The sequence below is a fragment of the Bubalus kerabau genome, chromosome 13 (assembly GCF_029407905.1).
Source record: "Bubalus kerabau isolate K-KA32 ecotype Philippines breed swamp buffalo chromosome 13, PCC_UOA_SB_1v2, whole genome shotgun sequence".
In the NCBI taxonomy this organism is placed as follows: domain Eukaryota; kingdom Metazoa; phylum Chordata; class Mammalia; order Artiodactyla; family Bovidae; genus Bubalus; species Bubalus kerabau.
In genome coordinates this window covers 67,139,037-67,427,394 of record NC_073636.1, presented here as the reverse complement: position 1 = coordinate 67,427,394, position 288,358 = coordinate 67,139,037, and the positions used below count along the sequence as shown (strand labels likewise).

At 45.6% G+C, this 288,358-nt stretch overlaps 2 protein-coding genes across 4 annotated transcripts; both read right to left on the bottom strand.

Moving 5' to 3' along the window:
* Positions 1-16,553: 16,553 nt before the first annotated feature.
* VSTM2L (V-set and transmembrane domain containing 2 like) lies at positions 16,554-55,660 on the bottom strand. The gene is made up of 4 exons (XM_055543236.1): positions 55,320-55,660; positions 29,591-29,760; positions 27,622-27,672; positions 16,554-17,928 (listed from the first exon to the last, which is right to left on the bottom strand). The coding sequence occupies exons 1-4, from the start codon at positions 55,438-55,440 to the stop codon at positions 17,656-17,658; spliced, it is 615 nt and encodes a 204-aa protein (XP_055399211.1). The 5' UTR covers positions 55,441-55,660; the 3' UTR covers positions 16,554-17,655.
* A 30,225-nt stretch (positions 55,661-85,885) lies between these two features.
* CTNNBL1 (catenin beta like 1) lies at positions 85,886-256,412 on the bottom strand. Of its 3 annotated transcripts, none has more exons than XM_055545004.1 (16): positions 256,183-256,412; positions 220,544-220,732; positions 216,326-216,432; positions 205,705-205,844; positions 195,024-195,121; positions 188,367-188,460; positions 185,012-185,103; positions 176,143-176,215; positions 175,843-175,901; positions 174,196-174,344; positions 151,729-151,910; positions 112,990-113,087; positions 111,253-111,333; positions 96,797-96,934; positions 96,484-96,556; positions 85,886-86,067 (listed from the first exon to the last, which is right to left on the bottom strand). In XM_055545004.1, exons 1-16 carry the CDS (start codon positions 256,210-256,212, stop codon positions 85,979-85,981), a joined length of 1,692 nt encoding a protein of 563 aa, XP_055400979.1. In that variant the 5' UTR covers positions 256,213-256,412; the 3' UTR covers positions 85,886-85,978. The 3 variants fall into 3 exon arrangements, with proteins under 3 accessions (XP_055400979.1, XP_055400980.1, XP_055400981.1); XM_055545005.1 differs by lacking the exon at positions 256,183-256,412 and adding an exon at positions 248,647-248,973; XM_055545006.1 differs by lacking the exons at positions 216,326-216,432; positions 220,544-220,732; positions 256,183-256,412 and adding an exon at positions 207,056-207,197.
* Between the last annotated feature and the right edge of the window lie 31,946 nt (positions 256,413-288,358).

Here is a 288,358-nt window from a genome sequence, read left to right as displayed (position 1 = left end):
CTACTAAGATAGTATATTAAACTCAGAGTGCCTAGAGTTCAGGACAGAGGCAGGCTCAGAGTAGGGCCTTCTAGAAGTCATCAATAATTAACCTCCCCTTCTTCTAAATAAAAGAACCCTGCTATTAATCTAGGCACACAGCTGGTCAGAATAAAGGTCACCCTTTCCCACCTCCTTTGAGCCAGATGTGACCATGTGACTAAGTTCTGGCCCATGACAGAGAAGCAGAAATGATCTTCAACTTCAAGCAAGCATCCTTAAAGAGAGGCTGTGTGCCTCTCTCTCCCTTTTCCTCCTTCCTCCTGGCTGAAATGCAGACCCAGTGTTGGGAGGTGGAGTGGCCGTCTTGGGCTATGAAGAGATATCTGGCCAAAGGGATGGTAGGTCCCACAGTAATTAGAAATGCCAACTAGTTCAAAACAATGGTCTTGTGATATTTAGGGAAGGAGAAAACACGGCTCCAAAACACTTCCTTTGTTTAAATGAGATACAGTCCAAGCTTTGACCCAACCCTTAAAAGCTGTCAATGCCTGTCAGGGACAGATCTTTGTTCATCGATTCATTTATTGAGTGCATGCCATGGACCTCGAGACCTGTGCAAGGCACTGGGGACACAGCAGGGCACTGAAAGTCTGGGCCCTCACAGAGCCTTCATTACCATTCCTGGCATTTTATAGCTCGGGGTACATTCTAAAGTGTTTTTACAGTCACCTACAGTGAAGATGGCATTGAGTTCATGCTTTAAAAATAACCTGCTCCTCAACCAGAACGCTCATATATTGCAGATGGGAATGCAAAATGGTGTAGCCACTTTGAAAAACAGTTTGGAAGTTTCCAGACATACACTTACTTTGCTGCCCAGCAATCACATTCAGGTATTTACCCAAAAGAAGTGAAAATGTGTCCACACAAAGATTTGTGTATGAATGTCCATGGCAGATTTATATATAATGGCCCCAGCCAGAAACAACCCAAATGTCCATCAATAGGAGAGTGGATAAGCAAATGGTGATATATACATACAACAGAATACTACTCAACAGTAGAAACAAATGAAAAGTAGCATACACAACCTGGATAAATCTCAAAATCACTATGCGTAGTGGGACTAGCCAACCACAAAAGAGAATATACTGTCTGATTCGATTTATATGAAATTCTAGGAAAGGGAAAACCAATGTATAGAAAGTAGATCACTGGTTACCTGGGGCTGCAGTTTGGAGAAGGGGATTGGTAGCAAAGGAGTACAAAGGAAGTTTTGGGGTTCATGAAATTATTCTTGATTATATACTGTATATGTTTATCATATAATGGTGACTTTATGACTGTATCAAGTTATACACTTTAAATGGATGCTTTTATTCTATTAATACATTAGTCATATATACCTCAATAAAACTGACATAAGAAATATTTTTAAATTTTTATTTATTTTACTTACTGTTGGCTGTGCTGGGTCTCTGTTGCTGTGCGTGGGCTTTCTCTAGTTGTGACAACTCTCTAGTTGCAGTGTGTGGGCTTCTCATTGTGGTGGCTTCTCTTGTTGGGGAGCACAGGCTCTAGAATATGCACGCTTTGGTAATTGCGGCATGTGGGTTCAGTAGTTGTGCATGGGCTGAGTTGCCTTGCACAGTGTGGGATCTTCCCAGACCAGGGATAGAACCCTGTCCCCTGTTTTGGCAGGCAGATTCTTAACCACTGGACCGCCAGGGAAGTCCTTGACAAAAGAGAATTCAACCATATTATCCATAAATTAGTGAGGAAAGATAACCTGTTTATATACTGCAGCAACAGATAAATTATATTTTTAAAAAAATAAAATTACATAACCACATTCACAAAGATTAGGGAATAGACCTGCCAAGCCCTGGATCTGGAAACAGGCAGAAGTGATCAGGAATTCAAGACCAAAAGGATTCTTCAAGAAGTAGAGATAGCATATCAGGCTCTTGCTTGAATCCGTATCTTAGGTAATGAGGGGAACAGCCGGTCTGGCAATTAGAAACTGAACCATGCCACCTTGACTCATTAACTGTATCTGTGACATCTCTGATAGCACTGAACTCTGGGAATCCCTAAGCTCCAGTAGGAAGCACAGTTTGAGACTAGATGGGGATTTAGACAAGTGCAGAGAGACAAAATGAGCATAAAGATTCCTCTTCAAAACAAGCTTGCAAACCAAAATTCTAAAGCACTTGAAGTAAACCAACAACCGACAAACTCAACTCTTAAGAGATGAATTTGCTCATGAGAAGTGCCAATAATAAAGCAATCTGAAAAATCCATTAAAGGTTTAGGATCCTAACAAAGGTAAGTGTTAGTTGCTCAGTCATGTCCAACTCTTTGTGACCCCATGGATTGTACACTGCCAGGCTCCTCTGTTGGTGGAATTCTCCAGGCAAGAATACTGAAATGGGTTGCCATGTCCTTCTCCAGGAGATCTTCCTGACCCAGGGACCAAACCCAGGTCTCCTGTATTGCAGGCAGATGCTTTACTGAGCCACTGGGGAAGCCCCCACAAAGGTAAAGGAATGAATAACATGTGAAAACATGTTACAAAACAAAGACAAACAACTAACTGCTGATGTGAAAAAGAAACAATTAGAAATCCTAAAAATGAAAAGTATCATTATTGAAGTGAATTCAAATGGGATACATTCTAAATAAAACACAGTTGAAGCAACAATTAGTATATCAAAAGACGCGTGCATGAGTCCTCAGTTGCGTCGAACTCTTGCAACCCCATAGACTGTAGCCTGCCAGGCTTCTCTCTCCGTGGATTTTTCCAGGCAAGAATACTGGAGAGGGTTGCCATTTCCAACTCCAGGGGATCTTCCCGACCCAGAAATCAAACCCTCATCTCCTGCACTGCAGGCAGATTCTTTACCACTGAGCCACCTGGGAAACCCTAGGTTTGAAAGATATTCCTGAGTAATTCACCCAGAAAGCAGCACAGAGAGATAAAGAAGTGAAAAATAGAAAAGAATATTTAAGACATAGTGAGCACATAGAAAGAGTCCAACATATGTGTAACAGAAATTCTAGGAGGATAGAATGCAAAGGTATAATGGAGATATAACATTTAAGAGATGGTGACTGAGAATATTTCAGAATCAAAACAAAAGTCCTCAGATGAAAAACACTTACTGTGTGCTAAATAGAATGGCTAAAAATCTCAGGAATTCCCTGATGGTCCAGTGGGTTAGCGCTGGATGCTTTCACCACAGGAGCCTGGATTCAATCCCTAGTCAAAGAACTAAGGTCCTGCAAGCTTCACAGTGTGACTGCCCCCCTCACCCCCAAAGAATCTCAACCAGAACCATTGTAATGGTAGAGTAGAATGTCAAAGGTAAAGAGAAAAATCTTAAGATTTAAGAGAATAAAGATAAATTGCCTACAAAGGAAACCCAGTTAAGCTCACAGCAGATTTCTCATCAACAGCAATAAATGACAGAAACAGAGAAATAATATCCAGATCATGCAGAGGGTAAAATTGTATCAGCCTACCTTGATACACAGCCAGATGAACACTGAAAAAGGAAATCAAATTACAGATCTTTTCGTAGATTAAGAGTTTACCACCTGTACTGTTACCACCTGTACCACCTGAGTATTAAAGCGTGTACTTCAGCAGAAGGGAAAGTGAAAGAAGGAAAACGTTAAGTGCAGAAATTGGTCAAGTATATTGGTGAATCTGAATAATTTCTGATAATATAATTTCTGTGATAAATAGTGGAACTAACATTCTAACGAGGATGATGCAATGGGGGATAATTCAGCTCGTAGTTAGATGGTGTTAGAGGGGTTGTCTTGTCAAGAGGAAAATAAAGATACTGAAAAACTTTATATTAATGCTGTTAGGAAAATATATACTTAAGTATGTTAAAAAATTAAATCAGGGATTTCCTTGGTGGTCCAGTGGTTGAAAATTCACCTCCCAATGCAGGGGACGTGGGTTCAATTCCTGCTCAGGGAACTAAGATCCCACATGCTGTGGGGCAACTAAACCCTCACACCACAACTAGAGAAACCCTCACAGCACAACAAAAAATCTGCATGCGTCAAGGAAGATCCCACGTGCTGCAACGAAGACCTGACACAGCCAAAACACAAATATAAATAAATATTAAAAAAAAAATATTGAAATAGTAAAAGAAATGTGATACACAGCTTTCAAATCAGTGAGGAGGATAAAGGATGGGATGCTAAAGAATGCTATCCATCAAAATTCAAAAAAGAAGAAAAACATTAAAGTAACCCTATGTGTTCCCCTCCCCCAAAAATGTCATGTTAATAGAAAACACACACAAAAATACACTGAAAATAAGATGGTAGAAAATAAGTCTAAATAAGTCAGTAATCACAATAAATGTAAGTGGATTAAACTTACCTATTAAAGACAGAGACTATGAGATTTTTAAAAGAATCAAAATCCAGCATCAGCTTTGTATAAGAGATATACCTAAGACAATGACACAGAAATATCCAAAAAGAAACAGATATCACAGGCAAATAGTAACCAAGAAAACTCATCTAAGAATGCTAATATCAGCAAAATAGAATATAATGCAAAAAAGGACTACTAGGGATAAACTGTGGAGAAGGCAATGGCACCCCACTCCAGTACTCTTGCCTGGAAAATCCCATGGACGGAGGAGCCCGGTAGGCTACAGTCCATGGGGTCGCTCAGAGTTGGACAGGACTGAGCGACTTCACTTTCACTTTCCACCTTCTTGCATTGGAGAAGGAAATGGCAACCCACTCCAGTATTCTTGCCTAGAGAATCTCAGGGACAGGGGAGCCTGGTGGGCTGCTGTCTATGGGGTCGCACAGAGTCGGACACGACTAAAGTGACTTAGCAGTAGCAGGGATAAACTGAGTCATGACATTTATGATAAAATGAAGAATCCCATCAAGAAAGTGAAAACTCATGAACTTTTCCTAGCATTTCAAGGGAGGCCTTTTGCCACTACATTTATTCAAGGATTCGTTGTTCATTAAACTAAATCTGCACGCAGGCCTAAGTCCCTTAATGTAAAAAAGGGTGAGGCATGAGGACAAAGGAGATTGAAAAGTAAGGTTGCTTACTAAATTATTAAGTATACAGCTCTGGGCTAAATCAACATAACTGCAAGTAGAACAATAAAGGCCCAGCACATCCTAAATCACTTGTGGTACATTTGCATATTAAATTGGAACATTTATGTAGCTGAAGCCTAGAAAATGGCCTTTATTTAAATGTGCCCACAGTTAACACTTTCAGAAACCAAACTCATATGGCTCCAAATGCAACTCAGCAAACCTCCTTCTCTTTGTGGAAGTGAGGGCAGTCAAAGGGCTGATTTATAGGTGAAGGAGATATTGGAGGCTCAAGAAACCTGGGGCATTTGACAAAAATCACATTTGATGACCATGTAGACAAGAAAGAGAAATGAGCCAGATGAGGCACAATTAGGTAAATTTGTCTTGGGCCCCAAAGGGCAGCTGATTAATTGATGCTGTTAAGCAGGAGGAGAGTTCTTAATTGTAGAGTTCTATAACCCAGCCTCAAATACTAGGTCCCTCATTTATTTACCAGCTAGGTGATCTCGGGAATTGTTTTTCTTTATTTCTCTGAGCATCAGTTGCCCCAAAAGAAATAGCTGCCCGTTTCAAGGGTTGTCGTGAGAATTAAATAACTCCTTAAACATTTGGCATACAATAGGCATTTGACAAAGAATAGGGAGAGAGTTTAGGAGCCAGACAGTAAAGAATTTGCCTGCAATGCAGGAGATGCAGGTTCAATCCCTGGGTTGGGAAGATCCTCTGGAGAAGGAAATGGCAATCCACTCCAGTATTCTTGCCTGGAGAATCCCATGGACAGAGGATCCTGGCAGGCTACAGTTCATGGGGTTGCAAAGAGTCGAACACAACTGAGCAGCTAACACTCACTTTCATTTTAGGAGTCAGATGAATGATATAATTCATGATATCAATGATACAAAGTTTCAGAGTTTTGGTGACACAGAGTACAACAGTATGAAAAAACAGTTTGTAGTTTGGGCTGCAATAATAGGAGTGTGCTATTGGTACTGAGGGAGATACTAGCTCTGCTCTGTTAGCACTAACCAGATCCCACTTTGAGTAGCAGTTTCACTTTTGAAAGCCATGTTTTTACAGCAAACTAGATCAGTAGTTCTCAAACTGTGGTCCCCAAGTCCAGCAGCATCAGCATTATCTGGGAATTTTTTAGAAAATGCCAATTATTGGAATTCACTCCAGCCCTACTGAATCTGAAACTCTGGGGGTGGAACCTAGAAATGTATGTTTTAGTAAGCTAATGTTCCCTGATGGGTCAGATGGTAAAAGAATCTGCCTGCAATGCAGGAGACCTGGGTTCATTTCCTGGGTTGGGAAGATCCCCTGGAGAAGCGAATGGCTACCCACTCCAGTATTCTTGCCTGGAGAATTCCATGGACAGAGGAGCCTGGTAGGGTATAGTCTGTGGGGTAGCAAGGAGTTGGACTCGACTGAGTGACTAACAAACCTTAGCATGTTTCCAACACATGCCAAAGTTTAAGAACCAGTGATCTGGATAGACATACCTGTTAGTGGTATATAAAGGTCTCAAAACTACACACAAGTTCCGTTGAAGGACTTGAAGATGTTCAGCCTCGAGGAAAGAAGATCTGACCAGTCTAAAAATAGGGATCAGATGGAAGATCTGATCTTCCATGTTACCTCAGTGATGGTTAGGACCAAGTGTGGGAAACGTGGCAGAACAAAGAGAGCATGTAGATTAGAGAATGTGCCCGTATCTGCAGATAAAACGCAACTTGCACAACAGCTTGAATGAGAAGTGATTTATTGATCGGTAACAGGAGTCTAGAGGTTCCTATCTGGCTAATCCACTGGATCAAAGACCCAGTCTTCTCCCATCAGTCTTTTGCATCTCAAGTGTATCAGCTGCTCTCCACATGGCTGTCCAGTGGTGGGAGATATTCCCAGCTTACATGTTCAGACGCTAAGTAGCAGAGGAAGAAAGTATGACTTCCCTGTGTCTCCTCTTAAGAAACCTTTCCGCAGAGGGACTTCCCTCTCCCTCCAACAGGTGGCCGCTTGCATCTCATTGTGAATGGGACATACCAGGTCACGTGACCCTTCCTAAACTAGTCTCCAGCTCAGAAAATGGAACTGCCAGCATTGGCATAGGCCAGAGTTAATCCACCTCTTCTGTGCCAAGGACCCCTTTGGTGAAACCTAGGGACCCCTTTCCAGAATACTCTACTTAACCTCATAGAATAAAAATGACAGGATTACAAAAGAAATCAATTGTATTGAAATACAGTTTTCAAAATTATATTTTTAAAGTGATTTAACAATAAAATTACTTCTTTACTAGTGCACTAAATAACAAAATCTAGCAGCAAAATCTAATAACAACCATAATTTTTAAGTAGCGATGAGGGTAAACAATTTTCTGAGGTACCTGTAATAACTGTTTTGTGATATGAAAATATTTGTGATTTCCATTGGTGACAAAGTCACAAGTTACTGCTAATGATACTGTGGTTTGTTGCTTACATTTGTAATAGAAGGAAATGCTAAATTTCAGTTGGAGTTTAATGCAAAGAAAGACATCGTTTTTTTCTTTTTTTCCCAGTGCAAGAGTGTGAATCTCAAGCATTCCATCCACAGACCCTTGACAGGAGAGGTCTGTGGACTCCACATTAAGAGCCTGTAGCTTGGATTAAGTGAGATTTGTATTCTGAGTCATGCTGTTGTTGTTGTTCAATCGCTCAGTCGTGTCCAACTCTTTGCGACCCCATGGACTGCAGCACACCAGGCTTCCCTGTCCTTCACTATCTCCTGGAATTTGCTCAAAACTCATGTCCATTGAGTCGATGAAGCCATCCAACCAACTCATTTGTCGCCCCTTTTCCTCCTGCCCTCATCTTTCCCAGCTTCAGGGTTTTTTTCAGTGAGTTGGCTCTTCGCATCAGGTGGCCAAAGTATTGGAGCTTCAGCTTCAGCATCAGTCCTTCCAGTGAATATTCAGGGTTGATTTCCTTTAGCCTTGATTGGTTTGATCTTATTGCTGTCCAAAGGACTCTCAAGAGTCTTCTTCAGCACCATAATTTGAAAGCATCAATTCTTCAGTGCTCAGCTTTCTTTATGGTCCAACTCTGACATCCATACATGACTACTGGAAAAACAATAGCGTTGAGTATACGGACCTTTGTTGGCAAAATGATGTCTCTACTTTTTACTGAGTCTGGGAATGGCTAAGTCTTTACTGAGACAAGTGGCTTCAAAGGAGTGTGAATATCTGCACTAAATCAGGAAGAGGGACTTCCCTGGTGGTCCAGGGGTTAAGAATCTGCCTTCCAATGCAGGGGATGTGGGTTCAATCCCTGGCTGGGGAACTAAGATCCCACATGGTGAGGAACAACTAAGCCCCACACTGTGACTACTGAGCCCAAGTGGCAACTAGAGAAGCTGCCGTGCCTCAGTGAAGATCCAACACAGCCAAGTAAATAGATAAATAGTTTTGAAAATGAAAAATAAACTAAATCAGGACTAACAAGCAAGGAAAAGAAGTGAGAGTGGGAAGAGGATGGGAGAGTAACGTAGAGGAGGAGTGAGTGTGAAGATGACTCCAGGGTCTGCTCCATGTAGAGTCAGCAAGGGCTTCTTCCAGAAGTATAACACTGGAGGAAGAAATGTTAAGGGGACTCAGACATTCTAGGATAGCTGTCAGCCTTGACATTTTACATTCACCTCATTTTATTTACTTTTGTTTCTTGGTCAATTTTCTTTACATGTTTGTATGCATTTCAAGGTACAGCTATTCAGCCCCCTGGAATATATCCCTTTTATCCCGGTCCTTAGAAGTGACCACAGCTCTCAGCTCAGTGGATGTCTTTTCAGACCACTTGCTACGCACACGTGATATCCCACCCCTTACACATTTTCATTTATTTATTTCTGGCTGCACTGGGTCTTCACTGAGGCCCTCGGGCTTTCTCTAGTTGCAGTGCACAGGCTTCTTAACTCCACGGCTTCTCTTGTTGCAAAGCACAGGCTCTAGGCCCGTGGGCTTCGGTAGTTGCAGCATGTGGGCTCAGTAGCTGTGGTGCATGGGCTTAGTTGCTCTGTGGGATGTGGAATATTTTGGGAGGCAGGTGGAAAAATCCATTTATTTTTAAGTAGTCTTTATAAAAGCAGACAAAAGAAGTCCTAGACAAAATGAGAGGATATTACCAGGGAGAGGAGTATTTTTTTTATCATTTTTTTTTTAAAGCTTTTTTGATGTGGACCGTTTTTAAGCTCTTTGTTGAATTTGTTACAATATTGTTTCTGTTTTATGTTTTGGTTTTTGGGTGGAGAGGCATGTGGGATCTGAGATTTTAGCTCCTCCACCAGGGCGCCAATCCGCACCCTCTGCATTGGAAGGCAAAGCCCTAACCACTGGACCATCAGGGAAGTCTTGGCGGGGAGTGTTGAGATACTATAGGAAGATGTTGTCATAAAAAGTAAGTTCTGGTCATGTTAATTTATAAATTTTCCTGATCCAACTAAAATAACAATCAAATTCTTTTTAACTAGACAAGTTGATCCTAAAGTTCACATGCAAAAGCAAAGAAGAATCCATGGAAGTTCTAGAAACAAAAATTAAACAGAAAGGGAAGTAGGAAACAGGCTTAGAATATATCAAAATATGTTATAAAGCCACAATAATTGAAACAGTAAAGTATTGACCCATGAATGAGGCCAGGGGGTAGAAAAGAAAGTTGTGAAACGGTCCATACATATGATAATGATGGCACTTCAAATTAGTGGAGGAAAAATAGTGTTGAGATAAGTAATAGACATCTAGAGGAAAATAAAACGGGAACCTTACCTCATACTTTGAAGCAATTTGAATTCCTGAAGGGTAAAATTTACATTCATAGACATGAAACAATACAGAAATTACAAAATAATGCTTCGTAGATATAAAGATTAATAGACTAATCTTATTAATAGATTGATAAAGATTAACAAATACAAAGTACTTAGCAAATTTTTGAAAAATTTAGTTGGGAGAAAAAAACAGCAAAAACAAAGCCAAAAGACAAATAAATAAAGACTGACAAAAATATTTGCCAATCATCGCACAAAGAGCTGCAAATCAATAGTATGACAACCAAGGAAAAAAAAATAGAAAAATGGGCAAGGATTATGAACTGTCTGTTCACAGAAAGGGAATACAAATGGTTCTTAAGAAAAAAGATGCTCAGTTTCACTCATTAGGAAAATGAAAATTTAAACCACCACGAGATCCTATTTTAGCCAACAGACTGATCAGGATCAAAATATTTGATAAAAGTGTTGGTGACATTGGGGGGGAATCAGGAAATAGGGCCTCTTTCTCAAGTATACAGTTTGTGGGTGTGTAAGTTGGCCCAGCTTCTGCGGAGATCAATTTTGCAATATTTACCAAAATTAAAAATGCAGAAACTCTTTGAATCAGCAATTCTAACTTCTAAATATTTATCCTACAGATATATTTGCATATGGATGCACAGATTTATACTCTGGGAAATTCACAATAAACATTGTTTATGATAGCACAAGATTAAAAGCAACCTCAATGTTCCATGCTAGGGGACTGACTACATAAATCATGGTTCATCCACATAATGGGCTATTCTACAGCCAATAAAAAACCCATGTGGAACCATCATGAAGGTAGATTGTTAGGTGGAAAAAGCAAGATTCAGACCTGTGTATATCACATTACATCATTCAAGTATTTTAACACACACACATGCACACAGAATGTAACTGGAAGGAGAGTAAGAAATTCCTAATGGGGAGACTTCCTTGGTGGTTCAGTGGTTTAGAATCTGCCTTCCAAAGCCGGGGACTCGGGTTCGGTCCCTGATCAGAGAACTAAGATCCCACATGCCTAGGGGCAACTGAGCCCATGCGCTGAAACTAGAGAAGCCCGTGAATCCCAACAAAGAGCCCAAGCAATGAAAGATCCCACATGCCACAACTGAGATCCCACCCAGTTAAATAAACAAATATTTTCTTAAAAAAGAGCTTCCTAATGGTAATTGTTTCCAGGAAGAATTGGGAAATGGTGGATAAGTGGAAATAGAATGTAATTCTCTATAAACACTTTTAACATGCATATCATGTACCCTTATTACTTATTCCAAAAAAAATTTTTTTAAGATAGTCAAGGTTGCTTGGGGGGAGCAATTTGATACAATATCTGGTGGTAGCAATTTCATGTTTAAGGATTTCCCACACACTCTGAAATACCCTGAGAGTGCCACGCTGTTCGCAGAGCCATACTTGGGTGATCATTACCTGTAATAGTAAATCATTAGAAATAACTTAGATGCCCATCAGGAGGAGAGTGGTCAGGGTAACCGTGGTACATCCTCTGTTGAAATACTCTCCAGCAAGCAGCAAAAATGATATAGGTCTGTATGTGGCATGCGGTTAAGTGAAACAAACACCCACCCTTATAAAAAAAAAAGTATTTTTTTTTAAGTTATACATGTTTGTTTCTTTAAAGAATCACATAGCGCATTACTTCTCCAACTATACTCCTCTGGCCACCTCCATCAGAATCCTGTTGGATGAGGACTTCCCTGGTGGTCCAGTGGTTAAGAATCTGCCTGCCAGTGCAGGGGACTCCAGTTTGATCCTTTGATCCCTGGTCCAGGAAGATCCCACATGCTGCAGGACAGCTAAGCCCCTGCACCACAACTACTGAGCCTGTGCTCTGGAGCCTGTGAACTGCAACTACGGAAGCTTGTGCTCCATAAGAGAAGCCACAATGATGAGAAGCCCCTGTACCACCCCTGGAGAAAGCAGCACCCACCAACGAAGACCCAGCACAGCCAAAAATAAATAACCCCTCCAAAATTTCTGTTGGACATACTTATTCCTGGACTCCACTCTAGAGTTACTCAGCCCTAATCCTGGATGGTTCACAAGCTCCCGTGACTCAGATGGCCTTGGGTTTAGGTGATGTGTGGGCCCCAAGAGGGCAGGGCACCTCGCCCATTCTCAGGGTCCCTAACAGGGCTCATGAGTTCCTTCCTCCTCCCCCTGGACCAGGCCTCCAGCATCCCTGCCCCACGCTGGTCTTCACTGAACTGCTTGGATGATTCTGCAAGGTACCTGGCTGTCTGGTTAGCTGATTTCACAGCCAGCACTGACTAGGGGCTCAGAGGGCAGTCAGTCCTGCCCTGTGCTGGGAGGGTCCAATCCCTGACTGAAACTCACTGAATGCTCTCTAATCCTTCTGAAATGGGGCATCCGTGCCTCCCACTTGGAATCCTGGGGTGAAGGAGCAAGAACTGGGGTGGGGGTGCAGAGGCCTGATACTTTGCTGTCAGTTTCTCCCATTCCCACCCAGCAGGGAGCAGAAAGGGAAGTTCTGAAGTAGAGTTGACAGGGGAGCCCTGAGAGGGTCCGCCCCTGAGGGCAGCTGGGCAGGCAGGATGCGTGGGGACTGGGCCAGGATTCAGGGCCTCAGAGACCAAGGGAGCTGGGCCAGGGCTAGAGTCGCCCAGGAGCAAGAGAACCACCGGGGGCACTAACCATCGAGGTGGGTGCCATGGGTCTGAAGGCCAACAGGGGTCTGGAGTTCTGAGTTTACAACAAGCACCCGCCCTGGGCTACTCTTCTACTAGGGAGCAACTAACTTTGGGTTGCGAGGGGAAGTTTCTGAGCATTCAGGACAGGGCCTGGGGACCCTCTTTAAGAACTTCTCTCTCCGGACTTCCCTAGTGGCCCAGTGGTTAAGAATCCCCCTGGCAAAGCAGTCCCTGGTGCGGGAAGATTCCACAGGCCACCACAACTACTGAGTCCATGTGCCCTGGAGTTAGTGTTCCTCATGAGCAGCTTATGCACTGCAACTAGAGAGTAGCCCCCACTTGCTGCAACTAGAAAGCTCGTGAGCAGCAACAAAGACCCAGCACGGCAGGGGAAAAAACAAAGAACTTCCCTTTCTCAGGGCTGCTGTTTCTCTGCTACCACCCCACCCCCTACCTGAGTACCATAGGCTGCCACTTTCAGCTCTGCTCTGAGGTCAGCACGATTTGGCTGTGGCTTCTACATAAAAAATCACAGCAATATTAACAGAAGCCAGAATTTTCCAAGTGCCTCCCAAGTGTCTGTTGTGGGCACGTGGGTGCTTTGCTATCGTTAAGAGGATCCCATTTCCCTCAACAGCTTTATTGAGATATCATTCACATACCATACAATTCACCCCTATAAAGTGAAAAGTAAAAAAGTGAAAGTGAAAGTCACTCAGTCGTGTCCAACTCTTTGCGACCCCATAGACTATACAGTCCAGGGAATTCTCCAGGCCAGAATACTGGAGGGGGTAGCCGTTCCCTTCTCTAGGGGATCTTCCCAACCCAGGGATCAAACCCAGGCCTCCCGCATTGCAGGCGGATTTTTTACTAGCTGAGTCACATAGGAAGCCCATACAAATTGTTATGATGATTTACATTGTATATGATTTTCTGTGCTGTGCTGTGCTTAGTCGTTCAGTTGTGTCCAACTCTTTGTGACCCCATGGCCTGTAGCCTGCCAGGCTCCTCTGTCCATGGGGATTCTCCAGGCAAGAATACTGGAGTGGGTTGCCATTCCCTCCTCCATGGGGTCTTCCCAACCCAGAGATCAAACCCAGGTCTCCTGCATTGCAGGCAGATTCTTTACCATCTGAGCCATCAGGGGTGATATTAAAATTTCATTTTTTTAATTTACAGAGGTGTGTGTCCATCACCCCAAATAATTCCATTGCCCCCAAAGAATCACATACCCAATCAGTCCCCACTCTCTTTTCACCCAGCCCGGGTGACCACCAGTCTGCTTTCTGGTTCTATAGACTTTTCTATTCTAGACATTACATAGAAATGGAATCCTACAATATGTAGCTCTTTGTGTCTGGCTTCTTTCACTTAGAGTAACGTTTTGATTATCACTTAGAATAATCCATGGTGTAACAGGTATCAGTACTTGGTTCTTTCTTATTGCCAAATCTCAGTAATATTCCACTGTCTGGATATACCACATTCTATTCATCTATTCATCGGTTGATGGGTATTAAGGTTGTTTCCACTTTGGGGCTATTATTTATGAATGAATAAATAATATGAGTGAGTATTCATGCACAGGTTTTTGTGTGGACATATGTTTTCAGTTCTCTCGGGTACATACCTAGGCGTAGAATCGCTGGGTCATATGGTAACTCTACATTTAACATTCTGAGAAACTTCCAGACTGTTTTCCCAAGGAGCTGCATCATTTTATCATCCCACCAGCAGTGTATGAGGGTTCCAGTTTCTCCACAGCTTTGCCAATGTTCGTTATTCTGTCTTTTTTTATTAGGTGTTTTTATTTTTAGCTAATTAATTTTTGTGGCTATGCTGATCTTTTTTGAGGTGTACGGGCTCTTTGTTGCACCATGTGGGCTTTCTCAAACTGCAGCACACAGGCTTCTCTGGTTGTGGCTCAGGCTTAGTTGTCCTGCACCATGTGGGATCTTAGTTCCCCCATCAGGGATCAAGCCTGCATGCCTTGCATTACAAAGCAGATTATTAACCACTAGACCACCAGGGAAGTCCTTCTCTGTGTTTTTGATCCTTGCCATCTTAGCATATATCAAGTGGTACTTCATTATGATTTTGATATACATTTCCCTGGGAGTGTTCCCATTTTACAGAAAAGGAAACTGAGACTCAGAGAGGTGAAGAACCTTCCCTGGGGTCCTGAAACAGTCATGGGCAGAGGCAGGATTCTATCCCAGGCATTATCTCTCCCCTGAGCTGTATTCCCAGCAGAGCAAGAAAACGCCCTCCAAGGAGGAGGGCACTCCCCTAAAGAGTGAGAGGGCTGTAGATGAGACACAGGCTCTTGGGAAGGTAAAAGGAGGTCCCATGAAGCCTCAGGATTTCCTGTGGAAAAGTCCTCTCCTGGCGCAGTATAGGCACTCAGGGCCTATGAGAATTGTTACCACGCTAGCACAAGCCTGTACCCCCTAGACCTTCCCAGAGGGACCTGGGCTTTTCAGGCCTGCCTTGCACTTGGGGATTTCTGGAAGGGACCATGTTCATTGAATAAAGGGACCATGTTCATTGACTGCTGGCCTGAAAGGACCATCGGTCACAGACCGTCCAGACCGGGGACCCTGTAACCAGTCCGAGCCCTGCTGGCTTCACAGCCTCGTTGATACACATCCTCATCCAGCCAGCCATCCTCCAGCCTGCTCTTCTCTGAACTTCAGCTTCCTCATCTCAAAACTGAGGATACGTGCCTCCCTTTGGGGCTGCTGTGGCGGTCAGCACCGTGCCTGGGGCACACTTAGTGCTCAGCCAACGTCAGTCATCATTCCAGCAGCTCCCAGACCCCGCCCTTGAGGAAGCTCACTCAGTCTTGCTGGCAGGGGAGCTCGGGGACAGGCAGATGCCCCAAGCTCCGTGTGGGTGATGCCAATGGTTTCTGTAGGGGCACAAAGTGGGTGCCATCTGGGCATGCTGGCTACAAAGGCTTGACTGATACACCCCCAGGCAGATTCTCAGCAGGACCGAAGTGGGCAGGACTCTTGGCTGGGATGAGCAAAGTGGAGTCCAGAGCCCAGGGCATGATGGAAGGAACAGTCAAGCTTGGCAAAACAGATTTCAATAGCTTAGCCTCTCTGAGCCCATTTCCTCAACTGTAATATGGGGGTGTTGATACCTGGGGAGAAAATGAGACCCCCTAAAGGGATGCCTAAACCTCCCAACTGAGCAGTCCACGTGCTCACATGCAGGGCCATTAATTACAGTGCACCCAGATGGGACCACAGATTCTTGTCAACAGTATTAATGGATGCATAAATTGATAAGTTGTAGGATAGTCGAACGGTAATAAAAATGGACACATTACAGACACATGAAATAATCTAGGTGAATCTCACAAACATAGCAATGTATGAAAGAACAGATAGGGTATAATTCCATGCATATAAAGTTCTAAAAATGTAGACAAAACTCAACCATATTGTTTAAGATGACATACATATAGGTAGTAACACTGTAAAAAAAAAAAAAAAAAAAAAGAACACTGAGAATGGGATTACCTTAAAAATCAGAGTGGTGGTTCCCTCTGGGAGAGAGGAGGAGGTAATCTGGAAGACACACGGGCCAGGCAGGGGATTCTTTTCTGGGGTTGCCTGGTGAGCTGGTAACTCACCCTTACTTCATTTATAAGTTATTTATTCACAAAATAGTGTAAACATGTTTTTTGTTCGCTTCTGTATGGGTAATGATTTCAAAATCAGAATAATTCAAGCGCCTGGTAATTGGATTGGCGCTGGACGAGGGCTGGTTTTCTTTCTCCTTGAGCCCCCACTGGAGTTCGTTCTGTGCTTGGGGGGCCGAGAGCAGGTGTAAGAAGGGACCGAGTGAGGCGCGGGTATGGGCTGGCCTCCCCCTCCCCATCTCCCCCTCCCTGGTGGCACTGTTCCCAGACGTGAATGCCCCAGAAAGACTCTGCCCAGGGTTTTTTTTAAATCGCTTTATTCAGGTTGGCTGGTAGTCACGGACTGGATCGTGTGTACAGGGTAACCCACACGCCCCCAGGCAAAGCCTAGGCCTCTCCCACATCCCCCGACTCCATCGCTGAGGGGTGGCCAGAGGTTCCAGCCAGTTCTGAGGGGGTGTGGGGCTCAGTAGAAATATTTACAAATCACCAAGGGGGTGGGTGCCCCCCTGCTCAGGAGTTGTGAAAGGATTTGGTATGGGGGGGCCCTTGGCTCCCAACAGCCCCAGGCCCTTGAGGGGGGGGTTCAGCATGGGTCCTGGGAGGGGGCTGGGATGGTAGGAGCTGGCAGAGGGGGCTCCTGCGGAGCCTCGAAGACCCTCCAAAGGGTCCCGCTGGTGCAAGACTCTGCCTGGGGCCAAGGGGTCAGAGGGGAAAGGCCCTCCTTCTGACTTGCCATGTGAAGGGGCAGATCTGGGGTCCCCCGCCTCCCTGGTGGGTGGGACAAGGGGCTGATTCTTAGTGGGAGGAGGCTGAACATGACTGGAGACGGTGGGAGCGGTCTCCCTGTCCTCCTAGGGCCCCTGTGAGCCACTTGGCCAAGGGGTCACGGCTCTCCTGGGGGGCTCTGTGCCTCACTCCTTCACCAGAGGCCCTGGTTCTGCTCAGAAGATTCAAGTCCACATTTGGGAGGGGTCACTGTTCCACGCCCCGGGGTCCAAGCAGGGGATGGGAGATAGGAGGGAGAGTAAGGCTGGGAGGCCCCCGGCTTGGGACGGGATGGGAGACAAGCAAGCAAAGCGAAACACTGGACTCGACCGAAGCTGGTGACAGACGGGGGCGGCTCGGTCCCGGCCTGGTGCCCCAGCCCAGCGTTCCGGGGCGGCTGTCCCCTGGGTGCCCCGGGCCACCTTCTCCGAGCCAGGTCCTGGCGGGGGTCTGAAGGGGGAGGGTTGGGTGGGGCTTACATGCTGAGCTGAGGGGTGGTGGGCGCAGGGCCGAGGAGGGGGCCACGGGCCGTCTCGGGGATGGGGAGGAGCTGGATCCGGGCAGCCCCGTCCCCGGCGGTCCAGCAGCTCCTCGTGCACTCGATACAGCCAGAGGGGCGCGGGGCGGGCCGGCGGCAAGCTGGGCATCAGTCTAGAGGCTGCAGGCCTCCTCGTCCACCGAGCGCTTCCGCAGCTCCTTGCCGGGCTTGGGGGGCGGCGGGGCGGGCGCGGCAGGTGGGGCCTCTGGCAGGTGAAGGACGGAGTTCTCCCCCGGCTGCACCCGCAGGTAGGCCTTGACCTTGTGGTGCCGGGCCTTACCGTCGCTGAAGTCGATGACACGGCACTCGTAGGTGCCTTCGTCCGTGGGCTTCACGCGCGACAGGCGCAACTTGTGGGAGATGTTGCTGCCCACTACCTTGACCACCTGGGGGCGACACAGAGACAGTGACCTTGGCCACTGGAATCCAGGGCCTGCTCCGCGGGTGGGGCCCCAGGGACACTCCCATCAAGGCTTGCGGAGTTCAACAGCAGAAAAGCCAAAGCAACTTAAGTGTCCATCAACAGATCACATAAACAGGTGCTGGTCAGTTCATTCAGTGGAATATTGCACAGCAGTGAAAAACCATGAGCTAGAACTAGCCATATTAGAGCTCAGGGATACATGGGGTGAAAAGATCTCATTGCAAAACTCTTGCCCTATGATGCCATTTCTACAAAGAAAGGCATGAAAACACTCTACACTGGTTTTGGTGACTTGTGTGTGGGCAAGTTTGAAAATAGACACCAGGGAACACAGTGTGGCCTCAAAGCTATGGTTATTTCTGGAGCAGAGCCCAGGGAAGGGCTGGGGTAAACTGCAAAGTGAATTCTTAGCCTTATTTGTCAAAATAAAATAAAACAAAGGCTGATCACAAATATATCAGGATGCTAAAAATAGCTCACTCCAGTGGAGGTGGGGCACGGGAGGAGCAAGACTGTGATATTTCTCTTCATATTTTGGCTTTTTGCTCATTTACTTATTGGATGGGGTTCTTAAATTTTTACTTAAAATTGAAATATAGTTTATATACAATAAGGCACACACAGCTTAATGAAATTTTACGTGTATGCTGGGTGTGACCACCATCCAGAGCAAGGCATGGGACGTTTACAGCCTTCTGGAGTGCACCCTAGTGGCCCCTCCTTGTCAATTCTCACCCCCTTAGGTTACCTAGTACTCTGATTTTTATCACCCTAGACTAGTTTCTCCTGTTCTTGAACTCATTTGTATGTGTCTTCTTTCACACGACATACTCTCAGTGAGATTCCTTCATGTTGCCTGGCTCATGTTGCATGCCTTGTTCCTTTTTATTGTAGTGTAGTATTTCATCACATGGATATACTGCAATCTATTTATCCAGCCACCTGTTGATGGACATTTGGGTAGCTTTCAGATTAGAGCTCTTCTTAATAAATCTGCCACAACTATAAAGCTGCTGTGAATTTTTTCAATTAAGAGGGAAAAGGCAGTTGGACAGTCATATGAGATACATCACTGGGGAAGCTAGATGAGGACAGGGGACTCTGTGATCTCTTTGTAACTTTCTATGAGTCTGCAATTCAAAATAAAAAGCTGAAATAAAAGCGAAGTTTGGCCTATAAAGTGGGGGTGTTGTAAAAGGGGGCTTCCATCCTTCTTGTCCCCTTCTTCCTTAGAGCCAAAAGAAGCCCCTCCTACAGCCCGCACTCAATCTAGACAGAACAGGCGAGAACAGTCCCTAATAGCCAGCTGCGACACCCTGCTCAGTGATGTCATTACCAGCTGGCACTGCAGGCTCGCCAGGGCCAGGGTGGAGCTGAGTGAGCTTCAGACTGGTGGCCCCAGTCCGGAGCCCAACTGGTCCTTCTCTCCAGGGGGGTTGGTGAAGGGGACAGATACCCAGCCTGCCTGTTCTTGCCACAACCCAAATTCTGTAGGAGGACACCCTTGCTGATCACCCTTGCAGTGAGGAGGCCAGGGTGAGAAAGAGGACGGTATCTGAGGTGATGTGTTCACCATGCAGCTGGGCCCTCACACAACATGACTTCTAATCATCCCATTAATTGGCTCTGGCCTCCCTGGTTCCTTCCTCCTGGATGCCAGGCTCTTTCTGACCTCACAGCCTTTGCTGGTCTCTCTGCCAGGATGCTGTCTCCCATCACCTCCTTGACTCCCATTCATTCTCAAACATCACCTCCTCCAAGAAGCCCTCCATCACATCCTCCTGTCTATTTCTTTCCTAACACTCATCACAACTGGAGAACCAAATATTTGTCTGTTTACTTGATTTTTGTTTTTCTGACTAAACTATAAACTCCACAAGGGCAGGAATGATATCTATCTTTTCCATCTCAGTGACCACTCCAGAGCCTGGTACCCTGTAAATAATAATAATGAAAAAATAAAACATATAAGTGTTTAAATGGACTTACTCTAGTCCCTCCTTTCTCCAAATGAAGTGGTACCCAGATATCATGCTTGTTAATTTTGGGTCACATATATATGATCATACCCACTTTACAGATGGTGAAGCTAAGCCTCTGAAAGACGTGGCTTTCCCATGGGCATCAAGTCAGTGAGCCCAGGTTGCCTTTGCACACTCTAACCCTTCAAAGGTGTGATGGGCCCACAGAGGGTCACCCAGAGGTAGCAGGGCCACAGGGCACTTCCCAGGCTCCGGAAGGGAAGAGAGCAGTGGGCAGCTGCTAGGAGCCTGGCTCACCCTCTCTTACTCTGACCTTCCTGGCTGGTCATCATCCCCCACAAAGCAAGAGTACATGGGCTTACGGCACAGCAGGAGGCAGGGGGTGGGACAGAGGCAGAACTGCCCACCTTCCCTGTAGAGCAAGCAGTGGGAGACTCTTCCAGCTGCCACCCTGGGTGTGAGACACCCCCTCCTCCCCGGTACTGGGGCAGGGCCCAGCTGGAGGCCATCAGCCCTGCTGGTTCCATCACCTCTGACCAAGGGCACAGAGAGGTCCTGGGGCCCTGCCACGCTCTCAGGCGAGTTAGGAGATGCCGTTGCAAATGCACAGCGGGGAGTGAATTACCTCAACATCTGTTTCCCTCACGGATATTAATTATCCTTCATTTGTCAACCCTACAAGGCGCTAATGGAGTAATAATGTGAAGCGCTGGGAGGAGTGCTGGGGAGGGAGCACCATGCATGGCCCACCCCTCCGCCCACACTTTCCCTTCCCTGGACCGGAAGCCCTGGTCACTGGCTCCCTCCTACCCCATCACCCCTGTGTGTGACCTCCCCCACTCAGGGAGGAGAAGGGAGACAAGGAGAACAGCAAACAGTTCTGGGAGGCTGGATCTGACCCTGACCTGTCCCGAGCACCCTGACCTCAGTTTTCTTGGGCTGGATTCATCCTTTCATTCGACAAGACCATGAGCGAGACCCACTCTGAGTCAGGCTCTGGGGGCCTGGGCGCTGCGAGCCAGCCAGACCCCTGCAACTCCCACCTAGGCTCCAGATCTAAGGGAGAATCCAGACCTTACATCCGTAACCAAGCACCCGGGGGAGCCGGCTTACACCAGGATGATGGGAGAGGACACACATCAGTCCTGGGGATCTGCATCTGTAAGCACCACCCAGAGAAAGCAAATAATAAAAACAGTAACAACAGTTAACAGCAGAGCTGGTAGCTAATATTTATGGAGCGCTTGATCCCTGGGAGATGATGTGCTAGAGTCTACGCTTTATTTAAATCCCATAATAAATAACCCCAAGACATAGGCACTACTGGGATACCAAGATGTAGGCACATTGGGATACCCATTGTAAGGGTCAGGAAACAGGGCTCAGAGAGGTAAGGTGACTTGCCCAAGGCCACCCAGCTGGTGACAAGAACCAGGTCCTAATCATATCCCTGGGGATTCTCCCAGGACCAGTAAACAAGTCTGTCTTTCCACCCGCCCTCCCCTGTCTTTCCCTAGGCCTCCAGCCTTCCATGTCTTCAGGCAGCCTGGCCCCTTCCTCAGAAGCATCTCTTACGTGAGGGAGCCATCATCTTACCCAGGCTTCATGGGGGTGGTGGAGCAGCCTGTTGGATTTCAACATTCACAGACTGGGCAGAAAAATCCTGCAGCCCAGCCCCCCAGCATGGGGCTGTGAGGCAGAGAGACCCCCACGTGGAGGCCTGGCTGTAAATCATAATCGCCTCGGCCCGGGCATCGACAGGCCTTAGCAGTGCAATTAAGCACCTAATTATGCTGAAAGAGACAAGGTGGCCAGTCCACGCCATGACCAAGCTCAGCCTCCTTCTTGCCTGCCCATGGCCCAGGCCTCGCTGGACACGGCAGGAGCCCACAGACCATGAGGTAGGTGGGCTGGGATCCTTCTCCCGAGCTGTACCAGGAAGAGTGGATGATGGCAAATTAATCCATGGTGCCAGACCTTTCCTCCATGTGTCCTCAGCCTAAGAGTGACGTGGTAACCCTGAGAAGGTGCCGGGTGGGGAGCAGAGGGTCAGGAGGTCCTTTCCCCAGGCCGGGCTCTGAGCTCTGCCACTCCTGAGCTTCCATCAGGAACACCCAGCCAATTCACCAGTGCCCAGCTGGTAAAGAATCCGCCTGCAATGCAGGAGACCTGAGTTCGATTCCTGGGTTGGGAAGATCCCCTGGAGAAGGGAATGACTACTCATTCCAGTATTCTGGCCTGGAGAATTCCATGGACTGTATAGTCCATGGGGTCTCAAAGAGTCAGACATGATGGAGCAACTTTCACTTTCACTTTGGCAAGGCCAGACACCAACTCAGAGTCTCCCCAAATCTGGGCCCCAGAAGGCCTCACCCATTGCAGCTAGACCCTCCCAAGTCATGACCCCCATATCTCCCTTCACACGGGCACAATCTGTCTCTGAATCCCACTGATCTTCCTGCTAAACATCACTGGTCCTTCCTTTCTCTCCGGAACCCAGATCCCCACGCACTGGCCAGGGCAATATCCCAGCCTCCCTCAGGGGCTCTCCAAAGTGCTTTGCTGCTAAGTCACATCAGTTGTGTCCGACTCTGTGCAACCCCATAGATGGCAGCCTACCAGGCTCCACCGTCCCTGGGATTCTCCAGGCAAGAACACTGAAGTGGGTTGCCATTTCCTTCTCCAGTGCATGAAAGTGAAAAGTGAAAGTGAAGTAGCTCAGTCATGTCCGACTCAGCGACCCCATGGACTGAAGCCTACCAGGCTCCTCCAACCATGGGATTTTCCAGGCAAGAATACTGGAGTGGGCTGCCATTGCCTTCTTTGGCTCCTTCCAATCCATCCCCCTAAGACAGTCAGACATATCTTTCCAAAATGGCTCCAACTTAGAACCCTTCCTGTGATGGCTCCCCATAGTGGCTGCTGGGGGAATCCTCTACTTTCCCTCACCCACCAATCTCCAGCAGTTCCTCCAGCACGCACACACACACACACACACACACACACTCAGAGAAGTTCCCTCTACTCCAAGTCAACCCCCCTACACGCCAGTGCTCACTTCAAAGAACACCTCCTCCAGGAAGCCCTCCAGACCCCTCAGACTAGGTCAGGTCCTCTGTGACTGGCTGCACTCCTTCTTATTTTGATAGTCACAGCTGTAATTTTACTTTTTATCATGTGTGATGGTTGAGTTATCATCCATTTGCCACACTGGCTGGGAGTACCCTGAGAGTGGGGACTGGGTGTGTGTGACCATGGCCTTCACAGAGTAATCTTTGGGGCCTCAGCCAAAGGCTGGCTGCTCTGTGCCTATTTCAAGGGATTCCCAAGATGCATGGAGTGATTTCGACGCCACATGAATCTTGCTTCCCTTTCAGACTTCAGAATTCCATGCCCTTTGTATACCATGGAACACTGCAGGAATTTTCAAGGAAATAGAAATGTCTTCTACAGAAAATAAAGTCGTAGTACACCATGACCCACTGCTTGGCCTGTTAATCCTTCATGAAGAATGCAGAGCTCGTGTGCTGCTCTCATCCCCAGCCCCTACTCCCTGCATCAGAAACCATGCAGTATTCATGCATGTATCACATGTATGGGGTGGGCAGGCAAGGCAGGCAGGGGCTTGATCTGACAAATACTGCTGCTGCCTTTTAACCATTTATGCAGGTTTGGGGGCCTGGGGTTGGGAGGTGCTGTTTGCTTTCCACAGTTTTTCAAAAATCCAATTAGATCCCAACAGTTAAAAATCAGGGGCTTCCCCATTGCATTACAGGGGACACTGGTTCAATCTCTGGTCTGGGAAGATCCTACATGCCGTGGGGGCTGCACTGTGCTTTCTGAGGCCTCTTTGGCTGCCCGTTGGCTTTTAGGGCTTGGCTGGAGAGAAGGCAGGGCTTAGGCTAGCAGGGCTGGAGCACAAGGCCACATGTATATTGGGACCCAGGCTGCCCATGGCTGTTTTGGACTGAAACAGGTTACATGAATCTATAGCACAAACAACTGCAGTTAGACCAAAGAAGGGACTAACAGTAACAGAGGCAGGTGAGCCTCCTGGGAAAGAGGATGCATGTGGAGAATTTCACCTTATTTTCAAATTCAGCAGTTGGGGGCCATCTCTACTTACAAAATTGTTAGTTAAGGGGAAATTAATTCCAAAACACAGCACTTTAGTGAACTCAAAAGAAAGACTTCCAGAACTTGAAAATGGACACAGGCAGAATTTATCTGAGCCCCAGGAATGAGGTCCTGATGAGGGAATCCTTAGCATATACAAGCTCCCAAGGGAGATAATTTTTAAGGCCAGGGGATCCTTCCCCAGGCCTCAAGTTAAATGAGATAAATCACATTGTAAAGTACTCATCATGGTTCCTGACATATGGCAAGCACTCAATGAATGTTAGGTGCCTTGTTATTATTGTTCTCAATGCTATTATTACAGGTGCCTGTAATTTAAACGATCTCCTTATGAGATTCTGAGCTCTTTTCATTCCCTCTCCCGTTTTCTGCAAAGCTGGGCCTCCTTTCCCTGCTCCACACCCCTCCACCCCCAATTCTGGGAATAGGAATCATGTGATTTGAAAATTCATATTAAGTTTCCACTTTAGTAACCACTGTCATTTACACGGCCGAATCCAGAGGACTTTACAGTTTCCATAGCGCTTTTCATATATTTGTTAGACAGCAGTGAGCAGGGGAAGAGAGGCCCAGGGAGGGGGCAAAACTGGACCAGGACTCGAGTGGTCCTGGGACATTTGGCGCTGGCCCCACTGTGTCCTCCCTGACCTACCCCTGCACTCAGCGCTGCCGTATCTCAACCTCCCCAGGGCCACCATGGTGAACCCAAGGAGTTACTGCACCCACGATGGAGCCCTGCCTCCACCAAACCCCCGGAGACTCATTTTACTTCCTACTCTGAACCTGGGGCCCCCAAGGTGCTGACGCTGCCCAGCCAGAAGACTGAGCTGTTTGTCTTCCACAGTTTTTCAAAAATCAAATTAGGTCCCAACAGTTAAAAAATCAGGGACTTCCCTGGTGGTTCAGTGCTTAAGAATCCACCTTGCAATGCAGGGGACTTGGGTTCAAGTCTGGGAAGATCCGGGAAGATCCCACATGTCTCAAAGCAAGTAAGCCTGTGTGCCACAACTGCTGAGCAGAGCACATGCTCTGTAACAAGAGAAGCCACCGCAATGAGAAGCAACTAGGGAGTAGCCCCCGCTCAGTGCAACTAAAGAAAGCCCGCATGCAGCAATGAAGACCTAGCACAGCCAAAAATAAAATAAATTAAAAAAAAATTGGGACATACTTCCTGGAATTTAGGATTTTTAGGTGACATGGGACTCTGGGGCCAGCACTCCTGCATGGCTCATCTGGCTCCTGCAGGTACAAGGCCTTCGTTCCCAGGCCCCACCTTCCCACATGACCCCTGTACACATACATGCACAGGCACGATGCATATGGTGTTGGCATGTCCATGTATCAAAATCTGTGTCTGGCTTTGTGCTGCCATTGGCCTGGGTGTGTGTTTGTGTGTGTGTAGCAGTCACTTGGTAAATATTTATTGGGTGCTGACTACCTGCCAGGCACGGTGCCAGGCTCCAGAAATCAGGCAGGCGCAGTCCCAGCCACACTGTCTTCAGGGAAGACAGGCCTGAAATGTCTTCAGGCAAAAGACAGACAAAAAAAGACAGACAAAAATGCAGCCAGCAAGGAGAAGGAAGGGGCGCCGGCTGAGTCCCAGGGTCCAGGGAGGCTTGATGAGCTGAGCTCTGAAGGAAGAGAGAGGAACTGTTTTCTAGGCCAAGGGACTGGCCTGTGTAAATGTCAGAAGGTAGGAAGGAATGCGAGGCTGGGAGGCAGCCAGGGTTGGGAGGGACAGGGGAACCAGGTCCAACAGATGAGATGGCCCAGAGGGTGAGCAGAGCGAGCTGCACAGAATCTTGAAGGCCATGGAGAAATCTGAGCCTTCTCTTGGGCTGCAGGAACCTAGGGTGTGCTGTTGCTCACAGATGTCCGCTAACTGTGTGTCCATGTACTTAAGAACTATCACAGGAAAGGTGCTCTCTGCACATGGAAATGGGTCTGTGTTTGTCTGGGAATCTCCTAACCAGAGCCCCAGCTGGTGCAGGAATCGCCAGGGATTGGGGTGGGGGGTGGGCATTGCACGATCATGCTGAGTACATTTATTTTATTTAACTAATTAGCATCTTTCCATGCCTCTCACATGGGGCCCAGCAGCCTTGAATTCTAATCCTCTAAGTCAATTAGATTATTTTCTCCTTTGCGTTAGATGCTTCTTAAACCCCAAGCAAAATCATCAGTGAGAGAGTTGCCATGAACGGGGTATATTAATGTACACAGAGGTCTCCACCTGGCCAGGCTTAACTGATGGGTGTTTGGGCAAGAAAAAGATGTTACACATGGGTGTGCCATTGGCAGAGGATGAGGGTAAGGGGCCAGGGTCGGTGGGCCAGCAGCCGCCCTGAGCCAGAAATGATTTACGTTTTCCCAGCTCAGAAAGGCCCCGAGGGTAGATAGCACAAATGATGCTTTGAAGGCCTTTCTTGTGTCATCTGCCCATCTCCTGTCTGAGCCTCCGTGGGAGCCTCCCTCCCAGCCTCCCGGCCTCTGTTCTGCCACCTCCAGGGCCTGGCATGACACCTCATGCCTCCCGGTGCCCACTCTTTACACTGTGAATTCTGCTCTAGGTGATCCTCTGTGTCTAAGTGGCCTTGGGGCCCTGAGCTCCCCAACAAGTCCTTGATGGGCTTGGGAAGGAGCAGCAGAAAAGAGTGAATCTGGAGGTCACTCCCACCAACACGCATCCATACCCCTGTGAGCACCTGCATCTTCTGGGCATGTGTCCAGTTGACTCCCAGCCTCCTGCCAGGCTGACTGCATGCCCCATGCACAAACCCAACCTGGTCCCATGGCCACACGTGTCACCAGGTCACTCCCCTCTCCTCAGCCTCTTCCAGACTCTGCTTGGGGCACCCTTCTCTACAAAAACTGGCACTCCCTGAGTCCCCTGGGTGCCCTACCTCATGGGGCTCCAGCATAGCCTAGAGACAAAAGCTCGATGTGGCCCAGCCAAGTCATGACCTCCAGCAAAGCTTTGACCCCTCTAAGCCTCAGCTGCCCCATCTGTAAAATGGGCAAAAGCTTGCCTTTCCCTTGAGAGATGGAGCAATGATAAAAATGAGTCAATGCATTAGAAGGCCCGGCCAGCCCTGAAACCCTTCGGCTGTAGCTCCTCTGTCCCACCTCACATCCCGAGCCAGATGAACCAAGTGACCGTGAGAGGCCGCAGCCGTCATTTGTGATGGGCCGAAAAAAGCCAACTCAGTCTCATTAGTTCCTCGTTGGCTTCCCAAATAAAAAATGCTGCTGAGACAGGCACGAAGCATCAGGGATGCAGAGCCTTGGCCCCGACAGGAGAGAATGCATCTTCTCTCCCCCGTCATTTGTTTGTGCCTGTCATTCAATGAACTTGAAAAATCTCTGGCTTTTAAAAAACAGCTGGGCCAATTTTTTCCCCTTCTTTTTTTTATTTTTTCCTTCTCCTCCATCTTCTTGCCAAAGCTCCCTGCTGAACTAGACCAATTTTTTTTTTTTTTTAATTACAGCTGTGTCCTCCATTAGAGCCCTTGTAAGAAGTCATTATCAAAACTCACACTTATTTTGGTGGCGTCCTTCCCTGCGTCTTCCTGCTGAGATGCTTTTAGCTGTTGGGAGCAGGAGGGTAGAAAAAGCAGAGACAAGGCGTTAGCATCACGGGATGGGGATATGGGCCACAGCTAAGATTCTCAAGACAGCAGGTGATGCTCCAAGGACCATGGGTCTGGAGGCGGGGCTTGGGGGGGGGGGGTTAGTCCTTCAGCTCTGCGTCCACTCAGGGATGGAGGTGAGTCAGAGCAAAGATAAAGGAGGTGTCTGTAAAACTGACTGCACATGCGCTATGCATTCTGATATGGAGGGTACTTGGAGATACACAGGGAGGGTAGTAGGTGTGAACAGGCAAAAATGTAATTCGGGTTTGGTGTGTCTGTAGGACTGTCTGTCTGCACACTTGCATCTCTCTCCATCTGTGGATGCGTCCTGTTTTCAGGTTTGTTTGCACAGATGCTGCCAGAGCCCTGCCCACATACTATCCCCTGCAAACTGACCTCAGAGGCTTCCAACTGCAAAGCCCGCAACTCTGTGCCTGAGAGCTTTCTCTGACCACTGGAGTCCTCTAAGCCAGTGTGCTGGGGAGTGGACACCTCCGGGAGGCAGATGATTTTAATATGTATTTGTGAATATGTTAGAAGCCATTTCATGAAACATGCAAGAATGTGTGAGCATGCCTGTGTGTGCATATGAGGGTGTGTCATGTATGTGTTCATATGTGAACAGGTGGGCAGACACATATGTGTTTGCATAATACCTATATACACACAAGCGTAAGAATGAGAGTGTCTTAGTTTGCTCCCCCAGAAGCAGACCTTGAGACAAAGATTCAAGTGCAAATGATTTATTTGGGAGGTGATGCCAGGAAACACCAGGAGGTGAGTGAGTGAGTGATACCAAAGAGCGAAGGAAGTTAAGGTTGGGTATGTCCTCAAGCCAGTTACCACCGTGGGCAACTGAACTTTCTCCCTCTGAGCACCTGGGGATGCTCTTCAGTTATCCCGACTGAAGGGTGAGGGAGCTGGGGTATTTACCCTCCAACTGCTGTCAGCCGTTGATGGAGCCCTTTCCCAGCCTGCCTTCCGGGCCGGCAGGCTCTGTGGTCCAGAGAAAGCCCACAGGCAGTGTTGCAGGGACTGGCAGTGGGGCTGGTGGTAGGTGATTAGCACTGGCCAGGCAGGTGGGCGGGGACACCAGAAGCATATGCCTCCACGGGGGGTGTGTGTATGTGTGTGTGAGTGAGTGTGCAAGTGTGCCATGACTGGGCTGCCTCGTGTGTCTGCAGGTGTGTGGAAGGGCATGCATGCACGTGTGTGTGTGTGTGTGTGTGTGTGGGACCGAACTGGGCTAAGACTGCCCTGTGTTTAGAGGGCTTGCAAGAATCCGCCTGCAATGCGGGGGACCTGGGTTTGATCCCTGGGTTGGAAAGATCCCCTGAAGAAGGGAAAGGTTCAGATCAGATCAGTCGCTCAGTTGTGTCCGACTCTTTGCAACCCCATGAATCGCAGCACGCCAGGCCTTGGCCTGGAGAATTCCATGGACCCCATAGTCCATGGGGTCGCAAAGAGTCAGACAGGACTGAGCAACTTTCACTTTCACTTACAAAGCAAGTGCTCCCAGGGCTTGGAGAAGGTGAGTCAGGAGACGCGCCTTGCCCAGTAACCTGGAGCCAGCTTCCGTCCCTCTGGCCTCAGTTTCCCCACCTGTACCTGAAGGGCGGGACTCTGCTCCCTGCAGGGCCCTACCAGCTGCGCGCATCCCAAGTACACAGCCTCGCTCTGCTCCCTACTCCGACCCCCCCACCAAGCTTCCATTCCTGGAAGGGAGGGAGAGTGCTGGGAGCTGCAGAGGACGAGCACAGCTGGAGCCCGTGCCCCTCAGAGACGATGAGGGGCAGAGACATACCCCCTCCCGGGGAGTTGGGGGGCCGGGATCCTCCCAGACCCACTCGGATAAGGCTCTCCCGGGCGGTACCTGGTTCGAGGCCCACGCCTGCTTGTCCGTCCAGTCCCTGTGGCTCCGCACGTACCACCACTGGATCTCCAGCGAGTAGGAGGGGGAGCCGCTGCCGCGGAAGGAGCAGGCCATCTCCACGTCCTCGCCCATCCGCGCCGTCATGTCGTGGGGCGTCTCTGTGAACAGGGCTGTGCGGATACACCGGGGGAAGGGTAGCCAAGGGCTCAGGAAACCTCAGGGCCGGTGGCGGGGGCGGGGGGAGGGGAGGGGGTGGGGCGGGGTGGTCTGGCTGCTGGTGGGGCGCTTGGACCAGCTCTGGGAGGCTGGGCAAGAGGGCTGGGCAGTGGCGGCAGGTGGCAAGACTTGGGGATGAAGGAGGAGGTCGGGGGCCCCCGAATGTCCCACAGGGGCCAGCCCTCGACCCCCGAGACCGCGGGCAACAGATTCTCTGGAGAGGGTAGTGACGGATCCGAGGAGGGCTTGGTTGGAAGGTGTGAGCAAGAAGGCCAGGAGGCCAGGAAAGAAGCTGCTGCTTTCATCAATTCTTCCCAATTTCTCTGCCTGCCCCGCCCTGGGGGGTCTTCTCAATCCCAGGGCACAGCATTCAGCACTGTCTTTGAGAAACCAGACCAGACCTGAGCCTCCGCCTCAATCAAGGAACCTTGCCGGGGTCCCCTCTGCCCAGGTTGGGGGGCAGGCCACTCCCACCTCCCCTTGGTCTCCATTCTGTCCTGTGAACAGGCCTCACTTTGGTCTCCGCTGTTCCCAGTGCCTGAAGTGTGCTTCCCTTGGTGCCTCTTTGGCCAGGCAGGTCACTCAAAGCTCAGCTGAAACCTGGCCCCCTCAGAAAGGCCTTCCCTGACCCACTGGGTCGGTTCCCCTCAACACCCCGGTCATGGTCACGCACATCCGCTGGCTGTGGGCACTGCCTGTCGCAGCTGCAGGACAGTAGGGACCAGAGCTCCCTCACTACACATTTCCTGGCACTTGCGAGATGCCCCAAACAGGTGGTACAGTCTCCATCCTCTCAAGGCCCCCAGGGGACGGTGGGAGACCCAGGTGCCTCCCGTCACCCGCGCCCCACCCCCCCAAGCCGGGTCCAGCTCCCCACCAAAGATGGAGCAGCGGTTCCCCAGACACAGCACGAGCCCCACCCTACGGCCACCCCCACCACGCTAGCAGAGAAATGGGAAAACCAGTCCCTACTCGGTGCAGTCCAGCACTGCTCCCACCATATGTTCTGTCTCTTGTCTTTCCAAACAAACATTACTGTCCTGAGACGTAATTAGAATTCTTTCCTCTTCTCAGGACGGATTATCTCTCCCTGGAAAGATGCCTGGCAGCGGCAGGTCACCCAGGGAATGTTGCCTCCGTCGGTCCCTGCCACACCAGGTCTGTTTTGCTGCTGCCAGGCGCCCCCACCCAGCAGGCAGACAAGCCCACCTTGCAGCCCCAGTGGTCCCTCGGAGGTGGAGGAAGACAGCCTGACTGGAAGCAGGGGTCCTGCTCTGAGGTCACCTGTTGCCACCCCGCTCCCATGATCCCAAGCACTTTGGGAGGGTCAGGATTGATAAAATCCTGCTGTTTCTGCTGTACACACAGGGTTTCCAAATGGAGCTTGACTCCAGCAATGAGCCTGTGGGCTAAGAGAATGTCTGTGACATCTTTGACCTCCAAGGTCATGGGTTCAGGCTGCCCATGTTCTCTGAGGTTTGCGAGGGACTGACTGCCGTTGCGTAACAAAGCCAGTTTAATAAGAACGGAGATGTTGTTTGAGTTACTGAACACGTGTCAAGGGTGGTGTGTCAGCAACTGAGAGCTGGGACTGTCCTTGTTTCCAATGGGCAGGAAACACAATGGGCTCCTGGAGGAAGGTTCTTGCCCACCCACCTTTGACCTCCAAGTGCCCCAGCCCCCCAAAAACTGTAGGGTCTCCCTTGCCTCCTTTGTTCTTTCCCTTATGCCCCCATTCGGTCTCTGGGGAGTTCCATGAGTTCTGTCTCCAGAACATCTCCTGAATCAAGCCCCTTCTCCCCGCTTTTACTGCCCCAGGCCGGGCCAGCCATCACAACCTCTCACCCATTATAGCAGGGGAGCCACTGGCCTCCCTGCCACCATCCACCCTCCTCATTCATTTATTTTCAACACAGCAGCCAGAGGAAATTTGGCAAAACACCAATCAGTCCCTCTCTCTCTCAAATCTCCCATAACACCCTCGCCCTAAGACAAAAAACCAAAGCCTTTACAGTGGCTGACAAGGCCCTCCTTGTTCAGGCCAGTCCCCTGTGGAGGAAAAGCTTCTATTTTCCCCCTTGCTCATTCCATTCCTGACACAATGGCCTCCCTGCTGTTCCTTGGATGTTTAGCTGAGATCCTACCTCAGGACCTTTGCACTTGCTGTTCCCACTGCTTAGCACTCTCTTCACCCAGCTTATCACTGGGCTCCTTCCTTCCCCTGCATCAGGGCTCTGCTGAAATGTCACCTCTTCAGTGAGGCCTGAGGCCTTCCCAGGTGGTGCTAGTGGTAAAGAACCTGCCTGCCAATGCAGAAGACGTAAGAGACGAGGGTTCAATCCCTGGGTCAGGAAGATCCCCTGGAGAAGGAAATGGTAACCCTCACGAGTATTCTTGCCTGGAGAATCCCATGGACAGTGGAGCCTGGAGGGCTACAGTCCATAGGGTCGCATGGAGTCAGACACGACTGAAGCGACTTAGCATAGCATGCACGTGCAGCGAGGTCTACCCTGACCACTTCACTTAAAGCTGCATCCCTGGGAATTTCCTGGTCCAGTGGTTAGGACTCAGTGCTTCCAGTGCCAGGGCCTGGATTTGATCCCTGTTCAGGGAAATCATATTCCACAAGCTGTGCAGTCAAAACAATTAATTAAAAATTTTTAAAAAAGAAGAGAAATTGCAAAATACAATTTGCATTGGAAAAAAAAAAAAAAAAGAAAACTGCATCTCTTGCCCCAACCCAGAGCTTTGAAACCCTCTTCCCTTCCAACATACTTTCAGTGCTGCCCACTAGAACTTCCTGCGATGAGGAAAATGGTCTGTATCTGAGCCAATACAGTGGCCACCAGCCACATGTGTCTGTTGAGCACCTGAGATATGACTAGTGTGAATAAGGAACTGAATTTTAAGTTTTACTTCATTTGAATTAATTTAACCTAAAATGTAAGGATTTCTGTGGTGGTCCAGGAGAATCGGCCTGCCAATACAGAGAACACGGGTTTGATCCTTGGTCAAGGAACTAAGATCTCACGTGCTGAGGGGCACCTAAGCCCATGTGCCACAACCACTGAAGCCCACATGCCCTAGAGCCCATGCTCTTGCAAGAAGAGAAGCCACTGCAATGAGAAGCCTGGGCTCCACAATCAGATAATAGACCCCGCTTGCTGCAACTAGAGAAAGTCTGTGCGAAGTAACAAAGACCCAGCACAGCCAGAAATAAATATTTTTAAAAAACTTAAATGCAGATGGCCACTTGTAGGGGGTTGTTATCATCCAGTCACGAAGTCGTGTCCGACTCTTTGCAACCCTATGGACTGCAGCACGCCAGGCTTCCCCATCCTTCACCATCTCCTGGAGTTTGCTCAAACTCATGTCCATTAAATTGTAGATAACAGCTACTGTATTGGACAGCACAGCTAATACACTTATTTTATGTATGTTTATGGTCTGCTTTTTCTTACAGGAGGTAGGGGTGGTGCCTGTCTTGTCTACTGATATATCCCCAGTTCCTAGAACAGTGCTTGGCACATAGTAGGTGCTCGCTAAATGCTGATGCCGACTCGCCAACTCGGGCAGGACTGAAGGGGGCCGCCGAGGACCTGAGCCACCAGGAGGACTGGGAGGTGCTCAGAGTGAGCCACTGGCCCCTGGCCCTGGGGACAGCCGGATTCTGCTTTGATCCACGCCCCTACCTGCCCAGCACCTTTGCAGATGGGGGAAGGAGGAGAGCGGTGAGGCTCCCAGTTGGATCCGAGGTAACTGGCAGTGTGAGCTTCCTGGCCAAGAGATAGTGGGAGCGACACTGCTGTTGTAACCCCCTCCAGCTGTCCCTGCCTGAGCCATGGGAATCCGAAAGTAACCACCATCTTCCCTCCTGCCAGTGGAGAAAGGAGATCCAGAGCTACTGTGTGGAGAGGGGCTTGCTCCCCCCACCGGGAGCCGCCCCTCCAACCCCCCAGGATCACAGAGCTAGGAAGGGCAAAGCCAGCCCTGGAACCAGGGCTGTATATGACTCAGCCATGGCACTTCTCCTCCCAGGGCTGGGTGAGTCCGTCCCACAGGAGGATGGGAGATGGTACGGTGGGTCTCACGGGTGGAAGGAAGGGCAGCGATGGGTTTCCATCAGGGTGAAAGGAGGGGCTGGCCTCCATCCGCCTTCACTCAGCCTCCCCCTGCCCACAGGCCCCCCAACTGACTGAAAACCCTGACCTTGGTCCACCAGCTCTTCTTATTGATGCAGAAATCTGGCCCAGGGCTACTCAGCAGCCAGAGGTGGGCAAGGTCAGGCCCTCCCCCGCCCCACAACAGCCCCTCTCCCCCAACGCGGATCCCAGTAATCGTCCTCTAGAGGGCGCTGTCCAACAGACACAGAATGCGAGCCCTGCACCAAGACAGAGGGAATTTTCAATTACCTGTCGCCATGTTTTTAAAGTAACCAAAAAAAAAAAAAAAAAAATTAAAAGGTGAAATTAATTTTAATCATTTATTTTATTTAACCCAAGATATCAAAAAATTATTTCAACATGTATAAAATTATTAATGAGAAATTTTACATTCTTTTTTGTGCTAAGTCTTGGAAATCCACATGTATTTTACATGATTACAGCATATCTGAATTTAGGCCAGGCACCTTCCCAGTGGTCAGTTGTCATGTACAGCAGGCATCCTGGCAGGTGGTGACTCTGCCAGCCTCAGCTCCCCACTGCTCAGAGGAGGCGGCCCAGGCCCAGTGTAGGGCAGTAACCCTTCCAAAGTCACACAGTGGAGCCTGGGTTTGAACCCAGGCCAGGCTTCCCAGATGATGTTAGTGGTTAAGGAACCCGCCTGCCAATGCAGGAGATGCAAGACATGGGTTCAATCCCTGGGTCAGGAAGATTCCCTGGAGGAGGGCCTGGCAACCCACTCCAGTATTCTTGCCTGGAGAATCCCATGGATAGAGGAGCCTGGTGGGCTACAGTTCATGGAGTTGCGTGGAGTCAGACATGACTGAAAAGACTTAGCACACACACACACACACACATGCACACACTGTCTGACTCCCAAGGCTGTGCTTTTTCCCACATAACTCAAACTCTTTGGGGTGGTAGGACTCTTTCTTAAAAAGGAACAGTCCCCAGTAGCCAACCTTGTTCTGGAAAGTCCTGAGGAAGCGCCTTCCTGTGGGGAGTCTGTTTTATTCTGAGTGTAAAGGCCTAGGCTGGTATCGAGGTGTTTCACCCAGCCTGAGGCAATCAAGGGAGGCTTCCCAGAGAAGGTGCTGCTCCCCACCACCCCCACCAGCCCCAGGTGGGCCAGGCAGTCCTGAGCCGAAGTGGGGAGGGGCCCTGGCTGGGAGGATGGAGGGAGAATCTGCTCTGAGAACTCCTGGGAGCCAGGAGAGTTGGCTGTAGGTGCGGCCACCAGCTCTCCCTCTCCACAGGGGGCTCTGGCCCCTTGCTCTTTCTCGATGATCCCCTCAGACCCTGCCAGGAGCCACATGGTTGGGTGGGTTAAAGGAGGCCCCCTTAGGATCCCATTGGCTTCATCCTCTGTGATGAAGGGGGCAATGCATTCTCAGGACAGGTGGGGAAGCTGAGGCTCTAGGCGTTTGATGGCATATCTGAGTCCCCATATTCCAGAAGCAGCAACATGAGGGTTTGTTTGGGGCCCACCCCAGAGAACCCCCTTCCTGAAGGGAGAAATCACACACAGGTGAGTGCCAGGACCTGGAGCCGGGGAGAAGGGACTGAGCCTGTTTCTGCCGTCAGACTTGCTGTGTGACCTTGGGAAAATTCTCCCCCTCTCTGAGCCTCGGTTTACTCCTCTATACAGTAGGGTTAGTCCTCACAGTCTGAGACCCCCACCAGCTCAGACAAACCCAAGGGAGCCAGGCCCTGGGCACTGGGAAGGGGAGGGGTCCCTTCCACTTGGGGGAAGAGGAGGTGACCTGGCCCTTCAGCTGCGCCCTGAAGGAGGGGTGAATACCAATAAGCAGAGGTGGAGAAGGATAGTGTGAACCCAGGAGGGAGGAGGGGAAACCCACAGAGCTTTGTTTAAAAAATAATAATCACACCTTTTAAGGAGCATCTACCAGCTTGATGCTGACATTGTCTCTAACAGTTTCTAATCCACTCACTTCCATTTGACAGATGAGGAAAGTGAGGCTCAGAAAGGTGACATCATTTGTCCAAGATACACAGCTGGATTTTGAACTTAGGGTCTGACCAGCAGGCGTGACCAAGACCCTGGGAGCCCATCAGCTCCCATCAGAATTTGATCTGAATTATCAGGTCAAGTTCAGCCACCAGATTCCACACTTCTGTGTCCCATTTGCACACCTCCAGAGACGGGGAGCTCAGCTACTCCTGCCTCCACTGAAGGTGGGCGGCTCTAGTTGTCAAGAGGTTCTTGCTCCCTCTGCTAATTCTGTGATGAGGACTCAGCATCAGCACCAGAGACCAGAAGCTGAGCCACCTTAATTTTGATGATGACGATGATGATCTTGACAAATATGGAGTGCTTGTTAGTATTCCATATTTGTCAGAGATCATCATCTCTAACAAGGCCCTCTGCCAAGCTCTTTACACACCTTTTCTCATGCTCTCATCAGGATGCTACAGGGGAAGTGTGATCATTATCATCCCCATTTTTCAGATGGGGAAACTGAGGCTCAGAAGGGTTAAGTGACTTGACCAAGGTCCCAGAGTCAGTGGTTATGTATGAACCCAGCTCTGGAGGACTCAGGAGTGGCAGCCCATAACTTCTAGACCATGCTCCTATAACTCTCTTCTTGGTCCCCTCACCCCACCACCTCCTTCCCTCTAGCCTCTCAGACCCCTCCCCAACCTCCACATCATCCTTGCTGAGTTTGGGACATTCAAATGCTCTTTCCTCTTTGACTTCCTCCCACCCCTCCCTGTTCAGGTAACTCCTCCCAGCCAGGGAGCTGGTATAATTATAGATGTTTGAGAAGGATATGATTGTCCTCTCCAGCCCCAGGGCCCTGAGCAGGGCTGGGCTCGCTGGGAAGACAATTAAAACCGCTGTCCACAAATTAGGATTCAGCAGGAGAAGGAGAAAGGGGCTTGATTGAACACAACATCTCCTTCCTTTCTGCTTTTAATTGGGGGAGCGATGTATTAATTAACCCCAGGCCTGGTTATCGGGCATCATCTGCAGGAAATAGTTTGTGGCTACAGCCGGAGTCGCTAAGTTTGGCTCCTGGAAAAGGCAGGAGATGATTTGGAAGATCTCACCTGCCCTTCAAGAGTGGGACCCTGACCTCCTTCCTAACCTTTCATGCCCTTGTTCAGTACAAACATCTAGCACTTGGCCTCTGGCACGGATCTGAATCCTGTTTCCTTGAGTCCCTAGCTGTGTGACCTGGACAAGCCCCTTTACCTCTCTGAGCTTCAGTTTCTTTAGCTGAAAAAAGGGAAGAATGAGAGGATAAAGAGAGAGTTGCACAAGGCAACATACGCCTCATGCCTGGCACATAGTAGGTGCTCAAGAAAAAGCACTCCCTTCTCTCAGTTTCTAGCTCAAAATCCTACCATCTCCAGGAAGATGTTTAAAGATGCTTCCTTGTAGCTTCATCAGATTATGCAGTGGAGGCAAGATCTGTATTTCACTCACACCTGGACCATGACACCCCTCATCCATCAGTCCTGTACTCTCCTTCCAACATCCATGCTTGCTAAGCCAGGGAGATTCACGCAGGTCCCAAGGAGGCATGTTGACCCAGGCAACCCTATCCCAGTCCCATGTCCCTCCATCTCTGAGCTCAGGTTCCTCATCCCAGACACTCTGGTCCAGACCCAGGTCTCCCTCTGCACAACCCTCTCTGCCTTTCCAGTCTTCAGGTTTCTGGACTAAGACTGCCTCTTCCAGGAAGCCTGCAGGGACTGGTTCCCAGCCCACGCATCAGTCTTTGCTGGAGCTTGTATTCCCCCGGGAGACTGGTGGCAGGGGCAGCTCCTCATCAGGGGAACCAAGGCAGAGCTAGAGCTAAAGAGAGATGAAGCGGGCAGAACAGAGAGAACCAGTGCGGCCCGTGGGGTCCTGAGGTCATCTCTGTCCCAGATCTAATCTCCTGCCGGGAAATACCAAGTCGCTGCTTGCTTAAAACCTCCAGTTATGAATGGATAAGCAGGATGTGGCCCCTCCATACAATGGAATATTATAGTCTTAAAAAAGGAGATTCTGACATCTGCTCCAACATGGAAGAACCCTGAGGACATTAGGCTAAGTGAAATAAGCCAGTCACAAGAAGATAAATACTGTATGATTCCAATTCCATGAGATTTCTAGAGTAGTCAGACTCATAGAGATAGAAAGCAGAATGGTGGCTGTTGGAGCTGGGGGAGGCAGGCTGGGGGCATCACTGTTTAACGGCTATAGCGTTTCACTTTGGGGTGATGAAACATTTACGTAAGTGGATAGTGGTGATGGTCACAGTAATCTGAATATATTTGATGCCACTGAGCTGTACACTAAGAAATAGTTGAAATGGTAAATTGTACATTATGACTATTTTACGATTGTTTTTAAAAAAGCCCTACCACCTCCTGTGGCTTCCCAGCTCTGCCACAATGGTTTTCATCAACAAAAATTTCCCTGCGCTTGTGTCTAGAAGACTCCCCCTGCCCCTGTATCCATGGGAGCCTCTCACTTCTTTTATCTTTGCTCCAATGTCATCTCTTGTATCGTCCCTGGCCTCTTCTCCCTCATATTTTTCCTTACTGCTTACTAATATATTATATTCTCACTTAGCGTCTCTCGTGTACTGTCCCTCTTCCACTCAGGGTGTAAGCCCCTCAAAGGCAGGAGATTTGGGTCTGTTTTGTTTACTGCTGCACCCTGCCAGCTAGAATGATGCCAGACACATAGTAGGTGTTCAACAAATACTCTGCTCTCACACAGAACATATGCAGCAGCTCTGGTGAAAGACCAAGAAAGGATCCCATCCTCCCCGCCCTGGAGGATGAGCAGGGCGCTCCCAAAGGTATTCATGCTTGGGATGCCCCATTGAGAAACCACCAGCTCTCAGGGTCAAAGTCAGACTCCCAAGTTGAGCATCCGAAGCCCCTAGCTCTGGCCCTGCCCAGAACCCAGTTCAGCCCCTCCTGCCCTTGGGCCATGTGTGCATATCTCCCTCGGGCCATGTGTGCATATCTCCCTCAGGGCCCAACCTTGCATGGTTCCTGGAATCCCTGCTCATAAGTGGCCCTCTGCCTGGAGATGCCCCCTCTCCCTGGGCTAGGGCAGAAGCCCTCGTTGATGCTCCCGATGGTCTCCGAGTCCTCCATTTGCTGCCCCACTGGCCTGTGTTACATGGCAGGTATTAATCAGGGTGTCTGTGTCTCCCCCAAACCGGAAGCTCCCCCAGGGCAGGGCTCCATATTGGCCAGGATAGAGGAGGCGCACAGGCGGTACTGCTGGGCATGTGCTGAATGAAGTGAGAAAGGAAGGTTAGACAAAAACTTCAGAGACTTAAGTTAGAAACTTGAAAGAAAAAAACGAGACGTAGACATCATCCCTTCATTCATTCATCCCGTCATTCACCCACCCAACATTTACTGGGCATCTACTATGTGCCAGATTAGTGTTTGGGGAGACAGCACCCACGAGCGCAGATGTATGGACACAGGGAGGTCCTGAGTCAGGCCCCCCCAGACCCACCCTACCTCCCACTGGCCCTCACGACCACCAATGTCCAAGCCCAGTCTGGCCCACTGGGTCCAGCCAAGGGGCTTCCCAGAAAATTGACAAGCTGGAGGGTTCCCGTGATGATGCATCAAGTTGTCATGTGAAATGTGACCAAGAGTGAACAGGCCAATAAAGAAAGGCTGAAGCTCCAAGAAGGGCCCTCAGCTTGCCTGCCCTTGAGGCCCAAGGACCAGCGCCATCAACCTTGTGGGGTGACCTTTTGACTGGAGGCCCACTAGGAGCCAGAAAGTTGAGATGCGTGTTCCCAGTAATCCTCGCACCGACCTGCTGGGCAGGGGTCACTGTCTCTTTATTACAAGTGGGGAAACTGAGGCTCAGATAACCTGGGGGCCATTGGGTACAGTCCCCTGCCCCGGTGTTGAAGGGAACCCCTCGATGTGGCAGACACTGTAAACAGGACCCCACTTCATCCTCCCAGAGAAAAAGGAAAGAAAGAAAGATAGCACTAAGTTGTGTCCGACTCTTGCGATCCTATGAACTATACAGCCTGCCAGGCTCCTCTGTCCATGGGATTCTCCAGGCAAGAATACTGGAGTGGGTTGCCATTTCTTTCTCCAGGGGCACTTCCCAACCCAGGAATTGAACCCAGGTCTCCCACATTGCGGGCAGATACTTTACCGACTGATCTACTTGATGCTAGTCAGATTTCAATCCCAAGGCTGACTGGAATTTCCCAACCCAAATCTGAGTCCTCTCTCACCCGCTGTCCTCTTGCAGCTCTAGAAAGTGAGAGTCACTGGGGGCTATTTCCAGAAAGCCTGCTCGGTGACCAGCTCAACAGAGTGCTGAGACAGAAAGGGTGTGTGACATGGGGGTCAGAAAAGCCCAGAGCCTCCTGAACTCCCTACTGGGAGGCAGAACAGGGAAAAGGACTGCAGAGGGAGTGTTGTTTGGGAAGCTCCATCTCACATGAGACTCTCACAGAGCTCTTGAAATCAGGGGATGTAAAATGCCCATAAGAGGAAAACCTAAAGAAGTGGGATGAAAAAGCCTCCAGGGAATAAGAAGCCTGGCAGGGATGGGTGTGGGGTGTCTGCTCTGGGATGGGCCTGGGGTCGGGGGGCACCCAAGGGTTCCCTGTTTCCTCCTGGGCAGCCAACCCCCCACCTCGGGCAGGTGGCCTGCAGCAAGAGGGATCGAGGTCACAGAGGCTCTTTCATCTTGGAGTGGACAGGTGTCCTCTTCTCAAGAAGTGAAGAGGAGGGTACTTCCCTGGTAGTCCAGTGGCTAAGAGTTCATGCTCCCAGTGCAGGGGGCCTGGGTTCAATCCTTGCTCAGGGACTAGATCTCACATGCATCAACAAAAAGATCCTTAATGCTGCAACTAAGACTCGGCACAACCAAAGGAATTGATAATAATAATTAAAAGAAGTGAAAAGGAGTGCATTTTGTACAAAAGTCTGAGGAACTGAATGTGCCTTCTTGGGATGATAGGGGCCTGGGCATGTGGTAGGGACTAAAGTCCTCCCTGCAGAAGAAATGAGAGATCAGTTTTCATGGATGCCTACCCTGGGCCAGTCCCTGTGCTGGGCTTCCCAAGATGCTCAGGCCAGGCCCTGATCCTCAAGGGGCACACATTCTGCAGGAGCTACAGACACACAGACCAGTAACTATTGTTGGGACTGAGCAACTAGAGCTGGGACTGAGCCCGGATTGGCACGTACGGTTGTTCAGGGTGTGCACCATTCACAGAGCCAGAGATCCCAGTGCACTGCAGAGATGTGCGGCTCACAAGGTGTGTGCAGAGACTCTGGACGGAGGTGCACGTCCTCGGAGAGAAAAGGCTTCTGGGAAGAGGGGACAGGATTGGACTTGAACATTGATGGGATTTGCACAGCCAGGGTGCTCAGGGGCCAGAAAGGGCATAGGAAAGAGAGTTCTGCAAGTCCAACCTTTTGGGGTCCACTTTACCATTTCTGCAGGTTCCCTGTACCACCTGCACTATTATTTACTTAATATTTATTTTCAAAGCATCTTTCTCTTTTTTACTTAAATAAATTCCACTTAAAAGGAGACTTTTATTACTGCCATAAATGGAAAATCAGCATCACTTGCCATAAAGAGAGGGTAACAGTAAAAATAAACACTATGAAAACCAAACAGCGTTCGTAAATTCTAGCCAGAGAAGGTTGCCTGCTGAAGGCTACGAGCCTCCGTCCCCATTTCCTCTCATTAACAGGGGAGATGGGTGAGAGATGGGTGTTAAATTCGAGCGGCATCAGGAAGAGACTTCCTTCTTGATCAGAAGGGCTTGGGATGCAGGTCCAGCTGACGTTGCCCATCGGTGGGCAGCCACCTCCACCACTGTCACCGGCTCTGGCTGTCTTGGCCACTGGCCCAGCCCAATGATTCATCTTTGGTTGGCACCCTTGAGACCTTGCTCGCTCTGGCCCATAGACCTGAAATCCCACTCTGCTCGCTCTGGCCCATAGACCTGAAATCCCACTCACCTATGCGGCACAGCATCCTGTCTGATTTGCCAGAAGGTTCCCTGTGTCTTGCGTGTGGGGAGGACTAACATCAATTTCAGGAACGAGGAGGCCTGAATGCGTGCTCGTAGAATGAATGACCAAAGAAATGAACGGAGGGCTCCCTTCTGGCCGTACTGAGGCTTTGGAAGTGACTTTCTGAGGCATCAGTTTCCTTCCCATCCCTCCACTGCCCCCACAAATGGGAAAAGAACATTACTTTTGTATTAAAACAAACATGAATATATTATGGCATGGAATACAGAACTCATGCATTTTGGATGAAACAGGAGACATCAAAGAAATGTTGCCCTTGGGTGGGGAGCTGTTTACTCTCCGGCACGAGGTGAACCCCTTGTCAAGGGCCTCCATCCCATCCAATCGGAGGCTGCCTTCATCTCTGCAGCCTCAGGCTCTTCAGACCATGCTCTGTGCACTGGAGGGCTGATGTGTTGGCAAAAGGGGCAGAGGACCCAGAGGAAAAAGAGGGACTGGGGGGCAGGTGAAGTCCAGGATTTACAAATGTTAGATGCCTTTTCATCCATACAACAGAGCCCAAGACCAGTGCAGGGCACGATCCATAATCCTCACAACAATCTTATGGTTTTTCACAGATAAAAAATCTAACACTCGGGGACAGAGGACTGTGTATCACAGGGCACAGATCCAGTAAATGGTAGGGCGAGGACGTGAACCCAAGTTCCAGGAAACACCAGAGGCTGTATTACTGTCACACAGCCCCCCTCCCTAGGATGCGGCTCCACTCTTTCTTGCTGTGTGACACTGTGTAAGTTGCTTCACTTCTCTGGGCTTCGGTTCCCACGTGTGTCATTGGTTAAAGGCTTATTTTTGAGGATTACATGATCTATGCAGGTGAAGAGTCTGTTTCGGTGTTCTGGACACAGTAGGGCCTCAACATCCACTCACTGCTGAGTTTTAGGACCACACTAGCACATTGACCTAAGTAAGGTCCCTGCCCAGCCCCAGCTGATTGCCCGCCCAATAACAATTCAAACCGCTAACACTTAATGTGCCTCGGTTTCCCCATCTGTAAAATGGGGATAATAATAACAACCACTTCAGAGGCTGATGTAAGGATTTTTTAAAATTAATATTTCTTGTAGTTGCTAATGTGGTTAGTTTCTGCTATACAGCAAAGGGAATCAGCTGTTGTTTACATCTATGCCCTTGTTGTAAGGATTAAATCCATTAGCATTTTTATAAAGTGAGTGTCTGACTCCAAGTATGTGCTTATAAAAATGTTTCCTTTTTATTTATTTATTTAGTGGTAATTGAAGTGAAATTCACATAACATAAAATTAACCATTTTAAAGTGTACAAGTCAAGGGCATTGAGTACAGTCACCAAGTTGTGCGACCACCATGCCTATTTAGTCCCACGACATCTTCATCCTCCCACTAAGCAGTCACTCCCCCTCCTCCCAGACCCTGGCAACCACCAATCTGCCTTCTGTGTCTACGGATTTGCCTATTCCAGATATTTCACATAAATGAAATAATAGAATATGTGGTCTTTGGGGACATGCTTTTTTTCACTCAGCATAATGTTTTTGAGGTTTGTCCATATTGTAGCATATTATCAGATTTCATTCCTTTTTATAGAGTTGTTTCTTTAATGAAATATCTCACAGAATCCCTAGCACAACCTGGGAAGCAGCCACTGTCACCCTCCTCTTCTTCAGATGAAGAAACTGAGGCACAGAGAGGGTGGGGACTTGCCCAGGCCCCCTGCCAGGCAGCCCCCATGCAGCAGGGCTGGCAGTCTGGGGGCGGGATGCCTCCCAAGGCCACCAGCACATATTGAAGGAGACAGCCATGGAATTACAAATCTGGGGAGATTTAAGGAGAGTGGAAATGTTCTGGCACTTTCAGGATTGTGGAAGTTGAGCAGGTTTCCCCAGTGGAATTCCTGCCTCCTCTTCCCACACATCTAGGCCATAGGGGATGAAAGGGCTTGAGAGGGAGAAACCAAGTGTGGGGACGTGCAGGGAGCCAGGGATGGGATGAAGGCTGATGGCTGTGCAGGTACCATTTCTTTTCATGCTCACCTGTACATCCTGCAAAGCTAGTGGGGTGAGCCACCTACTGCACTGATAGCTAGTGAGGCTCAGAGAGGTTGGCAGGGGAGGAGGGGCCAGGATTTGAGCCTGAGTGTCTGAGCTCAAAGTCCAGGCGTGTACCCATCCTTAATGCTTGTCACAGATTGCAGGGGGTGTGGATGGAGGAAGCACAGGGAGGCTGCAACAGCCGTAGAATGAGAGGTAACCCCAGAGCCCCGGAGAAAAGCTTCCCCAGATCCACCAAGAAGGGGAAAAAAAAGTCTGGAAGCACCCAGAGTGGAGCGAGAGAGGCCAGGACCAGAAAGGACAGAGCAAGACAGCGGCAGAGATGGGAGCACCTGAAAGCCAGGTGCAGAGATCAATAGGAAGAGAGAAACTGAGGCAGCATGCCCAGGGACGCTTCGGAGCAGAGCTTCTGGGGATGCCCAGAAGGCAAGGGCAGAGAGCAGAATGGCTATGCTACCCACTCCTCCACCCTCTCTCTGACAGGACCCAGTCAAACCCAGCTCCCCTTGGGACAGTTCCTGCCCCCAACCCAGTCCCTGCTACTCCTGCCCAACTGTGTCTGAGAAATCCAAGACTAGCAGTAAACACGTGGGCTCTGGAGTCAAGCTGACCTGGATTTGAAACCCAACTGTACTTCCCAGAGGTCAGCCAAACTCTGAACCCGTTTCCTCATCTGTAAAATGGGTATTGTGGGGACTCGAGGGGATCACACATACCTGTAAACGTCTGGCTGCTGCTATTCATGCTGACTCTCTGGGGGGCGGGGGTCTTACTCCAGCCCCGCCTCCCAAAGGTCCCTACTTCCTTTTCCCTCACCTAGAAGACTGGCCTTTAGGGAAGGCTTTTAAGCCCAATGACTATTCTAGAAGCAAATAAGCCCTAGCTGAAAGGGTTCTGCCCTACCCCAGGGCCTTTGCACTTACTGTTCTCTCTGCCTGGAATGGGATTTAATAGAAAGCAGCAGAGCTGGGATGGGGTTGGGGGCACCCAGTGCCTATGTGGAGTTCCGTGACCACTGCTGCAGTGTCTGGGGGACATGAGGAGACCAGCTGATGAGTCTCGGGGCCCCTGCCCCCAGAGCCCCGCCATCAGCCAGCCTGTCCACCCCTCCCTCTCATCTGCCTGCCCGAGACCATCAGCGCCTTTGTTTTGAGCACTATTTCCACTACTGTTTGCTCTGGCCGCCAGGCCTCCATTAGGGACCCTTTCCTGGGGCCGATGACAGGCGGCAAACAGCTCCCCAGTGAGCCAGCTGTAATTGCTGCCGCCTCTAAGGTCGGAAATGATTTTTTTAAAACCTCACAAAGCAAAACAGACACCCTGCCGCCTGCTCTCTCCCTCCCCGCCCTCAGCTGGGAACCAAGCCTGAGGTTTCTGAGAAAGGGGGGTGCAGTTAAGATTCCCCTCAGCCTAAGAGACACCCTTGACATGCCAGGGTGGGGAAAACAAAGTTTGGAGCTCTGATCCCTCGCTTTGAACTCGGTGTGGGGCCCTGGACATCTCTCTAAGCTCCCCCACCCCCCATTTCCTCCTGGGCAAGAGGAGCGTGTTGATGGGTGTCTGGGGTGCCTGCCGGGGTGACTGTGACGGGGCTCTGACAGGAGGTCACGGGCCTCTCTGTGAAGCAGAGAGAACCGCAAGGCAGGAGGGGAAGGAAGAGAGCCTGCCAAGGGGAGAAGATCACTCGGGAAAATGTTCTGAGGAGGAAGGAGCTCGTGTGTTCAAGAAAGGAAGCTAGCATACTTCTACACATGCACGCGCGCGCACACACACACACACACACATGTACACACACACCAGACACCCGGCTCCCATCTCCTTTCAAGCCCATATTCCCAACAATCCTTGGGCACTTAAAAACCAGCCCCCGCATCCTATGAGCCCAGAAACTCAGCCCTCTCGCCACAAACAGCCTCTCCTCCTCCATTAGCCCCTCCAGCCTCCAAGGCCTATTTAAGGCCCTCACTTCAACCCAGGGCCAGCCACGCCCTGTGCCTTCACCACTCAGAGATCCTCCAGGCTTGCCCCTGCCCTGGGGATCAAAACCAACCCTCCCCAGCCTAGTCTCAGCCACAGCCTGCTTTTCCAGGTACGCCCGCAGGCCCCTCCAAATGAAGCCCCTGCCAGACCCAGACAGAGCCTCCTCTCAGCCCCGACGGTCCCTGGACGCAGGCAGAGAAGGCGCCCACCACCCCCAGGAGGTCTTCCCTGACTGCACCAGGACACAGCAACCACTCACTGGGAACCCCCCACCCCGAGACCTCCCTCCTCTGTGGCTCACCTGCCCTGTTTCTGGGGCTCCCACCTCTGGTTGAATGTCCATTATGTCTCCCTAAACTCACCCCCGCGGATACTCACCAAGGACCTGCCAGGGAAAGGGAGTGAAGCTTCTTCCAAGGCCACCTCAGGTCACAACACAGAACAGTCCCCGGCGATAGGGGAAGGACTCCCAGAGCCTGGCTCTGCTTCACGCCAGCCCTGTGTCCTGGGGCCAGCCTGGAACCTCAGTCACAGGAAGGCTGCTTCCCCCGAGGACCACAAGTGGGCTTTGGGGGCCCTCAACAAGCCCTCCTGACACTGGACCAAACCATGAGGTATTTTTCTGAGGAAACAACCCAGTTTTCATCAGCCAGTCCAATTCTCAAGAGGATCGTGACCTCCAAAAAAACTAGGAACCATTAGTCTAGACAAGGTCTAGCGCCCCTGGTAGCTTCCCCGTGTGGTCATTCACTCGTTTATTCCTTTAGTTCATTCAACCGGCATTTCCTGGGTGCCTGCTCTGTGTGGGTGTCATTGTGATCCACAGAATCCGTGCATGTGTAAGCCTGAGATGTCACCTGAAGAGAGGAGTGTGTGTGTGTGTGTGTGTGTGTGTACAGAGAGACAGAGGAAAAGGGCAGACCGAGGTGGGAAAGATGAGAAGAGGGAGGAAGGAGATGGAGCAGACACAGGGAAAGGGACAAAGAAAGATGGAGAGTGATCGAAAGATGGAGATAGAGATTGAGAGAGACAAACCCATAGAAAGAGATTCGGAGGAAGAGAAGCAGGTGAGCATGTGGCACTGATGGGCACTGCCAGCCCCCTAATTGATAACTCTGAGCGAGGCCCCCCTCCTGGCTCCAGCTCTAACCTTCCAGATGCTCCCAGAGCCTCCACACCTCAGTCCCAACGGCACCTGCCTGGAGGGGGCTGGGGAGGCCAGACCTGATGCAAAGGCAGAGGGCACCTGCCTGGCCCCTTAGGCCAGTCCGATAAAGGACCACCCAGGCCCCTTCCTCCCCACTGCCACAGCTCCTCCAGTCACACGTGAGCAAATACCCGAGCATTCACTCCAGACTCAGGCTCAGACAAAAACAGCAGCCCCCGTAGAATCCAGGCAGGCATGACCCTACTCCCACCACTCCCCACTGATGATGCCAGACTTGGATCCAGGACCCTAGACTCTCAGCCCTGAGCTCTTTCAGCCAGACTAGGCCTTCTCAGCCTTTTGGCATCATGGACCTTGAGAGAATCCCATGAATCCAGGGCACGCTGTGGAACAAAACACCGGCCCGCAAGCCCAGCTGGTTTGGCAACCAGCAGAGGACAGATGAGCGGGTTAAGAGCTGCAAGCTGGGCTCAGGCCTGGCTCAGCCATCCAACATCTGCGTGTCCTCAGGCAAGTCGCATCACCGCCCACCCCCGCAAGCCTCAGTGTCCTCGTCTGTAAAATGGGAGTGCCCTCTGCACAGAACAGGCGAGGACTGGATGAGAGGAGGTGGAGAAGGGGCAGGCACAGAGAAAATCCCCTGTGATTCCTGGCTGGTGTTTTGGTTCAGAGCCCAGAAGGCCACTGAGAGCTAAGCACCAGGTGCCAGATGGAATGCCAGGCCACCATCGGCTCCATCCTCACCTGTTGATGGGAGGACAAAGGACAGCACTTGGGAGGATACAGATGGAGGTGTTCTAGATGCTTAGAGCTTAGGAGAACTTGGCGCTGTTCAGGTGGGAAAATGAGGCCCAGAGAGGGGCAAGGACCTGCCAAGCCACCCAGAAGCTGGAGGCAGGGGGAGGGTGGGTAAAAACCCAGGTTTGACTCCCTGCCCCAATTCTGGCATTATAAGTGGGAGCAGAACTGATAAAGGAATCTCTACCCCAACCTCTTAACACTGGGAGTAGCGAAGGCCCCCACCCCCACCGTGTCCCCAGTGTGGGACCAGGCCTCCTCAGTGTTGGGAGCCCTGCCCAACTCAGCCCTTGTCCCAGCCCCATCACCAAACTGCTGGATGACACTTCTCATTAACACCAACTGTCTTCTGCCCACTTCACCAGTCTTTGCTCTTTTGGGAAAGAAGGCAGGTTTCTCCTCTGTGATACCCCCAGCTAATAACTGGTCCAGCTTGCATACCTCCTGTGATGGGGAGCTTACTCTTGGTACCTTCACTGCCCCAGGAGGGAGTGCCCTTCTCCAGGCTGTACATCATTCCTGCTCCTTAACTCATCACAATTTACACTTCCATAAATTTTACAAATTTAGTTGTCTGAGCAAGAGCCCTATCTGTCTTCTTCACTGGTATGTCCCCAGTGGCTAAAAGAGCCTGCTCCATGGTAGGTTCTCAACTATTGAGATATTTGTTGAATGAAGGAAGGAAGGAATGAATGATCTTGCAGCCCCTGTTAGGCCAGCAGTTCCCAGTGTGAGGAATAGGAGTATGAGGTGGGAGGGGGTGGCCTGCAGGCCGGCACTCCCAAGCATGGTGACCCACACACACGAATGCATCTGTGTACCACCTGTACCATTACGTCCATCATGCTTTTCTATAAACGAACTCACTATGTTTTAATGTCCCTGTTAGGCTCATTCTAAGCAATCATATTTGTGAAATCGCAGTTTTGATGTGCTGGTTATATTCTTCCAATCCACATTAAAATAAATGCATAACTATTAAAATGTAAGAGGTTTGTCTGTGTTCTGCCTAAAACCATCTCTCAGGTAGGACCCAATCTTGCCGAGAGGGGTCTTCTTGAAGAAGGGGATGGTGGAGCTGAGCCCTCTGCTGGCTTCAAGGAAGGGGAGGGGACACAGCAGTGAACAGGGGGGCCTGGAGCAGCAGCAGCCCCTCTGTCCACCCCCCTTCTCCACAGCAGCAGGTACCAGAGCAATCCTGGGGTCACCAGCTGGTAAAGGAGTGGATTTATCCCCCTAGCGAGACCATGGCCCCTTTTTCCATTGGAAGAATCCCACTGGGGGCTGGGAGAAGAGGCTACATCCTGGGACCCCATTACCCTCAGGGCTGAAGCATCTCATATGCACCCCAAGGGGCTGGGCCTAGGGGTCTACCCACTGCAAGAGGGAATCAGCCTTACTCACCCCAGATGCCCATGTCGTGGTCAGTAAGGATAAGGAGGGGGTTCGGGTTTTGTGATTTTTCTACTAATAACATGGATTTCTTATGAAATTAAAATTATATGAATGTTTAAAATGACACTGATTTGGCATGAACAGAAGTTTACATTCAGACCTTAGACTTCTAGCTTATCCTCCTTGCCACCCACTCCATCATTCCCTGCCGTCTCCGGGGGCTGGGCATTGTGGTGGTTACGAGGACACAAGGGACTCTGACCCGCTCCCACCGTGGAGGCCTGGTCATTACAGTGGGGGTGGTGAGAGTGCCCAGATGCCAGTCCCCATGTGCCCAGTTGGGCCCAAACTCCCTTGGGGCTGAGACACCCTTCCCATAACGCCCTCAACAGCTGGTTCAGTCCCTAAAGTCCAAGGTCATGGCCAAGCACCAGGAGGTGGGCTTGCCTCACGTCCCCTTTCCCTTCTTTCTGACACCTACCTCTCCCAAGGGCACCGATGTCACTATTCACACCACGTATCCACTCTCCTTACCCATCTGATTTTCTTAACCTATGACAGAAGCTAGGAAGTCACCAAGGCAGGTGCTGGTCTGGGGATGGCCAGGTCCCCTGCTGCACAGCTCGGGTGTGGAATGTAGAGGTCATCATCACAGGACCAAGGGCCTCTCCCTCCTCTCTGGGACACAACAGCATTGTGAACGTGGGCCCCATCTGGGCTCCAGTACTTGCTAGGTGCGTGACCTTGGGCAAGCCCTTTTAACCTCATGGAATCTCAGGTTCCTCATGAATACAGGGGAAGTCCCCTCCCCTTAGGATTCTGATGAGGATCAAATGACACAATGCCATTTAAAACCCTGACATAACAACATACCTTTGCTTCCATATAATTCTCACTCTTTTTAAAAAATATTTATTTATTTGGCTGTGCCAGGTCCGAGTTGTGGCATGCGAACCCTTGACTGTGGCATACAAGCTCTTGGTTGCAGCATGTGGGATGTAGTTCCCTGACCAGGGACTGAACTCAGGCCCTCTGCATTGGGAGCTCAGAATCTTAACCACTGGATCACCAGGGAAGTCCTCTCACTCTCTTTTTGTACCGAGGTGGGTCAGGTGATCCCCAAAGCCAAGCACTAACCTCCCAGGCAATCTGGGTGCATACTCTCTTGCCCAAGGCCTTGGTTTTCCCCTTTGTGAAATGGGTAGAAGATGGTCCCAAAGGCCCTGCTGACTTGGCCTGAGCCTCAGTGATTCTTTTATTCCACATGCTCATCTCCTGCCCTGATGGTTGGCGAGGACCACTCTCCCTGCACCCCAGACCCTGCCCACTTACTTGTCACCAAGAGACTTCCCCCAACACGCCTGCTGTCACGGTGGCAGCGAGTTGAATTCCCAGTCCTGCTGGCCGCCTGCGGCTCCCCTTGCTTGGGGAAAAGGCTGAGGGAGCCGCTGATAGGCAAAGTGTCAAAAGCAATTGGTGTGAAGGACTTGGGGAAAACTGCTTGCGAGGGCCAATTCCCCACAGGAGGCCGGGAAACCCTCAGCCCAGGGCGCAGTGTTTACGGGCGTAATTGATAGAATAATCACCAACACCCGAGACAACGCGAACACATTTTTAACATCATAACCTTCGGAAGACAGCACTCAATTTTCTCCGTCTCCCAACCACCAAACTAGCCAGCTTATTGATGGGGAGATACCAACAGTTCGGGAAGGAACGCAAGAAAGCCTGGGTCATTTTTCAGTGCACGGGCTGATTGCCAAATGGCCCGGCAGCCCCCACCCGCTCCCGCAGCATCCCGCTGCACCCTCCTGGCAACAGAGAAAACCTCAGGACAGGGAATCACTGAATGGACAAAGGCCTGGCCAAGCCAGAATCCTTGTCTGCATTGGGGTGTATTAATAATTGAAGGTGCTAGCCTAGGGGGGTGTGTGTGTGTGTGGCAGGGTGAGGGCGGGAGGATGGATGTTTGCTGCAGTGAAGGGCTTCCTGGGGCTCCTCTGAGGGTCCACATACCCGTTCCAGTCGGGACCTCTTCCTCACTGGCAATCCAGCAGCTCCCCTACACCAGGCAATTTCTCATCAGGTTGGGTGAATACTTAAGGCAGTGACTCCAAGACTCCAGGCCTGGGGAGCTTATTAAAATGCAGATTCCAGGGTCCTCTCAACAATCATTTTGGCCAATGGATCTGCATTTTAACAAACTCCCTGGGTGCTAGCAACGCAGGAGATCCACAAAGATCCTCATTAAAGATCCTGCCTTCTGGGGACTTCTCTGGTGGTCCAATGGTTAGGACTCTGTGCTTCCCCTGTAGGGGACATGGGTTTGATCCCTGGTCAGAGAACTAAGATCCTGTGTGACTCAGTGACCTTGAGCAAGTCACTGGCCCTCTCTAACCTTTGTTTCCTCCTATTTTGGATGTCAGCGTTAGTGAGTAGGTGTGGCCAAAAAAATTAAAAAGATCCTGCCTTCCAGACCCCTACTGTGAATAAGATCTAGGAAGAGTCCTGGAGAAGAAGTCTAATCCAGTTTCCTGCTTCTAACTTGCACGTGGCCTCAGCAAGATCTCATCACCTTTCTGAGCTGCTGGTTCCTCTTGGTGGAACTCACTGTTTTCCCAGTTGTCCGGGGAGCTGGAAAGAAGTCCCTGGGGTAGCGACAAGCAGGGAAAGGAGTTCCATCACACGACTGGCCAAGCCTGCCTCACAGCTGTGTTGGAGGAGGCAGGTTTGGAACTGCCAGACACACTTTCATTGTAGGCTCGCCTTCCCAGCTCTCTGTACAGACTCAGTGACCTTGAGCAAGTCACTGGCCCTCTCTAACCTTTGTTTCCTCCTATTGTGGATGTCAGCGTTAGTGAGTAAACACTGGTCAGGGGTTTGGAAGCACCTACCACACAGTAGGAAGTTCATAAATGTCAGCTCCCTTTCCTCCCACCTGCGCTGTGCTCAGGGCAATGAGCTAACCCTATCTGATCAGAAAAATCAAATTAGCTGCCATTTATTGAATACCTACTTAGCATAGATACTGACCATCACCTTCCTTGCCTCCTGTTTCCCGATGTCTCCCTAAGACACAGGTACCAACCCCTCCCCATCACTCCTCATGTCTTTAAAAACCCCTCTGCGAAGTGGGCTGAGTGGAGGCAGCTGGGAGGTGGGAAGTGAGACCAATGTCCTTGTGGACCCATCTGACCATGGGCTTTCCCTGTGACAAGCTCCGGGGCGAGCAGGTGGAAGGCGTTAGCCTGGTGGCTGGGCTGGGCTGGGCTGGAACTAAGCTGGAGAGCAGCCACCAAGCGGTTGGGGTCAGTGGACTCCTCCCCGGGAGCCCCCTCTTCCAGCCTCCCACCCCCACCCAAGGCACAGAGACACCTCCCTAAGCCAGCCACATTTCCTGAATCAGCTGAGGACACGCAGAGCCCAGGAATAATGGAACGATCGGGCTCCAATCTGCTAAACAGCAATTTCTGGGCTTTTTCAGCACACACAGCTTTTATCAAATTGGTATTCTCCTCCTGAACACAAACGGCTTATTAGACATGACCCACTTATCCGCCACGTCTCACTATCATTAATAACAGTTTCTTTTTGTGATTAAGTGAGTGGCTCCAAGCCCTTCCTGTGGTGTTAGGCGTCTGGCCCGGCAGAGGGGCAGCGGTGGGGGCTCCTTGGCATCAACCACTTGGTGACTTTGAACCTGGTAGTGTTGGGAGCCGGCAGTCTGGACCCTGTAGAGCGGTCCAGCCTCCTCGCTTCTTGAGGGACAGAAAGAGCCCTAGAGGGGTGACTCACTTGCCCAGAACTGCACGATGGGTCAGCAAGAGAAGCCAGGCTCCCCTGCAGCCAGTGCTGTGTCCTTCCCATCCAACCCCTCCTCTGGGCCCTTGGTGGACCTCCCCAGGGTGCAGTGGGGGCAATTACAGCCAGCGGGGCAGAGCTGTGCCCTAAGCACGCTTGGCACCAGGGGGCAGGCGGAGACTGCCACACAGGGGTGAACCCTGCTTCCCGATGAGGGGGCCATCTCGGGGCCTCAGGAATGACAGAGTGGCACCCACAGCCTGGGGGTCTGTGTCTGCACCCACAGCTCCAGGGATGGGATTGATGGTAAACCTCACAGCCCCACTCCTTGTGTCTCTTGGGACCGAAAATTCAGGAAAGCCCTTCCTTGGAACATCTTCCTAGTGTGAGTTCCAACCGTGCCAAGGATCTGAGTGGAGCCAGGAGGGGAGCGGGAGGAGGAATCCCTAGTTTCCCTTGAATGGGAGGGAGCCTGACAGGGAGATGAACGTCCTGGAAAAAGCACTGTCTTTGCCCGACAGACCCTGGGGCCAGTCTCGGTGCAACCATTCACTCACTGTGTGACCTTGGGCGAGTCCCTTTACCTCTGAGCCTTGGTTTTCCCATCTGTATACTAAAGATCAAAATAACCCTTCCCCTATTTTAGCACTGCTCCAGCCAGGTCGGTAGAAATTAGATGAGGGATAAGAAAGGTGCGCAAATGTAACAAATAGAGCAGTTACTATTTAACCTGGTCAGGAAGAAGGGTGTAGGGAGTCACAGTTCCTCAAAAGCAGAGACCCTGAGAAGGGCTTACTCTCCCAAGCAATTCCAACTCACACGTCACGCCCCAGTAAAGCCTTCTCTGAGCTCCTACCACCACAGCCCTTACTCTTTTCCATCAGAAGAAATCACCCAGTTCTCTGCCCTTTGTGCAAACCTGTCCCCAGTCCTGGGTATACACTGCCCAGCATGGGTGCTGCAGCCTCCCCTGCCAGCTTGGAAATCCTTGTAGGGAAGAGATGGATGGATGAAGTGTCTCCATTTTCATCTGTGCCCTGGTCCTCATACAGGAAGGAGTCCACCTCATGGAGGCAGGGGGAGCCCCTGCAGCTGCTGGCCTCAGACAATCCAACTCTACCGCCAACTTGGGCTCCTCTGGGGCTGGAAGGAGCTTCTGACACTCTGGCAGCCAGTGCTGGGAATGCTCACTTGCTCCCCAGCTCCCACAGTGGCTGAGTCGAGAGGTCCCACCTTTCAGTACTCCGGGGTCAAAGATGAGGATGAGAGGGGACCCTACAGAAGGATGGCAGGGGACCCTACAGAAGGATGGCAGGGGGCTTCCTGCCCACCCCTAGAGGCAGACAAAAGCTCCAGGCTTCCCTCTTCTTCCACGCCTCCGACTGGAAGCAGCAATGTCAACTATTCCAGCGTCTTTGAGGGGCTCCCACCAAGCCAAGATGCCACCCACCTGATGGGGTGGCTGCAGCCCAGGCTACCAGTTCTCAAGAAGCAGGCTCGTCTGTCCCCCAGGACCTTTCCCAGTGGGGCAGGTGTGGAGAGGGAAGGGACAAGGACAGCTACAGGGTTAAACCCACAAAGGGGAAAGGCAGATGGGCAGAGAGGGGTGGGTGAGCAAAGTGTGTTCACAAGTGTGTGTATTTTGCCAGTGTGTCTGCAGGAAAGCGGGCAGGCAAGAGTTGTGCTCTGGGGTGCCAGCTGGCAGGGTGTGAGCCCTCCGGCTGCGCCTGCTGTGTGTGTAGTGGGCACAGAAGTGAGGGTGATCCGAGAAGGTGTCTGGAGATGTGTGAGGGTAGGAGTTGTGTGAGAAAGCAGCGAGTGTGGCTGTGTGTCCGTGGCTGGTCGTGAAGGTGTATGTATCCAAGCGAGTGTAGAGGGTGGGAAAGGAGCCCTCCGCGAGAGTGGCATGGGGGTGGCACCCGGGGTGCACCCTGGTCCGCAGGAGTGGCCAGGGAGCCAGGGCCGGTCCGCAGACCCTGCAGGGGGCGCCCCCCCTCGGACTCCCACCACCGGCGCCGCGGGCTCGAGTCCGGGGACCGCCAAGTCGGAGCCGCGCTGCCCAGGGTGGGGTTTGGTGGGGAAGTCCGCGGGGGCGGCGACCCAACTCACCGTGGCCGGAGATGTGATTGTCCCAGGGCGCGTGGCCGGCGGGCCGCGTGGCGCCGCCGAGTTGCAGGAAAAGTGCCAGGTAGTGGAGGGCGCCCAGCGCCACGGCGAGCGGAGCCCCCATGGTGCGCGCTCGGGCCGGAGGGGGCGCCGCCGCCTCACATCGGGGCTCAGAAGACCGCAGACCTCGCGCCCTCCGGCCCCTGCCCGGTGCGGCCTGGCTGCCCGGCTGCGGCTGCTGCCCCTTCGCTCGCGGAACCCGGTCGGGCCCGGTTCCGGCCCCCGCCCGGCTCCGGCCCAGCCCCGGCTGCGGGAAGCGAGCGCACGCCCAGCCGGCCGCCTCCGACTGCGGGACTCTTCCCTTCCGCGGAAGGCCACTCCGCTCGGCGCCACTGCCGCCGCACCCCTCCCTCCCGCTCCCCCCGCCCGCCCAGAGGAGGAGGCGGCGGCGGCGGAGGGATCTGCCGCTTGATTTATCATCAAAGTTTTGCCCAGGCTGGGATTTTTAAAGCGGTACCCGCAACTTCTCCCGGCCCGAGAGCGCAAGTCGGGGCGAGATGGGGTGGAGGAAGCCACCCCAGGGACCCGATTCCTGCCAAGCATAACACTACTGGTTTCACGAACTGAAATGCTCTCCAGTGGGATAAAGAGAAAAACCAATCGACCAGACCCAGCGCGCTCAAAAGGGACTCCTCAACTTTGCTAGCTGGGCGGTGCCGAGGTCAGGGAGGTAGGTTGGGGTGGGTGGGTGGATGGAGGTGAGGGGGAGGTGGGAAACCTGGGCTGAGGCACTGGAGACCTGGTTAGACCTGCCTGCCGCAGGCTGTGTGATCGTGTCCGAGTGTCTAGCCCAGGCTGAGCTTCAAGGTCTTCATCTGAGAAGTGGGAATAAATAGCTGCCTTCAGGGATCCTGGTGAGGATTACAAAGTCGTGTGTGTAAAGCGCTAAGCATAAATGCCGCCCTCGTGGTAGAAGCTCAATAGTTATGACTGATGTTGTCCCCCTCTCTGGGACTCAGTTTTCATGTCCGTGTAGTGGGTGTAAGTAAGGCAGGCCAGTTGCTGGGTCTCCGTCTAGCTGAGAGAGGCTGCGCCTTGTGCAGTGGACTGGATCGCCCCCTTCTGGACTGCAGGGCTCCCTTCCTTGGACAGAGGGGCCTAGAGGTGGTGGTGAACGAAGTCACTTTCATTTCCAGGAGCAAGAATCCTAGGAGATCCTCCGATTCCTCCTCTGTTTTACTGGGGCTGTTGAGACAGACCTCCAGAACAGACATAAGGCGGACCTGTGGCTTCATTTAAAAGAAGACTAAGCACGTTAAATCAGAGACAGAGCTTCTCCGAGGACCTCAGCGAGTCTGGGGCCAAGTTCCTGCCTCCCGGGCAGGATCTCTCCTACTCTCATCCCTTGTGCTTCATCAGGCATCGTTCCGGGCACAGCCCTACCCGCCGCGGTTTCAGCACCTCGGAGGAGGACAGCGTCCACCCCGACACCCATCTTTTCAACCTCACCCACCGCACCTCTTCGGACTCTTAGATGGGAGGGTTCAGCACCATGGACAGACCTTCTGATTGTCTCCCTCGCCCCCGCAGAATAGGAGTCAGAGCTAGAGAAGGCCCACATCCCTCTCCAGACCACACACAGGTGGATCCAGCATTGTGGACATCACCACAATTTTGAGAATAAGGTTAGAGCCCGAGGAACAGCTTTCCTCCTCGCCCCCGTCTTTAATTTGTTCTTTCATACCCCTTTCCAATAATATGGCGGACAACACACCCGTTGGGGCCTGTGTTCTCCAGCAACAATACAGTTTATTCGAAACCATGGACAGCACCCTGAAGGGGCGCGCTCTTACGAATACCCAACTGACAGCATTCACAGGACCGGTGGCGCGGCGCCGCCTTCAGCACCGCGGATAAACCCCGTCGTCATCTAGCTCGTTCCTGTCCATATTCTCTGGAGTAAGGGCTTTTTTTTTTTTTTGGCCTGATTAACTTACTTATCATTTCCCTCCCACGCAGAGGTAGTATTTATTTAGGCTATCCTGGAATGGCCTGGCGTCTTGGACCCTATGAAAGCGTTTCCTTATTCATTAATTCACTTTACCCTCCCTCCCAGTGAAATGGTTTCCATTGCCCCCGTTATAAAGATGGAGAATCTTTTGTTGTTTGGCTGCACTGGGTCTTAGCTGTGGCAGACGGGACCTTTGATCTTCATTGCAGTTGCGGCATGTGGAATCTTTAGTTGCTGGCATGTGGGTCTAGTTCCCTGACCAGAGATCAGATCCTTGCCCCTCTGCATTTGGAGTGTGAAGTCTTAGCCACTGGACCACCAGGGAAGTCCTGAAGCTGAGAATCTTCAAGATCACATAGCGGCTGGTGCTATGACTGAAACCCAGGACTCTTTTAATCCCAGCCTGAAGCCTCTCCAGGAGAATAGAATGCCAGAAATGGGGCCCAAACCCAGGGTTTTTTCCTCTTAAATTTCAATTGGAAGGAAGCAGGCAGAGGCAAGGGCACAGGGAGAGAGAGGAGAGAAGAAAAGAGAGAAAACAAGAGACTCTACTTTCAGACTGCAGAGGAACGAGGTCAGAGTGGGACAAGGGCCCTGCCCTTACCCACTGACTGACCTGCAGGCACCCTTTCTTCTCATAGTCTGTGCTTAGTCGTGTAGTCATGTCCAACTCTTCGCAACTCCATGGACAGGCTCCTCTGTCTATGGAGATTCTCTGGGATGGGGTTGGATCTTGTAACCCCTGAAGTTCCTTCAAGGACAGATTTCCAGGGATTTAATGCATTTGAAAAGGCTGTTGCTGTAATGGTTCTGCTCAAAAGCCTCCAATGGTCTTGTCTATTAGAGAAATCTGACATCTCTGGTTTGCATTTAAGGTCCCAGCCTACCTTCTGCTCCAGGCACCATCCCCCATCCACGTTGTCTTCCTGCACCCACGCTAGCTTCATCGTGGCCTTACCATTCCCTGTGTTTTCCCTCTACACACATGCCTTCCCCTCTGTCTAGCTGAGTCTTCCATTGGCCAAAGTCCCATCTGAATCCCTCACAGGAAGACATGCCTGCTGGCTTCTCCCAATCTCTGAGCCTCTGTTGGCCCATCACTGTTTACCCAATGTTATGCTACAAGTTTACTTATCCGACTTAATCCTCGGAACTACCAAGCCATATAGGGTAGAATAGTGTGATTTTAAGTGTGGAATCTAGTTTTGAATCCTGCCACCCACCCACTAGCTGTGTGACCTTAGATAAGTTACTTTGCCTTTCTGTGCCTGAGCTTCCTTATCTGTAAAATAAAGATAATAAAGCCTCCATCACAAGGTTATCATAAGGATTAAATGTCTTGCTACATGGAAAGCAGTTAGAACACTGCCTGAAGAAAGTGAAAGTGTGAGTCTCATTCACGTCAGACTCTATTCAACCCCATGGACTGTAGCCCTCCAGGCTCTTCTGTCCATGGGGTTTTCCAGGCAAGAATACTGGAATGGGTTGCCATTCCCTTCTGCAGGGGATCGTCCCGACCCAGGAATCAAACTTGAGTCTCCTACATTGCAGGCAGGTTCTTTACAGTCTGAATCACCAGGGAAGCCCAGAACACTGCCTGTTATTGTTGCTCAGTTGCTCAGTTGTGTCCAACTCTTTGTCACCCCATGGACTGTAGCCCACCAGGCTTCTCCATCCATGGGACTCTCCAGGCAAGAATAGTGGAGTGGGCTGCCATTTCCTTCTCCAAGAACACTGCCTGGCACAAAGTAAATAGTAACACATAGAAAATACATAGCCATATGCTGCTGCTGTTGCTGCTAAGTCGCTTCAGTCGTGTTCGACTCTGTGCGACCCCATAGACAGCAGCCCACCAGGCTCCGCCATCCCTGGGATTCTCCAGGCTAGAACACTGGAGTGGGTTGCCATTTCCTTCTCCAATGCATGAAAGTGAAAAGTGAAAGGGAAGTCGCTCAGTCGTGTCCAACTCTTCACAACTCCATGGACTGCAGCCTACCAGGCTCCTCTGTCCATGGGATTTTCCAGGCAAGAGTACTGGAGTGGGTTGACATTGCCTTCTCCAACATAGCCATATACATGCTGGCTATTATTATTATTTATACATAAGTAAACAGGTGTTCAGGGAGGTTAAATATCTTCTCCAATGTCTCACAAGACAATTGCAGAGTGTGGTATTTTGATTCCAGAGCTGATGCTCCTGGCATAATACCTAAGCACATCTAGTTCAATCCACCCAGCTTAGGAAACTAAGACCCAGAGATGATGAATGAATTCCTCAGAGTCACACAGCCAACCATGGCAGAACTAAATCCAGAACTTCTGTCTGTCAGCTCAGGGCTCTCCCACAATACCATATTGTCCTGTCTGCATTTTCTGCAGCAACTAAACTGTATTTTTTAGTTTATAAATACATTTACACCCATGCTCTCATATAATTTATGCAACAACCCGTGAGGCCACTATTATTACCTTCCTTCTTATTAAAAAATATTTATCTATTCATTTGGCTGTGTTAGGTCTTCATTGTGGCACATGGAATCTTTGTCACATCATGTAGGATCTTTCTTTTCAGCTCATGGACTCTCTAGTTGTGGCACTCAGGCTCTGGAGTGCAGGCTCAATAGTTGTGGCGTGTGGGCTTAGTTGCTCCCCGCCATGTAGGATCTTAGTTCCCCCACCAGAGACTGAACCCAAATTCCCTGCACTGCAAGATGGATTCTTAACCACTGGACCACCAGGGAAATCCCTACCTTCCTTCTTTTACAGATAAGGAAACTGAGGCTCAGAGAGATGAAGCAACCTGTTCAACGTTGCACGGGGAGGTGGGGCAAAGGCTGAATGTGAAAGGACGAATCCTCAGCCCCCTATTCCTCCTCTGTGAAATTTTGCCTCTTTTCTGCTTTGCGATCCAAGTGCAGACTGGAGACACTGTGGAAGCTAAAAGCCTACAGGAGGCCCAAGGTAAACGAAAACCGTTCCAGGAAACAGTCTCTAGGAATTCGCTAGGGCGGGAGGCTGTTGTCACTCATCTCACTCTGGGAATGCTCCAGGAGACAGTAAGCTTCCCATCCCTGGAGACAATTAAACAAGCATCTCGTGGTCACGTGGATGCCAGGAGGCAAATATCACAGCTATTTCCACCACTCAAATGAGGCTCAGAAGGTGAATATCATGTTAGGTATTTCAGTCAGGAAAGGCAATCTTTTTAAAGTTTGCCCCAAGCAGCGGAACTTGCACTGTCCCCTCCCCCTGACGCAAGCCCACTGGAGAGTCCCCAGCCTCCCCTTAACTCAAGGAGGCCGCCCTCCCCTTCCTCCTTGAGAGGTGTCACTTGAGCACCACGGCTCTGTCAGTGGTAACAGCCGTAAGATTTGTCCTTTTAATCCAGAATCAATAACAAATTTCATTTAAAAATAAATTAAACCAGGCATTGGAAATCATTCACTGTGTGGGCCAGGGCCCTCTATAGTGCCGTCTAAATGGCTTCCTTCTGCTCATCTATCAATGCCAAGAGGGGGGAAATACCTAAGCTGCCTGATTCATGGAGAAACTACTTGAATGTATCAGCTCCTAACAATGAGCAATTGAGCCCTGAGTTGCACCTTTTAACACACCAATAACATGTGGAGCACGGGTTCATGAGAGCTTATCGGAGACCCCACGGTCACTGGCTTGGAGGGAACCCATTTATAAGGGGGAACAATGGCTTCAGTATGTAGCCACCTAATTTCCAGAATGCATTACTGAGCTCAGAGGAGCAATGAAATTCTATTAAACTCTTATCTGCCATGGGAGGGTATGAAACCGGAGGGGAAATCCAGACTCGGCAAAGACATGGCCAGAAAGGACTGGGACTGACCCTAGGAGGTGGGTGAGCAAACCCGGAGGGGAAGAGGGGCAGGCGGGGCCCTGGATGGGTAAAAATATGTGCATTAATAGAGCTCTGGTTTCCAGCGATTACGTTTACATCAGCGAATAAAACTTGGCAATAAAACATCGGAGCTGCGTCTCAGACAGCATTTCCTTTTACAGTCTGGTGTATTTCATTCATTATAACAGGAGGCAAGGAGCTTGAGGTGTCCCCATTTCTCCCCCTTTAATTAAATTTTTAAATTACTGCCCAAGATTTGGATAAAGGAAAAGACTTACAGCTTTGCAAATCGCCATCCCATCCGATCGCAGCTCCCATCCTATCACAGTGGTGGCCCTGACTGTACCAGGATCCAATATTATTAAAGTGAAATACTGTAGGCATTGCCTGCTTGGGCTCTGGTCTGTAAAAGGAGATGCAAATTTGGGAGAGAAATTGGCTCAGGCTCAGAAAAGAGGCCTGGGTTCTGAGACTGGTTTTTGCCATCCCCTTGATGTGTGACCTTGGTCAAGTTACTAACCCTCTCTGAGCTTGACAAGTTCTCTTTTCCCTGACACATCCATCTGGAGGCTTTTAGAATTGATTAGGGGCCGGGGGTATCCCTCCCTCCCAAGTGCACACTGGGATGTCTTAGGGAGCTTTAAAAAAATAATAATATTCAGTGCACACGTGCTAAGTTACTTCAGTCATGTCCAACTCTTTGCGACCCTATGGATTATAGCTTGCCAGGTTCCTCTGTCCATGGGATTCTCCAGGCAATACTGGAGTGGGTTGTCATTTCTTCCTCCAGGGGATCTTCCCAACCCAGGGATCAAACCTGTGTCTCTTAAGTCTCCTGCATTGGTAGGTGCATTCTTTACCACTAGCACTGCCTGGGAAGCCATAATAATGTTTAGATCACACCCCCGAAATTCTGACCCAACTGGTTTGGGTGAGGCTAGTCCTGGGTATCTGTTTTTTTTTAAATTCCCCAGGTGATCCCAGTGTACAGCTGGGGTTGAGCACCACTAGCCTAGACACAAAATTATGTAATATTCATGGACTTTAGACTCTCTGGGGAGACTGGTTGTGCCTGTACTGGCCCAGGCCCCACTCCTGGGGCAACCCTCCTAGTCTGGCTGGGGGAGATTTCTGGGGATCTGCCAGCTCACCAAGCCCCAAGTGTACCTTGTGCAGGGATCCAGTGGGCCACAGAGAGGACCCCAATAGGATGGAAGGACCGGGGCTCCTCCTCCTCCGGTCTTTGAATTGGGCCCAATCAGCCTCTTGGGGTGAGGAGGCTACCTGCCCCAGCTCTTATCTGTAGGGTAGTGCTGGGCGCTGAGTTGTGACCTCCTCCTCCCACGTCTGGGACGCTCCTCTCCTCTGATGACCGATTTCTTTATCTGTTCCCCAACAAACTGGCCTCTGCAGTCAGGCCATGTCCCATTCACATGAGCCTCCAGATTCCGAAACTTCTCAAAGATGGCTGGCCATCTTTGAGGCAGACCCAGGTCCTCCTATCAGCATAAATTCTGAGCTTTCATCTTCATTCTGCCTCCCTCAGAACTTGTGGGCCACGTAGGAAGCCCCTAGCTAGGATGAGACCAGGGGCAAGGGGAGGTCAACTGGCCTGGCCCCTGTCCTTTCTAGGCTGAGTAAGCCCATGAAGACCCTTGGGACCACTCTGAGGTTTTCCTTCTAGATGGTAGCCTGGGTGGACCATATAGAGTGAAGATATGATCTGACACTCAGAATTTAAAATAGTTCCATTTTTTAACAGAAAAGGGTCATCAAGGATCAGGAGGGAGGTTCAAGAGGGAGGGGACCTATGCATACCTAAGCCTGATTCATGTTGATGCATGGCAGAAACCAACACAACACTGTAAAGCAATTATCCTCCAATTAAAAAGAAAGAAAATTGTCAAGAAGAATCACCCACCATTGCCACATTGCATACATGGGGAAGCTGAGACCCAGAGAAGGGTGAAGACAAGCCTAAGACCTCACAGGGAGGAAATGGCAGAGCCAGACCAAGGACTCAGGGCTCCAGGCTCCAACCAGGGCCTTTCCTCCCCATGTTGTGAGAGGAGGAACTTCTGCAACCAGGCAGCTCCCCCAGAGGTGTTCCCCTCTGGGGGTTCCCAAAGGGGGCACCACTCTGAGATCCGGAGAACCCTCCACTTAGGCCTTGGCCCTCTGATTTGAACCCAAGCCTGTAAACTGTGCTCTACCAAGGCTGGTAGAACTCACACTAGATGCGTATCTGTGTTGTCCCAGCAAGGAGCCTGATGATAATCCCCATCAAAGGCAATTAATTGCATCAGAAAGACGGGGTTCCTAGGGCCCTTCACCCTGTGAACCGGGTGCTTATTAAACACGACAGGACAGCAGGGTCTCTGCCAATTTTGAGACTCTGCTTGTGGGAGTGTTTTAAAAATCCTGAAATGACTTTAATGGTGTGGTTAATGCCAGTCTAAATATGCCATGGCTGTAAATAATTAGCTAGTCCAATGCTGTCCAGTAGAAATAAAATACGAGCTGCATATGAAATTTCAATCTGGGAGGACTCCCTTGGTGGTCTCGTGGTTAAGACTCCACACTTTCAGTGCTGAGAACTCAGGTTCAATTCCTAGTCGGGGAACTAAGATCCTGCAAGCTTCATGGTGTGGCAAAAAAAAAAAAAAAAAAAAATAGCGGGTAAAGAACATGTCTGCAAAGCAAGAGACACAGGAGACACAGGTTCAATCCTTGGGTTGGGAAGATCCCCTGGAGAATGAAATGGCAATCCACTCCAGTATCATTGTCTGGGAAATCCCATGGACAGAGGAGCCTGGCGGGCTATAGTCCAGTGAGTTGAAAAGAGTGGAACACGACTGAGCACAGACAAATATATGTACATGCGTGTGTGTGTGTGCCTGCATCCTCAGTCATGTCTGACTCTTTGCGACCCCATGGACTCTAGCCTGCCAGACTCCTCTGTCCGTGAAATTTTCCCAGCAGGAATAGTAGAATGGGTTGCCATTTCCTACTCCAAGGGATCTTCCTGACCCAGGGATCGAACCTGTGTCTCCTGCCCTGGCAGGCAGATTCTTCACCACTGCATCACCTGGGAAGCCACATACATGACAGTAAATAAATAAATGAAAAGTTCTAGTAGCCACAATACAGAAAAGTAAAAAGAAACACTGCTCAGCAGTAAGGAATCCACCTGCAATGCAGGAGACTTGCAAGAAATGTGGGTTCAATCCCTGGGTTGGGATGATCCCTTGGAGAAGGAAATGGCAACCCACTCTAGTGTTCTTGCCTGGGAAATCCCATGGACAGAGCAGCCTGGTGGCTGCAGTCCGAGGCATTGCAAAGAGTCGGACACGACTGAGCGACTAAACAACAACAAACAGAAACAGGTGAAATTAATAATATATTTCATGTAATACCCAAGTGTTATTTCAATGGGCAATCAATATAAAACATTATTCATGAGCTGCTTTACATTCCCTTTACGTGTAAGCCATTAGGATCCAGTGTGTCTCTCACACTGATGGCACACGTCTATTTGGACTGTCCCCATTTCCAGTGTTCAGCAGCCACTTGTAGTTCTAGACTCCCCTAGCAGACAACGGAGAGCTGGACCCCTCCAAGGGGAGGCCTAGGACTTGCATCTCCACAGATCCCACACAGGGGAAGGAAACAGGCCTCTACTGAGTACTTACTGTATGCCAGGCACCTGGATCGATGTCACTAAACCCCCACGACATATCTGGAACGTAGGTGGTGTTCACCCTATCTTATGACTGGGATAACTGAGGCTCGGAGAGGTGAAATGACTGGGCTGAAGTCACACAGTGGCTGGGACCAAGGTCCACTACCCCAGGCTTCTGCTGAGGCTCAGTGAGGTGGCCTCACATGAGCCCCGAACCCTCAGGAGTTATTTCCCTCTTGTCTCCCCTCTGGGTCACAGTGTCTTTTTAAGATCTCTGGCTGCAGAGCAAAGGGAGCCTGTGGAAGGGGTTTGCCCGGCCTTGTCCTGAGCTTTGGACGGATGCAAGTCCTAGGCCTCGCCTTGGAGGGGTCCAGCTCTCCGTTGTCCGCTAGGGGAGTCTAGAACTGCACGTGGCTACTGCACACCGGAAATGGGGACCGTCCAGATAGACGCATGCCATCAGTGCCAGGGTGGCAGCAACAGAAGAACCTTATCACAATTTTAATTAAGTAGTTAGTTGTGCAGTGAGCTGCCTAGTGTCTGTCTCCCCTCCTAGACTGTGAGCTCTTATAAGGGAAAACAATGCCAATCTGATTTTCCACTGTATCCTCAAGGCCAAACAGAGCCTGCCCCAGCCAACTGCAGCTGTGGGTCTGGGCTCGCTTCTGGAACTTCCTCCACCCAAGGAACCTGAGAGCTCCGGGGAGGCCCCTTCCATCTCTGACAGGCGCAACTTGATTGAAAAGGCAGCCCCATGCCTGGACTCGAGCTCCTACTTGCCCATTCACTTACATGTAGTTTGGGACAAGTCACTTAAGCCTGCTAACTCTCAATTTCCTCAACTCTAAAATGGGAATAAAAGAGCCCATCTCGGGACCTTCCTGATGGCCCAGTGGTTAAGAGTACTCCTGCCATACAGAAGACACAGGTTCAATCCCTGGTCCGGGAACTAAGATCTCGCATGATACAGGGCAATTAAGGCCCTGTGCCACAACTACTGAGCCCACGAGCTGCAACTCCTGAAGCCCTCGCACCTAGAGCCCGTGCCCTGCAATGGCAGAAGCCACTGCAATGAGAAGCCCTTTCACTGCAACTAGAGAGTAGCCCTTGCTTGCCACACTTAGAGAAAGCCGGCCCGTAGCAAGGAAGCCCCAGCACAGCCAAAAAATAAATAAATAAGTGACAAATAAAATATTGGAAAAAAAAAAAGTGGCCCATTAAAAAAAGAAAAAAAGCTCATCTCCTGGGATTGTTTTAGGACCAGAGGGAAAGACACGTGGGGAGCTCTTTGTTCTCTGCTGTATCTGTGTTAATTACTGCCGATGACTTTATTGATACAGGCAGGGCCTCAGTGGACCCTCTGGGCCAGAGCAGGGGACTCTGTGCCTCTCGGATATTTGAAGACAGGGACCAGGCCCCCGTGTTCTCTTGTTTGTGGCCCAGGCGTCCCCAGCGCCCTCCACCGCCCAACTGCCTTTGTTTGCTTTCTTCCCTTCCAAGTGTGTCTGGCGTGCCTGCACCGGAGTGAGTCCCGAGGCGGGGACTCTGCTGGTGAGTCCCCCACCATGGCCGGGGCCATGCTGGTGGCTCTTCACAGCGCTCATCTCCTCACTCAGGCCGAGACCAGGCTGCTCATCACACCTCACAGGACACATCAAGACCTGGGCTGGTCACGCAGCACCTCTCTGCCCGTATCCTCCCTGCCATTCCCTTACCTCTCCGGCTCCAGCCGCCCTGACCTCCTCGCTGTTCCTCAAACATTCCAGGAACACTCCTGCCTCAGGGCCTTTGCATTTGATGTTTGTGCCCCGCCAGAACACAGTTATTTCAGACCTTCCAGTCTCTGTTCAAATGTCTCCCCAACCATTTAATATAAAACCGCAGCCCCCACCCCTCTGAAGCCCCTGACTTTTCTGTCTTTCTGAGCAGTGACCATTGTCTGTCACATTACATGTCTATTTCTTGACCCTTTGCTGCCCTCACTACAATGAAAACCCCGTGAGAACAAGGGCAGCGGATGTCTTGCTCTCCAGCCTGGCTCCTGGTGCAGAGCGGGTGCTCAAGAACTAATTACTGAATGAACACACAAATGTGCTTTTTGAAACTTGTTCATGCTGGTCTCCCCCAGGGACTGGGATGTTCCTGAGGGAGGGGCCGGGCTGCTTTTGCTCATGACTTTGCTCCTGCAGGGCCAAGCACACAGTGGGCTCTCAGCTGCTACTGGCTGAATGGACCTGGGCACACCACACCCCAGGAAGGGGTATAACCTCTGTGCTATCATGACCCGCAGCTTTCATTTGCCGAGGGTCTAGAAGGTGCCAGTTCATATGTCAAGTGCTTACCTGTCTTTCCTTTAAATCCTCCTAATGCTGAAAGATAGATATTTCATACCCATTTTGCAGATGAGGAAACTCAAGGCTTGAGAGGTGCTCTAGGTCTTCTAGCTGACAAGTGTGGATCTGGGATCCCACTCGGCTCTTCCTGGCCTCCAAATAGGAAATAACACTCGCTGTGCAGGTCCTGATGGGCATGGACCGTGGTCACTCTCTTCCTCGCAGTCACAGAGACCCTGGGAGTTCCCACCACGGATATCTCTGCTTTTATTTATTTATTTATTTATTTTTGGCTGTGCTAGGTCTTCGTTGCTGCTCGGGCTTTTCTCTAGTTGCAGCGAGCGGGGTCCACTCTTCATTGCGGTCCACGGGCTTCTCATTGCGGTGGCTTCTCTTGTTGCAGAGTCCAGGCTGTAGGCGCGTGCCAGCTTCAGCAGCTGCAGCACAGCACTTGGGCTCAGTAGTTGCGGCACGCTGGCTTAGGTGCTCTGCGGCCTGTGCAGTCTTCCTGGACCAAGAATCAAACCTGTGTCCCTTGCACTGGCATGCAGATTTTTATCCACAGGACCACCAGGAAGTCCTGACATCCCTGCTTAAAGATAAGCAGCCTGAGACTTAGAGTGATCAGACTGTGCCAAAGATGTCACAGCTGGTGGCTGAGTGACCTGTCTGTAGGGCCTGAATAGCAAAAAGTTCCTTCAGTTTCAAGAGCATCATTTGGGGCCAAAATCTCTGTTGACTGGAGGGGAGGGGGTCCGCCTGGCCCATTCCTGCTGATCTTGGGGTTGGGTCCCTTCCATCAGGTGGACCTGGGGGTTGGGTATGCCCGGCCCTTGCCAGGCCCTCTTCCCCTGCATTCTAAGTCACCCTGGCAGCCATCCTCCTCTCTGCACCACAGTCCTTCCCATCTCGAGAGCAGGAGGGTATAATTCGATCTTCACTACAGAGCTCTTCCAGATCAACACTCTAGAAGGAAATGAGGACTTGTGACTTGACCAAAGCATACATTTCCAACGTAGATTACTTTAGATACCTGGGCTGTTGTTCTCCACACTGAAGGAAATGCCCTTTAAAGCCAAAACTCTGGTGTTAAACCAAAGGAAGTGGCATTCTAATGGTGAAATTTCAGGCAAGGATGGAGGTAGGGACAAGTCTTGGTGAACTTGACCCAGGCTCCTGGGGCTGGGACGGGGCAGAGAGGCTTCCTCGGGGGTCCCTGCCGAAGTGGAAGCCTCACCAGGCACCCCGGGTCTCTCATATCAATGATCTATTGGGAGAACCCAGTGGAGGTGCCGGGTAATTCTATTTAAACGGCTGCAAACTGCTCCAGGGTTTCACGGCACTCGCCAAGGCTTGTAAATCATGCCACAGCAGCTCAGGGAGGGGATAAATTCCCTTCTAATTCAGGAATATCTTTAGCTATGATCTTGAATGCAGCGTAGCATCTAGGGGAGGGGGTGCTTTCAGCGCCTGGTAGACAGTGGCTCAGGCTTAGGCAAGGTGGCAGCGAGGCCCGACTTCCCTCGTGGCTGGTCTGGTTTGGTGGATGTTCTCCAGGTGGGCTCAGCTCAGGTGTGGAGGTGCTGAGTGGTGAAGGAAGCTGACAGTCAGGCCTCAAGGCCCTCAGGGGGCTTCCGGCTCCACTGACACCAGACGTCAGTGGACCAGGCCACGTGGCCGCTGGTAGGGCTGTGAGGAGGGTACAGCCTAGAACGAGGAAGGGGCTGGGCTGCCCTGATCTGTCCAGCCCTGGCCTCCCCCAGCCCTGCCCTGACTCTTCTGTGCCTTTTAAGAGGCAGACTGACTCACTGGCAGGGAAGAGAGTGTCAGGAGGGGAGCCTCAGACCACACGTTTTCTCCCGGGTGAGTTCATCAGCCTCTGGGGGACACAAGTCTGGCTCTGTCAGCCCTGACCCAAGCATTTCCCTGCCTAGAGCCCGTCTCCTCTTGAATGGCTCCCAAACCCAGTACGTCCCACCTTCACCAGAATTCCTATCTTCTCCTCAAGTCTTGCCCTCTTCTAAACTTCCCGTCTCAGGAGCAGTCCCCAGCCATCCCTCTATCCTGCCTCTGAGATGGGATCGCTGTCCCCGGGAGGTGGGATCCATCCTAGCTCTCCCAGATGGGATCCATCCCCCCAGAGATGGGATCCTTCTCCCCAAGATGGGATCCATCCCCTTAGAGGGGGAATCCTTCCCCGAGCCCTGCACCCCGAATGAACATCTTCTGAACCCCTTCCCCTAACTTAAAACTCTAAATGCTTCCCATGCTTAGAATAAAACCCAAACAGCTTTCTTCTGTGACATCACCACCCGTGGGCTCCCCCTCACTCTCCCTCCTAGCCACTTGGCCTTCTGGAGGTTTCTATAATGTACCTACTCCCTCCTACCACACTTCCCTCTGCCAGGAACACTCCCATATCTCCCCCAGAGTCTGGCATTAGTGCTACTTCCTGGAGGGGTCCATGGTCCCTCTTGAGGCCTCTCCTTAGCCCCTCACCCCTCTCCTTTGCAGCCCTGCCACCCTAAACTGGGCTTGAGCACCCAAGGGTGTGGTCTGATTCTCCTCACTCATATTCTCTGAGCCTAGCACTTGGTGAATCTCATTGACTGAATAAGTAAGGGAGATAATGGATACATAAATGAAGAGTTGACTCTTTAGCTTGGGGAGCCAAAGACGTGACCACAGATGAGGTGGGGGGCCTGATCGCTGTAGGGGAGCCTGGGCCTTGCACTGACCCCAGCTCGCTGTGTCTCTGGGGTATTGATCCCTCTCTGTGCCTCAGTTTCCCTGGAAGAATGAGGGAGTTGGGTGAGGTGACCTCTAAGGTTCCTCCTCACCCTGAGTTGGGGAGGGGGTCTGTGTTCTGGAATATAGAAGGAAGCAGACAAGTGACCAAGCCAGGGCCTAGAGGTGGGGCTGGAGGGAGTCAGGTCAGGCCCACTTAAGGACAAATGTTCCCACAGTCAGAGCTGTCCTACCGCCAGATGAATGGCCTCAGGAGGAGGTGAGCTCACCATTGCTGGAGGTGTGTAAGCATGGGGTGCTGTGGGGAAGACCCCCATACTGCCTGGGCGGTTGGACACATGACCAGGCGCACAGCCTGGAATTGGGAGAGACGCAGACTCTAGAGGTCAGTCTCAGCTCCATCCTTATTAGCTGTGTGACCTTGGGCGAGTTGGTTAGGTCTCTGAATCTCCCAGAGCACTTAATCTAGAAATAGATATAGCCTTGACCTTGCATGGTTTTGAGAAGCTACGTAGAGCCTGGAGCTGTGTAAGTGTTTGGTAAGCGTCAACACCTTCTCCAGCCCAGCCCGCACATTGAGGATTTGACTTCTGGCTGAACACAGGACAAGCTAGCTGCTTCTTCCTGAGTCCAGCAAGGCCTGGACCCCAGTTTCAGAGTCTCATGGAGTGCTCACTTGGGCCCTCATGCCGGGGGGCCTTGGTCTTGACCCTGGGGCCTAAGAGAAAGGCAGCTTAGACTGGGCCCCTCACCACCCTGGGTGCCCCCTCCAGATTCACCGGCCAGTGGATTTTTCCCTCTGCCCCCCTCCTCCGTCCCCTCCCTGCAGGGAGCCCCATCCTTTCCACGCCTCCCAATCACGGCAAACTGCCTCATCAATCATGTTCTCTCTAATTAACTTCTAATTTACCTCTTTAGTCAAATCTATTTACAATCAGAGACAAGAAAACACGCAGCAGCTCAAAGTGCGGACATGGCATCAGCTCTGGGGACCATGGAGGATCCATCAGCCCCAGACCAGGATGAAAGCCCAGTGAGGGCTGAGGGCTCTGAGGGGCAGGGGTGGGGGGACCACTCGGCCCAGCATCCAGCCTGCAACAGCCTGGCATCCAGCCCCTGGCATCACCTTGCCTCTCCCAGAGGCCTTTCCTGCTGGGCGCCCCCAGCCACAAATCACCAGCCGCCCCTGCCCTCCCCACTCTGTGTTTCCCTCTCTCTGGTTTCTCTGCCTCACTGGATGGGAGCTCCCCGTGGACAGGCATCCGGCCGCTCACTGGCTGCATGGCCTCAGAAAACGACTGGACAGCTCTGAGCTTCTGTCTCCAGTTTTGCACAGTGTGGGGCAAAACCACATCGCCCACCTTGCTGGTGGCAGCCCGGCCAGCCGTGCCTGGACCCTGAGCCCATGGTGATGGACCACAGACCTTGCTTGCTGGTTTTTGTTTCTGTATTTTGGATGTTTTAAATTTTTAAAATTTTGAGCAAATCTCCAACATCCAGAAAGTGTTAGTCGCTCAGTTGTGTCCGACTCTTTGCAACCCCATGAATTGTAGCCCACCGTGGCTCGTCTGTCCATGGGATTTCCCAGGCAAGAACACTGGAATGGGTTGCTATTTCCTTCTCCAGGGGACCTTCCCCACCCATGGGTCAAACCCGGTCTCCTTCCTGCACTGCAGGCAGATTCTTTACCATTGGAACCACCAGAGAAGCCCTTACAGAAAAGTTGTGGGCGTGGTTTGTGATATGCCATTACCTCCAAATTTCAGTGTGTGTTTTCTAAAGACATATTCTTACATAACCACAGTATAACCTGAGGAATTGAGAGATTTGTGTGGAAATATCACTGTTGTCTAAGCTCAGCCAGGGCCTGAATTTTAAGCCCACTGCGTCACTCTGGCTGTGTGACTCTGGCCAAGTCACAGGGCCCCTCTGAGGCCCCTTTCTGCATCTGTAAGTGGGTGGTCATGGTAACAATCTCATCTCTATCTTGCAGGGCTGCTGTGGGTGTGAACTCAACGAGCTGCTGGGTGATGGGTGGAAAATAGCATGGTAGAGGCGGGGGTACTGCCCCATCTCTATGCTCCAGGCAGAAAGGAAAGCTAAGGGGGACCAGTAACTTGCTGCAGGTCACAAAGCACGAAAACTGAGGTCACAGCCCTGGAAGATCCTGGCCTGGAAGAATCAGAACCCTGGGATGGAGGACTCAAGACTCAGAAAGCCCAGTGACTTAGGCCCTACGATAAGGTGGAAAATGGTGCATTCCCTGATGGTCCAGTGGTTAGGGGGGCTTCCCAGGTGGTGCTGGTGGTAAAGAATTCCCCTGCCAGTGCAGGAGACGCAGGTTTGATCCCTGGATTGGAAAGAGCCCCTGGAGTAGGAAATGGCAACCCACTCCAGTATTCTTGCCTGCAAAATTCCATGGACAGAGGAACCTGGCGGGCTGCAGTCCATGGGGTCGCAAAGAGTCAGACACGACTGAGCAGCAGAGAGCGCCAGTGGTTGGGACTCAGCGCTATCACTGCCTGGGCTTGCATTCAATCTCTGGTTAGGGCACTAAGATGCCGCAAGCCAAGCAGCCTGGCCAAAAATAAATAATCAAAGGTGGAAAGTGGAGAGCGGAGGGGCAGGTGAGTGGTAATGATTATTAATGGTGCACCAATAATACTAACAGTAACCAATGAGCAAGTCACCTTGGAGAGGCCTCTCCTGGGGCCTGCAGGAGATGAGGGTGGAGGGGAGCTGCCCCAACACTGGGGGCACCAGGCTGGTTCATGGGACTCTCAGAGGGGCCTGTGAGCCATACTGGGGGAGACACCTACTTGGCCCTGGCTCCCGGCCTGTTTGCTCACAGAAGACCCCCTCCTCCTCATTCACGTGTACATCCATCCACTGGCTCATTCTGTTCATGCTCCATGTTCCCTCTGCCTGGAACATTCTTCCAGCTCCACCCTTGGCTGCCCCTGCCCACCTCTCAGGTCTCGGCTGGAGTATCACCTCCTCGGAGGGGGCCCTCCAGAACCATCTTATTTCCAGTAGAACCCCCTCCCCCCAGCAACACACTGTCTAATTTGCTCTTTATCTCATTACCTTATTTTGTTCATCGCGCCTATTTCTATCTGAAATTATATCATCTCATTCTCTTCTTTTGGTTACTTTGCGCCTGTCTCTTTCCACTTATGAGTTTCTTAAAAGCAGAGACGTTTGAATTCCCCGGCGCTCCAGTGGTTAGGGACCCATGCTGCCGCTGCAGGAGGCGCTGGTTCCATCCCTGGTCGAGGAACTAAGATCCCACAAGCTCCAAGTGTGGCCAAAAAAGAGCAGAGATCTTTGTTTTGTTCCTTCCCATCACCTCAGCGCCCAGCCGGGACACAAGGAGATGCTGGATAAATACGGCAGAATGAACTTGGAATTCACCCGATCATTAGTGCCTGCCCTGGTGCCTGTTGATGTGGGGGATGCAGAAATGGAATCAGACTGGGGTTCCGCCCTCACCTGCTCATAACCTGTCCAATGTCTAGTTGGGCAGCAAAGCCCAGCCTCCTGCCCCTCACACTACTTGTGGGGACAAAATCTCCTGGAACAGCCCTCCTGGGGGTTGGTCAAAGGACAAGCAGTGCTCGATCATACCCAGGACAGAGCTTTGGGGCCACGTGAGTGTGGGGTCCAGCGCAAGCTCGGCCCCGATGACCCCAATTGGCGACCTGAAATGGCACCAGTTTTCCATGGGGCTCTGGGGGCTCAGAGAAGGGGCAATGCTCCAGCCCGGTGTGCACAGGCTCCAGTTTGTCTCTTTGTGGAGGTGGTGGTGTATGCCGGGGAGCCCCCTCCTGGGGAGCAGGGATCTTATTCAAGGACTGGGAGAGGCCTGGGGTCTGGAGACCTCGGGGGGATGGGGCGACGGGGAGACAGCCCTGCGGTCTCCCTGCCCTGTTTGTTCACAAGTCTATATTCCTGCCCGTGTTCCTCATTCCAGCCTGTGTAATTAGGTGTCCAGGGGTGTCTCCGACTCTGTTTCGATAGAATTTGCCTTGTTTAATAGGTAACAGGATGGCTGCCTCTGACAGCTGTTTTTCCCAGAAAAAAAAAAAAAAGGCTATTTGGGATGAGGTGAGTCAGGAAGCAGCAGAAATCGGGCTTCTTGGCTTAAATTCACCTTCGTCACAATCTTGCAGGCGACCCCAGTGCCTGCCCCTTCTCCTCCCTGGGCCTCTGTCCGTCTGTAAAATGAGGGGACTCAGACACTGTGACCCCCTCAGCTGGGACCCTGAGACATGGGGGCTGGAGGTGGAGCCATAGCGGTGTGGGGGGTAGGGGGGTGGGCCGAGCTCGCATCACTCTCGGGGAAGCCAGAAGAGAAGAGGCACTTAAATCCAAGGTGGCGTTTTTATCTCTGTGTTCTTAATTGTAATTGCCATTTAATTAGATTAATGATAATTAATAACATGAATAATGTACTGTCCTTTGTCTGGGACAATGACAATGCCGATCTACCGTCCCGAAGCAGAGCTGGACTGTATTGAGCCCTCCCCTCTCGTCTCCCTGCCATCTCCCGGACCCCTCCTCCCAACTTTGTCTCCCTTTTCACACGTGCTTGGCACACTGGCTTGTGAACACCTCTGGGCACGGTGTTTTCCCCGTTACGACTGTGAAGTGCTCCAGGGGTCTAGGGACTGGTCCAGGCATCCCAAGCCCTCCCTCCACCCTGCAGAACATGGAGGGACCCGTCCAGAGAGGGGACTGACACCTGCTGGGTGGAAGGAAGGCTAAGTGAGGGGTTGGGTGGATGGATGGGTGGAGATGGATAAATGCATTAATGGATGGCTTTAGCCTCCAGCCAGGGAGGTGATGGAGCTACCTGACCCCCTAGGGGACCCACCTCTGCTCTCAACCCCCCTTCTCTCTGACCAAGCCCAGCCCTCTCTCATTCCATCACACCTTTCGGATATGTCTCCTCTTCTTCATCCTCAAGGTCACCTCCCCTGCCTGAAGCCACCAGCACACCGGCCTAGACAACAGTACCAGCAGGTCCCCTGCCCTCCCAGTCTCCTGACTTAGCCCTTTTCCACCCATTGTGCCCAAAACCATAAAGTCTTTCCGACTCATGGACGTATATGACCTGCCTGTCTTTGGTTGAGAACCCTTCCAGAGCCCCTCTTGGACTTCCAAAAAGAGTACAAGTGCTTGGCCTTGGCACTGGAGCATTCCTATTTTTTTTTTTAAGTATTTATTCATCAGGCTGCACTGGGTCTTAGTGGCGGTATGTGGGATCTTCGATCCTCGTTGCCATGTGGGATCTAGTTCCCTGACTGGTGGGCCAAAGGATGGGAGGGGGCCCTGGGCTGGGCACGGCAGAGCAGAAATGGGTGAAATGCAGCCTCCGCCCTCAAGCAGCTCACAGGGCATGTGGGGAGATGGGGGCTCAAGGGAGATTCCCTGGGGGAAGGCAGAGAGGGGGTGGAAGAGGAATGAGGGGGCCCTCAGGGGTGAGGGCAGAGTGTATGGTTCTCAATCCCACTGCTTACCAGGCTCTTGCTGATGGGCATTGTATCTGCCTCTGTCTCTCCCGTGAGGCCAGGAGCCCCTGAAGGCAGGACTTGTACTCTTGCTTACAGAGAGGGAGCTAGTCTGGAGGCTCTGCAGGGATTTGGGAAATGGAAAGCAGGACAGATCATAGAGAAGGAAGGCCATGGACAAGGGCCTGGGGTGGGTGAGCATCAGTGCAGGCTGTAGGCAGTGGCTGGCCGCTGTTTGTTCCCCCTTTATTCCTAGAGGATCTCTGCTGAAGGCTTTCCTGGTGGTCCAGTGGTTAAGAGTCCACCTTGCAATGCAGGGGACACGGGTTTGATCCCTGGCCTGGGAAGATCCCTCATGCCTCGGAGCAGCTAATCCTGTGCACCGCAACTACTCAAGCCTGTGTGTGTTAGGGTCCTTGCTCCGCAACGAGAGAAGCCACCGCAATGCAAAGCCCCCACTCACCACAACTTGAGAAAGCCCACACGCACCAACAAACCAGGACAGCCAAAAATAACTAACTAAATAAAATTATTAAAAAAAATAAAGAATCTTGCCTTGTTGATGATGGATTGATGCCCTCATGGGTTTGCTCCTTCATTCTGAAAGGCAGAAGCAAAGATGACTCAGCCGCCAGTCCAGTGGGGAAGGTGAGCAAGAATGCCCAATAAGATGCGGATATAGGGAAGAATGATACGACCACTGACCAGCACATTACATACAGCACTTCCTGTTTATCAGTTTGTTGCCGGTCTAGACAGCGAGTTGTATTGTATAGCACGATCATTTTACGGGGGAGGAAACTAAGGCTCTGGCAGGTGAAGTGACCCATCCAGGGTCACAAAGCTGGGGAGAAGCAGGGCTAGATTTGAATTCGGTTAGCCTGTCTCTGCTAAATAGCTAAGCAATACAGTAGGCATTAACCTGGCTTCCCTGGTGGGTCAGTGGTAAAGAATCTGCCTGCCAATGCAGGAGATGCAGGTTTGATCCCTGGGCCGGGAAGATCCCCTGGAGAAGGGAATGGCAGCCTACTCCAGTTCTTGCCTGGAGAATCCCATGGACAGAGGAACCTGGTGGGCTACAGTCCATAGGGTCACAAGAGTCGGACATGACTTAGCAACTAAACAGCAAAAGCCTGCCTCTAGCATCCTTGCCCAGTATGGGTCCACGGGGCCAGCCTGGTGAAATTTGTTTGTACATCTTTACATTTACCCAAGTTATAGAGAGACTTTTGCTTGTAGCTGCTAAAAGCAAGAACCTGTCCTCAGGCCTTGCTCCCAAGAGGGCCAGAGTAAGATGGGAGTCAGGGGAGAGAAGACAGCTAGCCCAGGTCATGTCCTGCCATGGCTACTTAATGAGCTTAACTGATAACCATGGGCCCAGGCAGGCTGCCAGCTGGGTCTGTGCATTTGGCCAGGCTTCCTGGCCTTACACCCACTGGCTGGGGGAGGGTGGCAGGGGGCCAAGGGAGGGGCCTGAGGAGCTCCAGTTGTGTGTGCACTGGCAGCCAAGGCCAGCATCAGTGACCTTGGGCAAATTCCTTGAGCTCTCTGAACTTCCTTTCCTTATTTGTAAGATGGAGGTGAGCATGGCCCCTTGGAGGATGCTACAGGGATGCAGCAAGTTGCAGCATCCCAGTCCTACCACATTTGAATAAAGCAGAAAAAGGTTGCAGTGAGAGACTGGAGACCTGGACTCTCCTCTGACTGTCACTAACTGAGGGGGTGAACTGGATCCTAGCTCTCTCTGGGCCTCAGTGTTCTCATCGGCAAAATGGCACAATCTCTTTCTCATGGATGTGGGGAGGATTCCAGGAGTCAGGCATTTACTCAGTTCCATCATGCTGACACCAGGGTAGTTTTGGAGGGCTGGGCCTGCAGATCCTGTTAGGTCCTAGGACATTCCCCTACTTTCTGGAGCCTCTGTTTTCTCATTTGTGAAACATCTGACCCCAAAGTCTGCTCTCCCCCAGCTCTGTTGTTCCAGGAGTTCAGCAGTGGATTTTTTTATTTGTTTAATATTTATTTATTTGACTGTACCAAGTCTTCCTAAGTGGCTCACTGGTAAAGAATCCACTTGCAATGTAGAAGACTCAGGTTCAATCCCTGGGTTGGGAAGATCCCCTGGAGAAGGAAATGGCAACCGACTCCAGTATTCTTGCCTGGAGAATCCCATGGACAGAGGAGCCTGGCAGGCTATAGTCCATAGGAGTCGCAAAAGAGTCGGACACGACTTAGTGACTAAACAACAACAACAACCAGGTCTTGGTTGCGGTATGTGGGATGTGGTTCCCTGACCAGGGATGGAACCCAGGCCCCTGCATTGGGAGGGCAGAGTCTTGGCTGCTGGACCACCAGGGAAGTTCAGCAGTGTTGGTTACTGCTTCCACTGAAACTCAACTCATCTGCATTAGATGAGGATACAGTAAAACCCTTGTGTCCAGGGGCGAGGGCTTAAAGGTGGGGACAGGAATTTTGTGCTCATTTCCCAGGTAAAGAGAGTAAGGCCCCTGGATTTTAGTGGCAGGTCACACGTCCCTGCCCGCTGCTGCCTCGTGCCTATTCAAGTCGTGGGGCTGGCCGGGGAAGGACCAGACTCCCCTGGGCCCCAGGAAGGCCTGAGGAGGAGGACCTGGGTCTGGACCCTCCAGGGAGTGAGGCTATGTCTGCTCGGAGTGGAGGCAGGGCCTGGGGGTTGAGGGGGGGGGGCAGATTTATTGCAGCCATTCCTCTCCCCCTGCAGCGCCTGCTTCTAATGAAATTTTACGGCAGGTGGAAATGATATGACTCCGCCAGCCCTAAAAGCACTTCTATTTATTCATTAAAGATATTTATATACTGAGCAGCTCTCGGCTGGCCCCACCTGACTCCTGCTGGGCCGGTGAACTTGCTCCCAGTCCTCAGTGCTGGGAGAAGGCTCCACCGGGTGGGGCCCCTCCCTGCAGAGTGACTGGCTGGCTCTGTCTCGGCCACACCCCCAGCCCTTGTCTCTAACCTGCTCCCTCTTCTTGGTCCAAGGCACCAGAATCTCTTCTTGGATCTCCTGCCTCCACGCTGGGCTCCACAGTGTGTCCTCCATCAAACCTTCAAAGGGATCTCTTCGAAACCAGATCACGTCCCTTGCAAGCTCAAAACCCTTCCGTGGCCCTCCAAGAGCACCTGCCACCTCTCTGGCCTTTTCCCCCACCAGCCTCTGGCTCACGCATGGGCCACTGTGACTTCTTTTGGCTGTTTTCTGAAGCATGATGGTGTTCTCTCTCTCTGCCCCAGGACCTTTGCACCTATGCTTTTGCTTAGACCCCTCTTCCCTCAGCTCTTGGACTGCCCCACTCCTTGGCATCATTCGGAGCTCAGCTCAAAGGCACCTCATCAAAGAGAACTTCTCAGGACACCCGTCCTCAGGATCAGCCATTATCTAGTCTCCATCACTTTGCACTGAGTTTGCCCCTTGATAATGCTCGGTGATCATTCTGTGTCTTTGTTTACTTGTTTATTGTCTGTCCCTCGAGGACGTGAGCTCCTGGGGCAGGGACAATGTCTGTTTTGTTTCCAGCTACGGTGAGTGTCCAGTAAGTGATGGCGGGGGAGGGGGGTGGTGGCTGATGAACACCCAGGTACGGTGAGCTGGTCACAGACGTGGATTTCCCCAGGCTGGCACCTCAGTCCCCAAATGAAGGACAGCCAAGATCCCAAGAGGGAGAGGGACGTTCTAAGGTCTCACAGAGGCTGGGCTGGGGGTCCTGGTCCCTGTCCCCTGTCTTCTGGGTGTTTCCTGGATGGGCAGGATTCCTGAGGCCCCTGGAGCTGGAGCCTGGCTGCTGGAACCTTCCTCAGCTGTGACCAGACCATGGCATGGTTTCTGTGGACCCGACTCTGGTGGCTCTTCCCCAGCTGCTCCCTACAACTTCAAGAGCAAAGCCTCTTCCCAGGGGCTGTGGGCCTCCCACAGCCTTCCCACTGCCTTAGGGGTGGTGGCCTCTTACCTGGGTCCTGGGTGCTTTCTGGATGACCCTGTGAGGTCAGGTCTTGCTTGAGGGGTCAGAATGGAGGCTTCATCCCCATCCAGCGGAATCTGCTTTCCCATCACTCAGGAACTGTGGAGACTTGAACTGGAACAAGCTGTGACTCTGGACAAATGTGACCCCTGATCTCCCAGGAAGTCACCCTGCACATGGTTCTGTCAGGTTCTGCCACAGCGAGGAGCTCATTCATCCCCCAGGGCAGCCAATGAGGTAAACGTGAAACCCCCACATGCCCAAGGGCCCCATCCCATGCAGTTCCCTTGGCTCTGAGTGATGTCCTGCCTCTTGGGCATTGAGACTCACGGCACTCCTAGGCTCCCGTGAAAGTCACTCAAGACACAGTGATGGTGCCGGTCCCATCTCTCCCCATCTGTCCTGCCAGGTTTGGGGGCCCCTCACCTCTGCTGAAGCCCATCACTGCTCTCTTGTGACACCCTGTTTGGCCACCATGGGGGTGTTCAAACTGCCTTTCAAATTGGAGTGCGTGGTTCCAGAGCCCAGCATGGGGCCTGGCACAGAGCAGGTGCTCAGCAGACGTCTCCCAGGAGATGACTGGAAGGAGGCAACGTGGGATGAGGAGCGCGGAGCGGGGAGGTGCTGGGTGAGGGGTGGGTGGGCAGAGGCAGAGATGGTGGGGAAGGCAGGCAAGGAGCCTCACCCAAGGGTGCCTGAAGGTGGCTCCTCCCCCCTGCTGTGGTGGGAAAGCCTAACCTTCCAGACGTTTCTCGATTTCCCTCTTTATGGGAAGGGCAGCCAGGGAGCCTGGCCTCAGGGCCCCCCATGCAGGTGAGTGCTGCAGCCAACACTTAGATGGCACGTGAGAGACACAGGGAGAGAACAAGGGCCCTGCAGGGCTTCTGAGGGCTTCAGTCATGGGGCTGTTTCTCTGGCGTTTCTGCTTCCAGTGGTGTGATAAGGCGGGGCCCTGTCTCTGCCACATGGTTGGGGGACAGTGTGGCTCTGGGGTTGATGAGTGTAGGCTTTGGAACCACTTTGCTTATGTTGTCTCCCATCTCTGTCTCTTTGTAAGCCACTGATCCTCTCAATCTGCTTTCCGCATCTGTGAAATGGGTTGATGATAAAAAGTACTTACACCGCAGGAATGATGGTTCCACGTGCTCATCTGAGTAAAGCACTTAGCTCATACATAGCAAGGGCACCATGAGCACAGCTCACATGGCACTTAATACATCCATCCTTGTGAACACTGAATGACTTCACTCATAAGACAAACGCAAATTAAGACAACAAACTCTGTTCCCTGTTCAGACAGGCAGAGATGAAAATGGCTAACAGAGGCACAGAGACGGTGGGGTTGGGGGTTGGAGTGGCCCTCACGTACACCATTGATGGAAGGAGGGCAACGTGACAATCTGTATCACAGTGAAAAACGCACATCCTCTCTGACTTAGCAATTCTGCTTGGGAATTTAAACTCACACATGTGTGAAATGATGTTCTATACAAGGATGTTCACTGCAGCATTGTAATAGCCAAAGATCGAAGACAACCTAAATGTCCATTAACAGGATTAACTAAATTATGGTACAGCTCTGCCATGGAGCTCGGCTATTAAAGGAGTGGGTGGTGGGTGGGTGGGGTACTCTGTGCATCGGGTGAGTGTAGAGCGAAAAGCGAGGTGCAGAACAGAGAACAGGAGATGCCACCCTTTGTGTTAGCTATATTTTTATTCACTTGCAAACACCTAAGACCGCCTCTGAAGGGCTACTCCAGCTCATTAGCACTGGCTGCTTGTGGGGAGAGGCTGGGGTGGCCTGGAGACGCAGCTGGTAGGGAGATTTATGTTCTGAATCCCCTTATGTACCTTCTGAAGTTTATACTAAGGGCGTGTATTAGCTAATCAAGGGAAAGGTGACTGGAGGAGAGCTTGCCATTTTCCTGGCACAGATAACTGGAGGAGAGCTTGCCATTTTCCTGGCACAGATAACGAAGGCCCACTGCTGCGATACCAACCACTTTCCATGTGTACCAGGGAGCAGGACAGATTGAAAAATGTGGCTCCGCTTTTACCTCTACTGTGGAGTAAGAAAATCTAATCAAGAAGTTTTTGCCTTCAGGAAAGCGAGTCTCGTTTCCCTGTTGACACTAAATCGACACTCTCGGTAATGGCAGGAGATGCCACCTGGGCACTGGTGCTGCTGTGGGGGTGACTGAAGGATGCCTGCCAGCCTCCCTGACAATGCCTTTTCCCCAGATAAAGAAGGAACGCAGACTGCATGCAAATCTCTCTAAATTAGACACAGCCCATCTTGCTGCCGCTGAATTCAGGCAGACCACCACAAACAGAACAGCAAGCTGCGAAGGAAGAGGAAAATGAAATCTTCATTCCTTTCATGAAGAAATTCTGGCTAACTGAATAAAGAAAGTGAAAAAAAAAGTGTTAGTCACGCAGTCATGTCCAACTCTTTGCGATTCCATGGACTGTAGCCCACCAGGCTCCTCTGTCCATGGGATTCTCCAGGCAAGAATACTGGAGTGGTTTGCTATTTCCTACTCCAGGGGATCTTCCCTACCTAGGCAAGGATCAAACCCAGGTCTCATGCTTTGCAGGCAGATTCTTTACCATCTGAATCACTATTTTATTGCCAAGTTTAGATGGGAAAAGGAATACTGCTCACTAGGGTGCAATGTCCTGCATGCAGCTATGAACACAAGATGGACATGAAGGGGCATTGTTTGAAGGGCGGAGCTTGGGAAGCCCGAGTGGTGGAAACAAGAATCAAGTTCAGAACCACAGGGCAAATGGGGCCTTTATTTGAGCCCAAGAAGCCCTCCTGGAGGGGCGAGGCTGCTTGGTGAGGCAGAGTCTCAGCCGTGAGCAGGCTCAAGAGGTAGAACCAGGCCCCAGGAGCCTAAGGGTGAATCAAATCAGTAATGAGGGGCTTTCCCTTGCTCCTAAGTCTTAGCCCCGAGTGGCAGGTTGTTAAAAATAGCCGAGTTTAGAGGTTTCTCCTCATCCCATCTCCTTGTTTCCCCAGCTTCTAGAACTCTACACTCTTTCTGATCTTCAGTTCAGTTCAGTCGCTCAGTCGTGTCTGACTCTTTGCAACCCCATGAATTGCAGCACACCAGGCGCCCCTGTCCATCACCAACTCCTGAGTTCACTGAGACTCACGTCCATCGAGTCAGTGATGCCATCCAGCCATCTCATCCTCCGTCGTCCCTTTCTCCTCCTGCCCCCAATCCCTCCCAGCATCAGAGTCTTTTCCAATGAGTCAACTCTTCGCATGAGGTGGCCAAAGTACTGGAGTTTCAGCTTTAACATCATTCCTTCCAAAGAAATCCCAGGGTTGATCTCCTTCAGAATGGACTGGTTGGATCTCCTTGCAGTCCAAGGGACTCTCAAGAGTCTTCTCCAACACCACAGTTCAAAAGCATCAATTCTTCGGCGCTCAGCCTTCTTCACAGTCCAACTCTCACATCGATACATTCTGATCTTAAGGGATGATAAATCACACTCCCGCCACCTCCCCCCCCCCCCACACACACACAAAACTGCTGGAGAAGGGGACATTTTCCTCATTTGAAAGTGAAGGTGTGGGTTCAAACTTGATTTTCTTACATGGACTTGTTGGACAAACGAAATCCCAGGAGGCAGTCCAACATAGGAAGCAGGAGGACTGCAGTGGAGGGAGTGAGTTCCTGGAGCCCTACCCGTCTTCTCTTCTTCTTTTAAAATATTTATTCGGCTGTGCCGGGTGGGGCTTGTTTTCGGCACATGAGATCTTCAGTCTTTGCGGTGGCATGCATGATCTTTAGTTGCAGCATGAAGGATCTAGCTGCCTGACCAGGGATCGAACCTGGGACCCCAGCATTAGGAGCATGGAGTCTTAGCCACTGGACCACCAGGGAAGTCCCCACCTTCTCGTCTATGTTGGCTTCTAACGCACTTGTAGCAAGCCTGTGGCTCAGGGCAGAATACAGCAGAAAGCGGCTAGACAGAACCTCTCTGAAAGGATAATCGGGTGACCCTGGTTGCGTCCAGGGGATAGGGAGGAGGCCTGGGGCGGGGGTGGATGGGAGGGGAGACTCCTCACTGCGAACGTATTGTTGAAATCTGAACTTCTGTACCATGTACAAGCATTTGCTTGTGCTTGGGCATGCTCAGTTGTATCTGACTCTTTGTGACCCCACAGACTGTAGCCTGCTCTCCTCTGTCCAAGGGATTTTTCAAGCAAGAATACTGGGAGTGGGTTGCCATTTCCTCCTCTAGGGGATCTTCGCAACCCAGGGATCGAACCTGCATCTCCTGTGTCTCCTACATTGCAGGTGTATCCTTTACCACTGAGCCATTGGGAAGTGCCTTGTACAAGTATTACCTGGGTAAAAAGAAAATTTAAAAAGAAAAGCCAAAGGACTAATGATATAAATGAAAACCTTAGTTCAAAAAGTTTAAGATTCTGAACTTATTTATAAAACAGAAACAGACTCACAGATATAAAGAACAGACTTGTGATTGCCGAGGGGGAGGAGGAAGAGGGAAGGATGGACTGGGAGCCGAGAATCAGCAGAGGCAAACTATTCTGTAAAGGATGGATAAACAACAAGGCCTGACGGTACAGCACAGGGAACTACATTCTGTATCCTGTAATCGACCATAATGCAGGGACCTCCCGTGGTCCAGTGGTTAAGACCTCATCTTCCAATGCAGTGAGTGTAGGTTCAGTTCCTGGTTGGGGAGCTAAGATTCCCCATGCCTTTCAGCCAAAAAACCAAAACACAGAACAAAAGCAATATTGTTACAAATTCAATAAAGACTTTAAAAATGGTCCAATCAAAAAAAGGAGAAAAGAATATGAAAAAGAATATATATATATACACACACACACCCTGGTGGCTCGGATGGTAAAGAACCTGCCTGCAATGTAGGAGACCTGGGTTTGATCCTTGGGTTGGGAAGATCCCCTGGAGTAGGGAATGGCAATCCACTCCAGTATTCTTGCCTGGAGAATCCCATGGACAGAGGAGCCTGGCGGGCTACAGTCCATGGGGTCACAAAGAGTAAGACACAACTGAGTGACTAACTTCACTTGTATAACTGAATCACTTTGCTGTACACCAGAAACTAACATAACATTGTAAACTTATTTCAGTAAAAGTAAATTGTAAAAAGTGTAAGATTCCACAGGTTACATTCTGTGTGAATTCATTAAATCCCTTGGACAGTAGAACCGATTGAAGTGGACTGCTTCAGTCAGTGACCTGTGACGGTCTCTTGATGGAGGCTGCTCGGGGGAGAGCAGAGCCTGGGCTGTGGAGTTGGACAGACTTCGCTTTGAATGTGGGCTCTGTGCGGACTGGCCCCGGGGCCTCACACAAGTTATTTACCCTCTGGGACCTCAGTCTCGGCTTCAGTAAACCGGGAATAATGACTCCGCCAGCACCGCTGCTGCACAGGTTAGAAAGCATGGATCTAGAGGGCACGTCAGCTCTGGCCAGATAGCAGCGGCCACCAGGAGCCCCGTCCCTGGGGCCTCACTGAGCAGTCAGAGCAGCTCTGACTGAATGGTGGCCACAGGCACTGCACGGGGCAGGCGGCATCCCTTGCAGTCTACCAGCTGACCCTGGGCTAACACTTCATTCTAGGTCGGCTGTCCTACTCCTCATAGTGAGGACTCTATGCTCTGGGACAGACTGAAACCATGCTAAAGGGCTGCTGACTTCCATAAAGGAGGAGACCAACTTTCTCATCGTCTCTGGGAAAGGGGTGAGACTGCAGTTCTGAGGCCACAGACTTGGGAGGGAAGGACAAAAGAAATCCCCACGTGGGGATTACTACCCCCACTTCACAGATGAAGGAAATGCAATTCAAGAGGGTAAAGTTATTTATCCAGACAGTCCCATCTGGTGAACGATGAAGCTAGGCTCTAAAGCAGTGGCTCTTGGAACTACCTGGGGGCTTAGAACAGCGCCAGCACCTGGGCCAAACCACAGATTCTGACTTCATCCTTCTGGGGTGGGGCCAACATGGATACATACTTCTAGGTCCCCTCTCCAACCAGAGCAACTCTGATGTGTGGTTGAGTTCAGACCACTGCTCTGAGGATGGCATGCTCTGTGGCCAGCCTTGCAGCGCCATGGAAGCCCTTCCACACGAGCCATATGCCCCCTGTTACAGGCTCAGCCTCAGAGAGATCTCCAGTCCACGCCTTCACCTTTCCAGCTGCAGACGGGCAGCCTCCCCGCGACCCCCAGGGCAGCAGAGTGGCCACCTCATCACTGATGATCACCTCATCATCTGCTCTCAGAGCCTCTGGTTTCTCACTGGAAGGGTGAGGCCCACCATCAAGCTTCCTTAGCCGTGTCCTGTGAGCGCTGCGGGGAGAGGTGTCAGCTAAAGGTCAGACGGTACAAAGAACACCAGCCCGGGGATACCAAAACTAACTTTAATTTGTCCAAAAGTCACATCGAGCTCCACAAAGAGTTTCCGGAGGAGCCCCAGGGAGGCCCCGCTGCTGAGCCAGCCTAGAAGTTCTCCAGCAAGGCCAGGATGCGCTTCTGTTCGCTCTCCCGGAACTCCGGGCTCCGGCCGTCCCCGATGTTCTCCGCGTACTCTGGGGAGACAAAGGCAGGGTCAGGGGGAGTCTGGGGAGTGGGGGCCATCGTGGCTGGGTCATGTCGCACCTCTCCCTGAACCCTGGCAACCGGGGGTGTGTGCCTCCAGGGGCACCCACAGCGGTGGCTGTGCCCAATCTCCTTGGGTCCTGCCCTTGAGGTCCGTGGTGGACCAACTCCCTGGCCCCTGCTCGCGATCCTCTCCAGGCGAGCCTTCCTCCACTTAACACATACAGTGTTAACTATGGGCAGGCACTGCCCCAGAGCCGGTGGTTCTGAGTATGACCCCAACCACCAGCAGCAACGTCATGTAGGAACTTGTTAGAAACGCTGGTGTCGGGAGCTCCCCAGTGGTCCAGTGGTGAGGACTGGGCACTTGCACTGCTGAAGCAGGTGTGCAGGGGAGTATCTGGGAGCGAGCGGCAGGGGGCAAGCAGAGCTGGGGCTTCAGTGGGGAGCAGACCTAGTCCCGCTGAGAGGGGAGCAGGGCGGGGTGGGCACGGGGCAGGCAGGCCCCTGTCGGCACTTCCCCAGAGATGAGAAGTTACGAGAGAGCTGTAAGCAGAGGAATGACATGATCCGTCTGTTCAGCAGCGCTCACTCCAGCTGCCGCGAGGAAGACACAGTGAAGGGGCCAAGGGCAGAAAGAAGGGGATGTGATTTGATGGTGGTCTGGCCCAAGGTCATGGTAGAGGAGAGATGTCTTCAGATTTTAGATGTATCCTGACGGTGCCTCCAGCAGGATGGGGTGGGAGAGGAAGAGACGTTGGATACTGAAGTCACCAAGAAATACGACAGGAGAGGTGGAGATGGTGGAGAGGGTGACAGTGAGCTCGAACTCCTCCAAGGGATGAGGGGAACAGGTGTCCATGCCACAAGGACAGGGGCTGGGGTACAGTCCACTGCTGCTGAGATTCAAACCAATGGGTGTTTTCTGGGAAAAAGGGAGGAGGAATAGTCTAGAGGTGCCCAGGAGAAGCATGGAAGACCCCTCTCCCATCTTCACCGGCAGACGGTCTGTGAGAGAAAGCAGGTACCACCTGAGTGGGCCCATCCCAGGGAGACACAGTTTCAGTCAGACCAGGAAGATACCGGAAATAACGTCTAGAGAGAATGGGATGCAGGACACGATGCTGATGGCAGGATGTCATCAGAGCTGTACGGTGGGTAAACGTACCAGTTTACCTGTTACCCCAGCACAACACGTAACACTCCTTCATTTTATTCTCGAAAGTGTCCGGGCCCCCAGGTTATGTGGGCAGCTGGTTTTAGGAGGTGGGAGGGAGTGGGACATGGCCCAGACATGTTGTACGGAGCTTTGGGATGAGAGGGCAGGGCTGGGTAGTGAGTGGCGCCCCGGGCTTCCTGGGGTGACTCCCACGAGCAGGGGCACAGAGCCCGGTGGACGGCAGTCCTGCTCCTCTGAGCGCTGACCGTGCCCTGCCCCCTGCCCTCGGGAGATGCTGCGACATCATCAGGTTTGAATCCTGACCCTGACTCACAGTCCCAGGGGGCCTTGCATGGTCTCCCCTCTGAAAATGCATGTAAAGAGCTTAGTGATAACACATGTTTCAGAAACACTGGCTCCCTTCTCCAGCCTGCTTTGCTCAGGCCAGTAACGTCTCTCACTGCAATCCCACACAAGTCCCACCAAGTCACCTCTGACTCCCGCTCCCCTCCTCAGGCCTCTGTCTCCCGTCACAGGCCTGACTTCTGGATGATCCTCTACTTGTCCCTCCATCCAGACTGGCAGCTTTATGAAGGCAGGGGCTTTTGCCTCACTTTCAGTTAAATTCCCAGCAGAGCCGGGCTGACAGCCAACTCCTGGCTGTTTAGTGAATAAACTCCCAAGAGCAGTGAATCAGGACGAGTACCTGCATGTCTGCCCCCAGCCCCCTGTCTGGGGTGGCCAGAGATGGAACAATAGAAAACTCTCCCACAAAAGGCATCTGCATAATAAAACATCTGCAGATCCAAATCAGACAAAGACTGGGGAAAGGAGGAAAGCCTGCAAACCTCCCCCACCTCCCTTCCCCCACCTCCTTCCCCCACCGTGCTGGGGCAATCCTCTTGCTCCTGCCACTTTTGCATGTCTCCGTCCTCTTTATGACTCTGGACATGTGCCAGAAGAGGCGATACGGGATTCAGACACGTGCCAGCTGTGTGTCTCCCCCCCTCCCGAAATCATCCTCTCCTGTGAGGCCCATCCATCACCTCCAACAGCAAATGGCTGTGATTCCTTCCATGAAGGCTCCTTAAAGGGAGGGCTGGGGTGATGGGAGAACAGGAAGTGGGTGGTGGGAGAAGGCTCTGGGCTGGTATCTTTTTACTCTCATGTGAATGATCTAGTCTCTGCCCCAGGAGAGAGAGAAATGACCATTATAGCTTTTAATACCCTCAAAGGCCTGGCCTGAAAGCAAGAATCTTAATGGACTGAACTAACACTTTGTTCTCCTAATGGATTCTCAGACCCAGGAGAGAAGGAAGTGAGACACAGTCTGATCCTTTGGGGCAATGCTTTTCCAAGAAAAGCCAGCTTCCCTGGAGGGACCTTATTGCTTTCCAGGGATGCGCAGAGTAGAGCACCAATGTCTGTATCAGTCCCCTTGCTGAATCGCCGCTACCAAGGCTGTAAAAAAAACGCCTGCCACCACGGTACACAGAACACCGGTCAACGGACAAGTCTCCTTGGATGCTCCACAAGCGGAGAAGGAGGAAACAGTCAGATTACCTGCTCTCTGGAGATGGGCTGTGAAGGAAGGGAGTAAAATGAGGAAGAGGGGCTGTCCTGCACAGAGTGGAATGGGACCTCACATGTGGGCAACACTGTTGATGTGCCAGGCATTTATATATGTTGTCTCACTGAATCTTTGCAGCAATCCTACAAGGCAAAGAGCACCTTCTCTGTTTACAGATGGGGAAACTGGGGCTTATTAGAGAGCTGAAGCAACCTGCCCAGGTGCAGCATGGCAGAGGGGCTGAGATTCAAACCAAGAACATGTGTGAGAAGTCAAGAGGGCACTTCCAAAGCCACTGGGGGGCGGGGGAGCTGGTCCCGAAAGCGGCATCCTTTTCTCTAGGCAGTACCCTACCCCGCCTGTTCCCCATCCTTTGTGGAAAAAAGTCTCCAAGGCAGTCCAGCTCTGGCAGGGCATCTGGTGTCAATATCCTCATAACAGGTAAGGCTCTGGAGGGGATGTCCCGGGGTCAAGGGGCCTCAGCAATCAGAAGAGACGTGGAGTGCTGGCTGGGGCCACGCTCCCTCGTGCCCGGTCACTGAATGTCAGGGCTGACAGGGCTCTCAGAAATGTACAGCAACCCGGAGGGACAGGTGAGCGGCTAGGGGCCCACAGCGAGCCGGCCCCAGAAGCAGACCTGACAAGCCCTGAGTGCTCTCCCACTGGCCCTGGCAGCTGGTACCAGCTGTGCACCTCACGTCTCACCCTCCACCCCTGACCCCGACTTGTTCTTTGTTTCCAGAGTGGAATCCTATTTGGAGCAAACTGTGGTGGTGCCAGCTACCTCCGGTGCTTACGGCTGCTGCAGCAATTTATAAATATGGAACAGATCCCTCCCAGAGTCTCGGGAAAGAGTTCTCTTTGCGGTGTGTGTGTAAGAAAGGGAGAGACTGGAGGGGAAAAAAGAGATGCTAGATGAAGGGAGAACTTCGGGGTTAGGGAGAGGGAGGGGGAGAGAGTGAGTCGGTCTGGAGAGTGAGAAAGACGGGGCAGATACATCCACTCCCTTCTCTCCTTCCCCAGCATTTTCAAATGCTCTTATAATAAAGGCTTTGATCGAGCTTAGAAACAGGCAGCAGCGTTGAACGCATAAATATTAAAGCAAACTTTAGACAGCAGGTTTACTGTTCAGACATGGAATCTGAGCTATTCTGTTTATGTTAAGAGGGAGAGGGAGGGGCACCCTGACTGGAAGACAGGGAAGAACTGTTGTCCAGGACACAGACTGGGACCGGAGCTCACAAGCCCGGTTCAGATCCCTGGACCTTTAGCCTTAAATGCTCACCTCTGAAAATGTGCAGGAGGAAGGGTGACTGGGGAGAAGAGGAACGTCAGCATTTTTACACTGAAAACCCTTGAAGACATAGAAATAATAATGAAATAGAAACTAGGAGAGTAAGGCCCTTGAGGTCTAACAGAGATTCCTCAGCAACAAGGATAGATGCGGAAGGACTAACGTGGCTTCTCTGGAGGAGAATATTGTGCTGGGGCTGCAAGTGGGGGGTGTAAGTTTCATCAGGGACATCAGGACAGTGAAACTTACTTAAGGAGAAACAGAAGGAAGCTTATTCTTTGCTTACGAAGCTAACAGGGTCACATCCCCACGGACTGTTTTTCCACAGACATTTCAGCTGTCTGGAAAAGCACCACCACCCCACCCGCCCCACCCTTGAAGAGTGAGGTCTGGGTTGGGCTTTCCTGACTGCCTCTGAGTCCAGGCTGTTGCCAGCACCGGTGAAAGGATGAGGGCAGGGAAGGGAAGGAAGGAATCTGCATTTACTGAGCAAGTATTCTGTCCCAGGTCCCCAGCTGCATCTCTATCTCAGCCATCCTTGGGGGCAATCTTCACTTTCGGTTTGCTTTTTACAGAGGAGGAAACCCAGGCTCACACATGTTATCTACTAACTTACCCCAAGTTACAGAGAGCCAGAATCCTGCTGGACTGTGCATCTCAGTTCTACCTCTTCCCATGTAAGCTGGGACTCAAGTCACACCGGTAAAGGTAGCTAATGTCATCAGACACTTATCATGTGCCAACATGGAAGCCCTTTACTGCAGAGCCTCATCTAATTCTCACAGCAAACTTTGGAGGCGAGTTATTCATCTCCATCTTATAGATGCAGGAACTGCTTAGGGGGAGGGCACGTAGCTGCCCGAGGTTAAAGAGGCCCCTCTTTAGGATCCTTTCCCGCCTCCCTAAATCCTAGAGGCTCCAGCAGCCAAGGCCTGGTGGAAGTCACAAACACACGAACATGTCATCAAAGAGAAATCCCAGCAGCTTCTGTAGCTTGCAAATCACAGAGGCCAAGCTCAGGTTACCAAGCGCTCCAAATCAATACGGGAACACATGTTTAGGAGCTCCTGAGAAAGGACTTCAAGCCATAAGGAATACAAGCAAATCAAAGGGCCAGGAGCCAATCTCTGAAAGCGTTCTGAAGTCTTTGGCTCAGTCTTTTCACCACCACTGAGAGTTTTTTGAGTCAGTAATCCTCTAAGCTTTCCTCTGCCAAACAGCCTACCACCACATGGTCTTAACTTTCACCAGTGACTGAAACATTCAGGAGATTCACTGGAGGCTTCCACAGTAAGCCCTGGCACAAGTATTTATACTCAAAGTATTTCCAGGTCACAGGTCCTACTCCACATCCAACGAGGGGACCACTCAATGTACCCCTGTGTCTACCTATGGAGGTGTCACGTTTCGAGAAGCCACGTTCTTATTTAGTCATCAGCTTCATGGGGACAGAACGTGCAAGGGTGGCTGCCAGAGGCTAGGGGACGGGGGAATGGGGAGTGAAGGGTTTAATGGGTACAGCCTTTCAATTATGCTGAAATGAAAGTAAGTTCTGTGGACAGGTGATGGTGATGGCTGCGATGGTTAAGATGGTAACTCCTGTGCATGTTTTACCACAATTAAAAAACAAAAACAAGCACCTCTTCTTGCAGCCTCTCTGGGTGGGTCTTCAGGCTCTCTCTCCATCTCCAGCAGAATTAACTGTGCTTTCTTGATTCCCACTCCATCTCTTAGCACTGACTTCAGTCTGCTTTGTGTAGCGGTTATTTATTCCTCATGTGATGGGACTGAATCCCCCTGGGGACAGGGTCTCCTCGGTGTGTCTAGGGAGCCCACCGAGTGCCCTGTGATGCTGCTGGGTGCTCTGAAAAGATTGCCACCCTGAATTTTCTTTCTTGAAATGCTTGAGGAGTGTATCAGCCAACTGGCCCAGTTAGAGCTTTCCTTTCCACCAGATGGAAAGACCGACTGAGTCTGGATCCAGTTTTCCTGCATTAAGAGCGACTCGGGTAACGCCACTTAACCTCTGCAGGTCCTAGCTTCCTTGTGGGCACAATGGAGAGTGTAATCCTGCTTTTAGGGCTCTTGTGAGAACGGGAGAACAAACATTAAAAGCCTGGCACAGAGGATGTGCTTGGGAGTGACCACTCTATCTACTGTGACCCTGATTTCAGGAACACCACAAAGAAGCCTGAAGTGCATCCCCAGTAAGCATTAGCCGAGCCCCTTCTCTGTGGCATGTGCGGCCTAGGCACCATAAGATAAAAGGCAGGACTACTGTCACTGCCCGTGTGGAGCACACGGTCTTTCTCTAGTACGGATACCGCTGCCCCCCAGGTGGGTGCCACAGGCCTCGGGCCAGAGCGGCTACCCGTTCAGGGAAGGCTGGACTTCAGGAGCACTGAGTACGCGCAGCCTGCAGACCGAGGCACTTTAATGAGCCATCAATTATTTCTAGCTCTCGTGGCACCCCCAGTACAAAAGGAGGGAGGGAAACTGTGAGAAAGGGGACAGAAATAAAATGGGAAGAGTCCCCTGCTGGGCCTGCCTCATCAGCGTTTTCCTGAGACCCCAAGGGATCCATCAGCTGTCATCCTGGCAGCAAAACTTGGGAAATATGTAGGCCATAAAATCAAAGAAAAAAGCTTGCATCTAATTAGTATGATAAAAAAAAAAAAGGGACGCAACCCAAACCAAAAAACAAAATTAAAATCAAAGACGACAGACTGATGAGCTGGTTTTCTTTATGAGGCTTTGTTTTTTTGTGCATTTTGATGGAATGAAGGCTGGGGGAGGGAGTGAAGGCTTTTAAGAGGTGGGCCTAAAGCAGAAGCCCAGCCATCGCCCCCCACCTAGTCCCGTGGTAGACTCACCCCTTTTCAACCTCAGCACTGTCTGGAGGGTGCTTGCTGGACCGCATTCACGGGCTGAGGAAAGGTGGACCGTGGTACAGCTCTGCCACCCAACACCGCAGACAGACGGGTTCCTGGGGCCAGTGTGAGCCCTTTATTATAACTTTAGCCTTCCATCTGGAGAGAACGCTTTTTTGTTTGTTTGTTTTTTGTGGTCAGCATCCTCTGAGGACATCTTTGACCTGGGCAGTGGCATCTGATTCCCTGGCTTTAAATATCACCTCCCTTGTAAAGACTTCCAGTTGTCCAAACTAGCACTTCTGCCTGAATGAGAATGTCTGCTCTCCGCTGGCCAACAATGGGGTGCAGGCACTGCCTGTCCCCCCAAACTCACCGTGTATCCAACAGAACTCGAGAGCCTTGTCCAGAAACACTCCCAACCCCACCTGATGCTCCAGCCTCCCACATCCCTGTGAGGCCTCCCCTGATGGGGGAGACTGCGTATGAAGGCCACTGACATCCTGTTCCGCCTCAGGCCTCTGCTCCCACTGCCTGGGATGTGCTTCCCCCCCTGGACACCCTTCCCAGTCCTGAGAGCATCCTCTCTCTTCCCTGGGATTCCCGGGTGTGGCCTGTGCCTCCATTACTGCCTCCTTATCACTCCTTTAACACTCTGTTCACAACTTCAACACAGCACTTATCACGTTATAATTAGTTTTGAGTCTTTCTCCCACTAGACCATGAACCCTTAGGACAGGGATCTTGCTGATTCTTCTCTGTCTCTCTAGCCCTGGATACAGAGCCTGGCACCCAGCAACATTGGCTGAGTAGTTGCTGAAGCATGTATTTTGTTTGGCTCAGTGGTACAGAATCTGCCTACCAAACAGGAGATGTGGGTTCGATCCCTGGGTGGGGAAGACCCCCTGGAGAAGGAAATGGCAACCCACACCAGCATTCTTGCCCGGATAATCTCATGGACAGAGGAGCCTGGTGGGCTACGGTTCATGGGGTTGCAGAGAGTCAGACAGGACTTAGCGACTAAGCCATGTCCCCCCAAAAGACTAAAAACTCTATGAGGGCAGGAGCTGTGTGACACCTCAGTAGTACAGTATTAGCACTGTGCTGAGCCCTGAGGAGTCTCAGTAAATATCTGCCAGTTTAAATTCACACAAGGGTAGGGTTGAATTGAACAACGTTTAAAATATTCCCTGGGTGTCCACTATGTGCCTGGCATTGCTCTAGGTGCTGAGGAGACACGGGGATCAAGCCAATGGCCCTGCATCATGGAGCTTACATTTTAATGCATGAGACACACAGAACAAGTAAACAGAGACATAAATAAAAATAATTACAGACTGTGATAAGGGCTAGGAAAGAAATAAACACGGTGCTATGATGGGAAATAACAGATGGAGAGAAGTGGATTGATTCAGGATTGAGGCTGGAGGCAGGAATGGCAGATTTACCAAGGGACTGGCTGTGAAGGGGGCTGGAGAGAGAGCTGAAGGGCCGGACCTGGGTCTGGAAGGAAGGAGGGACCTGAGATCCTGGACAGTGGGGGAAAGAAAGCGACTGGGGAGAGGAACAAGAGTGGTGGAATGAACGCAGCATCTGTGCAGGCTGTTCACCTGCTCACCCGGCCAGACAATCAACAAATGTGTACTCAGCACCCACTACGCGCCCAGCACTTTAACAGGCACTTGGGGAATAAATCGGGCTCTGAGGGGCACAGAGGCTGGCTCGCAACAACTGAAAATCCTGAATAACCTCAGGTACACATGTTAGGATGTTAGGAAGAAAAGCATCCCCCTACTAGGTGTTAAAAACACTCTTCCTTTCTCAGAAGATCACTATTTTGATCGTGGGGATGGAGGTGCAGGGAGAAGCTTAAATGCAAGACAGCGGAGCTGAGAGTCACAAAAAGTTCTAACTGAACGTGTGGGCATTGAAAATGAATGTCCTTTAGAGGCTGGGCTTTCTCATCGCCGCCGCCGCACCTGAGGGAGGAGGCGGCCTGACACCTGAAGCAGTAACTCACGGGGGAGAAGGGAGCACCCAGGATGCCACTACGGGAGACGCGAGGTGAGGCTCATGGACGGGTTCCCCCTTTCCTTTTTCTCAGGGGGAAGACAATAAATTCCAGTGCCTCATAGGCTCCATCTGCAAAATGGGCACAAGATTTACCATCCCCACGCGCCGGGGAGCACAGTGATGATCATGTGGCTTCCAGTCCTAGGTTTTCACCCACACGGTTCCTTTGTTTTGGAATGTCTAAGACCCAGCTCAATGTTCCTACTCCCACACAGCTTCCCGTGGGATGTTAGCCGTGCCTCACTTGTAACACTGCTGACGATAGTTATCATCACGTTTCATAATACTCACAATAGCATTTACCAAGGAAATAGCAAATACTCAGCTAGCATTTACCAAGAACTTATGAACTGGAGATACTTTCCATGCATCATCTCATTTAATCCTTGTACCTATTCTAGGAGGTCTCTGAGAAATTGGATATCTTGCCTGATGTAGCACCGCAAACAGAAGGAACAGGATTCACTTCCAGGAGCCAGATCCCAGAACCCAGGGCTCTTAACGTCTCCTCACTCTATTATATATATCGTTTATCTTCACATTTCATCTCCCACCTGTAATGGGAGTTATAAGCCACTTACCCGCACTCCCTTCAAGTAAATCTAGCCTAATTCCTCAGCTAAGAAGTGGGCAGAACGAGGGTCAGAGAGAGACACGATGTGGCTGCGGTACTGTGCACCATGACTCTGAACTCTGGTGTTATCAGTAAAGTCCAGCACAGGCTCCTGCTGCCACGTGGGCTGGTCTGTGCTGAGTGGTCCAAGGGCGGGCGCTGCACCACAAAGCTGACTGAGAGCGTGCTCACCGACCAGGGGCTTCCCGGGAGCCGCTCCAGCTGAGTCAGGTCCGGCCAAAGAGCCAACAGTGTTTGAGGGGCCCGCTGGGCAAGGTGAAGGAAATTCACCTGGGCACTTCCTGTGTGCTGGCCACTAGGCTGGATGCTGTCATGTAGCATCTCATGAACGTTTCCAAATTTCTTCTAGATCTTGCTCACACAGCTGGGGGAAGGCAGAGCTAGCACTGGAAAGCACGCATACTTTTTCTCCTGCCTCAAACTCACTTCCTTCTGCCTTAACTCCAGGTAGTTCTTATTAGTTTGGCTTTTTTTTCCCCTAAGAAAGCAATTTCCTTTCACTACATGCAGTTTGGACCTGGATTTTTGTGTGTTTGTGTGTGTGTGTGTCTTAATTTCCAATCCCTAGTGCTTCTTGTTTGTGTTTTTAAAATTCTGGAAGTGGAGAATCAGAGGCAGAGATTAACTAGGTTAGTCTTTGGTATTCTGACAGGATGATCTGGACACAGACCGAACTGGACAACACACTTAAGCCTGCAGTACAGAGAATGCTACGCACCAAATTCCAGGCATATAGACACAGATGGAAAGAAAGCATCATCTAATTAATTCCCTGGAGCCCCAGACACACGCAACATCCAACTCACCCTTGATGATGTGCCTGACGATTTTGATGGAGCTTCCACGCATATTCAGGATCTGGTGAACCCTCTGGCGAATCTAATAAGGAAAAGAAAGAGTGGACAGAGAAAGAAAGAGCATCATTTGTCCTGGTAGACATCAGAATACATCACATTGGAAGTATTCCCTTCACCCCCATCCCTGAGAAAGAGGCCCCACGTAGAGTGAAGGAATTCAGGGAGTGTGTGATCCACTTCCTTCTTTGAGAGACTCTCCCCTAAGCCGGTGGCAGGCAAGGAGGCAGGGATGGATGGGCCCACCCAGGGCAGCCCCTCCTACCTGGGGCACGTTGGCATTGCAGATCTCTGCCATGATGTAGCAGATGTGCTGGAGGACAAACAGCCCAGCATCCAAGCGCCGGAGGTAGAACTCGTCCTCGATGTCATTGTCTATGATCTCTCCACGCCGGACCATGTCCTAGAAAGGAATGAACATTGGGGAACAAAAGTCAGATGGTGAGTGGAGGAGGAAAGAATAGGTTTCTAGTCCTCTCACGATTCACAAAAGAGTAGTAACGACAACTACAACAACAAAAGAAAACCACTTTGCCTTCATCTGCCTCCTGCTCGTCTCCTTATTCTAAAGTATCTTACGTTCTCATTGTCAACGGACTAGAGGCTCACGGAGTCAAGACTAACGTCCATTATTTTCTCTATACAATGACTCAAGGCCAAAATGATCTCATCCACACATTCAACCTGAAAAAATAAGCTGATGGGGACATAAATCTATTTATCTGCTTCTACTCAGTCTTTACCCTTTGGTTCCCGCCTCCATCAGTAACCTCTCTACAAGATATACTTAACTCTCTTTTTCTTCCAAATTAAATTAACCTAGGGAGGAGAGGTCCGCTTTCTCTGTATCTGTTTTGGTGCCCTTCTGATGGTGCAGGTACCCATTCTACGTGTCCCTTTTGGCTTATATTTCGTTAGATACAAAACGCCAACCTTTCCGTTTCATTCCACGAGTTCAATACTTCCTCAAGGTCAAAGAGCTAATCTCTTTCCTCTTCAGGGAGTCTCTTTCCTAAAGTTTTGTAACCCAGACCTATCAGACTTGCTCTCCCCATATATGTTCCTGTAGAGTGGATTCTTTGAAAAACAAACCTAGCTTTATCCAGATACAATTGATGTACCACAGTATTCAACCATGTAAAGCAACAGTTTTGCGTGTAGTCAGTTATGCAACCACCACCACACTCATCGCAGCGTATTTTCATTCCACTCCACCCCAAAGCCCCTCATCCAGAGGATTACCACCTCTGCCAAGACAGCTCTTCTTCCCGTCTCAGGGCCTTTACTGCCTCGCTTCCTAAGGGTTCTGGGATATCTCTCATGCCAACACTATAAAGCAACCTCTCCTACAGAGCCTTCCTTGATCATTTAAGGATAACAAAACTCCTTTCCAAAATTCCGGACAGCACCCTTGCAGGCCACTCCATGGCACACCGTCTTTTGGCCCACCATATCCACACTGATTTCAGTTACCATCAGCTCCCTGTTTCTACAACTCCCTCTGTTTCATGAGGGTGGGCTGTGAGCTCTGTGAAAGTGGGGACTGAATTTTGTCTTTACATCCCCGGCTCAGTAAACATCCACGTGGTGAATGAGAGGAAAGAGACATAACTGCTTCAGGCTGTCAGAGTCGGAACTGGGTGAGGGACTCGTTCTGCACGACTAGCAGATTGGTCTAAGAAGACAGGTGCTTGAATACACGCTTCTGATGACAACAATCCATTTCTTAATTCTGTCAGTGGTTTTATGGCCATGGTTCCCTCTGACAATTCAGCCACCTGTCACTGATGGAAGCCCTGGGGACCCTGCTTTCCACTCTCCCAAACTCGAAGGACTTACCACCGTGGTCATCAATCTCCAACCAGTATCCTTCAGAGACTATTTAGACGCAGATAACGCGCTTCTTTATTTGCCCAGGGGGCCTGCCTGTAGCTACTTTTCATCTTGTTCCTAAAGGCCTCTGTCTGTGAGGCAAAAGAAGGCTCTAGGTTTGCCAGGCCCGGCGCTGCCTGGTAAAGCACCGCCACTAATTCAGAGCTTTGTGTAGTAGCAAGTTCCTTGGTGATCTGGTGATAGTGTTAATGGTCACGAGGTAGTCACGGAGCACCGGACTGATGTCCAAGGAGTTTAAAAATAGAAGGGCCTCTTCAGTTTCTCATTTGTTCATAATCATAGCTTCCTGCTCCACAACTCCTAAGTGTTCAACAGCTGGGGGCACAGGAAGGAAAATTACTCTTTGACTTCCACTCATGCAAAAAGCATTTGAGGCTAATACTTCACATTTCTATAATGCGGTGGAGTTTAAAGTGTTATTATATATATGGTCCTTATTACCAAATTTAAAGCGAGCAGGGAAGGGATATTAATCCCATTGTACAAATTAGAATCCAAGGCACACAGAGGTTAAGTAAGTTGTTCATAATTACATAATTACCAGTTACTCGAATATGGACTCCCCAGGGACAGGAATCCTGTCTGATTCATCTCTGAGGTGGAAATGAATAACACGAAGTGGATGCTCAGATCCGGACCCTGCTATACCGCCCTGTGGCAAGAACACCGTTCCAAGCACTGAGTGAAGGCAGAAAAGGAGTAAGAATGAAGCTAAGGGGATGTGCTGGTCTTAGTCACCAAGGAACTGCCGGTCTGACTGGGAAGATCACAGCAACACAGAAAATGATCAAAAAGTAAAGGGATGCAGTGCGTCTACAAGTTTAAAGTAATTACAAGTGGTGGGTGCTAATCAGGGCTGGTTATAAGACACTGGGAAGAAGTGACTTTTGGATAAGGCTTCAAGGCTTCTGACCGGCAGACGCAGTAGGACGGATGACTTAAGAATGAAGGCAGGGACTCCCCTGGCAGTCCAGGGGCTACGACTCCGTGCTCCCAAGACAGGGACCCAGATATAATCCCTGGTCAGGGAACTAGATCCCACACATGGCAACTAAGAATTTGCATGCTGCAACTAAAGATGCCATGCGCTGCAACTAAGATCGGAGATTCTGTGTGCTCCAACTACGACCTGGTGCAGCCAGAGAAATAAATATTAAAAAAAAAATAAACTGAAGGCATTTTTGTGGCCTGAAGCCTTATGCAAAATGCATTATGCTGTTCAACTTTCTGCTCATTGGCCTTCCCCCCCGCAACACACACAGCATAAACAGGCCTGCCCTCCCTTTTCTGGCCCCCTCACGTTTGCTTGTGATGTTGGTACTCTCCCCACACCCCAATATCTATCGTAATATAAAGTCCAAAATGTGATATTCCTTATAAAATTTTTCCTGAGATATTTAAAAACTTGTACCCTACAAAGCACCTTGCATATTACTTTCTGCAAAGCAGACTCTTGAAAAGCATTTGTGAATCTGTCGGCCAGAGAAGTGAGACAGGATGAGCTGCAGACTATGCTGTGCAGGAAAGTGAATGAGGATGTGTGAACACCTGTCTGACGGACATGGTGGCTTCAAGTGTTGAGAGGTAGGCAAAGTGTACAGCTCGTAGGTTGCACAGTGTCAGCCTATATGAGAAGCAGATCAGATGGAGAAGAGAAGAGGGGTGGAGGGGGAGAGAGAAGAGAGACCAATCCCTCAGTGCAAACCTGGGAACGTGGGGAGAAACATATTCATTCATCCACTGGTAAAGAACACTAGCTCAGTGTTCCTGAACACTAACTATGAACCAGCTATTATATGATGTGCTGGGGGCAGCAAAGATAAATAGGACAGTCTACAGAATCAAGGAGATTAAAGGCTAATGAGGTTAACAGGTATGAACAAACTTCTTTTTTAAATGTAGTAATGGCCATTATGAAGGACCTTGCAAATTGTACTGAGTGCCAGAAGGAGAGGCACTCAGTACCTCAGTACCTGTTTTGTTTTGGTTATCAGGAGAGTTCCAGGAAAATATAACATTTGAGCTGGATTCTGAAGAAGCATGACAAGCTGGAAAGCACATTCTAAGCAGAGGGAGCAACAATAGCATGGGTCAGCTTGGCGAGGGTGGAAGTATCCCACAACAGTGAGATACCACTGTTACTAACAGAGAAAGAAGGGAGTGTTTCTTTGCTTATTAGATCTTAGCTCCTGGCACATCATAGTTTTTGATTGATTACTAAATACCAGGCATTGTGTGAGGCAGTCTGAATAGTAACCGTTGCCACCACCATCTACCCGCCTTGCGGGAGAAGCTTGTGTTTGCTGAGGGCTTAGTTTGCTGAGTGCCAAGTGCTTTACCTACACCGACTCCATTACTTCCCACAAATACTATGAATGAGATGCTTAGATAGCATCACTAACTCAATGGACATGACTCTGAGCAAACTCTGGGAGATAGAGGAGCCTGGCATGCTGCAGTCCATCAGGACGCAAAGAGTCAAAAACGACTTAGTAGCTGAACAACGACAATAGGGATCATCGCCCCTATTTCCAATGAGGAAACTGACTCAGGCCGAACAACCTCCCTAAGGTTAGTGGGAAGGAGGACGGGGGACTCAAATCCAAGTCTGTGCTCTCTCTTCATGCTACCACGTCTGCGGAGGCATGACAGATTTTAGAGCGGGTTGGAGAACAAAGGAAGATACTAAATTAGAGTGGTAGAATGGCTTAGGAACAGAGCTTAGCAAAATTAAATTTCTCCAATTACGTCAGAAGTGCCCTGGTAGTTTTTCCTTTTCACACTCTTCCCCGCAATCTGATCCTCTTTTAACCAGACGCACTGTACCTTCCAGTTTCTCCAAATATTGTCATGTGGAAAGGATGGACCCAAGAGAGCACTGCCAAACCCTATTTTTTCCTCCTTTCCCAGAACTTCAAGACTCCGACAACGTTCACTTCGACATTCTACTTTTAGACATGAGGCCGCGTGATTTGAAAGTGAAATTTTCAAATGCAGATCTGAGACAGGATTGCAGTTCATTTCCAGGAGAGGCATCACCATAACTGCACTGAACACACACACAAAGATGAAACAGAGATTGGCTTCGAAGATGGGAGTTTCTGCCTTGACAGTTTTAGAAGCATCAGAGAAACCAGCATGGAGAGCTGGTGACTGCTGTCAGGACAGCACCTAATCTAGCCTGTTACAACTCTGTGGCATGGAATATTTGCTGCCGAGTGGATTCAGGGAAGGTGAGCACAAGTGTGTACCTCATGTTTAAAGGGAAATTTAAAAAAAGCAAGGTGATTATGTATTATTCTGATGGAAAATAAGGAAGTCTGGGTAAGAGTTGTTTAAGGCACATTTTCTTAAGTTCTGGTCTTTTTAAAAAAGAAGTGGGATGGTATGTCACCTTTATTATCCACGCCTGTCTTACTCTGTGTGAACAGAGCCAACTTTTTATAAATGGATTAATGAATTTCTGGCTCCTTTTCTTGGTTTCTAAGATACTAGATAACAATTTGATCTTGCGATAAGAACGTGATACAGTTCTTTGGATTTCTGAGTGTGAGGAAAAAGAGCTAGACATCGGAAAGAACTAAGCAAATGGGATCAGATCTCAACTCAAACTTACTAGGGTCCATAGGCAAGTCATTTAAATTTTTTCGGCCGTGACTGCTTTGCTTGGAAACTAGAAGCCTCAACTGTATCTGCGAAGGGAAATACAGTTCCTGAGTGCCAACTCGAATCCACTAGAATGGCTATAGAGAACCATATTGGCAAAGTATTGTGAAGCCAAGTTGGAGCTTAGCTGGGGAAGAACACTGAACTCTATTGGCACTGTAAACTCCAGTCGCAGGTTGGGGAGTGACAGGGCTGACTTTTGTCTTCCCTGATTTGATCTTCTTGAAGGTGCCTTTTAGCTTTGATAACCTGTGGCAAATCTAGGACTGAAGCACCTCAACAGCCAGAAGCAATGGGTTTTTGCCCACACACGGGTATATTGATAGACTGGAGCTGCTGACAGGCAGTGCTCCGAGACAGTCAGAAGGGCCACCGGGAAACATGCCTCCAGTAGTCGTCACCTCAACAGCAAGTGGTGAGCACTGACAATTAGCTCATCCTGTCATCAACAAAGTAACTTCCCTGTAAGAAAGAGACAACTCTTGGATTTGCTGGTATGTTAGAGGGGCTATTTTAAAACAATATGAGTGTGTAAATTGAATGCTCTTAAAGTGGGAACATGATTAATAGAGATTAAAGAGAAATTCCCCCAAACCAGTAGCCTCCTTAAGTATGGTAAAGATATTGTACTTTACCCAATTTCTAAGTGAAAATCTATATACATGTCAAACTATATTTGAAATAGGGCATGAGAGTTAAGATTTAAAGGATGTCTTTCACAAGCTAATACATTCAACTCTCACGTTTGAGAAGAGGGGAGGTGACCGTCTTCTCTGCGAAGCAATGACAACTCAACATCCATGTACGGCATTTTTTTACTCTCCAGAGCACAGGACCTGCATTAACCTCACTTGCTGTAGGTTGTCTGTGCACAGGAAATACCATTTTCAGATTTCACAGATGGAAAAACTGAGATAGACATCAAATGACTGCCACTGAGTTTTGCTTAGAGACTTTAGTGGGATATGATTTCCTAGTCTAAGACCTTTTCCTGTTAGTCCTTTCACTCTGACGAAGCATGGACGAGGGACTTCTCTGGTGGTCCAGGGGTGAAGAATCCGTCTTGCAATGCAGGGGACATGAGATCAATCCCCGGTCAGGGAACTAAGATCCCACATGCTACGGAGGAACTCAGCCTGCGTCACAGCTAGAGAGTCTGTGCAGCACAGCGAAAGACTCTGAATGATGCAACAAAGATCCCACATACTGCAACTAAGACACAAACAAATAAATAAATATGGGGGGAGGGAAGGATGGGCGGGAAAAATGGAATAATAACGGCAAAATTTCCTGGGTCCTCACTGTTTATCAGGCACTATGTTTAGCACAGTGAATTTCTTGAATTCTCACTTTCATAAATTTCTCACTTTTCCTTAAACCCCAAGAGGTAATAAGAATCATAACTATTTCCACTTTCAAATAAGAAACTGAGGTTTAAAGAGGGGAGAATTCTCCCACGGTCACAAAGCTCAGAGCTGAGTAAGTGTTGGAGACAGGATAAAAACCCACATGAGTCTGGCTCCAAGCCTGTGATCACTTCCCTAGTTCAAAATGTCTTTGTTTTATAGACCTTTTCCAGTAGTAGCCTATGAGCAAATAGATGGGGTTTTTCTTCATGCTGTATCTGGGAACCACTGCAAATGACCAGCATTAAATGTAAGGTCATCTAGCTCTTTTGCCTTTTTCTTATAAACTGAAGAAACTTAAAAAAACAAAAAATGAGGAGGGATCTCTAGCTAGACTAGCAAATTCCATGTGTAATTCAGGAGAGTTAAAAAAACAAAAAAAGACAATCTGAAAGGTTTTATTTTGTTCATTCCATAAGAGAGGACTGAATAAAAACTTAGACGGTTATTCAGTGAATAGCGCATTAAGTAGAACAGACTGCAATTCAGGGCAGCATAAGCCTGTTTGGGGGCTGCTAAAATAAACAGATTCGTCTCCAGAGACACACACAAGGAGGTGGTGCGTGTGGCCTCGAGGTACCATTGCTGCAGGGCTGCGTGTGCGTCCCCTCCCCCGCCACATCCTCACTTTAAATGTTAATCTGTCTTCAGAGTGCTACCAAATCACTACCTTGCCAGGTGCCTCTATCTCTCTCCGCAGGCAAGTTGCAAGCCTCCAAATGAGCGTGTGGATGCCACTTCTAATCTGCCCCTGACAGGCGGCCAGCTGCCCCTCGCTGATGGAAGGAGACAGTCATAAAAGAAGCTGCTATGAAGCCAATAGGAATCCCTCTTTCCCTAATAAGCGGGGACATGGCTCAGAACCCCAGCGGGGGTCACTGCTGCTGTGTAGTCATGGACAGGAACTGCCCCGCCACTGAGAAAAGGCCAATTTCCCTTTTTCTTCCAGAGTAAAGGCAGAGACAGGAAAGTGGAGAAGGAGGAGGCACAAACAACAGCCAAACAAAATCTTCTTCCAAGAGCTTCTGAAACAGGGCAGACTGTGAAAGAAGGAGACGAGGGACTGCAAGTCATTTTCAGCAGGGGAAACAGGCTGGAGAACTAGTGAAAGGGATTTTTTTCTTTTTTTTCTGAGAATTTACAGCTAACTGATAGCAGCTCTGATAAGAATCCAAGGATATCAGGCCAGAGTTTGCACAGAGAAAAGAGACTATGTGTTAGGCCAGCCTTAACTCATGAGCATGTGCCCCTCTAAGAAAGCTACCATGAAAACTAACACACACACACATATACACACCAGGTAAGGCATTTCCCAAAAGAATGGAATTTGTGTGTGGCAGAGCTGGGATTTAAACCTGGGCTATATGATGCCAGGGTTCATGTTCCTTCTATGGTAGCATGACGCCTCCATCACAGGTGGCGTCACATCAACCACCTACATTTAAAAACAAACAAGCAGACTGCTAGACCACTCATTCACTGAATTCTGACAACATATAAGACAGCCTTGTGGCTCTGTGCTAAAAAATCTGCCTGCCAATGCGGGAGATGAAAGAGATGCAGGTTTGATCCCTGGGTTGGTTAAGATCCCCTGGAATAGGAAGTGGCAACCTGCTCCAGTATTCTTGCCTGGAAAATCCCATGGACAGAGGAGCCTGGTGGGCTACAGTCCACGTGGTTGCAAAGAGTTGGACATGACTGAGCACACACACATTCTCCCAAGCCAGCCTCGAGAAAACCAGGGCTTCTGTGAAGCGCTGTGGGAGAGACTGTGAGCCCCCTGAGAGAGGAGGACAGAGAGGATGAGAAAAGCAAAGCAGAGTGCTCAGGGCCAGGGACTTCCCTGGCGGTCCTGTGGTTCAGACTTCACTTTCCAATGCAGGGGGTACAGGTTCGATCCCTGGTCAGGGAGCTAGGATCCCACAGGCCTCATGGCCAAAAAACACCAACACATAAAACAGAAACAATACTGTAACAAATTCAATAAAGACTTTTAAAATGGTCCACATTAAAAAAAAATTCTTTAAAAGAATGCTCAAGGCCATACTGCAAGGGAAGAGGCAGAGGAGTTGGGCCAGGACCCAAGTCCCCCAGCTTCTCCTCTAACGGTAGAAAGGATGATTGTGATTGGGAAGGGGGCAAACAGGGAGGAAGGAGAGAGCTGGGAGTGGGCATTTGGCTAAATCTGCCTCTAGGAAAGAGGGAAGCAGGAGGGAGGGGAAAGCACTACCGCATCCCCTCCCCCACCAGCTCCGGCTTCTGCATGTGCTATAAGCTGTGGTCTGCCAAATTCATAGACTGAGAAGTTTGCGAACCACTGTTCAAGGAACAGCTGAGAGGAGCTCTCAGCAGGATTCCCTTTTTTTTCTGGCTTGCCCAGAAGCTTCCAGGACAGTTAGCAGAAGACCTGACTGCAGTCTCACACTTCCATTATCTACACAGCTTGGTAGGTGTGCTTTATGATCACGGACCCCACTCATTTGCTCCTGCACTTACCTCCTTTGTACAAATCTATAAATGAGTGTCAAATGCTAAGGAAATCGTCAAAGTCTCTCTCAGCCATCAAGTCCTGCGGATACTGTTTCATTACAAGAAGTCCGTTTTTCTCTTTCCAGGATAAAGCCTGGGATGATTTAACTGTGGCAAAATTAGCATGCAATTTGTAAGTCATTACGGTACAAAGTATGTGGCGAGAAGGTTTTATTGAATAAACCTGCTGAGAATAATTTTCCCAGGAACTAAAAAAAGGAAAACCTCTCTCCAAGGCTCTTTCCTTTCTCTTTTAAAATCCCTGCCAGTACCTAAATAATTATCTCTTATTTCTGACATGCAGAAGCCTGGCAACCCTATACATTGAACCAGCAGAAGCCAGAAGAAACCCATGAGAAGTCAGGACATCTGCCCAACAACAGGGACCTTGGTATTTTCTGGGTTTCTTGTTGCTTGGGGAGTCAGGTGAAATCTGCTGAGACAAGCACCCTGGGTATTTACAGACCACAGAGAACTGCTGCTCACTCCAAGAGGCTCAAGAATTACATGCCCTTTAAAAGTTCAGGTCAAATCTTGTTAACCAGGAAGCCCCAGGGTATGTTCAGATGCTTTGTGGCCCTGGAGTCTCACGGACACTGCATATAACATGAGAAAGCGGTGGACAACTGCCCAAGCCGTGGAAGTCTTCGCTAGTTAACAGATTCTTGCAGTAACGCAACTGGAACCGAGTCTGTATATAATACAATTATCAGTCTGTCCTGCAGATGCTTCTAAATAAGAGGGTTTTAATATAGGTATACGTATGCCACAGAATGTACACAGTTGTAGAAAATATTTTTTTTGATGATGGGGCTATTCAGGGAAAATACAAATTAGGGTTAACAATGAAAGTTTAGATATAATGTAGGAAACTCTGGACTCTCTATCTTCCTGATACCCACGGACAAATATTAATTTTAACTCACGAGTAGTTGTCTTTCATTTACCGCATGTTAATCACTAAGTAGGTCCTAAGAACATGATGAACAAGAGGGATGAGAGTCGTAGAGAGAGAGAGTCAACAAATGTATAAAGTAATCACAGGTCAGGAAGAAGCACTGGCAGTCGGGGGGCACTGCTTCACACGTGGCAGGGGGGTCACTCTGAGGGGCTGACATTTAGGCTGAGACCTGAAGGCGGAAGGAGGCACCGGCTTGAGAAGAGGCAGGGCAGAGGGAGAAGCAAAGACTATGAGACTGGAAGCTAAGGCACAGCAGCAGGAAAGAAAGGAGAAGTGGGGGTGGGGGGTGGGTCTGAGATCCCACAAAACCACGCAGCACAAGGGAAGGAAGAAAATATGTGTATGCGGAGGGCTGGTGGTAGAAACAGTCCTCACAGAGAAAAAAGGAAAGGTTCTCTCGCAACTCTCCATGCCAGGACCTGTGAAAGCAGCTTTCACCTGTGTGATATCTATGTCACTGAATTCTGAAATGTGTAATTCCTCACACACCCACAGGTTGAGATGTGCACCTCAAAAAACAGAACACCAGAAAGGAAGAAAAGAAAGCTGGAGAAATGAGGCTGTGTGTCTGCAGTCGGAGAACCTGAAGCAGCCTGGCTCTAAAGTCCATGCTCCCCCATCACACCTTCTGTTCCTGGAATATAACTTAACAGTGGCCCCCAAACTTAACTTGGCCTCCCACTGCTGCTGCTTTGCTCCTGCTCCTGGAAATGCCCTGTACGTCCCCCTTTGAGGTGCAGCTCGGCTTCTGCCTCATCCGCAGGACTGTTCAGGGTGACTCGAGTGCAGATGGCTCCCCCGCGCCCCGGATTCGTCCAGCCCTCGGCAGCAGTAGCAGTGCTCCCTGGGCCCCTTTTTCTCTCGACACTTGAACCTGTGCTCACCCCAAGCCAGTGTCGAGCTAATAGTGCCTGCACAGAGCAGGTGCCTGAGAAACACGTGCCACATGACGGGATTCTTTTCGGTGCATCCTGGTCAACTGTAAACCCGTGGACGTCTGCACGGTGCCCATGGCAGTCTGAAGTCTGCAGGGACAGCGGTGGCTCCGAGACACTCAGACTGTCAATACCTGATCCTCCTTCTCTTGGTCAATTTATTTAAGGTGTTTTTGTTGCAGGCCTGGCACAATATATGAGATATTTATTCTTTACAGATCTGATAGTCAACGTTATCAAGAAAAACAAGGATTCAATTCTGGTCAACAAATATTTGCTGAATTCCTAGTAGGTGTAGAACATTCAAGTTTAAAGAGAGTAGGGTGGAGTGAGGCAACAAACGGTCTGTGACTTACGGGAGGAGGCCGCATGAAGGAGAGACAGGAGAGAGGTTGTTGGTTCCAAGTCCCTTTACGCCTGGGAGGCAGCTTCACCTGGCAGGAGCCTGAGTGCTGGCGGAGTGCGCTGCTCACAAACGTACCCCTCGCCCCCCAGCCCGCCCCGACTCTCTGAGCAACACCAAGGCTGCTGAGCACTGACAGCCTTGGAATGTTTGCCAGGGCCCAGCTGAACGGCCTTGGCATCAAGGAGACAGATGTTTGTCAGGGAATGGCAGGGCCCCGCACCTGTGGCACACGGAAGCACTGGGGATGCTGGGGAGAATGGCTGCAGCCGTTACTCTCCATCAGTGCTAATCAATTTCATACTCTCTTCAATGCTGATAATAGATAATCTTGTGGGAAGCAGGCCAAGTTTCCTAACAGCTTCATGCAAGCTGCTCCAGAATGCCCAACAGCTTACTCTGGTCTCTCTCAGAAAACAAAACAATACCCCTTCAAAAAATAGAAAAAACAACAACAAGCAAAAACCAAAGCTTATTCCAGCTTAGCCTCAGACAAAGCACCGGATGGTGCCAATGCTCTGGTCTGCTAGGACAGCTCCTTCTGGGTTATTTGGGAAGGAGGATGCTCTTAGGAACAGGGCGGCCTGGCTTACCTAACAGTTACACAGGAATTACAAAGGAAGCTAGGAAAATCTAGTAACAGCAGCAGCTAAGTACTGAGCAAGGTACTGACATACTTTATGCTTGGTCTTCATAACAGCACCGAAAGGGAGGTGTTACGTCCATTTTACAGATGAGAACATCAAAGCTCAGAGAGGGGACTTCCCTGTAAGTCCAGTGGTTAAGAAGCTGCCTGCCAGCATAGGGGACACGGGTTTGAACCCTGGTTCGGGAAGATCACACATGCTGCGGAGCAACTAAGCCTCTTGAGTCCTAGCTCCGCAACAAGGGAAGCCACTACAATGAGAAGCCCTCACACTGCAACGGAAACTAACCCCAGCTCACTACAACCAGCCTGTGCGCAGCCAAAAAAAAAAGGTTGGGGGAGGTCAACTCATTTGTCCAAGGTCTCAGAGCTAGGAAGCAGCAGAGCTCAAGTTCAAATCCAGGCTTATCTGGCTCCCTACGCCTCATGCTTAACTTTCCACTAGACTGCTGCTCTTCTATACAGAAGACAGCAGCTAATCAACCTCTTACTATGCTTTTCATTTATTCCATTTTCAAAAAATGGCAGAGTTACCAAAGTATGTTCACCTGAACCTGAGGGAAAACATTAAGTTGGAGGGGACTTGAGAGACCCCTTTGCGGAAGCCATGTTATAGCTAAGAACCCGGGCTACATGAGGCGTGGTGACAAGATGAGGCAACGGGTGAAATTGAGGTAGGTGCCTGCACTCAAATCCTAGTCCTCGGACTCCCAGGTGTTCCTGCTACCAGCCCTGAAAATCTCCTTCAGCAGATAACTTGGGGGACGCCATCAGAGCTGGAGTTCTAGTTGTCCTGGGGCTGTCTCCCTACAAAAGTCTAGGGAAAATTCAATCTGTTTCTAATTATCGTTCAGTCTAAGAAAAAGAATACACCACTCTGGCATTTTAACAATCACTAAGTATCGACCATGTACAAGCTGCTGTAAAGGGAAGAAAAGATGGAAGAGGAAAGTTTAAGCAAAGAATAAAATAGAGGGGGTGAATACAGGGCTGTGTGTAGAATATGCTGGTATCTGAAGTCCAGCCTCAGAATTTAGAGCCTCTGCCGGTTGTCTTGTAGTAGTCTCATCATATAAAAGAAGACAGTCCCAGTCAATCAATCCAATCAGTCAACAAACATCTGAGCACGCACCAGGTTTAGAGAGCGCAAGGAAACCACAAGAATGATACACACGGTTACTGTCTCCTGCTATTTATAAACGAAGGTACATTTTGTGAAAGGGAATGGGTAGCTAAGAAGGACACAGACAACAAGGTCACTGTCTTCCCCAAGCTCTAGTCTCTCACCCTGGCCTGAGGCACAGCTTGAGGGAAGATGCTTGTGCGATTCCCAATGCACACAGCTCTGCCTCACGGCTGGCTTGCCCCAACAACACAGAAGTGGGGGCTGCGGAGGTGCGCACTCCCACCAGTGAGGCTTCAAAGCCTCAAGTGTGTCTTTAAGGCAAGAAGAGTGAAAAAAGGGAGTGATACAGCAAACCAAGACACAAAGAAAATGACTCTGAAAAAGGCAAGAAAAGGATCATTTTGTAACCTGACCAAAGACTGAAGAATGTCTTGTAGGGAAGAGAATACAAATCAGACATTAACCAACAGATATGAAAACCTGTCCTGATTAAAGAGACAGATGAGAAAGCTACCGAGGCCAGAGATGGCAGAGAACAAAATAGAAGGAGGTGAAAATACAGGAGGTAGGGTAACATCCGTGCTAAGTCCGGCCCCTCAGGAAAGACAGCCTGCAGGTTTCACCTCTCCCAGCAACCATCGCATCAGCAAGAGCGGCTCAGTCACTGACCCAGTGTGCGGGCCAGGCCGCGCAGCTCTGAGCTCCCTTCTCTAGGTCTCCAGGTTCCATCTGAAAATGCAGGAACTGGATTCAATGACCTCCCAGTTTCCTTCCAGTGCCTCCCTGTGACTACTGAAGCCAGGAAGTGTGTGTGCCAAGACACACTCTGCCAGGGTGGTACCAAGTCACAGCACTGTGCCTTGATCAGGTTTTCAAGGAGGAGCTCTTGTCGGGGTACCTGCGCTACCACCCAGACTCCCAGGTCAGCCCTGGCTCGACTGTACACATCTGCCCTCTTTAGGGACTTCAATCCTGTTAGAAGAGCAGTTATAACCGCTGGCAGACCACCCCCTGCTCAGGATGACATGCTAACTGGCACATGAGGGCAGGTGGTATCTTTGTCCTGGCCTGTCCAGTGGGAAGATACGGGGTGCACAGGGACCCAAATGGAGTGCAAGTCAAGAAGAGCTGGCAAGAGACAGGCAGGGATACATACATGCTTTTCCCCTTCAATCTTCTTGTCGGCCACCTGCACTGCATCCAGATATTTAAAATGCAATTCCATCAGCCTGTCAACCTGAAAGAGAGGTGTTTCACAGGCGTGAGTGAGAAGGGAAGAGAATACCAGGGCAAGAGAACAGCGGAGCGCCTATTCATCTCACTGTCGCTCTACACAAAGGGAGAGCCCCTCTAACAGTTCTCTCTCTGGATCTGAGCTTTGCCTTGGAATGGATCAGGAATGGATCAAACAGCTGGGGCAGAACAAAGCAAACGCTTAGCATGGATACTGAACACAGGTCCATTCCTGAAGGACATCATGTGTTCCCAGCCCTCCTTGGACTCCCCTGAATTCAAGCTGTTAAAAACAAATAAATCAATAAAAATTCAAGACCCTTCTTGCAAAGAAGAGGAGCTTGAAGTTACATACTTGATATTCACTCAGAACTTTACCGAAACTTCTTTTTTTCAAACTGAAACCTTTCATGTTCGGATTCTGCCCCAGAGCTAATCTTTTTTTAAAAAGGTCTGAGTAAAATCTCTTTAGTTGCTTTTGAGTGAGAACAGAGTGCAAGAAAAACTCCTTCAGCAACTTAAAAAAAGCCCTGACTTTTGCTTAGCAGTAACCTAAAAACCAGTTTCAAACTTCACAAAAGTCGCTTCAAATATGGCCCAAGGAACACTCAGTAGGTTTGAAAAAGTTTCTTTTTTTTTTTTCCCCTTAGACTTCCAAGAGATTGAAGGAACACTGTGAAGCCAGCCTAGACTTCTGACCTCTTTTTACTGGGTTGGCACCACCATGGCTGTTGGTAACCCTGGAATTTACTCAGTGTGTGGTGTGTGTGTGTGTGTCCATGTGCATGCATGAGCACCCCATCACTTAGCTGTCGACCCCATAGACTGTAGCCCACCAGGCTCCTCTGTTCATGGGATTCTCCTGGCAAGAATACTGGAGTGGGTTGCCGTTTTCTCCTCCAGGGGATCTTCCTGCCCAGGGACTGAAACAGCATCTCTTGTGTCTCCTGTATTGGCAGGTGGATTCTTTTATTGCTGAGCCACCTGAGAAGCCTGTTTACCCATGGGCTGGTATTAATAATAGATGTTGCTTCAACATGGCATCAGACAGGAAGACTGTGCCCACACCTTCCCTGGTTAACAAGGAAGACCCTGAAATCTTACAGGTTTCAGTTTACAAAGTATTCTCATATCCACTATTTCCTTAAACATTAGAAAAACCTGATAAGGTAGGCAGGGAGCTAGAGAGCAATCCTAATTTTAAAGATGAGGAAACTAACACATAAGACATTAGATGGTGTCACCAGGGTGACATGACTGCTAAGATGTTCTCTGTCCTAACCTGATGGCCTTTTTCTTTTTTTCCAGACAACAGTTGCATTTATTTCTATTACTTATATGGGAGCAAATGGTTTCACTGCATGTTAAGAATTTTTAAAGCACTGACTTCATCTTTTCCTCCTCGTCTTAATGATCCATAATGGTACATTAGTGCATACAGAGATGTTTCAAAATATTTGGGGTTGGGGAAATTGCATTTGGAAATGAGAGGCAGGACAACCAGAAAACTCTCTGAGACCCAGAGCAATGGGGCCCAGATGCTGGAGAGGACATTTTAGGGCAGGATCACTCTACCCAGCACTCCTCAGATCGCATTGGGGAAACAGCCCTTTTCTCCCCTTGGGTCCTGGCCCCATCGTACAGTCCACCAAGCACCTACCTTCTCACTGTCATTTTCAGTGAATTTATTCAGAAGCCGGGTCCGCTGCTGCCCTCTCAGGTTCCGCAGGAGGGAAGCGAGGATCGAACAGACATGCTCTGGGTTGGGAAGGAGAAAAGAGAACATGCTGTGATCAGAGCAGTAATTATTACCTCTCTTCAAGCCTGATCTGGTTCTATTGAAGGAGGAATAAGTAGGCCTTCCCTGACTGCTGCTATTGATTAATAAGACAAGAACCTAAACTGTGTCAATGGAAAACTAAACTTATTTTCACAGACAGCACAAGAAATATATTCAAAGGGGATTACATCCCCAAGGACAACTTGAGCAACTGAATCAAAACTAAGTTAGAATTTCTGTTCTGCCTGGAATTAATTGAGTTCTATTGTCCACAACAGAACCTCAAACTAATCTCCGCATTTACAGAAATAACCTGTGAACAGTGTATGAATACTAACCATGAGGGGAGCACGCGATGAACAAACAAGACATGTTCTATCATATTCTCAAATCATCTTAAAACTTTCCCAAGCAAATATCCCAGAATTAAATCAGAAATATGATGGGGTCCCAGAGCTATCACTTACATTCTGGTGTAGCTATAATCCTTACCTGTTTAAAGACAGCTGGATAGTAAGTACTTCAAAACGATAACCGTTTTTTTTTCAGTTCACATAACCTATGGGCTTCTATTATGAGATACTATTATTCTAGCCAGGGCAGAAGAGGGTAATTGAAAGGTATATTATAGGCTTCAGCTGTTAAAAGGTTCTTTTCTTTAAAAAGAATTTTTAAAAATCAAGAATAATGACCTTGAAATGGAGATGGCAGAAAAACGTTTATTTTGAAATAAAATGCCCACAGTGTGGGCAACATTCTGTTTTGAAAATGGAGTGAAGAACACCTTCATATGCAAATTTACCGTGAGTTCTCAAAAAGTCACTTGATTATTAAAGTCACAAGGAAGAATTCTTATGGTAGCACGGATACAATTTTGTATTTGTTTTTCTCCTCACTTATATCAGAAGCATTCCTCACTACTTCATTTCCCCAATCTCCTAATGTGAGAGTTATTCACCTTCTTCTAGCCACATTCACCTCCCTGGGGATCTCATCTAGTCCCATAGCTTTAGAGACCAGTTGCACGCGTGTGTGCCCAGTTGTGTCCGACTTTTTGTGACCCCATGAACTGCAGCCTGCCAGGCTCCACTGTCCATGGGATTTTCCTAGGCAATAATACTGGAGTGGGTTGCCACTTCCTACTCCAGGGGATCTTCCTGACTCAGGGATCGAACCAGCCTCTCTTGCGTCTCTTGCGTTGGCAGGGGGATTCTTTATCACTGTGCCAATGCTGACTACTCCCAAATTCTACAGGTCAGTTCTGTTCTCTGAACACAGGTTCATGCATTCATCTGTCTACCTGCTCTCTCCACCTGGTTGTCTAACAGGTCTTTTAAACTGAACATGTCCAAAAACAAGCTCCTGACCTTTCTCCTTAGACCTGTGCCCACAATCTTATCCGCTGAATTAACGGCAACCATGCTCTCCAGTTTCTCAAGTCAAACACAGTGGCGATACCCCTGATTCTCCTCTTTCTCACACATCCCACAGAAACCTTATCAGCTGTACCTTCAATTACATCCAGAATTCCATCTCTTCTTACTGCTGCCCCCCCACACCCTTCATAACTCTGGCGCACAGTAGTGAGAATACTCAACAGCCTGCTGTGGGACTCTGCGTCCACCCTTGCCCTCTTCGCCTTGATCTCCATAGAGCAGTCAGTTAAAACCCAAGTCACACCCTATCACTGCTCTGTGTAAAACCCTCTACTGAGCCCCAACTCACTCAGACTAAATACTGTTTTCTAACGTTAGACATGTTCCTGTCCTGGGGCCTCTGTGCCTACTGTTCTCCCTGCCTGAGACACTCCTCACCAGGATATCTGTGTGGCTCAATCCTCAGACCCAGTCCTACTCAACTATCCTCTTCTCAGTGAGGCTTATCTTTGGCCACCCTATTTAAAAATGAAAAGCCCCAGTGCTGCCTATTTCCAAGTCTTACCTGCTTTATTCTTCCCTTCAGCACTCATTATCTTCTAACATGCTGTGCAAGTTACTTGTTTGTTTTGTTTACTGCTGCCCTTCAATTAGAATATAAGCTCCTTGAAGGAAGGGATTTTAGTCTGCTTTGTTCACTGATATATCCCTGGCCTCACAACAATGCCTGGCACATAGTAGGTGTTTCAGAAATACTTGCTGAATGTATGGGAAGAAAGCAGGTTTTCAGTGCAAGTTTTTGGTGGTAGTGGTGGGAGGTGGGGAGAACCAGACAAACAAACCACTCTTGAATTCTTGGTATTTTTCAAATGCCTTTGTATAGCTTTCACCTCTTGTACACAGTGCCTATCCCAAGTTCAGAGTAAGAGCACCTCTGCATTGGTAATATACTCATCAGTTACAAAATGGTCCTTAAAGATATTTTGCATTTGGAAATGAGTGGATAACTTTTTCCTAGGGAGCCATGAGTTTGAATAAAAGATCTCTAATTAGTAGATTCACTTTTTTAAGTATAAAGTTTTTCATAAAATATGCTGTAGAGAGAGAGGTATTAAACAGCTTGTCAAGGTGACTCCTGAGTCACCCCAATATCTTTCTACTAACTTTTGTTGTGAAGCTGGGATTGAGGTGCTTTAATCTCCATCCTGAACAAAAAGGGAGGGGAAGGGAACAGGAGTGGGGCGAGATGAGAAAAAACATCCTGAACCTAAGGTAAGGACAGTGAACGGCTCAGCTCAGGGTGACAAAGTAGAACAAGAAATGATGTCTTTGGAGGCTCATGGCAGGCAAAAAAAAAAAAAAACAAAGCACAAACAACTTCTGTGTATATCAAGGGGAAAAGATTACAGGAAGGAAGACGGGGGGATATAATCAGTTCTGTAATCTTGTGCCAAACAACCAGATGTGGCTCTGATCTCTCAGCTGGTGAACAGACGTGGGACAGGTCATAATAAAAGTAGTGAATTTTAACAAGCTTAGTTCTGAAACTTTGAAATTACTCAGCATGACACCTGTTAACAACCTCCATGTATGTGTATATACATATATATATATACATGTATGACAATCTGACACCCGTAGAGGAAGGAAAAAAAAAGATCAGCCCGGAGATCTCACAAATTATCTGGGCCAAATCTCTCATTGTACTGATAGAAAAATCGAGGTCCAGAGAGAAGTGACTTGTCCACACAGCTAACTGGTGAAAGAGGTAGAACTCAAACTTCAGATGACTCACTCAGTCATTCACTGACCACTTATCTCTGTGCTTGACAAGCACTTGGTGATCAGAGCTTCCAAAGAGCACAGTATCCCTAACCCTAAGGACGTGCTTATTTCACGGAGAAAACAAAACAAGAACTACAGTGCAGTGTGCCAAGTTTCATCACTGAGGTAGGGGATGCGAGGAGCACAGAAGAAGCATAGCAGACCTAGAGGGATTCCCACTGGAGGTAAGGAACAGCTGAGAATCATAAAAGCACACAAAACAAACAAGTCATGGCTGACAACTAGGTAGAGAAGATAGAGCACTCAGGAAGAAGGAGCCATATATGCAAAGGCCAGTGTGGATGGAGTGTTACACACACATGAGGGAGGCGAGGCCAGCCAGGTGGGGAAGAGTCTGAAGAGAAAAGTCACAAAAATCCACAAATGAATTTTAAGCTGGAGACAGACGATACTAGATAAGAGTTTAGCCCAATCCTTGGCTGCTAGATTCCTTTCAGAGATCAAGATCAGGAAAATATTTCTCTTTCCTGATGAATTTTTTTGTTTACCTGAGTTCCTGCTTTGCCTTGGCTACCAGGAAGCTCAAAGATGAGTCTATATTCAACCACAGGAATCAATTTTTAAAAATTGCTTTACTATTGATTCCTTCTGTTCTCCACCAATGAATTTTTAAAATCAAAGTGATGGATGCATCATTAATGGTTATATAGTTATGGTTAAAAACCAAACTATACAAAAAGGTATAAATGTCCTTAATAGTTATTCACTGAGCATGTACTAATACATTTCCCCCCCTACTCCTCTCACTACCCTGTTCATCTCTTCCAAATAACAAAAAACTACTAAGTATCTTGTGTATACTTACAGGGGAGGGGGAAAAATGTATCTACATACACACACACACACACACACACAGGTTTTCTCTTCTATATCTTTCCATATCAACACATTTTTTATTTTAAATGGTTATACAGAATTTCACTTAACTTATTTATCATAATTTAACTAATGTCCCCAATCGTGGTTATTTCACATGGATTCCAGTTTTGGGTTGTTTTGTCTTTGCTGTTAGAAATAATGCCACAGTGAACATCCGTGAACACACACTCTGGCACTTATACCTTTATTTCTGGCATGGATACACTTTTGCATGCACCCGTGTTCTTGCCTGGAGAATCCCAGGGTCGGGGGAGCCTGGTGGGCTGCCATCTATGGGGTCGCACAGAGTCAGACACGACTGAAGTGACTTAGCAGCAGCAGCAGCAGCACTGGAAGTGGGTGAGGCAAAAGCTACTGACACATAACGTTGAAAAACTAAAAGCAAGCACAGGTGGACTGACCTAGGGCCCGTTCGATTACAGCAGGAAGAGACATCACTTCTACATGCACAGGGTTGCGGTGGGGGGTGGGTGGAGGAAGGGGATACTGAAGACAGAAACACACTGGTCTGTTTTTACTGTCTATATTGTTTCCTAGAAGCTGGAGATAACTTGGTCTACAAAATAGTTCAAAAAGAAGCCCAAACTATTACCAGGCCAATTCAACTAAGGTATATAGATTTGCCTATAGTAAATAAAGGACTGAGGAACCCAGAAAAAAAAATTGTTTTTGGAAAGACACTGACAAATGGTCTTCCAAGAAGGCTGTAGCAACTGACTTTCACCCTCAGTATGTGTATGTATGCACTGTATACATATAAGCAGCTTGGATGATCACCTTTATTGTGTGGGAAGCATGTAACTTAGTAGGGAAAGCTTACGTTTTGGAGTAGGACAACATGGTTTACATCTAAGCTCCCACCACTTGCTCAAGAACATGACCTTAAGTAAGTTAATTAACCAGTATGTGCATGTAGGTATGTACTGTGTAAGATGAACATACACATATATCACATATACACATTGAGAGTAGAAGCACATTGTAAAAGAGTATCTGTTTTCTCATATCCTTACTCAGATTAGATATTATCCAACTTAGAAATTATGACAACCTGGTAGGTGAAAAATGGAATCTTCTTTTGATTAGCACGTTTTTGTTATTGTTATGAATAAGGTCAAACTCCTTTGCTGATGTTTACTGACCATTTGTATTGCTCTCTGTGTGAAGTGCCTAGCCTTACATCCTTTGCCAATTTTGATTTCTATGAGCTCTTTATGAATTAAGAATATTACCCTTTTGTCTTTTACACCGCAAATGTTTCCCCCAGTTTGACATCTGTCTTGACAAATTCTTACTCAAAGCCAAGATTTAGCATCGCCACATTGTTTTGCTGTAACTTGCTTCAAAATCCTATCTGAAAGTAAAAGCAAGCAGGGTACAATAATAACTGTCACCAGTTCATTGTGTGTCTATAACAGTAGAATTCAGTCTGTATACAATATTTTCAATGAATCTTCACTAGTAAGCTATCAGAAAGGTACTACTCCTATTTCTGTATCATAATGCAGAATCCAAGTGTCAGCGCCATTAATCAACTTACTTAAGGCCATGTCCTTCAGAGAGTGGTGGGAGCTTAGATTTGAGCTCGTGTTGTCTGACTCCAAAATGTAAACTCTTCCTAATAGGTTACATGCTTCCCACACGTAAAAGGTAATCCAAAGCTTTTAAAGAAGGAAAATAAGAGATCAGAAACTAAACTGTGCAAAGCCCAAAAATGTGCTTCATGAGGGGCTCACTGAGTCCAAAAGATAGGCACTATGCAACCGTGGATGAAGGAAAAACTCAGCAGTTCCAATGAGAGGAAAATGAAGTGAAAGGCCATCTGGAGGTAAGACATGACTAACAACCCCTCTTTTCTCTTTTACTGAATCACTCTTTCCAGAAGTAATTTCTGCTGCTGCTGCTGCTAAGTCGCTTTAGTCGTGTCCGACTCTGTGCAACCCCAGAGACGGCAGCCCACTAGGCTCCCCCGTCCCTGGGATTCTCCAGGCAAGAATACTGGAGTGGGTTGCCATTTCCTTCTCCAATGTAGGAAAGTGAAAAGTGAAAGTGAAGTCGCTCAGTCATGTCTGACTCCTAACAACCCCATGTACTGCAGCCCACCAGGCTCCTCCGTCCATGAGATTTTCCAGGCAAGAATACTGCGTGGGATGCCATTGCCTTCTCCGGAAGTAATTTCTAGTAGAGTCCAAATAAAGAATGGAGCAGTTCTACAAAATACTGAACCAGAACTTCTCAATAATTCCCTTGTTTCATCTTCCTGATTAAGATGGATGAGGAACTGTAAGAAAATGTTCCTCTTTTTGGCTGGGCCTAGCGGCCTGCAGGATCTTAGTTCTCTGACCAGGGATCAAACTCGGGGCCCTGTTAGCGGAATCCTAAGTTCCAAAGAATAGCAGGGAGAGATAAGAAAGCCTTCCCCAGCGATCAATGTAAAGAAATAGAGGAAAACAATACAATGGGAAAGACTAGAGATCTCTTCAAGAAAATCAGAGATACCAAGGGAACATTTCATGCAAAGATGGGCTTGATAAAGGACAGAAATGGTATGGACCTAACAGAAGCAGAAGATATTAAGAAGAGGTGGCAAGAATACACAGAAGAACTGTACAAAAAAGATCTTCACAACCCAGATAATCACGATGGTGTGGTCACTCACCTAGAGCCAGAAATCCTGGAATGTGAGTGCGCCTTAGGAAGCATCACTACAAACAAAGCTGTGGAGGTGATGGAATTCCAGTTGAGCTATTTCAAATTCTAAAAGATGATGCTGTGAAAGTGCTGTATTCAATATGCCAGCAAATTTGGAAAACTCAGCAGTGGCCACAGGACTGACTGAAAAAGGTCAGCTTTCATTCCAATCCCAAAGAAAGGCAATGCCAAAGAATGTTCAAATTACTGCACAATTGCACTCATCTCACACGCTAGCAAAATAACGCTCAAAAGTCTCCAAGCTAGGCTTCAACAGTACCATGAACCATGAACTTCCAAATGTTCAAGCTGTTTTAGAAAAAGCAGAGGAACCAGAGATCAAATTGCCAACATTCGCTGGATCATCGAAAAAGCAAGAGAGTTCCAGAACAACATTTCTGCTTTATTGACTATGCCAAAGCCTTTGACTGTGTGGATCACAACAAACTGTGGAAAATTCTGAAAGAGATGAGAATACCAGATCACCTGACCTGCCTCTTGAGAAACCTGTATGCAGGTCAGGAAGCAACAGTTAGAACTGGACATGGAAAAACAGACTGGTTCCAAATAGGGAAAGGGTTATGTCAAGGCTGTATATTGTCACCTTGCTTATTTAACTTATATGCAGAGTACATCATGAGAAACGCTGGGCTGGATGAAGCACAAGCTGGAATCAAGATTGCTGGAGAAATATCAATAACCTCAGATATGCAGATGACACCACACTTATGGCAGAAAGTGAAGAACTGAAGAACCTCTTGATGAAAGTGAAAGAGGAGAGTGAAAAACATGGGTTAAAGTTCAACATTCAGAAAACTAAGATCATAGCATCCGGTCCCATCACTTCATGGCAAACAGATGGGGAAACAGTGGAAAGAGTGGCAGACTTTGTGTTTTTGGGCTCCAAAATCACTGCAGATGGTGATTGCAGCCATGAAATTAAAAGACGCTTACTCCTTGGAAGGGGAGTTATGACCAACCTAGACAGCATAGTAAAGAGCAGAGACATTACTTTGCCAACAAAGGTCCGTCTAGTCAAGGCTATGGTTTTTCCAGTGGTCATCTTTGGATGTGAGAGGTGGACTGTAAAGAAAGCTGAGTGCCAAAGAATTGATGCGTTTGAACTGTGCTGTTGGAGAAGACTTTTGAGAGACCCTTGGACTGCAAGGAGATCCAACCAGTCCATCAAAAAGGAGATTAGTCCTGAGCGTTCATTGGAAGGACTGATGTTGAAGCTGAAACTCCAATACTTTGGCCACCTGATGTGAAGAACTGACTCACTGAAAAAGACTCTGATGCTGGGAAAGATTAAAGGCAGGAGGAGAAGGGGACGACAGAGGATGAGATGGCTGGATGGCATCACCGACTCAATGGATATGAGTTTGGGTAGACTCTGGGAGTTGGTGATGGACAGGGAGGCCTGGCGTGCTGTAGTCCATGGAGTCGCAAAGAGTCGGACATGACTAAGCGACTGAACTGAACTGAACTGAACTGAACTGAACCGCTGGATGGTCAAGGAATTCCTAAGAGAATGTTCTTTGTATGTCTCAACAAGATGAGGTGTGGGGTGCTGGTGGCACAGAGAAAGAAAGTATCAGGAGCTGTAATTTTCACAAAAGAAAATGTAATAAACAGAAGAATCATTTTTTCTGGAACTAGGTAATATTAACATGCATTTCCATAACTCATCACAGCCTGGAGCAGCAGATACCTTGACCAATCGCAGTGGTGCACTAAGAACAAATGACATATACCTGTATGCTTGGGATTTTTAAGTAACGGACAGGTTGCCCATTTCAGGAGACCTGAATCTGCCTATGTTCTTCCTGTCTCTCTCTTTCTCTGAGTGTTGTGGCTGGCTGTAGGTCACTGGTGCCTGCCAGATAGGAAAATACTTCATCCACCCCAAGTTTTGTGCTTGTACGTGAGCACAAACACACACACACAGTTTCATTAGCCACTAATAAATGTAGCTTCCCTAGGAACAGATTTCAGCCCAAGGTGGTGTCAATTTTTCATGGACCGAGGAGATGGGGAGAGCTGCTGGCACAGAAAGCAGGGGAGATAACAGGTTTATCTGCTGGCCAACACCGCTCAGCTGCTCTGTCATTTCGACAGGATAAAATGGAGCTGAAGGATGGCTATGGAGCTGTCAACACGGACAGGGCAGATGCGGTGGCTGCACTGGAGAACAATCTATATGGCAGGGCCCGGGAAGAAAAGAACATGTGATGTAGAGCGGTGGCTCTGGCCCATTCTTCCCCCAGATCAACTCTTCAGGGTCTCTCAAGAGTGATTAGCAATGAGTTAGATGCCCCCCGGGTATATTAAAAAAAAAAAGTCACTCCGTTGTGTCCGACTCTTTGAGACCCTATGGACTGTAGCCTGCAAGGCTCCTCTGTCCATGGAATTCTCCAGGTAAGAATACTGGAGTGGGTTGTCATTCCCTTCTCCAGGGGACCTTCCCGACCCAGGGATTGAACCCAGGTCTCCTACATAGCAGGCGGATTCTTCACCAGCTGAGTCACCAGGGAAGCTCTGGTGCATATACAAGGTATCAGTTCAGTTCAGTTCAGTCACTCAGTCGCGTCCAACTCTTTGAGACCCCATGAATCGCAACACGCCAGGCCTCCCTGTCCATCACCAACTCCCAGAGTTCACCCAAACTCATGTCCATTGAGTCGGTGATGCCATCCAGCCATCTCATCCTCTGTCTTCCTCTTCTCCTCCTGCCCCCAATCCCTCCCAGCATCAGAGTCTTTTCCAATGAGTCAACTCTTCCCATGAGGTGGCCAAAGTATTGGAGTTTCAGCTTCAGCATCAATCCTTCCAATGAACACCCAGGACTGATTTCCTTCAGAATGGACTGGTTGGATGTCCTTGCAGTCCAAGGGACTCTCAAGAGTCTTCTCCAACACCACAGTTCAAAAGCATCAATTCTTCAGCGCTCAGCTTTCTTCACAGTCCAACTCTCACATCCATACATGACCGCTGGAAAAACCATGACCTTGACTAGATGGACCTTAAATAACTCCAGAAAGAATGAAGGGATGGAGCAAAAACAACACCCAGTTGTGGATGTGACTGGTGATAGAAGCAAGGTCCGATGCTGTAAAGAGCAATATTGCATAGGAACCTGGAATGTTAGGTCCATGAATCAAGGCAAATTGGAAGTGGTCAAACAGGAGATGGCAAGAGTGAACGTCAACATTCTAGGAATCAGAGAACTAAAATGGACTGGAATGGGTGAATTTAACTCAGATGACCATTGTATCTACTACTGTGGGCAGGAATCCCTTAGAAGAAATGGAGGAGCCATCATGGTCAACAAAAGAGTCTGAAATGCAGTACTTGGATACAATCTCAAAAATGACAGAATGATCTCTGTTCGTTTCCAAGGCAAACCATTCAATATCACGGTAATCCAAGCCTATGCCCCAACCAGTAACGCTGAAGAAGCTGAAGTTGAACGGTTCTATGAAGACCTACAAGACCTTTTAGAACTAACACCCAAAAAAGATGTCCTTTTCACTATAGGGGACTGGAATGCAAAAGTAGGAAGTCAAGAAACACCTAGGGTAACAGGCCAATTTGGCCTTGGAATACGGAATCAAGCAGGGCAAAGGCTAGTAGAGTTTTGCCAAGAGAACACATTGGTCATAGCAAACACCCTGTTCCAACAATACAAGAGAAGACTCTACACATGGACTTCACCAGATGGTCAACACCGAAATCAGACTGATTATATTTTTTGCAGCCAAAGATGGAGAAGCTCTATACAGTTATCAAAAATAAGACTGGGAGCTGACTGTGGCTCAGATCATGAACTCCTTATTGCCAAATTCAGACTTAAATTGAAGAAGTAGGGAAAACCACTAGACCATTCAGGTATGACCTAAATCAAATGCCTTATGATTATACAGTGGAAGTGAGAAATAGATTTAAGGGCCTAGATCTGATAGAGTGCCTGATGAACTATGGACAGAGGTTCGTGACATTGTACAGGAGACAGGGATTGAGACCATCCCCATGGAAAAGAAATGCAAGGTATAAGCCTTGGTATATGCAAGGGGACTAAAAGTTTGATTCTCTAGGGTCAGTTAGAACTCTGTAATTTTCAGAGCTGAAAGGAGAATCAGAAATCTTCAGCTCAATTCCTCTTGGATTTCAAGTATAGAAACAATAGCCTAGATAAAGGATGTGATTTGCCTCCGGTCAAAAGTCACTTTTCAGGCCACTGAAATCTAGATCTGCAATTTGAGGCAAACCTCCCCACCCCCACCACATTTTTTTCTTCTTAAAATCATGATAAACACTTTTGAGAATCTGATGAACCCTTATGTATGCTATTGTCTCACTCTCTCTCTCTCTCTCTCTCTCACACACACACACACACACACGTCAGAGTGTTCTCATCTCTTAGGGTTGACTCCTTGGGTTAAGAACCAGATAAGAACCCAGATAAGAAGTCTTTCCAGAATGGCACAAACAGACTGTGGCCGTCGCTCTAACCAACCTCTTACATGCTGCTGCTGCTAAGTCACTTCAGTCATGTCCGACTCTGTGCAACCCCGTAGATGGCAGCCCATCAGGCTCCCCCATCCCTGGGATTCTCCAGGCAAGAACACTGGAGTGGGTTGCCATTTCCTTCTCCACTCTTACATGCAGTGTGTGCCAATTTTGTAGAGGGTAAGGTGGAACTGCATTTCCCACCCTTATTCTTAAAGAAGAATGGTCCAAACCCCAACAGGCTAACATCAGCTGTCTCTGTGAAGAGAGCTGCTCAGCCACCCAGGCCTGTAAAACAAGTCAGTCTATCAACGTCTGCTGCCGAGAGTGACGCTGAGGGGACTAACTTCTGGGACCTCCCCCAGAAACATCAAGTGAATGAATGAACGACTGATGTGGGGCTTTATGATCACACGGACTTGGATTCAAATCTTGCCTCTGGCACTCACTAGCTGGTTAAACTAAACCATGGGCATGTTGTTTAATTTCTGAGCCTCAGTTCTCTTATTTGTAAAATGCGGCTGTACTTTCTATCTATTAAGTCCATTGTATCAAATGAGCCATGTGCACAGTAGGCACTCAACAGACATCGGTTTGAGACCCGCTGCACTGAAAAAGAGCATCACAAGAGATTCTCTCACCTAGGCACCTGCCAAAATTGTCACCTTGCTCCTTCCATGTTGCATCCTGATCACATGTTGGCTTCTGAACATGTTTCAGTCAGCCTGGGTTATTCTAACTAGCTCCTGCTGAGAAAAATAGGAACTTGAATCACTTGACTTTCTCAGCTGGTAGGGCTATTTTCTACAACTCGAGATTTGTTCTAACCCTAAAATGGAACAGGGCCAACTTCACTCAGACTCTTTAATCCCACAATAAATTAAAATAAAGAGCTTTATGTGTGGTTGCCTTTATAGAAGCCAAATAATACATGATTATGGGAGACCTGTGGGCAGCCCTGAGGTGCGTAGTGGCTATTTACCAGTAGGCTGAAGGACACGGCACATCTAAGCAGAGATGGTCCTTTCCTTTAATAAAACTAAACATACTTTGCCATGGTAATCATTTGCCTTTTGATCTTGCTGCAAGAGCTGAAAACACAACACACGATCTGCAGAGGAAATGAAAAAGATGTTCTCCTTTATGAGTTTCATAATCACAGACAACTAATCGCAGGGCACAAAGTAGTACACACACCAACCATTCCTTTACTCACACTTCTGAGTGCCCACTATGTGCCAGGCAATGTACTAAACACTGGGACTGCAGAGATGAAGGAAGATGGTCCCCTCTAGAGAAGCTATTCTGCATCGTCTTATGAGCAAGGCCGGGTGTATTACATGGCAAGGAAACGTCTGTGAGCTCACAGCTCCAAGTGTTCTGTGCTAAAGTTGGTAGACCAAATCTAGGATCTTGGGTTCTAGGAGCACATTTAATTCCTGAAGCACAGATCTGGACCACATTCTCGAATCCTGGGACAAATGGACTACTATTTACATTAATGAGTCTCCCAAGGTGAGGACTGGGGTGGGAGTGGAAAACAGGGAAGAAGGTGACAAGGTGAACAGTAACAATCTCCAAAGGTGACCTCCTCCTCTTTCCATGACTCTGGATTTCGCGGGGGCCCCGCTTGCATCTCTGTTGGCGTTTTGGTCCCATGAGGCAGGGGAAGATCACATCCACCAGAAAGGAAGAGGAGGCACTAACCAGCTGAGCTGGGCCACACGACGGTCTTTGGCATAGGAATGGACACTAATTCATTTATTCATAAGATAGACTCCTACAACATACAAGATGTAGAGTATGGGGACCGAGACAATCAGACAAGAATTCTGCCCTCTAGGTGACTCAGGTATATTATGTCTAAAATTACTTGACAGAAAGTGACAGTGAAGGGGAAAGGGGCAGAAACTACTAGTGAGGCAAATACTCTGCCAGCGAGGATACCTGGGGCAACTGGTAGGCAAGACGGCACTTGGGCTGAGCCTTGAAGAGAAGCAGGCAAGAGAAGAGCAATGGGAGCGAGGGTATTCCAAGCAGACGGCCAAGCACGATGCAAAGGCATGAAGCTGGAGTGCACAGGGTACGGGCCAAGAACTGAGACGAGATCAGCGTGGTGGGAGGGAAGGGGGATGAAAGGTACTTAGTGTGGCAGCCTGGCTGGGAGGGGGGTCGGGAAGAGGATGGATACATGTGTATGTTTGGCTGAGTGCCTTTGCTGGTCACCTGAAACTCTCACGACATTGTTAATCGGCTATACACCAATAAAAAAAAGTTGGAAAAAAAAAAGGTAATTAGGTTGGCAAGGTCAAGGGAGGGGTGCAGATCAAGGATAAATAGACACACTGGCCCATGGAAAGCGGACCCTGACCAATATTCTGATGGCCTGGCATTTAAATGTTGGCCTAGCATGGCTCATGGGGGAATAAATTCAGGGCTGCTCTGCCTACCCAGCTTCAGAGCCTGCATCTCCTTCCAGCAGCCCAAATGGTTAAGAATGATATGGGTCAGCCAGAGTTCTATTCTTAGCGTGGAAATGGTCCCTGGACTTCAACCATCAGGCCCATGTCAAGGCAAGATTCAGCAGGGCCAGTTTAAAATTCCAGGCCATGCTGCAGAGCTGCCTTTGTTTCCATGGAACATTTGAGGCCATTAGCTCTTTTGTTTTAAGGAAATCACACAGAGGTGGTCTTCCCTCAATTCTAAAATTAAAACCATCTCTGTTTTATTGCTGAACCTTGCTGCCCACCTCCCCTCTGAGCTCCCCCAGATGGAGAGACATCCTGCTTTCTGGTAAGACTCTAGATGCAAACAGGATGTTTAAAATACCCTAATTAGATCGATCTTGATTTCAGTAGGGGTGTGCTGGAATACAGATTAATCTGTTCCATGCCTGGCACTGGCAGCTGAAGTAGCAGGAGGCCCTGTCAAATCAAGCCATAACATCACACTCCTCTGTCTCTGTTATTATTTTTTTCCTTTTTTACATTTCATTATAATGGACATCTGCCTAGCAGGGGATGTGGTAACCCTAGAAGAGTCACGTGTGTGTGCTCAGCCACTCCAGTTGAATATTGATGCAAGTCAAATCAAACGCTTTTCTCAAGACAGATGGATCTGTGTTAGCATCTATATATAGTCCCTTTTAACACATACACAAAATACATACATTCCTATTCTTCACAAACATTTGCTGAATCCTGGCAGGCACTGGGCTAGAGACTGGGGACTTAAAACAGGCAACATTTACTGTAAACCTACTATGTGCCTCTGTGTGCTCTGCATGTATTACTTCATTTAATTCTCACAACAATCCTTTGAAACATGTTTATTATTCTCCCTATTTTACAGGTATGAAACTAGAGACTCAGGAAAAAAAAATTGGTCTCCCAGAGTTTCTCAGCTATTAATAACTAGGAAGTGACCTCATTAGTTCCACTATAATACAACTTGATTATTTTCCTCAAGAGTTAAGAAAAAATACCCGGTAACAATATTAAAAAAGCATTCAGCTTTCTTAGCAGTACCAATAAAATCATGAGATAGTTTCATTTGATAAAGTTTTCAAAATACCCGACGCCTGGAAGGCTGTGGGGAGGGGAGCCCCCTGCGCTGCTGGCCCATGAATACTGTGGAAGCAGGACTGAAACCACTCTTGCTGTGTGCATCTCCCCAACAGATGGTGCGCTCCTCCAGGGCAGGGACCACATCTTATTCACTGCCACACCTTCAGTGTCTAGCCTCGTGCCAGGCATTCAACTAATACTGAATTTGACATCCTAACTATACAGTATGGTAAGAGTTAGCTATCAAAGATATATCTGTATAAAAAAGAAATAATAACTGACTCCCTGACAGGGACTGGATGAGCCAAACTCTGAAGGATGAGAAGGAATTTATCAGAGAGACAAAGGCGGGAACGGCATTCCAGACAAGAGATTTAAAGGCATGGAGATAGAAATGAACATGACACAGGACAAGCTGTGGGGGGAGGGTGGGGGGTGGTGAGGAAATGGCAGGTGAGGGAAGAGAGGTGAGCAAGACCCTCGCAGACTCAACTAGAGTCTGGACTTTATCCTGCAGGACCTACAGAACTGACAGAAAACAGGCAGCATGACCAGATTTCTGTCCCAGAAAGATCATCCTGGAAGATGTGTAGGAATGTACACTGGAGGAGAAGCAGGATCAGATCCAGATTATCACAGAAACATATGTAATAAACACAACAAATTGCATTTGGGTATATCTAACAGGTAATTCTCCCTAAGCAAAACCTGAAATAGATAATGATCTTTCAGAAAGAAGCCCAATTTCCCTGCCCTCTTTCTGGGGGAAGAAAGGAGGTGCAACATAAAGATCACCAGAGTAAAGAGATATAGGTTTCCAGTCCATACTCAGAGGAAAATCTTCTATGTGCCTCTAACGAGGTCTCTTGTTCACCTACTCTCTGGGCCTCAATCTCCGTGACTGTAAAACGAAAGGAGTAGCTTGGAAGATATACAAGGTTCTCCCTCAATTCAATGACAAGATTCTAGTTATCAAAAAACCCATGAATGATTACCAAATGACCTAGCAATTCCACTCCTTGGTATCTACTCAAGAGAGAATGAAAACATACGACTAGAAAGACTTGCACAAGAATGCTCACCGCAGCTCTATTCACAATCGCCCCACTCGTGAAACAGTTTGTAACAGGAAGAATGGAAAGACATCCACACGATGGACGACTACAACATGGGTGACTCTCAAACACAGTGCTGAGGGGAAGCTTTGCCCTGCAGAGAATACACTGCCTGAGGCCGTGGATACGAGGTTCCAGATGAGGTTATTTGATGGTGAAAAACTCAGAACAGATACCTTTGTGAAGTGGGGGAAGGGATCTGACTGGAAAAGGGCATGAGGGAACTTCCTGGTGTGGTGGTCAAGTCCTGTACCTTGACAAGAGTATAAGGAAGGAAGGAAGTGTCAGACGCTCAGTGGTGTCTGACCCTTTGCAACCCCATGCACTGTAGGCCGCCAGGCTCCTCAGTCCATGGGATTTCCCAGGCAAGAATACTGGAGTGGGTTGTTGCTATTTCCTTCTCCAGGGGAACTTCCCGACCCAGGGATTGAACCTGGGTCTCCCGCATCACAGGCAGGTTCTTTACCATTTGAGTCACCAGGGAAGCCCTGACAGAGTATGTATTTGCTCAAATCCATCAAATGCTGCATTCAAGATCGGGGCGTTTCACTCTATGCAATTTTATTAAAAAACAAACAAAATGCCTGAACTCTAGGTTACTGATACTCATACTGAAGAGCTAAGCATGAACTGTACTGATGTCTGCAATTTACTTCATGCATCAAAAAGTCAAATGGATGGATGGGAGACAGAGATGGACAGACACATGACAAAGTGAATACAACAGAATATAAACTGTACAATCTAGGTGGTGGGGACGTGAGCATCTGCTGTACCGTTCTTTCAACTTTTCTGTATACTTGAAAATTTCCTTTAGGAAATGTTGGGAGAAAGGAGGCAAGAAAAAAAAGAGAGATGTGAACTTGGAATATATTATAAATGATGAGATCCCTAAAGGCCATTTTTCCAAAAAGTGGCCTTTTAATATGTCTGTTATTTGAGATTTTGAATGCATTTTCCACTGATACAGGCCCACTGAAACCCATTTAACCTGAAATATGGCCAAAATTAATTCAGTATTCTCATTTTCCAGTTGCAGTGAGATTCTACAAAGTGTCTAAGCATCTACTGAGTGCAAAGCAATATGACAGGCGTTGCTTTTTAAAAATTTACGTCCACTTTCCCATGGGATTTCTTTCCTGCCTTTCAGGGTTCCAGTAGCACTATAGATTTAAGAAAGTGTTTAGGTGCTAGCTTAACTAATTTACAGACTTGCATCTGTGGGAAAATGGGCCTTACAGCAGGAAAGGGCTATACGTATGCCCAAGAAATGCTTTTTTCTACTATACATTCTCACTACATATTCTCCAAGGACTCAGAGTGGGAAAAAAAACAAAAAACCCCCCAAGGATGTGGCATCTAACACTCCTACTCAGGGCTTAAGCTGAAAGCAAGAAAGCTCCCAAAGTCTGAGGTTCATCTGTCAGGGAAGGTCCATATCTCAGATGAGCTGAAGGAGAGGGCCATGAAGCTCTAAGTGCCTGCCACGTGAGTAAGCGACTATCTCCTGTGGAAATGACTTGGTCTGTCCTTCTCTATGGCTCCCACAAGGTGCTCTGTCAGTGGACCAGCCCTATCACTCCAGCAGTGGCAGTGTGGTCTGAGAAGGCAGCTGGTTCTGGGGAGCACCATGAAGGATGAGCTGGGCACCTGTGGCCTCAGACTTCTGGGGCGGCCTGGACAAGCTCTGCCCAAGACAGATGCTCTGTACCAAGCGGCAGCAACCTGACTGGTTGAGACTGCCAGCTGCCTAGCCGATTTCTCCTCTTATTTCGTACTAATAGAACCTGTATTTATTTGGTAATACGCCCAGCTTAAGGAAACAAACCACCTCTTCCCTTATAGCTAGGTATGACTGTGTGACTAACTTTGGGTTAAGACTTAAGGTGAACTAGTACTTGGGACTTCCAGGAGGGGACATGCCCCCTTCTGCCTGTTCCCTCCTCTTTTTGCTCTCCTGCAGTATGGGATACACAGTAACCAGAACTCTAGGAACCATCTGAGACCAGGAGGCAACCTTGGAAACAGAAGCCAGGCATTTTATAAAAGAAGGAGTTTGGGGCACATGAACAAGCAAACAAGCCCGGCCCTGTGATGCGGGAATAGAAAGACAGAAGGCAGCTGGGCTCCGGACGGCACTGTGAGGGTGCAGCCAGTCCTGCTGACCTCTGGGCTGACTTTACGAGAAATAAAGCCCCGGTGTTCTGCAACTGCAGTTCCTAACTGATATACTAGTCCTTTTCCAGGAAGCCCAAAGACAGACTGCATTCTGGATTTACCCCGAGAAGCTGAATGGACAGTCTCACTCATTTTTGGAGCCAGCCATACAAGCCAGTGGGGAAAGTCCTAGAACAAGGAGTAACTGCTGATAAAAAGGTACATTTCCTTCTTTTCACTTCACTGTCTTGAAGAACCTCCTTAAGACACTTTCCTATTACGTTCTGAAGAACCTGGCTGGCAGGACTGATACAACTTAAAGAATTTTTTTTTATATATTAAAAATATTAACCCTCATCCATATAATGGCAGAAATAAATGCCTGGAGTTCCAGCACCTCTGTTTTCTCTGCATTCCCCACAATGCTCACGGAAGCAGCACTCACACCTGGCAATATTCTGAAGAACTGGGATGAGATGGTGCTCAGATGCATGGTTTCTGACTCACAAGCCTGAGTCTTTTGCTGATCCCACTTGATGAAGCCATCTGAACCTCAGGGGTGGCTGGTTACCGTTTCCTTTCCTTTAGCACATCACTTAGAAGTATTTCATCTAAATTAAACGGACTCTGTGGCCAAGAAGCTCTTCCAGGGTTAAAAGGGTAAATTATAGAGTTCTCACTCCTCTCTCCACCCATGCCCTACCAAAAAACCTTTAGATCCAAAAATGAGACAATCTCTGTGGATATTTGTGCTGCGACTTTTTTTTTAGAGTCCTTTTCAATGCTCAGCTTACTGTATTCTCAGATAAGCCTAGAAGGTTAGGCGAGCCCAGCAGAACCCTGTCACAGCATGGACACACGAGGGTGAGCACAAGTGCCAGAATTCTCTCCCACTCTCCCCTTCCTTCATCAGTGGTTTCTTCCCTATCCCAGTTCCCTGCTCTCCAAGTATCAACCTGCCCTGGCACAGGAGAGCTGATCATCACAGCCCCAAAGCAAGGGAGGTGTTTTCACACTGCTCTCAGAGCCATCCCTGGATGCCTGCTTTAGATCAGAAATTCAGTTTAGAAAAAAAAAAGAAAGAAAGAAAGAAAGACCTGTTTTCAGGGCCTTCAGGGAATGATCTAAACCTACGTCTGTGCTACTTTCATCTTATTCACTAGTCCTGCCTTTGCACTCTTCAAACAGCCACCGGCTCCTCCTCCCATTCTTCCCACATTTTAGCAGCAGAGTCCTCCTTTAAGCTGCTGCAGCCTCACCAACTGCTGGGCTCCACACACTCTACCTTCAGACTCCAGGGCTTCAGCGGATTGCCACAGAAACCAGAAAAAACCTGCTCACAGACCCAAGGTGGCCTTATGTTCATTTTCTTGAAGTCTGACTTCTTAACCCTTCTTCCATCAGCCAGTCATACAGCAGCGCAAGTAGAGAGGAGTTTCAGAGCTGCGCTAACACAGCTCTTTCGTTTCCAGTGTGAGACTAAGGAACTGAACCATTCTGCAGTCTTGCACAGACCAAAACCCACTGGGAAAACATGCAGTCATCTCTGCGAAAATGCTTCAGAACCATATTCTAACTGGTATTAGACTCAAAACAGGGAGGTGATAAAGGAACCTGACTAATCCTAAAAAACAGTGCCATTTGTGAAGACTGATTCCATGTTGTTTTACGATTAAGATATAATCAAACAATTGCCAGATACATAGAGTACTTTGCCATCATCATTTTCTCTAAAGTTAATTTTTCCAGATACTCAGTGCAACCATTTTGGTGGTGGTGGTTTAGTTGCTAAGTCGTGTCTGACTCATGAGACCCCACGGACTGTAGCCCGCCAGGCTTCCCTGTCCATGGGATTCTTCAGGCAAGAATACTGGAATGGGTTGCCATTGTTGGACAAGTAAAGAACTAAGGGCCTGAAAGATTTACGTCCTAAAGAACTAAGGGCCTTAGAGATTTACGTCCCTTTCCTAATGGATCATTTTTATTTTGGCCATGTGGTTTGTAGGTTCTCACTTCCCCAACCAGGGACTGAACCTGGGCCACCGCTGTGAAAGCCTGGAGCCCTAGCCACTATGGCACCAGGGAACTCCCCAGTGAGTCTTTCTTACAAGGAAAAAACACATTTATTAGTATCACATGCCTCGTTACTGCACTAGGTGCTTTGCATACTCTTTCTTACTTCATGTTCATAACCACACTGGAATGAATTATTCTCCTCATTTTATAGATGAGGAGAAAAAAAAAAAAGGCCCAGAGAGGTTATATGTCCTATTCAAGTTCTCAGAGACAGTAAGAGCCAGAGACCGATCAGACCAGTTTTTTTCCCCCCACTACTCCTAATCTGCCTTTTTAGTGGTGAACTGAATTTCGTAGCACCCAAATTTCTGAGGTACTTCTTAGCAAACTGAGTTGTGAGAAATAAGCAGGGAGCCCATTTTGAACAAAGCTACTAACTGAATGCCAGTTTTTTGCTTTATACAAAGCAGAAGGCTTCTGGGGGAAAAACAAACTGACTTCAGAGTAATTTCTGTGAAGCAAATCCTACTTGTTTACCACTACAGAACCCAAGATGCATTCCCGAGGAAAGAATCCCCCGGGCGGCTTCGTCATAAATATTTGGTAAAGGGGAACGATGGGCGCCTTGGCAGATGCTGGGCACGGCTGCAGATTAGCAGCGGCGTGTCCTTGCCAGATATCCTGGCAGCCCGGCTCTGCGGCCCTCTGCTCAGTGAGACGCCCCCACCAGGACCACAGGGAGTCTTCCTGAGCTTGGGGGGCCTCTGACCTCACTCTGGTGGCTTCTAGAAACTGTGTTTAAGAGAGTAGGACACATGTTGGTGCGGGGATTGGAAAACAGCTTTTCTTCTCCAGCTTGGCAAGAATAAGCACAGTAATACTCAGAAAGGCATGCTTCCTTTCTGGGACTCAGTTTCCCAACTGTCCACTGAATAGTCCTCTGAGCTCTCAACATCTCTCAAATTCTTCCCTCTTTGTCGGTGGTTCTCAATAGAGGAAGATTCTATTGTCTGAGGTATTTTGCAGGTTTTCTGTGGTTGTTTCCCCTGGAAGAAGAAATGGCAACCCATTTCAGCATTCTTGCCCGGAAAATCCCAAGGACAGAGGAGCCTGGTGGGCTATAGTTCATGGGGTCACAGTGAGTCGGAAACAACTGAGAGACTAAATAACAACAAAAGACTGGGGCAGGGGGAAGGTCCTACTGGCATTTAATGGGAAGAAGCCAGGGATGCTGCTGAACAACGTACAGTGCCGGAAGGACACCGCCCCTCCACCCCCGGGTAACAGAGTTATCTGGTCCAAAGTGGTAAGAGTGCCAAGGTTAACAAACCTTGATATTAGCTACTTCTGCCTTCTAATGGTTATGAGGCTGAACTATCAACAAATATATATATATATATATATATATATATATATATATATATATATATATATATTTTAGCTCGAAAAATGCCTAAATCCAAGGCTCTCATTCATATAAATTATTAATTTTGTAAATTAAACATTCCATATCCGAGGTAAAATTACATGATATCTAGGGTTGCCTTAAAATATTTCAGGAAAAAAAAAAGGGACCTGCTCCCCCCACCACCTGCCAACACACACACAAAGCATAAGATACACTCCTTGACCTGGCAGAGCTCACAGCTGAGTGGAAACAAGCCAGCCAACAGCCTCCACACACAAGGGATGCTATTTGGGAGCATAAGAAAGAAGTGAAAAGTGAAGTGAAAGTGAAAGTCGCTCAGTCGTGTCCAACTCTTTGCGACCCCTTGGACTATACAGTCCATGGAATTCTCCAGCCTTCTCCAGGGGATCTTCCCAACCCAGGGATCAAACCAAGGTCTCCAGCATTGCAGGCGTATTCTTTACTGTCTGAGCTACCAGAGAAGCCTGAAGAAGCATAAGAAAGGGACCACTCTAAAAACAGAAGTGGAAAAGCCAGGAAGGGATTCAAGAAGGAAGCAAGATGGGAGGGAAGTCCAGAGAAAAACTAGTCAGTCTTACAGAGACGGGAGTAAAGAAGTGTCTCAGTTAAACAAAGCAAGAGGTGTCAATACATGTGCATGCCAAGTTGCTTCAGTAGTGTCCAACTCTCTATGGACTGCAGCCTGCCAGCCTCCTCTGTCCATGGGATTCTCCAGGCAAGTATACTGGAGTGGGTTGCCATGCCCTCCTCCAGGGGATCTTCCCCATCCAGGGTTCAAACCCATATCTCCTATGTCTCCTGCGTTGGCAGGCATGTTCTTTACCACTTAGTGCCAGCTGAGACACAGAGGGACTACACTAGCTCAGGCTAAGGGCAGGTAATTTCAAGAAGGGGACAGCAAGAGAAGGCCAAACGGCCAGGTCTTCTACATCATACTAAGGAGTCTAGATGCCTCCCTTGACCTGTAGTAAGAAGCTCTTAAAAGACTGAGCAGCAGAGTCACATGATCATATTTTAAAGGAACTTGAGGCAGTTTATCTGTGTGTTTCAAGACTCGGGAAGAAAAGGGACTGGAGATAGGCGAGAATTCCAGTAGTGAGTCAGGGAAGAAAAATGGTGCAACCATCTGAGAAAGGAACTAAAAGGAATGAGGGTAAATAGGGATGATAGAAATGACAAGAAGATTAAATTCAAGAGATAATTTATGATTATAACTGATGTCATCAAAAGAACTCCAAAGTAGAGATCAGAGAAGTTTGCCTATGGAGACCAAAATTGGGATTATCAGAGAAGAATGTACAAAAGGACTTAAAAAAAAAATAAAATGAATTTAGTAGATTTATAGATGATGGCCAAGGAAGAGGCTGAAGCTCCTTCCATTCTCAGATTTTGAAGATTTTAGGCACGTACAATAGATATGATACTGTAGCTGGGAGTGTCTGCTGGGCTGCTGTAGGAGAAGGCTGCCTTGGTCCAGCTGTCTTGGTCACCCCTACTGGCCTTGACAAATATAGTCAGCAGTCTGGCTCACTAAGCTTAGTCTCTAACCACAACGCTGTAATTCTTGCCTTTTCCAGAGTTCCATCAAATTCTCGGTTGCCATTCTATATGCCGTTCTCTCTGGCTAAGAGTTCTCTTTCTTGTTCATTTTGGACATTCCTACTCACTTCAATCTTTCTAGTCCCCTCAAGGAAGATTTCCAAGTGGACTGGAAGCCTGTTTCTTCCTTCAATGCCTCCATCTGCAACCTGTACCCACCTCCTTTATCATCTTCACAGTATTATACTGTAATCATCATGTGCATGTCGCCTGGAAGCTGAGCTGCCGCCAGGGCACACGTGTTCCCAGGATCTGACACCCTGCCTGGTACTATCAAGTATTCAACAAATAATGGCTGCAGAACTGTAGAGCGAATGAACTCGTGGAAGAGGTCAGGGGAGGATTCCTTTGGGCCACCTTACAAAGGTTTTCACAGAGTTCCTAAGTGACTCCTAGCTCTGGGCAAACACCTCAAGATGACCTCCTAAGTCACCAAGCTATATTCACATGTGATAAAGCCCATTTCAAAGCTTAATCCTGAGCTTATTACTTGTGACATGTCTTCTGTAGCCTGGAACTTTTGACAGAGATAAGACAGGCTGGGAATACATGTTTCCAGAAGTACATCTTAAACAAAGGCCATGTTGGAAGGAAAAGGCAAAAGGGCTAACATTTGTTAAGCACCTACTATAAGCCACAATGAATCCCAGAGGCAGACAACTTAGTGAGCTCACTGGGCAGGACGTCGGTCTCATGTCACCATTGTTCTAGTGTTTTGGAGCGTGTCTGTGTTTCTGCTGTGTGGTTTTGTTGTGAAGCAAGCCTGCTTGATTTTGTGGTTAAGCAAACTTGCTTTCTTGAGTGGATCATAACAGGGGTCTTCCATACTTCCCTCTCTACTTACAATCCCCTAGTGTGATTAACTAATCAATCACCTACTTTGCCCCTTTACTCTGTTCCTATCGGTGTTATAGGGCTTCCCTGGTGACTCAGATGGTAAAGAATCCTCCCGCAATGTTGGAGACCTGTGTTTGATCCCTGGGTTGGGAAAATCCCCTTGAGAAGGGGACAGCCACCCACTCCAGTATTCTGGCCTGGAGAATTCCATGGACTGTATAGTCAATGGGGTTGCAAAGAGTTGGACTTGACTGAGTGACTTTCGCTTTCACTTTTGGAACTGTGAGAGAATACATTTCTGATATTAGGGTATCCCTGGTGGCTCAGATGGTAGAGTCTGCCTGCAATGTGGGAGACCCAGGGTCGATCCCTGGGTCAGGAAGATCCCCTGGAGAAGGAAATGGCAACCCACTCCAGTGGTCTTGCCAGGAAAATCCCTTGGATGGAGGAGCCTGGCAGGCTACAGTCCATGGGTCACAAAGAGTCGAACATGACTGAGCGACATCACTTTTCACTTTCATCAGTGTTATAGACTCCTGCTCCTTGAAGTGTGGTCAGAGGACCACCAGCAGCAGCCCCACCTGGGAGCTGGTTATAAATACCCAATGTCAGGCCTCACCCACACCTACCGAAGCAGACAGTGTTTTTAAAAGATCCCCAGGTCATCTGTCTGCAATATAAACACTGAGAAGCACTGTTGTAGATGCAGTATATCTGGGATCAGTGAATTAATGTGCCTAAGGTTACTGTGATATTGTGATTTATAATAAGAATTATTATATTTGGTCTTTGTCCCAGTTTCGGGCAAAGAACTCCTAAAACCCTTGGAATTTCCTAAGTGATGAAAGTCATAATGGTGTCTCTTGTTATGTTAATATTATGTTGCTAACAGAACCAACCAAGATATTAGAGCGATTAGAGGGTTTCAACTTTCAGTCACAACAACAGACCTGGGAGGGGAGAGGGGCTATAGATTTAATCAGTCACAAACAGCCAATGATGTAATCAATCACACTTTGGTAATAATGGCTCCATAAAACCCCAAAGGATGGGGTCTGGAGAGTTTTCCAAGTGCCGAGAGAGTGGCGTGCCCGGAGACGGCATGGAAGCTATGTGCCCTCTCCCCACACTTTTCCTTCACACCTTATGTTTGGCTGTTCCTGAGTTACATCTTTTTATAATATACCAGTGTGAGTGTGTGCTAAGTCGCCTCAGTCATGTCTGACTCTGTGGACCCTATGGACTGTAGCCTGCCAGGCTCCTCTGTCCATGGGATTCTCCTAAGAATACTGGAGTGGGTTGCCATGCCCTCCTCTAGGGGATCTTCCTGACCTAGGGATCAGACCTGCATGGCAGACAGGTTCTTTACACTAGCACCACCTGGGAAGCCCAATATACAGGTAAGTAAAATGTTTCACTGAGTTCTGTGAGCTGCTCTAGCAAATTAATTGAACCCAAGGAATAGGTCTTAGAAACTTCTGATTTATAACCAATTGGTCCAAAGTACGGGTAACAACCTGGACTTAAGAGTGGTGTCAGAAGGGAATGGGGTGGTCTTGTGAGACAAAGCCCTCAACCTGTGGAAATCTGCTGTTGTCTCCAGGTCTACGGAGTCAGAACTCTAGTGAATTCTAAGACGGCCTTCTGGTGTTCCCGAACTCCTTGTTGGTATGAGGAAACCAACCCACCTCTGCCTTGGAAACTGAGCCTCAAAGTACCTAGTTTAGTTACACAACTGGTATAAGCTGGGATTTGAACTCACGCCTGCATGTTCTATAAGCTTTCCCCATACACTGCTATTAAGATCTATGCCAAGCTTACGACTTAGAAAAACACATCTAACTTACTAGAAAATATATAGAAAAAACCTTAGTATAACAAAATTCATCGTTTCAAAAATTTAGGTTGACATTATAAAAAAATTTTCACATCCCACAATGCAGAAATGCTGCCCCTCCCATCACTCACCTTCTACTTAATACAAAAAAACTTAGTAATAGAACTTTTCTGCCTTGCCCTGCCATGCCAATATTATAAATTTTCCTATTTATTTCTAGAAATAACTAAAGGTTGCTTTGATGATTAAAAGTCACTTAACTCTGGCTTTCAGATGTCTCCTTGAGAGACTTAAAGCACAGGATCACAAACATGGGCTTTGGGTTCTGCTGCTAAGTCGCTTCAGTCATGTCTGACTCTGTGCGATCCCATAGAAGGCAGCCCACCAGGCTCCCCCGTCCCTGGGATTCTCCAGAGGCAAGAACACTGGAGTGGGTTGCCATTTTCTTCTCCAATGCATGAAAGTGAAAAGTGAAAGTGAAGTCGCTCAGTCGTGTCCGACTCCTAGCGACCCCATGGACTGCAGCCTACCAGGCTCCTCCATCCATGGGATTTTCCCGGCAAGAGTACTGGAGTGGGGTGCCGTTGCCTTCTCTGCAGACGTTTGTTTAAACTGTGCATGATTTGAGAAAGTACTTTACTTCTTGGGGGCTTTTTCCTCAGCAATAAAGCAGGCTAATGATACGCCACACGGAGCTGATGGCAGGGATAATGACATCATGGATAAACTGGAACACAGCAAACACTTAATAAATGTGAGGCACCATGGCAGCCATCATTGTCCATGGTAACCTCAGACTGGCTGGTACATCATCAGGAGAATCAGCCTGCTAACGAGGCAAGCAAACATTGTTATTCCACAAGTTCGCCAGCCAGCAGGCATGCTTAACAGAGACATGATTTATTAGTAATCAATACATTTAAGAAAGTTGTAGGCATATTTTTAGTGATTATCAAAATGATACGCTTAATTTATTTTATGGTAACCCTGCAGCAAATATGGAATAAATTAACCATCATTTTCTTTCTACTTTGGAGCAGAGACAAGGGAGAAAAATGTTACAAGGGGGAAAAAAATGTAAGGGATGTAGAAGAGACAAGGGAGAAACACTGATTGTAATATATACCAGTACCATGGCCATATTGTACAGGGGCAAAATCTTACAGTATACGAAGCACTTCCCCACGCCTTATCTTATCCAGTTCTCACACACTGTGAAATAGTGTAATCTTTCTCTTTAAAGGTGTGGAAACTGAGGTTCAGAGAGTAAATGACTTGCCAAAGTCACAGAGCTGTGGTATAAACACAAATCTAGACCTTGTGAACCCAGCCCAGGGCTCCTTTGTAATAGGCTATGCAAACAGAGGTGCTTACCTCAGAAAATTACCCCAAGATGGTTCACTGCAAGGCTGTCCAGCCCCAACCCCAGGCTGACCTCCCCAGCTCAACACAGAGATCCTTTAATAAACCCGCATCTTAAAGAGAAAAGATCTGCTTCTCTTTAACCTGATACCTGAGAATAATTTGTGTTTGGGGATCCTTTGTTTGGCTACCAGAAAAGAATATTCAACATCTTTTCAACCTCCTTCTTATGCTAATTACAGCTCATCAGCATCTGGACACCCACAAGCAAAAGCAATCTGACTATAAAAGCAAGCCAAAGACATTTTCTTACCATAAAGAAAACAAACAAGTAAGGCTGCAACATGATTAAATACACAGAGCCATTTCCCCAGCAACCTGCAAGCTGCTGTGTATAAAAATCACATCCAATATCACAAGAATCCAGGAAGGTGGACACTAACAAACATTTCACACGTGTATTCTTTATGAGCAGTGAAATGTATACGGGTCTATTTTCAGTTTATCTCCTTCTACACTATATCCGCTGTTAGATGCCAACATGTATAACACCTTAAAATACTCATACGTTTAAATAAACATTTGAAAGGCATCTTCACTTCTCTTAGAACCAAGTGAACTGAGATGCATTAGCCTTTAATCCGCACCTCCTTTCCTTGCCATACTGAAGTCCCAGCACATTCACAACTTGGAAGAGCCAGCCTCACCATCCAAGCCCAGCTCACCCTTTCCAAAATGCTATCACCTCTACAGCCTAATCATTTCACCTGAAATCTATCCTGCCTTCTAAAAATATACAGTCCAGTTTCCTAATTGTATTAAAAGACACCCCTGTCAAGTATGCCCAAGACACGCTGAGTAAAAACAGGTTACAAAATAGCATATACACCATGCCTCCAATTATACAAAATTATATTCACATATATTCAAGCCCCACCCCTAATGCAGATGTTTGAATGGAGAGTGTCCATGATATTTCTAGTGATTAACTCTGGGTGGTGAAATTGGGAGTAGATTTTTACTTTCCCTCCTTTCTTTTCCACAATGCTTGACCTTTCTACATTAGGTTAATTATTCATACTCAGAAAAACTATTACGATATATCTAACAAGCCTTCCCCTAAGATCCACCATGTCAAGAATCTTCTCTTGGCCCAAAGAGAAAGTCAAAATATGCTCACCAAGGCTTATGCTCTGAGCATTTTAGCCAGTGAGTCTCAGCACTAACTGAGCAACAGGCTCTGGAGCTTCTAAAAATTACAGAGGTTTGGAGTTTTGATCCTTAGAATTCCTAGGGGTGGGGTCTAGGCATGTGTATTCTGTTAAAGCTCTTCAAGTCTTACTCACCATCGGTGAGGGTTGAAAACTACAGATTCATGTCTCTTTCTCCAGGGAGTCAACAGAGGGAGAAAACAGGCCAGAGTGCTGAGTGAAGGGTTCAAGGGCAGACAACTGCAAAGGAAGCAGACTGCAATGTGTAGGAACAGAAACTGAAGGCTGAAACAGTGCTGAGCTTCAGGCCTGAGAGGCCTGAAGAGAAGAGACTATAAGGGGACAGATACCCCTGAAAACTGGAAGCCACGAAGAGGTGAACAAAGTGTGGCAGGGCAAAATGTTTGGAATTGAGAGAGTTTATGCAGTACTGGATGCAGGACTACTGATGACTGAGAAGAAATCAAATAGGCAAAGATACCACAGAGCAGTTTAAATCAGGCCCACTACTACTGGGCAAGTTCTGATTTATGATTAAAAGAAGAATTAGAAGAGAACTGCATAGCATTCAATTTTCAGAAACCATGGAAAAATCTTAGCTTAAAATCCTAGTAAGGCCATGTACTAGCTGTGTCTTTGGAAAATGACAACTTCTTTATGCCTCAGTGTTCTCACTTGTAAAATGTAGGTGATAATACATGGCTCACAGGGCTCTTGTGAGGATTAGGTAAAACGATATAATGAATTGTTTTTACCTGATAGGCTTTTGCCTATCAGAGTACCCAACAAAAAAAGCCCCCAAATAGTAAGATTAAGAAGCATATCATGGTAAAGATGTGAAGAGCCGACTCATTGGAAGAGACCCTCTCTGATGTTGGGAAAGATTGAAGGCAAAAGAAGAGGGCAGCAGAGGACGAGATGGTTAGAGAGCATCACCGTTCAATGGACAAGTTGCTGTTGTTCAGTCACTCAGTCGTGTCTGATGTTTTGTGACCCCATGGACTGCAGCACTCCAGGCTTTCCTGTCCTTCACTACGTCCCGGAGTTTGCTCACACTCATGTCCATGGAGTCAGTAATGCCACCCAACCATCTCATCCTCTGTTGCCCACTTCTCCTCCTACCCTCAGTCTTTCCCAGTATCGGGGTCTTTTCCAATGAGTTGGCTCTTTGCATCAGGTGGCCAAAGTATTGGAACTTTAACTTCAGCATCAGTCCTTCCACTGAATTATTCAGGGTTGATTTCCTTTAGGATTGACTGATTTGATCTCCTTGCTGTCCAAGGGACTCTCAAGAGTCTTCTCCAGCACCACAGCTCGAAAGCATCAATTCTTTGGTGCTCAGCCTTCTTTATGGTCTAAATCTCACATCTGTACATGACTACTGTAAAAATTATAGCTATGACTATACAGACCTTTGGTGGCAAAGTGATGTCTCTGCTTTTTAATACGCTATCTAGGTTTGTCATATCTTTTCTTCCAATGGATGTGAATTTGAGCAATCTCCGGGAGAAAGTGGAGGACAGAGCAGCCTGGCGTGCTACAGTCCATGGGGTTGCAGACAGTCATACACGACTTAGCAACTGAACAACACAGAAAAGATTATGTGTTGAATTTTAATAAACCAGGTTATTATACGTCAGGTTTAACAAACCACTTAATTACTGTCTAGCTCCTAAGTTATTCCTCATTTTGGCACCACCCAACGCTAAAGAAATAACCTATAAAGGTTTGGCTATTTCTTGACTACTGTTTCCACATTCCTGGTATTGGTTTTACTTCTATAAAGGAGATATGCTGCATACTAAACTATTTCTATAAAATTTAATCAAGATAATAAATGAAAACTAACAGAGTCATATTGACAAAATAATAAATGTACCAGTGGAAAATTCTATATCTAAAATAAGAATTCAGCTAATGCTGCCACTGAAGAACTAAGTTTCTCCCTGGCAAAATGAAAACGCAGAAGAAAAATAGTGATAAATGTTTCTCATTCATTCTTTCCACCCAGGCCCTCAATATCAAAATTGAGTTTATGCTAAATTAGCTGAAATAGTCAAAATAATTAAAATTAGTACTATAACTATGACATATAAAAATTTGGAGGAGGCCTTTTTTTTATCATAATATAAGAACAGCAATAACTATCAATATTAATGAATGCTTACCATGTGCCAAGTACTGTCTTAAGCACTGTACGTGTATTAACTCAGTCAATCCTCACAACAGCTCTGCAGAGTCCTCCAAGGTCTGGCTTCTGTTTAACTAGTCTAATCTTCTGCTCCATGCTCTTCTTACCAAGGGCTGGTGCCAGACTGGTCTCAGAGGGTACTCGTGGCAAGCTTAACAAAGTACAGATCCACCAATATAATGCAGACTGGTGGAATCAGAAACTCTGAAACATGTCCCAGCAGGCTACCTTTTAAACAAGTTTCCATATGATTCTGAGGGGCGGTGAGGTTTAAGGGCCACCATAGCCTGTACCTCCCATCTTTTGTTTTATATATGGTGCTTTTTTTCATTTAACATTCCTTCACCTGGCTAACTCAGATCTAAGGTTTGGCTCAAGAGCCACACTGCTAAGGTAGAGCTGTTTCTAACCTTCATCTGTTCTTCCACTGCCTAGGAGCCCCTCATCTGTGCTCTCTTCTATCATTTTCCCTTGTACTATAAACACAGGTTTCCATGTCTCCCTAACTGGACTGTGGGCTTATTCACCTTCCATCTACAGCACCAAGCCTGGCGCAAAGAAGAGCTAGTGGTTTGTTTGATAAAAGAATGAAGCCTCACTCATCTACCTTTAGGGCTCTTATACACAGAGCATCAGATGGAAATAGAAAGGTCTGGTACTTCATTCAAGGTGTGATAAATTTTGACAGGACCAGCACAACCAGGATTATACCTAAGGGCCCTGATTGCCAGGCCATCACGATAAACTGGCTGTCTCATCTCTTGGTAGCTCTTGTTATAACCCAGCCTCCCCACATACGGAGTCCTGGTCCACAACTGGGCTTCAAACCCACAAAAGTCAAGGAGACTGTACTCGACATGTAAATGTAAATGTGAAATCAGAGAGGTAAGGATGACTATTTTTGAAAGGAAGCGGAGACACAGTAACTATTTGACCATTTAGTAAATGTCTACTTGCTAGAGACTATATAGGATGCTCATGATCATTATTGTTCCCACAACAATTTGAGGAAGGTTTTTATCTGGCTTATTGACTGAAGAGAAATGGAAGATCTAGAAAGAATAACTTTCCTAAGGCCACCAGCTAGTTTGGGGGCAGAGCTGGGATGTGAAGCCAGGTTGCCTCACAAAGACAGTCCTCCTTTTCCCTTCGCTCTGTTGCCTCTGGGTACCAACCAGAAGACCCCTGGAGCCACCCTGGTGTTAGAAGAAGCTTTAGAAGCAGACTAGGCTCAAATCCTGCTTTGCCACTCACTTGTTGAAAGGTATTTGGTAATTAACAAACTCCCTGAGACTCATCTATAAAAAGATGATAGAAATGCCTAATTCATAAAGTATATACACCTATAACACCCTTGGTATATCAGTACAGGGGCTTCCTAGGTGGCTCAGAGGTAAAGAATCCACCCGCCAATGCAGGAGACCTGGGTTCAATCCCTGGGTCGGGAAGATCAGATGCCCAATAAAATGAGAGCTGGCTATGAGCTTCTTCCCACAAAAGGGCAGGAGCAGTTTCCAGGATACTAAATATATCCACTGCTTTACTGTCTTCCTCAGTGGCAAGCTACTACGCCGTGCTCTACTTGAGAAAGGCCTGTGGGTTGTTACTCCTTCATATGACTGGAACCAGTTAGCAAACCAGCTGTGCAACACTCAGAATCATTCCCTGAAGCCTGATGAGAAAGCCTTAAGAGGAACCCCTTAAGTCCAAACACATTGCTTATTTCAGCATCCTTATGTTTTGTCATCTGAGGTCAGCAATGAGACAAGTAGCTGGAGGGAGAGAAAAGAAATGGATCCAGGAACTATTCAGTTAGAAGGTTTTCGGATGGCAACAAAAAACAACAGCCAGACATTTCCATCCTTGTTTAACATAAAAGTGCCTGTTAGTAGATGGCTTAATGCTACTCTTAAAATTAAATACCATTTACTCTTCACTTGCTCATTGTTCTGATCACTATAATCAACTCTGGGATTTTCAAGCTTGAGGAACACACAAAAAAGTGGTGGGGAGGGGAATCTTTGAATTCTCTGTTTACATGATATGAAGCAGTGGGGGTTTGGGGCTCCCCAGTCATACCCTCTGTGGGGGAGGTCTTGTCTCATCAAGACTGGGATGTTTACATCTGTTCCTTAAATGGCAGACTCAGGGGGAAAAGGATTTCATCTGGAGGGTACTTTTAATTAAAACTACCAAGAGAGGGAGTTCTCTGGTGGTCCAGTGGCTAAGACTCCTAGCTCCCAATGCAGGAGGCCTGGGTTTGATCCCTGGTCAGGGAACTAGATCTCACATGCCGCAACTAAAGATGTCGTGTGCCATGATTAAGAGCTGGCGCAGTCAAAATAAACAAAACAAAAAAAACTACCAACAGTGTAGAAAGAAGAGGAACACAAATAGGAAACCTACCCGCATCCCAGCCACTAGTATTAGTGAAGCAGACACAATGTTAAGCAGTTGATCAGTATTATTTCATTTAATCCTCAGACAGCAACCTTATAAAAAGATAGATTTCAATATTATCCCAATTTTACAGTTGAGGAAATACAGAATAAGGGAGGTCAAGGAACATTCCCAAAGTCATAAGTTAGTAAAATGACAGGACCAAGATACCAACCCAAGTCTTGTCATGTACATGTGGGGAATATTAAGAATTAAGCATGGTGTGTTGATTTCTGCCTTGGGTGGTGGAGTAGAAGTGGTGCCATTTACCAGTATAGGAAAAGCAAAAGAGACTTGGAAGGAATGAGTATGGTTTTGAATGAGCTGAGTTTGAGTACCTGGGGCAGCTGTCTTCTGGTTAACTAGCTGTGTTGATTACAGCCTGGGAAAGAGACAAGGCTGAAGACTTGGAAATCAGTGGCAAACAGATAGAGGTTAAAGCTGCAGGTAGTAGATGAGATCAAGGAGAGTGTGAGGAACTAAAAAAAAAAGAAAAAGAATCGGGGGACGACACCGCCAATGCATGTGAGGGACAGGCTGAAGCAAAGGATCTGGAGATGGAAGTCTGGGAAACCCTATTATCCTGTCACATAATAGGCCTGTTAAATTTTGGACATAGTATGAGGCCCTATAAAATTAAAAGTCAGCCCTAAACAATGCCATGTCATTACCACAGCCCACCATGGACACGATACAAAATTTTTTTGCCTGTGTTGGCTAAACTCCCTTCTTTTCTGACTGCAGGAAAGCTTTTGCTATTTCCCTCCTCTAACCCTGATAGATGGTGGGAGCTCTGGTCTGCAGGTCCTCACTGTCAGGAGCCTGTAAGTACCAGGCAACTGCATACCTCCTGACTTGAGGAGTCCCCCAGAATCACTTACAATTCTTTGCAGATAACAGAAAAGTCTTCTTTAAAGCAGTGACCTGTTCTCAACTGCTGTCATTGTTGATGAGCTAAAATGTGCACATATGCCTACCATGCACACCACACACCTACGCACTGCTTGGTAGCTCACCCCCTGAAAGCCGCTAATAGCCTCCAGGGGAACCACGTTAAAACAGCGCAATTAACTAGAACTGCTATAAACTCAATAACTCACCTACCTAATGAAGCAATACATGGAAAATTGGACCTATTTTAATAAGAATTTTTAAAAGAGACAAGAAGTAAAGGTCAAATGCCATTTCTGGATCCCAGCTCTGTTCTTCTTCCCTCATATTCTGAAGCAGTTAATTCCAAGGAGACAATATATGCCGTGCTAGTCTCTATAAAACCAAGGCGGCAGCCAATCATGCTATTGTACCCAAGGGCAAATTTTTTCTTCCCAACCCGTCCCCCAAGCTAAGTGCCTCCCCTGATCTATTTCAGAAGGTTTTATTATGTGAACCTGAATGTGTTTCAATTACAATAATTCTTTTCCCTCTTCATCCCAACTCACAAAAGAAGAACTACATTCCCAGCAATTCTAGGTTATAAGAGTGGTCTCTGCTTCTTCCCTTCTCTCTCTAGAGTCAGCTTAATCTAGAGACTGTCCTCTCTCAATCCCTTCTGTTGGCTTGGGGAACATAAATCATGGTTGTTTTTATGCCACTCCTCTATTTAGCATATCATGACTCCTGACAGTTCCGTCAAGAATGAGTCTGCCTATTCTCTAGAAGCTATCACGTGGCAATTAGACTGCAGGCCAGTAAAACCCACACTCTCCCAACCTGGGGTGTGGGCAAGTCTCTTTGCCTGGCTTTCCAGTGACCTCCTAGAAGAATGAGTATGTGTGACTAAGGCCAGGTTGGGCAGAACTGGAGACAGATTTAGTGGAGAACTTATACTTCCTGAAGTGCCTACCATGCTCTAGAGTCCACGCTACGTTTGCAACTGTCACTTCACCTGACCCTCACAACCACCCTCGGTGGTAGACCTAGCATTTTACATAAGGGGCAAGAATTCACTGGAAAAGACCCTGATGCTGGGAAAGACTGAAGGCAAAAGGAGAAGAGGGCAGCAGAGGATGAGATGATTAGACAGCATCACTGACTCAATGGACTTGAATGTGAGCAAACTCAGGGAAAGAGTGAAGGACAGAGAAACCTGGAGTGCTGCAGTCCATGGGGTTGCAAAGAGTCAAACACAACTTAACAACAACAAGGCTCGGAGAGTTTAAAAATTAACCCCGTGGGTAAGCAGGGGATCCTTCTGTACCACATCAGGCTATATTGCTATCGTATGAGTTTGGGAAAGTTTTGAGAAGTGACAGGGGCTGAGACTGGACCAGGATGAACTTAATCCTGAATTTGACAAGAAAGGGAAGCTTACAGGGCAGCCGTTCAGAGGTTCTGGACAGGCAAGCTGACTCCCAGCCCACAGTGCTTTATTAGGAGTTGCTAGATTACCAAAAGGAGTTTGTCATAGGGTGGCCTCGCCTCTAAGGAAGTTCTATCCATGACAGGGCTCTGAAAGGCACAGCTCTAAAAGAGAGGAGAGAAGTTCTGCCATAACTTCTAAGCACATACTGCTGCTGCTGCTGCTAAGTCGCTTCAGTCGTGTCTGACTCTGTGTGACCCCATAGATGGCAGCCCACCAGGCTCCTCTGTCCATGGGATTTTCCAGGCAAGAACACTGGAGTGGGTTGCCATTTCCTTCTCCATCTAAGCACGAGACAAAGAAAAACTTAAGGCTAGGAACCCTCTTGGTTTTGCTTCCAAACAAGCTGGGATTTTTGAAAAACCACTCGCCTCAGGGACATGATCAACAACCGTCAACTGTACTGACTCAACCCTGCAAGGTTCTGGAGAGCCCCAAATCCATGCTTGTCTTTAATGAGCAGTCTTTTAGGGAAGCAATTATCCATTCACGCAGTCCATGAACATACACTGTGCATCCACCACATGCCAAGCACAGGGCTAGGCCCTGGGATCCTGAGTTGACAACATTATTAGTTCCATAATCTTCAAGGCTATGAAGTCAAAGTCCAAGGTTCAAGAGTTCACTTCAGAAGAGGTTCTATTCTAGCCCCAGGGCTCATGTTATGTTTCCCTGAGCAAGTGACATCAAAACTGAGGACTTGAAGGATGACTGAAAGGCAGTCAGGTGCACAGGTCAGAGAAAATTGTTAAGACGGAGGCAAGAGCGTGGTCGAAACCTGGGGCTGGGCATGTTCGCAAACACTCCTGATGCTGGAGGCTGCTTACCACACATACCTGGTCCAGTTGCTTCAGAAGGGTGAGCATGTGCACAGGGACCCAGAAGACAGGACAAAGAAACCTTGCACAAGGCGCCCGTGCTCCGCCCTGCCTGCCTTCTCACCCTACTGCTCACGGCCAGGAGCAGAGGCAGCTAGGCGGGGTGGGAAAAGGGCCGGGGCTGTGTTTCCTCCTCGGGGTTCACTGCTCTTTGGGTGCCGGTGTATTCAGGATGCAGAGCTCATCCTCCCCAGCCCATTATAGTCCAAACATGTCTTCCAGGAGCTGTCTTCCCAAGCCATTGCCCTCACTAATACAATGTTATCAAATTCCTAATGCGGGTACTCTAAAGCAAATGTACTGTTACCAGCACGGCACCGGGCACATTTTTCAGAAGGAAAACAGCTGCTCACTGAATCTGTCACTTGTCTTCTCAGCATCACGCACACAACGCAAGAGCCCGCAAAGGGCTTGTTTTCCTTCATTTTCTTCACGCATGCTCACGGTGCAGCAAGCACCAAGCCTCCCTGTACAACCCAGCTGGTCAGCCACACACAGTCCTTGAGGAGTTTCCTGGATTACAGGACAGAGCCTTGACAACCAGGGCCTGTGCCTCGGGACCTTAAGGTACCAATATCAGAGCTTCTATTTCACTACTCTAGTTTCCGCATCTTACAGAGCAGGAAGGAAAATGCAGTCCAGAGAAGTTAAGTAAAGTGTCTAAAGTCACACAGCTACTTAGCTGTAGAATCACAGCTTGGTTCCATCCTCAGTTGATCTCCTCATCTAAAGAACAAGGATACCACCATCTATTTCATGGGTTGTGAGGTCCAAATGGGGCTTCCCAGGTGGAGCTAGTGGCGAAGAACCCGCCTGCCAATGCAAGAGATGTACGAGACATGGGTTTGATCCCTGGGTTAGGAAGATCCCTTGGAGGAGGGGATGACAACTCACTCCAGTATTTCTTGCCTGGAGAATCCCATGGACAGAGAAGCCTGCTAGGCTATAGTCCGTAGGGTCACAAAGAGCCAGACACAAATGAAGTGACTGAGCACGCACTTGTAAGGCCCAAATAAGGTAGCACATAATGCAGCCGTGCAAGGAATGTGGCAGGATTTCAATGAATGGTGACAGTCTCCTAAATTTTATCTCCAAGATCTTCAAGACCACCCATTCTCTCTCCCATGCATAAATTTCCATTGAGGAAAGAAAAAAGACCAGCAATGGGGTTAACATGCTCACAGCTGGTGTTTCAACAGCTGGGGTTTCAGTCAGTACCTGGTTTGAGGTGACCTGAACTTTCTATGTGTTGTCAGACCTCCAGCCTCTAGTTCTTCCCTGCCAGACTTTTTGCTGTGTCTGGAGAGGGGATTCCATCAAAGAAGGTATCCCTGGTGGTAACCACTGAAGACATGCCACACCACCTTCCTTTTAGCCATTTCAAGTTGGTAGAGACTAAGTCAAGTCAAGATAAAAAGAGACAGACAGGAACTCTCAAACTTTTATCTAGGAGGGTATGGAATAAAAAAGATTTGGAAGACATCTATGCTATTCTACTAATCACTGATAAAAAAAAAATCAAATCATGGGACAGATGTTAACTTCTGTTAAGATGACCAAATTAGCCAGTCAGCCCAGGTCCTCCTCTTTTACACACACCACCACCTTATTGGCCCTGTAGCCCTTTCTCCATACTTTAAAATAACCACCCAACCATGTAAATTCCCTCTGCAAGTGTTTGTTAGCCTCCAGCAGAACCGTCAGTGCTCATAAATCCGGGGCCCTCCAGATCGCGCTGCCGTCATTTATTGGGAGAGGGAAGCAGCAGGCCTCTAGACAATAGCAGGGCGGGACTGGTCTAGCAGCAACTACTCTGCTTCCAGCACCGCGATTCATGGCACTTTGCTGGGAGTGCGCACCATCAGGGAGGAGAAACATAAAAAGGGGCACCTGGGCTGTAAATAGTTTATTTCGGCAATTCCTGATGTTGGCTGAATCATACTTTAATACAGAAATACATGAAAGCGCTACTCCGGAGGTGACATGTGTTGCTACCTCATTACTCTTTTCAAAAGGGTCTTCCATCAGAGAGACACCTCGCTACAAATTATAGTGAAGAAAACAAAACCTTCACGCACCGGCTTATTAACAGGCCAGCACGGAATGGAACCACCAGAAGCAGCATGACAAAGGCCATCCGTGACCAGGGGTCACTGGATTGCTTTTCCAGGCACAGAAAATAAGCAGATAAAAAAGAAAAAGGTAGCACACTTCCACCCAAGAGTCGACTCCTCAGCTGCACAGCACTTTGCCAAAGCAGCTCTCATCTCCCCCATTTCTCCTAACACCTTTAAATGAGGCTGACTTCTCCAGCAAACCCTACCTTCATGCTCCTTCTCAGTGGTTCCCACTTTCTTGATCTTCCTGGGAGACTTCATAAAAAGGGGAAAGATGGTCCGTAAGCCAAGAATGTCAACAAACTTGTGGCAGTTGTCTGTGCCCTCGGGTCCAATCATGGCATGGTCCAGCACTTTCAGGGCACTGCTCCGGGAGATCTTCTTTTCTCTGGGAACAAAAGAGGTTTTACGTAAGGCATTTCATGAGCATGGTCTAGTCTTAAAAAAGAAAAAGTGTATTTTCTACAAAATTCATGACAATGGAAAAAAGAAAAATAAAAGCAAAAACAATTTAAAGGTCCACCAGTCAAAATATTATTACATTATAGTACATCTACATGCAATATTATACACTTATTAACAATCAGGACAGTAGGTGTTAGAATCAACAAGTTCTTAAGATCAGAATGGTAAGCATGAAAAATAATATTCAAAATTCCATATGAAGCATTACCTCATGTAAAAATATGTAAAAAATATGCATTAGAAGACATTGGAAAGAAACAGATCAAAATACTAACAGGTCATTTCAAGGTGGTAGGATTATGGATCACCTATTCTTCCTTCTTCTTTCTCTTTAACAGCTTTATCAAGATACAGTTGACTCACCATACAATTCTCCCATTTGAAATGTACAATTCGATGGATCTTAGAATATTCAGAAACGCGCCAGCATCACCGTAGGCAATTATAGAACACTGTCATTATCGCCAAATCCAATGTCATGAAGATTGAAACCTATGTTTCCTTCTAAGAGTGTACTAGTTTTAGTTCTTACATTTAGATCTTTATTTTTGAATTAATCTGTGTATGTGGTATTAGCTAAGGATCCAACTGCATCCATTTGCCTGTGGGTGTCCAATTGTGACATCTGAACTGAGTCTGAAGTATGATTACTTGCCAGGCAGAGAAGAGAAAGCCATGATATTGGTGGCGGTAAGCAGCATATGCAAAGGTACAGGAGGTCTGTAAGAGCGTGTCACTTGGAGGGATTGGAAGTAGCTTTGAATGATGGGGGGTGGGGGGCGGGGCGGGGGCATGGGGGAGACAACTGAGGGGGAGTGGGCAGGAACAGGTCACGACAGGCCCTGGCTGTGCTGCCCAAGGGACCTGGGCTCCATGCCACTGATGCTGAAGAAGCCGCGATATGTTTAAGAAAAGGACGGCGTTACATAAATAGATTTTTGAAAGCTTAATCTGGCAGTAGTGTGATGAAGGGCCTGGAGGGACAGAGCTTGGGGTCGGGGGCACCTTTAAGAGAATATGACAAGAGTGCAAGTGAAAACAAGAGCTCTGATTATGGCAGGGTATCAAAAAGGCCTACTTGTGAGACATGAAATCTTAAATATCAGGAGTAGGGTAAATAAAATTTCTAAATTCAGCAGGGAGGGGTTTTTCTGCATCAAAATAAAATTCTGAAAGGAAACTAGACAAATAATATATTTGTTTTCACTGCAGCTGGACTTCAGCATCCCACTCTACAAACTTAAATTTACAAAGGTTATGACTAGGGCATGTAACCATGTGAGGAGAAATTAGGAAACTGAAATACAACATCCTTACTGTTTAGCCACTCAGAAAAAGTCCTCTTGAAATGAATGACGGTCATGTAACAGGGCACCTTCCAGTTACCATTCCGCATACATTCAAACCATTTCACATATAACAGAATTGTTTGAAATGCTAAAGGTAAAGGTTGCTGCTTTAGCCAAGTCTCTCTCTCTTTTTTCCCTGCCTAAGCAAATTCAACAAACAAAAGATTTTAAAAGTAAAATCCTTTTCCAGGTAGGCAGTGTAAGACGCCTTTAAAGGGGGCAGTAATTGCATATTGATCACCATTTAGGCAAGCTGCATGGAGGTGAACTTTGGAATATTCATTGGGCTCAAGTTCAGGCTTTTAGCAATCAATAGCTGTTTGGCCTGACTTTCTTGGGTTGGCTTTATTTGAAATATTTATTCTACTTGAGGACAAGTAGTTTATCTTAGTCTTGGCTGGGTTCATCAGGTTGTCGATCATGCCAGGACCAATGTGGATGCTGGCTGCTATAAAATGGGTGCTGGTGGGAAAGGACTGAGTCATCTACTCTTCTACCAAGGTGAACCTTCTGAGGAGGCAGAAAGGGGAGGAGAGGGAAGCTTCCACTTATGCTTAATTAGACAGAAACTCTCTTTTTTTTTTTTTTAGACAGAAACACTTTTGTAATAAACATGCATTCTGAGTATGTTCTTTCATCAAATATTTATGAAGCACCTAACAAGTGCCAGATATTAAGCTGAGATGTAAAGAGAGGCACAGCTCATGCTTCTGAGGAGTGTGGTTCACAAGGGAGACAGATGTGCAGACCATGGTATACTGAGAAGAGCCATGTACTCCAGTGGAGGTGTATACAGAGGAGAAAATGAATGCAGGGAGGAGGGCTATGAGTCAGGGAGGCCTCACAAAGGGGATGATGCCTGAATCAAGGTGCACCGGATGGCTTTCTCAGATCGGCAAAAAAGATAAGGGTATTTCAAGCAGAAGGAAACAGCATATGCCAAGGCATGAATAAGCATGTTACATTCAGGAAAGTGGTGCATGGTCCTGTGAGAACATTAAGAGCCAGACAGGCAGCAGGAAGAAAATGAAGCCAGTTGATTCTGTGTATTAGAAAGATCCTACTTGCCACAGTGGGTTGGACTGTACCAAGGGAGGGGAAGAGGAAGAAGTAGAAGAAAGAGCGGAAATACATGGAAGGCAGAGACACTGGTAAAAAAGGCGAAGTAACAAGAGACTATGGGTGAAAAGAGGTGAGTTCAGATTGATCCTGGGTGTTGGTGAGACACCAGCTTAGACTTACCGGTCTGCAGTCCAGGAATGAGATTAAAAATAGAGGGAAATGGACTTCCCTGGTGGTACAGTGGATGGCAGACCGCCTGCCAATGCATGGGACATGGGTTTGATCCCTGGTCTGGGAGGATTCCACATGCTGCAGAGCAACTGGGCCCATGAGCCACAATCACTGAGCCCTGCAAGCTGCAATTGCTGAAGCCAGAGCACCCAGAGCCTGTGCTTCACAAGAGAAGCCACCACAGTGAGAAGCCTGTGCACCGCAGCTAGAGAACAGTCCTGGCTCTCGGCAACTGTGAAAGCCCATGGGCAGCAACGAAGACCAAGCGCAACCAAACACAAATTAATAAAAATAAAATTATTTTTTAAAAATGGAGGGAAATGCATGTGCTCAGTCACTTCCAACTCTTTTGTGATCCCATGTGTAAGAATGATTAAATCTATGGCTAGTAATTGAATCAATGATGTGACGATTACCCTAAGAGGGTGAACAAAATATGCAGAAAAGAGAGATTAAACCCTGGAGGAAACTTATTCGAAAGACAAGTAAAAGAGTTAAAGTCCACTCCCTTCTCAACCAGAAGACTGTGAGGAATCAAGAAAAAAAAGTGATAGGCAGTGACAATCTTCTTTAAAAGACACTGTGAACCATAAACTTATTTCTGCAAAAAAACGTGGATAATGACATATGAGATCATTTTTGTTTGCTTTAAAATGTACATGATTGCGTTCATTTCCCTTTAGCTCCCCAAATATATCACTTTCCGGGATCCAGGATTCCTATGAATTAGACATAAGATCAACATGACTAAGTTCACAGGTGCTCTCAAAGTACAGTGCCAAAGAACACTAGTGCTATGGCAGATGCTAAGAGATATTCCACCTCTAAAATAGAATAGTGGCAGTCTTCTATATTGCTAGTGCTATGGCAGATGCTAAGAGATATTCCACCTCTAAAATAGAATAGTGGCAGTCTTCTATATTGCTAGATTCATTTTTTTTCAATTTCTACTTCCATTCATTTTTTATAAACTACTAGTACCAACCATTTCTTGACTGCCTGTGCCAGAAAATGAAACAAATATGTAGAAAACAAAGGTAAGATTTTTGCTTCTAGCACTATAGTAGACATAAAAAAACATAGTAAAAATCAAAAATGTGGGAGACTTCTCTGGCAGTCCAGTGATTGACTCCACGCTTCCCCTGCACAGCAATGAAGACTCAGCACAGCCAAAAATAAACAAATAAAATTTTATATATATATATACACATATACATATACATATACATATATATATATATATAAAAGATTCTACCCTTCCAACACAAGGGATGAGGGTTTGATCTTGCTCGGGGAACTAAGATCCACCCCCATGCTATGAAGTATGGCCAAAAGAAAAAAAAAAAGGGAGGAAATTCCCAAATATTTTAAAACTAAATAATACACTCCTAAATATATCATGAGTCAAAGATGAAATCAAAAGAGAATTGGAAGGTGTTTTGAACTGAAAATACAACATATTAAAATGTGTGTAACATGGTTTAAAGCAGCAATTAGAGGGAAATTTATACCATTAAATATATATTAGAAAATTCAAGAAAGATGTCAGGTCAGTGATCTCAAATTCCCTTCTTGAGGAATCAGAAGAATAGCATATTAAACCCCAAGCAATCAGAAGAAAAGAAATAATGAAGATCAGAGTAGAAATCACTGAAACAGAAAACAAACAAAAAAACAGTAGAAATGAGTGAAAACAAAAACTGATTCTTTGAAAAGATGACACAAATGACTAACATTAGAAATAGCAGAAGGCATAGCTCCCTGCAGATTATATAGGGGTTAAAAGGATAATAAGGGGATATTCAAGAACAACTTTATGCCAAAAAATTGTACCACCTAGATAAAATCAACTCCTTAAAAGACACAAACTACCCAAGTTTACTCAAAAACAAAAAAAGGAAAACGAAAAAAGATCACTGGAACAAGTGAAAAATTTTTACTTTCTGAAAATTTAAAACTTCTCTGGGAGTTCCCTGGCAGTCCAGTGGTTAGGACTTGGGGATTTCACTGTGGTGGCCTGGGTTCATTTCCTGGTTGGGGAACTAAAATCCTGTAAGATGCGTGGTGCAGCGACTGCCACCCCCCCAATCCCCAATTAAAACTTTTCTTAAAATATAAATTTATTTATTTTAATTGGAGGCTAATTACTTTACAATATTGTATTGGTTTTGCCACACATCAACATGAATCCGCCACAGGTATACACGTGTTCCCCATCCTGAACTCCCCTCCCATCCCTCCCTGTACCATCCCTCTGGGTCATCCCAGGCCCAAGCATCCTGTATCATGCATCGAACCTGGACTGGCGATTCGTTTCATATATGATATTATACATGTTTTCAATGCCCAATTAAAACTTTTCAAAAGACTATGCTATGAAAATGAAAAGGTAACCTATGGACTGGAAGAAAATATCTGTAAAACATATATCTGACAAGAGTGTATCTATGACACAGAAAGAAATGTTAATAAGACAACCACTCTTACCCCTGATCAAAATGGGCAAAAGATTTGACCATACACTACCAAAGAAGATATGTAGATGGCAGATAAGCACATGAAAAGACACTCAGTATCATTAGCCATGAGGGAAATTAAAATTAAAACCACAAGACACCTATATACACCCACTAAAATGACTAAAATACAAAACACTATATATACCTATCATATGATCCAGATATGATAGGATCAACTATTATACTGATCCTAGATATGATTCAACTCATAGATATCAACTCATAGATATCTATCCAAAAGAAATGAAAAATATTGTTCACCCAAAGATTTTATTCATGAATATTAACAGTAGCTTTGTTCTTAAAAGCAAAAATCTGAAAATCTAAATGTCCATCAACAAATGAACAAATTGATGTATATTTAAATGGAATACTATCCAGCAAAGAAAAAGGGACAAGCAATTGTTACATGTGGCAGAATCTCAAAATAATTATAGTGAGTTAAACAGCTAAACTGAAAGAAAAAAAAAACTCAAGAGTAAAAAAAATTGATGGTTCCGGCGGGGAGGAGCAACCGCATGACCGAGGCTAGGGGCGGTGGCCGGGAGGACCAACCCCACATCCAAGGAGCTGTGGCTGCGCGGGCGCAGGAGGGCCTAGAGGAGCTATCCCACGTTGAAGGTCAGGAAGGGCGGCGGTGAGGAGATACTGCTCGTCCAAGGTAAGGAGCAGCGGCTGTGCTTTGCTGGAGCAGCCGTGAAGAGCTACCCCACGCCCAAGGTAAGAGAAACCTAAGTAAGACGGTAGGTGTTGCAAGAGGGCATCAGAGGGCAAACACACTGAAACCATACTCACAGAAAACTAGTCAATCTAATCATACTAGGACCACAGCCTTGTCTAACTCAATGAAACTAAGCCATGCCCGTGGGGCAACCCAAGACGGGCGGGTCATGGTGGAGAGATTTGACAGAATGTGGTCCACTGGAGAAGAGAATGGCAAACCACTTCAGTATTCTTGCCTTGAGAACCCCATGAACAGTATGAAAAGGCAAAATGATAGGATACTGAAAGAGAAACTCCCCAGGTCAGTAGGTGCCCAATATGCTACTGGAGATCAGTGGAGAAATAACTCCAGAAAGAATGAAGGGATGGAGCCAAAGCAAAAACAATACCCAGCTGTGGATGTGACTGGTGATAGAAGCAAGGTCCAATGCTGTAAACAGCAATATTGCATAGGAACCTGGAATGTCAGGTCCATGAATCAAGGCAAACTGGAAGTGGTCAAACAAGAAATGGCAAGAGTCGACATTCTAGGAATCAGCGAACTCAGATGGACTGGAATGGGTGAATTTAACTCAGATGACCATTATATCTACTACTGTGGGCAGGAATCCCTCAGAAGAAATGGAGTGGCCATCATGGTCAACAAGAGTCCAAAATGCAGTACTTGGATGCAATTTCAAAAACGACAGAATGATCTCTGTTCGTTTCCAAGGCAAACCATTCAATATCACAGTAATCCAAGTCTATGCCCCAACCAGTAACGCTGAAGAAGCTGAAGTTGAACGGGTCTATGAAGACCTACAAGACCTTTTAGAATTAACACCCAAAAAAGATGTCCTTTTCATTATAGGGGACTGGAATGCAAAAGTAGGAAGTCAAGAAACACCTGGAGTAACAGGCAAATTTGGCCTTGGAATACGGAATGAAGCAGGGCAAAGACTAATAGAGTTCTGCCAAGAAAATGCACTGGTCATAACAAACACCCTCTTCCAACAACACAAGAGAAGAGTCTATACATGGACATCACCAGATGGTCAACACCAAAATCAGACTGATTATATTCTTTGCAGCCAAAGATGGAGAAGCTCAGCAAAAACAAGACCAGGAGCTGACTGTGGCTCAGACCATGAACTCCTTATTGCCAAATTCAGACTTAAATTGAAGAAAGTAGGGAAAACCACTAGACCATTCAGGTATGACCTAAATCAAATCCCTTATGATTATACAGTGGAAGTGAGAAATAGATTTAAGGGCCTAGATCTGATAGATAGAGTACCTGATGAACTATGGAATGAGGTTCGTGACATTGTACAGGAGACAGGGATCAAGACCATTCCCATAGAAAAGAAATGCAAAAAAGCAAAATGGCTGTCTGGGGAGGCCTTACAAATAGCTGTGAAAAGAAGAGAAGCGAAAAGCAAAGGAGAAAAGGAAAGATATAAACATCTGAATGCAGAGTTCCAAAGAATAGCAAGAAGAGATAAGAAAGCCTTCTTCAGTGATCAATGCAAAGAAAGAGAGGAAAACAACAGAATGGGAAAGACTAGGGATCTCTTCAAGAAAATCAGAGATACCAAAGGAACATTTCATGCAAAGATGGGCTCCATAAAGGACAGAAATGGTATGGACCTAACAGAAGCAGAAGATACTAAGAAGAGATGGCAAGAATACACAGAAGAACTGTACAAAAAAGATCTTCATGACCCAGCTAATCACGATGGTGTGATCACTGACCTAGAGCCAGACATCCTGGAATGTGAAGTCAAGTGGGCCTTAGAAAGCATCACTACGAACAAAGCTAGTGGAGGTGATGGAATTCCAGTTGAGCTATTCCAAATCCTGAAAGATGATGCTGTGAAAGTGCTGCACTCAATATGCCAGCAAATTTGGAGAACTCAGCAGTGGCCACAGGACTGGAAAAGGGCAGTTTTCATTCCAATCCCAAAGAAAGGCAATACCAAAGAATGCTCAAACTACCGTACAATTGCACTCATCTCACACGCTAGTAAAGTAATGCTCAAAATTCTCCAAGCCAGGCTTCAGCAATATGTGAACCGTGAACTTCCTGATGTTCAAGCTGATTTTAGAAAAGGCAGAGGAACTGGAGATCAAATTGCCAACATCTGCTGGATCATAGAAAAAGCAAGAGAGTTCCAGAAAAACATCTATTTCTGCTTTATTGACTATGCCAAAGCCTTTGACTGTGTGGATCACAATAAACTGTGGAAAATTCTGAAAGAGATGGGAATACCAGACCACCTGATCTGCCTCTTGAGAAATTTGTATGCAGGTCAGGAAGCAACAGTTAGAACTGGACATGGAACAACAGACTGGGTCCAAATAGGAAAAGGAGTTCGTCAAGGCTATATATTGTCACCCTGTTTATTTAACTTATATGCAGAGTACATTATGAGAAATGCTGGACTGGAAGAAACACAAACTAGAATCAAGATTGCTGGGAGAAATATCAATAACCTCAGATATGCAGATGACACCACCCTTATGGCAGAAAGTGAAGACGAACTAAAAAGCCTCTTGATGAAAGTGAAAGTAGGGAGTGAAAAAGTTGGCTTAAAGCTCAACATTCAGAAAACGAAGATCATGGCATCCGGTCCCACCACTTCATGGGAAATAGATGGGGAAACAGTGTCAGACTTTATTTTTCTGGGCTCCAAAATCACTACAGATGGTGACTGCAGCCATGAAATTAAAAGACGCCACAGGTATACATGTGTTCCCCACCCTGAACCCTCTACCTGTGGCGGATTCATTTTGATATTTGGCAAAACTAATACAATTATGTAAAGTTTAAAAAAAAAAAAAAAAAAAAAGACGCTTACTTCTTAGAAGGAAAGTTATGACCAACCTAGATAGCATATGCAAAAGCAGAGACATTACTTTGCCAACAAAGGTTTGTCTAGTCAAGGCTATGGTTTTTCCTAGGGTCATGTATGGATGTGAGAGTTGGACTATGAAGAAGGCTGAGCGCCAAAGAATTGATGCTTTTGAACTGTGGTGTTGGAGAAGACTCTTGAGAGTCCCTTGGACTGCAAGGAGATCCAACCAGTCCATTCTGAGGGAGATCAGCCCTAGGATTTCTTTGGAAGGAATGATGCTAAAGCTGAAACTCCAGTACTTTGGCTACCTCATGCGAAGAGTTGACTCATTGGAAAAGACTCTGATGCTGGGAGGGATTGGGGGCAGGAGGAGAAGGGGACAACAGAGGATGAGATGGCTGGATGGCATCACTGACTCGATGGACATGAGTCTCGGATGGACAGGGAGGCCTGGCATGCTGCGATTCATGGGGTCGCAAAGAGTCAGACACGACTGAGCAACTGATTTGATCTGATCTGAAAACGGACGTATGAATGAATGTACCCTTCTCTTTCCTTTTTTTTTTCCCCCTTTTGGCCTATACAGTTAATAATCAGCATGGGTTCACTGTATTTCTGCTACACAACCCCAAGCTGCAATTGTACACATCCCTTGGGATCACGGTGGTCTCTTCTTTTTCTAACTGGAACAGGGTTTTACAACAGAAGTAATAAGCTTCATGTCAACGTTTTCAAGGAAACTGACAATGTAATTCTTCTGTCTCCCACTGGCTTTGTTGTTTCTCAGAGAACACTGAACCATTTGATAAAAGGACATACTGTTAAAAAGTGCTCTGTGGAGGCAAGAAGCAAACGCTTCGGAGCACAGTCTGTAATTAAATCCGGTATATTGAAATCTTAAATTTGTAGCAACAGCTTACCAAAGACAGACTTCTGTAACCAAGCACAAAGAAATGGCAAACCAGTCTCCATCCAGGGGCAATGAGGCCGTCTTTACAGCTCCACCCTCATTTTCTGCTAAATTCTAAGATGGCCATGGCCCCATAGGTATAATTTAGTCTTATTTCTGTGAATTGGACCCTATAAATCTCATTACTTTGTTAAACTGCACAATAAACTGTAGCTCTCCCAAATTTTATTTTTCTCTCAACTATTCCTGACTACCAAAATACCACTTGGTTCATGTTCCTATCTTAACTCTCTGGCTGCCAGCCAAGGATCACCCAAATATCCTCTTTGTACCCTAGTTCTTCCCAGGTGGCTCAGATGTAAAGAATCTGACTGCCGATGCGGGAGATGAGAGTTTGATTCCAGGCTCAGGAAGATCCCCTGGAAAAGGGAAATGGCAACCCACTCTAGTATTCTTCCCTGGAAAATCTCATGGTCAGAGGAGCCTGGCGGGCTACAGTCCAGGGGGTCACAAAAGAGTCAGACACGACTTAGTGACTAGACAACAACAACCACCCTAATTCTTGACTACCAAGCCAAAAGAATGAGGGAAGATACCCGAAATTCAGGGCCTCTGGTTTTCTCTTCCTTTCAGAAGAGTTCTCCACCGCCCAAGAGGCTCTGTGGGTCCCACCCTCACCTCATATTTTCTCTTTCCTTATCAAAAAACAACGGCCAAATGAGAAATCCTTTTTTTTGGAGTTCTTATACTCTAGGATGGCTACCCGCTGTTTCTTTCACAGCATGAGTTCCGTTTTTAAATATCACCTCAGCAATCCTTTTTCTTCTTTTTCAAAATGTCTTCATCTATTCTTTGGCAGATAGAGAAAAAAAACAAACAAAAAAATAGCCTTTTTCCCCTTATTGATTCTGTCAAGCACTGTGAAATCCAGACACTCTCAACACAGGAATGAAAAAAAGTCATCTGACAACTAAACTAACACTGGGATGGAGGGGAAAGAAGAGGGCAAAGGCCCGTGAGGGAAGGGCTAAGAGGTCCCAGACCTCCAAACAGTGCTCAGAAACAAAAGCTGAAACTCAGCTACAAATCTACATGAAGGGCTTCCTTGAACCTTGAGTAGAAATGTTGTAAGAAATAAATACCGAAACCATAACCCTAAACTATCTAGGAGGAGGATGGAAGAAGAGAGCTGAGAGGGTCAAGTGTTCCAAGGGGGGATAAACTGCAGTGTAGACGCTTGCGCTGGCTTTGCTCTGGAGCCCAGCATGGCACAAGCCAAACACGGCAGCGAGCCCAGGACTACAGCGGATGCCTGGCTTTCCTGGAGTCTTGATCAGGTTCACCACCACCCTATTTTATACTCCTCACACACCAAAAAATTTCACATGGGCAAACAGGACTAAATGTCTCTTGACGGGAGATTACATTCTCAGCTACATGGCTTTTAATAAATCATTCCTCATTCTTTGGGTCTATCTACAGGATCTGCCGGCAATTCTATGACCCAATGATTCTAAAAAGCAAAAATATTTCTCAAGACTTTCCTTATTCATTTAGAAAATATTTACTGAGTGCCTAATATGTATTATTGCTAGATTCTGGGGATACAGAGAGGAAAACCTGGTTCCTGCTCTCAAGAGTCTTATAGTACAGCCAGGGACAAAGAGACGCTTGCCACACAGGATGGTAAGTGCTCCCACAGGGGTAAGCAAGGGATGCCTGAACCTAATCTCTGAAATCAAGAGGGGGTGTGTGGGTGTAAGGACAGGGCAAGGGGAAGTGATATAGGGACAGAGGCTTCTTAAAAGAACTTTAGCCTAAGTATCAAGGGTGAGGTACCCAGAGAAAATAAAGAAATGTGTTAAGGAATCTAAAATAGTTTGGTTTAGAGAACAGAAAGTACATGTGTGGGAAAAGGAGAATGAGCGGAGATGGCCACAGGAGAATTAGGCAGAGGACAGATCCTGAAGGGACTTGGTACCACTCCAAATGTTCATAAACAAATAAATCAAGCTTCATTTTTCAAAAAGTAAATTACACTAATAGAAAAGAAATGGAATAAATTGCTTAATTTCCACAGAAGGAAAATGAAAGAACTAAAAGACAAAACAAAATAAAATCTTCAAGAAAACCATCAGAACAAAACACAGAGAAGAAAAGGGCCAAACATAACAGTCTATGTAATAGAAACAAGTACATTAAATTCATCTGCTTAAAAACAAACTCTCACATTGGACTAAAAATCCAAAAAAACAGCCACATGCTCTTAATAGGAGTCACATATAATATAAAATGACATAAAAAGTTAAAATAAAACCATAGGAAGGGATACAATAGATAAATAGAAAATTATAAAAGAATTCAAAACCAATTCATTACATGCAACAAAGAGGACTATTTTAATGCTAACAAAGATATACAATTCAAGACTAAAATAAAAGAGTTAGCATTTATTTGCTGAATAAACAATGTAGAATATAATGAGCAAAAGAGTCAAGAATAAAAGAAAAAAAAAAAAAAAGCCGGTTATATTAAGATACCAATATTACTCTCTAAGTTTGACAGATTAGTTTTTTTAAATGGATATGGAAGAGTTAAAATATATTTTAAAAATTGATTTAGGAGTTACGTACAGCACTTTATACTCTAGGAGCACAAACTCGAAGTGTCCATGGAATATACACAAAAACTAGCCATCTACAAGGCCACAAATAAAGTCTCAAATTAGAAAAGCAGATAGTATTCAGCCTATATTTTCTATTAAGGCAATAAGAAAATAAGACTTAACCACTTGAAACTGTGTGATGAAGCTAAGCCATTTTAAGAGGAAAATTTTAACCTTAAAGTTTGTTTGTTGTTGTTTTCCCCTTTGTCTGTGCCACAAGGCTTGTGGGATCTTAATTCCCTGACCAGGGCCCTTGGCAGTGAGAGCAGAGTCCTAACCACTGGACCGCCAGGGAATTCCTGAATGTTTTTATTTTCAAATAAGAGGATTATTTTTAAAAGCATTAACCATTCAACTCAGGTATTTAGAAAAGGGCAACACAATAAATGGAAAGAAAGAAGAAAACAGGAATTAAAGACATAAATAAACTTGTGAGAAGGCAAAAAGTATACAAATAAACAAAATGCCAAACCAAAAGCAAAGACAATCTCAATCACTTGTAACAAAGCTGATTGAGTAAGAAAGCAGGGAAATTTAAATAGAAAACATTAGCAGTTATAAAGAAGACATAATGAGCAGAAAATGAAAAAGAGGAAATGGAAGATATAGAACAGAATTACACAAATACAAGGACAACTTCTATCAATAAACTTGGAAGTCTATGAAACTGAAAATTTCTAGGAAAATACAAAATATCAAGTTGTCTTTAAAACCCAGAACACCGACGAAAGAATGAAAGACCTAAATAAATGGAGAAATATACCATGTTCATGGATTGGGAGTCTCACTGTGGCAAAGACGTGCATCCTCCCCAGAAGAATCTAGAATCATTAGAATGCCAATCAAAACCCCAGCAGTTTTTCTAGAAATTTATATACAAAGAAACTATAGAACTAGAATAGTTAAAAGTATTTAAAAAGACATTAAGACAATTCACATCACATCATTTCAAGACTCAACCGTACAGTCGGAACAGGGTTGTGTTGGCAAAAAGACAGACACGTAGATCAATGAGGCAGAACAGAAAGCACAAAAAGTAGACCCACGCATGTAAGACAATTAATTTCTGACAAACGTGTAAAGGCGAAAAGGGCACAATCTTTGCAATAAATGGTGCCACAATTGGATATATAGGTTTGGGTGGACTCCGGGAGTTGGTGATGGACAGGGAGGCCTGGCGGGCTGCGCCAGGGGTTGCAAAGAGTCCGACACAACTGAGTGACTGAACTGAACTGATGCAAAAATAATAAATAAAACCAAGAACCTCAATTCATACCTAATACCAAATATGAAAATTAATTTAAAATCAATCACAGATCTATAAATGTAAAACATAAAACTGAGAATTCTAAAAAAAGATGAAAGAAACACTCTGAGACTCTGCTTAGGGAAACATAGTTTATATGTCATACCAAAAGCACAATTAAAAAATATATATATATATATTTTAAAATTAGACTTTATCAGTAAAACTTTTGCTCTTTAAAAGACACTGCTAAAAAATGAAAAGGCAAGCCACAGACTAGGAAACAAATATTTCCAAAACATGTCTCTGACAAAAACTTCTTTCTAGAATAAAGAACACTTAAAACTCAATAACACAGCCCAAATAAAATTTAGACAATAAGTCTGAACAAAGGGTTGACTAAACAAAAGATGTGAGAACCGTCAACATGAAAAGATGTTTAACAACCTTGTGCGTGCCTATGTGCTAAATTGCTGCAGTCGTGTCCGACTCTTTGCAACCCCGTGGACTGTAGCTCACCAGGCTCCTCTGTCCATGGGATTCTCCAGGCAAGAATACTGGAGTGCGTTGCCACTTCCTCCTCCAGGGGATCTTCAGCAATACGTGAAGATCCACAATACGTCAGGCTTCAGCAATACGTGAACCATGAACTTCCAGATGTTCAAGCTGGTTTTAGAAAAGGAAGAGGAACCAGAGATCAAATTGCCAACATCTGCTGGATACTTCTCCTTTATTGACTATGCCAAAGCCTTTGACTGTGTGGTTCACAACAAACTGTGGACAATTCTGAAAGAGATGGGAATACCAGACCACCTGACCTGCCTCTTCAGAAACCTGTATGCAGGTCAGGAAGCAACAGTTAGACCTGGACATGGGACAACAGACTGGGACCAAATAGGAAAAGGAGTATGTCAAGGCTGTATATTGTCACCCTGCTTATTTAACTTATATGCAGAATACATCATGAGAAACGCTGGGCTGGATGAAGCACAAGCTGGAATCAAGATTGCCAGGAGAAATATCAATAACCTCAGATATGCAGATGACACTACCCTTATGGCAGAAAGTGAAGAGGAACTAAAAAGCCTCTTGATCAAAGTGGAAGAGGAGAGTGAAAAAGTTGGCTTAAAACTCAACATTCAGAAAATGAAGATCATGGCATCCAGTCCCATCACTTCATGGGAAATAGATGGGGAAACAGTGGAAATAGTGAGAGACTTTATTTTTCTGGGCTCCAAAATCACTACAGATGGTGACTGCAGCCATGAAATTAAAAGACACTTACTCCTTGGAAGGAAAGTTATGACCAACCTAGACAGCATATTAAAAAGCAGAGACATTACTTTGTCAACAAAGGTCCGTCTAGTCAAGGCTATGGTTTTTCCAGTGGTCATGTATGGATGTGAGAGTTGGACTATAAAGAAAGCTGAGCGCTGAAGAATTGATGCTTTTAAAGTGTGGTGTTGGAGAAGGCTCTTGAGAGTCCCTTGGACTGCAAGGAGATCCAACCAGTCCATCCTAAAGCAGATCAGTCCTGGGTGTTCATTGGTAGGACTGATGTTGAAGCTGAAACTCCAATACTTTGGCCACCTGATGCGAAGAGCTGACTCACTGGAAAAGACCCTGATGCTGGGAAAGATTGAGGGCAGGAGAAGGGGACAACAGAGAATGAGATGGTTGTATGGCATCACCGACTCAATGGACATGGGTTTGGATGGACTCCAGGAGTTGGTGATGGACAGGGAGGCCTGGCGTGCTGCGGTTCATGGGGTTGCAAAGAGTCAGACACAACTGAACAACTGAACTGAACTGAACTAAGCATAAGAAAGAAACACACTACTGATACATGCAAAGTAAATGAACCTCAAAAACAATCTGTTGAGTTAAATAAGCTAAACAAAACACATACTGTATGATTTATTTATATGAAATTCTAGAAAGATAATGGTTGACTGGGGCCAAAGCTGGATTGATGGGAATTGATTGTAAAAGGGATCAAGTAAATTTCAGAGGGTGATAAAAATGATCTATACATGCATTATCCAATATGGTAGCCACTAGCCACATACAGCCATGGAGTATTTGAAATACAGCTAAATTTCAGATTTAAGTTGAGGAAACTTAAAATTTAATTTAAGTTTAAAAATTGATACCTGATTCAGTTATTGGGAAATATTTAAGTATGTTTGGAATAAGTATATTTAAGTATGGGAATCTACTTTTTCAACTGTAAATTGTATGAAATCTAAATAAAAACCAAGTACTTTAATGAAAACCTAGCATTGAATTCATATGTAAATGTAAAATGCACACTGGATTTTAAAGAGTTAGTACAAAAAATGAATGTAAAATAGATTAATAATATTTTTTATTGATAAATAATATTGGTTACTTTTCCCCTTTGTTAACCATATGCTCATTTTCTATGTCTGTGAGTCCATTTCTATGTTGTAAATAAGTTCATTTGTATCATTTTTTTAAGATTCTACACATAAGTGACTTAATGTATTTGTCTTTCTTTGACTTCACTTAGAATGACAGGTTCAACCATGTTGCTGCAAATGACAATATTTTATTCTCTTTTATGAGAAAGAATATGGCTCTTTCATTATTTTTATGGCTGAATAATATTCCATTGTATGTATATATAAGCACATCTTCTTTATCCATTCATCTGTTGATGGACACAAGTGGCTTCCATGTCTTGGTTATTGTTTAAGTAATGTGGCTAAGAAACGCTGCGTGCATCTTTTCAGATTACAGTTTTCGTCTTTTCCAGATATATGCCCAAAAGTGGGATTGCCGGATCATCCTATTTTTAGTTTTTTAAGCAACCTCTATCTTGTTGAGCCTGCACCAATTTATATTCCCACTAGCTTCCCACTGTGCTTCCCGGGTGGCGTTAGTGGTAAAGAACCTGACTGCCAATGCAGGAGACATAAGAGATGCAGTTTTGATCCCTGTGTCAGGAAGATCCCCTAGCGAAGGAAATGGCTACCCACTCCAGTATTCTTACCTGAAGAATCCCATGGACAGAGGAGGCCAGCAGGCTACGATTCATAGGGTCACAAAGAGTTGGACACGATGGAAGCGACTGAGCACACACATACCAGCATTGCAGGAGGGCTCCCTTTTTTCCACACCTTCTCAGCATTTATTACTTGTAGACTTTTTGACAATGGCCATTCTGACTGGTGTGAGGTGGTACCTCACTTCAGTTTTGACTTGCATTTCTATAATAATTACTAATGTTGAAGATCTTTTCATGCACCTGTTGACTATCTTGGCTATCTGTACTGTATGTCTTCTTTGGAAAAGTGCCTATATTGGTCTTCTGCCCAGTTTCTGACTGGGTTGTTATTTATTTATTTTTTTTTGACATTGAGCAGTAAGAGCTGTTTGTATATTTTGGAAATTAAGCCCTTGTCTGCCGCATCATTTGCAAATATTTTCTCCCATTCTGGAGGCTGTCCCTTCGTTTTATTTCCTTTGCTGTGCAAAAGCTTTTTTGCTTGATTAGGTCCCATTTGTTTGTTTTTGCTTTTATTTCTTTTGCATTGGGAAACTGACCTAAGAAAACACTGCTATGATGTATGTCACAGTGCTCTGCCTGTGTTCTCTCCTAGGAGTTCTATGGTGTCATGTCTTTATTAACGTTTTTAAAGCCATGCTGAGCTTATTTTTGTGTACGGTGTGAGGACAGGAGAAGATTTTCTGGGCCTAATTTCTTGCATCCTCTCCTATCTAGGAAAGCAATAAAATCATTAATGGAGACATCTCCTCCTTGTGATTAGCAGCAACACTCTGCCAAAATGGTACACATATCTCCCTTCACCAAAAGTACACATAAACTGCCTTCCCCACTTCCTCTTCAGAGCAGTTCCTCAGAGCTATCTGAGAGGCTGTCTCCCAGGCGATAGTCCTCATTTTGCCCCAAATAAAACTTAACTCACAGCTCTCATGTTGTGCATGTTTTTCAGTCGACAGTGTATCTTCCTTGTGGTGAAAATAAAGGTATACACATTTGTCAAAATTAAAACTATATACTTAAAATGAGTGTCTGATTATATATCACTTTTCTCTTGCCTGGGAAATCCCATGGACGGAGGAGCCTGGTAGGCTGCAGTCCACGGGGTCGCTAAGAGTCAGACACGACTGAGCGACTTCACTTTCACTTTTCACTTTCATGCATTGGAGAAGGAAATGGCAACCAACTCCAGTATTCTTGCCTGGAGAATCCCAGGGATGGGGGAGCCTGGTGGGCTGCCGTCTATGGGGTCGCACAGAGTCGGACACGACTGAAGTGACTTAGCTTAGCTTAGCTTAGCTTATGCCTCGATAAAGCGACTTCACTTTCACTTTTCACTTTCATGCATTGGAGAAGGAAATGGCAACCCACTCCAATGTTCTTGCCCGGAGAATCCCAGGGATGGGGGAGCCTGGTGGGCTGCCATCTATGGGGTCGCACAGAGTCGGACACAACTGAAGCGAGTTAGCAGCAGCAGCAAAGATGATAAAAATATTAAAATTGAATCATATATATGTATGTGTGATAATGTGTGTACATAAATGTATAAATGACTATCTTGTTGGTGATCGTTCCTTATCAATAATCAGAAACATAAAAAAACTCATAGGCTGTGGACATGCAAAATTCATTGTTACTCTTAACAGTCAATACATTAAATTATATTAGAGTTATTTACTGTCGGCCTCCATCACGACCTATTGAGTTTCTTGAAGGCAAGAATCCTGTCTTGTTCATGTCTGTGATAAGCCTAGCACTTAACACAGTAAGTGAACATAGCACTTTATCAATGTTTTAATAACTGCAGAGCTGTCCCAGACAATTTATAGTCTAATTCCCACAAAATCCCTGGAAATTTGGAAATGGAAATCCTTCCCATTTTTCAGATGAAAAAAAGGAGAATCAGAGGACAGAAAGGTTAGACTAACTCACCAAACATCCAGAACTAGTCATTGAAAGAGCTGTGTTCCAAATCCACATCTCCCTTAACTCTAAACCCCATTCTTTAACACTATACCATATTGCTACCTCTCCAGGTGGGCATTTCATTAACTGTTTGATGAATGCTTGAATTCAAACAAAAATCAGTATTTAGGGGCAATGGAACCAGAGGAATTTTCCTGAACTTCTAGTGTTATAGCTGCAGTTTTTAAATGGGTTCCCTTGAGACAGAGAGCAACTTGGCAGCTCTTGCTAGATCAGGAAGGATGGATCTACTAGGGAGAAACAACTCCCTCCCAATTAAACTTCTCATTTGGGAGTCTGAAGGAAAAAAATTACACAGAACAAAGAGCATGGGAAAGGAAAAAAAAGAAACGCTGAATCTGCTGATATAGCTAATTAATGTAAAAGAATTAATTTAACAGTAACTTCAGCATTCAAAAATGAAAAGTTAGGAGATCCTAGAAAGGTGCTATTTCTACATCTTTTAGAGCTCCTTTTTAAATTAGGCTCCCAGAACCTCACCATTCCTGCTTGAATAATCCATACTTGTGGTTATTTATTCAGCTCCCCACTGCTGCACATTTCCAAGCCATATGCTACAGGAATACATCACCTCATATTTGCACTCAAACATCCAAAGACACTGGCTGTTCAGACCTTTAAGAAGCTTAGAAGAAAGTCCGTATAGAATATAGTTTTAAGGTTAAAAGGCCCAGGAAGCCAAATGCATCTTCTTTATATGCTATGTGCCTGAGAGAAGGTGGATCATTTCAACAAAAGGACAGGCAATTAGAAGGGTAAAGGAAATAAACAAACAAAAGACTTAAGAGAGTAAAGCCAGCAAAAATCAGTTGAACACTAAAGGCCTCTGAATAATTACAATGCCCCTCTCTGTACTTTAAAATAAATTTTTGAAAACGATTCCACCAAGGAAGATTTTTCAATCAATCCAAGGTCTGGTACACACTGGACAAACCAAGAGGTCTACTGTGCCCCTGGGCCTACACAGGCCTTTAAAAAGAAGATGTTTTTGAAACACATACCCTGATGATCTTAAGTACAAAAATAGCTTTAAGCACAAAAATCTGTAGAATCTGTCACTGGAGAATTTTTTATAACAACAAAACATTGGAAATAACTACAATATCAATAACAAAGAAAGACCAAGTAAGTTATATTCCTTTAGAGTCACCATTATTCAATTATTGAAAACTGTCATTGAAGATTATGTCACAACATGGCAAACAGCATGTTAAGTTAAAAAAAATTAACAGTATAGAAAATTACAAATGTGGTAGGCCTAAAAAGCTGTTAAAAATAAGAAAACAATTATGGGGGAAAAGACTCCAAGGAATCTGCATCCAAAGTTGGGTTGTGTTTTTAGCTTCTAAAACTAAAAATACAGGAGACAGGAATCCTACCATTCATTTCTGTACAAGCCAAGCACTTAACACATTACCTTATCAGTGCTTTAACAGTTTTGTATGTCCATATTCTAAGTTATATTTAAGAGATATGTATCAAATTTATTAAAAATTCTTTTCACTGAAATTTTCAATCTATCCAGATATGTTTCAAAACAGCAGACTTGGGTTCAGTTTCATAAAGGATAATCCCATAATGCTCAGACCTCCAACCAATCAAACATGCTCTTACATCTCTCAATTTAAAAAACTGACCATTGTCAACTAAACACCCCACTCTGGTTACCCCTTCACCCTATATCTCTAATCTGCTTCCAAGCCAGATTTCTCAAGAGTTATCAATTACAAGCTATCTCCCATTTACTTCCAGATTCTGTGAATTACACTAATATGAAACCTACTTTAAGTATTTTAAGAAATGAATGCACAAATAATAAGATATGAAAGTGAACTGAAAGTGACAGTCACTCAGTCATGTCTGATTCTTTGCAACCCCATGGACTGGAGCCTGCCAGGCTCCTCCTCCATGGAATTCTCCAGGCAAGAATACTGGAGTGGGTTGCCATTCCCTTCTCCAGTGGATCTTACTGACCCAGGGATCAAACCAAGGTCTTCCGCACTGCAGGCAGATTGTTTACTATTTGAGCTTTAAATTAGATCTAGGTATTGCCAGGAGAAATATCAATAACCTCAGATATGCAGATGACACCACCTTTATGGCAGAAAGTGAAGAGGAACTAAAAAGCCTCTTGATCAAAGTGAAAGAGGAGAGTGAGAAAGTTGGCTTAAAGCTCAACATTCAGAAAATGAAGATCACGGCATCTGGTCCCATCACTTCATGGGGAATAGATGGGGAAACAGGGAAACAGGAAACATGGAAACAGGGTCAGACTTTATTTTTTGGGGCTCCAAAATCACTGCAGACGGTGATTGCAGCCATGAAATCAAAAGACGCTTACTCCTTGGAAGGAAAGTTATGACCAACCTGGATGGCATACTCAAAAGCAGAGACATTACTTTGCCAACAAAGGTTCATCTAGTCAAGGCTATGGTTTTTCCAGTTGTCATGTATGGATGTGAGAGTTGGACTGTGAAGAAAGCTGAGCGCCAAAGAATTGATGTTTTTGAACTGTGGTGTTGGAGAAGACTCCTGAGACTTGGACTGCAAGGAAATCCAACCAGCCCATTCTAAAGGAGATCAGCCCTGGGTGTTCTTTTGAAGGAATGATGCTAAAGCTGAAACTCCAGTACTTTGGCCCCCTCATGAGAAGAGTTGACTCATTGGAAAAGACTCTGATGCTGGGAAGGATTGGGGGCAGGAGGAGAAGGGGATGACAGAGGATGAGATGGCTGGATGGCATCGCTGACTCGATGGACATGAGTTTGAGTGAACTCCGGGAGTTGGTGATGGACAGGGAGGCCTGGCGTGCTGCAATTCATGGGGTCACAAAGAGTCGGACACGACTGAATGACTGAACTGAACTGATACAAGGAAGGAATTATGAAGAAAGTTCTAGAACTGTTTTGCACATTTTCATATCTCCTATGCTAGCCACATGGCAAGGTATAACTCATTACTGAAAATAATATATAATGAAAAGTATGTATAAATGAAAAATAGGAATTACATTCTGCTGTCAATAGTAAAGTATGTTAGTCGCTCAGTCATGTCTGACTCCGCTACCCCATGGACTGTAGCCTGCCAGGCTCCTTTGTCCATGAAATTCTCCAGGCAAGAATACTGGAGTGGGTTGTCATTTCCTTCTCCAGGGGATCTTCCTGACCCAGGGATCGAACCTGGTCCTCCCGCATTGTGGGCAGATTCTTTACCATCTGAGCCACCAGATTTTTGTCAATAGTAAAAATATGGACAAACATATGGCATAGATAGGTCTACATAAGATAAAAAGAAAATTGGGCTAAGTTTAGAAATTAACATAGGGTATGTTTAGAAATTAATGACTAGATTTCCCCAAACCAACACACTATGACAAGGAACAACAACAACAAAATTTCCCTTCAATGGAGTGGTCCTAGTACCAAATGACATAACAATAGGATACAAACAGACCAAAACATACTCTGTATTCATCCAAACTAACTTCAGAAAAGACTATACACTCACCTTAAGACTACTGTTTTACATATCTAGGAAACTCAATGGAATAAAAGATCATAGCTAGCTACATGTTCTCGAATCCAGGCTAACAGTGAGGAGTTGGACAAAAAAAGATGGACAGCTAGGACATGATAGGAGATGAGAAGCATACCTTAGCATGAGATTCATCAGCTGAAGACCCTCGCCTTTAAGGAAGCGCTCACGATTGGAACTCAGCATTAGGCAGGAACAGAGGGAATCAAACAGATTTTCCATCATCTCCTGCTCCTCGGCTGTGCTAGGATTGTGTCTTTTAAACACCTGTCAAGCAAAAATAACAGAAGGCACAGAATCATAAGAGAAGGTCTTTTCATCAACCAGCTTTCACCAATTTCTGAAGCCTGTCTACTCCAATAATCCTACAACTGAAGAAGCAGAGCCCTATCAAACAAAATTCTCATCTGTTTCCATTTTAGAGAAACTAGGCTGATTCACAGGTATTAAATAAATGGCTACATGCAAAAACAAAAAACAAAAAAACCCCACAACAACAACAACAGAAAACCACTCAACTGACCATTAGGTCCAGGAGTGATTCATAGTTCCAAGGAGGCAGATTTAACAAAAACCAACAAAATCTTTTTATTATGAAACATATTTACCTACAGAAAACTCTGTAACATGTACAGCTAAATGAGTAAGGTGAACATCCCTGAAACCATCACCCAGATCAAGAAACAACTTTGCCAGCTACCCCCACCCCAAAGCTCTCCACTTGACCCACCCGACCACAACACGTTTCTTCCCCTTGTAAAACAAACCACGGTTCTGAAGGGCAAATCCTGGCCCAAAATAAGGAACAGTTTCCTAATCACCAGGGCTAATGAACTGCCTTACAGACCATTTGTGGCTCTAAGTCGTGGGAATGGCTTCAAGCAGCTTTTATCTTTGCCAGAGATACATGGCATGTTAAGAGGAAAGCTTCTTAACAGTGTATGCATACCCATACAGTCTGCTACAAAATGATCAATCTTATAGGAGCAGGACTAAGCACTTTCCCAGAACTGGGAAGAGATTCACATTTCAAAGCTCTATTTTTGGGGTGAAGGCCAAACCACTCAGGCTGCTGGCACCAGGATGGAAGCTGTATGCAAACTGACATCTCAGACACTCCCAACACTCTAAAGATTTTATCCAAATGATCTATTTTCAGTCTTGGTTTTGGAATAACACAGATGAGACTGGTTAGGAAAAAAAAATCTTAACAGTATTTTCAGAATGCCAGCAGAACATTTCCATGGGATTTACATTTCTTACACTGAGCAAATGGCAATTTCTAATTTCTTTTTCCAGCCTCCAGTGCCACATCCTCCCCCTATCCTCCTCTTTGACCTCTATCCTGTTGCACTGGAACTTGTACACGTGAAGCTTATCTGGATCCTAAATGAACAGACTCCAATTTAGTGGCAGACTGAGAAAAGAAAGTGAATAATCTTGGGAGTGGGTCAACTGAAAATAATGTGGCATTCTTGGCTCAAAAATATATACTTAAGTGGGAAGCACAAGTCTTTGGGACTGACAAACATCAGGAGCCTGAGAAAGTCCACACCAGACACATGGTGCTATCTGGTCATAAAGAGCAAACGAACTAAGAAAGGAGGCGAACCATGTGCCTCCAGTGTGACCTGAAGCCTGCCAACACACCCCATATGGCTTCATCACATGGCTGATTCCTTCCCACAATCTCCAGTTCCACCTCCCATTTAAAGATACAAGCCATGTATCTTCATGGCAGACAGGAAGCATAAGAATTACTCACGGATAACTGCTGAAGAAGCACATCGATTCCATCCAGCTCCCCAAGCAATTCCCTGTTTTCTAAAAGGGGGAAAAAAATAGAAGAAGAAAAAAAAAAATGAAGCTAACTGTCAGATTTTACAGCCGTCTAACACTGATACATCAGCAAACAAAATCAATACAGCTTGACAGAGTACAAAAGCTGCACAGAGAGCGAGAGGGAGAGCAAGGGGATGCCAAAGGCAAGAGAGCTTGCTGTCATCATCTGAAACAAGCCTGGCTCCTATCCGAACAGAATGTCAATACCGAGAGGGAGCCTCACCATCATTGTCCTGGAGCAGTATGGCCAGCACTTCACTACAATACAGTTTGTTGGCATCGAAAGGCATCTTTGCCTGTGGGAAAACAGGAGAAAGGAGAAATATGTTAAGGGCCCTTGTTTCTTTCCCCAGGACAATTTTCTCCACAAGTATTAGGATCTGAGCTGGAGAGATAGAGAAGTGAGAACAGGAAAAGGTAGGTTATGGGTAAAAAAAAGTCTGCCTCTGCTCTTGAGAGACCAGACTCAAGTACAACGTAGCAAAACCATAAACAGCATTATGTACACAGCGGTCCTCACCCTTCTAATGCCCAGATACAAATGTCACCTCCTCTGTGAAGCTGTCCCAGATTCCCCATTGTGAGTCTAGGGACTATGGTTGAGCACATGATATGTACTCAAATGCAAAGTAGATGAATGAAAGTTTTTAAGACTAAAATCTATCATGAAGCTTCAGTCACGAGTGACGGTCATAAAATTAGGCTGTAAATTAGCCTATGGACAGATGATCAGAGAAGCTGAAAACAAAGCCAGTTCTTATTTAGATTAGCTGAATGTCTTTGTAACAAAGTAGTTCCTTTTTGGATTTTTTAATTTTTTTTAATGTTTAAAATTTAATTTGAAATCATAAACCTATCTGCTCATGGGCCATAATCTGCCTACTATTTAAAAAGGAAACCACATTAAATATGCAGAAATGTGTTAATATTTTAACACCCAAATTACTACCCACAATTCTTTCCCTGCTGCATGCTCTGCTACTTGGAGTCGCAGAGGGGACACATGCACTGCAGAGCCCATCTTTCACGGTAACCCACATTGTTGTTCCTGAGCGAAACTCAAGTGCCTCACCATTAACGATACCCCGTGGATAAAGGGACACAGAGAGGAGCATGAGCCTCATCGATGTGTTTTTATTTACTGGACCCTCAATCCTTAAAATGCAGGCACAATAACAGCTGTTAATCAGCAGCAACCCTGCTACCCATCCAGGTTTTTGAACTGAGAAATAATTACTGTACCTGGAAAGGACAGGGGAGGTGTTTATCTTGAAGCTAATACCGCCATCCCCTTAGCACCATTCACAGTTCTGTTTGGACATTGATTTTGCGCTTAAGAACGAAGACTGGCCCCTAATGAAGCAACACCCAGCATCTTTTCAGCTCTCTCTGCACGTCTTCCTCATCGAGCCTACGTGCACCCCACAGGGCTCCAGGAGGCTGACCAGGTATGACCCATCTCAGGTTAAAAGATCTGTAAATACAAGGTCTTACGTGTGCTGACTGCAAGGTATGCTCCCTGGGCAAGCTTAAGGTCTTGTTTCAGGAAATTCAGTACAACAGCCAGTGTTTAAATGCAAACTGTGGTATTTTTCACTTTAAGAAAAACAGTTTTATACAAATCAAAACACAAAAGTGAAAAGCCAAGGGGTGAGTATCTCTATCAGAATGAAGAATCTGCTAATCAAATCACTCAAATTATTTAAGTTATGAGTATTGCTAGTTTGCTGACAAAAGTCCGTCGAGTCAAAGCTATGGTTTTTCCAGTAGTCACATATGGATGTGAGAGCTGGACAGTAAAGAAAGCTGAGCAAGGAAGAATTGATGCTTTTGAACTGTGGTGTTGGAGAAGACTCTTGAGAGTCCCCTGGACTGCAAGGAGATCCAACCAGTCAATCCTCAAGGAAATCAGCCCTGAATATTCAGTGAAAGGACTGAGGCTGAACCTGAAGTTCCAGTACTCTGGCCACCTGATGCAAAGAACTGACTCACTGGAAAAGATCCTGATGCTGGGGAAGACTGAAGGCAGAAGGAGAAGGGGACGACGGAGGATGAGATGGTTGGATGGCATCACTGACTCAATGGACACGAGTTTGAGCAAGCTCTGGGAGTTCACGGTGGACAGGGAAGCCTGGTGCACTGCAGTCCATGGGGTCACAAGGAATCAGACATGACTGAGCGATGGATTTATATATTTATTGCTAGTTGAAGTGATTTAAGCCATACCAACTTATATGTAGCTTTTTAAGGGTCAAGGTTCTTGGTTCAAACAAGATACACTCAACTGAAAGAAGCCAAAAGATATCAGGCCCCTGGAGCAATAGCCTTTCTGTGATTCCAATGACTCTTGGCTTTTACTTGATTGTATAAAATTCTATCTCCAAGGTAGGGGGGAAGGTTTCCCTCTTTTCCCAACAAGTTGTTTAGTAGGCACTTGCTAAATTTAAGACAAAAAATTAAACATGACAGCAAACAGAGGTGAATTTGCATGAACCTGATCCACTTACATCATTTAAAAGGTTACACTGAATTAAAATTGATTTCATCAACTAATACATGTATATTAAAAAAAAAAAGGACATAAATCTAGGATCAGACACACCGAGACTTCACTCAGAAGCATGCACTATGTATGTAACCCAAAGTCTGCAGTTCCCAAACTGTGTGCCATGGAACACCATACTGAATCCACAGGGGATTCCAAGGGTTCACAGTATTTCCAAGAAAAGCACAGTGACATCTGACATCTGTGGAATAGTGAATGCATCAACCATTAGCTCCAGGTACTGTTTTCTTTTGATGACATCCTTTCTTTGACGGGCTGGCTTTGGGTGGTTACTATGATAAAAGAGCTGTGTGAAAATCAACGTGGAGAAGAAACAAAGATGGTGGTGTTCAATCTGATTCCAAGGTTTTAGAAGTTGTGCAGTACTCAAAAGGCACACACATCTATCGGAAAGTAGTTGTGGTATTTAAGAATGAAATTAAAAATATATTTTAATCCAAGCATTTCATTTTTTCAAATGGCTACTAAATTCTTAGGACATAAATACGTATGAAATTGTTTGCACCTAACTGCCTTAAATGGGACTATTAGGTCCTTTTTGGCATAAGACCTTATAAAAAAATTACTGAGATATTGATGGCACCATAAATTAAGAATGGTCATCTATGACTGAAGTAATATTCCTGGTCTCAAGTTTCTTTATCTGTAAAATGGAGACAATAAAATAACATCTTCTCTGGAGGGTTACTATAAGAATTAAATAATATGGAAGTTGCTGTTGTTTAGTCACTAAGTTGTGTCTGACTCTTTTGCAACCGCATCGATTATAGCCTGCCAGGCTCCTCTGTCCATGGGATTTCCCAGGCAAGAATACCAGAGTGGGTTGCCATTTCCTAATCCAGGGAATCTTCCCAACCCAGGGATTAAACCCAGGTGTCCTGCATTGGCAGGCAGATTCTTTATCACTGAGCCATCAGGGAAGCCCAATATGGAAGTACCTAACACAATATGGAAGTATCAATAACCACAGATATGCAGATGACACCACCCTTACGGCAGAAAGTGAAGAAGAACTAAAGAGCCTCTTAATGAAAATGAAAGAGGAAAGTGAAAAGTTGGCTTAAAACTCAACATTCAGAAAGCTAAGATCATGGTATCTGGTCCCCTCACTTCATGGCAAATAGATGGGGAAACAGTGGAAACAGTGTCAGACTTTATTTTGGGGGGCTCCAAAATCACTGCAGATGGTGACTGCAGCCATGAAATTAAAAGATGCTTGCTCCTTGGAAGAAAAGTTATGACCAACCTAGACAGCATATTAAAAAGCAGAGACATTACTTTGTCAACAAAGGTCTGTCTAGTCAAGGATATGGTTTTTCCAGTAGTCATGTATGGATATGAGAGTTGGACTATAAAGAAAGCTGAGCACCGAAGAATTGATGCTTTTGAACTGCGGTATTGGAGAAGACTCTTGAGAGTCCCTTGGACTGCAAGGAGATCCAACCAGTCCATCCTAAAAGAAACCAGTCCTGAATATTCATTGGAAGGACTGATGCTGAAGCTGAAACTCCAATACTTTGGCCACCTGATGCAAAGAACTGACTCACTGGAAAAGACCCTGACGCTGGGAAAGATTGAAGGCAGGAGGAGAAGGGGATGATAGAGGATGAGATGGCTGGATGGCATCACCGACTCAATGGACATGAGTCGGAGTAAACTCCAGGAGTTGGTTATGGACAGGGAGGCCTGGCGTGCTGCAGTCCATGGGGTTGCAAAGAGTCAGATATGACTGAGAGACTGAACTGAACTGAACACATAGTAGGTGCTACATGTTTTTCAGATGACTGGGATCAGAAATATCCAGGTTAGAATCTCAGTTCTACACATTAGTTACTACCTATGTGATCTTCGCAAAATTACTCTGCCTCTCTAACCTGCCTGATATCTCCTACATTGAGTGAAACCGTGGGCTTGATGGGAAAAAAGGAGACTAATCTTTCATGTCTAGCCAAAGACAAAAGTCATGAAGGAAGTTTTATTTCTGTTTAAATCTCACTCAGAGATGACAGTCTCCAAGCCTGCAAAATACCAAACTGCCAAATTACAAGGACATTTAGTCAAAATCCGGAGGAGGGAGAATTCATTTACCAGGTATCTTCTCTTGGATTTTGCAAAGTTACCCAATGGGAGTTGGAGCTTCTGGGGCTCTCCTCCATCCAGGAGCCTGGTGATCCTAAATCTTTCAGCTGTCAGAGTAATTACAGAGTCGAGCATAGGTTTGTACTCAGCACACACCAGCCCTGAATAAAATTAAACTTCACCTTTTGGGGAGCTGCTGCTTTTTTGGAAAGTACAAGACAATTATGCTACCGCCCGCAGCCAAAAGCTGCAAATTATTTCTGCAGCTTTCCTCTGGTACCTGGGGCAGGTTCAGACATGGCTCCAGCCCTGTACAATCGTCAGAGCAACCTGTGCCCTACAAAAATCCCAACTCCTGGTCATAAGAGGCCAAGGACTTAGCGTCAACCAGTAGTACATGTAGTACACTGTAGCCAATTCTCAGCTCATGAGCTCAATGCTGAATACTGCAACTGTTTTTGAAGCAGTGATTTCATTGGGAAACAAAAAGCAATCTTAATTTTGTTTCTTTAAAAAAGAAAAAAGTTTTGGTATTATTTTCCATAGTATACAGTATCCTAATAAGTTTCTATTCCCCATCAAAAAGTGAACTATGGTGCAGCGTCTCTCACACTACAGTTATCTGCTTACTTGTTAAATCTTTTAATGCAATCCTTTGAAATGGGTTTTATCCCCATTAGCAGCACAAATTAGTAAGGTTTCATTTAGTGAATGAAAAAATCTGTAAGTATCTCTATATACTGCTTGCTAGGCTACTAGTACCGAAAGGAGACTGACTAATGTGCCATTCACTTAGGGGTTACTCAAGGACTACTGAATAAACAATGGATGATCAGTTAGGTAGCAAGGTTTTATAAAGCAATGTAAATATAAAAGGGGTTCTCAGACTTCAGCATACATCAGAGTCTCCTGGAGGGCTTCTTAAAACACAGATCGCTGGCTCCACTCCAAGCTGGGCAGATTTAGTGAGTCTGGGGCGGGTTCAAGAATGTACATTTCCAACAAGTGGCCAGGTAATTTTGACGCTCCTCGTTGGGAATCACACCCAGAGAACAACGGGGAAGAGATGCACATATGATGGAGTCCTAGTCCTTGCTGTTAAGGAGTTTAAGGATATTTGGAGAAAGACCAGGAGCACACATAATAATATGAAAGTCTCCCAGGTGATGAAGAAAAGATACTCCATGAGGGTATGTTTCACACAGCTATAGGCATATGTTAGAACCCAGATCTGCTAACTCCCAGAAGAGAACCAACATGAAAAAAAAAAAAAAAAGATTGATATTCAGAAAAGAAAGAGGGCAGTATGGGCAAAGTAGTGCTATGTAAAGAGTACATGAAGAAAGTCTGGAAGCTTAGGTTTTAATTCTAGCTCTATCTCTAACTAGCTACATGAATTTGGGGAACCTTAACTGTCTTAATCTCTACATGTCTTGATTTTTAATTTTTTATAGAACTTATAAGATTCCTTCCAGTTCAAAAAATGGTGGTGGCAATATGGAAGAGTAGGGGTTTAAGTTGGTTTAAGAAGGTTATGTACAATTTAGAAATACATAAGGCAGGAGTCATTCCTGGTGGAGGGAGGAACAGGAACAAAGACATAGAGGTCAACAATGTTGACCTTTGCAAACGTAGAGAGGCATGTCTGAAAACTAAAAGGCCAATGTTTCAAAACTGAGAAATGGAAGGGTCAGATCAGGCCAGGTTAAGGGGCCTTAAAAAGTAGGCAGAGATGGTGGGATCTGATGCAGAGGGCATTAGCATCACTGTAGGAAGGTTCTTGAACAGGGAATGGTATAATGAAAATGAAGTTTTAAATTAGTTTTGGAGTAGTACTGAACAAAAACAGGTAACAAAAATGCTCACATTTCTAGAGACCAGTGGATCTTATAATTCACTGTATATTTATGACCACACGTGGAACGTGTCTAAAATACACTGAAGACACAGACTGAGAAAGTACGTCTGGGAATTTGTATTTTTTTAAAGTTCTACCTGTGAAAGTAAGGATCTGGGTCCATCATTCAATCTGCTTCACCAAGATGATTAAGATCGTGAAGATTACAGTAAGCGCTTCTCCAGATTATGAGAAATAAGAGCAAGGAATTGCTTTTAAACACATGACTTCTTGCTGGCCTCACCCTGAAGCAAAACTTTCATTAATGTCTGGTCAGCACAGAATTTTCTAAGAATTTTCGCTTACTAGTAAAATAACCAAATAGCATTTTAATGGTTAGATACCCCCAAATTTTGAAAAACTGTTTTAGAGATAACAACATGGCTATTTGTGCCCCGAGGATCGCATAAACACTACGGCTGAAAGACAAGAGTCAAAAGCTTGCAAGACGGCCAAATGGGCCTCTTTATTACTCTCATAAGAGTAATGGAATCCAACCAAACACCCAAAGGTCTCAATTTCCCCTCCTGTTACCAATTCATAAAAAGACCAGCAAGTTTCAACACCTTTCAAAAGGCAGAAGAGGCCGGATATTCTAGTTTAATAAAGATCCCTGATTCAGTACCAAGCCTCAAGCACCTGGGAAAGATTGGTCCTGACCTCACAAAGACAAAAATTATCAGATTATTTTGTATACAATTGTGGCCCCAACCCGTGGCCATCCCATTAAGACTCAGGTCCCTGCCATCTAGCCCATCACCTTAGCTCTGTGTTTTACTTTCCTCTCCCCTACTCCTCACCCCCAAAATGTCTCACAGCTTGGCAGAATAAAGTTTTGTTGAATATCAAGGAACGAAGAAACTGAGGGAGATGAGAGTGTAATTCCATGGGGAAACCAAAGGACATAAAGATTCACGAGAGGAGGTCAAAAGGAAGCTGCAAACATGACAATGAGTGAGTTAACCAGACTTGACTCTGTCCCCAAAGGAAAGGTGAGGGTGTGTGTGTGTGGACAGGCGGTTGCCGTCCCCTGAACTACGCACTAAGTTTATCCTTATACCAGCAAGTGTGCCGCTACCCACTGATGAGAACATACAGGCTAGCTGAGTGTCCTCAAGTCATGTTATGAAAGTCTATGTTACAGATTTAATGGCAACAAAGGGTTAAATAAGAAGGATTTGGGAAGACCTAAATTGTCAGAAAGAGAGGGAACCATGTGGACATATGATATCTTAAGCAGAATCTTCCTCCTCACCCCTGCCAAGACAGTGGGAGCAGGGGAGGGGGGGAGGCGGGGGAGAGGGGGAGGCAGGGGTGGGGATAAATTGGACCTGATGCACGTCAGAGTTTCTGCATCTCTATGACCCTCTGGAGCTCAGCAAGGCCAGGACTACCTAAAGAATCATTCCAGCCACAAACAAGCTTTCTCACTGAAAAGCTGGGAATCCTTGCTTGCCCAAAATATTTCAGTACTACAGTATTAAGTAGTTCCAAACCTCCTCCCAGCACATCTTTGGTTAACACTATCTCGAGAGAAGCCCTGACCTCTCCCTTTCCTCATTCACTCTATGGTACAGGCACTAAATGGTCAAAAGATGATCAAAGGACTATGCTAACAAGGAAAGTGAATGAATGATCCAACAGATCAATGAGCCAACAGATCAACAGATCAATGAATGATCCAACAGAAATATGAACAAAGCACATAAATAGGAAGCTAGAAGAGATGAATACAACTGGCTAATAAACAGGTGAAAGCCAACACCTGTACTTGATTTTAAAATTCCAAATTAAAATAAAATGCCAGTTTTCACTTATCAAATTAACAAACTTTTAAGTTTGACAATGCCCAATATTGCTAGGGGAAATAGACATCTCAACTCAGTGGAGCAACTGATAGAGGACAATTCTGCAACATTTACCAAAAATGTTAATGTGCATACCCTTTAACGTTACAATTCTATTTCTAGGAATTTATCCTACAGATAAACTGACACAAGTGTGCAAAAAAAAAAAGAAAACAAAACAGTGTGTGTGTACATGGGGATACTCACTATTGTGCTGTTTTAAGAGCAAAAATCTGTTATGAACAGGGGAATGGTTACATTAATTTGGCACAACCATAAAACAGAATACTAGGCAGCCACTAGTTCAGTGAAAAAAAATCAACTTGCAAAAGAAAATTATGTATGATTCTATTTGTGAAACACATATAAACACACACATACACTCCTATTTACAGAGACAATTTCTGGAAGGATAGATAAAACATTGTTAACAGTGGCTGTCTCTGAGAAGTGGAACTAGAAGGAATCAGCAGAGGAGAACTTCTATTTCCAGTATAAACCTTCTGTACTATGTGAATTTGTGTTGACAACATGTTTATATTATTTTCGGGGCTATTAAAGGCTATTTTTAAAACAAATGGAAGAAGAGAAGCAAAGAAAGAGGCAACATTTGCCAAAAGATTCCCAAATGAGATCACACAGCACAGGAATAACAACCTGTGCCAGTGACCCAGCATGAGCCATGCACCCTGCAAAGATTTACCTTCAGCCTCTTCAACAGCCACTGCAGAAGACCCTGTTGGGCGGCCTCTGTGCACATCTCCGGCCGGAACTCGGCCATGTTTTCCACAATAGCTGCAGAGAGACAGACACCAGTCATTTGGGAGGGCAACTTTGTTTCCATCTGTAGCCTGCTTCCCATGCCAGACATTATATTCCTCTTCCCACTTGCCTGTATTCCTCCTAGCCAGATGCTGTGTTGTCATTCTTAGATTAACTAGGGACATGCTATGTTGTTTTTTTTTCCTTTCAAGTTATGTTACAAGTAAAACTCATAACTGAACTTGTCAGAATTCACTAAAGGAACAGTGAAAGGTTTTCTGCTGTGTAGAACACTGCAGCAGAATACACAAAGTGTGAGTATCTGCCTAACAAGGCCCTCTTCCTGTCACAGTACTACGGTCCCTGAGACCTGTGACGGAAGACACAGGGGGCTGGGCAGAAGCCTTATAGGGAAAAATCAGTGGAAGAATTCAGAGCCTCTTCCTCTCCTGATTCACCCACTTTCAGATCTCTTTCTTCAGATACTACAAGGGAAGCAAGCATGATCTTCTTAATTGAACAAAACAAGGTGCATAGACAGGAAAGGCCATGCTGGCAGAGGTAACTGTCAGGTACTCAGAAGCAAATATACTTGGTCCTGCTACCTCCTACAACAAGCACATTGCCATTTAATAGAAAAATTTTAAATAAGGAGGGAAAAAAAAAAAAGTGATTGTATGATTATGAGACTAAAAAAAAGGCCATTAAAAAAAAAACAACTACAGACTTCCCTGATGGTCCAGTGGTTAGGAGTTGACTTTCTAATGCAGAGGATGAGGGTTCAATCCCTGGCTGGGGAACTAAGACCCCCACACACCACAGGGCAACTAAGCCTGCTTGCTGCAACTAGAGAGCCCACGCACCGCAACTCGAGTCTGTGCTGCAGCCAGGGAAGCACCTTTGCACTGTCGAGAAGAGCCCACATGCCACTACAAAGACCTAGCACAGCCAAGAACAAACGCAACTGTACAAACCAACCCTCATTTGAACACATTCAGTGCCTTCCTTTCCCTCAGGCCCCTGCTGCTCCCCATGCCAGGATATGTTACTACCAGAGAGCAGATGGAGCTCTGAGCTCTCTAAGCACAACGCCCAGAGCCTTTAGGAGAAAGAGCTGAAGGAAGCAATACACCTCTTTCCTTCTCACTCTTCAGCCCATGTCGGCCTCACCAATGGCTACTTAAAGGATGTCCAGGCAGCCCCCCCCCGGGGAGTAGACACAAAGCTGTGAGAGCAGAGTAGCAACGAGACCGCTGAGAGATGGAGACCATTTGAATACCTTAAATTACTTTTGACGTTTTCTAAGAAATTGGCTCATTCTTTTTAATCTCTGATGCCTTTAATCTTATTCTGCTTACCCTTTAGGTGGCTTTCTATTGAACACTAGAATAAAATCCAGACATCTTGTCAAGGTTTAGAAGGTCTTTCATAGTCTGGACGAACTCACTCCTCTGGTCCCATCTCCTACCATCTTTACCTCTCGCTGCCACAGCACATCTCTAGTCTTTCCCCAAAGCCCTTACCCATTCATGACTTGACAAACGATACTACCCTGCCTGAGGGTCTGGCTCACATTTTTCCATCAAAATGCACCCCTCTTCATATTCAGCCTCAATCAGCTACCTGCTCCTACCCAGTCATTTGGAGACCCTTCCTCTTCTCTTCCATAGGGCTCCCCACTGACTCCTATTATACTATTACAATACCCTGTATTCTCTCTCCTTTCTGTTCAAGACTTTCCCATCAGTCTGATTCTTAAGAGGAACTGTGTCTAATTCATCTTTAATGTACCCAGTGGCCTAGAACAGTGCCTGACAAACATCACATGCTTAGTAGGGAAGAGAGGGATGAATCTCTTGAGCTGCTGGTAAGGGACCAAGTTGAAACTACACAGATCTTCACAGATTGACAGGCTGGTGCTTTTCCCATTACATCAGGCTCTTTTTATAAACAGTCCGTTAAGACTTCTGATAAGCCTTCTATTCAGTGAAATTCAGCATTAGGCTAACAGATGGCAATGCCAAATTCTGGCTCTAGACTACAGCCAACCCCCAGATCACAGACTGTTGTGTTCTCTCTTCTCTTACTCCCTAGGTGCTATGTCTTCCTCCTTCTTTATGATAATTTCCCAGGAGAGAGTATAAAACTACAATGGAAATATGTGGTAGACACAAAGGAGCTGGGAGAAAATCTAACCTCATCAAAATTTCTACTTCTGCTGGGCCTTGTTCGTTTCTTAAGCTCTGCTTACAGATACATCACCTTTGGTTTTATAAGACAGCAAATTGTGATAAACAGAGCTACCCCAAACTATAATTTTAAACAGACTATTGGTTAATCAACTTTGCAGAGGGAAAGACTGGGGAGACTTGAGGAGGAGGAGGGGAAATATTGCAGAAGAATCTACTTAAATGAACATATGATAAAGGGACAGACAAGTTAACAGCAATATTTCAACTCACAGTTTACATGGCAAAGTACACATAAGAAGGGAAGGAAATACTAACTCTTTTTCAAATAAAATGTCCTTTTTCAAATAAAATAAAGGCACAGGTGTACCTTGGAGATATTGTGGGTTTGGTTCCAGACCACTGCAATAAAGTAAATATCACAATAAAGTGAGAATCACATGAATTTTTTGGTTTCCAAGTGCATATAAAAGTTATACTTACACTATACTGTTATCTACTAAGTGTGTAATAAATAGCATTACGTCTAAAAAGCAATGTGCATACCTTAATGCACATTTAAAAAATATTGTATTAGTAAATACTGCTATCTATCATTTGACAATGCAGGGTTGCCACAAATTTTCAATTTGTAAAAATGTAACATCTGCAAAGCACAATAAAGCACACACACAAAAAATGAGGTATGCCTATGCACAGTGCTTCAAAAGTTTGTAGTTTCACTGAAGAAAAATGGGAAGAAAAACCAATAGAAGGGGATTCAAAAATCCTAAAATACATACTTTCCAAAGGAAAAACAAAAAAAAATTCATCCTGCATAGACTTTATCCTGACTTTTAGAGGCAAAGGCCTATTCAGAGAAGCCAGCCGTTTTTGTCCAGGAAGGTCACCTACTTAGTGGATTTCTGCTTTTATTACCTGCAAGCCCAACCAAAGCAGCAGTTATATGAAATTTACACAAGGGTCTTCATTTCTGAACAGGCAGTTTGGGAGCAGAAAAAAGGAAAACCCTCTGGCTGTTGACTCTATTATAAAGGAAGAAGGAAATGAGTGCCAACCTCCAAAACAAACAAAAACTCACGAAGTGCTGGCCACTCTCCCCCTTACCCAGAGTGTTGTGGACGCCATCCGCCTCTTCCTTCACAGACTCGTCCAGACGCTCCAGATTCTGCACGAGCAATGCGACCACCTGCCCATCCACCTGTACATCAGGGGAGCAAGAGAAAGGGAGGGGTACATGTCACAGGATGGTCCCCAAAACGTTCCCACTCCTGTACCCCCTTCTCTATGGAACGAACAAAGTAAACAGCCTCCACTTGTGGTCTGCAGGGTGCTTTCCCATCCCAAGATCTCTTTTGAGTCCTGCAGTGACCCGGAAGCAAAGAAACAGCAGGCCTCATTATCCCGCATTGAAGCTTAAGGGGGCAAGGTAAAATCCAAGGTAAGAGTGAGTGAGTTACATGCTAGCACTTGAACCTAGGCCTTCTGAAATCAAGTCATGTGCTCCTTCTACTTCTAGAGAGTATGAAACACCTTACGAAAATGCCTTCTCAAGTCACAAGATCGTTCAAGTGAGAAGCACATTTCTTGACTACAGCACCAAGAGATATTAGGTAGGGAAGTTTACTTGCCGTATTTGACACTGATTTCAAAACTTCAGGTTAAACTCAAACCATTTCTAAGTTTCCATAACCAAGCTTTTATGCAACTATTACCTTTGATGAACTTCTGACCCCTTCTCAAAAAGAATCTTAACATAATAAAATGCTTTATGTTTTATTATGTATAATGCCTAAAAAAGCAATTTTATTTCTCTCATTTGATTCATATAACCACATACCACTTACAAGAAATTTTCAGTAGCCATGTCATACAGATGATATTCAAGAGATTAGTGACCTGGCAGAGACCACATGTTTACTAAGCAGTGGCAGCAGAAGCAAAAACCAAGCTTCCTTCTTAGATGAAACAATGTTTCCGCCACTCCATGCTACCTTCTGACAGTGTGTGCCCTTACACAGAGACTGCCACTGGGGAGCCCAGGAGCACCCGGAGGAAGGTAAGTAAGGAAACAGAAACACCTAAAAATCAAAAAGTGATTATCTGCCTGGTAATAAATTTCCAAGTCGCAGCCAATAAGTAAACCTATACCGGTCGACAAGATCTGCTGCGTACCCATGGTGCTCCTTTCTCTCACTGCCCCAGCTTCTTCACTTAGGAAATGGGAATGAGTTGTAAAGATTTAATGAAACTATATGGCATGCCTTACCCTGGGTCTGGTTTAAAAATTAAGCAGATAGCCCTTTCCTTCTTCTGATACCTGGTTATTCAGTGTTCCATCTCTTGCACGGGCTAAGAAAAACTCAAACTTTGTGAAGGCAGATGCTGCACCCTCATTTATCTTGGTACACTCTTCAAAGTCAAGTGCAACACTACACATACCAGACATTCGGTAATTTTGCTAAATAAACTGACAAAACATTCACTTTGTGTACTGTAATCGTATTTCTACATACACTGCTTCATTTACTCTCAAGTATCCCTCACAGCTTTCACCTGTGAGAATACAAAGGTCCAGAAGGGTTAATTAGCCTGGTCAAAGTCACAGAGCTTGTGGCAGAAGTGACCAACTCCAAGACTATTTTTTTCCATCATATCCTGTTGCTTCTGGTGAGGAGAAAAGGAGAGGAGAGAAAGGACAGGGAAGAAATGATCTCATCAACTGATGCTTCCTGAATACTTCTGCACAAGGCCCTCTACAGACAATTCAAACTGAGCCTGAGGATGGAACAATGGCATCTTGAAATAAGGCCTCTTTACTCTTTCTGGGCGAGACTTGAGGGAAGCATCCAGATGGGGGAGAAGTTGAAAGTGTTGACTAATTGGGGATACCTGCATCACCAAGGAAGCAGATTTGCTAGGCTCTCCTTTCTGCCCCGCTGTGAGGACCCTAGCTGCAGATTGGAGGAGATACTGATGCCAGAATTGAGAGCTCCTATAAATAGGAGAAAGAGCTGTTTCCCCCTCTTATATATCAAGGAGATATACAATCTTGCTCTCAAATCTCACAGCCAGCAAAAGCTTCAAAGAAATCCACTGCAGTGTTTTCCTTAATTAATTGGACAATTTGGGTGTGTGAGAGAAAACAGAAAAACATCTGGGGGAAAACATGAACCATGTCACAGTTTGTTTTCCCCTAAATCACCCTGATTGACTTGTAATCTCCCTGAATCCTACAGCAGCAGACACTGCAACTCCACCGGGTATCACACTGCTTGTCAATTCTGTGAACTGCCTCGCCACTCTCAATTGCTTACCGCTGCCGTGTCTGCATTATTTTCCCTCCCTTTCCTCGATTCTTAGTTCTGTTACCAGAGTCGGCTGTCTGGAAGGTGGTGGGGACAACGTGTGCATGCTCAGTTGCTCAGTCGTACCCGACTCTTTGCAACACCATGGACTGTAGCCCTCCAGGCTCTTCTGTCCGTGGGAGTTTTCAGGCAAGAATACTGGAGTGGGTTGCCATTTCCTCCTCCAGGGGATCTTCCCGACCCAGGGGTCGAACCTGTGTCTCCTGAACCTGTCACTGAGCCAGGCAGTAAGCAACACACTCAAATTCCAGAACTAGATGGTTATTGGTAATGGGTCTGGCTGAAGAAAATCTTTTTTCCTTGCTACAAAAATCTAACTTCTAACAAACAGCCTTATAAAGCTTGCAAAGTGTGAAACTTTATGTTTAGCTGGGTTAAATGCAATTTTATCTGATTGCAGGAGGGTCAAAGCAGTCAAAATACATTTAGCTGAGAAAACCCTCAGAAAAATATTTATATTATGCATAGCTCCAGATATCATCTAGTAAGAAGCACAAATTAGCATTCTGTCCCTCTACACTCTTGGGTCTACCGCCTTCATGCCTATTTTTTTGGACCTGTGACTAACTCTGAAACTAAAAACAAATTCTTCTTAGGGATTAAAGCATCAGCTACAGCAACACTGGCCTTGGAAATCGTGACTGTCTTAAGTCTGACGTTTTCTGATAAGTCATTGGGTATTTCCACTTGTTAGCATACCTGCCAAACAATATTCTACCAGATTCTACCGAGACAAAGTTCAGGGGCAAAATCAGTCGTATTTTTCCGCTTGTGCAGAGACAGTAGATACACGAGAAGAGGAGGAAATAAGAAAGGGACAGACGAGAGGAGATGAGAGGGTTTGAAGGATTCTTTTTCTATCTTCCACAATCTGCCAACAAGGTTTCTTGAGTTTGGGGTTTTTCTACCTACTATGAGTTCTGGAAATTTCATATTTAAAAAACAATAATAAATCCTCTCCCCGACCCCTACATACACACCCACTGAATCTTGACCAAGCAGTAAGTTTTGAAAATACACATGGTAATATGGTTATAATGCAAAACTTAGGCCTGCTGGAACCTCTCTCATATATAGACCTACTACTGTTCTTCCCACTTTACAGAAGGAGCTGAGCGCAGAGAGGTTAGGTAACCTTTCCAAGGTTACACACAGGTAAGTGACAAAGCACCACTTTGGCCCCTCCCCTGCTGGGGAGCACATCTCAGGAAAGACAAGCTTCTAACAAGATGTCTATAAGCCAATGTGACGAGTGTCAGGATGTACCACGAAGCAGAGGAACACAAATTCTGCTGAGGTGATGAGTCTGAAAAAAGACTCAGGAGAGATAAGGATTAAGTGAGGCTTTAAAGGATGAATAGGAGTATTCCAAATAGCCCAGGGGAAGCCAGGCTTGCCAAGCTGAAGGCAGATGTGAGCAAAGACATGGGATTGCCAAGTGCATGGCAAATTCTGGGGACTAGTAAGTGGGGAAATGACTGTAATTTAATCATGACTCTCAAGGAGTCTTCTTTAGAGAGGCATGCCAGAGGAACTGCCATCGAAGCAAATAGTCTTGTGTTTCCACTCTTCAAAAAAGAGTCTATTTTCCAGGCTACCAAGTCAACTTGTTACAAAGCACAAATATTCGCCTCTGTGTAAGTAATAGCAGTGGATGTAAACCAAATTTTAAACCCCGAAGATCCCTGAGAATGCCAGGACCGCACTCTCTCCCCACAAATGTGCTGTTCTATTGCCTAGGACCTCCAGCTGGGAAAAAGACCAAGGCAATAACTGCAAACTGCACATCACAATAAATTCTGCTATATGCCCTCTAGCCTCCGCTCGTGTAATTCCAGGCCTCTGATATTGGCCCCAAATTAAAACTACGAGGACAACTCAACCCTTATAATATGAGAATATTTATCAAACTTCTTCCTGAATGCAGCACAAGGGTAGGAAGACACAGATGAAGACCACCTCCCAGTTCTGCTGTCTGACATTTACTGATGGCTCCTGACTGGCTGAAGATCAGCAGATAATATATGGGAGTCTAGAAATGTTCACTTGTTTGTGATTCATGCCAGCCCCACCAGTATAAAGCTGTAAGAGTCAAAACTTTAAAATAATATAATAAAACAGAAACTAAACAAAACAAACAGAAAACCCCGTACAGCAGCTACTTAATGGTTCCCCAGACTGAGGATGAACTGTTTCTTCTGAAACAAACAATAAAATCTGCAAGATCCAGCTTTTGTCAGTGGGCCTGGCAACACAGAAGACACAAAGGGGGCTTTTGTGTGAACTGCTGTTTCTAGGTACGCTTTACAGGCAGCAGACCAGCTAGCTGATCCTCTTTCGTCTCCTCTATTCACACAGGCAAAGGAGGATAATTAAAATTGGTCCAGGGACAAGGCAGGAAGGCTCACTCAGGGCCACTGTAATTAACCTCTGGAAGGCAAGACTACACAAATGCCACTGTGGGGACATGGAGAAGGAGCAAGCGCCACAGCCTTCCTTCAGATGCGCCTCCGAACAAAAGACCCCGACGCCATCCTTTCCTTTCTGCACGGCGGTTCAAAGGGAAAATAAAGGTCCTGGATTCGACAAAAGTGGCAGTTCGCTCCAGGAAGGAGCTTGAAAGAAAAATGGCCATAGAAATTTTCATCATACTCAGTCACAAATGGCCCTGCTGGACTCCATCCTCTCTCTCTGTAAGAGACAGTCCTTCATATCCAGTGGGTTCACAACCCCTTCATGCACACCAAATGCCAGCTGTGAGCATGGCACATGGGAAATTTCTCGTGTCAAGAAGCTTGAAAAAGAAGGGTGAGGAGGGGCTGGGCAGTGTAGCAATGGGGTCTCAGAATCATCTGGGGTCCCAGCCCCAGCCATTCTAATTCAGCAGGTCTTGGATGGGGCCAGAAAGTAGCCTAACCAAGCACCCCAGGTGCTTCTAATCCAAGGAGCTATACGGATCTTTGATGAACTTTGCACACGGCAACAAAACCAGTGCGTAGGGCTTCCTGGTGGCTCAGTGGTAAAGAACACGCCTGCCAATGCAGGAGACGTGGGTTTCGATCCCTGATTGGAGAGGATCCCACGTGACACAGAGTAACTAAGTCTGTGTGCCAGAACTGCTGAGCCTGAGCTCTAGAGCCCAGGAACTGCAACTGCTGACGCCATGGGCTAGGGAACCCATGCCCCAAAACAAGAGAAATCACTGCAATGAGAAAACCGAGCACCACAACTAGAGAGTAGCCCCCACTCTCCACAACTAGAGAAAAGCCTGCACAGCAATGAAGAACCCAGCACAGTAAAAAATAAGTAAATAAATAAACTTATTATTAAAAAAAAAAAAAAACACCCAAAAAACAAAACCAAAAACCCTGTACTTACTAACATTCTGAACCAGAGAGAAAAGATCAGACAGTAGAAGACAAGAGAAACGACGGAAACTTGAGGATGAGATAGCTTGATGGGTTAGATAAGAGGTCCATAGGCGGTATCAGGGTAAGAGGCTGGACTAGCCCTGCCACCGGCCCTCTGGCGAGAGAGGGAAGCTGGTGTCATGGGCCAGGATGGCAGAGGGGACCGCAACATGCAGGAGCTCATCTCTGCTATCACAGGGGCTGGCTAAGTGACGCGGGGAAGGCTTCACTTCTGCAGCTGGGCTTCCTCATGGGTAGAGTGGGCTGATGAGACGACATCAGTTCACCTCACATATAAACTCTTGCAAGTGGCTGCTACCTGGAATAACAGCCTAGGCTCCAAAAACCGGGACACAGAAATCAGCTGACCCTGATTTCTGCAGTCAAGGGATGCTCCTCGGGCCAGGGTAAGCTAGAAAGTTTATTCTTGCTTTTAACATTCTCTGATTCCCTATCTGCAAAATAAGTAATAATGATACCTGTCCTCACCAGCGCTTGAGAGTACAAAGCCTAGAGCCCAGAGCAGAAAAGAAACTCTTTTCTGCAAAAACTCCTCGTAAAAGAGGTTAGAAGCAGCATGGTGAGGGTGGGTGAGCTGGAATTGGAGTCAAAGAGAACAGAGGTTCAAATCCCAGCCGTGTGACCACAGGTAGGTTTGTTTTGTCTCTCAAAGCCTCAGCTCCATGGCTAAGTGGGAATAGTAGCAGTAACACCCTTCTGAGGGGACACGGTGAAGAGCAAATAAAGTGTAAAGGCCTGCCTACAGCAGATAGTCAACAAATGCCAGGACTCTTTGCCCCCTGCCCTAATACAGTTCCAAAGAATAAGGTACCCCAAGGTTGCATTCTACTTTCATATCCTCCTTATTCAGTCCAGCCTTGCCACAGAGCTCTCTGTCTCCCTGATACCACTCACAGAGACAACGGTGGGGATGGTGCAGACACCATACACACAGCTGCAAAACCCCAGAGGGCCGCGCAACTTACCAGAGCATCAGTGAGCACTTCCGCTCCTTCTTCACTCTCGTGGAGGGTGTCTATGTCTGTTAATTCCTGAAGCAAATCAACCACTGCTATGGACACATGTGAAGAATGTTAAGGGTAACACACACATATGAAAACCCTAGTGACATTTTATTAAAATATTTGGCTCCCGGCCACTTCCTGGTCAATTGCTTCACCACTGTTTATCTTTAATACACTCTAGTTTTATAACCATCTCTTCAACAAGGTTCTAATCACAGTGGCTGTTCAATACATGTTGGTAACTGCTTCACTTAGGCTATTTCCCTTATGCTGCCTTCCTGGCAACTTATTCCATAGGTTCACTACATCTTCATAAATTTCACAGCTTCAAGTAGATCACTTGGGTGGTCGCTTTTCCAGTGAGAAATAGGCCAACACCCTTAACCTTACCTCATAATTTAAATTCTTGGAACTGAGTAAGGATAATCTTAACTACCTTGTGTACTTTACCTTCAAAGACAGTAATTATTTTTTCTGAGATTAGATGGCCGGTGTTCACCAAGGAGTCTTCAGAAATCAGGGCATGACAAACAGATTTAGATTGTAGAGGGAAGGATTTATGTTGGACTGTGCTAGACTCCACCAACCTCCCTTCCCCTTAAATACGCTTCTGCTTTGGACACAAAAGGAAAGTAAACAATGATGATTACAGACTAGGCAAAAAGAGAGAGGGGGGACACGTAAGAAAAAGGACACACAAAGAAGAGAAAAAAGGAGTTATGTTTGGTAACTGATAAACCGGTAGCCCGACCTAAGGGCTTCCCTAGTAGCTCAGTGGTAAAGAATCCACCTGAAAAGAGACACGATTTTGATCCCTAGGTCAGGAAGATCCCCTGGAGGAGGAAATGGCAACACATTCCAATATTCTTGCCTGGGAAATCCCATGGACAGAGGATCCTGGCAGCTACAGTCCATGGGGTCTCAGAGTTGGAAATGACTTAGTGACTAAACAACAAGAAGAAGCCCGAACTAAACTAAGTTTCCCATATATACACACATACACACATACACACACACCACTTGCTGTCAGTCAGCATCTACTGAATGCTTACGATGAATAAAGCATTGTGATAGAGACAAAGGCAAATCCATTCACTCTGGGCCTCAGTTTCCTCATCAATAAAACGAGGAAGTTAAGGTAATTAAAGACATTTAAACAATTATCCAGGCTTCTCTAGTGGCTGAGATGGTAAAGAATCTGCCTGCAATGTGGGAGCCCTGGATTTGATCCCTGGGTTGGGAAGATCCCCTGGAGAAAGGAATGGCTACCAACTCCACTATCCTTGCCTGGAGAATTTCATGGATAGAGGAGCCTGGCAAGCTACAGTTCAAAGGATCACAAAGAGTCGGGCACAACTGAGTGACTAACACTTTCACTTTCAAACAATTATACACCACAGGCAATTATCAATGTGTAACAAATGAGGAATACGGACAACTTGAACTGCAGACATCCTTAAAAAATGGAGCAATCAAATTGAATTGGGAAATCAGGAAAGATTTGCTAGAAGACTGGTCAGAAAAGAGGCAACTAAAAAGATGAGGGCAGGTAAACTGGAAAGCAAAACATCAGGAATACAGGCAGAGAGATTCGAATGTAAGAGGGTATACGAAGAGGAGAAGAAAGAGGATTGCGGAAGCAGGGAGGGGAGAAAATTAGAATCATATGAAGAAAATAATGTCTTGGAAGAATAACCTAACAACTATGTGCAGGAAGCACTAAACAGCTCTGTGAGGGTTGGGAGTGGGCAGACGTGGGGTGCGGGGAAACATCAAGCCTGAAGGAGCAAAACCTTCACTAAGCTACCACACACACAAGGGTCCAGAAGCAAGACGATGAAGGTCTTATCAGGGCAGGGCAGTTTCAGTACAAACTGGAAAGAAAAAGATAATAAGAAACATACAGGACCTATTAACAAGAACGACAGGACTTGCTCACTGCCAACTGATGTTACGGATATCTTATGAACACCTTTTGCTAAAAGAAAAATTATTCAGAGCTTTGTTTTTCTCTATAACTGACCAGTTGGCCATCAGGAATAAGCTTTCTGTGTTTTATTCTCTCGCACTTTAAAGTAATATTTGTGCAAAACATGGGTGTGCTATGAAACTCAGTGTGTATGAAAAGAGAAAAGGTCTCTGGACAAAATTCCTTCATGCTTATACAGTCTTTACTAACAAAGTAACTAGAAAGCTTTTGACATAAAAGACCAGGTATCATAAGTGACATATAGTAAACCAAATACATAAACTGAATTAATTTTTTTAAAAAAGGGCTAATCAAACTAAGCTCTAGAAATGCTGAGCGTTAGGAATTAGTAGTTCTCCCTTTCTAAACACTGCAGTAGATACCATCATAATCACTAGCATTTTTTAAAAGTCATCATTATGCCAAGCACTGTGCTGCTGAATTCTCACAACGGCATGATCCCTATTTTACAGACAGGAAAGTGAAAGCTCAGAGTGGTTAAGTAACTTACCTAAAGGTCACTGCAACGGTAAGGGAGAATGTTAGGTTCGCATGATTCCAAAAACAGTATCTCTGCCACTACTCTTCATATTAATGCAGAGGGGAATATACACCAGCTTTAACTACAACTAAATTCTAGCTAATGACCCTACTATAATAACAGAGAAAAGGACTGTCATTTATTTCCATCATAAATTATTAAAGTTCCAGGAAAAAGGACAAAATGCTGACAACACCCCCGTCATTCTCATCTAAAAAGCTCCCATACTGATTCTCTTGAACAGTTTTTACATATGAGATATAAAAATACTATTATTTATCCATCTGTTTATTTAATAAGCATGACGACATTTCATCCATCCATCCATCCAACCACGGTGGAGTCAAATGTCTACAGGACAAGGATGTGAATCAGGCATGCAATGGGTACTATCCTTACATTCCCAACATCACGCCCCACTAAGTACTTACTAACCTGATATGTGATGATTATTAATTAAACATTAACCTCAAGAATGGAGAAGGCAATGGCACCCCACTCCAGTACTCTTGCCTGGAAAATCCCATGGATGGAGGAGCCTGGTAGGCTGTAGTCCATGGGGTCGCTAAGAGTCGGACATGACTGATCGACTTCCTTTTCACTTTTCACTTTCATGCATTGGAGAAGGAAATGGCAACCCACTCCAGTGTTCTTGCCTGGAGAATCCCAGGGGCGGGGGAGCCTGGTGGGCTTCCGTCTATGGGGTCGCACAGAGTCGGACACAACTGAAGCGACTTAACAGCAACCTCGAGAAACATGTGGGATATATGTGAAAAAACAGATGAAGAGTCACAGCAAACTCAAGGATGGGGCCATATCATATTTATCTATGATTCCTATCTTTAGTGAACCAAACTATCGCTAAATTATTAATACTATGGAATCTTGCTCAAGCTTCTTTATTTCCGTATAGCTTATTTGCCTCATCTGAATAAGGTGGTAATGATCTCTGCCCAGCCTATCTCACCCAGTAACTATAAGGAATAAATGACATCATAAGGTCAAAGGGCAATTAAATCAAAGTACTGAGAAAACAAGAAAGCACTATAATAAACGTTGTTAGTCAATTCTTCCCACAGAATGGTCAAACCTTCACCATTGCCTTCATTTTTCTAAAACTTCTAAAATCTAAAATTTAAGCTAACAACAACACGATCCTCCCTTTTTGGGTTACATTGGGTTGAAAATCTAATTTTATATTTCAGCTATGCCACAGAAATTCAGATTGATCAAGTCCTTTTTCAGCCTCTAAGGTTTTATGGGACAGGCAGGTATCATATTTTTCTTTGATTATTCTTATACCATGCTCACAAATGGGTCATAGAAAACCTGGAGAAAAAAGGAAAAGAAAATTTGATAATGATGGTGGTTTTATTTAGGAACAGAATAAATGTCTAACTCTTATCAAGAGCAGCTATTTCTTATAAGGTCCAGTGGATATCTCCTTGCCTACATTCCTGCCTCAGTTGAGAAATCAAACAAGAAACAAGTTACCAGCTACCAGGTCTGGCAAACAACTCAGCAATTCTAGCACTAACTGATTTTATGTAAATTCTCAACTTTCACCAAATAGCATTTCAGCAAGGCAGTAAATGAGTCCGTAATTGTAATCGACTCCTGAGTAATATAATATGACCCATAAGATGGAGGTCATTTGAGGACCAGAAAGAAGAATAAGAAGCAAAACTAAAGACAGACAGATGAACTCTCAATCTTGATGAGAAAATTCAGCATGGTCTGCCACCCATCCAGCATTTTTTCACAAGCAGACTCTGGGCATGGGTGATAGGTTTTTCCACTGTAGTTACAATTTCATTTCACAAGGTAAAAGGCTCTCCCATCCAAGTGTAATAGGAAAACAGAGAGCCTGTCTCTCTGCGAATTACTAAAACACAGTTTGTGACAGCCTATTCTGCCAAGTCAGGTAGAAAGGCCACCCCATTCACTCCCTCAGCACCTGCCCACTAGGGGGGCAATAAGCTAGTATAAGAAGTGAAGTAGAAAAGACCAGCTGGGCACAAAATGGTCCACAACCCAATGGCTTTTTATAAAAAGAGGGGTGTTGGCTTTTATTTTTTGGTTCTAGATACTTGTTTTTGGCCTGATCTCATGGAGAGTCTTAGGACAGAAACAGAGCATTAATTTCATTAATCTTCAATGAAATATGGCCATAGGAACAAAATTATTAAAAAAAAAAAGATAAAGACGAATAAAATATATTAAGCAGATGGCTTTTTAAAAAAAGTCATTTCAACAACGTGTCTTAAGAAAAATGACCAGTCTAGAGTCACAGTATATAATTGATTTAATGAAATAAATCTGGGTGGGTTTTTTTTTAAGTCTTTTTTAAATTTTATTCCTAGGACAATGCTTAGATATAGCTCAACTAATGTAGATGAATTTCTAAACAGACAAAATGGTCTTTTCCTCCTTTTCTAGCAGTTGAAAGAGAACTACCTAGAATGAATCTAGGCCTTTAATTTTATCCCAATCCTTAATCTAAATAACATGAGTGGGGGAAATGCTCCCATTCTACATTTACTAGGTACCCAATAAATGTTAGTGGGCACTTCTACAGCACAGGGGAAATGTCCCAAGCAGGCCACAGCCACCCTAACCTTCCAAAGACATGGAATTCACCTAAAACTCATAAGCAAGATCAAAAGTTACATGAAGAGATGCTTTTCCTAGACCACCGTTTTGGTACTTTTCGTCTAATCTGATTTATTTCAGAGCGTATTGAAACAGCTCCAAAAAATGAGTGTTCGGTTTATCAGTACAGATTATCAGGGAAGTTGGACTATCAATGAGGAAAAGAAGTAAATTCTTTTCCATGTAATTTTGATTCTAGAAATATCAAGATGAGAATAGCTCCCAGCAAAACAACAGCTTGAGATACAGAAGTCTTGTTAGACAGTGCTTGCAGGAAAGTAATGGCGCAATAACCAACTCCCTTCCAGTCCAACTAGAAGAAAGTCCTGAGGAGGCGCAAACCCTTCCCAGCCCTATTCCTGCTCATCAGCATGGGGGCTCAAACACGAGGCACTCCTTGTACATGCCCTCTGGGATAATATGCTACGTCACAGTCACAGACTCCGATTGCTCAAGTTCTACAATCCCTGCTGGACTTTATTAAAAAAAAAACAAACCCACCTGCTCTTTATTTTCCAGTTCCCACAGCAATTTTTCACAAAATCCAACAGGACAACTTCATGCAAGTTTTCCTGGCTTTCTAGGATCTGAGAAAACTAAGCAGTAATTTAGAAAAGAATAGTGCTAACGACCACTCCCTATTTCAGACCAAGTAGCACTGCCCCATCAGCACCAATAATCCACTCTGCAACTAACAAAACGAAACCCCCCTTCCTGCGCAGGAGCACACAACCCACTGTGCTGACGCCCTGAGCCAACAGTACAACGTGTGCTGAGTGCTACATGGCTGCAGTCATGTCCGACTCTTTGCGACCTCATGAGCCCTCCAGGCTCCTCTGTCAGTGATATTCTCCAGGCAAGAACACTGGAGTGGGTTGCCATGCCCTCCTCCAGGGGATCTTCCTGATTCAAGATGGAACCCACATCTCTATGTCTCTCCATTAGCAAGTGGGTTCTTAACCACTAGCACCACCTGAGAACTCAGAAGTATAATGAGACCTCATTTTTCTGAATCACAAATGGGTGGATAGAAAGCAGATTTGAAAAAAAATTTTTTTGGTTTGAATTACTCAATAGTTTTTAAATTAAAGAAGAGGGTATTTAGATGGGGGCAGTTGTCATGACTCTAAAAATAAATAAAGCCATGGACCTGATATCCACGTCAAGTCTGAGGTGACTACATGGCCACATCAGCTCCCAGCACGTGAGGAATGGCAATCTCCATTGCCAAGGTAGACACTGTAAAAATACACTTGAAATGCATACTAATCCCTAATCTATCAAAAGCTTATGCATCTCCAATGCCCAATTCTCTAATCACTGCCAAGCCAGAGATGATGTGTGTTTTCTCAGAACTCCAGTGGTATTTTCTGTGCAAAACACTCCAAGGGTACTTACCACACAGCAAGGTGAGTGTTTTTGCTATCAACTGGAGTTATTATTTCTTGCCACCCTAATAGCACCCAACAGGGCTTATCATACAAAGGAGGAACCCAGTAAATGCCATGATCTGTCACAGAACTTTAGAAAGGATTCCACTGACTCGTCCCTCAAGTTGAGAACACAGCAGATGACATGCAAAAATCAGATATTTATGGATTTTGTGCCTAGATTTTTTTTTCTTTTGGTCATAGCAGCAGAGGTAGCCATCATTTGGGGTTCTAGCTTCCTCTTGTTTTAGCCCTCCTTGTTTCTTCAGGCATATCGAGTAAACCTAGGCCACGGAGCTGATTGTTTAGCACTACCTTCAGAAAATACTGGTATCTTTAAATGTACCTTTGATTTCATTTTTCTGTAGAAACACTCCAAAAGGTTCACCAAAAAGGGCTCTAAACATGTTTAAATGATTTACTTTAAAGGAAAAATTGTTTTTAAAAGCCCGATTTCTGAAAGGCAACAGCTGTTGGATCCCACCTTGTGTTCCCTCCTAATGCATTCAGAGTGACTCTTCAGTACTGCGTGAGGGGTGTGCCCCCCCTCTCCCCCGCACCCCCAGAGGTGCTCTTCACAGACCAGAATTCCTCTCCGCAGCCAAGCGACGGCTGAGCTGCAGCCTCTCGAGGCGAGGAGATGAGGCCCAGAAGCGCTGACAAGCCCTCCCCAGCAGCAGTGATGCAGAGCGCCAGAATAAACTCTGAAGCGGCTTCTCACGGTTGAAAGGACAAGACTCAAGCTGTTTTCTCACATCCTCTGCCTCTTAAGGTTACAACAGACCAGCCTCTGATCCAATTAAAATCCCTATAGTTTATGTTTTCGCAAAGAAGGACAAAGCAAAAATGACCTGTGCCTGCTGGCAACATAACCAGCCATGTAAGGCTGTGGTTGATAAATGAAGAGTTAAAAAAGATTAAAAATTTAAGTCATGACTGCCACGAAATTGTTTATTCATGGTAAGGTGTTTTGGGCAGTTACAGCTGTACAACAGTAAATTGTTAACAACCGTTTCCTGAAGAAAAATTTCCATTATAGATCACAGATAAGACAAGAAACAGAGTGCAGTGCCACTGGGAGATCAACGCTCCAACAGATCGAGATGTGTTAGATGCAAGGCAAGAGGGCTGACCCTTCCCTGAAACCACGCCCAAGAAAAATGGTACTAGGAGGAAGATGACATTTACCCTAGTTGCTGCATCTGATTAAAATTAGGTAATTTTTAAAATTTCAAGTGCACTTTAAATTTGATGTAGGGCGTAATTAAAAAATCAGATTTTAAAAAATATAATTAGGGCAGCAGGGTGAAGATTAGCAGCAAGAGGGGAAAAAACAGTTTAGCTTGGAGAAAACAGGAGGGAAATGGCAGTCTGTCAAAGTTATTACAGGGGGACTTGTTGTTGTTGTTTTTTTTTTTCCTTTTTAAAGACCAGAACTTAACAACTTGGAACATCTGTGCCCTTGCCTTTCCCAAGTATGCCATGTCGAGCACACTTCTTGCGTCAGTCTTCTCCCCAGCAGGAACCAGGCTGGTGAATCAGCAAAATGTCAGTATCTTCAGAAAGCTGCCACTATTATTTTGAGTTGGCAGGAATAGAAAAAAGAAATCAGAGTTGTGTTTCCAGAAACAAAACAGGTGATGGCTGCATCAACACACAAGGCCACAGTGACACTGCAAGTCTGTCGGGGGCACAGTGAGCCCTAGGGGGAGAGACTCAGGGTGCGCTAGGAAAGGACGCCGGACTGCAAACCCCCACCGCAACAGCCGCTGGTTCAACACCTGGACCTCAGACATACTACTAACGAAACAAATAAGGCTCTGGACGAAGTCATCTCTGAAGTCCGTTTGGATTCTGAAAATCTACCCTTCTGTAGTTAAGCTGAAATGTGAAGTCACAATTAGAACTCTTGGTTGCTAACTCTGGGAGGGCCAGTTACCTTAAATAGGTATCCTGAAGTCCAGTATCCTAAATAGGACTTATGCTAGACATCCACTATGTTTACTGATGGATGCTGCTTGAGCATCACTGCAGCCTGCGGTTCCTGGGGGTTGAGCACAGTGCCTGATAAGCACTCAGAGCCATGCTTCTCAAATGAATTCACGAGACCCGTATCGAGCTCACCCAAAATAAGCTAACTGACTGGGGTTCTCGTACCACCCAGAACTGCCCAGTGAATCCTGGGGAATATTCTCATCAATCCGGATACTGACAGAGAGATTCTCCAGACTGTCTAACATTACATGAACTATCAGAAATGGCTTAAGATCACCCTTCAAGAAGCCTGAGTTAAAATTATTCACTGATTTATTTCTATGAGAATTATCAGGCAGGAAAGAACCTAGTCAGACATGCTCTCAGGAGAGAGATTACCAGAAAGATGAAAATAACATGAAGCAGCAGCAGATCTCCCATGAATATCACTCAAGCAGACGAACTACATTTGTCTCTTACCTTCGGAAATCTGGATTCAAACAGAACAACTACTGAAGAGAATTAGCTTTAATGACCATGACCACGACCACAGGCACATCAAAAACCTTTTCCACTAAAGCGGTTTCGAATCTGATAACAAAGTATAGAAAGGTTTTGGAAGTCATGATTCCGCTTCAGTTAAAAGCAATATTTACTAAATACCTACTAAGTATCAGAAATTGTTTAGCACTCATATGAACTCCTGGAGAAGGCAATGGCGCCCCACTCCAGTACTCTTGCCTGGGAAATCCCATGGACGGAGGAGCCTGGTAGGCTGCAGTCCATGGAGTCACGAAGAGTCGGACACTTACTGAGCGACTTCAGTTTCACTTTTCACTTTCATGCATTGGAGAAGGAAATGGTAACCCATTCCAGTGTCTTGCCTAGAGAATCCCAGGGACGGCGGAGCCTGGTGGGCTGCTGTCTATGGGGGACTTAGCAGCAGCAGCAGCATATGAACTCCCTTAATCCTCTCAACAACACTGAAAGGCAAATGTTTATACACACATACACACACACACACACACACACACACACACAGGATAGGACGTGAGTTTGAGCAAACTCAGAGAAACAATGAAGGATAGGGAAGCCTGGAGCGCCTCAGTTCATGGGGTCTCAGAGTCAGACAGACTGAGCAACTGAACAACAACACAGAGGAGCCTGGTGGGCTACAGCCCAGGGGGACACAAAGATTCAGACAAGACTGAGTGAGGACACACACACACACATATATATATTTTTAAATGCCATCCATGAATATACACAGTATCATACCCACAGAACAGTCTATAGCATTTAAGTCTTGAAATCAAGCTGAGAAACTAAATTCACAATTCTTAGATCCTTCAATGACTTAATGTTCTATGCCCTTAAGACTGTTAAACCTTAAGGCGCCCAAGTCTGCTTATGTCCTAGTGACTTAACTCATCTACTTTTGCAGACGAGAATACTAAGGCCTGGGGGTGGGAGGAGGGCACCAAATTTCATACTAGAAATAAAGCTGGGAGTCAAACCTAGATCGCCTATTTATGTCTAATGCTCAGTTAACAAACATTAAATGTCATGTGCACTCAGTCCTTTTTAAAGGAATTGGGAATATAGCAGTAGACAAAGTAGATAAAAATCCCTGTCTTCCTGGACAATAAATGTGAAACTAAAGGAAGGTTCATGGTCTCCTCTAGGCTCGGCTCCACTGGGCCATCTGTTAACAAAATGATGTCTAGATCAAGAGATGCAAATCCTGCCTGGTCTTGCCTATATAATGGGCCCCCAAATCAAGATCCTGAAAAATTAATGCTGTTAATATAAGAACAGATACATCACGATGAATTCTAGTACTAATAAGAGCAAATAGGACAAGTGGGGTTGCCCAAGATTTATTAATAGATTAAAAACCAGACTTCCGAATGAGTAAAAAGCAGCGTGTGTTTCAAGAAGGGAGATAATTAGAATGGAAATAGAACACCAGACGTGACAGCAGACATCAGCAGAGACAAACAGGAGAAGAGAGTAAACAGCACTCCCCCGCCACGTCCGTCCTCCTTCCCACTGAGGACAGATGTGAAAGGATATCTGTATTATCATGTCCAAGCAGCCCGAGAAGAGACTGAACAGCATTCAGCTCTACCAGAAGGTGGTATAGGTCTGGCATGGTGGCCACCACGTGCATCTCCTGAATGATGTCATTGAGGTCCAGCTCGGATTCCATAAACCTAGGAAGGGAAAACAAGACAGTGTCACTGCAGGGGAAGGGGTACAATCAGTAGTGAGGAACAGACAGCAACATAATCCAGAGACAATCTGTCAAAGCATCTTCAACAGACCAACCAAGAAGAATGCTCATCCAAACATCACAGTGTCACACAACTTCCCTGGGAAATCGATTTCCTCATTACAAAAATCAATTCTGGATTCAGATCTCGTTACAGGGTTCCCCTTACCCTTGCAGTCATAAGTTCCCTTTGAGAGGCTCTGAAAGCATTCTGCCGCATTCAGTGATCTATCTGCCCACCAGTCCTGTGGATTAGTTACCAGTACTCCTTGGAATGGCAATTCACTTTGTTGCCCTGAAGGTAGTCATCTTGCTAATCCAAAAAGGACTTCTCTTTCCTGTCACTTCAGATCAAGGGCCAATTATCCCCCTTACCCAAAGGAAAATACAGATTCTGCTACCATCCAGAAATACCTTCCCCTCCCCATCCCCTTTCCAATGAGCTGATGAAGAGGAACATCCCAAAGTAAAGCAGATAAAGTCTGGCATTCCGTAACTCCATACCTTAAGTAGCGTAATACTTCACTCACATTTCCACACCTGAACCTTTCAGCCAACCTACACCCCGGCACTAAGAAAGAACTGCTTTTCATTCACCCCTGCGTGCCCTTCCTAAGTGTCTGACATTGAAGAAATGCCCACTAAGCTTTTGATGAGCAGGACAGGAAAGTTTGTTCTGAGAACACAATGCGGGATCCATGTAGAGCAACTGAACAATACCTGACTGAGAGGAATCAGTGGTTAAACAGACTGGAGCCAGACGGCCTGGCTCTGAACCTCACTTACCCACTTACTTAGCCTCTCTATGCCTCAGTTTCTTCATCTGTATAATAAATGGAATAATAAAGTTACCTATCTCACAGGCTACTGTAAAAAGTTAATGAACACACACACATAAAGCAGTTTAAAAGTGTTTGCCGTGCAAAAAGCACAATATGTGTGCTCTCATTTCCATTACTACAATTATTATTTATAATATGTCTACCTTCCCTTCTAGGATGTAAGCTTCTTAAAAACAGGAATTATAAGAATGGATACATGTATATGTATGCCTGAGTCCCTTTGCTGTTCACCTGAAACCATCACAACATCGTTAATCAGCTATACTCCAATACAAAATAAAGAGTTTAATAAAAAATAAATACAACACACCAAATAAACCAGAAATTAGATCTTTTGTCTCTACATATCCACTGCTGCTGCTGCTGCTAAGTCACTTCGGTCGTGTCTGACTCTGTGTGACCCCATAGACGGCAGCCCACCAGGCTCCTCTGTCCATGGGATTTTCCAGGCAGGAGTACTGGAGTGGGGTGCCATTGCCTTCTCCCTACATATCCACAGATACCTGCTAAAGAAAAGGAACACAAGCAGGGATTCTTGAAGTCATTTGACTCATCAACTAATAGATATCGAGGAGCTGGGCAAACACCATCTCTCTAGAACTTGGGAGATCATGCAAGAACAAAATCTAGAGACTACCATTTTTAAAAACATGTCCATATTTTATACAATATCTTACCACTGTTTCTCTCCATTACTATTTTTAACCATAACATTTACATATATATTTTTTTTTCTGATGATAAAACATTACTTTTCGTAAAAAACTGGGGAAAGATAAGCCCTCAAAAAGTAAACAGAGATCTTAAAAATGGCAAAAATAAAGAAAAGTAAACAAATCATCTATAACCTTATTAACCAGAAACAACCACTGATAATACTCTGGTAAGTTTAAGTCATTGTTCTAAACTCTTGGCCTTTCCCCTACCCAAAAGTAGCCTACACAGTATACAGTTCTAAGTACGATTTTTGCTTTTTGTTGTCAGCAGAGGCTGAACAATTCCTCTTATCATTAAGGATTCCACAACAGGAAAAGTCAGTGTCCAGCACACTTTGCAGTCCTTCTTCTCCCAGGGCAAAATCCCACACTGAGCACAGCATCGCCCCTGCTGAGCCCAGACAAGACTTCAGAATCCTTCTCAACACAGCATTTCAATGACAACAAATGATACTAAGATACATGTGTTCATAGTTTTGTGTTAAGATAACTCCCAGGAAGGAAAAGTACCAAGTCAAAGAGTATGCATAACTTAACAGGTTTTGATACATCCTGCCAGAAAGGTACCAACAGTGTATAAGTTTGTTTCCCCTCATCCTGTTCAAAACAGGTATTATCTATTTAAAATCTCCAATTTGAGATGGGAAATGCAGCTTTTTAAAATTTTGCATTTCTGATACCACAATGGTTAAAATTCAATTACTGTTTACTAGCTATCTGTATTTCTTCTTTGCCCATTTTTCTATCAGGGTGTTCATCTTATTTATTGATTTATAAGTACTCTATATATTAAAGAAATTAATCTCTGTCATACATTGCAAAAAAAACAGAGAAAATATTTGCCCTTTAATTTGTACATTGTGCTTTTTGATATAAAGGTTTTTAATTAGGGAAATTTTTGCCTCACGAATTCTATTTTACATGTATTCTGAACAAGGTTTTCTCTATGCTAAGATCAGATATATTTTATGGTGTACTTTTATGTTTATACATTTTTAAATGTTTTAGAGTAATAAAACTAAGATTTATTTCAGAGTATAATATAGGGCAAAGATCTAACTTTATTTCTGCAAATGTCTGGCCCATTGCCCCAGTACCATAATCTATCTTTTATCCACAGATTTGAAGAAATGCCACCTCTATCACACACTAAATTTTAATGCATACTCTAATCTGTTTATGGGCTTTTCACTCCATTTCATTGATTTGTCTGCAAATTCCTGAGCCAGGACCACACTTTCCATAGTGTTACAGTATATTTTATGTCTGTTACTGCAAAACACTCCCATACTAGCCTTCTTTTTAAATGCCCCTGTCTGTTCTCAACTGTTTATTATTCCAAGTAAAATTTAAAATTATTTTTGTCAAGGCCCCCAGATACCACTTTTTCTAAAAAAGTCTCCTTCCACAGTGCTTACAAACAGATTACCTTTTAAATCACTAGTTCCCCATCACTTCAAGTGTGGAAGCCAAATCAGAATCATGACTTGGAAGAGCTGGTGCAGAATTCAAATAGTCTATGGGGCAGTAGATCTATATAATCTTTGAATCTAATGGGCTCAGCAAGCCTCTAAGGCTTCTTTGCCTTATGTGGGTAATTAAAAAAAAATTTTTGATTTCTTGAGAGTAACTTGACAAAAGATTTTTACAGCTCACCAGGAAGAATTAGCAAGGGAGACTGGGCAGCAACTAGTAATAAACAAATCATGCTGGATACAAGGAAGCGATCGGGGGACTTGAGTGATAATCAGTGAATGAATGCCAGCCTGGAGAGAGGCTTCTGGTGGTACCCTTCAGGGCTCCATCCTTAAGTCTGTTTAAGTATTTTACTGTTATTTTTTGACCCACGACTCAGGTGAAGATACATAAAAGGCAAACTTAACAAATGTCATATAACACAAAGCTTACAGTGAACACAGCAGCTGACAGAATCAATTCAGAAAGTTCCTGACAGGCAACGATGACAGGCCAAATCTAACAGGAGGAAAATTACCTAGGATCCACATGGAGAATAATGCACTGAACCAAAAAGGCAAGAATACATGGATCAGGAAAGACAGTATAATAAGTGGGAAAAAGTGAAAGTCACTCAGTCGTGTCCGACTCTTTGCAATCCCATGGATTGTAGTCCACCAGGCTCCTCTGTCGATAGTAAGTGAACATGTGTGGAAAGGACTTGATGATTTTAAGTCAACAGTAATCACAATACAAATCAGACCATGAGACAGCTCTGCCAGGACACAAACTACTTCTCAGTCCTCTCTGGACATCTAGCACTAGACACACTCCCTGTCCACTGCAGAAATTCCAAAGGTGCCTGTCAAAGGGAGAAGTGGAAAATTGCTGCCATGGTTTTAGGCTGCTTAAAAGAAGATAACAAGATAGAGTTATGCTGACTAGATGGCCTAAAAGTTTGTGACATCTGTTATGGGAATCTACTTTGTGAGGGATGAAAGTGAAAGTGAAAGTCGCTCAGTCATGTCCAACTCTTTGCGACCCCATGGACTACACACAGTCCATGGAATGCTCCAGGCCAGAATACTGGAGTGGAGTTATGGAAACTAAATAGCTTGCGGAAGCAACTGAAATCATAAGGAGTCTAACTACCCTCTCCCATGAGGATCTGTTGAAATTCTTTTTCATTCTGAGTTGAAATCTTAAGAGTCAGAGCTGTCAAATGATGAAATAGGTTTCTTTGGAAAGTTATACCCTTGTCACTGGGGGTAATTAATAAAGGGTGATATTTTTAAAAATCAATAATTAGAAGGGAGAAATAGACTTGTACTTTCCAGTCCCTTCCAACTTTGAAATTGCTCTTTCAAATATGCAATCCTAACCAAGTATCTTTAAGTTTAGAAACTCAGAAAATTATCAAAACAAAATAAAACCAGCAGAAAGTCAACTGTGAGCAGGGATATAGCATAAAAATACCACTGGGGGTCCCATGTTACAAGAGTAGCGTGATACGGTGAGAAATGCCTGGACTTGGGAATGAGATTGACCTGGGTCACATCCAGCCTGTGTAACCATTAGCAGTTTGTTACTAAGTATTTATGGGCACATACTAGGTGTCCACAAAACAGATAACAATCCCAGTTGCTGTCCTCACTGAACTCCTATCCTAGCACAAATATAAATAATCTATTGCATCCAATTAGTAGCAAGAATATCCAGCACTGCCCAAGAAAATTGCCCCTGGAACACAGAGCACCAGACTCCAACCTTGTCAAGGGAGACAGAGAATATTAACTAACCTACTTCTAAAACTCAACTTCCTTCATCTTTCTCTCTGAATTAAAGTGAGGATTAAGAGAGATAAAAAGAAGTTCCTAACAATTGTTGGTAGATAGCAGGCAATCAATGAATCTAGATTCCATCAAGTTTGCTATGCTATAACAAAGAAAATTCTCTTTTTGCTGACAGAAGTACAAGCTGACTCATTTTTAAGCACACACTACACTGTTTGCAGACGGCTGTCTAGGGATTAGGCATACCTTCCGCAACAGATGACTCACAGCTGGGGGAAAGGATCAAGTTAGAGGTCAATGGGAAAGCAATAGAGCAACATATTAAAACAGTACCCCAGGCTGAGATGGGGTCACTGATTCCATCTGGTATGACGGAGAATATTCCGCTAGCGTGCTCATGTACATTTGCTTCGTATCAGCAGGATGCCCTCCTTCAACCACGAAAGTGAATTTTAGCAAGTGACCAGCAGTGTTCAAAAACACTATAAAAGCACCAGAAACCAGTACATGCTCCTGCAATCACAAAACCAGCTATAAGTGCACAGAGAACATGGTGCTTTCTTCACTTGGTTAAAAGCATGGTCCTGGGATTGCAGGGTCAGCGTAGGTGGTGGCTGGGGATCCTTTCAGGGGTCTATAGCATCAAAACTATTTTTAGACTAACTCCAAAACATTATTTGCTTCTTTTACTCTCTTTCTCTCGGGAGTATACAGTGGAGTTTTTCAGAGGACTATACAACGTGTGATGCTACCACTCCCCTAATGGCTAATGATATGTGTGCTTGAATATTCTAGAATCTTCTAAGATAAGCACTTTGGGGTACTCAACAATTTATGTGTACAAAAGATGCCTGAGACTAAAAAATTTGAGGGCCACTAAACTAAATAATTCTGCCCCTGCAAAAATGAAGAGAAAAACTACTAAAGGACTTACTGGGGAAATAGCACACTCCACTCTATGCGCTGTTTGGGAGAAAGATCACACAGTGCAGAGCAGAGGCTGCATAAGGAAAATTGTCAATTGAATCTGAAACGCAGCCAAATGAAGAGAGGCATTTTTTGGTATGCAATCAAAATGACAATTGCATATATGGGAAAATAAATTTGAATGTTTCTGATCTCAACCGGAAAGTTTCATTCAAATATGCTCTAGCAATTTTCATCTTAATTGCACCTCGCTGGTCTAGAGAATTATAAAAGACACTGCACCAGTAAGAATTCAAGAACTCAAGGTTAAAACACAATGTAGTTTCCTGACTGCTTTTGAACATAAAAAAAAAATGTTCTTTATGCATGATTTCAATTTGCAAATGTTCAGATTTAAAAACTAAAATAGTATATATTTTGTCTGAATGTCAAACACTGTTGATATTTTTAAATAAAATAACATTTCCTTAAAACCAGTTCATGAATTGTAACAATGAATTCACGTAGTACCTAAGACGTAGATGGTGAACAAAAGCTGCAGAAACCCACTGCTTTAAAGTATACCCACCAAATGGGCAAAGGCAATACTGGCATTTCAATAAGTAAACTGAGTTTCTTAAATTTCCAGTGTCATCCATCTATGGCATAGCTGCTTCATAATGTAGCCTTAAGTTCCAAGAAATGGGGATATAGTAAACATGACATCAACTACGTAAGACCTCTCACGCTTACTGAGTACCTACAGTATGGTAGGCACTGTGCTAGGTACTACAGAGACAAGCAATACACAGTCCACCTAAAAGGAGCACAGAGTTGAATGCAGAAAGACCACTGAGTAAAGAAATAACAACAACAAATGGCAAAGATGTTAAGGCAGATCAAATTCATTATGGGCAAGAGTGCAGGGAAAGAGAACTGCTGATGGAAGAACTAAAGGAGACAGTGGAGAATTTGGCAGCAGCTATCACCCAGGTGGCTCAGTGGTAACGAATTTGCCTGCAGTGCTGGAAATGCAGGAGATGCGGGTGTGATCCCTAGGTTGGGAAGAACCCCTGGAGGAGGAAATGTCTCCAGTCTCCTTGCCTGGAGAATCCCATGGATAGAGCCTGGCGGGCTACAGTCCATGGCGTCACAAAGAGTTAGACACAACTGAGCACGCAGGCACACATCAAAGTTTAAAATGTTCATGCTTTCAATCTGGGAATTCAATATTTAGATATGTATCCTAGAGAAACACATGGATACCAAGACAAATGTACATAGAGGTTTGCTACAGTATTACTCATAAAAGTCAGTATTACAAATAACCTTGTAAATCAACTATGCTTCAATAAAAAAGGGAGACTAAAAAAATAACCCAATGTCCATCTATAAAAACGTAACAAATAAATCATGGTTATCTCCAAACTACAAAATACTATGCAAACAACCACAAAGCATAAGGTAACTATGCACAGAGTAACACTGAAAGATATTCTGTTTCATGACCAAAAAGTAAAGGTGCAAGATAAGTACAGTATGACTTAGGTGGGAAAAAAATTTTGCATCCATATATATATATATATATATGTAAATCAGTGTACAGAAAATAATGAAAAAGGATACTCACAGAAGTGTTCACAGGTGCTATCTCTAAGTAGGGGAATGGAAAGGGGGTCAGTGCAGGGAAAGAAAGCTTTCATCTTTCACATTTTTCATTCTACTTATGCACTGTTGGTATTTTCTTATGATGACAGTCTATTTGCGTATTATATAATCAAACACACACACATGCGGTATGACAAGTATAATTACTGCTGTATGGTAGTGGTGGTGGTGCTTAGTTGCTCAGTCGTATCCGACTCTTTGTGACCTTAGGGACTGTAGCCTGTTGTCCATGGATTTTTCCAGGCAAGAATACTGGAGTGGGTTGCCATTCCTCCTCCAGGGGATCTTCCCAATCCAGGGATCGAATCTGCATCTCTTGCATCTTCTGCATTGGCAGGTGGATTCTTTACCACAGAGCCATCAGGGAAGCCCATGTTGTTCGGTGGAGGTCAGTGCAAAACCTGATGGGACTCTGGCACTGGGAAAGCTGAGCTCTGATCCAGCCACTCCTACCATCAAAGGGGGCTGTGGCCTGAGGTCCAGTAACCAGGTTCTCCCCTCTCCACCTCCTCATCTACCATACAGACAGAATGCAGTGGACACCAGCCTTTCCAGGTTGACGTGAGGACAGAAGGCCCTCTGATACCTCTGTGCCTCTGTTCCTGCTGGTCACACTGCCTGGCGTGCCTTTCCCTGTTCTTTTCGGCCTAACTAAAATCAAAATCAGCTCAAATACCACTTCTTCTGTGAAGCTCTCAATAAGCCCCAACTATTCACTGCTTCTTCCTCTTGTATTTCTTTTAAAGTATACTTTGTTACCATGTATTTACTGTCAGTTTCCCTACTAATTTTGTTTCTCCATTTGTTTTTAAACCTTTTATTTTATATTGGAGTGGAATACCAGACCACCTGACCTGCCTCTTGAGAAACCTGTATGCAGGTCAGAAAGCAACAGTTAGAACTGGACACGGAACAACAGACTGGTTCCAAATAGGAAAAGGAGTATGTCAAGGCTGTATATTGTCACCCTGCTTATTTAACTTACGTGCAGAGTACATCATGAGAAACGCTGGGCTGGAAGAAGCACAAGCTGGAATCAAGATTTCCTGGAGAAATATCAATAACCTCAGATATGCAGATGACACCACCCTTATGGCAGAAAGTGAAGAGGAACTAAAAAGCCTCTTGATGAACGTGAAAGTGGAGAGTGAAAAAGTTGGCTTAAAGCTCAACATTCAGAAAACGAAGATCATGGCATTTGGTCCCATCACTTCATGGGAAATAGATGGGGAAACAGTGGAAACAGTGTCAGACTTTATTTTTCTGGGCTCCAAAATCACTGCCGATGGTGACTGCAGCCATGAAATTAAAAGACACTCCTTGGAAGGAAAGTTATGACCAACCTAGATAGCATATTCAAAAGCAGAGATATTATTTTGCCAACAAAGGTCTGTCTAGTCAAGGCTATGGTTTTTCCTGTGGTCATGTATGGATATGAGAGTTGAACTGTGAAGAAAGCTGAGTGCCGAAGAATTGATGCTTTTGAACTGTGGTGTTGGAGAAGACTCTTGAGAGTCCCTTGGACTTCAAGGAGATCCATCCAGTTCATCCTAAAGGAGACCAGTCCTGGGTGTTCATTGGAAGGACTGATGCTGAGGCTGAAACTCCAATACTTTGGCCACCTCATAAGAAGAGTTGACTCATTGGAAAAGACTCTGATGCTGGGAGGGATTGGGGCAGGAGGAGAAGGGGACAACAGAGGATGAGATGGCTGGATGGCATCACAGACTCGATACACATGAGTTTGGGTGAACTCCGGGAGTTTGTGATGGACAGGGAGGCCTGGCGTGCTGCGATTCATGGGGTCGCAGAGTCGGACACGACTGAGCGACTGAACTGAACTGAACTGATAGCCAATTAACAATGTTGTGACAGATTCAAGGGGACAGCAAAGGGACTCAGCCATACATACACATGTATCCATTCTCCCCAATCTCTCCTCCCATTCAGGCTGCCACATAACATTGAGCAGAGTTCTTTGTCCCCTAGTAACCTTTAAACTTGAGTGCAAAGACTATACTATTCAACTCCTCATTGCCTAGGGACAATATTAAGATTCATTAAAAGTATATGTCCTGGAAGGGAGAAAGGAAGAGAAAGAGAGATTTAGGACGTTAAAATCTGTATAAATATGAAAATCTACTTACTTCGGATTCAAAACTGATTGAAAATTATCAGAGTCTTCATAGTAGCACTTCATATGCACTGAGGAGTGATCAGGTAACTATCAGTTCATGAGCACTTACTATGCGCCAGATACTGAGCTAAGTCCTTGTCATTATTCTCACAACAACCCTGTGAAGGAGGTACTATTTCTTTATACAGATGAGACACTTGGGGCTAAGAAAGAAGACCTGACTTACTGAAGGTCATGTGGGAGTCACACCCATATTTGTCTAACCCCAAAGCCTTTGACATTTTCTCAGTAGTAAAGCTATCGCTACTGGCAGCCATGGTTAGTTTTCTAGGGGCCTGGAAGAGAAATGCAAAAAAGAGTAAACAGGTCCTAGGGTGGCATCTGGGAACCTGGCTTTTGAAACAGTTCCTAAGTGATAAGGTTTGCTTTACCCATCTGGGGCACTGAACATCTGCTTTCCGTCTGTGAGTCTGCAATTTTAGTAGTTGTTGCTGGCAGAGAATGCCATGGTCTGTCTTCAATAAATTATCCTGGTCTCAGTCTCAAATGGGCTTCCCTAACAGAAACAGGGCACACGCGATGATGTATTGCATTGCTGGAAGAAGGAGCCTGTCTGCTGACCCCTCCCAGGGGGCGGGAGAAAACACAGGAAGCCTGTATATGAATGTCTCCAAACTGCCTGATGTGTCTTTTCCCCTTGCTGATCCTACTGTGTACCCGAGAGTACCACTGATTCTGAGTCCCGAGAGAACTTCTAGTGATTTCCCAAACAAGTGAGTCATCCTGGGACTCCCGACCCAAAGCCCAGAAACCAAAGCAGACAAAACACACAAAGAGCAAAACAAAAAACAGCAACAAAGCATCTCAGAGGAGAACGGGCAAAAAACAGCAAAATGGAGCCTTACTTCTCTGGATTGTCTGGAAACTTGATCCGCAACTCTTGGTTTTTGTATGATCTTTTCTCAAATGTCAGGATCATTTTCTTCACTGAGCTTTCATCCAATGGTTCTTCCTGGTGTAAAGAGACAACAATTTCAGTCCAAAGGGATTGTTTCTTATTCACTAATCACTACTTCCTTCCCATGGCTTTTACTATGCCACTCTGCCACTCACCTTTCTGGATTAAGTGTACAATGCACACATACTCCCCTCCACCCCTCATTAGAATGAGGGTTAAGGGTCTACATCATGTGCTACTTAGTATCATTACTCTGTGTGTCTCACATTTAGCCCAGGAAGTTCAGCTTAAGGTGTTAAAGATTCACTCATTTAACAAATACTTGAGTATACTATATGGCATTGGAGTAAGCAACAGTAGTAAATGAATATTACATAATATTTATCTCATCCTTTTCTTCTTTCATACAGGTAAGAAAACCTTCAGAGGTTTAAAAGAACTTGTTCAAGGTCAAACCCTGAGTCAATGACAGTGGCCCTCAATCTTTTCCCCACACCAGGGGTCAGCAAACTGTGGTCCACATATCAAATTCAACTTAGAGCCTATTTTTGTATACCCGCCCGCAACGCGGGAGACCTGGGTTCAATCCCTGGGTTGGGAAGATCCCCTGGAGGAGGAAATGGCAACCCCCTCCAGTATTCTTGCCTGGAGAATCCCCATGGAAAGAGGAGCCTGATGGGCTATAGTTCACTGTGTCACAAAGAAGTCAGTCATGACTGAGTGACTAAGCACACACGCACACACACACACACAAGATAAGAATGGTTATTAAGCAGCAACAGTCACCGCTTTGTGTTTCTTATCCATTACATTACATTTCTTATACATTACTGTATCTAGCCCATCCTAGCTGCTGAGAAGGGAATCAAACAGGAACCTGGAATCCTGATACAGCAATAAGAATTTAGTAATCTCACTCAGAGTAAGCATAAAAAACACCCCAGCAAGCCACATAGTTTTCTCACTTCTCATATACTGGAATAATACCTACAAAGGTAAATAAAATGAGTTTTTGAAAACAGAATCATTTCCTCCAAAAAAAAAAAAAATCTACACTAAAATTTCAGAAATGCTTTTTCTTCAGTTTATTTCCCAGTTTAATCTGCTGCAGTTCACTCTGCCTCTCTAACACTCTCCCAACTCCTAGCTTCACAGCTTGGTAGTCACTGACCATAACTCACACCGAATGCCATTAAGAGAACCAGAAATAGATCCTTTTGGAAAGCACTGAATCATTTCATAATTCTTTTAAGTTCCCCAAAATGTTAGCTATTATTTTATTAAATTTAGATTCTGACATATTGAGTTTTAAATGGGAGATACCTCTAACATTCATTTGGGCATGACACATTTCTTAGATTTTTAATCAATGACTCCTGGACCCAGAGGGACTCTGTTGGAACCACCCACAACCTGCTCCCCAGTGTCTATGGCTTTAAAGAGAAGTTCCCTGACTTGGTAAAAACTGAAGTCAGTGCTCTGGCCCAGTCAGGACTCAGAGCTCTAGCTTCACTACTTACTACCCACGTAGCAATGTTACTTTGCTGAATGTATTATCTTCAAACCCTCACCAAGTCTCATTGATTCTACCTCATATGTGAGTCCATCCACTTGCATTTTGAATAAAATTCCAAATTGTTCACATGACATATATAAGGATGGTCTGGCAGGATCTGGCCCAGTAATCTCACCAACCCCCAAATCCCCGTTGGTGGCCTGTGCCCACTTGTTCACTGTTGAGTCTCCAGTGCCCAGGATAGGGCCTGGCATACAGGAGGCATCCAGTGAAGATCTGCTGAAGGAAGGAAGGAAGGCAAGCAGAGAGGGGAAAACTATTACCTTTATCTTTCAAGGTCATAGAGATGACCTAAAGACATGAAGCACATAAATCTGTTTCATAAACTACATGACACTATACTAATGTAAGCTATTATTGTAACTCGTTGTAGCTTGGTTAGTCGCTAAGTCATGTCTGACTCTTTTGTGACCCCATGGACTGTAGCCCGCCAGGTTCCTCTATCCCTGGGATTTCCCAGGCAAGAATACTGGAGTGGGTTTCCATTTCCATCTCCAGGGGATCTTCTTGACCCAGGGATCAAATCTGTGTCACCTGCTTTGCAGGTGAATTCTTTATCATTGAGCGACCTGGGAGGCCCTTATTGTAACTCTTAGCATGACTGTTAATGTACCCAACTTATCACTGGGATTTAACTAAAAAATAATTTAAATTTCTAGGAAAGGGTTAAATCACTTTTAAGCAACTTCAATACCCACGGCTCTTCTTTCCCTTAGCTAACATCCTGCCCACCCTGTAGAAGAAAACTTTATTAGTGTTAATAATACAGCTCTCACAGGATTCCCAAAGTCTTAGCCTCTCCAGGGTTTGGCCTTCCCTCCTTTAATCTGTCTCCAACACTGGGGGAAAACTGAATTATCAGTCTTAGTCATCGGCCACAGCAGTATCTCCAATAGCTCAACGTCAGAAACCAGAGGGAGATTTCAGAAAGATGAATGCTGGTGATGTAGCACAAAAAGGACAATCATATTTTACAAGTTCACGTGACTTTACAGGGGCAAACATCACTTGTTTTTCATCAGATGGGACTTCGGTGGCAGAGAGAAAATAACTCCTGGACTTGTAGCCCTCCATGTGTCATTTTTACAAAGCGATCTCTCTTTCCCTGTCCCCTCCCGGAAGGGCTGGTCCCACACTGCATTTCTGTCTCCCAGGCTAGAAACCATTTACCCATGACAGCTACTAGCCTAATCCCCCAGTACCAGCAGTGCCCGACACGGGAATTATACCTGCCAATTAACTGCTGCTGCAGGGCTAACAGATTGAGCAGAAGCTAGTGAGGAGGGAGGGCGAGAGGGAAAATGTGCTACACACACTGTTTGTCTAAGGCTGGCAGGACTGCTGTCCTCAGAGACGAGAATCAGGACTGTCTCCCACCACAGATTCCCAAAGTGTCACCACCTTTTAGGGGCAGACCCCCAAACTAGCACTGGTAGAAATCCTAATGAGGAGAGGGCTACTGTTATAACACAGTAAAGACCTATTTCAGAATATGAATCCATTTTTTTTTTTCCTTCTCAGATTCACACTCCAGCTTCATTTTTTAAAATCCAAACTTAGCATCATGTCTTTGAGGGAACCAAAAAACAGCTGGCTCTTAAGAATCTATTTCCATAATTCATATTGAACAAAATGCCAGGGTGAAATAATATACAAGTTAACACTTCAGGATTTCAAAAGACACAAAGGCAAGGTCATTTGATTTTTAATCGCTGATATTTTACCTCTATTCTTTTCAGCTTCATTCATTTATTCATTCAATAAATATTGGTTAAGGGCTTACACCAAGAGCTAGGCATTGCTTGGAATGCTAGAGATACAGCTGTGAACAAAACCCAGCCAGTCCCCATTTTCAGAGGAGGTTGGGGAGAGGACAACAAATGAGTAAAATAACAAATAGGAATTTCAGATCATGGCAAGAGCTGTGAAGACAGTATGTAAAATAAAGTGGTAAGAGAGTAAGAGAATGATTACTCTCAAGAGGGCACAGAAGGGAGAAGGTTCAGAGGTAGCAGTGAGTGCAAAGGCCCGGAGGCCACCTGAGGAACAGCAAATAGAAAGGCTTGGCCAGCTCTTTCCCTAAATAGCATTTTTTCAATCACATATAAACACCCAATCCCTTACCTCCTCTTGTAATTTCTTCAACTTTGTTGCTTTGGTAAGGCTGTTTTAACTGCCTGAAAGGCCCTTCTTCCACTTGTTTGATAAAATTCTATTCCTCTTTCAAAGACTATTGACTATGCTTAAAAATGAGTGCCATCTATGTGCCCTCAGTATGGGGTAGGAAACCACAGTGATCCTCCTCAGTCCATACCAATAGCCCCACAGTTCAGTGCTTGGGCCTCAGTTATAATATATAATCCAGAATAATTTAAAAACTCTATCTGTAATGTTCTTCACACTTTGCAAAATGCCTTCCAAACTCCACTTAACCTTCATACCAACACTGTGAAACAAATATTCTTAACCCCATTTTACAGATTAAGCTGGGAAGCTCAAAGAAACTAAGCATTTAATCCCAAATTATGCTCTACAGACACCGCATCAAGGCTGAGCATCTCAGCCCCCAACCCATCTCTGCCACCTTACCTCTTCCTCTTCCTCCTCACCCTCTCTGTCGATAATTTGAAGCAGCCGTTTTTTGTCATCATCTGCTTCTTCCACCACAGTCATCTCCTCCTCCCGATAGCGGCCACGCTCTCGAGTACCAGCTTGTCTCCGACGCATCTTCAGCTCTTCCTCTTCGTCATCCCGGGGACGTTTTGTGCCCCTGTTGGGCTAAGAAAGACAAAAAAGAAACACAGGATTTTAGAGCTGGAAAATATGTAGAAGGGCGTACACACCAAATATTCCAAAAGTGTTCAAAAATTCCACAACCGAAAAGCACCATAGCACACAATTTCTACCACAAAATGAAGTAAAGCTCTAAGTCATTATTTTTCAGGCCCTTAGCGATTCTATACATACAGGGTTACAGTCACCTACAAGATGCTGCTGCTGCTAAGTCGCTTCAGTCGTGTCCGACTCTGTGCGACCCCATAGACGGAAGCCCACCAGGCTTCCCCGTCCGTGGGATTCTCCAGGCAAGAACACTGGAGTAGGTTGCCATTTCCTTCTCCAACGCATGAAAGTGAAAAGTGAAAGTGAAGTCGCTCAGTCATGTCCGACTCTTAGCGACCCCATGGACTGCAGCCCACCAGGCTCCTCCGTCCATGGGATTTTCCAGGCAAGAGTACTGGAGTGGGGTGCCATTGCCTTCTCCAACCTATAAGATAGTTGCCTTTTATTTGTTACAGAATTTTTTCAAGACACAAAGGTTAGCCCTTCACAAAAGTTCTTGTTTATACAGAAACCACAGGGAACAAAGTCACTTTGAGCTAATTAAGCTCTATTTAATAGTTAGGATTCAGTCTCCAACACCAATCCCTTAGCATATGGTTTTAATTCAGGTCTGAGACAGATTATAGTCACTCACAAGCAGCTCAAACAAAGAATACTACATATATAACTTCCAAGGGTCCACGACACTTTAAATTCCTACTTTATAGGCAAGTATAGTAAGGCCAAAGGTCAATGATTACCCATGGTCACAAAACAGCAGTTTTTACAACTGCTTGCCATTCAATCGGAATAAAACAGGGCACTTCTGAAATGGGCTTCAGAACTGAGGGGAATCTTTCTTCTCAGCACTCTACAGCACTGCAGTAGACACCCAACAGCCCGATGCCTCCATTCAGCTCCAAGTGCTACTGTACAACTTCAGGCACCTCATTTAATGTCTCTAAGCTTTAGTTTTCTCATCTGAAAAGGGAGATTACAACCCTTTTCTCCCTGTGTAGTTAAAAAAAAAAGTTTGTGTATCTGAACCATTTTTTTCAGCTTTATTGAGATATAAGTGATATTATGTCAGTTAATATAAACTGACATTAAAAACTTAATCACTGTGCAAGTTTAAAGTGTACACATGACAACATGATGTGATTCACACACATACTGTGAATAATACCACAATAAGGTGAGTTAACAACTCTATCACCTCACATAATTACATTTTCCCCCCACCCCCGATGGCAAAGACATTTAAGATCTTAGTAACTTTCAAGTACTAATACAGTATTATTAACTATAGTCACTCTGTTATACATTAGATTCCCAGAACTTATTTATCTTATAACTGGAAGTTTGTACCAAATGGCTGCAAACATTAGTGAAAGAACTCTAAATTATTCATGTAACAGTACTAGACAAATTAAAATTATTTTTATTGTTTAGTTTCTAAGTCATGTAAGACTCTCTTGAGACCCCATGGACTGTAGCCTGCTAGGCTCCTCTGTCCATGGGACTTCCCAGGCAAGAATACTGGACAGGGTTGCCGTTTCCTTCTCCCGGAGATCTTCCCAACCCAGGGATTGAACCCACGTCTCCTGCTTGGCAGGTGGATTCTTTACCACTGAGCCACCTGGGAAGCATATAAAATTATTTCTGTGAGTTAATTCATCAAATGATTGTGTCTTCCCCAACACAAAACACTTAGAGTGTTAGACTCTTCGATGAGCTTTTCTTTATCTGTGGTACTAACCGCACACACCAAAAGTGTGCTGGGTGCAACGTGGTATGTTATCAGCAAAGGGAGGAAAACGCTGCATTCACTGCCATCCTGCTAAGTTGTTTGGTGATAACAGACAAATTTCTCTTCTACATGTTACACATCTCATCTTGTGACTTATAAGCCACACTGTTACTGAACTCCGCCACCCCAGTGGTGCAAAGTCATTCCCCTCTATATTCAAGTACCCTGCTGGGCCCACATACCAGGTGCTTCAGTAAGTCTCAGCATACGACACCGCTTAGAAAACTCACATTAGACAATTTGGTTTGTGGGGTACCACCTGCTATTTTTCACTCTGCTCCTGAGTCTCCCTGGGATAGATTATAATTTCATATGATCACACTCTATTTCCATAAATATAAAAATTACCAAAATTGCTGCCATTATTACCCGTCAACATTTTAAAAAGGAAGAGAAGAAAAAGGAAATCAACATGGCAGTAACCACAGAGTACAAGGAAAAGGAGGTGGTGGTTTTCATGTGAGAAGAAGAAGGAGGTAGTTAGTTCTGAAAGGAGGGCAGGCTCTAAACTGGAAATCTGTAGCTCCCCAGCAGGTAAGGAACTTCAGCCCTCCCGGGAGCACTAATTCTTTCGGGCTCATAAAACAAGCCCTGCTGTGGTTCTGATTAGCGTGAGCCTATTGCAGCAGCCAAGTCAAAGCATGAACTCCACAGTTCTCCATGGAGAGGAGATTTCTGGATTGTTTATCTCAGAGCAGAGAGCAAAGGCAGTGGACCACAGTTAAAGGGGAAAGCTAAACTCAGCCACAGTTAAAAAATGCAAAAAAGAATACTGGCAATGGCTCTTTTGAACACATCTTCTAATCCACTTCTGTAAAACAAAGGTTTCAGAGGTCAGGGAGGAGTTTCATTTTTACCACTGATAATAATAATTTCCAGTGAAATAGCACTTTCCTTCTGCAGAACTTCAAGCGCTCCTTTTCATCTTCACCCCATCTCTGGGGACGAGAAGTAATTAACAGTTCCATTTTATAAGCAGGGAGACAGGATGCCTGAGATCCTTTAATAAACTCTTGTAATGACAACCTGGCGCCTTCTAAAAGTTGAAACTGATCTCTGGCTAGTTTGCCAATTTCCATGATTCCAGATCCCTAATTGAGACAGATTTGAGGGACTTTCAGGCGAGAACAAATACCCATGAACCTAAGTCATACAAGACCTCGGCCAAGTTAAAATAGTATTTGCTAGGCCATTCATTCAACAAATAACTTATTAAAGAACTCCAAAGCTTGAAGGATCCTCGAGTCATCAGCCTGGCCTAGTACCAGTCCCAGGCTTCCATTAGGGTAATGTCTAAATGGGGACCTGGGATAGACTGTGAGAATGGATTTGAGAGACAAGAATAGCTTTGCTAATCTTCATGAAGAATTTTAAGCACACTCCTGAGAGGGCAACCTTTAGGTTTACCCACTGCGTCTCCAATTTCCCTCCTGTTCACACAGGGTATTCAGCTTTACCTCCTCTCATGGAGAACAACTCTGTGACAGAACAGACACAGGAAGACCGACCGGGATAGTTCAACATGGCTCCTTCACCAACATACCAGCTTCCCATCCCACTCTCCAACAGATGGATAAGTTGTTCAAAGCCCTGGATATGTTTCATTTCAGCACTTTTCTCTCCCAAGGCAAAATTTTAAGAACTTCTGTCCTTCATTTCTCTTCTGAACTCTCAATTCTCTCTTTGTCAGATACTGATAACCCTCTAAATAGAGAAATTTCTATTCATTTCTGAAATCTGACCACTCTAAGTAATAAAGGTTAAAAATTTATTTCTTTAACAAATATATAATAAACGCCAACTCCATGTTAGGCACTGTGCTGGGGACTAAGGACACATGTGAAAATGAGACAAACACTGCTTTGCTCTCAAGGGGCTTAAAAGTCTAGGCCACAGCAGTCAGTCAAAATACACTGTAAGCCAAAGATGTAATTTAAAATTTTTTAGCTGCCAAATTTTAAAAAGTAAAAAGAAATACACAAAATTAATTTTAATATATTTTATCTAATCCACTATATCTAAAATATTATCATTTCAACATGCAATGAACAGAAAAAATTACTCATGATGTATTTCACTTTTTTTGTAAATACTAAGTCTTTGGAATTTGGTGGATGTATTTGACACTCATGATGCATCTCAACACAGACCTGCCCCATTTCAGTGCCCAACAGACATATGCAGCTAGTGGCTACCTTACTGACATCCCAGGTCTAAGGAATTTTCATCTGAGGGGTTCCTGTTCCCTGATAATATCAAAATAAAATTGGGTTTCTGACAATGAAATAGGCACTCATATTTATGAAATATGAAAGATCACCCATTAAAACCTATGAAGCTAACAACACCCTGACCCAGAAATAAACTTCTAGATTATATTTACCCATATTCATCACTGAGGGAGTGCTCAGTTGCATAAAACAAAGCAAGAATATGCAGGCAGAGAAGAACCGAGGAGCTGTCAAACTGATTTCACTACGGAAGAGCCAACGGGCTCTGGATCCAGAAGGGACACAGAGCACTCACAGCCTGTCAGAGAAAGGTCAGCAGCTCAGGCCTGAGGTCTCCTTGTGTCTCACACAACCAGTCCCAAGAGGATCAAGCCATTCTTACCAGTCACCTTGGGAGATTAATTTGTTTGGGTATCTGAAAGGTGTTTGGAATCCCTCAAGATGAAGGAATGACAAAAGAAACTGTTCTTAATAAAGTCATTTCTCGGTTGCTGCTGCCCACAGCAAAAAAAATGATTAACTTCTAACTTCTGATGTACTAGAACATCAGCCTTTAAGGATTTTTACAGTCTTCTACAATTCTCTGCTTACTCCCAATAGGTGGTGAGTGGAATAAATGCTCACTAAGCGTTTGCCACCAGCCAACTACAGGATACAGCTGGTATCCTTTCTAGGCTACACAAAGGGTTCCCACATGCTCAAAGCCAATAGGAAGCTCCAAGAATACATATTACATATATATTATATGTGCATATATATATATATATGCACATATAAATATATATTTTTAACTTTCCAAAAATCTTGAAGGCTTGTGTGCTTGTGTATGATGGATGACATATATATATACACCCATCTGACTAGAAATAAAAATCAAGACATCTCCATGAAAGCTTTGAAAGCATTAAAAAAATTAAATAAGCAATCTGCCTAGAATACTCCCTGCATACCCAGACAATATCCAACCTAAAGCTTTAGGTTTCATTTTTCCCCCTCTCTCTCTTTCTCTGTCTCTCTCTCTCTTTTTAATTAAAAAGCAATGAGAAGCTGTAGCTATAATGAGGGGCTGTGGGAAAACGCAGTTATATTGGGCTCAAAGTAATGTACCATAGGAAGAGGCTACCTCACCAGAACGAATCCTAAATTAAAACTCCACTATGAAACCAACTCCATTTCCTCTGAGCATGCAATCTATATTATCGCATTTATGGTCTGTCTCGACCTCAATTAAACTTGGGGATGGGGGGGAAGAAAGGGGACTTCTATAATAAGCAATAATGATATCATTATGATAAATTATGAAAACACACAGTGCAATTATTAATGTGAAGAGCACATTTGTACTAGGATATAATGTAGATGTGCATTTGTGGGGGGAACATCTAAATGTAGCTCAATATTCTGAGTTACCTGGCTAAGAAATGGAGTAATTTTCACAAAATGTACTTTGATGTTAATGGCAGAAAAAATATGTTCAATTTTATTAAGGAAATGGAAAAACTCAAAGGAAATCTGTTAACTTTATAATAAACCAGGAATTCTTCGCCTAGCACCAAGCAGGTCACACATCTTCAGAATATGGGCCTTCTAAGTGGGGGCACAAAGGGCCGTTTCCTAAATATCAAACAATAGGAAAGACTCAGAAATCTGAGCTGAAAGAGATAATCTAGTTTCTCCCGCTTTTTATAGAAATACAGAAAGGAAAGATGTAAGCATCTGAATGCAGAGTTCCAAAGAATAGCAAGGAGAGATAAGAAAGCCTTCCTCAGCGATCAATGCAAAGAAATAGAGGAAAACAACAGAATGGGAAAGACTAGAGATCTCTTCAAGACAATTAGAGATACCAAGGGAACATTTCATGCAAAGATGGGCTCGATAAAGGACAGAAATGGTATGGACCTAACAGAAGCAGAAGATATTAAGAAGAGGTGGCAGGAATACACAGAGAAGAACTGTACAAAAAAGATCTTCACAACCAAGATAATCACGATGGTGTGATTACTCACCTAGAGCCAGACATCCTGGAATGTGAAGTCAAGTGGGCCTTAGAAAGCATCACTACGAACAAAGCTAGTGGAGGTGATGGAATCCCAGTTGAGCTCTTTCAAATCCTGAAAGATGATGCTGTGAAAGAGCTGCACTCAATATGCCAGCAAATTTGGAAAACTCAGCAGTGGCCACAGGACTGGAAAAGGGCAGTTTTCATTCCAATCCCAAAGAAAGGCAATGCCAAAGAATGCTCAAGCTACTGCACAATTGCACTCATCTCACACGCTAGTAAAGTAATGCTCAAAATTCTTCAAGCCAGGCTTCAGCAATACATGAACCGTGAACTTTCAGATGTTCAAGCTGGTTTTGGTAAAGGCAGAGGAACCAGAGATCAAATTGTCAACATCCACTGGATCATCGAGAAAACAAAAGAGTTCCAGAAAAACATCTATTTCTGCTTTATTGACTATGCCAAAGCCTTTGACTGCATGGATTACAATAAACTGTGGAAAATTCTGAAAGAGATGGGAATACCAGACCACCTGACCTGCCTCTTAAGAAACCTATATGCAGGTCAGGAAGCAACAGTTAGAACTGGACATGGAACAACAGACTGGATCCAAATAGGATAAGGAGTATGTCAAGGCTGTATATTGTCACCCTGCTTATTTAACTTATATGCAGAGTACATCATGAGAAACGCTGGGCTGGAAGAAGCACAAGCTGGAATCAAGACTGCCGGGAGAAATATCAATAACTTCAAATATGCAGATGACACCACCCTTATGGCGATGAAAGTGAAGAAAGTGAAGAGGAACTAAATAAGCCTCTTGATCAAAGTGAAAGAGGAGAGTGGAAAAGTTGGCTTAAAACTCAACATTCAGAAAACTAAGATCATGGCATCTGGTCCCATCACTTCATGGGAAATAGATGGGGAAACAGTGGAAACAGTGTCAGACTTTATTTTTCTGGGCTCCAAAATCACTGCCGATGGTGACTGCAGCCATGAAATTAAAAGACGCTTACTCCTTGGAAGGAAAGTTATGACCAACCTAGATAGCATATTCAAAAGCAGAGACATTACTTTGCCAACAAAGGATCTGTCTAGTCAAGGCTATGGTTTTTCCAGTGGTCATGTATGGATGTGAGAGTTGGACTGTGAAGAAAGCTGAGCGCTGAAGAATTGATACTTTTGAACTGTGGCGTTGGAGAAGACTCTTGAGAGTCCCTTGGACTGCAAGGAGATCCAACCAGTCCATTCTGAAGGAGATCAGCCCTGGGATTTCTTTGGAAGGAATGATGCTAAAGCTGAAACTCCAGTACTTTGGCTACCTCATGCGAAGAGTTGACTCATTGGAAAAGACTCTGATGCTGGGAGGGATTGGGGGCAAGAGAAGAAGGGGACGACAGAGGATGAGATGGCTGGATGGCATCACTGACTCGATGGACGTGAGCCTGAGTGAACTCCGGGAGTTGATGATGGACAGGGAGGCCTGGGGTACTGCGATTCACGGGGTTGCAAAGAGTCGGACACAACTGAGCAACTGAACTGACTGACTGACTGACTGAGCTCAGTGTGTTTAAGCACCTTGTCTGTGGTAGGTAATAACATAAGGCTTCTAATTCCTAATATAGTTCGTTTCCTCCTTTGCCATACTAATCAGTCATTCCTAACCTGTGTGCAGTGGTGATATCCTGTTTGGAGAAGGAATTTTGGAGTCAGATTTTCCTAAATTCAGATCCTGGTCCCTTTACTTAGCAGCCCTGGAAAGTAACTTACTCATTCCAGGTTTGCGTTTTTTCAATCTACAAACTAGGAACAACAACCGCTTTCACACGAACATTTGTGTATATTTGTATATATACAGATAAAGGGCAGTCTTTCTAAAGTGCTGATCATAGTTTAGCCCATAGAAGACAATACATGTATCTCTCTGGGACACACCTGACTCAAAATCAAAGAAATTCAAGGTTGGAAAGGGTATTGACCATTATCAGTTTTTAAAATAAGGATCCCATTTTTAATGTCAACATATTTGACAGACCCCACACCCAGCTGCATTTTTTAGTATCCAATGAGTGAGAAAATGCACAATGACAACAGATAGTTTCTACGTATCTGGTAATATTTTTCTACTGAATTTGTGTTTTTAACTCCCACATTTCTGAGAGAGAGAAGAGCAGAGCTGACAGAAATAGAGAGAGAGTGATCAATTTTCAGAGAGATTTTGAGAGACTGAGATTCATTCTACAGAAAATGCTTGTATACATCTGGATTCGAAACCTTGTGGAATAACTCTGAGTGCTAGAGACAATCCAGACTTCAGGAACCCTTCATCTAACTGGATTATCTTTCTGAGATGTGAAGACCCTTTAAAACATTGTGATATAGGTTGGGGCTTTCCTAACACTTTTGGTGACCAGAAACTTAACATTTTCCCTAAACTGCACCCCCTCCATTTCTGGATCACTCAGAGAGTTCATTCAATTAAGGAGAAACCTTTCAACTTATAATTTTCTTCCCCAGTCCATAATCTTTCTCCTTAAAGCAATATAAAATTGGTTTAGTCTCACTCTCACATTAAAAAAAAAAATCTTTAGATTTTAAGACAGTAATCCTATGTCATTCTGTCTCTCCCATTGCCTTTTCTTTTCAAAATAAACACTTTCAATATGAGAGGAGAAGAGTATGTGCAACACAGTTGCGGGAGGTATATACATAATTAAATTCCTTCCTACCTTTATTTTGGGATTTCATAATTTTAAAGCTTTCCGATACCTCTTCAGATGATTAGACATATGGAATGCCACAAACCCAAGATTGTGGACGGATTGCTCTAACCAGTTCGAAGTGCTCAGAAATCATCTGCTGTTAACCTCGCCTGATTACGTTTTGTCAGAATAAAAAGGAGTTTTCAAACATTCATTTTGACCAGATGGTAGTGAGTGGCCTGACCCAGAAGTTACAGATGAGCTGCGGTAATGAGTTTTCCCTTGCCTTTGCTGGCTGCACATTCACTGGTGACATTTTACAACTAGGGCTTCTGGCTCAATCAATATTTGTAGGCATGAAACCTGCCAAAGTTAACATCAGGGCTCCCTTGCAAATTTGCTTGAGGCACCAGAACTGAAAAAGCTCACAATCTCTAATGCCGCAAGTATCATCAGCCAGAGTTCATAATTAGGGATCAAAGTCATCCGAGACAGAAAATTCTACCCACTCAAAGGGTTGTTGTGATGATTAAAACATCTTACAAAGGGGCTTTGTGTAAACTATAAAGCACTATTATCAACATAAGGGATTATCATAATCACATTTTTAAGAAATATCTCAGTGGCAATTCCAGATATTCACATATAATTATATATTATGCCTTTGCAAGAATCATGGCAATATGCCACCTTTTCTTCTGAAGAAAAACCAGGTACCAAAAACTCCTCAAAATCTCAAAGCAAAGTCAATGCAAATATTAAACAGAACCCTCATTTATTTAACTCCCAATTTAAAAGATTACAGATACTAAGAGCACAGTAATTGCTCGAGAATGTGGGTTTTACCAATGTCCACAAGGGGTGGGGGTGGGGGGGAAATCAATGTATCAGAAAGAAACATCACCAAAGTTCTCATGTATGATCTGGAATCTGATTGGCTGACAAGCAACATGGATGTGATTTATGACTTAAATCACCAGTCATGAAGACCCTACTTAACAATTTTTCCTACCAAAAGAATTTTTACTCCTTGTTAAAGCCTGAATATATGTTCATCTCGCTTCCAAAGAGTGTGCATAATTTCTTTTTTAGAAGTACAAACTATTCTTTAGCGTTTGTGATTTACTTTGACATCTTCTGTGATTAATTCTGCAGTTGCATCAGAAAGCCGAATGTTGATTTGGTTTCTTTCTTTATCAAGCTTAACAGAGGCAGATACTTGTAAAATCATTGTAAGGTAAACCGCCTCCATTTTAACAGACAATATGAATGTTTTGTTAGCTACACCAGAACCATGATCATTCATTCATTCACTCAGGAAGTATTTACTGAGCTAATAGAACCTGAATATCACTCTATTAGGTGCTGGAGGGAATATCAGATATCAAACCAAGAACAACCACCACAGTAGAACTGCACTGATCTAAAAGAAGTAACAGAGTACAAAGCAAAGAGAGGAGACCAATAATCCAAAAAATCTGGGTGCTAGTGAATCACTTAAAAGTCACATGACTTTAGATTAGTCATTGAACCTACTAGCCCTGCATTTATAAAAATGCTCTGCCCTTGCTCTGTTACCTCACGGGATTGTCTTTAATCAGGCAAGGGAGAGTAAGAGTAAGTAAAATAAAGATACAGCACTTTGAAAAGAAAACAGAGCCTAGGATTCAATTTCTTTTAATGACAGCTAACCACAAAGTCCTACATATACAACAGACTTTTACAATTACTTTTGACGCAGAATATAATCACAATTATATTTCTCTGTCTGCCCACTTGAGTGATTTTGTGAAAGGTTTTATTGAGATAAAGATACTCTGTAGATATTGTAAACCCTTAGCCTTAGTCAGGGTAACAATATCAAGGGACTACAACCAGTTGGGCGTGACTTGTTCTGCATGATTCCCTACTAGCTTCTCCTTCCCCCCTCCCCCTATTGTGTGCATAACCGTACCATTTTGCCAAATTTATTTCAGATCTTTTTTTTTAAGCATAAAATATTATACAATTAAAGTGTCCTATGTACCCTTCTCTAATCCCATGTCACTGTGTACCCCTCCTTAATCCGGGTTCTTTATCCCCCTTCTTAGAAGTGACCACTATCCTAAACTGGGTGAGTGGTAGTAAAGACAGGTAGAATCCTAACTGGTTGAACCCAAAGAGTATGAGCAGGCTCAAGTCCTCTGTTTAAATTCAAAATAGTAAATACATAAAGTCCCTGCCAAGGGATATATGACTTCAGAGCTGACAGTTTTAGCAAACGTCTTTTTCAACAGGATGGCCAACTTAAATTTTTTAAAAACTGAATGCACATTAAGGGTGCACTGTTAGAAGTCAAATATCCAATTTGGCTACAGTCCCATAGAACACAGTTAGCCACCACATTTTACAAGAGGCACTGTAATCTCAGTATAGCATAAGCAGGGTAACACAGGGTCTGAACCCTTGCTACAGAAAAACAAACAATAAGGGAACGAGAGAAGAATCTGGAAGGGACCCAGGAGTCACCTTCAGTTATTCGAATGATGCCTTGGAATGGATACACAGTGCTACCATGAAGAACAGATCACCCTCCTTTCTCCTTTTACTCCAGCTACAGAAATCCTACTCAGCCTCAAACCCCAACTCAAAGGTCACCCTCTCTAAAAGTCATCCAAATGCTGCCCAGGAAGACCTCTGAGCTTCCTCGGCACTGTATCATATCATACCTCTATCAGTACACAACATGTGCATTAATAAATCTCCATCTCCACCACTAAATCATAGGCTAAGTCCTCTAGGGTAGGTGTCCTGAGATCTAACCTTGCTGCTAACACACTCAGCATCCAACAGCATCCAGCTCATAGCAGGTACTTAACCCATGTTGCTAAATCAATGAGAGATGACAAGGGAAGGAGACCTAAACCAATGTACTACTCAAGAATCATAATTCACTACTAGCAATCCTAAAGGAAATCAATCCTGAATATTCATGGGAAGGACTAATGCTGAAATTGAAGCTCTAATATCTTGGCCACCTGATGAGAAGAGCTGACTCATTAGAAAAGAGCCTGATGCTGGGAAAGATTTAAGGCAGAAGGGGACGACAGAGGATGAGATGGTTGGATGGCATCACTGACTCGATGCACGTTGAGTTTGAGCAAGCTCCAGGAGATGGTGAAGGACACGAAAGAGCCTGGCATGCTGCATGCAGTCCATGAGGTCACAGAGAGTCAGACACGACTGAGCAACTGAACAACAATAATTAGCAAATGTATACAATGTATGCATATTCTCAGAATTACCTGGATCATTAGATAACAGCAACCAGGCAGAATTCGTCTATTCTGTATTTTCATCTTTAATCATTTTATGCCCCTCTGGGCCACAGCTTAGCAAGTTTTCTCATGGTAGCACCAAGTGGTATTCAGAGGGGAAGAACAGTAAAGTGTCTGTGTAACCTCATAATTTACAGATGAATAAACTATGACTCAAGGAAGTGACAAGACTTGAGCCTGAAGCCATAGAGCTGGGTCTGAACTCTAACTCCCACTTTGACAGCAGCAGTATACACAACCCCCCAGTCCACTTTCCTTAGTCACAACTTCAGAAACTATTACCTCAAAGGTAGCAATTTGCATTATCTTTCCCTGCTGCCATCATCACTCAACTAACACTAAGATCTCTTCTGTCACTTCCTGCCCATGCCTCCAGCCAGGAAAGCTCTTTTCTAGAGCTGCTCCTTGCCTGTTTGAAAGCTCACTGACCAGAACAGCTTACTGTCATCTGTCTATATGGAGATTTCTGTAAAACTCCTCCCCCTAGATCATCTGGGCAACCCACACTGAGCCCAGTGGGTACCTACCATGAACACCAGTCCACTCTTAATCTTTAAATATTAAATAACAAATTAATATAGCAATGTTCAAATTATTCATAGTTTTAGACCCAAGGCTCAGATATAAGACTCAAAACTGCGTTCCTCTTTCAAACAGAAAGAGTGGTTGTGATGTGGGGGGAGAAGATATACTAGCAGAAAGACAGATAGGAATGAAAAAGTGAAGATATTTTTAGAAAATGGGGAGGGGGAAATATTCAGAGTATACTGAATGGCCTGAGACTGACTGAGTGAGAACCAGATCATAAGTGAGAAATGTCATGTTATTCATTTACAAAGTCTAACACTTTCACAACTGCTTATTATTTCCTTAAGGGTTTTGACATGATTTTGATCTCTGGAGTCCAGGACAGCAGATATTACCATTACTTCTTTTAAAGCTTAAAACTTATCCAACAAATCTGTTGCACAATGGCTGCCACATTTATTTGAAAGAAGACAGAACTCACGTGAAATTTTACCCTGAGGATCTTGTGAAAGATATTGGCTTAAAACTCAACATTCAAAATAAGATCATGGCATCTGGTCCCATCATTTCATGGCAAATAGATGGGGAAACAATGGAAACAGTGACAGATTTTATTTTCTTGGGCTCCATAATCACTGCAGATGGTGACTGCAGCCATGAAATTAAAAGACACTTGCTCCTTAGAAGAAAAGCGATGACCAACCTAGACAGCATACTAAAAAGCAGAGACATTACTTTGCCAACAAAGGTCCATCTAGTAAAAGCTATGGTTTTTCCAGTAGTCACGTATGGATGTGAGAGTTGGAGTATGAAGAAAGCTGAGCGCAGAAGAGTTGATGCTTTTGAACTGTGGTGTTGGGGAAGACTCTTGAGAGTCTTGGACGGCAAGGAGATCCAACCAGTCAATCCTCAAGGAAATCAGTCCTGAATATTCATTGGAAGGACTGATGCTGAAGCTCCAATACTTTGGCCACCTGATGAGAAGAACTAAGTCATTGCAAAAGATCCTGATGCTGGGAAAGACTGAGGGCAGGAGGAGAAAGGGACGACAGACAATGAGATGGTTGGATAGCATGACCAACTCAATGGACATGAGTTTGAGCAAGCTCTGGGAGTTGGTGATGGACAGGGGGCCTGGCGTGCTGCAGTCCACGGGGTCACAAAGAGTTGGACAGGACTGAGCGACTGAACCGGAGAAGGCAATGGCACCCGACCCCAGCACTCTTGCCTGGAAAATCCTATGGACGGAGAAGCCTGGTAGGCTGCAGTCCATGGGGTCGCTAAGGGTCGGACACGACTGAGCGACTTGACTTTCACTTTTCACTTTCATGCATTGGAGAAGGAAATGGCAACCCACTCCAGTGTTCTTGCCTGGAGAATCCCAGGGACGGGGGAGCCTGGTGGGCTGCCGTCTATGGCGTTGCACAGAGTCGGACACAACTGAAGTGACTTAGCAGCAGCAGCAGAGCGACTGAACTATCTTGTCAAAGAGTATTTTTCAACATTATGAATAACATTTTGAAGTCTGCAAATGTAGCACGATTTTACAATATACTTTCCTGCACTGGAGTGCCGATTTACCTTTCACTCTCGGCTTGAATGAAGTATCTGGTGTTATGGCCTCAACACATGCCTGTTGATGAGTCCATCAAAAACAACGAAAAGAGACGGCTTCATGTCTGCTTTTGTCTAGGATGCACTTTATTTTCCTCAACTCAAAGGTTTTACTATTTCTAGAAGCTTTACAGACCACTAAAGTTAGCAAAATACCTCCATTCCCAATAAAGACAAGGATGGTAAGTGAGTTCGAGTCAGAAACATTTCTTATACCCAGAAAACAGAGGGAACCAATGACCATGTGGAAAACGATCAAACGGAATTCTTTGGTAACCTGGGTGAATGCCTCCTGGGAACCTACAAATTCCCCCTACAAGTTCTATCCCCACCAGCACAATGCTCTCAGAAAGAATATAAAAGTGGCTTCAAGGTGATTTTAAACTAGTAACTGCTCACCTCAAAAACAGTTTAGGACACTTAAGTTTCCTAGCAGTACTGTCTAACACTAGATAAGGCAAAATGCGTACCTTATTGTGCAGGAAGAAACTCCACCAAGGATCAAGATAATTAAATAATGTTTTATACAGAAAAAAAATTAAATACATGGCAGAATAAAATAACTGTTTTGAACCGCCTCTCTCCTTTTTAAAGTTTTCTTGGAAGCTTGGTAGGCTTTTAGCATTTTAAAAAAAACAACTTAATTGAGCTCCTTTAAAAAAAGTGAAAGTTGCTCAGTCATATCCAACTCTTTGCAACCCCATGGACTATTTATTCAGTCCATGGAATTCTCCAGGCCAGAATACTGGAGTGGGTAGCCTTTCCCTTTTCCAGGGAATCTTCCCAACCCAGGGATCAAACTCAGGTCTCCCGCATTACAGGAGGATTCTTTACCAGCTAATGCACAAGGGAAGCCCAAGAATACTGGAGTGGGTAGCCTATCCCTTCTCCAGCGGATCTTCCCAACCCAGGAATCAAACCAGGGTCTCCGGCATTGCAGGCGGATTCTTTACCAACTGATCTATCAGGGAAGTCTTTTAAAAAAGCTTTACCTTAAAACAGTGCAAAGACACTGTTTTTGTTTGTGTGTGTGTGTGTGTGTTTATTTTTTGCATCATGCAAAGACATCATTACAAGTTATAATAGCTTTATTTTTTTTTTATAAAGGAAAGTAAAGTGAATTTTCATAAGAAGGTTTCCTCTGTGGGTGAATCTCTAGCTGGTTACAACCAACTCAGAGAGAGCTATCAAAGCAAACTACCCATTAGCTGTCAATTTAGAATGACTCCAGGAAGCTAGCCCCGGAGCTCCACTGATATCTTTTCAACAACCTCTTAATCTTGTTTATAACACCTGTGTTAAAGCAGCCTGACATCAATCCTACTCTCTCGTCTCAGACTGAAATTACTTAGAAACTTGAGAATTCCAGTAAACATATCAAAAAAACAGAGCGACACTGGCTGAGAAACCTATACACAAGGGAATTCGGCCCCCTCCTTTAAACAAAGCTGCCTAAGTAAGCCAGGACAGGCCTCAATAGGCCAAGTTGGATATAAACCTTACCAAGAGCTTCTCAAGGAGGCACTGAGGTCAGAGAATCGTGGGGTTTACAGAAACCATAAAGAATTCCTCCTCCAGATCCCTCACCAAGTGATTATCCAAGCTACAGAACAGTGACCATTAACCGTGTGTTTATTATATACCCAGAACTTGACATTTCATTATTTTTTCAATCGTCACACAACCCTGCCAGGTAGGTAAGACCATTCCCTGTTTCTTCAAGTGAGGAAACCAAAGCTCGGGGGGTGGCTTGCTTAACAAGCTGCCCAAGGTCAAGGAGCTGGGAAATAGTGGAGACAGGATTCAAGCAGTCAATCTAAGCCCCAAGCTCTCACTCCTGCCAGGATACCACACTCCTACCATGTGATGGGGAAATTTTCCCACCTTAACTGACTTCTGTGCTTGCTACAGATCTGTGTCCCAAGCTTAAGTGAACTTTTAGCAGCTCTACCACCTCCTGTTTAAGAAACCCACGTTTGTCCTCAGCCTGTATAAAATATACAGTACATTCAAAATGATGCTGCTGCTGCTAAGTCGCTTCAGTCGTGTCTGACTCTGTGCAACCCCATAGACGGCAGCCCACCAGGCTCTCCCGTCCCTGGGATTCTCCAGGCAAGAACACTGGAGTGGGTTGCCACTGCCTTCTCCAATGCATGAAAGTGAAAAGTGAAGTGAAGTCGCTCAGTCGTGTCCGACTCCTAGCAACCCCATGGACTGCAGCCTACCAGGCTCCTCCGTCCATGGGATTTGCCAAAGTAGTCCAATTTATATAGGGGGAATAGTGCAGGCAGAAGAGAATGGATTCTAGTGGTCAGACACCTAACTTTGTTGTTACTAGTGTGTGACCTTGCTTGGGCAAATTGCTATGTGTCATCCTTGGAAAAAGCTCCCACAGCAAGGAAGTGCCTAACCCAGAAAAATAATAAATGTTTAAGGGAAAAAAAATCAAATGGAAATGGATGTGCCAGATATAATCAACATGAAATAAATATTAACCTTGCTGTATTGTTTCCTATCTTTTGCCTATAAGGCTGGGTAAAGAGAAAACAGCAATTACAACCCAAAGTCGCATTGGTATAAATCTTTGGATGGAAAAGGTCAGTTTTCATTCCAATCCCAAAGAAAGGCAATGCCAAAGAATGCTCAAACTACTACACAATTGCACTCATCTCACACGCTACTAAAGTAATGCTCAAAATTCTCCAAGCCAGGCTTCAGCAATACGTGAACCATGAACTTCCAGATGTTCAAGCTGGTTTTAGAAAAGGCAGAGGAACCAGAGATCAAATTGCCAACATCTGCTGGATCATTGAAAAAGCAAGAGAGTTCCAGAAAAACATCTATTTCTGCTTTACTGACTATGCCAAAGCCTTTGACTGTGTGGATCACAATAAACTGTGGACAATTCTGAAAGAGATGGGAACACCAGACCACTTGACCTGCCTCTTCAGAAACCTGTATGCAGGTCAGGAAGCAACAGTTAGAACTGGACATGGAACAGCAGACTGGTTCCAAATAGGAAAAGGAGTACGTCAAGGCTGTATATTGTCACCCTGCTTATTTAACTTATGTGCAGAGTACATCATGAGAAACGCTGGGCTGGATGAAGCACAAGCTGGAATCAAGATTGCTGGGAGAAATATCAATAACCTCAGATATGCAGATGACACCACCCTTATGGCAGAAAGTGAAGAGGAACTAAAGAGCCTCTTGATGAAAGTGAAAGAGGAGAGGGAAAAAGTCAGCTTAAAGCTCAACATTCAGAAAACGAAGATCATGGCACCTGGTCCCATCACTTCATGGGAAATAGATGGGGAAACAGTGGAAACAGTGACTGACTTTATTTTTTGGGGCTCCAAAATCACTGCAGATGGTGATTGCAGCCATGAAATCAAAAGACACTTATTCCTTGGAAGGAAAGTTATGACCAACCTAGACAGCATATTCAAAAGCAGAGATATTACTTTGCCAACAAAGGTCCATCTAGTCAAGGCTATGGTTTTTCCAGTGGTCATGTATGGAAGTGAGAGTTGGACTGTGAAGAAAGCTGAGCGCCGAAGAATTGATGCTTTTGAACTGTGGCGTTGGAGAAGACTCTTGAGAGTCCCTTGAACTGCAAGGAGATCCAACCAGTCCATCCTAAAGGGGATCAACCCTGGGTGTTCATTGGAAGGTCTGATTCTGAGGGTGAAACTCCAATACTTTGGCCACCTGATGCGAAGAGCTGACTCATTTGAAAAGACCGTGATGCTGGGAAAGATTGAGGAGAAGGGGACGACAGAGGATGAGATGGTTGGATGGCATCACTGACTCGATGGACATGGGCTTGGGTGGACTCTGGGAGTTGGTGATGGACAGGGAGGCCTGGCATGCTGTGGTTCATGGGGTCGCAAAGAGTCGGACACAACTGAGCGACTAAACTGAACTGAACTGTACTGAAACAAATGATTAGTTTAATCTCTTGTTTTGGAGTAAGAGACAGCGCTGATCTTTGAAAAAAAAAAAAAAAATCCAGCCAACTCTCAGGTTATTACAGTATTGAAATCAGACTTTTATCAAGATCATCAACTGTTAAGTTTCACCCAACCCAGTGAGTCCTATGACCAGGGCCACTAACAATCACAAACTCAGCTTAATCTTCTCTCCATCAAGAAATGAGAGACAAGAAAGAGAAGGCAACTGAGAGGGTGCCAAGTCTTCACGTAAAAAGATACCTGGAAGAAACCCAAATTCAGCCACCTGATCACTGATTCACTGCTTCATTCATTCACCTTCATTCTTTTTTTTCTTCAGTTAAGACACATTCACTGAGTATTTATTATACAGTAGGTACAGTATAGTCACTGCCCTAGAGGAAATCAAAGTCCAGTGGGAAGAAAGAGGTAATCAAGTAATTTCAATAAAGAATTGTTGGGAAAGGCAGCTTCATGCATGCAGTATTTCAAATCCCACTCAGTCACATAAAAATGGGCCTTGGGCCTGGAATACTTCTTTACAAGAGATAAGGAACCCATATGGCCAATGCCTGGTTTGCCACTTTGTACAGGAGTATCTTTCCCTGTCTGAGGCTCAGCAAGTGTTCCTTTGTTCTGCTTAAGTATGACTGTCAACAGCCCTGAGTCGTACCACACCTTTCAGGTCTGGGTCCTTCTGCTGCTCTAAGAAAGAGGGGTGCACACAGGCCAGCCGTCCATCACGGAAGCGGGGGGGAGCCCTGCTAGCCACCAGGGACTGACGCGCACCACCGGAGCTGATTCTCTTTGTCTCTCCTCTTTGTGAGCAAAGCATTGCTCCATCCAGTGCTTGACTGTGTTGTGCCTTCCTTGGCAACTCCAATACCAAGATGCCAGGGCAGCATTTGAAGTCTTCCCCGGGGACTGCTAACTGATGCACGGTGTTCTGCCACCCTGGATTTGATAACCAGTGTGGTGCTCTACTGGGCAGGAATGACACACATGGCTGAGCACAGGTGAATACAAGGCAGGGTGATGGCAGCATTCTGCTGCATTCTCGTCTTTAGGGTGTTTCTTTTTTTAAGCTACCTTCATCCACTGAAGCCCTCAATTAGGAAAAAGATTCTACCACCTACTTCTTGGCTATCTTTGAGCAAGTCACTAAACCTCTGTGAACTTTCTTTCCTCACCTATGTAATAGAAATAAGAATACTGTCTTCCTGGACTTGCCTTTAGGATGTGACAGAATGACAAATCAAATAGCTCAATGCCTGGCTCTTCAATACCTTGTAGTTCCCAATCTTCTATCTTGTTCTTTTGCCTTGGTGACACAGGAAGGAGAAAACACATATTCTTTTATTTCACTGAAAGTAAGACAGTTTCTACAAGCTCCTCTATGAGCTGTTTTTCATTCGCTTCGAATCAGGAACATACTAACCCTTTAAGTGACCCCCTTCTCCGACAGACACAAAGGTAACCTGTCAACTGAAGGCAACTCTGCCTCTAATGTAGAGGCAGTACTTCCAGACCAGCTGCACACCACCTCCTGATGTTATCCTGTTAGATTTGGTGTCAAGCTCCTAAAAAAGGTATACTCCCCATACTCAGCAATCAAAGTGCCTCCACCTCACACAAAATGAACCACAGCTAAAAACTGCTTCTTTTTTTTTTTTTCCAATTAAAATAAGAATTCATCAACATCTTGCCAACAGCACAACTAGAATATGGAGCCCAATATCAGACTGTTAACCAGTCTCCATCTTGCTCTAATGGTGGTTTTAAGCACACAGAAAAGGTAAGGGGGAAAATTACTCATTTAAACAAAATGTTTAAACCTCTAATTATGGGGCAGGTACCAAGAAGATGGAAAGCGATTTGCAATCTTCATTATGGAATCCGACCACTCATACAAGTCACGTCAGCCAGAAGGCAGACACCACCTCTTTTCCCCCCACTGAGCCCTCTGTGTCCTTTTAAGTTCTGTGGGGATGGAAGAAGAAATCTTTGGAAAAAGAGAAAAATGAGGGACAAGAATCAGAATTTCTGTCTCCTTAAGTTCATTATGCTGAATAAGGTATAAGGATCCCCAGTGAGAAGCCAGGAAGATAATATTCAGGGACTACATTGGCAGGCTAAGCAGCCTGAGGGTCTTTGAAACTCTCAAGTCTTGTAAAAACTGCCCAGCTCGGGTGGTGCTTAAGCAATTCTTTTTATTTGCAGAAAAGTCCTGTCATCAGTGGTAAGAGATGCACAGAAAATTAGATGGTGCCCACCAACAGCACCTCTGGTCAGAAGGAAATCTGTTCCTCTGCAGATAGGCCTGTACCATTGCTAATTTGTGTTATCTCTGCCCGTTCAGATCTCTACGTGCAAACTCAGGAAAAAAAGTCCCTGCCAACTAACTGTGACAAGTCTGATGGCAGAACTCCCACTGGAAGAATCAGCAGAGACGGCAAAGTCAGGCAATTATTCCCCCTCGTTAGAGAGAATTCTTTTCAAGTTGTTGTGTTTTCAGTTTTGTGTTTTTTTTTGTTGTTGTTGTTGTTGTTTTTAAATTTTGAAAACAAAGAGTAGCCATTCACAACCACTGCTCACAGCAGTCACTCATAAAACTGGCAGAGACTGAAATTCCCCTCAAGCCAACTGAAAAAGATGTCCTGGAAGTAACCAGAAAGGCGGTGCCCCTTTAATTACTCACTGTAATGTAAAACCAGACATGGAGAGGATGGCCATAGCAGAGCAGATCTGGGCAAAACAGTGGTGATATTTAATCATCCGTCCAGACCATCTGCAACTGTTTTGCAGAGGCACATAAAGTTTATGGATTCCAAAGCTTCCTACAAGTTACCAGGTGCTGAGGGTCACTTGCATTGTCCTCAGGTCCACCAGAGGCTGCTTTCTTCTTTCTCTCCAGGCCAGGGTGCTCAACACAAGGCACCATGCCCACATTTTCCCTGCCAAGCCTGGCACTAGGAAAAGTGCTGCTTCTTGATTAAGCCAGAACACAGATTAAATGTTTAGAATTGGGAGATTCTGAAAACAACCTAGGCGGGAAAGCAATTATTCTAGTGAGAGCACAGCTTCAGCTGCGGCCCTCTGCAGCACAAAGGTGAATTCCACCCTCTTTGAACAATGAAGCCAGCCAGATTGCTCCCCAACAATCCAGCCTCCATTCCACAGATGTAGTGGCCTTTTAAAACATAATCATATTGTATCACTCCACAGCTTCAATCCCCCAACCGCTTCCCGATGTACTGACAATAACATGTGAACATTTTAGGGTTTCCCATCCTCCCCAGGAGAACTGCTTTTGAACTGCAGTGTTGGAGAAGACTCTTGGACTGCAAGGAGATCAAACCAGTCAATCCTGAAGGAAATTAGTCCTGAATATTCATTGGAAGGACTGACGCTGAAGCTGAAACACCAATATTTTGGCCACCTGATGCAAAGAGCCGACTCATTGGAAAAGACCCTGATGCTGGGAAAGATTGAAGGCAGGAGGAGAAAGGGACGACAGAGGACGAGATGGTTGGATGGTGTCACCGACTTGATGCATGTGAGTTTGAGCAAGCTCTGGGAGTTGGTGATGGACAGGAAGGCCTGGTGTGCTGCAGTCCATGGAGTCACAAAGAGTCTGACACGACTGAGCGAATGAACTGAACTGATCCTCCCCAGAGCAGACCGCTCCATCCTTACCCTCCTCACTCACCATGCTCTACCTATACTGCCTCAAACATGACAAGCTTGTTCCCACCTTAGGGCTTTTGTAGTGGTTTTCCCCTTGGCTTACGTTGCTATTCCCACAGCTCTTCATGTGGTTGGATCCTGCTCGTTATTCATTATCAGTATCAACATTATCTCCTCAGAGAGCCCTTCTGGAACTTATGGTGGTCCCCCATCACTCCATTACATCAGCCCTTTTCCCCCTTCATATCTCTATTTAAAGTTATCTTGTTTTTATTTCTCTAGCATTATTTGTTTGCATGTTTAGGTGCTCTTATTTATATTTGTTTCTCTTTATTTTCTGTCTTGGTTCCCTGGGTATAAGTTCTCTAAAGACTAGAGACTGCAACTGTCTCATGTATCACTCCATTTCTGGTGTCTACAAAAACATCCTGCATTTAGTAGGCATTTCATAAATGTGTTGAATAATTCAAAGATGAAAGGCTCAATAAGGATTCAGTTCAGTTCAGTTCAGTCGCTCAGTCGTGTCTGACTCTTTGCGACCCCATGAATTGCAGCATGCTAGGCCTCCCTGTCCATCACCAACTCCAGGAGTTCACCCAGACTCACGTCCATCAAGTCAGTGATGCCATCCAGCCATCTCATCCTCTGTCATCCCCTTCTCCTCCTGCCCCCAATCCCTCCCAGCATCAGAGTCTTTTCCAATGAGTCAACTCTTCACATGAGGTGGCCAAAGTACTGGAGTTTCAGCTTTAGCATCATTCCTTCCAAAGAAATCCTAGGGCTGATCTCCTTCAGAATGGACTGGTTGGATCTCCTTGCAGTCCAAGGGGCTCTCAAGAGTCTTCTCCAACACCACAGTTCAAAAACATCAATTCTTTGGCTCTCAGCCTTCTTCGCAGTCCAACTCTCACATCCATACATGACCACAGGAAAAACCATAGCCTTGACTACACGGACCTTTGTTGGCAAAGTAATGTCTCTGCTTTTCAATATGCTATCTAGGTTGGTCATAACTTTTCTTCCAAGGAGTAAGCATCTTTTAATTTCATGGCTGCAGTCACCACCTGCAGTGATTTTGGAGCCCCCCAAAATAAAGTCTGACACTGTTTCCACTGTTTCCCTATCTATTTCCCATGAAGTGATGGGACCAGGTGCCATGATCTTCGTTTTCTGAATGTTGAGCTTTAAGCCGACTCTTTCACTCTCCTCTTTCACGTTCATCAAGAGGCTTTTGAGTTCCTCTTCACTTTCTGCCATAAGGGTGGTGTCATCTGCATATCTGAGGTTATTGATATTTCTCCCGACAATCTTGATTCCAGCTTGTGCTTCTTCCAGCCCAGCATTTCTCATGATGTACTCTGCATATAAGTTAAATAAGCAGGGTGACAATATGCAGCCTTGACGTACTCCTTTTCCTATTTGGAACCAGTCTGCTGTTCCATGTCCAGTTCTAACTGCTGCTTCCTGACCTGCATACAGATTTCTAAAGAGGCAGGTCAGGTGGTCTGGTATTCCCATCTCTTTCAGAATTTTCCACAGTTTATTGTAATCCATGCAGTCAAAGGCTTTGGCATAGTCAATAAAGCAGAAATAGATGTTTTTCTAGAACTCTCTTGCTTTTTCGATGATCCAGCAGATGTTGGCAATTTGATCTCTGGTTCCTCTGCCTTTTCTAAAACCTTACCAATTCAAACAAAATTTAGGTATTAAATCACTTCAGTCGTGTCTGACTCTCTGTGACCCTATGGACTGTAGCCTGCCAGGCTCCTCTGTCCATGGGATTCTCTAGGCAAGAATACTGGGGTGGGTTGCCATTTCCTCCTCCAGGGGATCTTCCCAACCCAGGGATCGAACCTGAGTCTCTTGCATCTCCTGTGTTGGCAGGCAAGTTCTTTAGCACTAGCGCCACCTGGGAAGCCCCAATGAAATTTACCAGCCCTCAAAAATCTGGATTGGCTCACAGCCTGACTGTGAGCATGTGTCATAATACCCTAAAAACATACAATACACCGGCAGAGGGCTGATGGACTGTTAATGGTTAAGTCTATTGAAGACTGAATCCAAAAGTGATTCTAAACTTAGTTGCTCTTAACTGGAGCAGGGGTGTCAAATAAAAATGTAATCAATCCTCAATATTATGTACTAACAGAATGAGCCCATGAATAATGCCAAAGTGTTCAATAATTGATCATACCTGTCTTTGGAATACAGCCAGACACAGTCAGAGAGAAGCATCATAATACTCTGTGCTCTATTTCAAATTCTTCTCAGTTCAGTCCCTGACTTTGGACACCAATGGGTACTTGAAGGAAAGTCTGAGGAGCCAAAGTAGACAATCTGCTTACAGGCAACTGATAATCTAAAATGAGTTAAGAGATGAAATTGCGCTGCGGCAGTCTTACTAAACCTTTCACTGAACTCACAAGGAAGGTAATCCACTTTCTATTTACCAGCTCACAATGGAGCTGGCATTCCAAAGTTTAGGCCAACAGGCTCCAGGAACTCCATGGAAAAGAAAATGTTCTTTAACTATTCAGCTGAAGTACTAGAATCAAATGGCTGGTCTTGGAGAAGGTTAGAGAATGCCTGCTGTATCTCCTCCTGATTCCATTTTCTCTACAGTTGTACAAGACTCAGCCCAAAACCAATTACTTCCTTCAGGAACATTAAGGGGAAAAAAGAAGAAGAAAGGAATAATTTGTAAATGAGATTCCTGGCGCTAGAAAAGAGGAAAGCTGAGATATCTTAGTAATATTAAAGAGACATGGCAAAAAGAATTACTGTGTTGAGGATATAATTCTTGGTATCAGTGGCTGCTAAGTATGGTAGCACAGGGTTACACTCTATCTACCGAGAACAGTTCTACACGTTGGCGTGTGTGTGACAAACTGCTCCCATTTCCTTTTATAGCGCTCGAAACCTTAATCTCCAAGGGACTGGTGACCTTGGGAATTCTAAGGCAGCTCTGCAGAATTCGAGAAAAACATTTTTCCCTTCTGCTATACCATCGGTGTTGTTTATAATTATATCAATCACAAAATTAACAGCTAGCATGTACTGGACACTTACCATATGCCAGGCACTATACTACTTAGCACTTCCCACACTGTCTCATTTGATCCTGTATCTTCAAAAAAGATGGTGAAGTGGAGCTTTTTAAAAAGATGGTGGGGCAGAGACAGACTCTATTATATAATCTGTATTTTAAAGATGAAGACCTGAGGCTTAACGAGATTAATTAAAGTCACATAGCTATCAAGTAGCAGAGGTGGAATTCAAACACAGGCAGTCTGTCTAACCCAGAGTGAAGGTTCACCCACCACACTAAACATTAAAAGATGTCTAAAATGAGCACATTCAGAAGGGCATGTGTTTGAACTATTTTCTCCAATAGAGCTATTTTGAACCATCCACATTCTCCAAAGCAATCATTTTTACATGTGACAACTTCTCTATCGGGGTCTTATAAATGCAATCCCCCAATTTAAACAGTGACATCTAGTGAAAGACTGCAGAAAGCTATGGCTTCCTTAAGTTCACCTCCAAAATTAGGCATCTCAATAAGACCTATCTCCAAGGAAGCGGAAATAGGTAGGGCTGACGGCCATGATCAGAGTAGGCTCATGGAGGAAACAAACCAACATTTATCATGCCAGTATAAGATCTACTAGAAAACTACTTATTTGACAAAGTCCCAAGAGTGTAAACTAAGATGGTGGCGAGTGAAATAGAAAGGATAGAGAGAAGGCTCCTAAAGAAGCCACAACTCCCTTGCAAAGCCTTCCCAACTTCCCAACGGCAGGACTGCTCCTGCCTCTTTGCCCCGACTTCCTGTTCACTCAGTGGTACTGCATAGTGTTTGCTGTTGTTCAGTTACTCAGTCACGTCCAATTCTCTGTGACCCCACGGACTGCAGCCCGCCAGACACCTGTGTTATCAATTCTCAAATCTGTGAGGCGCTTCCCTTTAGACTGTAAGCTCCATGACAGCCGGTCGTCGTCGTGTTGTGAAGTTACTCAGTCGTGTCCGACTCTTTGTGACCCCATGGACTATAGCCCACCAGGCTCCTCCATCCATGGAATTTTCTAGGCAAGAGTACTGGAGTGGGTTGCCATGACAGCCAGAACAGTGGCTTAAGCATTTTCAGATCCTAGCACCCTCCTGACTCCTGAGAGAGGAGCTAGCCCCCCAATTGAAAGTTCGTGTTTTCCTTACAGAAAAGAACCTGTCTTTCATCTTTGAGAAATAGGTCCAGGGCTTTTCTCAAGTCAGCCGGAGGCAGCTACACCCTTGACTGAAATGCAGAACCGGGGGTAGGTGATAAGGGGGCTGGTGGAGAGACGCAGGGGATTATGTGATACCAGAGCATCTGGTTAGAAGGTTCAGTAGACACATGAAAGCTAAATCAGGGCTAGTGAGCCAAGAGTTTATATAAAGCTGCTGAAGGACAAAAGGATGGATGAGTTCCTCTAAGCTGAGGAACCGGGTTACAGAATCAAATTCTAGTGAAGAGTCAAGAATAATGAGGCTCTAGAGGTTATCATACTAAGTGAAGTAAGTTAGAAGGGGAAAGACAAATACCACGTGATAGCACTTATACGTGGAGTCTCAAATACGAAACAAATGAACTTATTTACAAAACAGACTCACAGACAGAAAACAAATTTAAGGTTACCAAAGGGGAAAGGGGGTGGGAAGGGATAAATTAGAAGTTTGGGATTAGAAGGTACAAACTACTATACCTAAAATAGATAAACAACAAGGTTCTACCATATAGCACAGGGAACTATATTCAGGGTCCTATAATAAACCATGATGGAAAATATATACATGTACAGATACACATGTTTTAACTGAATCACTTTGCTGTAAACCAGAAACTACAACAATATTGTAAATCATCCATACTTCAATAAAAAAATAATTAAAAAAGAAAGCATTTACAATATATGTTAGAAAACAAAACAAACAAAACTGATGACATTTAAGACTATAGTTTGTTATCGGTATATGAATGTTAATTTCCTGATTTTGACCACTGTACTCTGGTTGTATAACTTTAAGGGAAGTTATTTGAGGAGCATATGGGAACTCTCCATACTATTTTTGCAAAACTTCTGTAAGTTTAAAGTTAGATCAAAATTAAAAGTTTTGTTGTTTTTTTCTTAAAAAAGAATGTAGGTTTTGTAGCAAGAGGAGCAAGACATGATAAGGAAGCAGAGGACAATTTAGTAACTGAAGTAATGGATTTAAAACAAACTTTCTTGAAGTCTAACATGAAAGCAAAGAGATACAAGCCAGCAAGCAGACAAGATATTAGAAGAAAAGCTTTCCAAAAGGCATATTTAAAGCCACATACTAGTTCATTCACTCCATCATTAGATGATCATTTATTAGGTATCAATTATGAGTGAGACACTCCGGTGCTGGTCCCTGCCTCTCAGTTCACTGCCTAGTGTGCAAGGAGGTACATAAACACAATGTATTTTATAAGTATAAAAGGAACTCACCAGGGAAAAGAGAGAAGGTAAGATCACAAAGGGAGGGAGGGAGCATTAACAAAAAAGTGACCCAGAAGATGAAACAGAAAACACCCTGAAATGGGAATATCAATACCAATAGCAATTTGTTATTTATAGTCCCACCAACAATGAGTAACTTCGAAAAGCGCTAGTCTCAACCGTCATGCAAAAAGAGCCTATTTCACGATGCTGTAAGAGACATCATGATTAGGATAATATTCTCAGAGTTCTTGGGTAAAATGGGGCTACCAAAGAAAAGATACATTTGAGCACAGGGTCCAGCCTTCTGAAATTTTTTCATCAACAAAAAACACAACAGAAAAGCACAGTTATAAACTACAACTCTAGGAAAAAGAAGCAGATGATAAGAAGTACAAACGATAAACAAAGGGAAAAAATGCTTATTAAAGCAAATGAACTAACACTTTATATACTTACTAGATTAATGAGAAAAAATGAATTAAGACAACTAGTAGTTGTCAAGATTGCAGTAAAACTAGAACACATACCACTGTTGTCAACTGATAAGGGATTAATCCCACATGAGCGCTGTGTCCTGCTTCAACTTCTGCAGCTGAGGCAACCCGTCATTTGCTGCCACTCCTCTTCACTTGCTCAATGCTCTGTACATTTCACTGAGGGCTTTTGTACTCCCTAACCATAGTCAAGAATGACTCCTTAGCCCCCTTCATTCATCAGGGCTGAGATTCCAATATCTTCTCCTTTTCCTCAACAACCAAACCAAATCCATTTCCAGCATCCCCTCTCCAGGCATATCCAATCATTTGATAATTACTACAGCAGATGTGAGGGGGAAATGCTACCTGAATAAAGAAGTTCACAGCAATATTATCTCCAAGAACAAAACCTGGAAACCACCTAAGTACTCGATTATAGAAGAACAATTTAGGAGAAAATGGTTGGCTTATGACTTGAGCAAAAAAAAAAATAAGTTTGCAGACATTAAAAATAACATGCAGAAACAAAAAATATTTCTGGCGATGTTAAAACATAGAACACACAGTACTTTTGCCTGGAAAATCCCATGGATGGAGGAGCCTGGTAGGCTGCAGTCCATGGAGTCGCTAAGAGTCGGACACAACTGAGCGACTTCGCTTTCACTTTTCGCTTTCATGCATTGGAGAAGGAAATGGCAACCCACTCCAGTGTTCTTGCCTGGAGAATCCCAGGGACGGGGGAACCTGGTGGCTGCCGTCTATGGGGTCGCACAGAGTCGGACACAACTGAAGTGACTTAGCATAGCATAGCATAGCATAGTCATGAAAAACACAAAAGTCCTCTGGGAATATGAAAATATTTATAGGATTAGGGGTAATAGTTTCCTTTTTCTTGAACACTTTCTTTTAATATTACTCCTGTCAAATTACTGTCATTAAAATTTTTTATTTCAAAAGAAAGAAAGAAGAAGGGTGAAGGAGAAAGATGCTAGATTCCAACAAGCCATTGCAATCTCAGGAACTGTTATATTACTGACAAGTAACAAGAGGAGTGGGTGTCTGCAGTATTGCCAAAACCAAGGGTCCTCGACCCCAATCTGCCTCAAAGAGAATACTCTCGTGTCACAAAGCGAGTCATTCCCACCGAGCCAAACTGCACTAAATGAGAATTCTTTATTGGAAAACTTCAGAGGTAAGAACTTTTTCCAGACATCTGTGGAATTAGTATTAATGAGAATGCCCTGGAGTTCATACACGCGTCTATGCAGCAGAAACTTCTCAGCCAAGGAACTGCTGGGCACACTTCTTGATGAGATGTCTAAGCCTGAAGGCATCAAAAAAGTACATTTCCATATTGGGAACATAACTAGTTTCCTCTTTAAGACTTTTTCCACCACCTCCTGTCCACATTGTAATTCTCCTGTCTTCTCAAATGAATAGTTAACATATGTCAAGGATATAAGGCATATACTGAGGTGCTTGCTGCCTAACTCTATCATTAGAAGAACCAATCTCAGTAGAAAATTGCAATCTTCCCACCAAGCTGCCCCAAAAGTGAGACTTTGTAAGCACTCAAAAAACGTCAAATACTTTTAATAAACATCTTGACATTACAGATTTTCTTTATTTACCTTTGAATTTTAGGAAAGGAAAGAATGAGAAGTCATAGAGCTCAATCTCATTGTATATTAATCATGATTAAAAAAAAAATGATGTACAGAGAAGAAAGCGACTTATCCTGAGTCACCCAGATAAATAATGATAAAGGTAGGATTAAAACTCAAGTCTCCCAGATTTTCAGCCCCAGTTCATCCTTCTATGTCAAGCTTTTTTTATCCCTTGAAATCTCTGGCACTCTTGGCCTAAATAATTAGTTATCACAGAATTTTAAAGCTAGAAGGGAGCTCAGAGGAACTTACTTAATCTTCCCTCATTAGTCATATGAGGAAACTGAGGCCCAGAAAGATTAACTGATTTATTCTCAATATCTTAGATGGCAGGGGGAAAAGTACAGCTTACACTCAAAATACTGCAAACTAATGGCCATGAAAAGGGAGGTGAAATGTCTCAGTTGAAGAAAACTTTAAGAGGAATGTAGATCATTCTAGGCCAGGGGGTCTCAAAGTGGGGTCCCTGGACCCACAGCTTAAGCATCACCTGGCATCTTGTTAGAAATCAAATGCTACGGTCTCATGGGAGACTTACTGAATCAAACTCTGGGGGTGGGGATGTTCAAATCAGACCGCTTTGTCCCTGAGAAATGAACACTAGTGGTCATGCTCAGTCTATTTTGTAAATGACAACTAAAATCAAAAGCACTTAAGATTCGTGCATTCGTCTATACATGTACCATAGTTCAATTTTAAAAGTTTTTTTTTAAATTGGAAAACTAGATTTGGGTATTCAATTGCTTCCAGTTCTAGCTCTGCTCCTTACTGTTTCATCTTGGGCAGGTAACTGACCCCTCCAGCTTGAGTTTCCTTTTCTATAAAACGGGCTTGCCACCTACCTCAAAGAGCATGTTGAGAATTAATGTAAGGACGTATCTAAAAGCAGGTTAGTTCAGCCCAGCACCATGGGTAGGAGCTCCAGCTCTGGGGCAGGCACTTTTTTGTACCTCAGTTCTCTCATTTGTATAGCAGAGATTTAAAACAGCCCTCCACATAGGGTTGTTATATTTAGAGATAGGATGCAAGCATGCAATCCATCTTTCATGTCTATAAAAACTTCCCGTTTTCAAAGAGCTTTTGCAGCTGTTAACTTGGGTGATCCTCATGACTTTCCACAAGAGGATGGGTGCATCTGATTTATCATGGACTGGATTCTAGACTGTACCATCTTTTAGGAACAGGAGGAGTGGACACTGATCTTACAGAAAGAAAACTGCATGAACAGTGCCGCATAGAGAATGAACAGAGCTGGAAATAAGATCAGGATTCTGGTTTTGACTCCAGCCACTACCTTGGCCCACAACCTTTGGGAAGTCCCTTTACCAAAATGGGGTTCACTTTTCATTTGTACACATGTGGGTTGAATGAGGGTGTCTGTAACAACTCTCAAAATGGAATTCAAACTCCTTATTATGGCCCACAGCAAGGCCTCCATAGCTGGTCATCTGCCTACATCTCCAATTTCATCGCTTTTCATTCCCCTGCTCATTTACCAAGTTCCAGCTACATCAGTCCTCTTCCTGATCCTCTAACAGGCTGCACCACCTTCTACTTCAGAGTCTATGTACTTGCTATTCCCTCTGTTTTGATTATTCTGTGCTTTTCACATGATTGATTCCTTCTCAACCATCTTACCATGTCCATTCTTCAAAGTCTTTCCCAGACCATATTATCTAAAAATAATAGGTCCTGTCTCCCACTTCCGTGGGTTATTTTCTTTAATGGTGCTGTCCAGGGCTTCCCTGGTGTCCAGTGGTTAGGACTCTGCACTTCCACTGCAGAGAGTGTAGGTTCAATCTCTGGTCAGGCAACTCTAAGATTCCACATGCTGTGCAGTGTAGCCCAACAATTTAAAAAATAAATAAATAAAGACAAAAATAAAACCATCCCTGTCCAACAAAAATATATTGAAAGCCATAAGATGTATATATAACTTTATGCATATATAACTTTAAATTTTCTAGTAGCCACATTTTAAATATGGCAAATATAACTTTAAATATATATATAACTTTTGCATATGATGCATATATAACTTTAAATTTTCCAGTAGCCACATTTTAAATTTAATTTTTAAGACGATAATACTAGTCTTAATAATTTTCTTTAAGTCAATATACCCTGAGCATCATTTCAGCATGGAATCAATATAAAAAATAATATACTTTAGTCACCTTTTCATCACTTCCTTCACACTAAATCTTGAAAATCCAGTGTATACTTTACATGGGTAGCGGACCTCAACTCAAACTAGCCACATTTCAAGAGTTCACTAGTAACATGTGACCAGTGGCTATATCAGACAGCCCAGTTCCATAGTATATCCTGTGTATCCTTCAAAGCACTTATCATGACCTGAATTTCTCATTCATTTACTCTTATCTTGCTACTTCCCCACCAGATTATAAGCTCCACAAAGCAAAAACCTTGTCTGTTTTGTTCAGTGCTGTGTATCAGTGGATACAGTGCCTTGCAAAGTACATACTCAATAAATATTTGTTGAGCAAATAAATGAACCTTTTCAAGCTTTAATGTTCTATGAGTGCTCTGCCACCTTAGTTGTGTCCAACTCTTTGGAACCCATGGACTGCAGCCCACCAGGCTTCTCTGTCCATGGGATTATCCCAGAAAGAATACTGGAATGAGTTGTCAATTTCCTCTTCCAGGGGATCTTCCAGACCCAGGGATTGAACCTGAGTCTCCTGTGTCTTCTGCATTGGCAGGCACATTCTTTACCACTTTAGCCACCTGGGAAGCCCATTTTATGAGTAGTGTGCTCATGTGTAGGCCAAACAGGCATCAAAGTGAAAGTGTTAGTTGCTCAGTCATGTCCAACTCTTTGAGACTCAATGGACTGCCTTAGTTGTGTCCAACTCTTTGGAACCCATGGACTGTAGCCCACCAGGCTTCTCTGCCCATGGGATCCTCCAGGCAAGAATACTGGAATGGGTTGCCACTCCTTTCTCCAGAGGATCTTCCTGACCCAGGGATTGAACCCAGTTTTCCAACATTGCAGACAGATCCTTTACCATCTGAGCCACCAGAGATATAACCACTCATTCAACCCACCTATCTCCGTTCTTCTTTCACATCCAATTACTGTCTTAAAAAGGAAATCACTTGGCTATATACTTCATATTGCTTACAAGTTCTTTCCCATGATGTCCAGAGTCTCCAAGGTCAGTACTATGTACAATATATTGGCTGAGGGAATTGCATGAATATAATTGCTAATATTCTTCAAACGTTTATTCTGTGACAAGCATTGCTCCAAACACTTCACATTTCACAACAGCTTCACAACAGACTTATATGATAGGTACTTTCATTGCCCTCACTTACAAGATGAGGAAACCAAGGCAGAGAGAAGTTAAATATTTTGTTCCAGGTCACAGCAGTCAGGGAGCAGCAAAACAGGGACGCCAAGCAACAGAGCTCCAGATGCATGGTTCTTAGTCCCCTATTCTCTACTGCAGAGCTGTCCAAGGAAAATGAAAAGCCAGCTATATATGTAATTTTAGTAGCCACACTAAAAGGCCAGTAGCAACATTTAAAGTCAACAGAAATAGGTAAAATTTATTTTGAATATATTTTATTTTGCCCATTACCCATATACAATTATTTAATCAGTATGATCAATAGTCAAAGTAATTGATATGATCATGTAATCAATATTAAAATTTTACTTTTTTATACTGATTATTCTAAGTGTCAGTCAGTTCAATTCAGTCGCTCAGTCATGTCCGACTCTTTGCGACCCCATGAATTGCAGCACGCCAGGCCTCCCTGTCCATCACTATCTCCTGGAGTTTACCCAAACTCATGTCCATTGAGTTGGTGATGCCATCCAACCATCTCATCCTCTGTCGTCCCCTTCTCCTCCTGCCTTCAATCTTTCCCAACATCAGGGTCTTTTCAAATGAGTCAGCTCTTAGCATTAGGTGGCCAAAGTATTGGAGCCTCTGCTTCAACATCAGTACTTCCAATGAACACCCAGGACTGATCTCCTTTAGGACGGACTGGTTGGATCTCCTTGTAGTCCAAGGGACTCTCAAGAGTCTTCTCCAACACCACAATTCAAAAGCATCAATTTTTCGGCGCTCAGCTTTCTTCACAGTACAACTCTCACATCCATACATGACTACTGGAAAAACCATAGCCTTGACTAGACGGATCTTTGTTGGCAAAGTAATGTCTCTGCTTTTTAATACACTATCTAGGTTGGTCATAACTTTCCTTCCAAGGAATAAGCGTCTTCTAATTTCATGGCTGCAATCACCATCTGCAGTGATTTTGGAGCCCCCAAAAAATAAAGTCTGACACTGTGTCCACTGTTTCCCCATCTATTTGCCATGAAGTGATGGGACCGGATGCCAAGATCTTAGTTTTCTGAATGTTGAGCTTTAAGCCAACTTTTCCACTCTCCTCTTTCACTTTCATCAAGAGGCTTTTTAGTTCCTCTTCACTTTCTGCCATAAGTGTGGTGTCATCTGCATATCTGAGGTTATTAATATTTCTCCCAGCACAGTAAACTGTGGAAAATTCTGAAAGAGATGAAAATACCAGACCACCTGAACTTCCTCTTCACAAACCTATATGCAGGTCAGGAAGCAACAGTTAGAACTTGACATGGAACAACAGACTGGTTCCAAATAGGAAAAGGAGTACGTCAAGGCTGTATATTGTCACCCTGCTTATTTAACTTATATGCAGAGTATGTCATGAGAAACACTGGAAGAAGCACAAGCTGGAATCAAGATTGCCAGCAGAAATATCAATAATCTCAGATATGCAGATGATACCACCCTTACGGCAGAAAGTGTAATTTAACACAATTCAGACTAGTCCCATTTCAAGTGTTCAACAGCTGTATGTGGCTAGTGGCTACCATACTGGACATTTAGGAAGACCAAAGAAAGGTAAAACGGTTGAGCTGGGAGCCAAAAGACCTCATCTCTAATCAAAGCTCTTATTGAGTGACTTTGGAAAAGTCTTTTTTTACCCTCTGGGTCAGTTTCCCCACATGTATTCTGAGCAAATGGGACAAGAAGAGTCCTAGGGATCCATCACATGTGAGAAAGTCAAGCATCTGCCAACAACTGCAATTAACATGTGTCCAACTTTCTGCACTTTAAAATCAGCTTTCATACTCATTGATTACAGTCCTCAAACTACCCTGCTGCTAAGTCACTTCAGTCGTGTCCGACTCTGTGCAACCCCATAGACGGCAGCCCACCAGGGTCCCCCGTCCCTGGGATTCTCCAGGCAAGAACACAGGAGTGTTCTTCTCCAATGCATGAAAGTGAAAAGTGAAAGTGAAGTCGCTCAGTCGTGTTCGATCCTCAGCGACCCCATGGACTGCAGCCTTCCAGGCTCCTCCGTCCATGGGATTTTCCAGGCAAGAGTACTGGAGTGGGGTGCCATTGCCTTCCCCGCGAACTACCCTAATAGGTAGCTATTACTGTCTCTGTTTTATACATACAGAAGTTGAGGCTCCAAGAAGACAACAAAACTTGTCCCAAAGCCACAGAGTCGATCAGTAGAGAAGCTGATACTCAAATGCAAGAAAGGCCAATGCTTTCCCACCACGATCATCAACTCAGTGACTTGAAGAGGAGAATTAAAGGGGAATGGTTGTGAAGATAGTCTGGGGCCTTCAGAAAAGTGAAAGGCAGTCAAGTCTCAGGGTAGGGTGAGAAGAGGCCCAGAGTGAAGTTAAGCAGAGGTCCGGGCCTTGAGGATCGTAATGAATTGAAAGAACCCAGGAGAAATTCGAGGGAGGGACCCGGTTGACACGAGAAGTGAGAGGACCCAGGGCCAGGGAAGAGATGGGAGAAAGTGATATGAAGGAACTCTGGTCCTGCGATTCCTGCCTGGGTGAGAGGACGGTCCCCCCAGCCCTCCTCGACCCTCATACCTGGTAGCTCAGAAGTTCCCCAACGTCCATGGTTGCAGTCTCAGTCAACACTGGCTACTCGGATTCCCTCCACTCACGACCAAACCGCGGCCCCCAGAGCAGCAGCTCCAGCCACACTGCCGTAAAGCTCCTGGAGCAGGGGCCGCAGAGCCAATGAAGCAGAAGTGCGCGCGACAAGCAAGCCGGCCACACTGCAGTAAAATGCAGCGATAGTGCAAAGCGCCCTGCTTTTAACAGCACTACTTCCGCCCGGAACTTGAAGGGGGCGGGGAAAGGGGCGGAGACTTGAAGGGGGCGGTGCGTTAAAAGAAAAGAGTAAAGGAAGCAAGATTTATTGCGCGCCCTCTAAGTGCTGGGCGGAGTGCAGGGCAGAATGCACGGTGTTTCCCTTGTCCTCTCTTAATCCATTCAGTGACGTAGGCAGTTTTAGTCCTCATTTTATTCTCAGTTCACAGAGAAAACTGAGGCATTGAACTGCGCTGTCCAGTACTCTACCTACTAACCACATGTGTAGAGGGCTTGAACTATGGCTAGTCTGAATTAAAATGTGCTTTAAGTGTAATGAAAATACCCATCTGATTTCTAAGACTTGCGTTGATTACATGTTGAAGTTATACTTAGGGTCAAATAAAATATAAAATTTAATTTCACTTTACTATTTACTTCACCATTTCTATTTACTTTTTAAAATGTGGTTAGTAGAAAATGTAAAGTACTCGTGTGGCTCTCTTTGTGGCTTCCATTCCATTTCTGTTGGACAGAACTGGCTCAGAAAGTGTCCAAGACCATACAATTGTTAGTGCCTGCGAAACAGTTGGTGATGACATTTCCTTTTCTGGGCTTCTGTTTATTCATCTATGCAAAGGCCAGTGGAAACTGGATAATCCTGTTTCAACTTAAGTGGTGTAAATAGGTTTTCTGTAGGTGAAAGTTGCCCATCATTGGAAAAGAACTATTCAAAGAGTGCATCTGAGCTCCTGGGATTTAAATGTTTCTGTCTTCAAAGAGAGCTAAGCCTCTCTGCTAGTTCCCTTGGCCATTAGTCTGGTGCTTTTCATGTTCATGCTGTCTGTTTTAGTCCTTTCAGGCTGCTATGAAAAAAAAAATACAGTGGTTGGCTTATAAACACCAGAAATTTATTTCTCACAACTCTGGGGGCTGAGAAGTCCTAGATCGAGGCACTGGCAGTTTCCTTGTCTGGTGAGGGCCTGCTTTAGGATTCACAGAAGTGCCTTCTCACTGTATCTTCACATGGCAGAAGCGGGTGAGGGATTTTTCTCCCACCTCTTTTACAAAACTAATCAGGAGGGCTCCACTCTTTTGATCTAATCAGTTCATCAAAGCCTCACTTCTTAATACCATCATCTCGGGAGTTAAAATGTCAAATTATGGGTTTCTTGGGGAGACACAAACATTCTGACCATCACAATATTGATAACCATCCTCCTCATCTTACCTCCACTGTCTCCAATTGTACAGAAATTATTTTTATTCCTCAAACTACCAAATCCTCTCCTCTTCTGCCTAGACACTAGCCCCACACCTCAACCAACTGTTTCTCATCTTTCAGACCTCTAATATCACTATCTTAGCATAATCTTCCACTACTCACCTTGGGTCCAAGTAAGCAAACCCTCCTCACGATTCTCTTTCCTAGCACCTTCTCTACTTCACTGTGTCTCGGTCTGTCCTTAATGGCTGATTACTTGTTTATTGACAGCCTCATTTACTGGACACAGGCTGCACGGGAGCAGGAATTGTGGATGTCATGTTAACCACTATATCCTATGACAAAAACCCTAATACAGGGTTCGGTACAGGAGGAGGAGTTTCCACAAATGGGCCTTGTGGGTCATGATAAGGAGATTGGATTTTCTGCTAAGAGCATTAGGAAGATATTGAAAAGTTTTTAAGCTGGGGGGTTGGGGGGGTGTTGTGATTGGGTTTATGGTTTTTAAGATTCACCTATGTACTCTGCTTTGAACTGAGTTATTTGAGTGTTTTTTCCTCTCCTACTTAGCTGTGAGTGTAGACTGTGCCTTATTCAGGGATGCAGGATAGAGTAATGGTGGGAGTGTGTACTTTGGAATTGTGTACTCTTTAGAACTATGTCCCAGTTCTTGGTATCTGGAACCAGCTTATATAGACAGGCTTGCAAGACCCTGGGGTTAAACTTTCAGGAAGTTTACAAGCCAGTTGACGTCAGGTTGGTTCCTTCAAATCTGCCTCAGTGGGCATATTTAAAACATAGAAATCAACATATGCTACAAATTATGACTCTTGGTTTTTCAGTGAGCTGACTGTTAAACCTTTACCAACACATCACTAAATTTGGTTCTAGCCAAAGTTCCACCACAATCACCTCTGTGCTCTTAGACAAGTTACTTTCTCTCTCTCAAAGTTGCAGTCTCCTCATATGTAAGGTGACTCATTCATTTATTCAGGAATTCACTGAGTGCCTGGTCAATGCCAGACACAATTTCAGGCTCTGAGGATATCGAAGTTTGTAAGGAGAAAAGTTCCTGCCCTTTTGGGACCTACATCCTAGTTGGGGAGAAAACCTAACAAGAAAGATGAGGATGTAAAATCATCCTCATTTTACAGGTGTGGAGACAGAGGCAAGTGGCTATGTACCTGATTGCCTTCTCCGAAAAGTGGAGATCCAACTGAATTTACATCATAAGATTATGGGGAATTTACAAGAGATGCTGCATGCAAAGCACTTAGCTTGGTGCCTGGCATAGCAAAGTACTCAATCAATATTTGACCTTAATATAAGAGTTGAGTGGGAACTGGGGGAGAGGGAGTAGGGCGGGGAAAATGAGCTCATTTCTTATGTCCTTTCCTTTGAAGGTATTCAGTAAAGTCTGTGTGTTTTTAGAAACCAGGCCTTAAAATATAGAATCATAAGGCAAAATCATATGAGAACCATGTTTGGGGAGCACCCTGAAATTAGGATAATATACCTTCCAGGGAAGGTTTCCCAGAGAAGGTGCCATTTGGACTAGGGTTTAAAGGATGAGAAGAGTTTGCCAAGAGGACATGAGGAAAGATGGGTGACGTGGACAGAAGAAACAGCATGGACATAGACAAGGAACTGGACAGGGAATATTGTGTGTGAAGGGAATAGTAGGAAGTAAGAGAGGAGAGGGCGACTTAGCTGAGGAAGAGCACAGAGAGAATTAAGAGATTTAACACATAAAAACATGACACCCAATCATGTCTGAATTTCAGTTAAATGATAAAATATGTTCTAGAAACTTCCCTGGTGGTCCAGTGGTTAAGACTCTGCATTCCCAGGGGGCCTGGGTTAGATCCTTGGTCAGGGAACTAGATCCCACATGTCGAAATTAAGAGTTTGCATGTGGCAGCTAAAGATCCTGCATACCACAACTAAGCCCAAGTACAGTCAAATAAATAAATATTTTAATAAATAACTAAGTAAATATATAAATATGTTCCATGGAATATGTAGTAACATACCAAAAGCTTTTTGTTGCTTATCTGAAATCCAAGTTTAGCTGGGCATCCTGTATTTTATCTAGCAATCCTCATCATGGAGGATCTTGAATATCACATTGTGATATTTCAATTTTATCTTGATGGGAAAGTCCATTAATAATTCCTTAGGAACCTCCCCAGGGATAAAGGTTGGGGCCCCCATTCTTCAGGTCTCAGCTTAATGTCACCACATCACAGGCATCTTCCTTGACTATGAGATCTATAATAGTCCCTCCGTCCCCTCAAGATTCTCCATCAGGAACTTCTCTGGTGGTCCGGTGGTTAAGAATTTGCCTTGCAATGCAGGGGACACAAGTTTGATCCCTGATCAGGGAACTCATTTCCCACATGCTGTGGAGTAACCAGGCCCTGTGCACTGCAACTGCTGAGACTGCACGTCACAACTAGAGAGTCTGTGTGCCCCAGCAAAAGACCCTGCTTGGTAAATCAGCAGCCAAATAAATAAAGACACAAGTACGTTTTTACGAAAAGATTCTCCATCAGCATTCCTGACCATTATCTTCAGAACACTTGTGATTTGTGTTTCTGTATTTATCTTCTTTTCACTCATTGGGTGGGGGGGGGGGGTCTGTTTTCTCTTTCATATGCTATGCTCCACAAGGCCAGGGATTGCTGCATTGCTCACCACAGCAACCTCAGAACCTAATACAACATCTAGCACTTAGCTCGGAGAAGGCAATGGCACCCCACTCCAGTACTCTTGCCTGGAAAATCCCATGGCTGGAGGAGCCTGGTAGGCTGCAGTCCATGGAGTCGCTAGAGTTGGACACAACTGAGCGACTTCACTTACACTTTTCACTTTCATGCATTGGAGAAGGAAATGGCAGCCCACTCCAGTGTTCTTGCCTGGAGAATCCCAGGGACAGGGAAGCCTGGTGGGCTGCCATCTATGGGGTCGCACAGAGTTGGACACCACTGAAGCGACTTAGCAGCAGCAGCAGCAGCACTCAACTGGCACTCCCTACAGTTGTTGATTTAATAGATGAACCAATCAATCTACTGAAAAATTGATACAATCCTGGCAATAATACTACCAAATACTTTCAAATCCCTACCCAAAATCCTAACAAAATGCTATTCCGATGTTAAAGATGAGGAAAGTTTAGAAAAGCTGTGTATATGCTAAGTGAACTAAGTCCAACAGAAAAAGCTTAATACCATATGATTTCACTTAGATGTGAAATCTAAAACCAAAAAAAAAAAAAAAAAATGGGCTCATGAATATAGGGAACAGATTGATGATTGCCTAATGTGGAGGGGTGGGGAGTGGGCAAAATGGGTAAAGGGGGTCAGAAGGTACAAATTTCCAGTTTTAAGATGAATTACTCATGGGATTGTAATATATAACTTGGTGGGTATAATTAATAATACAGTATGCATATTTGAAAGTAGCTAGATGAACGGATCCTGAATGTTCTCATTACTAGAATAAATAATTTTTGTAATGATGTAGGATGGACTTCCCAAGTGGTTCAGTGGTAAAGAATAAGTCTGCCAATGCAGTAGACATGGTTTTGATCCCTGGGTTGGAAAGATCCCCTGGAGAAGGAAATGGCAACCCACTCCCATATTCTTGCCTGGGAAATCTCATGGACAGAGGAGCCTGGCGGGCTACAATCCACAGGGCCACCAAACTGTCAGACTGGCTTAGTGACTAAACAACAAAGATGTTACCTGGACTTATGTGGTGATTGTTTTGCAATATATACAGATGTAGAACATTACATGGTACACTAATATGATTTATGTAAAGCATACATAGAAAAACTAACAAAGGAAAAAAAAAAGAAGAGCTATGGGTTATGCACCAAACAGTCCAAAAACATGTGATAATGATGATGATTTGAGTGTGGCTTCCACAAGAGAGACGGGAGAAGGGCACCACTCTGGAGACCAGCTGCTGGGCTGTAACCTTTTTAAAAATCTAATGTGGAAGAATGATTCCTTCTGGAAAATTTCAAGTAGCTGTGAAGCCTCCTAGTTTTCCTTAAACTTCAAGCTTTAGGTGCTCCAAGATGTAATCAGAGTCTCCTCCTCCATCTTTTATTGCCACAATAAATTATTTGTTGGAACAGCCTTTAAGAAAATATCCTCCGAAAAAACACTCATAAAGTGTATTTATCACCAATATTGAGCTCCTACCCTGCCATTATGGACTGATTGGAAACATATGACAGTGTCGAAGAAATCCACACGCCTCCATTCAGGCACTGAATGAGTGGGGAAGAGTCGCAGGGTAGGCAGTGGAAAGGGGATATATATTTCCTGGGGAGCAGAATGCAGTTTCTGGGGTTCAAGAGAAGTCTTTGTTCCCTCTGCCTCTCACTCCCCAAGTCCAGGTTCTCAGATCCTGTCTACTCTAGTATTTTAATTTTTTATTTTGGATTTTCTGTTTGCTATCTTTTTTAAAAGATTTGTTTGTTTACTTACTTATTTACTCCTGTCTGTACTGGGTCTTCTTTGCCGAGCTCAGGCTACTCTCTAGTTGGGATGCATGGCGTTCTCACTGCAATGGTTTCTCCTGTTGCAGAGCACGGGCTCTAGGCACAGGGGCTTCAGTAGTTGTGGTGCAGGGGCTTAGTTGGCCAACGGCATGTGGAATCTTCCCAGACCAGGGATCAAACTCGTGTCCCCTGCATTGGCAGGCAGATTGTTAACCATTGGACCACCAGGGAAATCCTACTCCAATATTTTTAAATAGTGAAAGCTGAAATGTAGAAGGTTTAGTCACTTGCCCACAGTCATAGTATTAGTCATTGGCAGTACTCCAATCCGAGCCTGTCTGACTATGCACTGCACAGTAGGGATTTGAGCTCAGTGAACCTCCCAAACGGTGCTGACACTTATGATCCAAGCACAGATGATTACTGAATGCTGAAGAGTAATTATCTCTCCCAGTAGGCACAGGTCTCAATTAGACACAAGGAGAGTTTGCTTTCTTAGATACACTGGGAGCCAAGTAATAACTCTAACAGTCAGGGAGGTGCAACTCAAAGGAATTATTTGGGGGCTTTATTATTGTTAAAGTATGATAATAGAATTGAATTACATTGTCCTAATCTTTGAGAGATACATACTGAAATATCTGTATGAAATAATGTGATGACAGGAATTTGCTTCAAAATAATCCAAGGTAGGGGGTAGGTGTGGGGGTAAGTGTGGGGGATGGATGCGGGTGTGGGTGGAAGCGTAAATGAGAAGTTTATTGGTGAGCCATTAATTGCTGAAGCTGGGTGACGGATGCATGGGAGCTCATTTTCTTACTCTCCTGGCAACTGAATGGCAGCAGCAGTTCCAGCCACAATAACATCAAAAAGAATAAAAAGGATCATCTTTTCTTGAGGCTTTCTCTTAGGAGGGAGGGAGAAGGAAGAAAGGATGTGGGTAGGGACCAACTGTGTCTATTGCACAAGAAAAGATTCCCTGGTCAAGTGTGTAGGGCTGGGAAAGCCATGAGTGCCAGTACACACAGCCATTCCTAACAGTGTAACAAGTCTCATAAACCCCTAATTCTGAGGGGTTCCCCATCAATGCCTCATACCAATGGTCCCAGTGAGTCAGACCTTGCTGAGAGGCTCTCATAAAAAGGAATGGAGGGACTTCCCTGGTGGTCCAATGGCTAAGACTCCATGCTACCAATGCAGGAGGCCCAGGTTCAATCTCTGTTTAGGGAACAAAAGATCTTTCATGCCGCAACCAAAGACCTGATTCAGCCAAACAAATAAATAGACATTTTTTAAAAATCAACTTTATATTAAAAAAAAAGGAATAGAATTCTTAATGCAATCACTATTTGGGGTCAGTGAAAGGACCACTTCTAACTTAGGAAGTAAGCAAGTTCCTTAGCCAGTGAGCTGAAGCAGCTGTTTATTACCTAACTTAGCACTAAGGGGGCTTCCCAGGTGGCACTAGTGGTAAAGAACCTACCTGCCAATGCAGGAGATGTAAGAGTCACGGGTTCGATCCCTGGATCAGGAAGAACCCCTGGAGGAACACATGGCAATCCATTCCAGCATTCTCCCCTGGAGAATCCCATGGACAGAGCAGCCTGGTGGGCTACGGTCCATAGGGCTGCACAGAGTCGAACACAACTGAATCGACTTAGCATGCATGCATAGCACTGAGGAGATGGATTAGCTATCTACTGTTGTATAACAAGTTACCTGAAAGCATAGTGGCTTAAAACAACAATGATTATCTGTGAGATTATTATCTCACACAGTTTCTGTGGATCAGGAATTTGGAAGCAGTTTTAGCAGGATCAAGGTCTTTCTTGAGATTAAAGTCAAGATGTCAATCATTTCCAGGATGGGTCAGTCACACGCCCAGCAGGTTGATGGTGCCTGATGGCCAGAGACCTCCATTCCTTATCACATGGATCCATCTGACCACCCATGTGTTCTCATAACACGACAGCTGGCATTCCCCAGAGCAAGTGATCCAAGAGAGATCAAGGTGGAAGCTACAACGTTTTTTGTGACTTCATCCTAGAAGTTATAGTCCCTCATTTCTGCAACATCCTATGGGCCGCACAGGTCAGACCTGTTCTTTGTGGGAGAGGATTACACAGGGTATGAATGTCAGGAAGCGAGTCATTGGGTTCATCTTGGAAGTGGAGCCTCCAATGCAGTCAAGCTTTCAGGTGGTGCAACCCTGGCTGACATCTTCACTGCAGCCTCTTGAGACACAGGGCACCAGAATCATCCATCTATGCCAGTCCTGACTTCCTCGTCCACAGAAACACCAAGATAATAAATGCTTTAGTATTTTAACCTCCTGAGTTTTTCAGTAATTTGCTATGCACCAATGGATATAAAAAATCGAAGAAGCAGGTGAGGTGCCAAAGAGTGACATTCCCATCATTGGCTGCCGCCATGACCTGTTGATAAACTGAGCATCTGATTAATACCCCTTTAGACTCCCTGAACCATTTCTGGTAGACATCAGTGAGGGCAGAGAATGGACCTGCACACCAGGTCGATGTGGAGGGGCAGCTGCTAAGTGTACATCTTCTCTTAGAGGATCACGATGCATGTCAGTATATTAAAAAGCTCCAAGCAGTCTTGTAGGGGAAAACTTGTTTAACTGCTTTACTCAATGCTTTCCAGTCTATTTGACCACAGAAGCCATTTTTCATGCAACATCGGTGGAAGCAGTATTCTGAGAAACACACCTTAAGAAAAGCCGCTCTACGTCAACCTCCGCAGAAGTTTCAGCAAATCCTCTACTCAGAGTAAGATCTCAATTTTTTGCTTAGAAAAAAAAAATCTGTGCATATCCATGTATACATTTAAAAGACCTAAATTTTTCCAACCCTGACCTCCTGAGCACATAAATGATGTCCCATTGACATTATTTAATATTCTCTGACACAGAGCTTCTTCCTACACCAGTCAAAGCAACCCCACCCCACCCAGCCTAATTCTCATAAACAACTGAGTTCTTTCTAAGGGTGCACATACCCATGTACACCCCTGGTTGATCCTCTCAAAGGACTGACTTCTTAGACTTCTCTGGTGGTCCAGGGTTAAGAATCTGCCTGCCAATGCAGGGGACACAGGTTCCAACCCTGATCCAGGAAGAAACCACATGCTGCAGGTCAACAAAGCCTGTGGGCCACAGCTGAGTCCTCGCTCTAGAGCTCACATGCCGCAACTACTGAAGCCCGCGCTCTGCAACAAGAGAAGCCACTGCAATGAGAAGCCCACACACCGCAACTAGAGCAGCCACAACTAGAGAAAGCCCACGTGTAGCAACGAAGACCCAGAGCAGCCATAAATACATAAATGAAATTAAGAAAGAAAGAAAGGACTGACTGTCTCATTAGCAGCTGTTGCCCCCAAGTAACTTGAAGGGAAGCCTCACCCTCGCCATTGGTACGCTTCTCAGGGTGTTGCTCCCTGGCGCTCCAGAAACTGCAGGACCTGGAGGTGTCACGGGCTCCTGGTTGGGTCCTCAGAGCCACAGAGCTGGAATGTGTCCTGCAGAGTTGTAGGGAGTGGGCATTTCTCCTCAGTCTAGGTGGCACTTGCCCTTTGGACGCCAAACCAGTTCTGCTTGTACCTCGAATCTCACTTCCTCTTTCCATAGCGTCTCTCTATAAGAGGGTCGGGCTCCATCCCTGAATGAGACCAAGTGGTAGACAATACCCTGTTCTCCCAACTCCCCATCTACCCTCAGATGCCCACAAAACCTCAAAAGATTCTTTTCTTTCCCATTGCTCCCTTCCCTACTTCTCTTCCTCCTCTTCGTTTCTTCTTGTTCCTCTTCTTCATCACCCTCATCACCTGGTTGGAGGCGTTAATTAGTCCATCAGATTCTATTAGAATCTGAAGTCCTATTAGATGAGCTGGGACCCCCTTCTCTGAATCTTACATACATGCGTGCATGTGTGCTAAGTTGCTTCAGTTGTGTCCAATTCTGTGCGACCCTGTGAACCATAGCCCACCAGGATCCTCTGTCCATGGGATTCTCCAGGCAAGAATACTGGCATGGGTTTCCATCCTCTTCTCCAGGCAATCTTTCCAACCCAGGGATCAAACCCACGTCTCTTATGTCTCCTTCACTGGTAAGTGGGTTCTTTACCGCTAGCGCAACCTGGGAAGCCCGGATCTTACGTGAAGAAGATGCAAAGGCTATGTGATGTCAGTGGTGATGCTCTCTGAGGAGTGGGCTATGAGTGGCTTTAATTTTCTTCTTTTTGTTGTTGTTGTTTATTTGCATTTTCTCAATTTCTATCCTTAACAAGTATTATAGAAGTAAATAATAAATATATAAAATATATAAGTATTTACAAAGGCAATAAAATAAAACCGTTTTTTATGTCCATGCTATGTGTTAGTTATTTGTAATGCCACACCTTAAGCTTTGTAAAATGACATGGTTTCTATTCTCTTTGGATGCTCCCCTCCCCCAATGTACCTCTAATCATCCTATTTCTCTCCATGATAAATAACCACTGTTGGTATTTTTGGAATAGGTTTTTATGCAGTTTATTACATTTTCTATTTATGTGTTTTTGCTTATACCATCACCTTATTCCTGGTGATTTAGGAAGAAAGGATTTAAAGTGACTTAAGAAAATACATAGCTTCCCTGGTAGCTCAGCTGGTAAAGAATCCACCTGCAATGTGTGAGACCCGGGTTTGATCCCTCGATTGTGAAGATTCCCTGGAGAAGGGCATGGCAACCCACTCCAGTATTCTGGCCTGGAGAATCCCCATGGACAGAGGAGCCTGGCGGGCTATAGTCCATGAGGTCGCAAAGAATCGGACATGACTGAATAACTAAGCACAAGAAGATACATAAAACACAACAAGGTAGCCTAAATTAAAAGAAGGTATAAGAAAAAGGAAAAAACACAGAGAAGAGCATACGACAGAGAAAAAAAAAATGAAGCTAATACAAAAACACACAGAGTCCTATCGGCTTGCTCCAGGGAGGCCACTAGTTGGTCTTAAGTAACTAGCAAATACAGGAAGAGCAACTTGCCCATTAATTGGTCTCTCCTACTCCAGCCGCTCGTCTGGTGGTTTTCAAATTATGGTCCTATGGAACCCTTTCATGAACTGCTCCTAACTGTTCCAAAATCCAGTTGTGGAGAACTGGCAGTTGTAGGACGACTTGTGGAGGGAAGGGTTAACAGGTAGAATTACCTTCATTGGTCATTTTCCCTCAGTGCATGTCCCCCAGCTGCAGCACCTGCCTTCACTTCTTATGGCAGAGCCCTATACAAGATAGTATTTGATTTTAGCATAAAATTATATATTTACTCATTTAAAAAATTAATTTGTCACCATTTCACGCTATTTTGCAAGAAGGACAATGATTTCAACGTGTTTCTCTACCACCTAAAAAAGCTGGGGAAAGCCCACCCAAAAAAGCTGGGGAAAGCCCAGTTAGGGGAAGGTGCTATCTACGAGGGCTTCCCAGGGCTTCCTCCTGCCAATGCAGGAGACGCAGGAGACACGGGTTCTATCCCTGGGTCAGGAAAATCCCCTGGAGGAGGAAATGGCAACCCATTTCAGTATTCTTGCCTGGAGAATCCCATGCACAGGGGAGCTGAGCAGGCTACATACAGTCCATGGGGTCAAAAGGAGTTGGACACGACTGAATGACCGAGCACATAGGCATGCTATCTACAAGAATTCAGTTGAGCAGCCTTGCTCTGGCCACTGGAACATGCTTTGACTGTCTGTGGAGCAGGTCAGAGTTGTCAGAGAATTAACAGTCCACCCTACCCTCCCACTCCAGGGCAGCTCTCAGCCTGATAGAACTTAGTATATAAATGCCCAGCTCCCTCACTCCTCAGGTAGGGTAACTCTGAGCTATGGTGTTGTTCACTGGCTCCCAGAGGTCTGGCCAGTGTTTCCTGGGGTCACATTCCAAATAAACTCTGTATATATGAATTTTTATCTCAGGCTTTGGGGAGATCCCTAATAAGATAGTGTATCATAAGGACAACAGGTTTGAGTATTGCAGAGGAGGATGGGTAGACCAGTTGTCCAGGTAGGAGGTGCTTGGGGCTTGAACTGGGTGTGTTGGGGGTGGGCAAAAGCTGGAGAAAAATCAGCAGAGCCAAGATACACACTGGATGTGCTGGAAAAGGAAGAAGGCGATGTGAAGGCTGCCTCCTGGGCTTTGTCCTCCCTGGAAGGGAGGGCAAGGGGAAAGGTCAAGAATACATATGTTAATAATTTTGTGCGTGTCACAGAACAGCTTGTAATCACCAGATTTTCTGGAACTCTCTGCTGTCTTCTTGCCCTGCCCCGGCTCATCAGACTCTAGAACAACCTAGCTGCCATTGTCAGGGGAAGTCTGCATTTTCTCCTGCAGGGCAGGATCCAATAACAGTGTTCTCATCCAATAAAGGTGGCTGGCGCACAGGGACAAAATATTGAATTAAAAACAATACCAGTGCCGCTGAGCTCACGCCACCCCTGAACTGCCTGTGCATGCCTTTGCTCTGCAAATTGGTAATGGGAGCCCCAGGGAAATACTGTCCAGGAGAGTGAGGAGGAGGGAAGGTGGGGGAGACGGGGAAGCAAAGTCAACTCTTAGCCTCAGTTGGCAGAGCCAGCGCTCAGGAACAGGGAGTCAGCTGCCCGAAAACCAGCCCTGAGCTGGTGCCCTGGCCTTGGTCCTGTCTCCGTAAAGCCACCTTCAGTGAGAAACTTGGATCCTCTGGGATCGGGTATTCTTGACTTTTCAGCCTGTCTCCACTTTATTGCATCTCCACTAACTCTGGTGATTTAGACAGTAAAGAATCTGCCTGCAATGCAGGAAACCCAGGTTCAATCCCTGGATTGAGAAGATTCCCTAGAGGAGGAAATGGCAACCCACTCCAGTATTCTTGTCTGGAGAATTTCAAGAACAGAGGAGTCTGGTGGTCTACAGTCCATGGGGTTGCAGAGTCTCAGACATGACTGAGGGATTAACACTTCCACTTTCTTTCCACCCTATTGCTTGACTCTGTGACTTGGGTTATATCCTTAGATAACTCTGAACTTTAGTTTTCTGGTGGCATTATTTGAAGGCCCAGCACATGCCAGCACTGTGCTTAACATTTATTTAATCCTAACAAGGACTCTATTTCCATTTTACAGTTGATGGAACCAAAGCTCAGAGGAGTCAGGTAACTTACCCAGGGTCACACAGCCAGGTATAGCCAGATTTCAGATAAAGTGATGTGAACACTGCACGGGCCCTGTTAACCATTACAGACTACTCCTCTTCAGATAGGAAATCTCCTATTTTCAAGGTGTTGGGGGCATCCCCATGCCATTAGAGGGAGGGGCTCTCTCTGTCTTTAATACAGAATCTAGTCTCATAGCTTGCTGTGTTCTCTTTCACCCTTCCCCTCTCCCCACTCCCAAGTCTTCTTATTATTTTCCTCCAACCTTTTCCTAGTCCAGATTACAAATTCCGCCCTTTGGTTCTTGGCCAGCAGTTTACCACAACCATATCATCACCTTTTAGCCACCGCACTTGGCATCTTAGCGCCTGCTCACATCCATGCCCAAATGGGCCTCACCTGTCTCCAAGGAAGCTTATCAAAGTATTCCCCCAACCCAAACAGTTGTTTTCAGGAAGAATCCTGATGCCCACTGTGACAGTGATCAATATGTCTCCACCATGCTTCAAAGCCTGAAGCTCGGATGGGGTCCTAGGGGTCCTAGGTCTGTCCTCAGAACAGACCTAGGGGTTTGGACATAGTAAGTACACTGGGGTTGTGGAGGCTGAGCTGCAGAAGTGAACAGGGCTGCCCAGGGAGACTGAGTGGAGTAAGAAGGGCCTTTCCTTCTCCTCCTCCGGATTCAGGAATGCAATTCTAGGACCCTGAAATCTACATTAAACAACAAAAAAAGAGATCTACATAACCACCAGCGTTATGGGAACTGGATTTGGTAATTAGAGATCAGATGAGTCTAGTCATAGGGTAAGTTTGTAGAGGCTTCCACAGAGGCAAAAAAAAAAAAAAAAAAAAAATCAATGATGACCATAGCAACAACCAGAACTGGTATAAAATAGTAAGTACTTATTATACACCCTGCACAGTCCAAAGGAGCCCGTTCTGTGTATTACTTTATTTTATTGTCAAAGTCCTATGGTATGAGTTTTCTCCTCCCCAGGAACTGACTCTCACAGCCATTAACTGAGACATTAACATTACAACTTGTCCAAGGTCGCAGAGTTAGGAAGCAGTTAGCTGGGACTTGAATTGGCTCTGTCTGACTGCAAAGCCTGTACCGTAAGCCCTCCCAGGCCTGAGCAGTGAAGACAACCACTTGGCTTGGCATCCTTTTATCCTCCTGTATCAGTCAGAATGCTTTGGGCTGCAAAAATGGAACCACCAACTTAGTTGATTAACAATGAGAAAAATGTATCAACTCAGAGATTAAGTTTCAAGGTTTAATGGCTGCAGGAGTCATTAATTCAGCAGCTCAATGAAGTCCCTTCCAACTTCCCATGATGTCATCATTAATGTGTTTGTTCACCTTCCTGGTCACAAGATAGCTGCTACATCTCCAGATATCACGTACAAAACACGACCACATCCTGCAAAAGTAGAGGGTTTGTTGTGTTTTTTTTTTTGAGCAAGAAAACCTTTTCCAGAAGTACTTGAGAAAATATTCCGTTTACTTTATTGGCCGAAATTTTTCCCATTCCTGTTTCCAAACCAATCAGCCACAGGGCAAATGGAAAGTTCATGAATGGCTGAATTTTTGTTTATGTTCATTTGTAGGAGGATGGATTATCCCCCAAATTGAGTTTCTATTAGAAAGGAGAAAAGAGGGCAATGACAGCTTTTGAGTAAACAAACAAAAATGTACACTATTCTTCTCTTTTCTCTTCCCAACCCCCAACATCCTCTTTCTCTATCAGTTAACATTTTATTCACCCTTCAAGAATCAACTCAAATATTTCTGCTGGGCAGTCTTCCCTGATTTTTTCCCCATCAGATTAATTACTCTCTTTACTGTGCTTCCAAGGAGCTTGGCATGTGCTACTTTCGTGGTCTTCACTACATCCTTATGGAGAGAGCTCAGGCTTTGGAGTAACTAGACTCGAGTTTGAATCCCAGGTCTGCTACTTCCTTCACAGAGGACTTTAGGTATACCACTTTCTTCCTTTAAGCCTCAGCTTCCTCATCTGTATAGTCTGCATTCCTTTTTAGGCAGTTTTGAGGACTAAGGCAGGTAATATGTCTGGGATTATTCAATAATCTCCTTGGAACAAAGAAAGGGAGAAAGGAAAGACACTATTAGGCTGGACTAGGCAAAATGGAACTTTCAGCAAGAAAAGCAAAAGTCATTCCAAGGTGCCGACCACAGGGCCCCCTTCCCGTGAAGTTCCTCTCCCCCCATTTCTCACAAGAAAGTCATTTTTCATCCCCAAAGCCATTTGGTTTAGAGAGAAGGGGGAGATGCAGTGGCAGGGTCTGTATTGTGCCTGCCCTGGCACCATCCATCACCCAGCCGACAGGAACTCACCTCCCACAAATAAAGTTATGACAAGCGTCCCCAAGCCATTCTTTCAGCTGTTGCCTCCCTGTTTCCATCATCTCTGACATTATAAGCCATCAGCCAAGCTGTTTGTCATGCCTCTGACAGGGCCTTGGCATCATGGGCAGGAGAGGCTGTGCTAAGGTACAGCTGGATTTAAGGGTGGGTGTCCCACCCCCAGCCCCACCTGCCATTGGTGATCTTGAGTTATTCCACATGGGCTCTCAGAAAGCATTTCTTCCCCGAGGGGCAGGGGTCCAGAAGTGGAGCAGACTGGAGGGGACTATGCATCCATTTATCCGCTTGGCGAACAGGAGTGAATACTCCTACTGTCCTGACCCTGTGTTAGGCACAGCTGCAGCCACAGAGAGAAATTTAAACACATGCCTTGCCCTTGAGGCGTGCCCAGTATAGGGAAAGTGGAAAACAAGTCATTTCAACAGACAGTGCCAGCACAACTGTGGCAGCATCAGTCTAAGGGTTATGGGAGCACAGAGAAGGGTAGGAACACAGGGAAGGCTTCCTGGAGGAGGTGACATTTGAGCTGAGATCTGCAGAAGAAAGGAAAAAAAAGACATGTGATGGGGCAGAGTGAGTGATACCTTGAAAGGTTCCCTTTCTTCTCTGCAGATTTATCTACTTATAAGTCCTAAATGGGAGAAGGCAATGGCACCCCACTCCAGTACTCTTGCCTGGAAAATCCCATAGGCAGAGGAGCCTAGTGGGCTGCAGTCCATGGGGTCACTAAGAGTCGGACACGACTGAGCGACTTCACTTTCACTTTTCACTTTCATGCATTGGAGAAGGAAATGGCAACCCACTCCAGTGTTCTTGCCTGGAGAATCCCAGGGACGGGGGAGCCTGGTGGGCTGCCGTCTATGGCGTCACACAGAGTCGGACACGACTAAAGTGACTTAACTTACCTTACCTTAAGCCCTAAAGGGCAGAGTGGAGCGGAGATATGAGAGAGAGAATCATATTCCATGGAGGCCGATGACATCAGCAAGGTCCCTTCCCTTTTGCTTCCAGTAGGGTCTGGCCAATGGGAAGCAAGAGCAAGCAATCAGAAGGAGGGAGTAGAGAGGTAGATTGTTTCTCTTTCCCAGGTCCCTCCCTGTAAGCTCCCTCCACCAAAGGCCCCAGTTCCTGCCAGGCAGAAGCCTCTTGGAGCCACAGCTACTCTCCCTGGATTCCAGTAACCATATCTGGCTCTTGCCCTTCAGATTAGGGGTGCCAAAGGCTCCCCATTGTCTAGCCCAGAGGAGCTGCGTCATCCTTTGTTGGATTCCCGAGGCTATCCCTAAACACAATAGCTCCTTTCTTATAGTCTCCTGAAATTACAGCTCCAGTGCTTCTGTCTCCTTCAAGGACCCTGCCTGTTACACCCCGGCAGCTCAAGGCTCTGCTTGACCCTCTTGTGGTGGTAAGTCAGTCCCAAGTGGTGGCCCTCAGTGATCCACATCTGCCATTATTTGTGCCCTTGGGCGTCCCCTCCTACAGCGAACACTGGACTTGGCCATGTGACTGGCTTTGAGCAATGGAATGTTAGCATAGATGAGGCAAGAAGAGGCTTCAGAAGCACTTGAGCATCTGTGCTTGACATTTTGGAATGCTCCCTCTTGGAATCCCACTGCCATACTGAAAGGAATACTGGGGTATCTTGATGTAGAGTGGAAACCTCGTGGAAAGTTCCAGGAAGATGACCTGCCATATGAGAAAAAAGGCGACACAGGGCAGAACTGAGGTTCCCCAACTAATAGTCATCACAGAAGTTCCAGATTCTAAGCGAGAGACTTTGTCAAAAGGGGGATGGCAGTCTGCCCTAGAAGTGTGGGTGTTTAACTCAAACATTGTTTAGGATTGTCAGCATTGGGTGGTAAAAAGCAGACTGACTTTTAACCAATGTTAACTATCATTTTGGGACTTCCCAGGTGGTTGAGAGGTAAAGGACCTGCCTGCCAATGCAAGAGACTTGAATTCAATCCCTGGTCTAGAATGATCCCACCAAAGAAGGGAACAGCAATCCACTTCAGTATTCTTGCCTGGAAAACCCCATAGACAGAGGAGCCTGGTGGGCTACGGTCCATGGGGTTGCAAAAGACTCAGATACAACTTAGAGACTAAAATAGCAACAACAACAATGATTATTCAACTTTTTGCAAAAAATGCTTTTCCTTTTTGTCAGCACCTAGCGTGGACCACCTCCCTCCCCCAACTCATCTACCCACTCCAACTCTATTGGTCCCGGGCCTTTCTAGTACAGTCATAGCTGAATGCAGCCACGTGAGTGACCCCAGCCAACATCATGTGCAGCAGAAGCACCACTGCCACCCTACAGAATCTTGGGAAATAATAAATCATTGTTGCTTCGCTCCCAAGTTTTGGGGTGGTTTGTTACACACCAATGAATAACTGAAACATACTGGCAGCTCCAGTTCTATTGCAAGTTCAAGGGCGACAAGAACTTTTCTGGCAGCTCCCCTAAGAGTCAGAGTCCTGGAATCACTTTGATTGGTTTCCCCTGGGTCATATGCCCGCTACGAACTAATGGCCTGGCCTGCTGCTGCTGCTAAGTTGCTTCAGTCGTGTGTCCAACTCTATGGGACCCCATAGACGGCAGCCCACCAGGCTCCCCCATCCCTGGGATTCTCCAGGCAAGAGCACTGGAGTGGGTTGCCATTGCCTTCTCCAATGGCCTGGCCAGGGGAACATAATACACTGATTGGCTCCTCCTTTATTCTGGTGTGGGAGGTGGAGCCCCACTTGGACCTCTGGACTGACTGACAGTGGGGAGGGGATTCCTAAAGGAAGATGGGGGAAAAGAAGGCTGGCTGCTAAAGTCACCTGATGGAGGTGAAATTCGGGGAAGATTATCCTTGGTGTTCCCCATCCAGTTACTGTTTGTGCCTATAAGAAATGGATAGGGAAATTCCCCGGTGGTCCAGCAGTTAACACTCTGCGCTATTTCTGCTGTGGGTCCAGGTTTCATCACTGGTTGGAGAACTGAGGTCACACAAGCTGCACTGCATGGCAAAAAACAAAAACAAACAAACAAAAAAAACCAAGAATGTATATATGGATGGCTGAGTCCCTTCACTATTCGCCTGAAACTACCACACCATTGTTAATCACTATACCCCAATACAAAATGAAAAGTTTAAAGTTAAATAAAGAAAAGGGTAAAAATGGATCTGCAATATAAAAATGTAAAAGACCCCTATGATGTGATAAGCAAAAGTGTTAGTCACTCAAGTCATGTCAGACTCTTTGTGATCCCATGGACTATAGTCCACCAATCTCCACTGTCTATGGAATTATCCAGGCAAGAATACTGGAGTGGGTTGCCACACCCTTCTCCAGGGGATCTTCCCAGCCCAGGGATCAAACCCAGGTCTCCTGCATTACAGGTAGATTCTTTACCATCTGAGCCACCAGGGAAGCCCATGATGTGAAAAGGAGACCATAAGACTTTGGCCATGGACAGACCTGGTTTCTAACTCTCACTTTCTTTTTAGAAGTTGCTTTGGGCAAGCTGCTCAACCTCTATGAATTCATCTATAAAATAAGCTAGTTAATTCCTGCGCTAGCATAGAGCAGGGGGTGGGGGTGGGGGAGGTTTCAATTAGATTATGGCAGTGAAGTGAAAGTTGCTCAGTTGCGTCTCTTGGCGACCCCATGGACTATACAGTCCATGGAATTCTCCAGGCCAGCATACTGGAGTGGAAAGCCTTTTCCTTCTTCAGGGACCTTCCCAACCCAGGAATCGAACCAGAGTCTCCTGCATTGCAAGCGGATTCTTTACCAACTGAGCTATCAGGGAAGCCCTATTATGGCAGTGGTGGTGGACAAAGAGAGAGGCTGCCCAGATACCCCCTTTAAGAAAGGGTTTGCTGCCCACTGTGGGGAGTATGGCAGCAAACAGCTGTCAGCCCTTCCAGGTCTGCCTCAGCCGCAGCGAGCCACCTGGCCTGAGGTCACACCCTTCCCGGGACAGCCTGCATCTGGTCTCTGGGTGAGCCAGGGTTTTAAGGCCTGACGCAGAGCCACACTGCCAGGCAATGCTCATTCCAGAGCTCCCTGCTGGGCTGCCTGAGGCTCTGTAGAACCTGCATCTGTTGACTTCTCCCCGCATCCAACCCTGCTGTCTCCTCTTCCTTTCACAGGTGTTAATCCCTAATAAATACCTCGCATCCAAACTCTGCTTCTGGAAATCCCAGTCTGTGAAGCAACGCTCAGCACTTAGTATCTTCTTTTTTTAATTAGTGAATATATTTTTAAATTATTTATTTATTTGGTTGTGCCCAGTCTTAGTTGCAGCAGGTGGGATCTAGTTCCCTGACCAGGGATCAAGAAGCGTCCCCTGCATTGGCAGCCTCTGGAGTGCCACACAAGTCCCAGGAGCCTGTTGCTAAAGGATTGCTGAGTGAAAACTGGCTCCTTGCTCAGGAGAATGAGAAATGGGAAACAGTTGGTGCGGGCGACAGAGGCTGGCACAGGGACTGCCAGGCGTTAAATAGCTGTTGTGGAGGAAGGGGCTAGGGGGCTGGCAGAGGCACTTGCTTCCTCAAAGGGGAGAGGAGGGTCTCTCCAGGGCGCCCCCTCCCCGCTCCACCCCTACGCATCTGCAGCCCCCTGCTCACCAAGCAACTGAATCAATTATGAACTAGACCGCACATGTGCTGGTAGACGGGAAGACAGGCAAGTCAGTGCTCTCCTCCAGGCTGGGCCTGGCCTCAAGTGGTCTGTCTGGGGTCCTGCGGCCTGGGGGCCCTTGGCAAGGTAGCAGAGACTGCTCAAGTCCTAAAGCAAAAGCTTCCTCCTCTTTTTGTAGAATCTTTAGTGTTCCAGAATCTTAGAAGGAGAGATTCAATATTCCAGGACGATCATCATCATACAGCTGCAAACGGCTCTAGACAGTCTTGGGACACAGGACTGTCCCAAGGGACAGTCTTGGGACACTCACTTTTTGCGACTCCATGGACTGTAGCTCTCCAAGGTCCTCCGTCCATAGGATTCTCCAGGCAAGAATATTGGAGTGGGTAGCCATTCTCTTCTCCAAGGGATCTTCCTGACCCAGGGATCTAACCCAGGTCTCCTGCATTGCAGGTAGATTCTTTACCATCTGAGCCACCAGGGAAGTCCCTGGAACAAAAGAGTTCCTGGTTTAAAGGATCCCGGTATTTGCAGGCTAGAAGGGGCCAGGCAGCCTCTTCATTTGAGCATTTCTCTCTGAGCATTTCTCTCAGTGCAGACCCTAATTGCATGGTGTGGTCTGGAAGCACTTACCACATTCCTCTAAGTGCACAAGAGCAGGTGGTGGTCCAGTGGTTGACTCTGCACTTCCACAGCAGGGGATGCGGGTTTGATCCCTAGTTGGGGAACTAAGATCCCACATGCTGCTTGGCATGGCCAAAAATTAAAAAATAATAATAGTAAAATGCATTTAAGTGCACAGGAGAAGAAACAGACCCTACAGGAACGGGGTGGGGATGGTAACTGAGACCAGAAGGAGGGTGTCATAGATGGAAGAAAAACCAGTGTGTAAGGATGGGATGAGGAACAGCAGTTGTGTGGGAGGGACTGTCTTTATGAAAGTGAGGGCTTCAGATGAAACAACACATGTAAAGCATCTGAACAGCACATAATAAATGTTACCTCACTTGCCTTTTTCTTCTGCTAACAATTCTGTGTTCCCTGTATTTCTGAATTATCCACATTCACAGTGAGGAGTTTGGGGAAAATGCAAGGTTCTCTGAAAGGAAGACTGAACTGACTCCCCCTACCCAGAAAGAATCCTCCATCACAACGTATGGGTACACATGCTCAGTACAGGCCAGGACTTCCTGCAACGGGAACAGGAGGATGGATGACTGATCACAGAGAGTAATCCAGGAAGGGGATATTTGAACAGGGTTTTGAGAGTAAAAGAGGAATTCACTGTGCAGAGAGGATGGGGTGGGGAGGGGGGTGGGTTCCACATACTTTCTGTGCTTTCAAAATGAATTGCTAAGGCCTCCCCCTTTCTAATCCACACCTTAGGTACAAATTCAAGCAGCTACCCACTCTGACTTTACAGATGGAAAAATTGCTGAATATGGACAGATCAAAGCAATCCTCACCTTTCTTTCCTGTTCCTAAAATCCCTGAGGCAGAAATACAAGGAAATAACAGTGTGTCCTAAAACCCAAGTTAGCCCTTCAAGAGTAAGGGCCAAAATGAGGGCATTTTTGATACAACTAAGTTTATTTCACTTATGGGTCAGTCTTTATTCCAAGATCATGGCCTTCCTACTTTAACGGTGTTTAAAATGGCTTTATGTTTATGAAATTAGGGTGATAGTAAATGATCTTTGTAGGTCAGATTTTGTGTGTGTGTTTTTACTTGGCAAAATAAGAAGTTAATAACCCTACATTGGTTCTCACAACAAAAAAGTTTTATATCATGCCACTTTCTGAAACCTCAGAGTTTCAGAACCGCGGAGTCAGAAGCCATTGGTGGTAGGAGGTCCCATCTCATCGTTTGGGCTCTGCTTTGTATCACCGCCCAGAGGGACCCTCCCTGGCAATCCTGCCTGAGGTGGCTTCTCTCTCCCTCCCCAGGTTTTCTCTCTGCTCCTTGTTTCTTCCGTTCAGAACACTTCCTCTCTGAAAGCATCCTCTTGTTCATTTGCACATACACTTATTTATAGCGTTTTCTCTATTTGAATACATGCTGTCAGGTCAGGAGCCATGTCTATCTTTTTCACCCACTCTTCCCAGCACCCAGCACTGTTTCTAGTGCATAAAAACTGGGGGTGTGTTTGTGGAATGAATGAGGGGAAAAGAAAAGGGAGAAAGAGAAGATGAAAGGAAGAAAGGAGGAAGGAAGGGAGAAAAGGCCATGGAGCTTGGACACTCAGGCTGGAGAACATCAGGGGCAGTAGAGGGTGGAAGATGCTGTGGGTACCCCATGTCAGAGCCCCTCACCCCACCTTTCAGCCGCAGCCCTGGTGAACAGCACCCATGCACACTGGCAGTATCCTCCCACAAGTACCCACCCAGTCTTTTAATTTTTCCACCCAAGGCTTTCTTGGGAGCCCTGAGCCCTTGCTCAACCCACCCATAGGCACAGTCCAGAGGTACAAGGGGGTTCATGCCCCCTGCGGAGATGCTTAACCCCTGGGGGAATGTAAGTTGGTGGATAAGAGTCCCTGCCTCCCATCCTTGGGGTGAATGATTGTGCCTGGTACTCAGAGGGTGCTCCGGGGTCTGAGTCCCAGGTACCCACAGCAGCAACCAACTCCTTCCCCATCTCCCCATTCTCTCACCCCTGCTTGCCATGCTCACCTCTCAAGGAAATTACATGCCCTAAGTCCTCGTCTCAGGCTCTGCCTTGGGAGAGAATCTAGTCTTAACACAGGCTGGGTCACTCCCCTGCACCTCAGAAATTCCCTTTCTCCTCTCTGAACCCCAAGTTCCACCTGCTCTGCTGGTCCCGGGTGACTCCTAGAGAGCCACCCCCGTCCCCCGCCAGGCAGGTCAGCCGGCAGGTCTTGACCATCTTCCAACCCAGTCTCTGTTCTGAGAAATTTGAACGAAGGGACCTGGCACAGCACATGGGGGTCCAGGTGCTTTGGAGACAGGGAAGAAAAGGCCTCTCTAAATGAGTCTGTGATGATTAAATCATCGGCTGTTCCTGTGCTCCGCCCCACCTCTTGTGCTTTGGTTGAGACGTTATCTCTAATCCATTATCTTTCTTTTCTTCTCTCAGCCTCCCCAGCCTGCAGCCACCTCCGCGGGAAGGCTGAGCAGCTCTGAAACAGGACAGCCAGATCTGGCGGCAGGAACTTTATAGTTTACAAAGAACTTTACAGGCTTAGAGGTGTTTATAAAGCCTTTTCTATTCACAAGACAATTCATTAGCATTATTGAGGTTGTTCCCCCCCCCCATAAAGAAAAGCCTTTTCCTTTTTTAAAAAAAATTTATTTTTAATTGCTTTACAATGTTACGTTAGTTTCTGCTGTACAACAACATGAATCAGCTATAAGAATACATATATCCCCACCCTCTGGAGCCTCCCTCCCGCTCCACCCCGCCACATCCCACCCGGCTAGGTCATCACAGAGCACCAAGCTCCCCATGTTATACAGTAGCTTCCCACTAGTTGTCTGTTTTACACATAAAAAGTGAAAGCGTTAGGGGCTCAGCTGTGTCTGACTCTTTGTGACCCCAGGAACTGTAGCCCATCAGGCTCCTCTGTCCTTGGAATTCTCCAGGCAAAAATACTGGAGTGGATTGCCATTTCCTTCCCCAGGGGATCTTCCTGACCCAGGGATCGAACCCAGGTTCTCCTACATTGCAGGCAGATTCTTTACCATCTGAGCCACCAGGGAAGCACATGTGTCAATGCTACGCTATCAACGTGTCCCACCTTCTTTCCCCACTGTGACCACAAGTCCATTCTCCACACCTCTATCTCTACTCTTGCCCTGCAAAGAGGTTCGTCGACGAAATTCACTCATTCATTCTCCTTTTGGTTGCTTCTCTGTGTCCAGGCCCTGGGGATACAAGATGGTGCCCTTCCCACCAGGAGCTTGGAGCCTTGGTAGGGGAGTACTTGAGTCTGTGTCTAAGCAGGAAACACTTGAATATTAACAAAATAGGAACTCTAATCCAGGAAATGAAAGGTGATGGAAGAGCTGAGAAGCCAACTGGACACAGTGAAGGAGCCCAAAGAGGAGAAACAGCCGGTGGCTGCCACCACCCACAGACCTGAGGGACAGAGGGAGATAAGGTGCCAAAAAATATTTGTAGAGCATTTCCTCTGTGCTGGCCATTCTAGATGCTGAGTATAAAGGATGACCAGGACAGCCATGGGACTTGCTGCCATGGAGCTGACAGTCTAGGAGAAACAGACCCTAAAAAACTTACTAGAAACGATTGTGTGAACACCCATAGTGGGTTAGGTGCTATGACCAAGCCCATCCTGGTTGTAAAAGGATAACCTAACTTAGTCTGGTGTGGGTAGGGGGGAGTCAAGGAAGGCTTCCTGGAGGAGGTGACAGTTAAGCTGAGAGTGAATGATGAACAGGCATTATTTAGATCCCATGTCACAAACTTTAGCTTCTACAGGGGACTGCAATCAAGTGCTTGACCATGCTGCATGTCCAGCTTGGGCCAAACCCCCAGTATCCCCCAGAGGCCCCACCTCTGGCCAGACACGCTTGGACACCCTCTTGGTTGGATGGTAGCCTAGCCCACTACTGGGCCTGGCATTACCTCCTAGACCACTGTTGACGAGAGATTCCTGCCAGGGCTAGAGCACCTGGAATGCATTCAAGCTCAGCACAAGCCAGTGCCTTCAGGAAGAGCCTGATCAGCACTGAGGCTTGTCCTCCAGGCCTTGCCGGCTGCCTGGAGCCTTGGCAGACAGTCAGGAGGAGGTGGCTGGGAGGGAAAGACAAAGATAATTCGATTTCCATTTTGCTCCTGGTTCCCTGTTTTCAGTCCAGATGCCTCCAGATCTAATTCCAAATAAATAATTGTACTGAGTTACCCGGGTCCCTTGGTGATTAAGTAAACACGCCGAGGCGGTGGAAATTGAATTAGTGCGGTGTGCTCAGCCATTATTACCCGCCCCTTCTCATGAATATTAATGAGTGGTTATTAAGAAATGTAAATGCTGCCTCAGGGGGTGGGAAGATGGTGGGGGAGGTCAGGGCGAGAGGACAGACCGTTCAGAAGGCAGCGTGATTGAAGGCATTTTAAAAATTATGTCGGATCTTTCTCTTCCGCACCGTGGCAATGTTTCCGGACCCTTCATTTTTATTAAAACGAGGATATAGGAACAAATTTTAATTGGAGGATAAAATTAGCATTTTCCAAGCAGTGTTGGCGGCAGCAAGAACATATTTTGCCAGAAAATGGACATTTGGGGCGGGAGGTGCGGGTTTGGGGGAGCAGTGGCTGATGGACGATTACTTCTCTCAGTTCATCTCCAGGCAAGGGAGTAAACAAATTAATCTCTGAACGAGGAGCAGCCTGGAAAATGATGGAAGCCTGGAGGATCCAGCAGTGTCTTTGCTGGGAAGCCAGAAAGTGTCAAGGCCTCGGATCTTTGTTACTGCTGGTTCAGAGAGGTTAGGCACTTGTGAGGTCACACAGCGAGGGAGGGTGCTCTGGCTGGGTTCTATGGGCAAGTTGGGAATGAACTGCCTCTGAGGGCAGCCCCTCCTCTCACCCTTATCCCTTGATCTCCAGGACCCCCTCTGGTTGTCCCACCTCTACGGCTCCAGCTTCTACCCTCACCATTCCTTCCCAATCTGTACTGTCAGATTCATGTCCCCACTTTCACTATATTCTGTTTCTGCTCTACAACCTTCAATAGCTTACTATTGCCCTCCAGCTGAAGATTACATTCCTTCCTTTCACAGATAAGTCCCTCCAGGATCTGACCACAAATCCACTTTTCCAATTTAAGTATCCACTGCCCCTCACAGCTGCAATCAGATGCCTCTAGGAAGGAGCGAAAGTGAAAAGGAACAAGAAAGGAAGGTGGGAAGACAGAAAAGAAGGGAGCAAGGGAGTGAGGGAAAGAGGAAGGACGAAGAAACTAGTATCAAGTTTCAAAATAGTCCAGGTTTGCAGGACTTCCCTGGTGGTCCAGTGACAGACTCTACGCTCCCAATGCAAGGGGCCGGGGTTCCATTCCTGGTCAGGGAACTAGATCCCACATGCCGCAATGAATATTGAAGATCCCGAATGCCACAACTAACACCCACTGCAGCCAAATATATTAAAAAGAAAAATAGTTTTAAAAAAGATTCTAGGTTTGCTAAATATTTTACATAAGAATAATGGTGATGATGAGGATAAGTGTAGTAATTGAGTTCTCCCGCTAAACCAGCCCCCAGTTTAACACCACTTAATCCTCCCATTGTCACTGTGAGGTGGGTATTGTTATCTCCATTCTACAGAGGACGAAACAGACATCGCACACTTTGTAAATGACAGAAACAGCCTGTTGGACACTGAAATCTGAATCCTCGACTATTACACCTCCCACCTCACATGGCAGACGTTATCAGCCCCATTTTACAGGTGCAGACAGGAGGCTCAGTGAAGTTAAGTGATTTGTCCTACAAATACCTGAAAGAAACAAACAGAAACGAGAGCATTCAAAAGTCTCTGAGCCAGCCTTGCTCCATCGTCATGAGCACAGTTCCTGGAGAATCCAGGTAAAATGCACTGAACAGCCTGGCCCCCGCTTCCCACAGTCAATGGCACCAGGCACTCTGGAGGAAACTCAAAAGCTTGCAAAGACCTAGTTGAGCTGTGCCCCCAACTATGTCCACCAGATGAGGCCTGCAAGCTGGGTCTGTTGGTTCCCAGAGGTGTCCTCACCCAGGTCCGTGAACCCCAGGCCAGTGGAACGAAGCCCAGATGCTGGTCAAGCATTCAGCCCCCTATGCTCTGCTCTGCACAGGAAAGAGTGAATACGATCAAACTCATGCATTTTAACAACTTCTTCAGCCTGCTTCACTCCATGCGCTCACAGGAATAAAGGCTGACAGGTGCAGCTGAGTTAATCAGAGTGGATAATAGAGGAAAAGACAGGAATCACTGGCCAAATTGCAGTGAGAAAAATAGGGTGAAATCATAAGACACAAGTCAAAGGTATCCAATTAAAGTGTGATGATGTTTAAAGGGCAAGAACCCCATTCTCAGTCCCTTGGAAGTTCTTACCATGAAGATGCGTGAAACAGTGGCACATGAGATAATTTCTGGTGGTACACAGATGAACAATTTTTTAATTTGAATAATTTCTGGCAGTACACAGATGAACAATTTTGTAATTTGAATAGGGATGTTTGATGTGTGTTAGAAAAAATATAACTAGAACATAAAACTCATAACTAGCACATAAAATTTGATGTCTAGAATGAATCTAAACCTCACCCAAAGAAGTCATTTAATTGCTAGCCAATTAAAAGAAAAAATATTTTTTAAATAGTATAGATGGAAGAAGAATATAACAAAAAATATGAAGTTGGCAGTTATGTGACTGAAGTTTGGGAAGTAATATAATAGTTCTTTATCACTCAAAGTGGAGTCCATGGATCAGTAGCAGCACAATCAAGTTTGTGAGAAATGTAGAATCTCAAGAACCTCCCTAGACCGATGGAAGCAGCACCTGCATTTTAATGAGATTCCCTGATGATTTACATACCTTGTTCATGTATACTTTGTTTAAAAAGGGCTGATCTATCTTATTTATCACTGGGGACAATGAAGACCTATTCAGATTTGGTCCTAGGGAAAGAGCACTGGACTGGGATTCCATTCTAGCCATGACACTCTTTGACTCTAAGAGTTTAAAATTTTGTAATTATAGAAGAGGAGACTGAGATCTAGAAAAGGCTGCAGTGTATGATTTTTGTCAATTTCAGAGCCAGTCCAGGTCCCCAAACATCTTGTCTTGTGCAGGAGGAAATGGTTGACATCAGAATTGCTGTCAACAATGTGATGTGACTTTTAAAAATTTGATTGTTAAAGACATCTGCTGCTGCTGCTGCTAAGTCGCTTCAGTTGTGTCCGACTCTGTGCGACCCCATAGACGGCAGCCCACCTGGCTCCCCCATCCCTGGGATTCTCCAGGCAAGAACACTGGAGTGGGTTGCCATTTCCTTCTCCAATGCATGAAAGTGAAAAGTGAAAGTGAAGTCGCACAGTCGTGTCCGGTTCTTAGCGACCCCATGGACTGTAGCCCACCAGGCTCCTCCATTCATGGGATTTTCCAGGCAAGAGTACTGGAGTGGAGTGCCATTGCCTTCTCCAGTTAAAGACATCACAAGGAAAAGAAAAGTATAGAACAATGTATGAATGAATACTGATATAAAAATCTCAATAAAATACTAGCAAAGCAAATATAACAACATATAAAAAAGATTATATGATATGACCAAGTGGAATTTATCCCAGGAGTACAAGGTTGGGTTAACATGAAAATCAATTAATATAATACACCATAGCAATAGAATAAAGGACAAAACCCACATGATCATCTCTATATATGCAGGAAAAGCATTCAACAAAATCCAACACCCTTGCATTATAAAGAACACTCAACAAAATAGGAAAAGAAGAGAACTTCCTCAATCCACTAAAGGCCATCTAAAAAAAAAAAACCCTAATATATTCAATGTGGTCAAACCCATTTTCTTCCTAAGATCAGTGACAAGCAAAGATACTTGCTCTCACCCAGTCTATTCAAAATTATACTGGAGGTTCTAGCCATGGCACTTAGGCAAGAAAAAGAAACAAAACCTTCCAGACTGGAAAGGAAAAGTGAAACTGTTTCTAATTGTAGATGACATGATCTTATATAGAGAAAACCCTAGGAAATCCCTATTAAAAAAAAAAAAAAGAAAACTATTAGAATAAATAAATTCAGCGAGGTCATGGGATAAAAGATTTTCAAAAGTTAATTGTGTTTGTATATGCTGGCAATGAACAATCCAAAAATGAAATTAATAAAACAATTCCACTTACAATAGCAGTAAAAAGAATAAAATTCTTAGGAATAACTTTAACAAAAGAAGAGTAAAGCTTGCACTCTGAAAACTACAAAATATTGTTGAAGTATATTAAAGAAGATTTAAATAAATGGAAAGACATCACATGCTTATGGATCAGAAGATTTAATATTGTTAAGATGGCAGTACCGCCTAAACTGAAATACAGACTCGATGCAACTTCTACCAGAATTACAGCTGGATTTATTTACTAATCTTTTTTTTTTTTTTGCACAAAATGGAAAGGCGATTCTAAAAATCATATGGGATTATAGGAAGCTTCAAATAGCCAAAACCAGTTTGGAAAAGAATGAAATGAAAGGAGTCACATTTCCTGATTTCAAAACTTCTGATAAAGCTGCAGTAATCAAACAGTATGACAGTGGAAAGACGTACAGATCAATGGAACAAAACTGAGAGTCCAGAAAGAAACCCTTACATTTACAGTAAATTGACGTTCCACAAAGTGCCAATAGGAAGGAGTAGTCTTTCTAACAAATGGTGCTGTAACTGGATAACCACACCCCTAGCTCACACCATAAGCAAAAACTAACTCACAATGGATTATAGAGCTAAGTATATGAGCTAAAACTATAAAATTTTTAGAATAAGTGAACAATAAGAGCAAATTTTCATCACTTTGAGTTGGTCTCTAAGAGCACCAAAAGCACAAGTGACTAAAGAAAAACTAGTTAAATTTCTTCAAAACCGAAAACGTTTGTGCTGCACATGATACCATCATGAAAGTAAAAAACAGCCCAAAGAATGGGAGAAAATATTTGCAAATCTTGCGTCTGATAAGGGACTTGGAACCAGACTATATCAAGAACTCTTCTAACTCAATAATAAAATGATAACTCAAGTTTTTTAAATGGACAAAAAATCTGAATAGGCATTTCACTAAAGATATATAAATGGCTCAGAGCACATAAAAAGATGCCCAACATCATTAACCACTATGAAAACCAGGAGATAACCACTTTATACCTATTAGATAGTTACTGAAAAAAAGAAAAAAGACAGAAAACAACAAGTGTTGGTGAGGATGTGGAGAAACTGGAACCCTCATTCACCACTAGTGGGGATGTAAGATGGTACAGCTGCTTTGGAAAACAGTCTGGTGATTCCTCAAACCTTATGTATGAAGTTGTTATACGATGCATTAATTCCAACTCTATGTATATAACCAAGAGAAATATAAGCATGTTCACACAAAAATGTGCTCACAAATGTTTATAGCAGCATTATATTTATAGTAGTCAAAAAAGTGGAAACAACCCACATGTCCATTACATAATGGAATGATGAATGAATGAATAAAATGTGATATAATGCCTGCAATGGAATATCATTTGACAGTAAAAAGGAGTAAAATACTGATGCCTGTACAATACTATGCTAAGTGAAAGAAGCCAGTCTCAAAGTACTGCATATTATTTGATTCCATTTATATGAAATGTTCAGAATCGGCAAATCTATCATGGCAGAAAATAGACTAATGGTTGCCTGGGGCTGGAGAAGGGGAGGATCTGTGTGGAACTAGGAGGAAATGGGGTGACTGTTAACAGGTTTAGTTTGTCTTCGGGGGCTTATGAAAAATGTTCAAAAATTGAAGTGGTGATGGTTTCCAATTACTCTGTGAATATACTAAAAAACCATTGAGTTGTATACTTTAAATGGTGAATTGTATGGTACAGGGCCCCTAAAAGGTGTCTGCGCCCTAGTCCCTGGAACCTCTGAATATGGTAGGTTATGTGGCAAACAAGAATTAAGAATGCAGGTGGTGGAATTCCTTGGCTATCCAGTGGTTGGGACTTTGCCTTCCAATTCAGTGGGTGCAGGTTCCATCCCTGGTCAGGAAGCTAAGATCCCACATGCCTCACAGCCAAGGGACCAAAGCATAAAACAGAAGCAATATTGTAACAAATCCAATAAAGGATTTTAAAATGGCCCACATCAAAAAAAAAAAAGAAGAATGCGAGTGGGATTAAAGTTGTTGATCACCTGACTTTAAAATAGAATAAAATAAAATAAAAATAAACCAGGGAGATTATCCTAGATTATCCAGTGGGCCCAATGTAACCTCAAGGGACTTTAAACAATGGAAGAGAGACTCTGAGAAGAGAACCAGAGAGATAGCATTGTGAGAAGGAGTCATTCTAACATTGCTGGCTTTGAAGATGGAAGAAGGGAACCACAATCCGAGAATGCAGGCAAGCTCCAGAAGGTAGAAAACATAAGAAAACAGATTCTCCCCTAGAGAGCTTAGGAAACACAGCCCTGCTGATACCTTAATCCTAGCCCAGTGAGATCTACATCAGATTTCTGATCTACAGACATATAAGATAATGCATTTTTGTTATTTAAATTTGTGACAATGTGTTGCAGCAGCAGTACAAAACGAATACATATGATATATCAGTTATATCTCAATAAAACTGCTTTTAGAATGATTACTGTCTTAGACTACATAAATAGAAGCATGGTGTCTAGAGGGAGGAAGATGATGGTCTGCTTCCAATCTAAGTGAGACCGACTGGAGCTCAGCATCAATGTCACACTGGAAGAAGGATGTGAGAAAAGCAGGGTGGGTCCAGAGAAAGGTCACTGTGTTAGTGAAAAGACTCAAATTGATGTTGGATGAGGAATTCACTAAGGTGGGATGAGGTTAGTGGGGATGAGAAGACAGATCCGGGAGCAATAGGGTATGTGACCTACAGGCAGGGTTCAGCTTGAGAAGAAGATGAGTTTTCTTCTTTGCTTTTATCCTCTGTTTGTCTTTTTGTTTGTTTATTCTTTTGGCTACACCATGAGGCATGCAGGATCTTATTTCCCTGACCAGGGATGGAATCTGCACCCTTGGCATTAGAAGCATGGAGTCTTAACCACTGGACCACCAGGGAAGTCCCTTCTTCTTTGTTTTAAAAAAATATTTTATTTAACCCAAATACATGTTTGGACTTCCCTGGTGGCTCAGGCTATAAAGAATCTGCCTGCAACCAGGAGACCTGGGTTTGATCCCTGAGTTGGAAAGATCCCCTGGAGAAGGAAATGGCTACCCACTCCAGTATTCTTGCCTGGAGAATTCCATGGACA

Bases quoted from the DNA above. Each gene is read 5' to 3' on its own strand.
- VSTM2L (XM_055543236.1), bottom strand. From the start codon at position 55,440: ATGGGGGCTCCGCTCGCCGTGGCGCTGGGCGCCCTCCACTACCTGGCA. The intron at 29,761-55,319 runs GTGAGTTGGGTC...GTATCCGCACAG, and splicing joins CAATCACATCTCCGGCCACG to CCCTGTTCACAGAGACGCCC. The intron at 17,929-27,621 runs GTGAGTTTTGAT...TGTCGCCCCCAG, and splicing joins AGGACGCCACCAAAATAAGT to GTGGTCAAGGTAGTGGGCAG.
- CTNNBL1 (XM_055545004.1), bottom strand. From the start codon at position 256,212: ATGGACGTTGGGGAACTTCTGAGCTACCAG. The intron at 174,345-175,842 runs GTGAGTAATTCT...TTTGCTTGACAG, and splicing joins TGCTTCTTCAGCAGTTATCC to GTGTTTAAAAGACACAATCC. The intron at 151,911-174,195 runs GTATGCTTCTCA...TTTTGTTCCCAG, and splicing joins CTGATGAATCTCATGCTAAG to AGAAAAGAAGATCTCCCGGA.